General features: G+C 43.0%; 3 protein-coding genes across 4 annotated transcripts; 2 read left to right on the top strand and 1 right to left on the bottom strand.

Moving 5' to 3' along the window:
* Positions 1-30513: 30513 nt before the first annotated feature.
* Positions 30514-44036, top strand: LOC311109584 (protein YIPF3-like). Its single transcript, XM_084152513.1, has 9 exons — positions 30514-31065; positions 31910-32116; positions 32669-32775; positions 32890-32935; positions 33068-33160; positions 35399-35530; positions 38255-38368; positions 40608-40731; positions 42951-44036. The coding sequence occupies exons 1-9, from the start codon at positions 31000-31002 to the stop codon at positions 43088-43090; spliced, it is 1029 nt and encodes a 342-aa protein (XP_084008639.1). The 5' UTR covers positions 30514-30999; the 3' UTR covers positions 43091-44036.
* Positions 44037-46798: 2762 nt separating this feature from the next.
* Positions 46799-62425, top strand: LOC311110001 (leucine-rich repeat-containing protein 73-like). Of its 2 annotated transcripts, none has more exons than XM_084152957.1 (5): positions 46799-47903; positions 48244-48404; positions 48885-49019; positions 54719-54819; positions 61404-62425. In XM_084152957.1, the coding sequence occupies exons 1-5, from the start codon at positions 47632-47634 to the stop codon at positions 61611-61613; spliced, it is 879 nt and encodes a 292-aa protein (XP_084009083.1). In that variant the 5' UTR covers positions 46799-47631; the 3' UTR covers positions 61614-62425. The 2 variants fall into 2 exon arrangements, with proteins under 2 accessions (XP_084009083.1, XP_084009084.1); XM_084152958.1 differs by having other exon boundaries at positions 46819-47903; positions 48897-49019.
* A 7954-nt stretch (positions 62426-70379) lies between these two features.
* Positions 70380-190965, bottom strand: LOC311109056 (tight junction-associated protein 1-like). Its single transcript, XM_084151842.1, has 10 exons — positions 190690-190965; positions 136498-136622; positions 130309-130367; positions 127626-127826; positions 122049-122077; positions 104209-104370; positions 96438-96504; positions 88152-88259; positions 87872-87955; positions 70380-74597 (listed from the first exon to the last, which is right to left on the bottom strand). Exons 4-10 carry the CDS (start codon positions 127782-127784, stop codon positions 73110-73112), a joined length of 2097 nt encoding a protein of 698 aa, XP_084007968.1. The 5' UTR covers positions 127785-127826; positions 130309-130367; positions 136498-136622; positions 190690-190965; the 3' UTR covers positions 70380-73109.
* Positions 190966-225115: the final 34150 nt, after the last annotated feature.

Genomic DNA, 225115 nt, shown 5'->3' with positions numbered 1-225115 from the left:
ATTTTCAAAATAATTCTAAAAACTGATCAGAGTTGTGGTGGTAAAAGGACTGCATCTTGCTGTAACTGTTGGTTTGAGTTAGGGCTATCATGGTGGTGTCCATTAAAACACAGATGGTGGTTTGCAGTTCAAACGGCTGTTGCCGGGTTTATTACTTTACAGTTGAATTAAAGATAATGGTGACAACAAGATTGAAGGATGGAATGATTAACTAGGAAACAAAAAAACATACATGGTAGTGATTTCATATAAACCATATGCAGATAAACAAATATACTCATGAATCTCAATAACATTAAAATAATTTTAAGGTGAAGAAACTTAGGCAATAGGTTTAAACATAAGTAAAATAAATGCATAAAGCAAACATAAACAGTAAATATTCTAAATCAAATTATAATATAAATTAAGAAATAAGAACAAACGTACTTGGTCATAAACACATTCAAAATACACAAAGGAAAGGGTTACAAGCGAAAAGGTGTCTTGTAACAAAACACTTACAAACTGAAATGGTAAGATCTGCCTCACCAATTAGTGACAGGTCTGGGTATTTAAAGGTGGTGAAGGAGCTTGAGTCCTGTCTCTGTTGGAGGGGGATTGGACTGTTGGTCAGGGTAGGGGCAATTCGACCACAATAATAAACTACCACAGTATGAGTCATAATACCCATAAAACCTAGCTGTCAAACAGGGAAATGGTTCCAATCGTTTTTCCACCATTCATTTGTCCCACGGAGGATTTTATAAACACTTAAAATAAGGGCTGTGTTTCGTGTAGGCTTAGCCTGGCGTAACATTTTGATAACCATGTAAATCTCTCTAGGACAAGGTGACTTTTATCAATATATTTGCCTGTATTTAATCCCCCAAAATGAAATGCTAATTAGCTGCTAATGTGGCTATCATAAAGAACTTACAAATGCCATGATGATCTGGACGCGACTGCCAAATCGAGGCAAAGGTAAGAATCTGGATTAACCATCTAAATGTTAACTAAATGTAGTAATGAATAAATTGGCTACATTTCTTTAAATTGACAATTTGGTGTACTGTCTTGTGCAAATTTTACATTGACAATACCGATTAGCAAAGGTGTCAGCTAGATATGACGTGCAGGAGTTTGCAGGGATTTGTAGTTTTGCATGATGTCTACTTTGATGCTAATTAGCATTTTCAAATCTGAGAGAAAATAGAGCCACATATATTGATGTCACCTTGTCCGAGAGAGATTTACATGGTTATCAAAACATTACGCCAGTCTAAGCCTACACGAAACACAGCCCTCATTTTAAGTGTTTATAAAATCCTCTGTGGGACAAATGAATGGTGGAAAAACGATTGGAACCATTTCCCTGTTTGACAGCTAGGTTTTATGGGTATTATCATGACACCTCCACTGTGGGGCTCTATAGCGCCTTTTCTTTATGCCAAAATTGAATTCTGTCATTTTCCGATTTCAAAATAAGTGTTGATTAGTCATGCCAAAATAAGTCCTGCATTTCCAATTTTTAAATAAGTCTCACGATTTGTCATGTTTTTTTAAAAATGTATATTTGATTTAATTTCAATAGTAATATAAAACCCCAGGGGGAATGTCATAAAATTGTCAAGGCACAGGTATACATTAAACACAATGTAATGCTATGAACCCACCCCTTTGTTAGTGTTATCCCAACTCATGTTAGGTTGCCTCAGACCAGTAAAGGATGCATCTACGTCTGCATCTGTCATATTGCTGACTACCTTTAAAAGTGACATTGTCTGAAATAAAGTCCAGAAAGTTAATTCCAGTCTCAGCCATTACGTCATATGATTTCCTTTTCAGTAATATTATATAGAGAGAAAACCCTGCAGAGTACATAACCTATGTGGGAACTGGCACCTACACCAAAATCAAAGAAGAAAATATATCAATACAATTGTAATGATTGTTATTTTGACCATTGCAACTGTCAACACATGAAAAAATAACACAATGTAGCACACAGACGTTTATGTAAATGATTAATGAGATACACATAATTAAACAGCATGGGAATGGCAATGTTTTTGGGGCGGTATTAGCAATGAATTCAGCAACAAGTGTTTGTGCCAGACAAGACTAACCTAGAGACAGCAGTCAGGATTTATTAAATCATATCAGGAAAGGGTAACATAAAATACTGTATGTAGTCAACATGTAATTAATCATTAGTTTATGATAAAACAGTTTCAATCAAACAATCACTTTACTCTCTGTTTTTAGTCTATCTTGTGAGGGATACGGTTCTTGTGGTTTCCTTTTGATAAACACCTGTCAAACAGACAGCCTCTTATGTAATTGTGCCATTTGAAGTATTTGGGTCAGGCAGGATCCTTCACAGCAGTGCATGTCTTTTCCTGTCAGAGTGGAGACTGTTGTAGACACAAAATGGACCATAGCTGCAGCCACCTCTTCCAGTTCAGCTTGAGTTAGTGGACATCCAGCTCACCCATGCAAAGTTATAAAAATAAGCAGCATTCGTCAACACATGTAAGACCTTCAGTGATACTGAGAGCATCAACATGTTTTGCAATATTGTCCAGACTAAACAAAAGTTGTGGGTCTACTTTAAAGTTGGTAACAGCAGTTAGACAAACGCATAATCTCTCACCCTAATATTGGAAAAAATACATGTAGAATTCAGAGTGTAACTGTCAGTAGTTTATCAGATTAAGTTTTGACATTCAACATTCATGAATTGGAGACATTCATTAGAACAAATAACACATTTAACATGGCAGGGTTAGCTAAAAGGGTTAATGTTAGTGTTAGGATTAGCTAACGTGCTAAGTAGTTGCAAAGTAGCTAAAACGTAGTAAGTAGTTGAAAAGTTGCTAATAAGCTAAACTTGTCCATGAGATTCGAACTTGCAACCTTTGCTAGACATTCGTGTTATGCGCCCACCCAACCACCCTATTGCCTTAATTAACAATCTATTTTATGTAAACATACCAAACTTAACATATCATTCTAATTTGAGTGTCCCGGATTTACATTTACTAGGCCTATGTTACGTCTAGTCTATGACACCAAGCTGAGCAAAGAGCTACATAAACAGATAACTAGGCTAGCTGAGTCTTTCTGCGGACCGCAGACTGGGGGGCGCGTTGTGTAGTGACAATCGACTACACATCGCGCCTACCAAATAGTGCACGCAAGAGTTGGGTTCAATAGGGTCTGGCTCCAGCAGATATGTGTACTAGCTAGTGTACATGTACTGACGTAATGCTAGTGGGCGCATCATGTATTGATGTACTGTAAACCACAGCCGACAACTAAATACAAAAAGCACAGCAAATCAAATCACATTTTATTTACCACATGCGCCGAATACAACAGGTGTAGACATTACAGTGAAATGCTTACTTACAAGCCCTTAACCAACAATGCAGTTTAAGAAAAAAATACAAATTGCAAATAGTTAAAGAGCAGCAGTAAAATAAAACAACAGTAGGGAGGTTATATACAGGGGGTACCGGTTTTGTCGAGGTAATACAGTGAGTGAAAAAAGTATTTGATCCCCTGCTGATTTTGTACGTTTACCCACTGACAAAGAAATGACCAGTCTATAATTTTAATGGTGGGTTTACAGAATAACAACAAAAAAATCCAGAAAAACGCATGTCAAAAATGTTATAAATTGATTTGCATTTTAATGAGGGGAATAAGTATTTGACCCCCTCTCAATCAGAAAGATTTCCGGCTCCCAGGTGTCTTTTATACAGGTAACGAGCTGAGATTAGGAGCACACTCTTAAAGGGAGTGCTCCTAATCTCAGTTTGTTACCTGTATAAAAGACACCTGTCCACAGAAGCAATCAATCAATCAGATTCCAAACTCTCCACCATGGCCAAGACCAAAGAGCTCTCCAAGGATGTCAGGGACAAGATTGTAGACCTACACAAGGCTGGAATGGGCTACAAGACCATCGCCAAGCATCTTGGTGAGAAAAGTTTGGGGTCTCTTATTGTCCTTGTTTTCGAAAGAAAAGCAATTTTTTTTGTCCATTAAAATAACATCAAATTGATCAGAAATACAGTGTAGACATTGTTAATGTTGTAAATGGCTATTGCAGCTGGAAACGGCTGATTTGTAATGGAATATTTACGTAAGCGTACAGCGGCCCATTATCAGCAACCATCAGTCCTGTGTTCCAATGGCACATTGTGTTTGCTAATCCAAGTGGTCCTCTGTAGTGGTCCTCTGTAGCTGTAGCTGTAGCTCAGCTGGTAGAGCACGGCGCTTATAACGCCAAGGTAGCGGGTTCGATCCCCGGGACCACCCATACACAAAAATGTATGCACGCATGACTGTAAGTCGCTTTGGATGAAAGCGTCTGCTAAATGGCATATTATATTATTTTAAAAGGCTAATTGATCATCAGAAAACGCTTTTGCAATTATGTTAGCACAGCTGAAAACTGTTGTGCTGATTAAAGAAGCAATAAAAGTGGCCTTCTTGAGACTAGTTGAATATCTGGAGCATCAGCAATTGTGGGTTCGATTACAGGCTCAAAATAGCCAGAAACAAATAACTTTCTTCTGAAACAGTTTATTATTGTTCTGAGAAATGAAGGCTATTCCATGCGAGAAATTGCCAAGAAACTGAAGATCTCGTACAACGCTGTGTACTACTCCCTTCACAGAACAGCGCAAACTGGCTCTAACCAGAATAGAAAGAGGAGTGGGAGGCCCCGGTGCACAACTGAGCAAGAGGACAAATACATTAGAGTGTCTAGTTTGAGAAACAGACGCCTCACAGGTCCTGAACTGGCAGCTTCATTAAATAGTACCCGCAAAACACCAGTCTCAACGGGATGTTGACCTTCTAGGCAGAGTTGCAAAGAAAAAGCCATATCTCAGACTGCCCATCTTAATCTTTTATTTTTATTGGCCAGTCTGAGATATGGCTTTTTCTTTGCAACTCTGCCTAGAAGGTCAGCAACCCGGAGTCGCCTCTTCACTGTTGACGTTGAGACTGGTGTTTGGGGGTACTATTTAATGAAGCTGCCAGGGGAGAGAGAGATCTGTTAATAAGAGTCAACTTAAAAAATATTATAACTTCATATTACATTAGAATTTAAGTTATTTTAAAACCAGTTGTGAATTATGTTGAAATAGTATTGAAACCATATTCAGCATTAGAAAAAGGATGGGGGACAGAACACTGTACCTATTTTTAGTTATTAGATTAAGGAAAATGAAGAACCAGTTTCTACAGTAACTGCTCACACCAGCCATGATGTCGTCCAGCTTGTCTGTGATGGTCTGTGCTGGGAAGGCCACTATGAGTCCATCGGGGGCCTGGGTGAGAAGGCACGGTTCCAGGGGTGTCAACTGCTGCCCCAACATCTGCTGCTGGCTCACCATCAGCCTCAGCAGGTCAGGGCTGGATATGTCGTGGTAATCTACCATACTAAAGTCTGGACTGCTGGGTGGCCAATGTACGAAGCTGGTCTGCAGGGGCAAGGGCTGACCCGGGTCATCTTTCAGTCTTTTGGCCTTCATATACTCTTTGAACTGCTCCTTGAAGATCATCTTATTCTGCAACTGGGCCTTCTATATGACTGAGATCCTTTGGCCCAGCTCATTCAGCTTGCCCTCCGCCTCTTCCATGATGCGCTCCAGGGGCTGGTACAGGTGGAAGGGGGGCAGCAGGTCTGTCTGGACCATCTGCAGCGAAGGGGTTACCCTGTAGGGGGCTCAGCCTCTGCTTGGAGCTGCCGGAGACAGCCACACAGGACAATACAACCAGTTAGCTACAAGGATGTAGCATCCAATATTACAGTAATAATTATAACGCATTGATGCCTTGTGCAGTCAACTGGTGTCTAGTTGTCTTCTTGGTCAGGGAATTAACTAAGTTGGACCTATATTTACTGTTGGACTGACCTTTTTGTGATGATGGGTGGAGGTGTTGTGATGTTGGAGGGTACTCTGTCTGGCTCCACTATGGACAGGGCTTGGAATGTAACTCGTGGAGCCTGTTTGGGTTAGGTAAGATGTAAGGAGATATTACAAAAGTATATTTGGTATCAACCTAGTGTCAATACAACTCCATCCAGACAAATAAACAAATGAGTTTGTAGAAGTACAGTAGTTGTCTGTTAGTAAACCAGCAGTCCCTACCTGAGAGGTGTCATGGGAGCTGAGATACTGTAGGTTTGGTGCGGGGACCGACAGGATGTTGTTAGGGTTGTTGAGGAGGTAGGACACCATGATGGCGTGACCACCCTTAGCACCTCCTTCTCCTCTTCACTCTCCTTTCCTTCTGTGTCCTCCTTGTCGCTGCTGGACGATTCTAAGATCTCATTCATGCCCATCTTCCAACTGTCAGGGACCACCTTGATTTTTAGGAAATGCACTGCTCCGTCCAACCCTGGGAGTAGCCAGAGCAAGTCAAGAGTTACTGATAAATTTGATCTAAATTCAGTTGAATACGACATTTGATTTCTCCATATGAATGCCCATTCAGTTCCTAAACTAAGTGGAATTGTGAGTGTAGAGCTTCCTAGGTGAGCCCTCCTTAGCTTTACGCGACGAGAACTCAGGCTTAGAGATGCTGTCCATTACCTTTTCATGGATCTCCTTTCTTGCCACAGTGTGACTGAAAATAACAACACAAAAACATCTAAATGCATTCAGCAAAACATTTTACCAATTGTGAGAAGACTGTATTAGCAAAAAGACATTCATATTTACATTGCCCTTGGGTAGAACATGTATGACAAGGCAAAAATCTAACAAGACATAATATTTGTAAACTGACCAGAATTACCTTATAAGTATACAACAAAAGTAGGATGCACAATGCTTACAATTTGGAGTCTGCAAATGACCTCACTAAACATTGGTCCTTCTTGACTTTCATTAGAAGAGTTCTGTCCCCCTCTGATTCATGTTTCTGCAAGACAAACAAAGACAGGATTGAGTAAAACGGACACATGGAAACACATGAGCCTATTCAAGCAGTCATGCATTTAAACAACACCCAGGCTGAGTCCTAAATGGCACCCTATTCCTTATAAAGTGCACTACATTTGACCAGAGCCCTTTGAGCCCTGGTAAAAAGTACTAATCTATTCCCACTGTTGGCTATTGACCCCAGAAAAATGATTTCAATTTGTTTTGGAAAAGCCAGCTTGTGCCTTTTGCATCACCTCAATAAGATCATGAGCCTAAAACTGTATCTGAATATAATCATATCAGTTGATCATTTTGTTTCCAAAAGAGGGGTTTTGTCTCAAAACTGAGCTTGGACATGGTAGTTAAAATCTCAAAACAGAAGCACTGGTTTAATTCAAAACACACACACAGAGACAGACATCCATTAACCAAAAGCAGTGCCAACATCTCCTCGTGGCCCTCTCATGCAGTCTCAGAGTGGAGTGAATCCATCATCGTTAGATTTTTTTTTAAAAATAAAACAAAAGGCTTCTCAAATGTCAGATAAATTAAAATCTTCCCTGTCACTTTTCCAAACGGAAACCCAGTTCTGCCCATATGAACACATTTATTTTAGGCCATAGCAAATAGACAACATGTTGTCACTTCAAAAAATAATAATACTCAAACAGAAACAGCCAATAGACTACAGCTCGCTTCAAGGAAACTCTATGTATCTCGACGACGTTGAGTGCGCGGGGGGTCTGTTTGCAGTGTAGTACCTTCCACAAAAAGTTTTGCTCTACAAAAAGACACGTAAAACCTCGAACACAGGGATGTTTCTGCTTGTTACATGCACACTGTCTGATCACTGTTTTCTACTTCACGCTGCATGAATGGGCAGTAGAATCTTTCCCTGACTAGATGGATCACTTTGTCTGCTCCGATGTGGCCCATGTAAGTTCTTCAGTGCCAGTTTGATCCAATCATGCAGAAGTCTCCTTGTTTCTGGTCCCATGAGCTTTTCTCTTTCTTATTTAATAATAAAAAATAATAATAATATGCCATTTAGCAGACGCTTTTATCCAAAGCGACTTACAGTCATGCGTGCATACATTTTTTTTGTGTATGGGTGGTCCCGGGGATTGAACCCACTACCTTGGCGTTACAAGCGCCGTGCTCTACCAGCTGAGCTACAGAGGATTCCATCTTTTGTTTTTCAGCGAGATGACTTCTCTGATTGCAGCGTCCTCGTGCTGTGCAGCTTTGATGTTCTCTGGTGTGATGGTAGGCACACCTTCAGGTGATACACCAACGTCTGTAGAGTTGAATTGCAGCGCAGCGCAGCCACCCATGGAACATCCATGGGCCACCCTTTTCTTAAGTGCTTTGCTTCCTTGCCATACACCTCTGTTCTATTGGTGAATGTGCAATCGCTGGAGAACAAACTGGACGAGCTCTGTTCGAGACTATCCTATCAACGGGACATTAAGAACTGCAATATACTATGCTTATATGGATAATATACAGTTGGCTGGGTTGTCCATGCATCGGCATGGGGTGTGTCTCTTTGTCAACAAAGACTGGTGCACAATCTCAAATATTAAGGAAGTCTTGAGGTTCTGCTCGCCTGAGTTAGAATACCTCATGATAAGCTGTCGACCAGGGTTCCCCAACTGGCAGCCCGCAGGCCTAATTTGGCCCATGGGTGATTTTATTTGGCCCCAAAAATGTTTTGTCTTGTTGGACGTAAAAGATTGTAAAAATATCAGCAAATCAGCTCCAAGTGATTTTAATTTAGTAAATCGTATAATGTACCCCATTTTTCTCCCCAACTTCGTGATATCCAATTGCTATCCAGTCTCATCGCTGCAACTCCCCAACGGGCTCAGGAGAGGCGAAGGTCGAGTCATGCGTCCACCAAAACCTCTGCTGCAGAGTATTACCAGCCTCAGAAATTGCAGCCCAAATAAATGCTTCACAGAGTTCAAGTAACAGACACATCTCAACATCAACTGTTCAGAGGGGACTATGTGAATCAGACCTTCATGGTCGAATTGCTACAAAGAAACCACTACTAAAGGATACCAATAAGAAGAAGAAACCTGCTTGGGCCAAGAAACACGAGCAAAGGACATTAGACCGGTGGACATTTGTCCTTTGGTCTGGAGTCCAAATGTGAGATTTTGGGTTCCAACCGCCGTGTCTTTGTGAGACGCGGTGTGGGTGAACGGATGATCTCTGCATGTGAAGTTCCCACCATAAAGCATAGAGGAGGAGGTGTTATGGTGTGGGGGTGCTTTTATGGTGAGACTGTCTGTGATTTATTTAGAATTCAAGGCACACCTAACCAGCATGGCTACCACAGCATTCTGCAGCGATACACCATCCCATCTGGTTTGGGCTTAGTGGGACTATCATTTGTTTTTCAACAAGACAATGACCCAACACACCTCCAGGCTGTGTAAGGGCTATTTTACCAAGAAGGAAAGTGACGGAGTGCTGCATCAGATGACCTGGCCTCCACAATCCCCAGACCTCAATCCAATTGAGATGGTTTGGGACGAGTCAGACCGCAGAGTGAAGGAAAAGCAGCCAACAAGTGCTCAGCATATGTGGGAACTCCTTCAAGACTGTTGGAAAAGCATTCCAGGTGAAGCTGGTTGAGAGAATGCCAAGAGTGTGTAAAGCTGTCATCAAGGCAAAGGGTGGCTATTTGAAGAATCTTTGTTTAACACGTTTTTGGTTACTACATGATTCCACGTGTTATTTCATAGTTTTGATGTCTTCACTATTATTCTACAATGTAAGAAATAGTAAAAATAAAGAAAAACTCTTGAATGAGTAGGTGTGTCCAAACTTTTGACTGGTAGTGTATAAAAGAGAGATATACAGTATGCAGTGGTGGGAAAAGTACCTAATTGTCCTACTTTAGTAAAAGTAAAGATACCTTAATAGAAAATGACTCAAGTAAAAGTGAAAGTCACCCAGTAAAATCCTACTTGAGTAAAAGTCTAGAAGTATTTGGTTTTAAATATACTTAAATAGCAAAAGTATAAATCATTTCAAATTCCTTATATTAAGCAAACCAGACAGCACCATTGTTATTATTTTTTTTTTTATGGATAGCCAGGGGCACGCTCCAACACTCAGATATAATTTACAAACGAAGCATGTGTTTAGCGAGTCCGCCAGATCAGAGGCAGTAGGGATGACAAGGGATGTTCTCTTGATAAGTATGTGAATTAGACAATTTTCCTGTCCTGCTAAACATTCAAAATGTAATGAGTACTTTTGGGTGCCAGGGAAAATGTATGGAGTAAAAAGTACATCATTTTCTTTAGGAATGTAGTGAAGTAAAAGTAAAAGTAGTCAAAAATATAAATAGTAAAGTAAAGGACAGATACAGTGGGGGAAAAAAAGTATTTAGTCAGCCACCAATTGTGCAAGTTCTCCCACTTAAAAAGATGAGAGAGGCCTGTAATTTTCATCATAGGTACACGTCAACTATGACAGACAAAATGAGAAAATAAAATCCAGAAAATCACATTGTAGGATTTTTAACGAATTTATTTGCAAATTATGGTGGAAAATAAGTATTTGGTCAATAACAAAAGTTTCTCAATACTTTGTTATATACCCTTTGTTGGCAATGACACAGGTCAAACGTTTTCTGTAAGTCTTCACAAGGTTTTCACATACTGTTGCTGGTATTTTGGCCCATTCCTCCATGAAAATCTCCTCTAGAGCAGTGATGTTTTGGGGCTGTCGCTGGGCAACACAGACTTTCAACTCCCTCCAAAGATTTTCTATGGGGTTGAGATCTGGAGACTGGCTAGGCCACTCCAGGACCTTGAAATGCTTCTTACGAAGCCACTCCTTCGTTGCCCGGGCGGTGTATTTGGGATCATTGTCATGCTGAAAGACCCAGCCACGTTTCATCATCAATGCCCTTGCTGATGGAAGGAGGTTTTCACTCAAAATCTCATGATACATTGCCCCATTCATTCTTCTCCTTTACACGGATCAGTCGTCCTGGTCCCTTTGCAGAAAAACAGCCCCAAAGCATGATATTTCCACCCCCATGCTTCACAGTAGGTATGGTGTTCTTTGGATGCAACTCAGCATTCTTTGTCCTCCAAACACGACGAGTTGAGTTTTTACCAAAAAGTTCTATTTTGGTTTCATCTGACCATATGACATTCTCCCAATCCTCTTCTGGATCATCCAAATGCACTCTAGCAAACTTCAGACGGGCCTGGACATGTACTGGCTTAAGCAGGGGGACACGTCTAGCACTGCAGGATTTGAGTCCCTGGTGGCGTAGTGTGTTACTGATGGTAGGCTTTGTTACTTTGGTCCCAGCTCTCTGCAGGTCATTCACTAGGTCCCCCCGTGTGGTTCTGGGATTTTTGCTCACCGTTCTTGTGATCATTTTGACCCCACGGGGTGAGATCTTGCGTGGAGCCCCAGATCGAGGGAGATAATCAGTGGTCTTGTATGTCTTCCATTTCCTAATAATTGCTCCCACAGTTGATTTCTTCAAACCAAGCTGCTTACCTATTGCAGATTCAGTCTTCCCATTCTGGTGCAGGTCTACAATTTTGTTTCTGGTGTCCTTTGACAGCTCTTTGGTCTTGGCCATAGTGGAGTTTGGAGTGTGACTGTTTGAGGTTGTGGACAGGTGTCTTTTATACTGATAACAAGTTCAAACAGGTGCCATTAATACATGTAACGAGTGGAGGACAGAGGAGCCTCTTAAAGAAGAAGTTACAGGTCTGTGAGAGCCAGAAATCTTGCTTGTTTGTAGGTGACCAAATACTTATTTTCCACCATAATTTGCAAATAAATTCATAAAAAATCCTACAATGTGATTTTCTGGATTTTAATTTCTCAATTTGTCTGTCATAGTTGACATGTACCTATGATGAAAATTACAGGCCTCTCTCATATTTTTAAGTGGGAGAACTTGCACAATTGGTGGCTGACTAAATACTTTTTCCCCCCACTGTACCCCCAAAAACTACTTAAGTAGTACTTTAAAGTATTTTTACTTACAGTGGGGAAAAAAAGATTTGCCAGTTCTTGCTCTGAGATGTTACCCCACTCTTCCACCAAGGCACCTGCAAGTTCCCGGACATTTCTGGGGGGAATGGCCCTAGCCCTCACCCTCCAATCCAACAGGTCCCAGACGTGCTCAATGGGATTGAGATCCGGGCTCTTCGCTGGCCACGGCAGAACACTTTTTTTCCCCACTGTAAGTAAAAATACTTTAAAGTACTACTTAAGTAGTTTTTGGGGGTACAGTGGGGAAAAAAAGTATTTAGTCAGCCACCAATTGTGCAAGTTCTCCCACTTAAAAAGATGAGAGAGGCCTGTAATTTTCATCATAGGTACACGTCAACTATGACAGACAAATTGAGAAAAAAAAATCCAGAAAATCACATTGTAGGATTTTTAATGAATTTATTTGCAAATTATGGTGGAAAATAAGTATTTGGTCACCTACAAACAAGCAAGATTTCTGGCTCTCACAGACCTGTAACTTCTTCTTTAAGAGGCTCCTCTGTCCTCCACTCGTTACCTGTATTAATGGCACCTGTTTGAACTTGTTATCAGTATAAAAGACACCTGTCCACAACCTCAAACAGTCACACTCCAAACTCCACTATGGCCAAGACCAAAGAGCTGTCAAAGGACACCAGAAACAAAACTGTAGACCTGCACCAGGCTGGGAAGACTGAATCTGCAATAGGTAAGCAGCTTGGTTTGACGAAATCAACTGTGGGAGCAATTATTAGGAAATGGAAGACATACAAGACCACTGATAATCTCCCTCGATCTGGGGCTCCACACAAGAGCTCACCCCGTGGGGTCAAAATGATCAAAAGAACGGTGAGCAAAAATCCCAGAACCACACGGGGGGACCTAGTGAATGAACTGCAGAGAGCTGGGACCAAAGTAACAAAGCCTACCATCAGTAACACACTACGCCGCCAGGGACTCAAATCCTGCAGTGCCAGACGTGTCCCCCTGCTTAAGCCAGTACATGTCCAGGCCCGTCTGAAGTTTGCTAGAGTGCATTTGGATGATCCAGAAGAGGATTGGGAGAATGTCATATGGTCAGATGAAACCAAAATAGAACTTTTTGGTAAAAACTCAACTCGTCGTGTTTGGAGGACAAAGAATGCTGAGTTGCATCCAAAGAACACCATACCTACTGTGAAGCATGGGGGTGGAAACATCATGCTTTGGGGCTGTTTTTCTGCAAAGGGACCAGGACGACTGATCCGTGTAAAGGAAAGAATGAATGGGGCCATGTATCGTGAGATTTTGAGTGAAAACCTCCTTCCATCAGCAAGGGCATTGAAGATGAAACGTGGCTGGGTCTTTCAGCATGACAATGATCCCAAACACACCGCCCGGGCAACGAAGGAGTGGCTTCGTAAGAAGCATTTCAAGGTCCTGGAGTGGCCTAGCCAGTCTCCAGATCTCAACCCCATAGAAAATATTTGGAGGGAGTTGAAAGTCTGTGTTGCCCAGCGACAGCCCCAAAACATCACTGCTCTAGAGGAGATCTGCATGGAGGAATGGGCCAAAATACCAGCAACAGTGTGTGAAAACCTTGTGAAGACTTACAGAAAACGTTTGACCTGTGTCATTGCCAACAAAGGGTATATAACAAAGTATTAAGAAACTTTTGTTATTGACCAAATACTTATTTTCCACCATAATTTGCAAATAAATTCATTAAAAACCCTACAATGTGATTTTCTGGATATTTTTTTCTCATTTTGTCTGTCATAGTTGACATGTACCTGTGATTAAAATTACAGGCCTCTCTCATCTTTTTAAGTGGGAGAACATGCACAATTGGTGGCTGACTAAATACTTTTTTCCCCCACTGTAAGTACTTTACACCTCTGACAGTATGTGATCATATACAAATGTAAACAAGGTTTGAAATTATTCTGTTATAGTTCAATATTATATCCGTTTGGGCTTCTTGCGGACAAGTTGCAGTTTACAAATTATTTGTAATTATGTTCTGGCCCCCTGACCATCCGCTCAAGAAAAAAAATTCAGCCAGCAGCTGAATCTAGCTGATGATCCCTTCTGTAGAACATACTATTTACGAAGGGAGTTTTCATCTATGTTTTTCGTAGCCGTCTATTTAACACCACAAACCGATGCTGGCACTAAGACCGCACTTATCGAGCTGTATAGGGCAATAAGCAAACAACAAAATGCTCATCCAGAGGCGGCGCTCCTAGTGGCCGGTTATTTTAATGCAGGAAAACTGAAATCCGTTTTACCTCATTTTTACCAGCATGTCACCTGTGCAACTAGAGGGAGAGGGGGAGGGGGGGGGGGGGGGACTCTAGACCACCTTTACTCCACACACAGAGATGCATACAAAGCTCTCCCTCGCCCTCCATTTGGAAAATCTGACCATAACTCTATCATCCTGATTCCTACTTACAAGCAAAAACTCAAAAACAGGAAGTACCAGTGACACACTCAATACAGAAGTGGTGCTAAGTTACAGGACTGTTTCGCTAGCACAGACTGGAATATGTATATAACATTCTATTGGTTGCAAGAATTTTGTATAATAATTTAAATAGAAAAACAAAGTTTTGAATCCGGCGTCGTTTTGTGTATCAGTTCTTAAACCATGTGACATGGAATCGGTCCATCGGAAAACTATTTTGCAACCAGCTGTAAAAAAAAATTAATTGGTCTTTAAATTAAACTGTTATAGTTTTTATTTATCTAAAATGTATTTTGTCAATTTTGGTCTTTAATGCTGGGCCGACAGACATTTCATTACCTTCTCCCCTTTCCTCCTCTATTTTTGCTGTAATGCTGCATTTTTGAGGTAATGTTGCAATCAGTTGGTTATAATTTTGGATACAGCAGACATTTCCATATACAGTATTTTTGTTAACTGCATGTGTGCCATAACTCCACCAGTCCTATTCATGATATCATTTATAAAGATTATACCTTTTTTTAAATCCAAAAATAAATGTTTTTTTTAATCAATTAGTATATTTGAGTTTAACCATAATATTTGTTCTAATATTTGTGTTAGAGCCATTTTGATGTAAGAAAGAAAATGTATTGAACTTATTTTGGTTGATTTATTAAAGATATATACATGTATAGAAAATGTTTATTATTGTAGAGGAATGTAAACTCAGCAAAAAAAGAAACGCCCCTTTTTCAGGACCCTGTCTTTCAAAGATCATTCGTAAAACTCCAAATAACTTCACAGATCTTCATTGTAAAGGGTTTAAACACTGTTTCCCTTGCTTGTTCAATTAACCATAAACAATTAATGAACATGCACCTGTGGAACGGTCGTTAAGACACTAACAGCTTACAGACGGTAGGCAATTAAGGTCACAGTTATCAACATTTAGGACACTAAAGACGCCTTTCTACTGACTCTGAAAAACACCAAAAGAAAGATGCCCAGGGTCCCTGCTCATCTGTGTGAATGTGCCTTAGGCATGCTGCAAGGAGCCATGAGGACTGCAGATGTGGCCAGGGCAATAAATTGCAATGTCCGTACTGTGAAACGTCTAAGACAGCCCTACAGGGAGACGGGACGGACAGGTGATCGTCCTCGCAGTGGCAGACCATGTGTAACAACACCTGCACAGGATCGGTACATCCGAACATCACACCTGCGGGACAGGTACAGGATGGCAACAACAACTGCCCGAGTTAGACCAGGAACGCACAATCCCTCCATCCGTGCTCAGACTGTCCGCAATAGGCTGAGAGAGGCTGGACTGAGGGCTTGTAGGCCTGTTGTAAGGCAGGTCCTCACCAGACATCACTGGCAACAACGTCGCCTATGGGCACAAACCCACCGTTGCTGGACCAGACAGGACTGGCAGAAAGTGCTCTTCACTGACGAGTCGCGGTTTTGTCTCACCAGGGGTGATGGTCGGATTCGCGTTTATTGTCGAAGGAATGAGCGTTTCACCGAGGCCTGTACTCTGGAGCGGGATCGATTTGGAGGTGGAGGGTCCGTCATGGTCTGGGGCGGTGTGTCACAGCATCATCGGACTGAGCTTGTTGTCATAGCAGGCAATCTCAACGCTGTGCGTTACAGGGAAGACATCCTCCTAGTCCCCTGTAGCTCAGTTGGTAGAACATGGCGCTCGCAACGCCAGGGTTGTGGGTTCGTTTCTCACGGGGGGGCAGGATGAAAATGTATGCACTCACTAACTGTAAGTCGCTCTGGATAAGAGCGTCTGCTAAATGACTAAAATGACAATGTCATACTGCTCGTTCTGTGCGTGATTTCCTGCAAGACAGGAATGTCAGTGTTCTGCCGTGGCCAGCGAAGAGCCCGGATCTCAATCCCATTGAGCACGTCTGGGACCTGTTGGATTGGAGGGTGAGGGCTAGTGCCATTCCCCCCAGAAATGTCCGGGAACTTGCAGGTGCCTTGGTGGAAGAGTGGGGTAACATCTCACAGCAAGAACTGGCTAATCTAGTACAGTCCATGAGGAGGAGATGCACTGCAGTACTTCATGCAGCTGGTGGCCACACCAGATACTGACTGTTACTTTTGATTTTGACTCCCCCCTTTGTTCAGGGACACATTATTCAATTTATGTTAGTCACATGTCTGTGGAACGTGTTCAGTTTATGTGTCAGTTGTTGAATCTTGTTATGTTCCTACAAATATTTACACATGTTAAGTTTTCTGAAAATAAACGCAGTTGACAGGTGAGAGGACGTTTCTTTTTTTGCTGAGTTTAATAAAACTGGTCTATATGTTAAATATGTATGTTAGAAGCCTTTTATGGATGCTATTGTGACACCTGGTGGACACCTATGGTTTACCTGTAAAATAGACAATGAAAGGTTATGGGTAAAGATGGTGTCAGTAACTCATTAGGACAGGTGTTTGCACCTGATGGAAGATGCCTAGTAGAGCTACAGTTTGCTACCATTTCTTTTTAATTTAATTTGGCTGTTGCTGCCATTTCTTTTTAATATATATGGCGGCTGGAAACTAACTTTAAGGTGCATTACCACCACCAACTGGACTGGAGTGTGGACCTCCGTTCATCTTTCGAACACTAACATAGTAGTCCCCTGTAGCTCAGTTGGTAGAGCATGGCGCTTGCAACGCCAGGGTTGTGGGTTCGTTTCCCACGGGGGGGCAGTATGAAAATGTATACTCTCACTAACTGTAAATCGCTCTGGATAAGAGCTTCTACTAAAATGTAAATGTATATGCTCCTAAAAACCGATGGGAGAGGCGGGACTTGCAGCGTGTCCAGCGTCACAAATAGAACCAAGTTCTATTTTAGCGCCTGGCTACACAGATGCTCGTTGACGTGCGCGAGCAGTGTGGGTGCAATGATTGAATAACATGTATGTGTACATTTATTTTGCAACGCTCGCGTACGCAATGCGGGCGGTCAGGTCAGCATGTTAGCGTTCTGGACCCATACCCTGACACGTAGTTTCCCGTTTTGATGTTGGTAAAGCACAGCCTGAAAAAGAGCGCCATCAAATCAAATCACAATTTATTGGTCACATACACGTGTTTAGCAGATGTTATTGCGGGTGTAGCAAAATGCTTGTGTTTCTAGCTCCGACAGTGCAGTAATATCTAACAATTTCACAACATATACCCAATACACACAAATCTAAGTAAAGATATGGAATTAAGAATATATCAATAAATATATGGACGAGCAATGTCAGAGTGGCATAGACTAAGATACAGTAGAATAGTATTGAATACAGTATATACATATGAGATGAGTAATGCAAGATATGTAAACATTATTAAAGTGAGTAGTGTTCCATTTATTAAAGTAGCCAGTGATTTCTAATCTATGTATATGGGCAGCAGACTCTAATGTGCTAGTGAAGGCTATTTAACAGTCTGATGGCCTTGAGATAGAAGCTGTTTTTCAGTCTCTCTGTCCCAGCTTTGGTGCACCTGTACTGACCTCACCTTCTGGATGATAGCGGGGTGAACAGGCAGTGTTTCGGGTGGTTGTTATCTTTTTGGCCTTCCTGTGACATCGGGTGCTGTAGGTGTCCTGGATGGCTGGTAGTTTGCCCCTGGTGATGCGTTGGGCAGACCGCACCACCCTCTGGAGAGCCCTGCGGTTGCGGGCGGTGCAGTTGCCGTACCAGGCGGTGATACAGCCCGACAGGATGCTCTCAATTGTACATCTGTAAAAGTTTGTGAGGGTTTTAGGGGCCAAGCTGAATTTCTTCAGCCTCCTGAGGTTGAAGAGGCACTGTTGCACCTTCTTCACCACACTGTCTGTGTGGGTGGACCATTTCAGATTGTCAGTGATGTGTACACCGAGGAACTTGAAGCTTTCCACCTTCTCCACTGCGGTCCCATAGATGTGGATATGGGGGTGTTCCCTCTACTGTTTCCAGAAGTCTGCGATCATCTCCTTTGTTTTGTTGACGTTAAGTGAGAGGTTATTTACCTGGCACCACACTACCAGAGCCCTCACCTCCTCCATGTTGGTTGTCTCGTCATTGTTGGTAATCAAGCCTACTACTGCTGTGTCGTCTGCAAACTTGATGATTGAGTTGAAGGCGTGCTTGGCCACACAGTCATGGGAGTACAGGAGGGGGCTAAGTACGCACCCTTGTGGGGCCCCAGTGTTGAGGATCAGCGAAGTGGAGGTGTTGTTTCCTACCTTCACCACCTGGGGGTGGCCCGTCAGGAAGTCCAGGACCCAGTTGCATAGGGCGGGGTTCAGACCCAGAAATAGAGTGCATGTATTACACAGTGTCCAGTCAGTTATGGCTCTGCAATAACGGTAGCACTAGAATGAATAATAACTGTATAGTAAATAGTATTGTGATATGGCATAAATAGCTGCAAATGTAAATAGGAAATAGCAGGAAATGGCACATAGGCTACACATTGGTAGCTAATAGCAGTAGGCTAACACAACACATGATAGAACCGTATATATACACAGTATGGTCAGGGCCCACTATAAGACTATAGTATACAGTATAGTATAAGCAATAGCTGTAATAGCTAGGACTAGTGGGCTAACATGCTACATAGCAGTAATGGTAGCATATTACTCAAGAGGGCTAGCATAGCCTACAATAGACCAGTATATACAATAGCAGCTAGCAGTATTGTGCTAAGCTACTGTTGCTAGGCTAGCATGTAAAAAATAATATGGCCATGAGGGCTGCCATCTTGGATGGGGCTACGACCATAACAGGAAGTGACCAGGCTTGATGACGTCACCGGTAGGCCATCTTGGATTGTGTAACAACAACCAATGACAAATGAAATATGCAAAACTGAACCCTAACCAGCTACAAGTCCACTTACGTTGTCAGGTATGCACTAACACACAGTTAGGAAGTCCAGGCTTGATGATTGTCCATGTGGGTGGTCCATCAACAAGTTGCGGTGGTGCAGAGTTCTTCTGACCTGTTGTCTCTCTGCAACCCTAAATTCAACGAAACAAACAGGCAGGAATGGGGTCTGTTACCCCACCAGATAGGGCCTGTGATCAGCTGACTTGATCAGCAGATTTGCCCAAAGCAATGGAATGTTCCAGGCAGGGGAGAACGACTGCCCCCTCTCAAATCTGACCATAATTATATCCTCCTAATCCCTGCTTACAAGCAAAAACTAAAGCAGGAAGCACCAGTGACTCGGTCAATAAAAAAGTGGTCAGATGAAGCAGATGCTAAGCTACAGGACGGTTTTGCTAGCACAGACTGGAATATGTTCCGGGATTCTTCCGATGGCATTGAGGAGTACACCACGTCAGTCACTGGCTTCATCAATAAGTGCATTTATGACGTCGTCCCCACAGTGACTGTACGTACATACCCCAACCAGAAGCCATGGATTACAGGCAACATCCACACTGAGCTAAAGGGTAGAGCTGCCAATCTCAAGGAGCTGGACTCTAACTCGGTAGCTTATAAGAAATCCCGCTCTGCCCTCCGACGAACCATCAAACAGGCAAAGCATCAATCGTACTACACCGGCTCCGATGCTCGTCGGATGTGGCAGGGCTTGTAAACGATTACAGACCACAAAGGGAAGCACAGCCGCGAGCTGCCCAGTGACACAAGCCTACCAGACGAGCTAAATCACTTCTATGCTCGCTTCGAGGCAAATAACACTGAAACATGCATGAGAGCATCAGCTGTTCCAGACGACTGTGTGATCATGCTCTCCGTAGCCGATGTGAGTAAGACCTTTAAAAAGGTCAACATTCACAAGGCTGCAGGGTCAGACAGATTATCAGGACGTGTACTCCGAGCATGCGCTGACCAACTGGAAAGTGTCTTCATGACATTTTCAAGCTCTCCCTGTCTGAGTCTGTAATACCAACATGTTTCAAGCAGACCACCATAGTCCCTGTGCCCAAGAACACTAAGGTAACCTGCCTAAATGACTACCGACCCGTAGCACTCACGTCTGTAGCCATGAAGTGCTTTGAAAGGCTGGTCATGGCTCACATCAACACCGTTATCCCAGAAACCCTAGACCCACTCCAATTTGCATACCGCCCCAACAGATCCACAAATGATGGAATCTTTATTGCGCTCCACACTGCCCTTTCACACCTGGACAAGGTGAGAATGCTATTCATTGACTACAGCTCAGCGTTCAACACCATAGTGCCCTCAAAGCTCATCACTAAGCTAAGGACCCTGGGACTAAACACCTCCCTCTGCAACTGGATCCTGGACTTCCTGACGGGCCGCCTCCAGGTGGTAAGGGTAGGTAACAACAAATCCGCCACGCTGATCCTCAACACGGGGGCCCCTCAGGGGTGTGTGCTCAGTCCCCTCCTATACTCCCTGTTCGCTCATGACTGCATGGCCAGGCACTACTTCCAACACCATCGTTAAGTTTGCCAATGACACAACAGTGGTAGGCCTGATCACCGACAACGACAAGACAGCCTATAGGGAGGAGGTCAGAGACCTGGCCGTGTGGTGCCAGGACAACAACCTCTCCCTCAAAGTGATCAAGACAAAGGAGATGATTGTGGACTACAGGAAAAAGAAGAGGACTGAGCACGCCCCCATTCTCATCGACGGGGCTGTAGTGGAGCAGGTTGAGAGCTTCAAGTTCCTTGGTGTCCACATCACCAACAAACTAACAAGGTCCAAGCACACCAAGACAGTCGTGAAGAAGGCACGACAAAACCTATTCCTATTTGGCATGGGTCCTCAGATCCTCCAATGGTTCTACAGCTGCATCCTGACTGGTTGCTTCACTGCCTGGTATGGCAACTGCTCAGCCATCCTAGTCATAGACTGTTCTCTGTTTCCGCATGGCAATCGGTAGCGGAGCGGCAAGTCTAGGTCCAAGAGGCTTCTCAAGTGCAACGCTGGTTCAGGTTTATTATTTATCTGTAAAAAAATATTTGGGGGGGAGGGGGGGTCGAGGTGAGGAGGATTATTTAAGAAACTGTTTGAAGAGTTAGGGTTTCAGATTTTTTCGGGAAGATGGGCAGGGACTCTACTATCCTAGCTTCAGGGGGAAGCTGGTTCCACCATTGGGGTGCCAGGACAGAGAATTGAGGAATGGGAGAAGGTCTCCAGAGATGTTCTGGAGAAGGGAGGAGGGGATGGGGTCGAGCGGGCAGGTTGTCGGGTGGCCAGACCTCACTAGTCGCAGGATTTCATCTTGAGAGAGAGGGGAGAAAGAGGTCAAGGCGTAGGGTACAGTGAGGAAGACATGATCAGTCTGTAATTTTAATGGTAGGTGTATTTGAACAGTAAGAGACAGAATAACAACAAAATAATCAGGAAAAACGCATGTCAAAAATGTTATAAATTGATTTGCATTTTAATGAGGGAAATAAGTATTTGACCCCTCTGCAAAACATGACTTAGTACTTGGTGGCAAAACCCTTGTTGGCAATCACAGAGGTCAGACGTTTCTTGTAGTTGGCCACCAGGTTTGCACACATCTCAGGAGGGATTTTGTCCCACTCCTCTTTGCAGATCTTCTCCAAGTCATTAAGGTTTAGAGCCTGACGTTTGGCAACTCGAACCTTCAGCTCCCTCCACAGATTTTCTATGGGATTAAGGTCTGGAGACTGGCTAGGCCACTCCAGGACCTTAATGTGCTTCTTCTTGAGCCACTCCTTTGTTGCCTTGGCCGTGTGTTTTGGGTCATTGTCATGCAGGAATACCCATCCACGACCCATTTTCAATGCCCTGGCTGAGGGAAGGAGGTTCTTACCCAAGATTTGATGGTACATGGCGCCATCCATCGTCCCTTTGATGCGGTGAAGTTGTCCTGTCCCCTGAGCAGAAAAACACCCCCAAAGCATAATGTTTCCACCTCCATGTTTGACGGTGGGGATGGTGTTCTTGGGGTCATAGGCAGCATTCCTCCTCCTCCAAACACGGCGAGTTGAGTTGATGCCAAAGAGCTCGATTTTGGTCTCATCTGACCACAACACTTTCACCCAGTTCTCCTCTGAATCATTCAGATGTTCATTGGCAAACTTCAGACGGGCCTGTATATGTGCTTTCTTGAGCAGGGGGACCTTGCGGGTGCAGCAGGATTTCAGTCCTTCACGGCGTAGTGTGTTACCAATTGTTTTCTTGGTGACTATGGACCCAGCTGCCTTGAGATCATTGACAAGATCCTCCCGTGTAGTTCTGGGCTGATTCCTCACCGTTCTCATGATCATTGTAACTCCACGAGGTGAGACCTTGCATGGAGCCCCAGGCCGAGGGAGATTGACAGTTCTTTTGTGTTTCTTCCATTTGCGAATAATCACACCAACTGTTGTCACCTTCTCACCAAGCTGCTTGGCGATGATCTTGTAGCCCATTCCAGCCTTGTGTAGGTCTACAATCTTGTCCCTGACATCCCTGGAGAGCTCTTTGGTCTTGGCCATGGTGGAGAGTTTGGAATCTGATTGATTGATTGCTCCTGTGGACAGGTGTCTTTTATACAGGTAACAAACTGAGATTAGGAGCACTCCCTTTAAGAGTGTGCTCCTAATCTCAGGTTGTTACCTGTATAAAAGACACCTGGGAGCCAGAAATCTTTCTGATTGAGAGGGGATCAAATACTTATTTCCCTCATTAAAATGCAAATCAATTTATAACATTTTTGACATGCGTTTTTCTGGATTTTTATGTTGTTATTCTGTCTCTCACTGTTCAAATAAACCTTCCATTAAAATTATAGACTGATCATTTCTTTGTCAGTGGGCAAACGTACAAAATCAGCAGGGGATCAAATACTTTTTTCCCTCACTGTAGTTCTGTGAGTGAGACCAGTGGACTCAATAGGCTGAGTCAATGAGGTTGTCAACCTTCTTTTCAAAGTGGTTGACAAAGTCGTCCGCAGAGAGGGAGGAGGGAGGGGGTGGAGGAATAAGGAGGGATTAGAAGGTGGAAGAGAGTTTCCTAGGGTTAGAGGCAGAAGCTTGACATTTAGAGTTGTAGCTTTAGCAGCAGACACAGAGGAAGAGAAGGTAGAGAGGAGGGAATGAAAGGATGATAGGTCCTCCGGAAGTTTAGTTTTCCTCCATTTTTGCTCAGCTGCCAGCAGCCCTGTTCTGAGTCACTCAGCCACGGAGCAGGATGCGAGAGCCGGCCGGGAGGCCTGCAACGTGAGTTACTCATTAATCAATGAGAGAGGGCAGCACTGAGCTAGCCTGCAACATCACTTCCTGAAGTAGCTCAAACTGTGCATGTTATGTCTCCATGAGACTGCATCTTAAACGACTTAATTGAGTCTTCACATAAGAATGAATCATGTAACGTGATCGATGGCTTTGTCCATTCATATATATACGGTCATTGGTTCCAGGAGCAAAGGTGTGAAAGTTGGGGGTTCAGAGCTCTGTAAACAATGGAAAGTCCATCCCCCCAGTACCTCTGCTTGTGTAAAGTCTCTCAGAGCTTGTGTCTTTGAATGGAGGCTAAGAGAGGGGATTTTCTACCAAGCTGCCCCAAAATGTATGAAGTACATTTTTAAATGTTAAGAAAATCCTTGTGCGGCGCAGCCTTGTGTCCTCTTCGCGGCCCCGTGATGTCTGGTGGTTGTAAGTCCCACCACCCCATGTCTCCACCCTTTCAGTGGCATGGATGGAGCAGGCAGTGAGGGACGACCTGCTCACAGCATCTGTCAGGCAAGTCTGTCCAGCAGGAGTCAGGGCAGTCCATGCCCGTGCTGCTGGGGGTGTCCAGGCTGGTGGAGGAGGCCATCCCACAGAGTTGGGCCAGGCATCCTTGGCTGGAACAGAGTGAAAACGCTGATTTGGTGGAGGCTCTCCTATTGAGACTGGATGGACATCCAGGTCCAAAACCGGAAGGCAGGCCCAGATCTGGTCCAGGCGGATCCAGGGCTAGCGCTGGATCTTGCAGTGTCCCGAGAACAGGGTTGAGCGTCTCACCCAGTGCTGATTGTGGGTCTGGCTGTGCTGTGTCCTCAGGGGCCGGTGAAGGCGATGGACCCCCGACTGGTGCTGGGTCAGCTGATGGGCCTTCGGACACGGCCAGACATCGGACCCAGGGTTGGTGCTGGGTCGGTTGATGGGCCCAGGACTGGTCCTCGATGATGGTAGTGGACATCGGGACCAGAAACGTGGTCTGGTCTGCTGCTGGCAGGTTGAGGAAAGACTCTGAAGGCTCAGGTGCTCAATTGAGACACTGGCTAGCGAGTCGGCTTGGGCATCAGGTCCAAGCCAAGCACGTCTGCAAGGGCAGAAGGTAGTCTAGGGACCAGTACCAGAGTTAAATCCAGTGATGGCTGGTCTAGAAGAGACACTAGCTGCAGTGTTGGTTGGGGTGCTGGCTCGAGCACTGGTGGCTGCAGGTCTGGCTGGCAGACTGCAGGCGGAGGTGAAGCATGCTGCAGCTCTGGCGATGGCTCGGCTTGCAGGAGCTCTGTTGGTCACAGGGCAGGCTGCAGCACAGGCAACGGCTCAACTGGCTCAGGTGCTGCTCGTGGTGGCACCAACTAGGGTGCGGAGTGGAGCTCAGCCGGCTGCTGGAACGACTTGGGCTCGGTAGCCGTCTAGGGGCAGGCTCGGGCACTCGTAGTCGCTGGTCTGGCTGCACCTCTGTCATCGGGTTGGCTGACTGGAGCTCGTTGGACGGGACTGGCGACTGTTCGGCTGGCTCGTGGACTGACGGTGGGAGCTGTGGAGGCTGGGTTGGTTCCGGCGCCGGCCTGGGCATGTGAAGGGATGCCCGTCTTGGCATCAATCTGGGTGGCAGGCCTGGCTCCAACTCTGGCAGCTGCTGGGCGGACTGGCTCGCTCTGCATTTGAGGCTACTAAGCACATGAAACTGGTCACGCAAGATTCTTGATATGTTTAGCAAGCTCAGACTATGTCATCAGATAAGACCTTGTGCCTCTACTACTCTATCATAGCCTCTCTTTCGCACAGGTACGTTTGCTTTCTTTTTTGGCAATGTACCGCTTCAGTGTCATTCAGTCAATATTATAATACCTTGCTGCTGCTCAAATTGTATTCTTTCCTTCTCTCACTTGAGTTCATATGCATGACACATTACAAAAACACTGCATACTGTATAGTATATGCATAGAACTGACAAAATGTAATAATTTGTATGGGGTATGGTGGCCATTGGCTCAACTTACCCCGAGGCAAACATTTTGACTATATTAGCCCACACAGCTACAAGGATGAACTTTCATGCTAGGTTTAGGACTTCATATTGTAACTTAGAGACCCCAACTGATGTACAAAACAATCTTAAAACAATCTAATTTGGTTTAGATGAAGAATCATGAAACCTATCATGGGTCGCGTAAATCTGCGTTACACCATTTCACCTGCGTTTTAATTTGAATGTCCGTTTTTTTTTGCTTCAATAGAGCAATCAGGGGCGTGAAACTTTAGTCTTCCTTTACAGAAAATCCAATAGTGCAACACATTCGGCAGAAAATGACTTTATTTTCATCAGATGACAACAGAAGTGCAATGCTATTTGGCTAGCAACCACACAAGTAAATGAGCTTAATGATGCATGGCCATCATATTTCTAATGTTTATCATAGAAAGAATGCAACAAGCTACATTTACTAATGTTTTGCTCTAAGTTAATCTTGCATTTTACCAGAGAAAGGCACCGGAGAAATGTAGCTACACAGTCAGAGCACTGTCTGCTGATATAATGCAGTTCGGGTGTGCAACTGAGGCACAAAATTAGTCTGATGCCAAGCAGAAATTACAATAAGAAGCATTTTAGATCTGCGTAAACAAAGCGCAGCAAGATACACTATATATACACAAAAGTATGTGGACACCCCTTCAAATTAGTGGATTCGGCTATTTCAGCCACACCCGTTGCTGATAGGTGTATATAATCGAGCACACAGCCTTGCAATCTTCATAGACAAACATTGGCAGTAGAATGGCCTTACTGTAGAGCTCAGTGACTTTCAACGTGGCACCGTCATAAAAAAAAAACCACCATTATTTTACCTTTATTTAACTAGGCAAGTCAGTTAAGAACAAATTCTTATTTCCAATGATGGCCTAAACTGGCCAAACCCGGACGATGCTGGGCCAGTTGTGCGCCGCCCTATGGGACTCCCAATCACAGCGGGTTGTGAGCAACAATGGCTCAGCCGCGAAATGGTAGGCCACACAAGCTCACAGAACGGGATTGCCTAGTGCTGAAGCGCGTACCGCGTAGAAATCGTCTGTCCTCGGTTGCAACACTAACTAATGAGTTCAAAACTGCCTCTGGAGCAACATCAGCACATTAACTGTTCGTCGGGAACTTCATGAAATGGGTTTCCATGGCCGAGCAGCCGCACACAAGCCTAAGATCACCATGCACAATGCCAAGCGTCGGCTGGAGTGATGTAAAGCTCGCCATCATTGGATTCTGGAGCAGTGGAAACGCATTCTCTGGAGTGATGAATCACGCTTCACCATCTGGCAGTCCGATGGATGAATCTGGGTTTGGCAGATGCCAGGAGAACACTACTACACATACTAATGCTCATGATTTTGGAATGAGATGTTCGAAGAGCAGGTGACCTACATACTTTTGATCATATTTACACTACCGTTCAAAAGTTTGGGGTCACTTAGAACTGTCCTTGTTTTCGAAAGAAAAGCAAATTTTTTGTCCATTAAAATAACATCAAATTGAACAGAAATATAGCGTAGACATTGTTAATGTTGTAAATGGCTATTGCAGCTGGAAACGGCTGATTTTTAATGGAATATCTACATAGGCGTACAGAGGCCCATTATCAGCAACCATCAGTCCTGTGTTCCAATGACACGTTGTGTTTGCTAATCCAAGTTTATCATTTTAAAAGGATAATTGATCATTAGAAAACCCTTTTGCAATTATGTTAGCACAGCTGAAAACTGTTGTGCTGATTAAAGAAGCAATAAAACTGGCCTTCTTGAGACTAGTTGAGTATCTGGAGCATCAGCAATTGTGGGTTCGATTACAGGCTCAAAATGGCCATAAACAAAGAACTTTCTTCTGAAACTCGTCAGTCTATTCTTGTTCTGAGAAATGAAAGCTATTCCATGCAAGAAATTACCAAGAAACTGAAGATCTCGTACAACGCTGTGTACTACTCCCTTCACAGAACAGCGCAAACTGGCTCTAACCAGAATAGAAAGAGGAGTGGGAGGCCCCGGTGCACAACTGAGCAAGAGGACAAATACAAAGGACATTTCTAAGTGACCCCAAGCTTTTGAACGGTAGTGTGTGTGTATATATATATATATATATATATATATATATATATATATATATATATATATATATATATATATATATATATATGTGGCTACTTTGAAGAATCTCAAATATAAAATATATTTTGATTTGTTTAACACTTTTTTTGTTACTACATGATTCCATATGTGTTATTTCATAGTTTAGATGTCTTCACTATTATTCTACAATGTAGAAAATAGTCAAATTAAAGAAAAACCCTTGAAAGAGTAGGTTTGTCCAAACTTTTGACTGGTAGTGTGTGTAATATATATATATATATATATATATATATATATATATATATATACAGTGGGGAGAACAAGTATTTGATACACTGCCGATTTTGCAGGTTTTCCTACTTACAAAGCATGTAGAGGTCTGTAATTTTTATCATAGGTACACTTCAACTGTGAGAGACGGAATCTGAAACAAAAATCCAGAAAATCACGTTGTATGATTTTTAAGTAATTAATTTGCATTTTATTGCATGACATAAGTATTTGATACATCAGAAAAGCAGAACTTAATATTTGGTACAGAAACCTTTGTTTGCAATTACAGAGATCATACGTTTCCTGTAGGTCTTGACCAGGTTTGCACACAATGCAGCAGGGATTTTGGCCCACTCCTCCATACAGACCTTCTCCAGATCCTTCAGGTTTCGGGACTGTCGCTGGGCAATACAGACTTTCAGCTCCCTCCAAAGATTTTCTATTGGGTTCAGGTCTGAAGACTGGCTAGGCCACTCCAGGACCTTGAGATGCTTCTTACGGAGTCACTCCTTAGTTGCCCTGGCTGTGTGTTTCGGGTCGTTGTCATGCTGGAAGACCCAGCCACGACCCATTTTCAATGCTCTTACTGAGGGAAGGAGGTTGTTGGCCAAGATCTCGTGATACATGGCCCCATCCATCCTCCCCTCAATACGGTGCAGTCGTCCTGTCCCCTTTGCAGAAAATCATCCCCAAAGAATGATGTTTCCACCTCCATGCTTCACGGTTGGGATGGTGTTCTTGGGGTTGTACTCATCCTTCTTCTTCCTCCAAACACGGCGAGTGGAGTTTAGACCAAAAAGCTATATTTTTGTCTCATCAGACCACATGATCTTCTCCCATTCCTCATCTGGATCATCCAGATGGTCATTGGCAAACTTCAGACGGGCCTGGACATGCGCTGGCTGAGCAGGGGGACCTTGCGTGCGCTGCAGGATTTTAATCCATGACGGCGTAGTGTGTTACTAATGGTTTTCTTTGAGACTGTGGTCCCAGCTCTCTTCAGGTCATTGACCAGGTCCTGCCGTGTAGTTCTGGGCTGATCCCTCACCTTCCTCATGATCATTGATGCCCCACGAGGTGAGATCTTGCATGGAGCCCCAGACCGAGGGTGATTGACCGTCATCTTGACAACTTCTTCCATTTTCGAATAATTGCGCCAACAGTTGTCGCCTTCTCACCAAGCTGCTTGCCTATTGTCCTGTAGCCCATCCCAGCCTTGTGCAGGTCTACAGTTTTATCCCTGATGTCCTTACACAGCTCTCTGGTCTTGGCCATTGTGGAGAGGTTGGAGTCTGTTTGATTGAGTGTGTGGACAGGTGTCTTTTATACAGGTAACGAGTTCAAACAGGTGCAGTTAATACAGGTAATGAGTGGAGAACAGGAGGGCTTCTTAAAGAAAAACCGGCAGTGTATCAAATACTTGTTCTCCCCACTGTATATACACACACACTGAACAAAAATATTAACGCAACATGTAAAGTCTAATGAATTTATTTCAATTGACTGATGATTTCCTTATATGAACTGTAACTCAGTAAGATCTTTGAAATTATTGCGTTTATATTTTTGTTCAGTATATATATGTTTTTTCCCCCATTCTTCCCTTCTCCTTATTATTTTGCGTTAAAGTTGATCCGTTTTCACCCCATCCAGTAGGTGGAGGCATGCACCTCTAACACTGTTTGCGGACCGCCATAATACCATAGAAGAAGAAGTGTCCACAATCATGGGTGGGTCTGAGGATGGGAAGAGAAGACTGGAGGAAGTGCGATTGAAATGAAGGCGTTACAATGGCGTTAAGTTTAAACCAACGTCCCCGGAATACAAGCCAACTGGAATCACTTAAATCTACTTTATCGCTTGAGAATCTTGAGATGGAGGTGGATAGTGGGAGTTCAGAGATCGAATCCCACGAAAGTGAAAAGGAACAGCCTCCTTTGACAGGTGTGGGGAAGGCTTCAGAGCCTCAACCTAATGAGCAGGGAAATGCTCGAGATGAATCTGACCCAGTGGGAGTGCGTTTCGTGGAGAAAGTGGAGCCATGTTTTCTGGCCGACCCATTTGTGGTATCTGGTTGGGTGGAGAAGAAGGTGGGTGTTAACTCTGTCTAAGTATCCAGAAGTGGACTTATTTCGATTTTCTGTGCGTCTTCCACCCAGAAGTGGGCGCTCTGCCTCACTCGCCACAGGACAAGAGCTGTGTCTTGCTTTTCTCTCAGGGGCAGAGCACCACTGAAAGGAGGGATTTCGGGGGTGGCTTTGAGTGTGAAGATGGATCAACTGAAGTTGAGGAGCCCTGGTCTCTGTGATACACGCCATTTGGTGAGACACAGACCTGGTGGCGAGCACGAGACTGAGGAGACCCTGTCTATCCTAGTTTTGATATTGAGTGTTTGTGTGATAAAGTAATGCAAGGATATGAGTAATCCTGTGAAAGCGTTTGTTTCGAATCCGTTTTGATGTTTCAGGTGCCAAGGTTATGGTCATGTAGCAGCAGGTTGGTTTCTTGGTGTTCATTGTTATGGTAATTAACTGTACAGCACAGATGGAAAGGAAGTCACAGAAGCCAAAAGTAGTAGTAGCAGCAGCAGAAAAGTTATTGGGAGTGAAATATGTTGTGGCAGAAGAGTTACAGGAGGTGTTCAAAGACTGAGTCACATTATCACAGGCCAGGAGTAGGAACGGTTAGGGCAAAGTAGTGGAATAAGGGGCGTGTTTTGGTTTTATAGTTATGGGTGGTGCAATTTAAAATTTTCCCGTTCCCTTTATTTTTTGTTTTGTCACGATGTGGAGTGCACACTTCGGGCTGAGAAAGGCAGCAATACGCCAAAAAGCATCTAGTTTGCCGGAAATTCACACGAAGAAGAAGTGTTCACGTAGTACGCACGACGTGTTGTTGTGCGTGGAATCTGACCAGGCAGCTTAACGCATTTGGGAACAAATGTTTATCTTTAAAGCACATCTGATGCTATAATTAACAATTCGTTGGTTGTATGGGAGATTGAAAGTGCAGTTTTATTTTTTACAAGGGATCAAGAACACGTCCACTTGCTCTAAAATATGGCTTCGTCTGATGGGAACAAAAACACGGAACCATGGGGCGGTTTTGATGACAACATTATCCAGGTACTGTATTGATAGCTAGCCAAGAAAATGCTTAATATGTATCGACTATTTTATTATATCACTGTACATCGTCTTTAGTGTTGCCGAACTATATTTTACTCTGTAATACATGTCATCATCCTACTGAAAATTGACAAACCTTGGCCCACAATGTTGTGGTAGGTAGTTAGCTAGCCCAATAATAGACTAGCTAAATTAACCTAACGTTACTCCTAAATCAAAGGACCTTACATGTTCTGTTTAAGGCGAATTGGCTAATCTAAAAGTGAATCATTCTTAATTGTGGTACGGTTCTAGAAACACTTACAAATCCCTCTTTAAAATCACATCAAAATAATTTCACAAATGAAAAACACCGTTTTAACACAATTGCAGCCGACAGTATTTTGGCATCGGTCTTCCATTTACGCAGATAGCTAATTAGCACATGTAGTCCACTGTATTCCGTCTGTTTTCGTAAACAAGCGCTGTAACATGGATATGGCCGTGTGGGAACGCTAACCTTATAAACGTATGTAGTAATTTAACCTTTTAAAAAATATATGTTTTAAAGATTTCTTGCTGATATGTTTCCAAAACCGTACCACAAGCGATGCGTGTTAATGTTTAGCTCAAGCGTTGGGGTTCTTAACAAACCTCCTCTGGTCAGAAGATACTGCAGTTAGCGTCTATGAATGGGGTAGCTAGTTAGCTAACCATAAACTAGAAATATCCTTATTTGTGTTTCTTCCTTATTCGTTTCACGTGGTGACTGTGTAAAAGGAAACATTGACAATTTGCTTGTGAAACATCATTTCACCTAGATGGATATACAGTAGTTATATCTAATAAACTATCTTACCAGGGCACTGGTTCAGCAGTGATTGACATGGAGAACATGGATGACACATCAGGCTCCAGCTTTGAGGACATGGGGGAGATGCACCAGCGCATGAAGGAGGAGGAGGTGGCAGAGGAGGCAGAAGCAACTGAAGAGGAGACTGGGGAGGATGGCGAGTTTCTGGGCATGAAGGGTATCAATGGCCAGCTGGGGAGACAGGTGGCAGATGAGGTGAGCTGAGAATGCTTTGTGATGCTGATGATGGGCAACAACCTGTCACACACAACAGTACCTTTGTTATGAAATGGCCTTTGCCATAACCCAATATTATAAGTTACATCTCAATAGTCTTGTCTGGTTAATGTTGCAGTCTTAACTTTGACTTTCATCACACCTTTGTCATCTGATGAACCGAGTGGCGCAGTGGTCTAAGGCACTGCGGCGCAGTGGTCTAAGGCACTGCATCGCAGTGCTAGCTGTGCCACTAGAGATCCTGGTTCGAATCCAGGCTCTGTCGTAGCCGGCCCCGACCGGGAGACCCATGGGGCGGCGTGCAATTGGCCCAGCGTCGTCCAGGGTAGGGGAGGGAATGGCCGGCAGGGATGTAGCTCAGTTGATAGAGCATGGCGTTTGCAACACCAGGGTTGTGGGTTTGATTCCCACAGGGGGTATGAAAAATAATATAATGTATGCACTAACTGTAAGTCGCTCTGGATAAGAGCGTCTGTTAAATGACTAAAATGTAAAATGTAAATGTAAATGAACTTTCCCTCATCCTCTTAGGTGTGGCAAGCAGGAAAGCGTCAGGCTTCCAAAGCTTTCAACCTATATGCCAACATAGATATTCTCCGGCCGTACTTTGATGTAGAGCCTATGCAAGTTAGAAACAGGTGAGAGTCGGTCACGAATGTGTTTGTAATCACAATGTTTAACTTGTAAAATAGTCTCGCGGAGTCACATTTTATTTAAAAATGTCGGACATTTACGCCTCTTTTCTACTCTAGGTTGATTGAATCAATGATACCCATCCGCATGATACATTTTCCACAGGTGAGTGGAATTTTCTTTTCCCATACTATTTTCACAGGCCGGGGGGAGATTTAAATCTAGAGGCTTTCAGCGCTTACCTGGCCAATTAAAGGAAACATTAATGTATTCACTGCTCCTATTTTCCAACTATAGAAGATTGCTGGGGAGCTGTATGGGCCCATGATGCTGGTGTTCACGCTGGTGGCCATCCTCCTGCATGGAATGAAGACATCAGGAACAGTTATTGTAAGAGAGCTCAACTTATACTGGCTTCGTAAATGCATGTTAATATACAGTATGTATAGATTAACATGTATTATGAAGCTCAGGGATACTGATGGTAGATTAATTAAAACTGTAGATGGGGGTAGCCATCAACTCAAAACCCTTTTGACATTATGAAACCAAAAGCCATCTATCTGTTCAGCTTTTGCAGCTCAAAAATATAAATTACTGCTCATGTAACACTCATGTGGTTTGTTCATCCTGCATTCTTAAGATATATTGCCTTAAGAAAGTATTCATACCCCTTGACTTATTCCACATTTTGTTGTTACAGCCTGAATTCAAAATTGATAAAAAAGAAAAAAATAATCTCACCCATCGACACACAATGCCCCATAATGACAAAGTGAAAACATATTTAGAATTTTTTGCTAAATTATATGCTATGACACTCCAAATTGAGCTCAGGTGTATCCAATTTCCTTTGATCATCATTGAGACATCGATACAACTTGATTGGCGTCCACATGTGGCCAATTCAATTGTTTGGACATGATTTAGAAAGAAACACACCTGTCTATATAAGGTCCCACAGTTGCATGTCAGAGCAGAAACTAAGTCCAAGGAACTGTCCGTAGATCTCCATAAAATTGTGATAAGTTCCTTCAGAAAGTATTCACACCCCTTCACTTAATCGACATTTTGTTGTGTTACAGCCTGAATTTAAAATGGATTCAATTGAGATTTTGTGTCACTTGCCTACACATAATACCCCATGTCATAAAAATGGAATTATGTTTTTAGAATAAAATAAAAAAAGTTATTACAAATGAAAAGCTGAAATGTCTTGAGTCAATAAGTATTCAACCCCTTTGTTATGGCAAGCCTAAATAATTTAAGGAGTAAAAATGTGCTTAACAAGTCACATAAGTTGCATGGACTCACAATGTGCAATACAATTATTTTTGAATGACTACCTCATCTCTGTACCCTACACATACAATTATCTGTATGTTCCCTCAGTCGAGCAGTGAATTTCAAACACAGATTCAAGCACAAAGACCAGGGAGGTTTTCCATGCCTTTCAAAGAAGGGCACCTATTGGTAGATGGGTAAAATTATAAAAGCAGACATTGAATATCCATTTGAGCATGGTGAAATTATGAATTACACTTTGTATGGTGTAGCAATACACCCAGTCACTACAAAGATACAGGCGTCCTTCCTAACTCAGTTGCCGGAGAGGAAGGAAACCGCTCAGGGATTTCACAATGAGGCCAATGGTGACTTTAAAACAGAGTTTAATCACTGATAAGAGAACTGTGGATGGATCAACAACATTGTAGTTACTCCACAATACTAACCTAATTGACAGAGTGAAAAGAAGGAAGCCTGTAAAGATTACAAATAATTCGAAACATACATCCTGTTTGCAACAAGGCACTAAAGTAATACTGCCAAAAAAGTGGCAAAGCAATTCACTTTTTGTCCTTAACACAAAGTGTTATGTTTGGGGCAAATCCAATACAACACATTACTGAGTACCACTCTCCATATTTTCAAGCATAGTGGTGGCTGCATCATGTTATGGTTATGCTTGTAATTGTTAAGGACTGAGTAGTTTTTCAGGATAAAAAAGAAACGGAATGGAGCTAAGCACAGGCAAAATCCTAGAGGGAAACCTGGTTCAGTCTGCTTTCCACCAGACACTGGGAGATGAATTCACCTTTCAGCAGGACAATAACCTAAAACACAAGGCCAAATATACACTGGAGTTGCTTATGAAGATGACATTGAATGTGCCTGAGTGGCCTAGTTACAGTTTTGACTTAAATCGGCTTGAAAAAAAGAAACCGGCTGTCTAGCAATGATCAACAACCAGCTTGACAGAGCTTGAAGAATTAAAAAAGAATGTGCAAATATTGTACAATCCAGGTGTGCCAAGCTCTTAGAGATTACCCAGAAAGACTCACAGCTATAATTGCTGCCAAAGGTGCTTCTATAAAGTATTGACTCAGGGGTGTGAATACTTATGTAATAAAGTTGCACAAATTTCAAAAAACGTATTTTCACTTGGTAATTATGGGGTATTATGTGTAGATGGGTGAGAAAAAAAACATATTTAATCAATTTTAAATTCAGGCTGTAACACAACAAAATGTGGAATAAGTCAAAGGGTATGAATACTTTCTGAAGGCACTATATGTTGTCTATCTGACCTTGATTAGGCCTAATACATTGTTCTTCATCCCTGGACAGAGAGAGGGTACTCTGATGGGCACAGCCATAGGGACATGCTTTGGTTACTGGCTGGGAGTTTCCTCCTTCATATACTTCCTGGCATATCTGTGCAACGCCCAGATCACAATGCTCCAGATGCTGTCTCTGCTGGTGAGTCAACAATGACCATCACTGTCTGAAATGTCTGCTCTACCCAAAATTACAACCAAATAATTGCAGCCTTACCGCAAAAGTGGAAGAGGAAAGTGGAAGGGGGAGAAAGTAAGGAACTTGTCTGTCGGCCTTGCATTAAAGAACATAATTGGTTAAGGAAAACTGTGATAAATAAAAAAGTATATCAGTTTCACTTAAGGACCAAAGGATTGACAGCCGTCCCATAAAGATTGCAAAATAGTTGGGAAGAGATCTTTGACGTACCGATCCCATGGCATAGTGTTTATGAACTGACACGCAAAACGACACCAGATTCAAAAATTAGAATCTTTCAATTTAAATTATTATATAAAATTCTTGCTACCAATAGAATGTTATTTATATGGGGGATACAATCTTCCCAGCTCTGCAGATTTTGCTGTGAAGAGACAGAATCATTAGATCATTTGTTTTGGTTCTGTCCATTTGTAGCTTGTTTTTGGACACAGGTCCAGGAATGGCTAAAGGATTGCAATATTTACCTGGAACTAACCTTGCAGATAGCATTACTGGGTGATCTGAAAAGTCATAGTCAATCAATAATATAATAATACTTTTAGCAAAAATGTTTATTTTTATTTCACAATCTGTAGAAGCAATGAGAATAGAAAGGTTCAGAACTTTTGTAAAACATCACAGTACAGTTGAAATATATATGGCAAATAGAAATCCTATATGGATGGTGTTAAGAGATAGATGGGAGGTATTGAATAGAGTTGAAGGATGGGACTAATAACAAATAACAACAAATAATAACAAAGATAGCTAATAATGTAAGCATACTGTGTCCATAATAAGTATATAGGTTGTATGTTGGGAGCTTTTGGGAAAGAGCACAGTTAGAAAGATATGGCATATAAAAGCAAACCGGATGGACATCATGAAAATGATCGGAGAGGTTGAGAGTAGAAGAAGTTCAGGAGCAATAAAAAAAAAAATATATATATATATATACAGTGGGGAGAACAAGTATTTGATACACTGCCGATTTTGCAGGTTTTCCTACTTACAAAGCATGTAGAGGTCTGTAATTTTTATCATAGGTACACTTAAACTGTGAGAGACGGAATCTAAAACAAAAATCCAGAAAATCACATTGTATGATTTTTAAGTAATTCATTTGCATTGTATTGCATGACATAAGTATTTGATACATCAGAAAAGCAGAACTTAATATTTGGTACAGAAACCTTTGTTTGCAATTACAGAGATCATACGTTTCCTGTAGGTCTTGACCAGGTTTGCACACACTGCAGCAGGGATTTTGGCCCACTCCTCCTTACAGACCTTCTCCAGATCCTTCAGGTTTTGGGGCTGTTGCTGGACAATACGGACTTTCAGCTCCCTCCAAAGATTTTCTATTGGGTTCAGGTCTGGAGACTGGCTAGGCCAATCCAGGACCTTGAGATGCTTCTTACGGAGCCACTCCTTAGTTGCCCTGGCTGTGTGTTTCGGGTCGTTGTCATGCTGGAAGACCCAGCCACAACCCATCTTCAATGCTCTTACTGAGGGAAGGAGGTTGTTGGCCAAGATCTCGCGATACATGGCCCCATCCATCCTCCCCTCAATACGGTGCAGTCGTCCTGTCCCCTTTGCAGAAAAGCATCCCCAAAGAATGATGTTTCCACCTCCATGCTTCACGGTTGGGATGGTGTTCTTGGGGTTGTACTCATCCTTCTTCTTCCTCCAAACACGGCGAGTGGAGTTTAGACCAAAAAGCTATATTTTTGTCTCATCAGACCACATGACCTTCTCCCATTCCTTCTCTGGATCATCCAGATGGTCATTGGCAAACTTCAGACGGGCCTGGACATGCGCTGGCTAGAGCAGGGGGACCTTGCGTGCGCTGCAGGATTTTAATCCATGACGGCGTAGTGTGTTACTAATGGTTTTCTTTGAGACTGTGGTCCCAGCTCTCTTCAGGTCATTGACCAGGTCCTGCCGTGTAGTTCTTGGCTGATCCCTCACCTTCCTCATGATCACTGATGCCCCACGAGGTGAGATCTTGCATGGAGCCCCAGACTGAGGGTGATTGACCGTCATCTTGAACTTCTTCCATTTTCTAATAATTGCGCCAACAGTTGTTGCCTTCTCACCAAGCTGCAATAAAATGCAAATTAATTACTTAAAAATCATACAATGTGATTTTCTGGATTTTTGAAGTGTACCTATGAAAAAAATTACAGACCTCTACATGCTTTGTAAGTAGGAAAACCTGCAAAATCGGCAGTGTATCAAATACTTGTTCTCCCCACTGTATAATAGAATTATTGTAAAATTAACTCTGTCCATAAGGTGTAGATAGTAAGTATAGTCCGGAAGTAGAGGCCTGGGCATTGTTGTTCACTAATTTACTCCAAGTAGGGAAAGGATGGTGGGGTTGAAAAGTAATAAAGGGGAGTATATATATAAAAAACAAAAAACAAAAAAAATAAACATGGGGGATTGGTAGTGATGCAGACAATTACATTGATAGAAGATACAATCTATCTGCAATATTAAGCTGATCCATTCCCCCCCAGATAAAAAAATAAATAAAAAATTATAAAAAATATTAAAAAGTAAAAAAATACAAAAAATAAAACCATGACCATAACTCCACTCACAGCATCCCTGTGTAATCAGTCTGTTATAAATGCAGTGTGAAATCTCACTGTCTGTTCTACTATGTGCCCCCAACAGGGTTATGGTCTTTTCGGGCACTGCGTGGTTCTCTTCGTCACCTACAACGTCCACTTCCACTCCTTGTTCTACATCCTGTGGCTGGTCGTAGGAGGGCTCTCCACACTGCGGATGGTAAATAAGCAGATCAATTACTACAAGTCCCAAGAGCCCCTTGACACTTAGACACTCGCTGACGTTCACACTGGGCACGTTTTAGTGCTAAGTCGGGGGAGGTGCAACCGCGACAGCCAGGCTCAGATCAACATGCCATTGTTTAGTTTTTCTTTATAATGTTGAAATAAACATGTCTCCAACCCCCATATCACACACTCACAAACTGAAATCATGTGTGTACATTATACAATCAATTAGTGAGAGAGAGCCTCAAATATCACATTCATTTTGTATACAGTGCCTTCAAAGTATTCATACCCCTTGACTTATTCCAAATGTTGTTGTTACAGCCTGAATTGAAAATGGATTAAATATATTTTTCTCACCCATCTACACACAATACCCCATAAAGAAAAAGTGAAAACATGTTTTTAGATTTTGTTTAACATTTATTGAAAATGAAATACAGAAATATCTCATTTACATAAGTATTCACACCCATGAGTCAATACCTTGTAGAAGCACCTTTGGCAGCGATTACAGCTGTGAGTCTTTCAGGGTAAGTCTCTAAGAGCTTTCCAAACCTGGATTGTGCAACATTTGCCCATTTATTATTTTCCCAATTATTCAAGCTCTGTCAAATTGGTTGTTGATCATTGCTAGACAACCATTTTCAGGTCTTGCCATAGATTGTCAAGTAGATTTAAGTCAAAACTGTAACTCGGCCACTCAGGAACATTCACTGTCTTCTTGGTAAGCAACTCCAGTGTAGATTTGGCCTTGTGTTTTAGGCTATTATCCTGCTGAAAGGTGAATTCATCTCCCAGTGTCTGGTGGAAATCAGACTGAACCAGGCTTTCCTCTGGGATTTTGCCTGTGCTTAGCTCCATTCCATTAATGTTTTATCCTGAAAACTCCCCAGTCCTTAACAATTACAATCATACCCATAACATGATGCAGCCACCACTATGCTTGAAAATATGGAGAGTGGTACTCTGTGTTGTATTGGATTTGCCCCAAACATAACACTTTGTATTAAGGACAACAAGTGAATTGCTTTGCCACATTCTTTGCAGTATTACTTTAGTGCCTTGTTGCAAACAGGATGCATGTTTTGGAATATTTTGATTCTGTACAGGTTTCCTTCTTTTCACTCTGTTAATTAGGTTAGTATTGTGGCGTACCTACAATGTTTTTGATTCATCCTCAGTTTTCTCCCATCACAGTCATTAAACTCTGTAACAGTTTTAAAGTCATCATTGGTCTCATGGTGAAATCCTTGAGTGGTTTCCTTCCTCTCCGGCAACTGAGTTAGGAAGGACGTCTTTATTTTTGTAGTTACTGGGTGTATTGATACACCATCCAAAGTGTAATTAATAACTTAACCATGCTCAAAGCGATATTCAATGTCTGCTTTTTAAAATGTTTACATATCTACCAATAGGTGCCCTTCTTTGCGTGGCATTGGAAAACCTCCTTGGTCTTTGTGGTTGAATCTGTGTTTGAAATTCACTGCTCGACTGAGGGACCTTACAGATAATTGTATGTGTGTGGTACAGAGCTGAGGTAGTCATTCAAAAATCATGTTAAACACTATTGCACAGAGTGAGTCCATGCAATTTATTATGTGACTTGTTAAGCACATTTTTACTCCTGAACTTAACTGAGCTTGCCATAATGAAAGGGTTGAATACTTATTGACTCAAGACGTTTCAGCTTTTCATTTTTTATTGATTTGAAAACATTTTGAAAAAGATAATTCCACGTTGACATTATGGGGTATTGTTTGGAGGCCAGTGACAAATCTCAATTTAATCCATTTTATATTCAGGCTGTAACACAACAAAATGTGGAAAAAGTCAAAGGGTGTGAATACTTTCTGAAACCACTCTATATCCACTGTATAGGCCTACATGAATCGTGGAAAAGTTGGTTCCTGTTTTAGTCATGTCTTTGGTCAAGTTTGCATGGGTCAAACAAAAACACCCTAATGATTGGTTGACAATAGAGCCTCCCACAATGCAGGCGATGGCTGCAGGATGAAGTTGGTGAAGAGCACCTGCAGAAACTTACAGTAGACTGCAGTCTACTTCATGACCTTTGATCACGTGATTTTTGTAAATTTCATGCAGTTGAACAAATTTTATCCCCATAATGCAACATTTGCTAAATTATCCGCTTGAACGCACCCATTATTTCAGTGATAGTCAGTCTGTCCCGCTTGCTCACATTATCCCTCGCTCTCGTTCTCTCTCAGGTGGCTGCTCTCATCTCTCGGACCGTGGGCCAGACACCACGCCTCATCCTCTGTGGAACACTGGGTGCTCTGCATATGCTCTTTCTATTCTACCTGCACTTCGCTTATCACAAGATTGTTGAAGGTAAGATTCCTCGGAAAGAAAACCAGAGCCCGTATTTACAAAGCGTCTCAGAGTAGGGGTGCAGATCTAAGATCATTTTAAACTTTTAAATCATGATGAATAAAGGGTGGACCTGATCCTAGATCAGCACTCCTACTTTATGACGCTTAATGAATACAGGCGTAGAGGTACAGTGCCTTCAGAAGGTATTCATACCCCTTGACTTTTTCCACATTTTGTTGTGTTACAGCCTGAATTAAAAATGGATTAAATTGAGATTTTGTGTCACTTGCCTATACACTATACCCCATAATGACAAAGTGAAATGATGTTTTTTTGTGTGTTCTTTAACAAATTCATTAAAAATGAAAAGCTGAAACGTTTTGAGTCAATACGTTTTCAACCCCTTTGTTATGGGAAGCCTAAATGAGTTCAGGAGTAAAAATATGCTTAACAAGTCACATAAGTTGCATGGACTCACAATGTGCAATACAATGATTGCAATAATAGTGTTTAAGATGATTTATGACTACCTCATCTCTGTATCCCACACATACAATTATCTGTATGTTCCCTCAGTCGAGCAGTGAATTTCAAACACAGAATCAACCACAAAGACCAGGGAGGTTTTCCAATACCTTGCAAAGAAGGGCACCTATTGGTAGATGGGTAAAAAAAATAAAAAAGCAGACAATGAGAATCTTTGAGCATGGTGAAGTTAATAATTACACTTTGGATGGTGACTTAAAACATAAGAGAACTGAGGATGGATCAACAATATTGTAGTTTCTCCACAATACTAACCTAATTGACAGAGTGAAAAGAAGGAAGCCTGTACAGAATACAAATATTCCAAAACATGAATCCTGTTTGCAACAAGGCACTAAAGTAATACTGCAAAAAATGTGGCAAAGAAATTAACTTTTTGTCCTGAATATAAAGGGTTATGTTTGGGGAAATCCAATACATGCATTACTGAGTACCACTCTCCATATTTTCAAGCATAGTGGTGGCTGCATCATGTTATGGGTATGCTTGTAATCGTTAAGGACTGGGGAGTATTTCAGAAATGAATGGAGCTAAGCACAGGCAAAATCCTAGAGGAAAACCTGGTTCAGTCTGCTTTCCACCAGACACTGGGAGATGAATTCACCTTTCAGCAGGACAATAACCTAAAACACAAGACCAAATCTACACTGGAGTTGCTTACCAAGAAGACAGTGAATGTTCCTGAGTGGCCGAGTTACAGTTTTGACTTAAATCTATTGAAAATCTATGGCGAGACCTGGCAAGAGCTTAAATAATTTTGAAAATAATAATGGGCAAATGTTGCACAATCCAGGTGTGGAAAGCTCTTAGAGACTTACCCAGAAAGACTCACAGCTGTATTCGCTGCCAAAGATGCTTCTGCAAAGTATTGACTCAGGGGTCTGAATGCTTATGGAAATGAGAGATTTCTGTATTTCATTTTTCATAAACATTTTCACTTTGTCATTATGTAGATGAGGATATGTTTTTTTTTTTTTTTATTCGAGCCGTAACACAACATTTTGAGTATGTGAAGGGATGTGAATACTTTTTGAAGGCACTGTACTACCCAAAGTGTGTGCAATTAGGACACTATTTTTGTTGTTTTGTCAAAACATCGGTCCTACATTTTTGACTATTGTATGTGACCCAGGATCGATCTATCTCGCTCTCTCTCTCTCTCTCTCTCTATATATATATATATACCGTACCAGTCAAAAGTGGGCAAAGCTGTCATCAAGACAAAGGGTGTCTACTTTGAAGAATCTCAAATATAAAATATATTTAGATTTGTTTAACACTTTTTTGGTTACTACATGATTCCATATGTGTTATTTCATAGTTTTGATGTCTTCACTATTATTCTACCATATAAAGAAAAACCCTGGAATGAGTAGGTGTGTCCAGACTTTTGACTGGTACTGTGTGTGTGTGTGTGTGTGTGTGTGTGTGTGTGTGTGTACAATCTCCAAGAAAATGAGGTCATCCACAAAAGTATTTCATTGCAGTGTACATGCGTCTTTCAGAGTAATGAAGGCCAATAATGTGAACTCAGGAAATTGAGTTGACTCCCCTAGTCCAATTTTAAACACATTTTAATTGCTTCTATTCAAAGACCCTCCAAGGTATATTCTTAAACTGGGTCTTGAATTTGATGCTGTATGATTAAAGAAATAAGAATTTGACATTTGTTTAAACATTTTTGTCTCAAGGTATCCTGGACACATTGGAAGGACCCAACATGCCCCCCATCCAGAGAGTGGCCAGAGATTTGCCTGTGGTGGCCACCTCTGCTATGAATGCTGTGAATACCACAGTGAAGATCTTTGGTGTTATTCTGCAGTCACAGTGATGGTGTGTCCAACGTCAAAGATGATACCACAGGCTCATGAGCTTGAATTCCATAGTGGTGGTGTGGTGTAGATAATACAGACTGAAGTGAAGGTCAAAGACCATGTTGGTGACTGGTTATAGTTGACATTTGACCTTCATCATTAAACATGAACATTGTCTCAGTAAACACAACACCATCAGTTCACAATAACTCTTACAACTTTAATTCTCCATGGGAAATGACATGCTTACCCTGGTTGTTTATATTGTACCTAATCAAAAAACGACATGATGGAGTGAGATGTCATGTTGGTGCTGTAACTCTTTTCAAATAGAAAATTGCCTCCCTTTTCATAGGGGTCTTGTATTTGTTAAAGCAGCATGAGTGCACTAAGATTCCCAGCTGTTTGCATTTGTACTCATGTTAAGACTAATTAATCTCCAACTCGACACTTTCTCACCTCTTGTAGGCTTTGTTACACGGGTTATGGTGTTAACATCAATTGATGTTTTAAAATTCTAGACATTCAATGGGAGGAAGGTTCTAAAGCTGTGTGTGGTGCCTTCTATTGTTTTTCGAAGGAATTATGATTATCATGTATGCTATGGGGTAAATTAGAGTTTAATCTCTTGTTTTACACAATGCACATCCATTGTCTGTAATTTTAATAACCTAACCAGAAAATAACCAGGTATGCAGTTGATATGTCATATGAGATATGTAATAGTGCATTAACTTATGAATATTGTTTATCCTAATCAGCTTTTGTTTCATCCAGTCATTTGTTTTGTGCATTATTTGTACTTCCTAACAACATTGTTTTTGGGTGGGATGCAAGGTGACCTCTTTTATTTTTATTTTACATGTGAAAATGTATTTATACGGTTATTGTACAGAAAGATACAATGGAAATAAACTTTGACCTAAGACAACATGTCTTTTAACACTGACCCTGAAAAAAACAGCCAGGTCACCCATGATGCAAGTCAGTATTTGATGTCCAGCCATGTCTGAGGATGTCGAGAGATGATGTGAAAACCGGCCACTAGGGGCAACAGTGAGCGTTGTTAGTTTCAAGTAGGTTTCGGTTTTGCTATGGTGTTGGGGCTGGAAGATGGGCGTAAGCAGCTGCCTCTGATTCCAAAGGTTGCAAGTTCAAATCCAGCTATAGAAAGTTATTTTTGTTTTAAGCCTATCCCAAACCTTAACCCTTACCTTAACCATTTGGAGTTAATACCTATCCTTAAGATTTAGAAGTTAATGCCTAAACTTAACCTTAAACACTTCGGAATCTGACATTTGGAACAACTTCGAAATTTGATGTTTGAGAAACATGGATGAACGTCTAATTCTGACGTGAGACAGAGCTAGTTGGAAAAAACTGATCAAGACAAAATCAAGAAGTCCTGCAATAACTCGCTTTATAACAATTGTTTTCAGAGGATGGATAGTTTCAAGTTTTAATAGTATAGTGGTTACTGTAGAGTAGACCATATGTCTCTACTGGGAGAGCCTCTTAGATAGTGGCTGATCAGCTGTGGAGAATTTTGTATGAAGAACTGATTTCTTGGAGAGATTGTTACCTGTATAGACAAGCAAAGGTCAAATGTCAGGGTCACCATGGAGACGAGTAAAAGAAGAATGCACCAGAGTGCAATCTGCAGTGGCTACCAAACACCAATGTGGACTGGCCAGTATTTGTTCCAGTCAGTAGAGAAATGGCCTCCTTCAAGAAGATTACAGTTCAGCCTGAGATCCAACCCTCTCCATCATCCAGCTGACCCTTAAGGAGTTCTTCAGGGACACGTGGTGTCTTTCAGTCATGAAGTACTCACTCACAGCTCTACATGAGAGCATGGTAGAGCGCAAAATTGTGGCCTTCATGAAGAATGATTTAGATGCATATCAGAAGAGCAGGCATCTAAACATTTGGCCAACAAGGAGCGCTGGCACAGTGCCTGGAGCAAGGAGGAGAGCAGAAGTGTGAGTGTTGGGACAAGGTCCTGCCAAAGCACTCCGAGCCCAATGTTCAGATTGACCCCCTGTGACCAATAGCTAGTTAATGGCTGAGACAACACCATTAGGCTTACCTTTCTCATTTGAATAAATCAAATCAAATAAAACGTTATTGGTCACATACACATATTTAGCAGATGTTATTGCGGGTGTAGCGAAATGCTTGTGTTCCTAGCTCCAACAGTGCAGTAGTATCTAACAATTCACAACAATACACACAAATCTAAAAGTAAAATAATGGAATTAAGAAATATATAAATATTAGGCAATGTCGGAGTGGCATTGACTAAAATAGAGTAAAATACAGTATGTAAACATTATTAAAGTGACTAGTGTTCAATTATTAAAGTGACCAGTGATGCTGCATGTCTATGTACATAGGCAGCAGCCTCTAAGGTGCAGGGTTGAGTAATCAGGTGGTAGCTGGCTAGTGATGGCTATTTAACAGTCTGATGGCCTTGAGATAGAAGCTGTTTTTCAGTCTCTCGGTCCCAGCTTTGATGCACCTGTACTGACCTCACCTTCTGGATGATAGCAGGGTGAACAGGCAGTGGCTCGGGTGGTTGATGTCCTTGATTATCTTTTTGGCCTTCCTGTGACATCGGGTGCTGTAGGTGTCCTGGAGGGCAGGCAGTGTGCCCCTGGTGATGTGTTGGGCAGACCGCACCACCCTCTGGAGAGCCCTGTGGTTGCGGGCTGTGCAGTTGCCGTACCAGGCGATGATACAGCCCGACAGGATGCTCTCAATTGTGCATCTGTAAAAGTTTGTGAGGGTCTTAGGGGCCAAGCTGAATTTCTTCAGCCTCCAGAGGTTGAAGAGGTGCTGTTGCGCCTTCTTTACAATACTGTCTGTGTGGGTGAACCATTTCAGATTGTCAGTGATGTGTACGCAGAGGAACTTGAAGCTTTCACCTTCTCCACTGCGGTGCCGTCGATGTGAATAGGGGCGTGCTCCCTCTGCTGTCTCCTGAAGTCTACAATCAGCTCCTTTGTTTTGTTGACGTTGAGGGAGAGGTTATTTTCCTGGCACCACTCCGCCAGGTCCCTCACCTCCTCCCTGTAGACTGTCTCATCATTGTTGGTAATCAGGCCTACTCCTGTTGTGTCGTCTGCAAACTTGATGAAATGACTTTATGAAAAAATAAACACTGCCCCCTCCATGTGTTTTACAGTACTTTGTCAGTGGAGAAATTACATTCTGTGTTTGACTGTAGAATGTATAACTAAATGGGTTATGGCAAGGTGAAGCATTTACAACATTGAACAATGGAGACTTTGATGCAGCATACCATGCCCTCCATTAGTTCTCTGCTTTCTCTCTCCGCTCACTAGGGGAGCTATGGGATGTGGCTCTGCAAGGAGACATGAGATAGGCACAGTGGGAGGATACTCAGCTTCCACACCCTCAACCTGGGTGACTATCAATGAGGTGGAGGAGGCTTTGCTTATTCAGTAATCCATTGAATATATATTATTTAAGGGGCCATTGTGTGTTTGACCCAGATAACAGTGCAATGGGAAGATACTTTTACTGCTAAAGTAAAATCACAATTTAGTGTAATAATTCTGGTAATATTTCAAAACGTTTTAATTGGGAAAAGTTTTATAACATGCCTATCTATTTGGGAATCATGTTACAGTATGCACTAATTTGAGAAAACCCAAGGCCCGGGGCTAAGGATGTGGTATAGACAGGTGATGTATTTGGGCAGGGCAGACCAGCACTGCACGTGATCAATAGCAATAGCCATACTGTCCTGAGACCACGGCCATCTTCGCCCTCGACTAGCATTTTTCCTTATGGAGAAACATTTGCTCAGCCCTGCAATATTTCCCGAGGTCACTCTGCAGCCACACAGACTCTTCCGGGAGGAGGGTGCGCACACGCGCCCTGAATGAGGAAGACTGCATTAGTATAGTAAGCTAATTGAGAGCAACATGTGACAGTCAGAAAAGGACTTATTGCAGTGCCGTTTCTGGTGACATCGAGAAGTGTGTCTATAACCGATACCTGCAACCGTGGCAAACAAACGATCGCCTTCGTTTCAGTGCTATAAACCGAAGCTCAAAACATGACAGGAATGCAAACCGTTTGTTATGTATGAGGACCTGGAAAACTGCACGACATTCGATTCTATTTTAACGTAGCTAACATGTATCGACGAATGTATTAATTCATTGCCTGCATATTGCAGAAGAAGAATCGCTAAGGATTTAGCCACATTGGAGCAGTAGGTTATGATGTCAGGGCTTGAAACAGCGAATGGGGTTTATGATCGATTTAACTTCAGAAAACCTACCTCGCGTGCTTTTTCCCTATCCATAACCTAATAAGAAATGCTCAATTAAACCAGCTACAATACTGAGAGCCTTGCAGATTGGGGTAAATATCGGATATCCTAAACAATAGCATATTGACTTTGAGATGTCATTTAACAGTCTACCGACGTTGGATAGTTGTAGGCCTATGCCTAAAATGCATGTCTTTCTTAGCTGGGCACAGACCTTGAATGTAATGTAGCCTAATATACACATGTACCAAAATGCTACCAGGATCTATTCAAATAACTGGAGAGACACTGTCGGGAGCTGAGATCAAGGATATTTGTGACAGCCTGAAAGAGAACAGTGTGAGGCTTCTGTCTATCAGGGGATGTCAGCTTTCGGACCGAGACTTTGGACGGGTGTGTCGTGGTGTGGCGGAGTCCCACTCACTGGCGCAACTCAATATGAACCTCGGTGTGGTCTCCACCATCAACCGAACCAAGCATCTCGCAGATGCACTCAAGACAAACAGATCGATCCAGACCCTTTTGTAAGTAGCCTAGTAGATCACAATGAATAAGGTGTGTCGGTCTGATTGATTCATTGATTGGTTGATATTAGTGGTTGATATGGCTACTGTAGTCTATTAACTGATTGTAATCAGTATGGGTCCCTCAATTTGTGATCCAGTAAAAGCTCTCCATGGCATTACATGGGGAACCTGACCCTAATTACCATGATTATGCACATGAGCATGAACTCAAGTTGATGTCAATTTGAGGATGCTTTATCTAGCTTGAAAGGTGAATTAATTGGATGATCATCACTGGAACTTTTGTATTGAATGATATTCCGCATTTCTCTCTCCTCCCATCTCTCATATGCCACAGTCTCCATGGAAGCCCCCTCCTAGATGCAGGATTGGTCACACTCAACACTGCATTGTCCACTCACCCTTCACTGGTGTCTCTGGACCTGGGGGACTGTATGCTGGGAGATGAGGCACTGCGGCTTATCTGTGGCATGCTGCCTCCGGACGGGGCCAAATCAGGTACAGCCACTCAACACTGCTCTCACTGTTACTGGGCTGTCTGACTCTGAACCTGGCCTGCTAGGGGACAGTGGTTGGAAACAATAGGCTAGTGTGGAAGTCCTCTCTTGTTAGTGTGTGGGGAAACACATTTTTGATTACAGAAAATACAGTCCAGACAAATTACAACTTATAAAGGGTTTATAGAACATTCATAAAGTTGTTATTGAACACTACATAGATCTGTCACAATGATCTTTTGCAATCCTTTATGTAGCATGAAATTTGCTTATGAGTGATTTCTGAAGCATCTATGTAGGCCTTATAAAGGATTTTATGAAGGCATTATGTGTTAAACATTGTAGTGTTAACAATTAGACTCAAGTTACACGATAATGGAGTATAATACACACTACATACACTATAGTCAGAACCTTTAATATATGGTTATAAATGGCTCTGCCTATACTAAGTTGATCGTCATTTGATGGTGATGGACAGCCTGTCCCACAGGGCTTAGGGAGCTGACTCTGAGTGCGAACCCCTGCATCACAACCAAGGGCTGGGCCCGCCTGGCCATTGCTGTGGCCCACAGCTCCCAGCTCCGAGTCCTCAACCTGGACTACAACCCCCTGGGTAAGAACCAATCACCAGGACACAAAACCAATTACTGTACTTTATATCAGTGAGTTTCTTAATATGGAATCAGCTTATATGGAATCAGATTCTTATTTAAACAATTTAAGGAATATTACACTCAACCACAAGTGTTGCCATAAAAATATTTGCATCTCAGTTAACTTTGGATAATCAATATTAACTTTTGTGAACTTCAAGTATTGGAACAACATTAGCTTTTGTGTCATTATGTGTAATGGGACCTTTTCAGAGGTGAAACACTCCTGAGATACCAATGACTTCCATTTTATGGGCCAGTTGCTTCCTGCATTACCAAATAAGGTTTTTTATTCAGGCATGTCTCCATGACAACCCCCTGGCTGCTTGCACTACAGAGAAATAGGAAAGGAGGTCATTTTAGGAACATAGGCTGTGTTTACACAGGCAGCCCAATTCTGTTTTTTTTTCTCACTAATTGGTCTTTTGACCAATAATATCAGCTCTGAAAAAGATCTGGTGTGAAAAGGTCTGATTTGATTGGTCAAAAGACCAATTAGTGGAAAAAAATATCAGAATTGGGCTGCCTGTGTGAACACAGTCATGTTGTCCCCAGTTAAATTAAGATATAATTTTAGAGGGCACACTTGATACACAATTATATGTCTATGGTCATTTTGGGGCAAGTATACAGGGTAAAACATTCTGATTCCATTTCATCCACCTGAAATATGGGGTGTCAATGACATTCTTAATGACTGGGGGGTAGCCCCAACCAGGACTCGAACCCGAGTTCAGCTACTGTCAACCCAACACCTTAGCTGTTAAGCCAAGAGATCCGAATCCCTCTACGATGTCGCTAGGTGTTGGGTTAAGGTGGTTACACTACCCCCTTTCTTCGGGAGAGCGTGTCCCCACTATTCTCTATACCAAGTCCCTCCCGTGAACCGCCTCTCGAATGGCCTCACTGGCACCATTTTGAAGAATCTCAAATATAAAATATATTTAGATTTGTTTAACACATTTTTGGTTACTACATGATTCCATATGTGTTATTTCATAGTTTTGATATCTTTCTTCACTATTATTCTACAAAGTAGAAAATAGTAAAAATAACCCTTGAATGAGTAAGTGTTCTAAAACTTTTGACCGGTAATGTATATGTATAATTTATATGATTTGTGATGTGCATATGCCCGATGAAGGTGAAAGCCGAAACATAGTGTACTTTATCAGCTTTTGGAATAAATTAACTGATTATGCAATTACTAATCTGCGTGCGGTCTAAATCTGTCGTTCAGGGTCAATGACACCCAACACATCAATCAGCTTTCTGTAATGCTCAAATTAGACTTTCCACCAGTCTAATGTCCATTGCTCGTGTTTCTTGGCCCAAGCAAGTCTCTTCTTCTTATTGGTGTCCTTTAGTAGTGGTTTCTTTGCAGCAATTCAACCATGAAGGCCTGATTCATACAGTCTCCTCTGAACAGTTGATGTTGAGATGTGTCGGTTACTTGAACTCTGTGAAGCATTTATTTGGGCTGCAATTTCTGAGGCTGGTAACTATAATGAACTTATCTTCTGCAGCGGAGGTAACTCTGGGTTTTTCTTCATTTTTACTATTTCCTACATTGTAGAATAATAGTGAAGACATCAAAACTATGAAAAACACATATGGAATCATGTAGTATCCAAAAAAGTGTTAAACAAATCAAAATATGTTTTATATTTGGATTCTTCAAATAGCCACCCTTTGCCTTGATGACAGCTTTGCACACTCTTGGCATTCTCTCAACCAGCTTCACCTGGAATGCTTTTCCAACAGTCTTGAAGGAGTTCCCACATATGCTGAGCACTTATTGGCTGCTTTTCCTTCACTCTGCCATCTGACTCATCCCAAACCATCTCTATTTGGTTGAGGTCGGGGGATTGTGGAGGCCAGGTCATCTGATGCAGCACTCCATCAATCTCCTTCTTTGTAAAATAGCCCTTACACAGCCTGGAGGTGTGTTGGGTCATTGTCCTGTTGAAAAACAAATTATATTCACACTAAGCCCAAACCAGATGGGATGGTGTATCACCGCAGAATGCTGTGGTAGCCATGCTGGTTAAGTGTGTCTTGAATTATAAATAAATCACAGACAGTGTCACCAGCAAAGCACCCACACACCATAACACCTCCTCCTCCATGCTTTATGGTGGGAACTACACATGCGGAGATCATCTGTTCACCCACACCGCGTCTCACAAAGACACGGCGGTTGGAACCAAAGAGCTCCAATTTGTACTCCAGACCAAAGGACATATTTCCACCGGTCTAATGTCTATTGCTCATTTTTCTTGGCCCAAGCAGGTCTCTTCTTCTTATTGGTGTCTTTTAGTAGTGGTTTCTTTGCATCAATTCGACCATGAAGGCCTGATTCACACAGTCTCCTCTGAACAGTTGATTTTGAAATGTATCTGTTACTGGAACTTTGTGAAGAATTTATTTGGGCTGCAATTTCTGAGGCTGGTAACTCTAATTAACTTATCCTCTGCAGCAGAGGTAACTCTGGGTCTTCCATTCCTGTGGCGGTCCTCATGAGAGCCAGTTTCATCATAGCGCTTGATGGTTTTTGGGACTGCACTTGAAGAAACTTTAAAAGTTCTTGAAATTTTCCGTATTGACTGACCTTCATGTCTTAAAGTAATGATGGACTGTCATTTCTCTTTGCTTATTTGAGCTGTTCTTGGTCTTTTACCAAAAAGGGCTATATTCTGTATACCCTCCCTACCTTGTCACAACACAACTGATTGGCTCAAACGCATTAAGAAGGAAAGAAATTCCACAAATTAACTTTTAAGAAGGCACACCTGTTAATTGAAATGCATTCCAGGTGACTACCTCATGAAGCTGGTTGAGAGAATGCCAAGAGTGTGCAAAGCTGTCATCAAGGCAAAGGTTGGCTACTTTGAAGAATCTCAAATATAAAATATATTTTGATTTGTTTAACACATTTTTGGTTACTACATGATTCCATATGTGTTATTTCATAGATTTGATATCTTTCTTCACTATTATTCTACAAAGTAGAAAATAGTAAAAATAACCATTGAATGAGTAAGTGTTCTAAAACTTTTGACCGGTAATGTATATGTATAATTTATATGATTTGTGATGTGCATATGCCCGATGAAGGTGAAAGCCGAAACATAGTGTACTTTATCAGCTTTTGGAATAAATTAACTGATTATGCAATTACTAATCTGCGTGCGGTCTAAATCTGTCGTTCAGGGTCAATGACACCCAACACATCAATCAGCTTTCTGTAATGCTCAAATTAGACTTTCCACCAGTCTAATGTCCATTGCTCGTGTTTCTTGGCCCAAGCAAGTCTCTTCTTCTTATTGGTGTCCTTTAGTAGTGGTTTCTTTGCAGCAATTCAACCATGAAGGCCTGATTCATACAGTCTCCTCTGAACAGTTGATGTTGAGATGTGTTGGTTACTTGAACTCTGTGAAGCATTTATTTGGGCTGCAATTTCTGAGGCTGGTAACTATAATGAACTTATCTTCTGCAGCGGAGGTAACTCTGGGTTTTTCTTCATTTTTACTATTTCCTACATTGTAGAATAATAGTGAAGACATCAAAACTATGAAAAACACATATGGAATCATGTAGTATCCAAAAAAGTGTTAAACAAATCAAAATATGTTTTATATTTGGATTCTTCAAATAGCCACCCTTTGCCTTGATGACAGCTTTGCACACTCTTGGCATTCTCTCAACCAGCTTCACCTGGAATGCTTTTCCAACAGTCTTGAAGGAGTTCCCACATATGCTGAGCACTTATTGGCTGCTTTTCCTTCACTCTGCCATCTGACTCATCCCAAACCATCTCTATTTGGTTGAGGTCGGGGGATTGTGGAGGCCAGGTCATCTGATGCAGCACTCCATCAATCTCCTTCTTTGTAAAATAGCCCTTACACAGCCTGGAGGTGTGTTGGGTCATTGTCCTGTTGAAAAACAAATTATATTCACACTAAGCCCAAACCAGATGGGATGGTGTATCACCGCAGAATGCTGTGGTAGCCATGCTGGTTAAGTGTGTCTTGAATTATAAATAAATCACAGACAGTGTCACCAGCAAAGCACCCACACACCATAACACCTCCTCCTCCATGCTTTATGGTGGGAACTACACATGCGGAGATCATCTGTTCACCCACACCGCGTCTCACAAAGACACGGCGGTTGGAACCAAAGAGCTCCAATTTGTACTCCAGACCAAAGGACATATTTCCACCGGTCTAATGTCTATTGCTCATTTTTCTTGGCCCAAGCAGGTCTCTTCTTCTTATTGGTGTCTTTTAGTAGTGGTTTCTTTGCATCAATTCGACCATGAAGGCCTGATTCACACAGTCTCCTCTGAACAGTTGATTTTGAAATGTATCTGTTACTGGAACTTTGTGAAGAATTTATTTGGGCTGCAATTTCTGAGGCTGGTAACTCTAATTAACTTATCCTCTGCAGCAGAGGTAACTCTGGGTCTTCCATTCCTGTGGCGGTCCTCATGAGAGCCAGTTTCATCATAGCGCTTGATGGTTTTTGGGACTGCACTTGAAGAAACTTTAAAAGTTCTTGAAATTTTCCGTATTGACTGACCTTCATGTCTTAAAGTAATGATGGACTGTCATTTCTCTTTGCTTATTTGAGCTGTTCTTGGTCTTTTACCAAAAAGGGCTATATTCTGTATACCCTCCCTACCTTGTCACAACACAACTGATTGGCTCAAACGCATTAAGAAGGAAAGAAATTCCACAAATTAACTTTTAAGAAGGCACACCTGTTAATTGAAATGCATTCCAGGTGACTACCTCATGAAGCTGGTTGAGAGAATGCCAAGAGTGTGCAAAGCTGTCATCAAGGCAAAGGTTGGCTACTTTGAAGAATCTCAAATATAAAATATATTTTGATTTGTTTTACACTTTTTTGGTTACTACATGATTCCATATGTGTTATTTCATAGTTTTTATATCTTTCTTCACTATCTTTCTTCACTATTAAAATAAAGAAAAACCCTTGAATGAGTAAGTGTTCTAAAACTTTTGACCGGTAATGTATATATATAATTTATATGATTTGTGTGTAAATAGTATTTTAGTTGTTTCTTGGTGTCTTTTCTATACATAACTATTTTTTAAAATTTATTTTGAATTTAATGTTGAATCTTATGTTGTTCTTGTCTATTACTGTGCTGTATTTTGTCATGTATTTTTATGTTTTATGTGGAGCCCAGGAAGAGTAGCTGCTGCATGTGCAGTAGCTAATGGGGATCCTAATAAACTAATCGAAACCATCCCACTTCTGACACCAGTGTACAGAATACGGGACTCGAACACGGCTCCAGCAACTGTCAACCCGACACCTTAGCCATTACGCCAAGATATCCAAACCCCTTGATGAGGTCGCTAGGTGTTGGGTTATGGTTGCTACAATACATATCATGTTGAAATGATGTGCATACGCCCGATGAAGGTGAAAGCCGAAACATAGTGTACTTTATCAGCTTTATGCTTTTGGAATAAATTAACTGATTATGCAATTACTAATCTGCGTGTGGTCTAAATCTGTCGTTCAGGGTCAATGACACCAAACACATCAATCAGCTTTCTTTAATGCTCAAATGACAGACTCACCTCCTGAACTTACTCATGTTTTGGTTGTGTTGGGGTTCCAGGGGACCAGATTGCAGGTATGCTAGCAGTTGCTGTGGCGTCCAGCAGAACTCTGGAGGTGTTGGATCTGGAGGGAACAGGACTCACAAATCAGTCAGCACAGGTCTGTAACATCAACATCACCACCACCAGAGCAAAGTCATCAGCACCACTGAGTGTGTGGAAAAACATTACAAAGACAGTGAGAAGAAATCTGATGTAGTTTCATTATGACTTAAAACTCATTCTGTTGGGGGAGTTCTACTCTCTTATCCCCTATAAATTATCTGGTTTACTTTCCTCACTACCTAATTAATGTTCAATGACCCTTCTCAAATGTGGTGCCAATTACCAGCAATACTCATGCCAATCATCAGTTAAAAGATAATACCGTTTTTAATTTATTTTAATTTATTTTCAGAAATGTTATGCAGTTAGCTTTTTACTTACCCTCTTGTGATCCCTTTAAAGATTTTCCCCATGTCTCCCTCTCACACTCTCACTGTTATTGACCCGTAACCCTGAATCTCGTATGCAGGGAAGATGTGCTTACCTAGCTGTGAGAAGATACTCTTCTCTCACAAAGCACTTTGCTAGCTGTGGCCTGTTCACTGGCTATTGAAAAGTACTCAAGGTTAGTGCTATCTGGAATCTTTGAGACGTCCCTACCCTAACCTTAACCATTTTACATTTCAACTTCAGTGGTGTAGGGACATCCCAAGGATCTCAGATAGCATGGACCCTTACGGACAACTTATCCATTTCAACACTTTTAATTCATTTTCTAGCTAGTCCCTCTCCAGTCTAAAGCTAGCTGATTTATAAAGAGACTGGCCTTGACATGTACTTCACACTAAGGAGAAAAAAATATGTACACAGCTTTTTAGACAGAGAGTATAAATCTGAGTAAATCTATATATCCGAGCAAATAAATACATATCGGTTTTTACATTGAATCAGTGACGTGCAGTCAGGGTAGGCAGTGGTAATATAATACAACAAGCTGTTATGAAAAGCCAAATGAAAAATACAATTATATTAAAATATAGTCATTATGTTTCGCTATCTAATGATTTTCTCAATGATTCTGGTGGTTTTTATGCTCAAAATCTCAGGAAAGGCGCCATGCCTTCCTTAACAGCCACTCAAATCGTTGATGCCACAGCCATTCCTGACTCGAGTCACTGTTAATTGATAGGGTCAGCATACTGCTTTGCCTAGCTTGAAGTAGCTTAATTCGTTGCATTGAGCCAATTTCATATTTTGCGCATGCGTATTGCCTAAACATGTTGTGTGGGTATTGCCTTGGTATGCTGTGCACATTTGGGCGTGTCTACATATGAACTGAACCAAGCTAGCTAGCTAGCAAAAACAACCTGAACGCGCCATTTGGAGGGTTCGAAGAGTGGAACGTCAACTATAATGAAAGTTAAGACCAGACAGAGGCAGCATACAGGAGCTCTAGCTACAAGACATGACATGACAGGCAACCACCATCTCCCTCACTGCTAGCTGTCGGGTAGGCGAACAGTGAGTACTGGACTGTCCACTTATCTGAAATGTCATTACCAATTAATACTTTTTACCCTGACTTTTACACATCTGGGACATTTACTTTTGCTTTGTGGATAATGGGAATGGGAATTACTTTTTGTGTCAGTGTGAAAATGGAATGGGGATGCGTCTGCTGTGTGCATGCAGAATAAAATAATGAACATGGGATTCTGCTGTGACTTTTACAACGCTGTCACTGAGAGGTTCACCAGACTAATGGACATAATTTACAAGTAAAGGTAGGCCTACATGCATTTTCCTTTACAATTTGCGGGTTAGGTTACTGTTGAATCATGAGAATAGACAACATCCCTTTGCGGCATGTAGCCTAGTGGTTAAGAGCGTTGGGCCAGTAACCGAATGGTTGCTGGTTAGTATCCCCGAGCCGACTAGGTGAAAAATCAGCCAATGTCCCCTTGAGCAAGGTACTTAACCCTAATTGCTCCTCCTATAAGTCGCTCTAGATAAGAGCTTCTGCTAAATGACAAAAAAGTTACAAAATGTACAATGCATTTGATTTATCAAGCTAGAATTGTTTTGATGAGACACTTTTTTGATGTTTTGAACTGCATTTTTCAGCCATTTCGATTGTTGATAAGAACATTTAGTAAGAACCTTATTATGTATGTGTGTGTAATAATATTTCACATAATAATATTATGTTTGTGTGTGTGTGTGTTTGCACATTACGCACATTACGCACATTGAAATAATTGTAAATCCACTGTGAAACTCTATGGAGTTTGCATTGCACATTTTTCAGATGAAATATGTCCATACAAAATGTGTCTTTTAGTGCCACATACAGTGGCGATTTTAGCATGTAGATCTTGGTGGGGCAAACTCACCGATTATTTTTTAGATGCATGCCAGCAAAGCCACAACACAACACTAAACAATACATTAATTGCTCTATAACGGTGACAAACGGTGCCCACAAACTGTTAGAGCCTACATAAAGCTGTCCCAACAGCAGAGCTTTCTTTTCAGCACCATGGAGTGAATCCTTACCACTGCGACACCTGGCTATCAGCGGAGCCTTGTCTGGCAGCAAAACAGTTCATTCAGCCTCATTTACTGCCTTATAAAAAAACATAGCTGATATGGCTGACTTGCTTAAACAAATGTGGTTTCTACTGACAATTGAGATGTACAAACTATGGCATAAGGGGACGACGAGCGGATAAGAGGCAATCTGTAATTTTTGATTAAGACAATGAGCGAGCTAGGACGGACGTAGTCAATATAACTATTTGTTCAGCACTTTTGAAATGTACAGAGACAGAATTCAGAATATGGGCCGTTCTTACAGTATTCTCCCTGTACACCAAGTCAGATCTGTAGGATAAATAAAGGGGGCATATAAGCAGACAATGAAAGCTCTTACAATATTCGATGATGACATTTCTCTAAAACAGGCTGTAGGCTACATGTGCACCACCAAGTCAGAACAGTAGGCTAAATTAGGAGGGGGAAAGGGACCGAATTATTAGGGTGAGGCACATGGGCTACTAACAGCTTACTACACAACATACACTTTGTATTATTTTCTTAGCTACAGTATACATATCTCCCTGGCATATTACATAATTTATGCAGCAGCATCCAATACATTTTTGGACTCACCTTGTTGTGCTGTGCTCACTTGAACAGGAAGGTGGCGCAGCGGTCCTTCGTGGGCAAATTTTGTCACCAAACTTTGTCATCGAAGTCTGGCATTCTCTGGATTTATGGTGCTTTCAAGACAACTGGGAACTCTGAAAAAAAATTAAGGTTGAATCATGATGTCCGTGATGATCTTCAGGTCGGAGCTCTAGAAAGAGGCCCGAGTTCCCGACTTGGAATTCCAAGTTGGATGACCGTTCAAAATGTATTTTCCCAGGCGGAGCTCGTTTTTTTCAGAGTTCCCAGTTGTCTTGAACTCACTGAAGTCTGAGATTTCCCAGTTTCCAGTTTCCAGTTGTTTTGAACACGGCAGAAGTCATGCTGGATTGACAGCATGGCCAATGTATTCCACCTTTTCTGGCCCATGGTGTTGAATGTTTATCCTTTTCAGCTTGGAAAAGAGACCCTTAAACCCAGACTTGGACCACACACCCACTCCACTGAATAGCAGGCTAGCGATTGCTTTGCAACGCTTGCAGTTAGCCACTGATTCCTTCCAAACCACTCATTGTTGAATTTGCGATTTCCAACTGGTTGTGTAATGTTTACAGTGGGGAAAAAAAGTATTTAGTCAGCCACCAATTGTGCAAGTTCTCCCACTTAAAAAGATGAGAGAGGCCTGTAATTTTCATCATAGGTAGACGTCAACTATGACAGACAAAATGAAAAAAAAAAATCCAGAAAATCACATTGTAGGATTTTTAATGAATTTATTTGCAATTTATGGTGGAAAATAAGTATTTGGTCAATAACAAAAGTTTCTCAATACTTTGTTATATACCCTTTGTTGGCAATGACACAGGTCAAACGTTTCCTGTAAGTCTTCACAAGGTTTTCACACACTGTTGCTGGTATTTTGGCCCATTCCTCCATGCAGATCTCCTCTAGAGCAGTGATGTTTTGGGGCTGTCGCTGGGCAACACAGACTTTCAACTCCCTCCAAAGATTTTCTATGGGGTTGAGATCTGGAGACTGGCTAGGCCACTCCAGGACCTTGAAATGCTTCTTACGAAGCCACTCCTTCGTTGCCCGGGCGGTGTGTTTGGGATCATTGTCATGCTGAAAGACCCAGCCACATTTCATCTTCAATGCCCTTGCTGATGGAAGGAGGTTTTCACTCAAAATCTCACGATACATGGCCCCATTCATTCTTTCCTTTACACGGATCAGTCGTCCTGGTCCCTTTGCAGAAAAACAGCCCCAAAGCATGTTGTTTCCACCCCCATGCTTCACAGTAGGTATGGTGTTCTTTGGATGCAACTCAGCATTCTTTGTCCTCCAATCACGACGAGTTGAGTTTTTACCAAAAAGTTCTATTTTGGTTTCATCTGACCATATGACATTCTCCCAATCCTCTTCTGGATCATCCAAATGCACTCTAGTAAACTTCGGACATGTACTGCCTTAAGCAGGGGGACACGTCTGGCACTGCAGGATTTGAGTCCCTGGCGGCGTAGTGTGTTACTGATGGTAGGCTTTGTTACTTTGGTCCCAGCTCTCTGCAGGTCATTCACTAGGTCCCCCCGTGTGGTTCTGGGATTTTTGCTCACCGTTCTTGTGATCATTTTGACCCCACGGGGTGAGATCTTGCGTGGAGCCCCAGATCGAGGGAGATTATCAGTGGTCTTGTATGTCTTCCATTTCCTAATAATTGCTCCCACAGTTGATTTCTTCAAACCAAGCTGCTTACCTATTGCAGATTCAGTCTTCCCAGCCTGGTGCAGGTCTACAATTTTGTTTCTGGTGTCCTTTGACAGCTCTTTGGTCTTGGCCATAGTGGAGTTTGGAGTGTGACTGTTTGAGGTTGTGGACAGGTGTCTTTTATACTGATAACAAGTTCAAACAGGTGCCATTAATACAGGTAACGAGTGGAGGACAGAGGAGCCTCTTAAAGAAGAAGTTACAGGTCTGTGAAGGCCAGAAATCTTGCTTGTTTGTAGGTGACCAAATACTTATTTTCCACCATAATTTGAAAATAAATTCATTAAAAATCCTACAATGTGATTTTCAGGATTTTTTTTTCTCAATTTGTCTGTCATAGTTGACGTGTACCTATGATGAAAGTTACAGGCCTCTCTCATCTTTTTAAGTGGGAGAACTTGCACAATTGGTGGCTGACTAAATACTTTTTTTCCCCACTGTATGTCCAATGGCCGATGAGCACCGATACGTTTTATCTATAATTTCTCTTAATAATTTATCTTCATATGACAAGGATTGAAAAGGATTTGCCAGTAGATTGTCGACTTGATTCATGATGATGACTGCTAGCTTTCTAGCTAAGATTTTGAAAGTATGATGTTGACATGATCAGTCCAATCAAAGCTATGGTAGATATAATGTGATTTGATGTTATTTTATCTGTGGCCAATGACCTTGAGCCTTCTTGGATGGGCACTTCTAATGTGACTCTATGGTAGCACCCAAGGGGCTTGAATCTTTTTGCTCTACCCGTAGATTGAACACTGACAGAACACTGAGCCAATCACAGCACAACTAGAGAACATTACCAACCCCTACGCTCCGTATTTTCCGCTGACTGGCCCACCACCACAGAAAGCACTGAGCTAGGCTGAAACACTTGCATTTTGGAGCTGCCTTACTCAAGAAAGCAAAAAAGAGACCATGTTTGTATGCGGCTTTATTAACTCAATTATGTGACATGTACATATTACCTCAATTACCTCGACTAACCTGTGCCCCTGGACATTGACTCTGTACCGGTACCCCCTGTATATAGCCTCGCTACTGTTATTCTACTGCTGCTCTTTAATTATTTGTTATTTTTCTTCTTCTTTTTTTATTTATCTATTTTTTACTTAACACTTATTTTTCTTAAAACTGCATTGTTGGTTAAGGGTTTGTAAGTAAGCATTTCACTGTAAGGTCTGTTGTATTCGGCGCATGTGACAAATACAATTTGATTTGATTTGATGAATGCCAAAATAACATGCACCTGCCCTGCCCTGAATGACGGGTCGCCACTGGCCACCTATCAGTTGTAACTGTGGATGCTACATCAATGTATGGCTGAGCTGAGTTGAGCAGTGTGTCATTTTGTCGGATGATATGCAATATGCCGCCATCTGAGGCTATCGCTTGTTTATATTGGCTACATTGGTATTTACATTTGGTGAAAATTGTTTGTCAATTTTGGTTAATAGCCTATGCCACTCTGGTTGTTGGAGGTCCGTTGTATGATGAACATGAACTTCATCAAGGTTTATTTGTGAGTAAATCTGGCTTTGATATTAGCCAGTGCTTACCCATCCACCAAACCACCGCACGTCACTGCATTGAAGTGACTTGTTACATGCTGTAGTAATTCAAGAAAAACAAACCACTTAAATGTTAGTTCATAACCTGGAATAACAATCCCCACTGGCAAGCAGAACTACCTACACCTACAAACCCATCGAGTTCTCTTATCAACCCCTACTGTAGCCTAAATGTGCTTCATGACAGAGTCTCCCTCCCCTGTACCTTCAGGTCTTCCTCGAAATGGTGGAGAACTACCCCACCTGTCTGCGCGTGCTGGTCCTGGCTGAGAACGCCATCAGCCCCGAGCTGCAGCAGCAGATCTCAGACCTGCTCTCCGAGGGAGAGGAGGAGGACGACAAGGAGGGCGAGGCACGAGGCAGCGCTGCCATCCCCACTAGGGAGAAAACGGCCTGGATCCCCCACAGCAGTAAAGGCTGACCTGACCAACTAAAATGGTCTCCTTCCCTGTCCTTTCTTAGTTATAGTCTAGATAGGACAGTTTTTCAGATTCTAAATAAATCATTTTGTATAATAAGCGTCTATAAACCTGAAACATCGGTATAGGTGATGACCTCAAAAAATGATGACTGATTTTCAATCAATCTCTAGTATTGGGGGGAAACAAACTAACCCATTTGCTTAAGAATGAGGCCTGCTAGCTCTGTTTGAGCTTTGGCCAACTCTGTTTGTGCTTTGGCCAACTCGCTCGTTGTCATCCCTTACAAGTTCAAAGGAGTTGGCTAGAGCACTAACAGAGCTAGCAACCAGGCTAGTTGTAGAGTTGTAGAAGTCTTAAACTCGTTTCCGTTGTCTCTGCCCATTGCAGACTCCCACCCCCAAATGGTCCTGCTGACGTCAGGTCTAGGTGAGAGCCTACTGGCTGAGATTGAGATGTGATTCCACAGCCTTCCTACATTTTTGTTTTTTACCTCCTTTCTTTATGCTAATCTGCACATAATAGAGTTGCAATATCACCTGGTAGCGTGCAATCAATCACACTTTTTGCATGACCTGTAGCACTTGTACATAACAGAATATGTTTTGGAGCAGGCACAAAATTCTTAACACACACACCAAGTGACTTATAGGCAATAGGGAATTTATTTATTTTAAACATGTAAAGTCTATTTATAGTTCCTATTTAAAGGTTTATGTAACCAATTAAAGTCTGTTTGCTTTGATAGATCGACTACATAGGATTGTTGTGATGGTCTGATGTGATGTCAGAATAAATCTGTTTACATCTTCTTAAAGACGTTTGGATTCTTATGTTATTTCCTGATTGGAATAGCCTACTTATTAATGCAATTAACAAATTGGCATGCCAATTCCTGTATAGCACTGTACAGTAGCTAACTGAAAACTGTTTTCCTTTGACCTAAATGTCCTTTTCTCTCCACTGAATGCTATACTAATGCCTCATATGAACATTATTTGAAATTGAATAGCCACAGGATGTTTCTGGGATCAGCACTTAAATGTCACATACAAAACATCTGAATTGAATGTACAGTGGCTTGCGAAAGTATTCACCCCCCTTGGCATTTTTCCTATTTTGTTGCCTTACAACCTGGAATTAAAATTGATTTGTTTGGGGTTTGTATCATTTGATTTACACAACATGCCTACCACTTTGAAGATGCAAAATATTTATTCTTGTGAAACAAACAAGAAATAAGACAAAAAAACTGAAAACTTGAGCGTGTGTAACTATTCACCCCCCAAAGTCAATACTTTGTAGAGCCACCTTTTGCAGCAATTACAGCTGCAAGTCTCTTGGGGTATGTCTCTATAAGCTTGGCACATCTAGCCACTGGGATTTTTGCCCATTCTTCAAGGCAAAACTGCTCCAGCTCCTTCAAGTTGGATGGGTTCCGCTGGTGTACAGCAATCTTTAAGTCATACCACAGATTCTCAATTAGATTGAGGTCTGGGCTTTGACTAGGCCATTCCAAGACATTTAAATGTTTCCCCTTAAACCACTCAAGTGTTGCTTTAGCAGTATGCTTAGGGTCATTGTCCTGCTGGAAGGTGAACCTCCGTCCCAGTCTCAAATCTCTGGAAGACTGAAACAGGTTTCCCTCAAGAATCTCCCTGGATTTAGCGCCATCCATCATTCCTTCAATTCTGACCAGTTTCCCAGTCCCTGCCGATGAAAAACGTCCCCACAGAATGATGCTGCCACCACCATGCTTCACTGTGGGGATGCTGTTCTCGGGGTGAACAGAGGTGTTGGATTTGCGCCAGACATAGCGTTTTCCTTGATGGCCAAAAAGCTCAATTTGAGTCTCATCTGACCAGAGTACCTTCTTCCATATGTTTGGGTAGTCTCCCACATGGCTTTTGGCGAACACCAAACGTGTTTGCTTATTTTTTTCTTTAAGCAATGGCTTTTTTCTGGCCACTCTTCCGTAGCTCTGTGGAGTGTACGGCTTAAAGTGGTCCTATGGACAGATACTCCAATCTCCGCTGTGGAGCTTTACAGCTCCTTCAGGGTTATCTTTGGTCTCTTTGTTACCTCTCTGATTAATGCCCTCCTTGCCTGGTTCGTGAGTTTTGGTGGGCGGCCCGCTCTTGGTAGGTTTGTTGTGGTGCCATATTCTTTCCATTTTTTAAATAATGGATTTAATGGTGCTCCGTGGGATGTTCAAAGATTCTGATATTTTTTTATAACCCAACCCTGATCTGTACTTCTCCACAACTTTGTCCCTGACCTGTTTGGAGAGCTCCTTGGTCTTCATGGTGCTGCTTGCTTGGTGGTGCCCCTTGCTTAGTGGTGTTGCAGACTCTGGGGCCTTTCAGAACAGGTGTATACAGTGGGGAGAACAAGTATTTGATACACTGCCGATTTTGCAGGTTTTCCTACTTACAAAGCATGTAGAGGTCTGTAATTTTAATCATAGGCACACTTCAACTGTGAGAGACGGAATCTAAAACAAAAATCCAGAAAATCACATTGTATGATTTTTAGGTAATTCATATGCATTTTATTGCATGACATAAGTATTTGATACATCAGAAAAGCAGAACTTAATATTTGGTACAGAAACCTTTGTTTGCATTTACAGAGATCATACATTTCCTGTAGGTCTTGACCAGGTTTGCACACACTGCAGCAGGGATTTTGGCCCACTCCTCCATACAGACCTTATCCAGATCCTTCAGGTTTCGGGGCTGTCGCTGGGCAATACAGACTTTCAGATCCCTCCAAAGATTTTCTATTGGGTTCAGGTCTGGAGACTGGCTAGGCCACTCCAGGACCTTGAGATGCTTCTTACGGAGCCACTCCTTAGTTGCCCTGGCTGTGTGTTTTGGGTCGTTGTCATGCTGGAAGACCCAGCCACGACCCATCTTCAATGCTCTTACTGAGGGAAGGAGGTTGTTGGCCAAGATCTCGCGATACATGGCGCCATCCATCCTCCCCTCAATACGGTGCAGTCGTCCTGTCCCCTTTACAGAAAAGCATCCCCAAAGAATGATGTTTCCACCTCCATGCTTCAAGGTTGGGATGGTGTTCTTGGGGTTGTACTCATCCTTCTTCTTCCTCCAAACACGGCGAGTGGAGTTTAGACCAAAAAGCTCAATTTTGTCTCATCAGACCACATGACCTTCTCCCATTCCTCCTCTGGATCATCCAGATGGTCATTGGCAAACTTCAGACGGGCCTGGACATGCGCTGGCTTAAGCAGGGGGACCTTGCCTGCGCTGCAGGAATTTAATCCATGACGGCGTAGTGTGTTACTAATGGTTTTCTTTGAGACTGTGGTCCCAGCTCTCTTCAGGTCATTGACCAGGTCCTGCTGTGTAGTTCTGGGCTGATCCCTCACCTTCCTCATGATCATTAATGCCCCACGAGGTGAGATCTTGCATGGAGCCCCAGACCAAGGGTGATTGACCGTCATCTTGAACTTCTTCTATTTTCTAATAATTGCGCCAACAGTTGTTGCCTTCTCACCAAGCTGCTTGCCTATTGTCCTGTAGCCCATCCCAGCCTTGTGCAGGTCTACAATTTTATCCCTGATGTCCTTACACAGCTCTCTGGTCTTGGCCATTGTGGAGAGGTTGGAGTCTGTTTGATTGAGTGTGTGGACAGGTGTCTTTTATACAGGTAACGAGTTCAAACAGGTGCTGTTAATACAGGTAATGAGTGGAGAACAGGAGGGCTTCTTAAAGAAAAACGAACAGATCTGTGAGAGCCGGAATTCTTACTGGTTGGTAGGTGATCAAATACTTATGTCATGCAATAAAATGCTAATTAATTACTTAAAAATCATACAATGTGATTTTCTGGATTTTTGTTTTACATTCCGTCTCTCACAGTTGAAGTGTACCTATGATAAAAATGACAGACCTCTACATGCTTTGTAAGTAGGAAAACCTGCAAATACTTGTTCTCCCCATTGTATATACTGAGATCATGTGACACTTAGATTGCACAAAGGTGGACTTTATTTAACTAATTATGTGACTTCTGAAGGTAATTGCACCAGATCTTATTTAGGGGCTTCATAACAAAGGGGGTGAATACAAATGCATGCACCACTTTTCCGTTATTTATTTTTTAGAATTTTTTGAAACAAGTTATGTTTTTCATTTCACTTCACCAATTTGAACTATTTTGTGTATGTCCATTACATGAAATCCAAACAAAAATCCATTTAAATTACAGGTTGTAATGCAACAAAATAGGGGGATGAATACTTTTGCAAGGCACTGTAACGGAGCATGAGAGCATATGGTAAATCAGCACCATCACACCATGACAATGCAGCAGTGTTATCATTCATCACCCTATATAATACATTGACCCCACCCTCATCATCCCCACAGCCCTCAGTCAAAGCTGATTAAGTGGTGTTTACTAGGACAGCCATTATCCCCATCAAATCCCCTTGCTTGAGCCCCTTGTGCCTACATGCATTTCTAACCTGGCCCATGTTAGTTATGAAATTCTATTGAGGTTTCTTGCAAAACTTGACATCAATACATCTTAATGTCTCTCTCCAGTGTGTTTAGTGATGTTATGGACATAGCACTAACCTTAACATTAACTACATTATTATGACATTCTATAGAATATGTAAGTCGCTCTGGATAAGAGCGTCTGCTAAATGACTAAAATGTAAATGTAATATTATTTGTTATCTTTGATGTCTTAACACATCTGTTTCTTTGTGATGTTGTGGACTGAGGGTACAACACGTCGAGATTGAGGCATGAATCTCTGCATGAAAGAGAAATAGAGAGCAGGAATTAGAGGCCATTCATTTCGATGCACATTCCAGAACAGCACATTCTCATGTAAGCATAAACCAATCACTCTCTACAATTCACATTCAGTTTGGTTGGTAATCAGTTCCCAAGGACACTAATGTTATCTTAACTATCACTGATCTACTGAGTAATACAGTGAGGCAGGTTTCTGATGTTGGGTAGCATAAATGAAAAGTGCTCCATTTCCGTAGGAGAGCAGCCAGGACAGCGAAATAATATGAGTGGAAACAGATATCCATAATTAATGGACATCTCGGATCAATTTTCCAAGTTGGTAAGTGACCGTGACAAACAGAAGCCTGTTTTCCAGTGTATCATCGTATCACTATATGCAACCCCTCGCAGGACATGTGCTCCAAGGGTCCCTACATCTGGTGGCATGATAAAATTGTCATCAAGGGCACAGCCATTAGTTTCAATGTTGATTATCATGTCAATGTGACGGACTGACAGCAACTGTAAGTAGGCTACTTACAAACGTATTGTTCATAAGCAGATTGCTGACCCTGTTGCAGTCAACTTCATTGGATGCCATACAAAGAGATTCCTATAAAGAGGACAGAATGCCCACAGGGAGGCAGGCTGGTTCACTGCTGCACCATACCAAACATGAAAGCTGCAATACTGGCAAAGATAAGATTGTCTGCTATGCAATCAGATGCCTCTGTGACGTGAAGAATCTCCTCTCTAATACAGGCATTTAATTCAATTAGGGTTCCTTTTTAATCGCGGTCCTCTTTCTCAGACAATGAAGGCATTGTTTGAGCCATGGAAATCTAATTTGAGCTGAAACCAGATCTTATTCTTTTGATGGAGCTCTAATCACCTAGGTTTTACCATTCTGTGAGAACCTTTGAGCGTTTACCAAATGACACGTCTAAATCATTCACACATATCACAGGAGGGTAAAGTCTTTAGGTTTTTATGTTTGTATTCATATCAGTTAATCATTGGGGGGAAAACTCAACCTCCAACCGGACTAACAATTTGAAAGTGTTCCTCAATTGCAAGTCCAGGATGACAGTTATTATCAGTAGGGGGCACTCTTGGGTAAGAGTTCTAATCTTACAAGGGAAGGGAAAAGTGGCACATCATATCGTTTAAAGTAAAAATGTTGACATAACATTGCTTAAATTAACATAACCAGACCACAAAAGTAAAGTTTAAAATATTTTATTTGTTTTAAAATATACATCAGTTTACAAATTCAGAAAATAAAATTAGTACAGGTTTAACAGTCTTTTTTGTATAATTTTGTCTTTGAAGTAATTTTTTAACAGGGAGAACATTTTTAAAAGCTTACATACAAAACAAATGAAATCTACAAAGCCATGAAATAATCGGGAGTGTGATGAATATGCAACCAAAGAAAACAAACATAACGGAGCCCACTTTTCTCAGTATGCGAGAATAGTCAGATTGCCACTCTTAACTCAGTAGTCTGGACTTGGGACCCTACAACAGTCTCCTCGTAATGGCATACATCAGGTACCCTAGAATAAAAAAGTTATAGGTATACCAGTATTTATCCCCATTAAGCACAATCACACAAACACTGGATACATAATTTCATATACTTAAAAATTCACCTGCAGCCAAATAAAATAAAGTGCTTTATTAGGCATGTGTTTCTGAGAGCATATAAGAAGCATTTCATTCATGTCAATGGGAGAATTCAACGACTGAACACCATAAATGTAGACATGAATAAGATAAGATATAAATAATAAACAACAATGGAGGCATATATTGATGTGAGAAGACAGTGACAGCATCTTTATTAGTATTCCTGAACCATCTCATTGCAATGACACCGCCCTTGGGCAGGGACTGGCTTTGTCATCAAGCTCAGATTGTATGATTACTCTGCCTGTGTGGGATATTACACTGTAAACCCTGCCTCTGTATTCATATGTAGAGCCAGGGTTTTCTAATTGCATAATGTAATACTTTACACTCCAGTTAGTCAAATATTCTTGCAGATGATCAATATTTTGAATAAACTCCTGGCGCTATGTCAATATTGTCACAATGGAGACAAGGCTCCTATGAACAACTGGCTGGCTGTTTAAATCATGCTCAGACTAAAACCTACACAGTAAAAATAACTGAGCTAGCTACCTGTTAAAGGTCACCGTCACAGAGGGATTATCGTCATGACCAGTATGTTTATTCCACCACATCAGATAAAATTAGTGATGAAGCTGACATTTTTCAACATTTCTCAGACTAAATTTGAAAAGCTCCACTTGAGTGGAGCATCTTGGGAAGGTGACCTTGGATCAAAGAAGTGACGCATCGTCAGATGTGTTCAATTATATTCCTGAAAGAGGAGTCATTAAAGTTGCAGGAGACCAGATATAAATGCCTATTTATACTGCTGAGTACATTAGAGCCTGCACATTTTATCCTCTTTTTTTATTTCCGTTTTGTATTTGCACAAAACCTTGTCCACAGCACATCTGAGGAGCCCATGAAATATTAAAAACGTACATTTCCATGTTCAAGACCATGACAGACTACCCTTCCTCCTTTTGAAGTATTAGAGACCTATTTCTGAGGGTAATAAAACATGAATAATTTAGCCAAGGTTTGTTACAACTCTATTAATTATGGGTTATTAACAGTTTATTTATACATAATGAAAAATACCAATAAGCAGACCGTAAGCAAAAGAAAAGAGAAGAGGTTTTAAAAAAAGTGTAGGGTGGAGTGACGTGAACCGTGTGGATTTGGGAGCCCTCAGTCCTAGGTCCCGGTCCGTTACGTTACACTGAAGAAAATGGCGTTGAATTATTCAGGGACCAGGGGTGCAGCAGAAAGCCTCCAGCGTGTTGGATATAGTATGTGGAGAGCCTTTTATACTGGGATCTGGTGACTCATCTCGCTCTGGAGGGAACACAGTTACCTCATAAGACCTCAGTAACTGGCGGCGGTACAGTACTTTACAGAACAATGTTACCAGTTCCTTGATATGTGGCTTTTACTTGTTGGTCTAAGAGTAGAGGTTTTAACAGGGGGGACTAAGATCCACATCTATACATATATAGTGAGAGGGCGGGCTCAAGAGACATCAAGGAGGAATATTTCTAGGTGGTGTCTGTGTTCCAGATCAGAATTAGGTGGGAGGGAGGGCATTTTGGGCATTTCTATAATGTGGTATGGACAGAGTTTACTTGGCAAAAGCCCTCAGTCGTAATCATGAAGTGCTGTTGCATTTATAATCTTTGATCATTTAATTTGTGCACCTTCAAAATGTAAGTACAGTGCATACGGAAGGTATTCAGACCCCTTAACTTTTTTCACATTTTGTTATGTTACAGCCTTATTCTAAAATGGATTAATCTACACACAATACCCCATAATGACAAAGCGAAAACAGGTTTTTAGAAATTGTTGCAAATGTATAAAAAATATATATATAAAAAATCTTATTTACATAAGTATGCAGACCCCACTCTGTGAGCTCAGGTGCATCCTGTTTCCATTGATCCTCCTTGAGATGTTTCTACAACTTGATTGGAGTCCAACTGTGGTAAATTCAATTGATTAGACATCAATTTTCATTTTTTTTTTACTCTTAATGATCGGCTATGAAAAGCCAACTGAGATTTATTCCTGATTATTATTTGACCATGCTTGTCACTTATGAACATTTTTGAACATCTTGGCATGGTTCTGTTATAATCTCCACCCGGCACAGCCAGAAGAGGACTGGCCACCCCTCATAGCCTGGTTCCTCTCTAGGTTTCTTCCTAGGTTTTGCCTTTCTAGGGAGTTTTTCCTAGCCACCGTGCTTCTACACCTGCATTACTAGCTGTTTGGGGTTTTAGGCTGGGTTTCTGTACAGCACTTCGAGATATTAGCTGATGTAAGAAGGGCTATATAAAATAAAAATTGATTGATTGAAAATAGCTGGGCAACGACGCTACCCATCCAACCTGGCAGAGCTTGAGAGGAATGGGAGAAACTCCCCAAATACAGGTGTGCCAAGCTTGTAGCGTCATACCCAAGAAGACTCAAGGCTGTAATCGCTGCCAAAGGTGCTTCAACAAAGTACTGAGTAAAGGGTCTGACTACTTATGTAAATGTGATACGTTTTTTTATTTTTAATACATTTGCAAACACTTCTAAAAACCTGTTTTTGTTTTGTCATTATGGGGTATTGTGTGTAGATTGATGAGGGGGAAAAAAACTATTCAATCCATTTTTGAATAAGGCTGTAATGTAACAGAATTTGGAAAAAAGTGAAGGGGTCTGAATACTTTCCGAATGCAGTGGATATGATATTACACTGTCATCAGCCCATAGAGGGTGGCATGAACAAAACAACCAGATGGCTTAGAGTCTGATTTGGAGGGTTAAGAACACTGCATGAGGCGTGTGACTTCATACTGGATTACTGCCTTATACTGAAGGCCGCTGCAGAGCTTTCACTGTGAGCTGTCAATCTGGGATCAATAAAACAGCAGGACTGTATCAGACTTCATAACCAAACAATCAAGAAGCCATTAGAAAGGCCAACAATGACATAAATGAAAATGCAGACTTTTGCCTCAGTCAATCATCCTGTACTAAAGCTACATAGAGAATGTCTGATGCGGAACACATTTTATGGATTACAATTAAGACATAAAATCAACATCGCTGAATACAGAACGATAAGTCAATTGAATATACTGGACCAAATGAAAGTCAAAAACATGCACACAATCAAAAATCAATCCATAAAATCACAAAAATTATAATCTCTTGAATGAATCAATATCCCCTATCCATACAAAAGCATGTAGATGAAAATGGACCTATAGCGAATATAAACGCTACATACTGTAAAGCCATGATTACATTCCAGATTAGGTATTGTATTTAGAAAGGGCCAATTGATCTGAACTCTCTAGACCAGAATATCTAGGAGTGGGGACATCTGATAAGCAAACTGATGAAATACATAAAAGGTTGGCTGAACAGAGGAAAACATATCAAAATAATTTTCCTCTTCACAGTTTACTAGTTACCGGTATGACATCCTCTGTGAACCACCACAACGGAGACTGAGTAATACACCAATAAAAATACTTTCCTGTTCAGGAAAGTGTCAACGGTAAAGAAATACCAAAAATCTCATCAACCAGCCCAGTCATACCATGAAGATCTTTTGCCTTCGATTATTCCTTGTCACTTAGATGTTCTAGACACATACTGTTGTTGTTACTGAATACATTGCTAACAGAAGTGGCACACAATGAGAATTGAAGGCATCTTCAAGGATAATTCTTCTCCCCCCAGAACCCAGTGAATACTTCCAAAACACGTCCACAAAAATGCCTTGAAAAGGATGTCTTGGTTCTTCTGAAAAGTACTGACACCATGTTTCATGGCATTTGGGTCTTCCTTTGCAATACCCCATGTAAAGTACTAGAGTTAACAATAGAACTATCGGCCTGTTTGTTTCTTGAAATGAAAATACATTGATGACAAAATCCAATGACAGATCAATAACAGAACAAAAGTGAAAGAATATAAATACTTTGACTGTTCTCGATCATCAACATCATAATATCTCCAGACCTCAGCCATAAAATAGTTGCATAAAAATCTAAATGTCAAAATCTACATTATTTGAATGAAGAAGCGATTGAAGAAATAAAATGTTAACACTTACAATTATAGAAAGACAATATAAAATAAAATCAAACAATTAAAAATCAATGAAAATTGTATTTTTGTTATCGAGAAAATAAACTTTGGAGTGAGACCAACAATTTCCGGAATTCATCGAGGGTGCCCTTCCTAGTTCTTGTGTAGTTGACCAATTACAGAGAAGAGAGCCCTTAAGAGTGGGTGCTTCAGAGGGGCATCAGAACCAATATTTTCTGGGATTTGGGGGGGTTAGAAACCCCCTCAGACAAAGAGGGATAGGCACTGAGAGTCTGTGTGGGGGTCAGGTCCACCATCCACTCACACCAGACAACAGCATGTGCTTGCAAGTGCTCGCACTCTCCACCATTCGTCCATTCAAAGATGGAGGGAAAGTTCTGATGTTATCAGATGCCTGCATGACATATCATTTCTCTAGGGGGGGGGGGGGAATCCAGGGCAAAAGAGAACAAACAAGGGAGAAGGCAACAACTCCATCCATCCTGCATATCGCCGATCATCTCAAGTGATGAGATGAAACGTTGCTCCATCTGGGCTGTTCCATGAGAACACACACTGGCTGGATGTTTACACACAGGAAATGACCGTGTATGGCTATATCCTGTAGTCGCCATTCTCCTCTCTGCAACAGTTTTGGAGTGTTTGAGAGACAGAAAACTAACCTCATTCAGAAACCCCTGAAGGACACTTTGTTCTGCTACTGGAGGATATTGCAGCTCACAGTTCACAGTGGCAAACAAAGGAAAGAACGCTGCAAACTTTACAGTTCAACTGGAAGCCAGGCATTGCACATATCTCTAAAGAATAGTCAGCTCTTGAATGTGGTTAGTAGAGAATGTGTGTATTTCCTGACTAAACTCATGAGAGACAGCAGCACGGACAAAGAAAGGACCAACACGAATCATCTCTCTCTTTGCTGGTAAGATAAAGAGTCCACAGAGCAGAGAAGAGTTAGTCTGTCAGACGACAGATGAAGTGAGAGGAGAAAGTCCCCTAGTCTCAGTCCAGCAGGTTACCATGCTCCTGTGCCCGGGTCAGGCTGTCTTTGCGGTGCAGGTGGTGGACTCCCATCCTCTTTGGACTCTTCAGGGGTCGGCCGGGGGTGGAAGTGGAGGAGTTAGCGGGAAGGGGAGGGGTGTTCTCTGTGTAGTCCTCTAGCCCTGCCAGGACCCGGGGGACTATGACGGGGAAATCCTGGGGCAGGATGTCTCTCTCCTCTGCAGAGCTGCCTACAGACCCAGTCTCCTCCACAAAATCATTCCTCTTGGCCTCCGCCGGGCTGGTCTCTATGGTGATGGCCGTTGACACGGTGTCGCCACTGGCGTCGTCTTGGTCGTTGTCCAGTGAGTCCAGGGCCATTAGCAGCTGCTCGCTCTCCTCGGTGGAGAAGTCTGCTCCGTAATGTCCCCTCCTGGTGCGGAGGTCAGCCATGCTGCTGGTGTCAGTGTCCAGGCTGGACTCTCGGCTTGCTGTCCAGCTGTGGGTGGAGGACCCCTCCTCCCCGTCCGAGTAGGCCCCCCTGTCGGACCCCCCGCCCACTGGCTTGCCGGTCCGGGTCCTCTCCAGGTCCGTGACCGTCTCGCTGCTGAAGGAGGTGCGGTTAACCAGGGTGCCCTCAGAGGATGGGGCCATCTTCTCCACAAACATGCGCTGCCAATTGGCCAGCAGGTCCTCCTCGGAGCTACCTGAGCTGGCAAAGGCGCTGGGGGGCTGAGGGGGGCTGCTGAAGGGGCTGGACTGGCTGGAGAGGGGTTCTGCTGTGTCCAGCTGAGTAGGGGTGCGGCAGGGGTCACGCTGCCCGCATCCCCCTGAGGAGGAGGAAGCCCCAGATCCCCAGCCCCCGTCCGACACGGCGGGGCTGTTGGGCACGGTGCGCTGGCGCTCGTTCTCCTCGTCGTTCTGCACCAGGCTGAGGGAGATGGCCTGGCGTGTTGCGTAGGTGCAGTTGGGCAGGGGACTGTTCTTGGGGATCTTCACCTTGTCGTCCGAGGAGAACTCTATCACCTTGCGGCCGGGATATAGGGGGTGGGGCGGAGGGGGGGCTGGGTAGGGGTTGAGCTTCTCGAAGGCCCCAACCTCTCTACCCTCCTCTCCTGATTGGCCGTCTGCTGACAGGCTGCTCTGGCTCCGACACATGCCGTTCTGCTGGAGGAGCTCCTGGGCCTGGCTGCTCTGGGCTGGGGCCCTCCTGCTGTGACCGGGACCCCCGTTCTCTCTACCCCCTTCTCCTGCCTGGGGCCCCGTCATGTCCACATGCACAAACACGTCCTCTGCCTGGGGCCGGCCTGAGCTACTGCTGGACTGGGCAGAGTTGAGCACCAGAGGCTCAGGCTTCTCCAGGACGCGGGCAATGACGGAGGTGGGCACCACGTCGGCGGGCGTCAGGCTCATGGTGTCAGAGTCCTGGCCCTGGGCTCCCTGGGAACTCTTATCCGGCAGACTGGCCTTCATGTGCTTGTTCACCATGTCCTGCAGCTCATAGGGCAGCTGGAAGACAAGAGAGGAGACACAAACACAAAACGTGACAGATTTCACAGACAGGCAAAGAGATCATGTCAAAATCAAAAGTCACAGGCTTGTCAAACTCTGATGACTTTCTGAACTTTAAGGCTACTTTAAAACTAGAGTCCTGTGGTACACTAAAGTACTTAATATTAGACGTAACTTGTATAGAAAACACGTTACTTAATAATGAGAACAACTCCCCCACCTGCAGTATCTCCCAATTCCCTCCATTAACTTGAACAACTTTAAAGGTCCAATGCAGCTGTTTTTATCTCAATATCAAATAATTTCTGGGTAACAACTAAGTACCGTACTGTGATTGTTTTCAATTAAAATGGTCAAAAAGAAAACAAAAATAGCTTCTTTGCAAAGAGCAATTTCTCAAGCAAGAATTTTGCTAGGACTGTCGAAGTGGTCTAAGTGGGGAGGGGAAAACTGAAAACTAGCTGTTATTGGCAGAGCGTTTTGGAACTCTTTCTTATTGGTCTATTAACTAATTTACCGCCTGGTGATGTCATCAGGCAGGCCAAAATTCCATCCCACCAAAACAGGCAGAAACGTTTGACGGTCTTTTACAGCTCTTACACTAAAAAGGGCATTATCATAATTTTCACAATTTCACAGTATTATTCCAACCTCATAGCCTGGAAATATATATAAAACACAGGAAAATCACATTTTGACTGCACTGGGCCTTTAAAAACCTGCATCTCACAAGGGCTGACAAATCTTTCCGACTTGCGGCGCTTTTAAACAGCATGTGATGCCACTTTAAGAGCTATTTAGATCCTCATGTCAAATGCATTAAGCTTTCATTTTCCCTAATAACCGAATGGCAAAGACTTAGCACTCATATCTCTCCCATGCAAGGACTTTGTGCTCCCATCCAAATTAGAAAGCGGCACATCTCAGTGGGATACGAGTAGTCACGATTGTCAATTACAGTTCCAGATTATTTCTAAAAGACCTGCTGTGATCCTGTAGTGGATCAGTCTCCCTGTGTAAGAGCAGTGAGTGACACTAACACATGGCTGCTAAATCAGACATCACTGGGCTGTCTGATGCTAGATATGTGAATGGAAGAGAACAGAGGGATCTACAGTGAGGGAAAAAAGTATTTGATCCCCTGCTGATATTGTACATTTGCCCACTGACAAAGAAATGATCAGTCTATAATTTTAATGGTAGGTTTATTTGAACAGTGAGAGACAGAATAACAACAACAAAATCCAGAAAAACACATGTCAAAAATGTTATAAATTGATTTGCATTTTAATGAGGGAACTAAGTATTTGACCCCCTCTCAATCAGAAAGATTTCTGTCTCCCAGGTGTCTTTTATACAGGTAACGAGCTGAGATTAGGAGCACACTCTTAAAGGGAGTGCTCCTAATCTCAGCTTGTTACCTGTATAAAAGACACCTGTCTACAGAAGCAATCAATCAATCAATCAGATTCCAAACTCTCCACCATGGCCAAGACCAAAGAGCTTTCCAAGGATGTCAGGGACAAGATTGTAGACCTACACAAGGCTGGAATGGGCTACAAGACCATCGCCAAGCAGCTTGGTGAGAAGGTGACAACAGTTGGTGCGATTATTCACAAATGGAAGAAACACAAAATAACTGTCAATCTCCCTCGGCCTGGGGCTCCATGCAAGATCTCACCTCGTGGAGTTGCAATGATCATGAGAACAGTGAGGAATCAGCCCAGAACTACACGGGAGGATCTTGTCAATGATCTCAAGGCAGCTGGGACCATAGTCACCAAGAAAACAATTGGTAACACACTACGCCGTGAAGGACTGAAATCCTGCAGCGCCCGCAAGGTCCCCCTGCTCAAGAAAGCACATATACAGGCCCATCTGAAGTTTGCCAATGAACATCTGAATGATTCAGAGGAGAACTGGGTGAAAGTGTTGTGGTCAGATGAGACCAAAATCGATCTCTTTGGCATCAACCCAACTCGCCGTGTTTGGAGGAGGAGGAATGCTGCCTATGACCCCAAGAACACCATCAAACATGGAGGTGGAAACATTCTGCTTTGGGGGTGTTTTTCTGCTAAGGGGACAGGACAACTTCACCGCATCAAAGAGACGATGGACGGCGCCATGTACCTTCAAATCTTGGGTGAGAACCTCCTTCCCTCAGCCAGGGTATTGAACATGGGTATTCCAGCATGACAATGACCCAAAACACACGGCCAAGGCAACAAAGGAGTGGCTCAAGAAGAAGCACATTAAGGTCCTGGAGTGGCCTAGCCAGTCTCCAGACCTTAATCCCATATAAAATCTGTGGAGGGAGCTGAAGGTTTGAGTTGCCAAATGTCAGGCTCGAAACCTTAATGACTTGGAGAAGATCTGCAAAGAGGAGTGGGACAAAATCCCTCCTGAGATGTGTGCAAACCTGGTGGCCAACTACAAGAAACGTCTGACCTCTGATTGCCAACAAGGGTTTTGCCACCAAGTACTAAGTCATGTTTTGCAGAGGGGTCAAATTCTTATTTCCCTCATTAAAATGCAAATCAATTTATAACATTTTCTACATGCGTTTTTCTGGATGTTTTTGTTGTTATTCTGTCTCTCACTGTTCAAATAAACCTACCATTAAAATTATAGACTGATCTTTGTCAGTGGGAAAACGTACAAAATCAGCAGGGGATCAAATACTTTTTTCCCTCACTGTATCTGAACTTCAGTCAGCGCTGTAAAAAAAAAAACGAACCTCCAATGAGATAACTGAAGGGTGGCGAGAAAGAAAGAGAATGTGAGTAGAGGCAGTAAAGAAAAAAAGGCCGGCATCTAGGGACCTTCTATCACGGTTTTACTGGGTGTGACGAGCCATGGCTGAGATATTGATTTGTGGAAAATGGGCAGAGAGAATAAGCGATTCCACAGTCCCCGCTCGCTGATGCCCTAACGATCCTGGTGAACAACGATCGGCACGCCCGCCTCCCCTTCACTTCCTCTGGTCAGCAGGGTGGGCCAGGCAGGATCAATACAACAGTAAAGGGCTGCCAGGTGACTCCTACTCTACTAGTCAGAATTTGACATGACATACCCCTGACCTCTGCCCAATTACATATAGAGATCTAACAAGCTGCCAAGAGTCATGGGTCATGACTCTAGCAAGAAGTGTTTCATTCTTCAGTGAGTGAGATACCTTTTTTAGCACCATTCTTTCCTGTAGAACACTGGCTGTATTATTATAAGCACTGCAGACAATCATTGTGATGTAAATCTGCATGGGTCCATTGATGGCCACAGTCATGGTCATTTTACATGCTATTGTACTAACCGCCTACTCACGGCAAATTCTATCAATACGCATAAACTCAACAACAGAGGAACAGTTTGAGGCAAAGTGGGTATCATATATATGGCATAATGCCTAGGGAGACAAAAGCTTAGCTTTCTCAGAACAATCACATGTGCAGCAGTGTGAATTGGTGCTTGCAGACAGCCAATCCACTCTAGTGATAAGCTTCAGGACTGGGCTGCTGGGCAACTCCTGCCATGCTGTATAATTGACTTGTGTTTCCTTAGCCAATCTTCAGAATCCATCAAATCTCCCACAGATGGCTGCTGCCCGCATGATAAGATGATTTGTATACACGGCTGAGGGAGATGGCCTCCCCTCCCAGGGAGCAGCTCACCTGGACAGGATGACTCAATGCTGTCTGTCTGACAGCCTGTCTGCTTGCCTCTCTGCCTCTCCATGTCCATACTGCCAGATCTTTTCCCAGGAGGACTCTATAACCATGGTTATCCATGTTTCCCTTTGGTGTACTTTTATGATGCTTCTGTCTTACTTATTCTCTCCTAATGGATAAGGACTGTCAAGGGGATATTGCCTTATGGCCAATGCTTTGATAAAAAAAAAATATGTCATCATCTTCAAGGCACTTCACTTGTTTTGTATTGCGAAAATAGCTCACTGCAGCAATTGGATCTCAATCTGAAGACCCATTACAAGAACTACCACTTTCTGGGACTATGTTCTCATCTATGTCCTGAGTGGCTTAGTTGGTTCAAGGTTGGCGCTGGCAATGTTAAGATGTTTGAAATGCCAAGATGCTACAAATGTATGCACTCATTGTACCAAACCCCCTACAGTTGATGTCCACGCCCCCACATAAATCAAATTAGCATAATAAAAACATCCCCATACAAATCTGCCTGTTTAAAGCATGTCGGCCTTCAGCATCTGCGGTGAAAGGCGGCAGAGCTACAGCAGTGTTTTTCAGACCATGAGACATCACGAAAATTGGTCACGAAAACATATGTAGCGTCCGAACGGTTGTTTTGCTCTAGGATGCCCACAAGCCTCACAAGACTCGTCTGAAGGTAGCCCGGTACCAGTTTGAAAAATGAATGGAAGCATGGAAGTAGTTTAGTGCCTAAAAAAAGGGGTTAAATATGTGTAAAACATTTTTTAAAGTAGTTTCATGATCTTTCTTATATCTCTCATAGGATAGAGACTTGAAAACAAATGTTCTTTAGATTTCTTTTTTTACTATCTGTTTTCCCATGTATGAATCTGTTATTCAATGCGTTTCTATGGGCTAATAGCGGTAAAGCCAAATTCAATGTTCCATCAAATAATGTTTTTATATATATATACTAAACGGTCAAAAATTTTAGAACACCTACTCATGATGAGGATTTTTCATTTAGATAAACAAAGTTAATCACAACATGACGAACACAGAGCCAGGGTTAAACATGGGTAGATCGCTGTTGCTAGGCAAGAACTTAATTAATTCCTCTCACTGGGTTTGTGTGTGAAATGGGGATCTGACCTCGGGTCGAATTCCTCGCTCTTACCTAATCCACGGCTGTCCTACCTTATCAGAGACTGAAACCAGACTGTTGCCTTTTGCCTCTCTCCTCAGACAAAGTCCTGAAAACGGAGCCAGAGTTGAACAGAGTTCAGACTAAACATGAGTAATTACAGCATGATGGGAGGGGAGAGAGGGGTTGGGTTTGGGTATGTTTGAGATATTGAGTGTGGACCTGCCATGTCCAACAATCAATCTCCAGGTCAAGCCAGGGTGAGCCTGGGTTGAACAGAGTTCAAACTGAACATGATTATTTTTGCATGACAAGGGCTTGATTGATTGTACCATCATTGTTTCCAAACTGAATAGAAGTCAGATTTCGCCACTATCATAGACTAAGGAAGTGGGCGGAGCGGTCAAGAGGGGGAAACTGAAGACAGTGGTGGGGGAACCCAAGAGGGAGGGGTTTTAAGCTAAAATGTATGTAAATATGACTATATAAACGGAGAGCTGAGTGGTAGAAGAAAGATGCTTTGCAAACCACTATTGCGTATGTAATAAAGTCTATCTTAATTCTACAAAAACTCTGAAATACTTTTGTTCTTTGATTAGTATAAGGACGAATTTGCTACATTACTCATTCAAGAGTTTTCTTTATTTTTACTAATAGTGAAGACATCAAAACTATGAAATAACACATATGGAATCATGTAGTAACCAAAAAAAGTGTTAAACAAATCAAAATATATTTTATATTTGAGATTCTTGGCATTCTCTCAACCAGCTTCATAAGGTAGTCACCTGGGATGCATTTCAATTAATAGGCGTGCCTTCTTAAAAGTTAATTTGTGGAATTTCTTTCCTTCTTAATCTATTTCAGCCAATCAGTTGTGTTGTAACAAGGGGGGGGGGGGGGGGGGTATACAGAAGATAGCCCTATTTGGTAAAAAAAAAGTCAATATTATGGCAAGAACAGCTCAAATAAGCAAAGAGAAACGACAGTCCATCATTACTTTAAGACATGAAGGTCAGTCAATACGGAACATTTCAAGAACTTTGAAAGTAGCAAAAACCATCAAGTGCTATGATGAAACTGGCTCTCATGAGGACCGCCACAGGAATGGAAGACCCAGAGTTCCCTCTGCTGCAGAGGATAAGTTCATTAGAGTTACCAGCCTCAGAAATTGCAGCCGTAATGAATGCTTCACAGAGTTCAAGTAATAGACACATCTTAACATCAACTGTTCAGAGGAGACTGTATGAATCAGGCCTTCATGGTCGAATTGCTACAAAGAAACCACTACTAAAGGACACCAATAATAATAATAATAATAATATGCCATTTAGCAGACGCTTTTATCCAAAGCGACTTACAGTCATGCGTGCATAAATTTTTTGTGTATGGGTGGTCCCGGGGATCGAACCCACTACCTTGGCGTTACAAGCGCAGTGCTCTACCAGCTGAGCTACAGAAACCACTACTAAAAGACACCAATAAGAAGAAGAGACTTGCTTGGGCCAATAAACACGAGCAATGGACATTAGGCCGATGGAAATTTGTCCTTTGGTCTGGAGTCCAAATTTGAGATTTTTGGTTCCAACCGCCGTGTCTTTGTGAGACGCGGTGTGGGTGAACAGATGATCTCCGCATGTGTATTTCCCACCGTAAAGCATGGAGGAGGAGGTGTTATGTTGTGGGGGTGCTTTGCTGGTGACACTGTGATTTATTTAGAATTCAAGGCACACTTAACCAGCATGGCTACCACAGCATTCTGCAGCGATACGCCATCCCATCTGGTTTGGGCTTAGTGGGACTATCATTTGTTTTTCAAAAGGACAATGACCCAACACACCTCCAGGCTGTGTAAGGGCTATTTTACCAAGAAGGAGAGTGATGGAGTACTGCATCAGATGACCTGGCCTCCACAATCCCCAACCTCAACCAAATTGAGATGGTTTAGGATGAGTCGGACCGCAGAGTGAAGGAAAAGCAGCCAACAAGTTCTCAGCGTATGTGCGAAAAGTATTCCAGGTGAAGCTGGTTGAGAGAATGCCAAGAGTGTGCAAAGCTGTCATCAAGGCAAAGGGTGGCTATTTGAAGAATCTCAAATATAAAATATATTTGGATTTGTTTAACACTTTTTTTGGTTACTACATGATTCCATATGTGTTATTTCATAGTTTTGATGTCTTCACTATTATTCTACAATGTATCAGCTGATCATAAAACAAGGGAATAAAATGAGGTGTGTGAACAGATCTGCAGCTTGTGGCAGATTGTTGGGTTTCCCAGCAGTAATCAATTATGGCAGGACTGGGAGATCTTTCTGCTTAGATTAATTATACTTGCCTGGCTACCAAAACTCCTTGCTCTGGCCAAACGCTACGCCCACGGACGTTAGTTTCTTCTCCGCAATGAGTCGATCTGAGTACCTCCCAGGAACCAATGGGTTGGGCCAGAGCCAGAACACACGTGGGTAAAGAGGCATTTTGAAAATGTGTCTTTGGCTTTGATACTCTGATTGGTTAAAGAGAGTACTTTGTTTAGTACAACACCCCTCATTTTGACGTCACCACAAACAACTTCAACGATGACAGTCTCAGACTGAAGTATGTAGCCAACAGAGCCGTGTACGAATTCAGGCAAGAATGATACATCCCCTAAAAATAGTCCTGGCTGGCAGTCACGGCCCTGCAGCGACAACATGGTTGTCACATCGGCAGTAATAGTCCTCTAGAGACCAGAGCATCAGGCGTTAAGACAGCACCGTCGATTCATATACTAACTAACTGAAGGTGTTAGAGCAGCAGGTAGCCCTGTGGATCAATGGACTAGGAAAAATACCTTAAATCCCTAAGCCGCACCTTCAAACACTGTCTCTCATTTACTATGGGGGATTGGATTGTTAAGAGCACAGGTAGCGGAGACCATGACGTAACTAAAATTCACTGAAAAGGGTCGGACTTTGGCACTAAAATTAGGCATCTACCAGTTTATTTATAATTTAGTTGAACAAAAAGTAGAATATCTATAAACTGCTACTTTTGAAATGTAATTCAAATCGTAACTGCAAATCAAGTGTATCCAGACATAAGCACTAGTTGTTCATTTCTTACAACCAACATGACAGTATTGACTGTTCAGTGTTTAACATGTGATGCCCAACTTCCATCAACAAGTCTCCTTCGCACCTATGGTGATTAAGTCCTAGACCACTGTTATTCTACCCACAAGCAAGCATACAAGGCCCTCCCTCGTCAGTCATTCGGCAAATCAGATCATGACTCTGTACTGTGCTCAAACAGGAAGCACCAGTGACTCGCTCAGTTGAAAAATGGTCACCAGAATCAGAGGTTATGCTACAGAACTGCTTTGCTAGCGCTGATTGGAATATGTTTTGAGACTCTGCCGATAACATTGACGAGCTAACCACCAGTCACCGGCTTGATTAGGAAATGCATTGGCGGCGTTGTCCCCAAAGTGAAGGTTCGCTACTTCCCCATTCAAAAGCCCTGGATTAACATGGAGGTTAGAGCTAAACTAAAGGAGAGGGCTACCGCACACAGGGCTATTGCTGACAACCTTGAGGCTACAGCTGAGGACAGGAACAAGAAGTCCCTCTATGACCTCCGCAGAGTCATCAAATAAACAAAAGGACAATATAGGAATAAGGTGGAATCATATTGCACAGGCTCCAATGCCTAGGAAGGAAATGCAAAGGAAGACCAAGCTGTGATCTGCACAACGATGCCCCTCTACCAGACGAACGCTTCGACAACCACAACATTGTGCTGTGTGTTGGGGCCACCCCACTGACCCAGAGGACTAGGTGGTCTCGCTCTCCAAGCCCGACGTGAGTAAGGTCTTTAATCAGGTCAAAACCTGCAAGGCCGTGGCGCCCGACGGTATTCCAGGGCACATTCTCAGAGCATGCACAGAACAGCTGGCAGGAATATTCACGGTCATTTTCAACCTCTCCTTGCGCCAGTCTGTAATCCAGACATGTTTTAAGACGACCACCATCATTCCTGTTCCCAAAAACTCTAAGGCTTCATGCCACAATGACTATCGCCCTGTAGCACTCACAACTGTAATCATTAAGTGCTTTGAGAGGCTGGTTATGGCACACATTAACTCCACCATCCCAGACACCCTAGACCAACTCCAATTTGGCTGATTATGGACTACAGGAACACTAATAATTTGCTCACACACACATTATGCACATACATTTATACTGACTCTACACACACACAATCATTATATACGCTGCTGCTACTCTTATCATATATCCTGATGCCTAGTCACCTTACCTATACATACAGTGGGGAGAACAAGTATTTGATACACTGCCGATTTTGCAGGTTTTCCTACTTACAAAGCATGTAGAGGTCTGTAATTTTTATCATAGGTACACTTCAACTGTGAGAGACGGAATCTAAAACAAAAATCCAGAAAATCACATTGTATGATTTTTAAGTAATTCATTTGCATTTTATTGCATGACATAAGTATTTGATCACCTACCAACCAGTAAGAATTCCGGCTCTCACAGACCTGTTAGTTTTTCTTTAAGAAGCCCTCCTATTCTCCACTCGTTACCTGTATTAACTGCACCTGTTTGAACTCGTTACCTGTATAAAAGACACCTGTCCACACACTCAATCAAACAGACTCCAACCTCTCCACAATGGCCAAGACCAGAGAGCTGTGTAAGGACATCAGGGATAAAATTGTAGACCTGCACAAGGCTGGAATGGGCTACAGGACATTAGGCAAGCAGCTTGGTGAGAAGGCAACAACTGTTGGCGCAATTATTAGAAAATGGAAGAAGTTCAAGATGACGGTCAATCACCCTCGGCCTGGGGCTCCATGCAAGATCTCACCTCATGGGGCATCAATGATCATGAGGAAGGTGAGGGATCAGCCCAGAACTACACGGCAGGACCTGGTCAATGACCTGAAGAGAGCTGGGACCACAGTCTTAAAGAAAACCATTAGTAAGACACTACGCCGTCATGGATTAAAATCCTGCAGCACACGCAAGGTCCCCCTGCTCAAGCCAGCGCACGTCCAGGCCCGTCTGAAGTTTGCCAATGACCATCTGGATGATCCAGAGGAGGAATGGGAGAAGGTAATGTGGTCTGATGAGACAAAAATAGAGCTTTTTGGTCTAAACTCCACTCGCCGTGTTTGGAGGAAGAAGAAAGATGAGTACAACCCCAAGAACGTCATCCCAACCGTGAAGCATGGAGGTGGAAACATCATTCTTTGGGGATGCTTTTCTGCAAAGGGGACAGGACGACTGCACCATATTGAGGGGAGGATGGATGGGGCCATGTATCGCGAGATCTTGGCCAACAACCTCCTTCCCTCAGTAAGAGCATTGAAGATGGGTCGTGGCTGGGTCTTCCAGCATGACAACGACCCGAAACACACAGCACGAAGGAGTGGCTCCGTAAGAAGCATCTCAAGGTCCTGGAGTGGCCTAGCCAGTCTCCAGACCTGAACCCAATAGAAAATCTTTGGAGGGAGCTGAAAGTCCGTATTGCCCAGCGACAGCCCCGAAACCTGAAGGATCTGGAGAAGGTCTGTATGGAGGAGTGGGCCAAAATCCCTGCTGCCGTGTGTGCAAACCTGGTCAAGACCTACAGGAAACGTATGATCTCTGTAATTGCAAACAAAGGTTTCTGTACCAAATATTAAGTTCTGCTTTTCTGATGTATCAAATACTTATGTCATGCAATAAAATGCAAATTAATTACTTAAAAATCATACAATGTGATTTTCTGGATTTTTGTTTTACAGTTGAAGTGTACCTATGATAACAATTACAGACCTCTACATGCTTTGTAAGTAGGAAAACCTGCAAAATCGGCAGTGTATCAAATACTTGTTCTCCCCACTGTACGTTTCAGTTGTTCCGAACTCACTAAACTCGCACTAAAGAGGGAGGCTCGCTGGGCTGGTGCTAGCACATGTGCAGATCAAATACACAGCTGGAACGCTGACTAAGGTGTTTACATCTCCTAATAATTCGAAAGATTGCTGAGAAAACCAGGTGTGTTAATCAGCGTACGCTTACTTCGATTTTGACCTTACGTCGATTTAGATAAGCAGAGTAAGGTGTTTACATGATTATTGCATAATCTGCCTACTGCCATAATCCATTTAATATCTAATTATTAGTGTGTATGTAAACGTACTCAGTAAAACATTTGCTGGTTATGGAAGTGATGACCAGAGGAGCCTCCTCCTTCATAATGGCATTGTTCAAAACAATTGGGACGTAGCTAAACATGTTCTTTAATCGAGTTTTAGGGAGTGAAATTAGGGGAGAAATATGAATCGAATGGATTTTACACTTCAGAAAAACATTTAATCGAAGAGACGGATTCATAGCACAACACTTTGGTTTCGATGGATTTGTTTAATTATACTGACTTCAAGTCCTTTGTTGGCTGTTGTATTGATTATCCAGCAGGCTCTGATGAAGTCAGTGTTGAACTCAGTGGCTCACCCAGAGGTGAGAACAGAGACAGGGGTGCTTGGAGTTTTCTGACATCATTGCTGTCAATAGCAGTTGCAGACTAAGAAAGTATTACAGTGCATTCAGAAATTATTCAGACTCCTTCCCTTTTTCCACATTTTCTTACATTACAGGCTTATTCTAAAATTGATTTTTTTTTCTTCAATATACACACAATACCACATAATGACAAAGCGAAAACAGGTTTTTAGAAATGTTTGCAAATTTATAAAAATAAAAAACCAGAAAAACCTTATTTACATAAGTATTCAGACCCTTTGCTATGAGACTCGAAATTGAGCTCAGGTGCATCTTGTTTCCATTGATCATCCTTGAGATGTTTCTACAACTTGATTGGAAAGGCACACACCTGTCTATATAAGGCCCCACAGTTGACCATGCATGTCAGAGCAAAAACCAAGCCATGAGGTTGAAGACATTGTCCGTAGAGCTCCGAGACAGGATTGTGTCGAGGTACAGATCTAGGGAAGGGTACCAAAACATTTCTACAGCATTGAAGGTCCCGAAGAACACAGTGGCCTCCAACATTCTTAAATGGAAGAAGTTTGGAACCACCAAGACTCTTCCTAGAGCTGGCCGCCCGGCCAAACTGAGCAATCGGGGGAGAAGGGCCTTGGTCAGGGAGGTGACCAAGAACCCGATGGTCACTCTGATAGAGCTCCAGAGTTCGTCTGTGGAGATGGGAGAACCTTCCAGAAGGACAACCATCTCTGCAGCACTCCACCAATCAAGCCTTTATGGTAGATTGGCCAGACGGCAGCCACTCCTCAGTAAAAGGCACATGACAGCCCGTTTGGAGTTTGCCAAAAGGCACCTTAAGGACTCTCAAACCAGGAGAAACAAGATTCTCTGGTCTGATGAAACCTAGGTTGAAATCTTTGGCCTGAATGCCAAGCGTCACGTCTGGAGGAAACCTGGCACCATCCTTATGTTGAAGCATGGTGTTGGCAGAATCATGCTGTGGGGATGTTTTTCAGTGGCAGGGACTGGGAGACTAATCAGGATCGAGGGATAGATGAACAGAGCAAAGTACAGAGAGATCCTTGATGAAAACCTGCTCTAGAGCGCTCAGGACCTCAGACTGGGGAGAAGGTTCACCTTCCAACAGGACAACGACCCTAAGCACACAGCCAAGACAACGCAGGAGTGGCTCTGAATGTCCTTGAGTGGCCCAGCCAGAGCCCGGACTTGAACCCGATCGAACATCTCTGGAGAGACCTGAAAATAGCTGTGCAGCGACGCTCCCCATTCAACCTGAACGAGCTTAAAAGGATCTGCAGAGAAGAATGGGAGAAACTCCCCAAATACAGGTGTGCCAAGCTTGTAGCGCCCTACCCAAGATAACTTGAGGCTGTAATCGCTGCCAAAGGTGCTTCAACAACGTAGTGAGTAAAGGGTCTGAATACTTATGTAAATTTAATATTTAAGGTTTAATTTTTTATACATTTGCAATAATTGATAAAAACCTGTTGTTGCTTTGTCATTATAGGTATTGTGAATAAGGCTGTAATGTAACAAAATGTGGAAAAAGTCAAGGGGTCTGAATACTTTCCGAATGCACTGTATCGTACACACATGTACCTCATAGCGTTGAATGCCCAACACTCACACACACACATGCTGTGATTAAGCGGCCAGGCAAATCTCAGCTTTTTTATCCTCTCCCTCTTTCGATTCTTTTTGTTTCTCTCTTTGCCTAGTCCTCTCTGACGCCAGGGTCAGACAAAACAAGTGAAGAGCTCCGCAGACTTTTTAAAAACCACCCAGGCGAAAGCTCTCCCCCTCTTTCTCTCTCTCTCCCACATCCAAGAGTGTCACTACGGAGTGCAAAACACATTCAAGCTCCAACAATGCCAATGTGACAAGTGGAAGGCGTTTTATAGACGAGCCTCAATCATTTCCATTATACGATCAGAGCTATACTTACATCTGCAAACTTGTGGTTTCTGAAATGGGACTTATTGCACTTCAACAGCTGCACGGCCAAATTGCAATCTTGCCGATAGCGCTCCTGTCAGGGAGAAGAATCAACAAGATCAACAACAAGGCCATTTCTCATACAGCACTCAGACTCACTTTATTCTCAGAACAGTGTGGTTGATCAGTTCAATGTTTTAATCTTACCACACACTGTGGTTCTATATTATACACATAACTTAATATCTGGTATGTGATAACTCAAAGAGGGACAGTGAGATAACACCCACGTTCAACTCCTCCAGCTTGTCAATGGTGTTCTTGGCATCCAGGAGTTTGTTGGTGAGCTCCACTATCTCCAGGTCCATGGTCTTCTTGTCCCTCTCCACTTTACGGAGCTGTAGAAAGAGAATGGTGGTGGGAGGCATAATGTTAGAGAGCAGCTTCACGCATCATTCACATTGGGATAACCATAGCCAGTGTAGTGGTGCACTAGCTGCTGGACTCAAACAGACCAAACATATGGAAACTACATGTTTGACTCAGTTCTATTTATTCCATTCCAGCCATTACAATGAGCCTGTTCTTCTATGGCTCATCCCACCAGCCTCCTCTGAAGTACACATAGGGAGTGATTTCCTCATTGATTACAGTTAAAGCATGTCTCCTCCTTCATCCTCTCCGCTAGCTGACACAGCAGCACAGAGACTGAGGCTGCTGCTTTTGCTATCCACTCAGCTCAGCAGTGTGGTTAGAGAGAAACAAAAACCGTACCGGCACAGGATATGTCCTACATAAACAGATCGATAGCACATTATGAAGTAACACAGTGTGAACTCAAAGTACTCTGGGTCTGAGTCTGTGCCGAGTCCCCATAATATGTAGTTACTCCCTCTCCTACTCACCCATGCAATTAATTAGGGGAAAAAACGACCTATAACTTTAGGAAAACAGCTGGGCAGGTGACATGCTATTGTATTTTTTGAGGGCCAGTGAATCGCTTCAGTTATCATACAGTTATGTGATATGACAGGTAAAGGGCCATGACAGGCAACAGTTGATAAAATACTCTGTAGCTTCAGCACTAACATTTTCTGATTATCCTGATATTATTATATCAGGATTTAAGGGATTCTCTAATATAAAAAGATGTCTCTGATTTCAGATGTACCACAGGAATAGCCTGTGGTCGTCAGTGGCTGTGGTGACTATGCTTTTAAGTAAGATTTAGCCTACAAATTGTGCTTGGTACAGTAGGGACCTCACACTATACGTGCAATACCTGTCAAGTTGAGTTTTAACAACAGAAGAGTTCCCTATTTAAAATTGGAAAAACAAACGCCGGTTTTCTCTGGGCTTCTGAACATTCTCTCGCAGCAAATAATCCCCAAACCCCTGAGCTGGAGAACTTCCAAACCAATTAAGAGTGCGGATCCAGATTCTGTGACTCCTGTGTGTGTGTAGTGTGTTTGTGTTAGTAAGTGAGCGCAGGTCCAGATTGTACATTAATATGAATACATCAATATTGTGCATTAATATTCACCACAGGTTCATTAGAGCCTCCAGTGAGCCCACTGTGAGTGGCTTGGACCTGCACTGACACCTTGTAAGCCCACCAGCCGAGCGCCACCCTGATCAGGCTTGCTATTCTGTTCGGGGGGCCCTACCTGCAGCTTATATCTGACATATTGTCAATTTACTGGATGTTAACTGAAGCCGGCACGGCAGTGAGCACTTAGGAGCTCTGTCCGGTTGTTTCAGATCCAATCCTCACCAAGGGATAAGGTATAGTCACTACCATTAAATCACACCTGCTTGAAGAGAGGATAGAGAATCAGTGAGAAGGGGAGTTACTGAGAGACATATACACAGAATGAGACCCAGACTGTAGCTCCTGCTCCATTGCTTGCCATGTCAAAAATGAACCAATTATCTGTACAGTATATTCTCAACTGAAGAGGCTGAAAGAAAAAAAGCCAGTCAGCCCCTCATTGTGATGCAGAGACGCAAGCTCAACTGGGCAAAGACACGGCCATAAAACACCTAAGTGATCTCTACTACAGCACTTGTGCTGCAGCGCATAACAAGCCTACGGTAACTCAAAAGGGGATATATAGAGAGGTGGGGGACTTGAGACTAGAAAACTAAAGTTTGAATCACTAGGCACACCTAGAGAAACACATTATTTCCCCCCAACACCTCATGCCCAACCCAACCCCAACCCCCATGCAAAGGGCCATAGCAGAGCTACATAGACAGGATGATCTACTGCGGGACATCTAGAGCAGTTTTCCAGGACAAGACAGGAGGATGGGGAGACGTCCTAATTCAGAGACAACAAGCAGAGCATTAATGAAAACGACAACAGTAATAAATGATAAGCGTGGGGAGGAGGAGGGTGATGGGGGGAGGTAGACGGGAGAGATAAATAATGATAACGCAACTGCGTAGACCCAGGTTTGACTGATAGCAGCCTGATGAGACAGCCCGTCACGAAGCAGCAGCATGAGGAGAGAGGAAGAGAATGAGAGAAAGAAAAGAAAGAAGAAATAAGACAGACGGATGGTGAGAACAAAGACGACAAGACAGAACATTTTGGTCTCTTCTTTTACACACTTAGCAAGATCTCCAGTGCTTCATCGGTTAATAAGGTTTCTGATCGCGAACTCCTCTAACGCAACACGTCAGAATATGTTGAAACAGGCATGCAATTTAAGCCACAACTGTTCGACAGTGGTCCATAGGCTTATTCCCAACTTACACTATCAATAAACTCATAATAGAACTCTAAAGAGAACTGGGAAATATCACACATTTAGGCTTAACACAAAAATAATGGAATCCCCAAGGATGAGGAAGGAGGATTTGAGAGATGTGTACTAGCGGTGGCCGCGAGTACTCGATTCAAGGTTTGTAATTTGTTTACTTATAATTGAATACTCAATTTACAAATGCAACAATTTTGCTAGTTAAATTTATAAGCACTGACAAAATGTCTAACTAAGTTGTGTTTATTGTCTGGAGTATGTCAAATGCTTTGAAAATATGTTATGTTTTGTTTTCAGTTGTGTATCAGAACAACCAGTAATTGGAACAATTACTGCCAACTTTTTCCCTTCAGCCCCGTTTCACGCTAAGATGCGAGTACTCAAAATTATTTTAATGAAAGTACTCAAAACACAGACATTCTTTTAAATGCCCATCCCTACTGTGTATGGCTAAAGGCCGCCTCTGACTAGGTGAGTGTGAGGACAGAGCATGTTTTGGGCAGAGTAATCCTCTGGCCAGTGAAAAGAGATTACCAGCCCATCCATCCTCTCATCTATTTTGCTAAAGCTACCTCCTCTACACTGACAACAGGGCTGGACTAAAATCAGACAGTAGAATGTTTGTAGATAATTCGACAGTAAATAGGCCTATGTGCTGTGAATCCAGTCTGGGAGGGCTAGCCTGTAGGTAACGGGCAGTCAAGGGAGACTGCTTGTAGTTGTGTTCAGATCACTTGCCATGCAGAGTTGGCAGTTACACAGCAACATAGTTTCTGTCTTTCCCTAGTAACACAGTGCAGCTTGACTTTGATTGTCACACAGCTATCAGAGGGGACAGGGGACTGTACTACAGCCACCAGCAAAGGATCACAACTATATTCACTCAGTTGCCAGTTTATTAGGTACACCCATCTTGTACCGGGCCAAACCCTCCTTTGCCTCCAGAACAGCCTGACATGGAAACGTTGCACAATTGGTATCAAGTGACCTAATGTGCGCCAGGAAAACATTCCCCACACCATTACACCACTGCCACCAGCCTGTACGGTTGACACCAAGCAGGACGGAGCCATGGACTCATGCTGATAAGAGTGGAACCTTGTGTGGTCGTCTGCTGGAATAGCCCATCTGTGACAAGGACCGACGATTTGTGTGCACACCTAGATTGTACAGCATTTGCACATTATTCTTTTTTAAATTCTTCAAGCTCTGTGAAGTTGTTGGTCATTGCTAGACAGCCATTTTCAAGTCATGGCATAGATTTTCAAGTCGATTTAAGTCAAAAGTGTAACTAGGCCACTCAGGAACATTCAATGTCGTCTTGGTAAGATACTCCAGTGCATTCGGAAAGTATTCAGACCCCTTGTCTTTTTCCACATTTTGTTACGTTACAGCCTTATTCTAAAATTGATTTAATTGTTTTTGTTCCTCATCAGTCTACACACCTTACCCCATAATGACGAAGCAAAAACTGGTTTTTAGATTTTTTTGCAAAACTTTAATATCACATTTATATAAGTATTCAGACCCTTTACTCAGTACTTTGTTGAAACACCTTTGGCAACGATTACAGCCTCAAGTCTTCTTGGGTATGACGCTACAAGCTTGGCACACCTGTATTTGGGGAGTTTCTCCCATTCTTCTCTGCAGATCCTTTCAAGCTCTGTCAGGTTGGATGGGGAGCGTCGCTACACAGCTATTTTCAGGTCTCTCCAGAGATGTTTCGTCAGGTTCAAGTCCGGGCTCTGGCTGGGCCACTCAAGGACATTCAGAGACTTAGGGTCGTTGTCCTGTTGGAAGGTGAACCTTCGCCCCAGTCTGAGGTCCTGAGCGCTCTGGAACAGGTTTTCATCAAGGATCTCCGTTCATCTTTCCCTCGATCCTGACTAGTCTCCCAGTCCCTGCCGCTGAAAAACATCCCCACAGCATGATGCTGCCACCACCATGCTTCACCGTATGGATGATGCCAGGTTTCCTCCAGACGTGACGCTTGGCATTCTGGCCAAAGAGTTCAACCTTGGTTTCATCAGACCACAGAATGTTGTTTCTCATGGTCTGAGAGTCCTTTAGCGGGCTGTCATGTGCCTTTTACTGAGGAGTGGCTTCCGTCTGGCCACCATAAAGGCCTGATTGGTGGAGTGCTGCAGTGATGGTTGTCCTTCTGGAAGGTTCTCCCATCTCCACAGAGGAACTCTGGAGCTCTGTCAGAGTGACCATCGGGTTCTTGATCACCTCCCTGACCAAGGCCCTTCTCCCCCAATTGCTCAGGCTGGCCATGCAGCTAGCTCTAGGAAGAGTCTTGGTGGTTCCAAACTTCTTCCATTTAAGAATGATGTAGGCCACTGTGTTCTTGGGGACCTTCAATGCTGCAGAAATGTGTTGGTACCTTTCCCCAGATCTGTGCCTCGACACAATCCTGTCTACGTACATAATTTTTTTGTTTGTTGCTCTGACATGCACTGTCAACAGTGGGACCTTATATAGACAGGTGTGTGCCTTTCCAAATCATGTCCAATCAATTGAATTTACCACAGGTGGACTCCAGTCAAGTTGTAGAAACATCTCAAGGATGATCAATGGAAACAGGATGCACCTGAGCTCAATTTCGAGTCTCATAGCAAAGGGTCTGAATACCTATGTAAATAAGGTATCGGTTTTTTATTTTTAATACATTTGCAGAAATTTCTAAAAACCTGTTTTCACTTTGCCATTATGGGGTATTGTGTGTAGATTGATGAGGATTTGTATTTATTTAATCCATTTTAGAATAAGGTTGTAACATAACAAAATGTGGAAAAAGTAAAGGGGTCTGAATACCTCCCGAATGTAATGATCTAATGTTGATTCGATCACAGAAAAAAAGTTGATCTCTATAGTGCAAATTAATGGGGCGAACTCAGTGAAGTTCAATCTCTTGCGTCTCTGCGCGGCATTGGCATTTCTTCTGAGCGAAAGTCCTGGAGGAAGCGCGCGGCACGCACGCACAAAGCTTAGAGGGAACAACATTTAGGCTTGCCATAACAAAGGGGTTGAATACTTATTGACTCAAAACATTTCAGCTCTTCATTTTGTATTAATTAGAACATTTAGTATTCTAAAAACATAATTCAATTATTTGACATTGTGGGGTATTATTGTGTGTAGGCCAGTGACAAAAAATCTAAATGTAATCCATTTTAAATTCAGGCTGCAACACAACAAAATGTTGAACAAGTCAAGTGGTGCGAATACTTTCTGAAGGCACTGTAAATATAACTATTCTGACAGACCATTTACATTTGATGGGAACTCAATATTGGGCCAGGGGGCACGTTTCCTTTGACAATGTGATTGGAAAGAATGTACATAAAGTATGCACACACATACACATACCACCGACATATACACACAGAGAGTACACCCCCCCCCCCATTTAACATTGTTACTATTATTCTGTTGATTTCCATAACCTGTTTATTGTAACATTGTGCTTTGGCAATATGTATCAATATGTCATCGCAATAAAGCACATTTACATTTAATTGAGAGGCTAATCAAACAACCATCAGACATGTGGGGACTGCAGCGCACATATAGAGCACATCTAACATCGATGCATACTTTATGTCCTGATATTTAATACATGATTGATGTTAGTGGAGAAACAATGATGATGTGAATTCACGGTTGTTATGTATGGTTGGCGAGTCATATTGTGATCTTCCGATAAACCTATATCAAGCATCATACATAGTTAGCCATGTTTTAAAAGGGACAGTCTGGGATTTGCCATTGTGGGAATATGTACAACTGTCCCTCTTTTTGCACATAAATTCCATAGTTGTCACTTGTGGTGGGTTTGGAGCGTGCGCACACACGCACACACACAGGTTTTCCTGGCGTGCTGCCACAGGGAATAGCAGCGTTGTGGACCTTCCCATCTCCCAGGGGGCTTAGCAGAGACATGGGTGATAGAATGATTTGGCCTTTCTATTTAGTCAATTCCCTAGCTGCACTCTGTACCACAGAACCTCCCCCCCCCCCAAAAAAAATGGCTGACAGGTGTGGGATAATGAGAGTGCACTTTAGAAAATACACACACACAGCTGTATGGGAGAGACTCTACCCCAATACAGAATAGATCCACTGACCTGGTATACTGGGAAACTCAGTGACATAGAAACCTGCAATTGGAAGTTGTAGTGTTTGCAAATCTATAATACGTTTGACCAGGGAAAGGTCAAAAGGAAAAGTAATATTTTGAAAATTGGAGTGAAGGTTAATTTGAGATTAAATAATTAAAGGGTCAAACAGCAGTTTAAACAATTACAAAGCCATTTCCCCGCCCCTGTTCGGTAAAAAGCTGAGGGATGGGGCTGGAGCAATGTAACCACTCAAATTCATAGACAGAGCTATGGATGCAAGGACTGACCATCCATGATATCAAAAATGTAGTTTAACCTCTACGGGACCGGTGTCCCGTATACAGGACAGTTGAGCTAACGTGCGCTAATGTGATTAGCATGACTGTTGTAAGTAACAGGGAACTTTCCAGGACATAGACATGTCTTATATGGGCAGAAAACTTAATTAACTTAATTATTGTTAATCTAACTGCACTGTCCAATTTACAGTAGCTATTACAGTGTAAAATACCATGCTATTGTTTGAGGAGAGTGCACAACAACAAAAAACTTATCACAGCAACTGGTTTGATACATTCACCTCTGAAGGTAAATAATGTACTTACATCCAGTAATCTTGCTCTGATTTGTCATCCTAAGGGTCCCAGAGATAAAATGTAGCATAGTTTTGTTTGATCAAATCCATTTTTATATTCAAATGTCGGAACTGGGTTCTAAAGTTTGAACCCCTGCTGTCTCTGGCTCCACACCCACCCCGCCGGCCATCTAGATGTGTGAAAGTTAGTGTATAAGCTAATGATCCATCATGTATGACATTCCTGGGAATGTGTAAACTTACATTTTGTATTACCATATCATTTTTGTATGTTCTCTATATTTATGTACTTGAAAATGTATAAATTGACCAATTCGGCACATTTGGGCAGACTTCATACAAAATAGTCCAGTTTTGCAATGCTTCACTGGATCAAACTGAAACTTTGCACACACACTGCTGCCATTCTAGTGGCCAAAATCTAAATTGCGCCTAAACTGCAATAATATATTGTGGCCTTTTTCTTGCATTTCAAAGATGATGGAACAAAAAAATAAATAGAAAACACATGGTTTTTTGTTTGTATTATCTTATACCAGATCTAATGTGTTATATTCTCTTACATTAATTTCAAATTTCCACAAACTTCAAAGTGTTTCCTTTCAAATGGTATCAAGAATATGCATATCCTTGCTACAGGCAGTTAGATTTGGGTATGTCATTTTAGGCGAAAATTGAAAAAAAGGGTCCTGATCTTTAAGAGGTTAACGATGTTTTGAGGCTATACTGTTTGTTTACATTTACTTTGTTTACAAACATTGGAGTAATGCAAACATATATTTTGGGTTCTGATGGGGTATGACAGTTGAACTAAGCTAATGAGGCATTTATAAGTTATATTCTTAAAGAATCAATGGGTACATATAATTAATTCATAAGACCAAAAATGTATGTAGCAACTACATCTATATTAATTCAAAAGTCCAAAAATGTATGTAGCAACTGCAGATTGCCCCTTTAACTTTATGGTACAAGTTGTGCGTAAAGGTTTCCTTTCAAAAGTAGTCACTAGAAGTACATGAAATGTGTGTTGTCCAATGAACACCTATAGATAAGCTCTGAGGGCAGTTGAAAGAGTTGAAACGTTACCAGGGCATGAAGCTTCTCCTCCAGGTCCTGGTTGGCCCGCTGGGAGGCAGTGTAGCTGTTCTGCAGTCTGTGGAGCAGAGAGCAGAAAACAGAATGTGTCTCAGTTAATAGTGCAGTGCCTACAGAGCTGAGCCCATCCAGATAGAAAGGTTATTGGAAATCCACAGATGCTATGCTGCAGACTGAGATGAGGCCACTGGTACAGAACGTAACACTGCATTAAGAACAACTCAACCACTTCAGCTTTATTTTTATTTTTATGCAATTACCTCCTATCATAGTTCAGATGATGCAGTTGTCTTCTCATGTGCGTCGTCTCAGACTGGTTGTCAAATAAATGTAAAATACTGGCCGTATAGACCAGAGTTATTGCCGCAATAAGGCACCAGAAAATGGGCACGTCCTGAAGTAAAAGTATGCATACTGTTCTTTTAGCAGTCACATCCGTACATTTAGTTCAGTTTATTTCCATTTGTATTCAACAGCAGAGTGGTATGAATCTTCTCAGAGCACTTAATGAAGCCATCAGAGTTTTGCTCGTGACGTTTTTCAACAGGTTAGACATTCGGCACAAATTACAAGAGATGGGAGGAAAGGGGAGAGAGGAGTCTGAACTAAACCCATTTCAATAGGGCCAATAGCAATTACTTTCCCACTGTATTCACTGCCTCCTAAATTGGCTAGATAAATTCCACTCTGAAATGAGAGGTTGTGGATTTTATGTAAATGCATTATGATGCAGAGGAAATTCAAAGCGCTAAAATGGCAACATACCAATTTTACACATAGCTTTGCTTTTAAATGTATGAGATGGGCCCTGCAGTCATGTACTGTACAGGTATTGATGTTCCTGTTCTATACAAATAGCTTACAGCCCCTGATTGTGCACCACCATTATCATAATCATCATCAATGTGTAATGGTGAGCAACAGTAATGAGGTGTGGGAATCAGAAAGTTCTGGGCACCAAAGCACACCGCACTGTAAGCTTTCAGTGAAATATTTTCAGTGAGTGTGACATGAGAAACTACGTGCAAGTCAACTCCCTGTGAAACTTTTTGAACAAAGAAACTCAAAGAAAAATGTTAGAAAATCAGTATTTGAAAGGTGTAATGAATCTTCCGCAGGTTGACGTTTATCGTCATGAATCTTGCCCTGTAAGTAGAACTGAGCGGTTTCCGCTAGATGGGCCAGCTGCAAAGTCAAAATTGGCTAAGGGTTAGGCATTACGGTTAGCAGTGTTGTTAAGGTTAGGTTTCAAATCAGATATTATGACTTTGTGGCTGTGCCAGCTAGTGACCACACTGCAGAGCTGCCTCCAGGGCAAGATTCAAGACAATAAATACCAACCTGCAAATTTTTCAGTACCGGTAATTTCTAATCACGTCTCTATGTCCATTGATATATTAGTCATTTTGCCTTTGTTCACCTTTGTATGGTTCAAACCCCATCTCACAGAACCCCCAGAGCATATGATGCAGAACTATGACTGAAAAACCAACATCTGAAATCCAATAGAAGTGTCAAAAAAAGCACACCAATGATCACCCTTTCCATTGAGAGCGGATTACAAGGCCACAGTCTAGCAGCTTGTGATCCTTTCCCCGGTAGTATGGTCTGCACAGTGCACCATGGCCTCTAGCCTGTTAGTCTCATCTCCTCTCTCTGCCCTGTGTGCTCATTTTGCCATGCAGATGTGGACATGTTACAACAACTGCCTCTCCCGGGCCAGGCCAACTGGCCAAGTGATTGATTCATCAATCTAACAATATTGCATAAGGACACACACACTGGTGTAACCTTGCCCTGATTACAACCCTAATGCAATGACACTAAAGTTATTGCAGTGTCCAGTGTGTTTCAGCGCTACCATTGCGTATCAATTGGATTCATACTACAAAACACCTGGCTTTGACCAACATATTTCCCTCCCAGTAACACCAGCATTTCTTATTACCCTCTGGCACATCCTTCTCATTCCTCACTAATCAAAAAGTGTTCACTGCAAATCACCACCGATGATTTTCGGTCTCTTTGTCCCAATCAAAAATTCATAAACACATTTGAGCAAAGCTCACTGATTCCCACAGAGACCACAGTGGTAAACTCCCGCTGCATTTCAGTGTTCAGAGGATAGTGATTAATTTGATTTAGAGCTGATGGAATTCAAAAAATAGGCAGAACAATTAGAGTCACTTTATGGCTCCACCAAGAAGTCGGATTGAATAGTCTGGCTGCCGTAAACAAATTAAATCAAGTCCTCAGAGAGTAAGTCACATGTGAAGGCTGCTCCTGGGTTGGGTAAACTAAATAAATAGATAAATACAAAATTATAGTCGTAATTACAACAATTGGCTCTTCATTCCCAGAGCATTTTCGCCATGCAGAGTGATCTCCTCTTTGGGGGGGGGGGGCAATGCAAATAGTCTGGGTAGCCATGATTAGCAGAGAGAACAGTCTATGACTAGGGTGGCTGGAGTCTTTGACCATTTTTAGGGCCTTCCTCTGACACCACCTGGTATAGAGGTTCTGGATGGCAAGAAGCTTGGCCCCAGTGATGTACTGGGCTGTACGCACTACCCTCTGTAGTGCATTGCGATCGTAGGCCGAGCAGTTGCCATACCAGGCAGTGATGCAACCAGTCAGGATGCTCTCGATGGTGCAGCTATATAACTTTTTGAGGATCTGAGGACCCATGCCAAATCTATTCAGTCTCCTGAGGGGGAATAGGCTTTGACGTGCCCTCTTCACGACTGTCTTGGTGTGTTTGGACCATGATAGTTTGTTGATGATGTGGACACCAAGGAACTTGAAGCTCTCAACCTGTTCCACTACAGCCCCGTTGATGAGAATGGGGGCGTGCTCAGTCCTCTTTTTTTCCCCTGTAGTCCACAATCATCTCCTTTGTCTTGATCACGTTGAGGGAGAGGTTGTTATCCTGGCACCACACGGCCAGGTCTCTGACCTCCTCCCTATAGGCTGTCTCATCGTTGTCGGTGATCAGGCCTACCACTGTTGTGTCGTCGGCAAACTTAATGATGGCGTTGGAGTCGTGCCTGGCCATGCAATCATGGGTGAACAGGGAGTACAGGAGGGGACTGAGCACGCACCCCTGAGGGGCCCCCGTGTTGAGGATCAGCGTGGCAGATGTGTTGTTACCTACCATTACCACCTGGGGGCGGCCCGTCAGGAAGTCCAGGATCCAGTTGCAGAGGGAGGTGTTTAGTCCCAGGGTCCTTAGCTTAGTGATGAGCTTTGAGGGCACTATGGTGTTGAACACTGAGCTGTAGTCAATGAATAGCATTCTCACGTAGGTGATCCTCTTGTCCAGGTGGGAAAGGGCAGTGTGGCGTGCAATAGAGATTGCATCATCTGTGGATCTGTTGGGGTGGTATGCAAATTGGAGTGGGTCTAGGGTTTCTGGGATGATGGTGTTGCCTTTCAAAGCACTTTATGGCTACAGACCAGGTAGTCATTTAGGAAGGTTATCTTAGTGTTCTTGGGCACAGGGACTATGGTGGTCTGCTTGAAACATGTTGATATTACAGACTCAGCCAGGGACATGTTGAAAATGTCAGTGAAGACACTTGCCAGTTGGTCAGCGCATGCTCCGAGTACACGTCATGGTAATCCGTCTGGCCCTGCGGCCTTGTGAATGTTGACCTGCTTAAAAGTCTTACTCACATCGGCTACGGAGAGCGTGATCACATAGTCATCCGGAACAGCTGATGCTCTCATGCATGCTTCAGTGTTGCTTGCCTTGAAGCAAGCATATAATTTATTTAACTCGTCCGGTAGGCTTGTGTCACTGGGCAGCTCGTGGCTGTGCTTCCCTTTGTAGTCTGTAATAGTTTTCAAGCCCTGTCACATCCGACAAGCGTCAGAGCTGGTGTAGTACGATTCAATCTTAGTCCTGTATTGACTCTTTGCCGGTTTGATGGTTCATCGGAGGGCATAGCGGGATTTCTTATAAGCGTCTGGGTTAGAGTCCCGCTCCTTGAAAGCGGAAGCTCTACCCTTTAGCTCAGTGAGGATGTTGCCTCTAATCCATGGCTTCTGGCTGGGGTATGTACGTACGGTCACTGTGGGGACGACGTCATCGATGCACTTATTGATAAAGCCAGTGACTGATGTGGTGTACTCCTCAATGCTATCGGAAGAATCCTGGAACATAATCAGATAGGACATAGGAGTGGAGCACTCACATTAAACAACGGTAATCCAATTTAACCATTATCTTTGCTGAGGCTGCATTGATATGTGTGATCATCTAGTAGGGACACGCAGATGGACCAGCGTATCCCGCATAGGCATGTAGCCTCATGCTCCGATTTATGATGGAAACACTGCAGGGATAATTGAAAGTGACTGGCTGCTCGGACCGAAAAACAGGAAGAGATGCCTCTTGATTGGAGATAAACTGGGATGATTGCTTTTGAATCCCCCCCCCCCCCCACACACACACACACACACAGGGGATTTGAAATAAGCAGCCATGTGTTTTTTTAACATTACTTAACCCCAGAGCAAAACCATTTCTATATGCATATGAACAGTAAATGACAAAGCTGTTTTTCCATATACATATTGTCCGCAAGATAAAAATGAAATGGTACATTTACATATAAAGAAAGATATGGGACATTTATTGGAAAATAATTCAAATGGAGGCAACATATTTCACGATTTAATAGACATCTTGTGCTTAAGAAACAAAATGGCAAACATTATCACCCGACACCAGATCGGGAAATGTGTGCCGCAAAGTTATGTTTACCCGCAAAAATTAAAGATTCTAGCTTTATTACCTCAACTATTTTTCATTGTGCTCCTACATTTCATTGTGTGCACCTACATTTTTCAATTTAGGCTGTGGTGGAGAAATCAGAATTAGCTAAGTAACATAGATAATTAAGATGTCTTATCTGCAGAATATGCTTATATGATTGAACTGTTGAACTCTTGTTATTAGAATGTCTCCTTTCGGACTCTGGTGTGGGCAGCTGCACTTCCTCCCTCATTTAGGCCTCAGTCACCTGGGGAGAAGTCAGGCTTGTCTATCACATGTCCTTGTTGCTACGCAGAATATCAGAAAGAGAATAGGGCAAAGGAGGTCAGAAGGAAACATTGTTTCCATATGTGAATATGTGTCTTTACCTATTGCAAACCATGTGAAGGGATGGCGTGAGTAATGGGAACCAATCACTTGTCTCCACAATGTTTGTATGCCAGTCACCCCCTCCTTGGGCCTTGGGGAAGATTGTTCTCTCCCCTGGTTCACTTTTTAGCAAGGTGGAGACTAAGTAACAATAAATGTCCTTTTAAAGTTCTTAGTACTGAACAAAACAACACGTTCTTTGTATTTGGGGCCAAGGTCTGGCACAGGATGTGTGGGATTAGAGTTTGGAACCATTGTACGTAATCTCTGATGTTGCACCTATTCTGAGACAGTATATAACCCTGAGGCTCACTCCACTCAGTGGGCTCTCACTCTACTCACTTTGGTGTGGATATTGTGACCAGCTCCCTTATCGATACGTCTTTAATAAAGTTAATATTCTGATTGGTGATTGACCTTGTCTCTCCTCATTATTGATTAAAGTATCCACCACAAGGCGCACACCTGCTCCTTGTTAAAAAGGTCAGCCTTGAACCCTTCTAAGTGTGGTGGTGGGAACCTCATTGAACATTACCATGTCCCTTCATAATGACATTAGCTTTACAATCTCATTAAAGCGAGACAGTTTCTTGTCTCATTAAAAGATGGATTAGGCATACCCCCCACCAGTACACGCACGTCATTTTGTAGCCTTTTTTTTATTAACCTGCCATTAACACTAGAATCGTTGGGCCTCGAGGTACCCCCCTTCGACCTAATGAGCAGTCATTCTGACTGCAAAATTCTAACAGTGTTATTAATACATTTAATATATGCTATAGCAAAAATAATCATTTGGTTGTGCTTATGAATGTCTTCGGTAACAGAATACGAAAAAAATAAATCATTTTTGTTACTGTAGACTATGTAAAAAAAAAAAAAAAAAAATGGTGTGTTGAATGCACTTTATTAGTGGAGTGCCTTTGTTACAACTATGAAACAGAAGAAATGTGTTGGAACAAGGTAACAGCTTATTTCTTATACAAAAAAAGGAAAATAATACCCCAACCACCAACACGCACGGTCAGCAAGATGCGCGGCCAAACGATGAAAACATCAGTAGCTTTAAACAACATAAATGCCAAGTGTGCTTGATAAAAGTGAAAATCAGTACAAAAGCACTAATGGCATTATTATGAATAATAATAGTCAATTATTGTCAGCTCATGTCACATAAACAACGAAAGCTGCTGAGTGCATTGCTGATGTTATTTGCTTGAGATGTAGGGCCTGCTCTTTCAGTGATGACATTTTGTGCTGATAATCGGCCCGTGGCATTGTCACTGGCTTGTTCTATCCAACGGTGCAGTCTCTTCCTCTTTCCTCTCACCGTTTCATTTGGTGGTGGCACTGGCACGCTCTCAGAATCAGAAGAATCAGAAGAATAATCGTCAGAGATGTCATGATTCATTTCTTCCCCACCATCAGTAGTTTTCAGTCAGATTTTGTAGCAACGCTAATGCAGCATGTGCATCCGTTCGTCTTGGTCTTCTTGTCATTGTAAATTACGTAATCCAAGTAGGCCAGAGTAGACTGATAAAACTGCTTGGATTCGATGGACTGATATAGGGATACAAATTAGAATAGATCAATATAGAATGGCCCAACCTGTTCTTCATTCACAATTGGTGATTACATAATTATGCATCGTTCGCTTCCCCTCGCTCATCATACTTTACTTCATTTATTTCATCTGTTGTTATATGTGTTACAAGCTACAAGTTGTACACAGATGGGACTTGGCTTGCCTTTTACTTCAGAATTAACTTGATTGACAAGCAGATGTGTAAAGATTGATTTCTTAATCAAGAGCTGGGAGGTGGGTTGCAGGTGTACTGCCAGGGAAAGCAAACACAGCAAACAAGAATAATAATCTGCAGGAGAAACATTTGCTTTTAATCAGGTTCTGAAAGACTGGTGGCCATGTATTGTCAAGGAAGGCCTGATGTTATCACCAACTAGGGCTGACAGAGAAAGTGTGGTGGGGCACAGAAGAGCCCTGGGGCAACATCCTCTGATTGAACAACAACGTTATGAAATATAGATTATACACTGAGTATACAAAACATTAAGAACTCTTTCCATGACATAGACTGACCAGGTGAATCCAAGTGAAATCTATGATCCCTTATTGATGTCACTTGTTAAATCCACTTCAATCAGTGTAGATGAAGAGGAGGAGACAGGTTAAATGATTTTTAAGCCTTGAGACAATTGAGACATGGATTGTGTATGTGTGCCATTCAGAGGGTGAATGGGCAAGACAAAATATTTCAGTTCCTTTGAACGGGGTATGGTAGTAGGTGCCAGACACACCGGTTTGTGTCAAGAACTGCAACACTGCTGGGTTTTTCAAGCTCAACAGTTTCCCGTGTGTATCAAGAATGGGCCACCACCCAAAGAACATCCAGCCAACTTAGGGGGGGGGGGGGTGTTCCTAATGTTTGGTATAATCATGTTCCATGTGGCAGAAACTTAACAAAACAAAAGGAAGTGAGTGAGCACAGTGTGCGGTGTAAGGGAAGGGAATATTATCTGTGTTACGAGATAGTGAGAGTGCTTCACATAACATTGACAATTGGCTCAGGAAATGAGGGAGGTTGAACTCGTCACCTGCGGAACTTGTCTCTCATCTTTTCCAGGTCGTCGCGCGTGCGACCCATCTCCTCCTGCATGTAGTGGCGGCTGGTCTCAAACTCAGTCTCGATGGCCTCCATCTTGTGGGTGGTGTGGGAGAGCCGCCGGCGCAGGTCTTCATTCTGCTGCTGCAGGATCCTGGAGGGGAGGGACGGGTGGAGAAGGAGGTAGGGGGAGAACAGTCAGCCCAGGTGCAGTGGAATGATTCACAGACAGTATTGTTTTTTCAAATATTGACTAGACTAACAAGATAAACAGAGAGCCATGAGAACTTGCTTCAGCCACATAATTCAGGGAGACACAGTTAACTGACAGTAGATACTGAATTTGAGTGAACAACAAAATGGGGAATAGAGAAAATCATAATTAACAACTATGAAAACTGGCATATGAGAAAGAAAGAAAGAGACATTAGTTTTGCAGGTGCATGCATATGAGTGGGTGCATATTTATGACATATTTTTTTCTGTGTGCTTAAGAGAGAGAGAGAGAACACATGATTGTCCGCAGCCCTCTGTGTGTGTCTGCAGCGGGCAGGCGAGTGGCCTGTGTCACGGGTGATTGATTCCCTGACTGTGCCTAGGTCCCTTTGCCCTAGTGTGTCTGTGGATTTCATGGGAGAAGCTGTCAGGATGCTGGGGGGACAGAGCAGCTGACATGGGACAGGACACATCTGCTATCTGCCACAACCCACTGTCCCCAATTCTCTTACCACATCACACCATGCAGCATCCAGCCACCCACTCACTGCACACTTCTATTAAAACCACAGTTTTCTCGGAGTCTGTCCAATCAGATGGACTCCTACACCTAGGGGATCATGCTGCTGCATGACAGCGGTTAAAACGAGACCACAAGGTTTTTCAACACGTCACTGACACATCCAACCAGCAACAACAGATAGCTCAAGAAAAAGCACAAAGAAAGCAGGGAGAATGGAGGAGGAGAGAGAGAGAACAGGGTATGCAGAGACAGGTAGCTAGTTGGCAGCAGAAAGCTCCTAACTACCGTCCACTGACGTACGTTTAGGCTGTGACTTCCAGTAGGCTCAGATTAGGTTGGGAGAATCAGGCAATTGATTGTGCAGACATGGGACCACATCAGGAACATCCAGGTGCGTTACCCTGTGACAGGGTGTGATTGGGTGTGACAATGTGGAATCAAATTAGCCCTCGCACCACTGTCTGTTCCCCCGCGCTGCGTCTGCAAAGATCAATGGAACTTTTTCCCCACCAAACAGCTTGTAGACACTAAATCTTTAAATCGACGCGAGCTCCCATCCTGACACTTCCAGTCTACTGCTTCACAGAGGGGAAGGAAGGAATAGACACACGTTTAGCGACACACCTGCCAACCAGAACAGCTCAAGAAGAGAGAACATCAATGATTCATGGTATGGTTCTGGTTGGTGGGGGGGCGGCCAATGTTTTACTCTATAAATACACACAGGATTTCACGCTTTCTTCTGGGCTCCTTCAGGGCACAGGTTTGAGTAACAGGCAGAAAATTGGTCTTTGGCACAGTCTGTGGGTACTACACAGTACTTTCATTCCTTTTGTAAATAACCCATCAGTTAGTACATTTTGCAGACTGGTAGGAAGTGTCATTGACATCCAACTAAAGAAACAAAGTGAAAGTCCACATTTACAACGTAAACAAAACCTTTCCAGGAGTTTTAAGAAAATGCTCGATGACTTAACGAATGACAACTCAATTAATATACAGATATCAGATAAGGGAGGTGGGATTGTGATTTCTAATACCAACATGCAAATTGAAAAAATAATAGTATGTTGCATGATAAATGTTACAAGAAGATTTCAATCCTACCAACTATAAAATAAAGTCCTCGATAAAGGACTACAAAATAAATGGTAGACAGAACAGGAATTTAAATATCTTTCTGTCCCAAAACCTACAGTTTCGACCCTTTATGGTCTGTTTGAGGTTCACAAATCAACCACAGACCCTCCATTAAGACCCATCGTTTCAGAAACAGAAAAAGTGTCTGGTTATGTGGACTTCACATTTATCCATTAGTCAAACAGTTGCCATCTTATTTAAAAGACACCACTGATTTTCTAATGAAACTAAAAAGTATATCAGTTATTAGTGAAGGAAATTGGCTAGTCACTCTTAATGTCTCATAGCTATATACTGTGGCAGCCCAGGGGAGTCAGAGGTGAAACTCAAAATAAAATAACACAGCGGGAGACCGTTTTGTGGTGCTCAAACAAAAGTTGTTCTTTAATAAAGGTTGGGGGAACGGGGAGGGGAGAAATCCAACTAAAGGCCTCTCAGGTCACTGTGTCCTCCTTGGCGGCTCCTCGGACCGCCTGTGGCATGCTGCCCGGGAATGGGTCCTCTTCCTTTGAGGGCAAAGAAAAGGAATAGAGAGAGAGACAGGTGAGTCAAACATTGCCTAGTATCTTCTTTGTCGTCTGATCGAGGTGCTCATCATTCTCACTCCGGTTCTTCTGAGGTCTAGGCATACCCTCTGCCTGTCTGCCCAAGCGTCCGAGTGACTGCACCTCTACTTATACCCATTTGGGGTAATGAGGGACAGGTGGGACCAATTCCAGGTGCTAATTGGTTGCAGCACCTGGACTTGGTAGTATTGGTGTTGAATCGCAGCCCCAGTTGGTGCCTGTAGAACTGTCCATGGTGCTGACTCACCTTGGCCTCTCTAGCCCTCTGGAGCTGACCAAGGTCCTGCTCCTTCCTTTGTAGCTCCCTGCTGGCCCCCGGGTTGCCACATACCACCCCCCTCAAGCTCATAGCCGGCTGACAGGCTGTCGATCAACCAGCATGCATCCCTCCTGGACAGGGCATCGACATTCCAATGGGATTTCCCGGACCTGTGCCCCACGATAAAGTTAAAGGCTTGCAACTCCAAAAACCATCTAGGTTCCCATTCCCTCCTCCACAAAGGGAATCTCTGAAAACATTTAGCCAGGGGAGTTCTCCTCCCCGGGGTGCTCTTCATCTCGGTCGGTGCCGGGGGGACCCAAGGTGGGATTGGCTGGGGCCTCCGCAGAGTCTGAGGAGGTGGGCGGGGAAGCGGCGGCACAGGCTGGTATGACGCTTCTACTTCGGGGAACCGTTCTCCTTTACCCCAAAGCTGTTCTCCTAGGGGCTGTGGCCCCTCTGTGAAAATTTGGGCAGTCCCGGCCCACTAGGACATCTACTGGAAATGTCTACTACCCCGGCTACAATCACAAAGCTACCTTGAGGGGTTTGCACTTCCACATGGCAGGTGGGGTAACTTTTCGTATCCCCATGTATACAAGCCACTGTTATGGGCGGCCCTAAGGGGTCGGCAGCAAACTGAGGCTTGATGAGAGTGACCATACTACTTGTGTCCAACAAGGTGGCCGCGTCCTGCCTGTCTATTTTGACGGGGATCTGGGGGGCTGCAGTTGCTTCGTGTGCCCAGCAGGTTGTGAGGTAGTCGCACCGTCTGGTGGTCTTCTCTGCGGGACTGGCCGTCAGCATGGACTCGTCGTTTCCCAGGCAGCTTCAGGCCAGATGTCCCTCCTGGCCACAGGTTTAACACCTTCTCTGGTCCCCGCTAACTAGTGGCCGCCGCCTCGGGGGTGGTCTGGGTTCAGTAATAGGAGGCCGTCATGAAGTGGGGTTCAAATATGCGTCTCCCTTTCTACCACGCGTTGGTTTGGCCTCGCCTTCAGGCCTACTGGGCTCTGGCCTACTGCTTCACAACATCTCTACAGTAACCTGGTGATTTTCTAATAAAAGCAACCAGGGCGTCAACTGACGGGGGGTTGCTCTGGGCAGCATGGCACTTTGCGTCGGTGGGGAGGCCCCGGATACATTTGTCTATTACCGGTCGATCTATTGCTGATGGCCCATCCCCCGTGGTAAGCCAACTTCGAGTTAATCTAACCAGCTTGGCTATTTGAGGTCTTACCGCAGCGTGGCCATCATGGGCCCAGGAGTGGAACCGTTGGGCCCGGGTTTGTAGGTTGTGCCCATAATGGGCCAAGATAGCAGTTTTCAGAGCAGCATAGTTGTCGACATCCGCCAATGCCAAGTCCCTACAGGCCTTCTGTGCTTCTCCAATCAAAAAGGGGGCCACTTTGCCAGCCCAGTCCTCCTTGGGCCATCGATCTCTCTCTGTAGTGCACTCAAATACCTCTAGATAAGCTTCAATGTGATCTTCAGCAGTTAGCTTGGTGAGGACCTTGGCTTGTTCCGTCATTTGGTCCGGCCGGACCATGGCTTGGCTAAGCTGTGTGACGGCCTCCTGAAGGGCAAGGAGGCTTTGGGCTTCCACCAGCTTCATATTTTATTGTGGTTCAGAGCATGGGAGGGTTGTGCCCGCATTCTCCACCAACTGCGGTAGCCCAGGGGAGTCAGAGGTGAAACTCACAAAATAACACAGCGGGAGACCGTTTTGTGGTGCTCAAACGAAAGTTGTTCTTTAATAAAGGTTGGGGGAACGGGGAGGGGAGAAATCCAACTGAAAGGCCTCTCAGGTAACGGGTGGGTCACTGTGTCAGCCGTGGCGGCTTCTCGGACCGCCTGTGTTAATGAGCAAAAAAAAGGGAGAGAGAAAGCGATGAGTCCGGGGTTTCAATACTTGCTCTCAACTTGTGCTGGGTGGCATGCTGCCCTGGAATGGGTCCTCTTCTTTTGGGGGACAAAGAAAAGGAAGAGAGCGAGACAGGTGAGTCAAACATTGCCTAGTATCTTCTTTGGCGTCTGATTGGTTCTTCTGCGGTCTAGGCATACCCTCTGCCTGTCTGCCCAAGCGTCCGAGTGATTGCACCTCTACTTATACCCATTTGGGGTAACGAGGGACAGGTGGGACCAATTCCAGGTGCCAATTGGTTGCAGCACCTGGACTGGGTAGTATTGGTGTTGAATCACCAGCCCCAGTTGGTGCCTGTAGAGCTGTCCATGGTGCTGACTCACCTTGGCCTCTCTAGCCCTCTGGAGCTGACCAAGGTCCTGCTACTTCCTTTGTATCGCCCTGCTTGCCCCCAGGTTGCCACAAGACCAATATTCTGAATGATGGATGTATGGAGGCCCTCAAATTCTTCCTCTCCAACCGCTTAAGCAATGTGCCTACAAATTATATCATTGAGCTTGCACAACTAGTGCTTACTAAAAACGATTTTCTATTTGATAAATATCACTACCTATAGTCTTTTGGAACAGCAATGGGAACTCCATTAGCTCCCAACTATGCAAATCTATTAAATGGGGAAATTCAAATTTGATTTAATTTATGAAAATAATCCTTACAAAGATCATGTTAAATATTGGACCCGCTATATAGAAGATTGCTTTATGATCTTGACAGGTTCCGAATTAAATGAATTTCTTAACTACATGAACTCTGAAGTACAATCAATTTCCTTCACAATGGAAAATAACATTAACTCTATAGACTTCTTAGATGTACATGTTACAAAGGGACAACCTCTAAGTACTACAGTTCACAGAAAACCTTCTGATAGTTATCGCCCTCTCCTTGAGCGTTTTCGCTTGAGAGGATACCCTGCTACCTGGCTTGATAAAGCTCAAACACAAGTTAAAAGCTTGAACAGAAACCAGCTACTTAATAAATCCCAACAAAAACAGAATAGAGTTTTCTGTAAACTATATACTTACTTTCAATGATAGCCGTAATGGCATCAAGTCTATTGTCAATAAACATTTGCACATATTATCAGACTCCTATTTAAATTCAGCCTTCCAGAATCCACCTTTATTCACCTATAAACAATCAAGAAATCAAACATGTGGTCAGAGAGAAAAGAGGCATTCATAAAAGGATGCTTCCCCTGTAGATCTTGTACCTCTTGCAGCACGATAAGGAAATGTTCTAACTTTGTATGCCCTCAAACTTCTAGGACCTATGATATAAAGTAATGTATAATGTGCACTACTAAAGGAGTTCTTTATATGTTACAGTGTTCTTGTAATAAGATTTATATTGGAAAAACATCCCGCGCCTTGAAAGTACGCCTTGGAGAACATAACATATCACCTCGCCAGTTGCGAGACACTTTATAGAACAAAATCATTCTATTAATCAATTGCGTTGCGTCGGGATCTAAAAAGTTCATCCACCACGTAGAGGTGACTATGACAACAAATTACTCCAAAGAGAAGCCATGTGGATATATAAATTAAATTCTGTATCTCCACACGGTTTAAACGAATAATTCGATTTCACTTCCTTCCTATAAGCCACATTTAGACTGTTATACAAGAACACTGTCCATATCAGATTTTGCATATCATTTATGAGTTGGCCCCACATATTTATGAATGGCTGTGCCCGATGTACTTTGTGGTGGGCTATCTCATTAATTGATATGATGTATTTAGGTGAGCGGACACCTGGGGCGGTTGATTTGTGAGTTGCCCTTCGTGCCCGCTCCCGTACCCTATAACTCAGCATTTCTTTGTGACTAATTTGTATACAGGTAGACCAGAAAAGCCACATCCCTGATTGGCAGATGAGTGGCAAGCCTGATTAGAAGCACCTGCTGCTCATCTGTTGTTCTTTACAAATGCTGTTTTAAATGAAAAGAAAATTGTACCTACACACTGAAGGCTGTAAAGCCGGAACGTCTGTGTACGTTATCCCTGATGCAGTGAAATGAATTACACATTAACAACGCAAATAGTCTGGGTAGCCAATATTAACTATTCAGGAGTCTTATGGCTTGGGGGTAGAAGCTGTTAAGAAGCCTTTTGGACCTACACTTCGCGCTCTGGTACCGCTTGCCGTGCGGTAGCAGAGAGAACAGTCTATGACTAGGGTGGCTGGAGTCTTTGACAATTTTTAGGGCCTTTCTCTGACACTGCCTGGTATAGAGGTCCTGGATGGCAGGAAGCTTGACCCTAGTGATGTAATGGGCCGTACGCACTACCCTCTGTAGTGCCTTGCGGTCGGAGTCCGAGCAGTTGCCATACCAGGCGGTGATGCAACCAGTAAGGATGCTCTCGAAGGTGCACTGTAGAACTTTTTGAGGATCTGAGGACCCATGCCAAATCTATTCAGTCTCCTGAGGGGAAATAGGCTTTGTCGTGCCCTCTTCACGACTGTCTTGGTGTGTTTGGCCCATGATAGTTTGTTGGTGATGTGGACACCAAGGAACTTGAAGCTCTCAACCTGTTCCACTACAGCCCCGTCGATGAGAAGGGGGCATGCTCAGTCTTCTTTTTTTTCCCTGTAGTCCACAATCATCTCCTTTGTCTTGATCACACTGAGGGAGAGGTTGTTATCCTGGCACCACACGGCCAGGTCTCTGACCTCCTCCCTATAGGCTGTCTCATCGTTGTCGGTGATCAGGCCTACCACTGTTGTGTTGTCGGCGAACTTAATGATGGTGTTGGAGTCGTGCCTGGCCATGCAGTCATGGGGGAACAGGGAGTACAGGAGGGGACTGAGCACGCACCCCTGAGGGGCCCCCGTGTTGAGGATCAGCGTGGCAGATGTGTTGTTACTTACCCTTACCACCTGGGGGCGGCCCGTCAGGAAGTCCAGGATCCAGTTGCAGAGGGAGGTGTTTAGTCCCACGGTCCTTAGCTTAGTGATGAGCTTTGAGGGCACTATGGTGTTGAACGCTGAGCTATAGTCAATGAATAGCATTCTCACGTAGGTATTCCTCTTGTCCAGGTGGGAAAGGGTAGTGTGGCGTGCAATAGAGATTGCATCATATGTGGATCTGTTGGGGCGGTATGCAAATTGGAGTGGGTCTAGGGTTTCTGGGATAATGGTGTTGATGTGAGCCATGACCAGCCTTTCAAAGCACTTCATGGCTACAGACGTGAGTGCTACGGGTCGGTAGTCATTTAGGCAGATTATTTTAGTGTTCTTGGGAACAGGGACTATGGTGGTCTGCTTGAAACATGTTGGTATTACAGACTCAGTCAGGGACATGTTGAAAATGTCAGTGAAGACACTTTCCAGTTGGTCAGCGCATGCTCGGAGTACACATCCTGGTAATCTGTCTGGCCCTGCGGCCTTGTGAATGTTGACCTGCTTAAAAGTCTTACTCACATCGGCTACGGAGAGCGTGATCACAGTCATCCGGAACAGCCGATGCTCTCATGCATGCTTCAGTGTTGCCTGCCTCGAAGCGAGCATAGAAGTGATTTAGCTCCTTGAAAGCGGCAGCTCTACCCTTTAGCTCAGAGCGGATGTTCCCTCTATTCCATGGCTTCTGGTTGGGGTGTGTACGTACGGTCACTGTGGGAACAACGTCATTGACACACTTATTGATGAAGCCAGTGACTGTTGTGGTGTACTCCTCAATGCCATCGGAAGAATCCCGGAACATATTCCAGTCTGTGCTAGCAAAACAGTCCTGTAGCTTAGCATCTGCGTCATCTGACCACTTCCTTATTAACCGAGTCACTGGTGCTTCCTGCTTTAGTTTTTGCGTATACGCAGGAATCAGGAGGATAGAATTATGGTCAGATTTGCCAAATGGAGGGCGAGGGAGAGCTTTGTACGCGTCTCTGTGTGTGGAGTAAAGGTGGTCTAGAGTATTTTTTCCTCTGGTTGCACATTTAACATGCTGGTAGAAATTAGGCAGAACGGATTTAAGTTTCCCTGCATTAAAGTTCCCGACCACTAGGAGCGCTGCCTCTGGATGAGCGTTTTCCTGTTTACTTATGGCCTTATACAGCTCATTGAGTGCAATCTTAGTGCCAGCATCGGTTTGTGGTGGTAAATAGACAGCTACGAAAAATTTTGAGGAAAACTCTCTTCGTAAATAATGTGGTCTACAGCTTATCATGATCCTCTTCCTCAGGCGAGCAAAACCTCAAGACTTCCTTAGTATTAGATTTCGTGCACCAGCTTTTGTTTACAAATACACACAGACCGCCACCCCTTGTCTTACCGGAGTCAGACGTTCTATTCTGCTGATGTAGTGTATATCCCTGCCAGATGTATGTTATCCATGTCGTCGTTCAGCCACGACTCGGTGAAACATAAGATAATACAGTTTTTAATGTCCCGTTGGTAGGATATCCTTGATCTTAGGTCGTCCATTTTGTTTTATCCAATGATTGTACCTTGGCTAAAAGGACTGATGGAAGAGGCAGATTACTTGCTCGCCGTCAGATCCTTACAAGGCACCCCAACCTACGTCCACGATATCTCCGTCTCTTTCTCATGCGAATGACAGGGATTTGGGCCTTGTCGAATATCCTTCGCGTCCGACTCATTGACGAAAACATCTTTGTCCAATACGAGGTGAGTAATCGCTGTCCTGATATCCAGAAGCTATTTTTGGTCATAAGAGATGGTGACAGAAACATTATGTACAGAATAAATTACAAATAACGCGAAAAAACACACATAATAGCACAATTGGTTAGGGGGCCGTAAAACAGCAGCCATCTCCTCCGGCGCCAGCTTCTATATCTTTGTCTGAATTTGTGGGTTTTACGCACCAGCCAAGCTTCTGGGAGAGCGCGATGGTTCTCTTTTGATTAGTACCCTGTAACCCTGTACAAGTTTACTTGAGGTAAGTATGCATGCATACAACAAATACAGTGCATTCGCAAAGTATTCAGACTCCTTCCCTTCTTCCACATTTTGTTACGTTACAGCCTTATTCTAAAATGGATTTCCTAATTTTTTTCCCTCATCAATCTACCCACAATACCCCATAATGACAAAGTGAAAACAGGTTTATAGATTTTTTTTGCAAATAAAAAAAATAAAAAACAGAAATACCTAATTTACATAAGTATTCAGACCCTTTGCTATTAGACTCGAAATTGAGCTCAGGTGCATCCTGTTTCCATTGATCATCCTTGAGATGTTTCTACAACTTGATTGGAGACCACCTGTGGTAAATTCAATTGATTGGACATGATTTGGAAAGGCACACACGTGTCTATATAATGTCCCACAGTTGACAGTGCATGTCAGAGCAAAAACCAAGCCATGAGGTCAAAGGAATTGTCCATCGAGCTCAGAGACAGGACTGTGTCGAGGCACAGATCTGGGGAAGGGTATCAAAAAATATCTGCAGCATTGAAGGTTCCCAAGAACACAGTGGCCTCCATCATTCTTAAATGTAAGAAGTTTGGAACCACCAAGACTCTTCCTAGAGCTGGCCGCCCGGCCAAACTGAGCAATCGGGGGAGAAGGCCCTTGATCAGGGAGGTGACCAAGAACCCAATGGTCACTCTGACAGAGCTCCAGAGTTCGTCTGTGGAGATGGGAGAACCGCCCGCTTGGAGTTTGCCAAAAGGCACCAAAAGGACTCTCAGACCATGAGAATCAAGATTCTCTGGTCTGATGAAACCAAGATTGAACTCTTTGGCCTGAATGCCAAGTGGTAAGAGCGCTAGGCCAGTAACCGAAAGGTTGCTAGTTCAAATCCCAGAGTCAACTAGGTGAAAAATCTGTTGATCTGCCCTTGAGCAAGGCACTTAACCCTAATTGCTCCAGAGTCGGCGTCAATGATGGCAACATTTTTATTGCACACCACACACTTGTACAGGTTACAAACTTGTAACAGGATAAATATAAGCACCTCCTATTTGACCTTTGACCTTTATAAGAAGCAGAGCTTATGCCTTGGGTAAAGAATAGCAAAGGGAACGTAATCCACTCTACTCAGCTGTAAATGGAAGCAGTGAGGAAAAATGTAGATTAACTATATGGTACAACACAAGGCTTGCACAGAACACAATTCCTGCTAACCAATGCACAGTGTGTATATAAAAGCAAGGATCTAAATTGGATGATTTAGCATTACGGTACAACAGCAAAGCAAAATGAGCATGTCACAGCATAAAAGGGTCTTGCAATTACAGACTACCGAGCACCTGAGTCCACAGTGGTTGGGCTACTTTTTAAGCGGTGTTACAAACAGCTCTAAAAGCCTTGCACATTGAGATGCTCCACAGGAGCCAACGAAGAGGTGGAGGAGAGTGGCAAAGGCACATTGGGGAAATAACTGCGATAAGAGAAAATAGTGATTCCCAAACTTTCAGAAAGTAATTTGAAAGACTGGGACAGTAAGACATTCAGGGTCAGGGGTTTTACATGCATTAGACTTTGTCCTTGTGATCTTAGAGAGGTAGGTGTGTGCATCATAGTGAGCTGAAGAAAAGTGAAATGCTATCAAAAATTGAACAAAAAATAACTCATTTTGCAACAGTGAAACACCCAACAGCAATGCTTAGGATGTCCAACAGAATGACAGCCCTCCCTAGGCCTCTGATGTCTAGTTCCCTGACTGCTTCATGGCAACAGCATGGTCAGTCATCTCATCACTGTCACTACTTATCCGTCTTTCATAGGGGCCATCCCATGGTAGTCACAACATGACACTGTGAGTGACAGTATACAACAGGTACACGTCTCGAGATAAAGGCTGGAAGGATGCATTTGTGTGTTATGTCTAGTCAACCGTACAGAAAGTCAGACACGGCATATAGGAAAAGAGGTAAACAAAAAGCCTCTAATTAAAATAACCATGGTTGAGCATGGTTGGTTCAGAGGGCAGAGGCCGTTTAAAACTCAGTGAGGCACAGCAAGGTTTCAGTGGAGAATGGGAAACAATTTCTGGCCGAGTTAGACTTTTATGACCTTTTCCCATCCGGAGGGGTATGGTGGAAAGAGGGAGAGAGAGGAGGAAGATCTGTCTGTCAATCGACGTATTGGTAATCCCATTTATCTGAGAAACACATGTTGGGAGATTTGCATATGCAGTAGACAAACAGCCAAGATTCTATAGAACAGCATGACAAAACTGCTCTACTACTGGGGAGACGGACCAAGCTCTGGCCTCTGTGGAGGCTTGGTGCCTTGAGGAATTCCAGGGCAAGAGTGGGCAACTGGGCGGTAGGCATTAACAGCGGCACTCAGCTCAGGTCCGGTTGTATTCAGTCAGTCAGACACAGGTCATCTCCCACAGAATTATTCAACATCCCACACGAGCACAGGGGCATCTAGGCCAATCAATTACATCGCCTGTGTGCCACAAAGCAGCTTACCAGCATTTACCACCACAGGGAAGAGAGGGGGGGACAGCCGCTACATCAGCGGAAATTCATTAAGCATTACGGCCTGATGCCCATATGTGTGGATAGTGGCCTGACAACATTTACCCTTTTGAGCGTCACAGCTTGTTCACTGACACCAAAGGGTACTTCACTGTAGCATTCCATAGAGACAGCGCTAGACTTCACTGCGAGAGGATCAGATTAAACTTCAAAACACAGGCCCTGTCACACACACACACTTGATAGATTTAGTAGTAATTAGCTGAGTATAGGGATTCCTGTGGGAGAGGAAGTGGAGCGGAGGAGGACAGGAGGACTGATGGAGAACTAGTGGTCTGTCTCTGCTTTGACTCATCATTGGCTGTGGCAGCAGCAGGTGTGTACTTTTCACAGCCTGGACTGCCGAGGCTCTCGGGGAGGTCCGGCAGGGAAATGGCACTGATCACACAGATTCACTCTGAGCCCAGTCTGGGGTGGGAGGAGGAGAGGGAGGAGGGCTGGGAGGGAGGTGTGGGTGACGGATGTTGGTGCTAACAGCAACCTGCTCCTCTTCCACTCTCGCTCACCCACCTGTGCAGCGCCCATCCGACCACACCGCAGGGCCTAGTCATCATTGCACCAGATGGGATCACCCATATCTCTATGAACCCTCCCTCCCCTCTGTCTCAGTGCTACTGATGCAGTGGCTGGGTGTCTGAGAGTGCTTTCAGACTTGGTCACTTTCAGCCAATTTTTGTGAACTCAGTGTGGTTCGCTTATTTTTTTGTGCAGTGTGAACACACCAAAGGAACTCAGACCCCTCAAACGAGCCCATCTCGAGAGGTGGTCTGAGTTCAGGTCCGGTTCCCTTTTTTTAGGGCAATGTGAACACAAAGCTCCCCAGGTTCACTTGTCATTATTCCCGCATACACACTAGATTACTGCAACACCATTTCCCCTGCCATAACCCCTCATATTGGTGCCACAAAAGCGAGAAGATGATATGCAGGGGCGTATTCATTACGCAAATTCTGTTGCGAAACGTTTCTTAAACGGAAGCAGATGGAACGAAACGGGGAGGAACCTACCTGAATTTGTCCAATAGAAACTCTAGAAACTCTTGTTTTAATTGACTGTATGTCTAATGATTACACCCCAGGTAGGCAGAAAAAAACGTGTGCCGTTTTTGGACATTGATTAGCGAGTTTTTAGTTGAGATTATTTGTTTGCAATATGTGATCTATAGGCTAAGAGAGCTTCATAAGCTGTTTATTCGATTGTGGGGTTTGAATAGTGTGAGAAGACAACAGCATATTTGGTGAGAATCACAACATAGGGCAGTGGTTCCCAACCTCGGGGGCGCAAGAGTTCACAGGGGGGGCGCGTGATCTCATTTGCTTTGAGGTCAAACATGCATAAAATGTTCCACTATAATTTAATTGTAAAATGAATACATTATAAAATGTTATTAAAAATCATATGCTTGCAATGCCAAGGCCAATCTAAAAAATAATAATAATGACAGAGAAACGTAAAAGCGGTAATTCCCCGGAAAAAATATGTGCACGTCAATGACCCGCGCTCAATCAGTTTCAGCTAGCTGCTCGTTTTTCCTTCAGTCTGAGCATCACTATTTTATGAATAAAACAACATGTCTAAGAAATGTAAAAGTGCTGATGACTCATCATCAGAAAAGAAAGTAAGGCTATATCTCGAGAGTTATCTTAACTTCGGTTTTTTGAAAGACAGGACAGGACTCGGCCAGAATGTGTCCTTTGTGGCGAGAAGCTAGCTAATGACATCATGAAGCCAAGCAAAATGCAACGACACCAGGAAGCCAAACACCAGGAGACTATTGGTGAAGGTCAGGATTATTTTTAGAGGAAGAAGCAGTTGGCACTATCAAAAAGATCCACAGACATCAGAAAAGCATTTGAAAGAGTAGGCAGTGATTTACACAGAGCCACGGAGGCGTCATTTGAGTGTTCGCTATTAATTGCCAAGGCTAAAAAGCCGCACAATATTGGAGAGCAGCTAATCAAACCCGCCTGCCTGAAAATTGTAGAGGCGCTGTGTTGCCCACAGGTGGTGGATAAAGTGAGAACCGTCCTACTCTGACAACACTGTCAGCGACAGAATTGATAAAATGGCTGGAGATTGTCAAAACCAGCTGCACGAGAAGCTTAGGAATGTTCCCTTTGCCATTCAGTTGGATGAAACAACAACAGTGTCAGACGAATCCGTGCTCATTGGTTATGCGCAATATATTGACGGTGATGACTTGAAACAAGACATTGTAATGTCTACCAATCTAGCCACAACAACAACAGGCCAAGATATTTTTATAGCTATGGACTCATATCTCTGGTCCAACAATCTGCCCTACGAAAATGTTGTTGCATGCTGCACTGATGGCGCTGCAGCGTTGTTGGGCAAAAACAAGGGATTTAACAGCCGATTGAAGGAAAAAGCCCCGGGGTGCGCAATTTTCCACTGCATGCTACATCGCCAAGCATTGGCCAGTAAAAAACTTTCGGAAGACCTTAGTAACACCCTGGCAACTGTTGTTAAAGTTGTAAACTTCATTAAGGCTCGCCCTACTAACAAGAGACTGTTTGCCCAGCTGTGTGAGGATGAACTGCATTAAACACTGCTGTTACACACAGAGGTACACAAGTGCTTGTGCGTTTTATGGAACTGCAGGAAAGAATAAAGGAATTCTTGCAAGATCACAATCAACCACTGTGCGAACAGCTGACTGATGCGTTTTGGATCAAAACGGCATACCTAGCGGATACATTCACTCTCTACAATGAGATAAACAAGCGGATGCAGGGTGCTGAATCAAACGTCATGCAGTGCAAAGACGCTCTCAACGCTATTGTGCGGAAACTGGAGTACAGAGTCGGAAAAATGTCAAAAGGGGAGCTAAAACAATTTCCACTGCTGATGAAACAGTCTGGTGGTACTGTACCTGCGTCTTTACGCACTGAGTTCACCCGGCACATGAACATGCTTCGGGTGGAAATTAAATCCCGTTTTGCCGATGTTGACGAATACTTATCAAAGGAATAGTGGGTGATGGACCCTTACATTTGCAGTCTCGAGGACGGGGAATACCTCGGCTGTGAAGATGAGCTTGCTGAGCTTCAAGCTGATTCTGTGTCAAATAAAGGATAGAAAATAATTTCTAGCTCTTAAAGCGGCCTACAATGCGTATACAATTTTCAATTACAGCATCATTTAAATCGGCGGTTATGCTTTTTCCACATTTTGTTACGTTACAGCCTTATTCTAAAATTGATAAAATAATTTTTTCCCTCATCAATCTACACACAATGCAAAAACAGGTTTTTAGATTTCTTTGCAAAAAATAAAACAATCTGAAATATTACATTTACATAAGTATTCAGACCCTTTACTCAGTACTTTGTTGAAGCACCTTTGGCAGCGATTACAGCCTTGAGTCTTCTTGGGTATGACGCTACAAGCTTGGCACACCTGTATTTAGGGAGTTTCTCCCATTCTTCTCTGTAGATCCTCTCAAGCTCTGTCAGGTCGGATGGGGAGCGTAGCTGCACAGCTATTTTCAGGTCTCTCCAGAGATGTTCCTGTTGGAAGGTGAACCTTCGCTCCAGTCTGAGGTCCTGAGCGCTCTGGAGCAGGTTTTCATTAAGGATCTCTCTGTACTTTGCTCTGTTCATATTTACCTCGATCCTGACTAGTCTCCCAGTCCTTGCCGCTGAAAAACATCCCCACAGCATGATGCTGCCACCACCATGCTTCACCGTAGGGATGGTGCCAGGTTTCCTCCAGACGTGACGCTTGGCATTCAGGCCAAAGAGCTCAATCTTGGTTTCATCAGACCAGAGAATCTTGTTTCTCATGGTCTGAGAGCCCTTTACGTGCCTTTTGGCAAACTCCAAGAGGGCTTTCATATACCTTTTACTGAGGAGTGGCTTCCGTCTGGCCACTCTACCATAAAGGCCTGATTGGTGGAGTGCTGCAGAGATGGTTGTACTTCTGGAAGGTTCTCCCATCTCCACAGACGAACTCTGGAGCTCTGTCAGAGTGACCATTGGGTTCTTGGTCACCTCCCTGACCAAGGCCCTTCTCCCCCGATTGCTCAGTTTGGCCGGGCGGCCAGCTCTAGGAAGAGTCTTGGTGGTTCTAGACTTCTTCCATTTAAGAATGATGGAGGCCACTGTGTTCTTCGGGACCTTCAATGCTGCAGACATTTTTTGGTACCCTTCCCAGATCTGTGCCTTGACACAATCCTGTCTCTAAGTTCTACGGACAATTCTTTCAACCTCATGAATTGGTTTTTGCTCTGACATGCACTGTCAACTGCGGGAGCTTATATAGATAGGTGTGTGCCTTTCCAAATCATGTCCAATCAATTGAATTTACCACAGGTGGTAAACCAAGTTGTAGAAACATCTCAAGGATGATCAATGGAAACAGAATGCACCTGAGCTCAATTTCGAGTCTCATAGCAAAGGGTCTGAATACTTATGTAAATACATTTTTTTACGTATTACGCAAACATTTCAAAAAACCTGTTTTCGCTTTGTCATTATGGGGTATTGTGTGCAGATTGATGAAGAAAAAAAGTAATTCAATCAATTTTATAATAAGGCTGTAATGTAACAAAAAGTCAGGGGGTCTGAATACTTTCCGAATGCATTGTAAGTAGGTATATTTAGCTGTCCGATAACACACTGATGGAATGGCTTGTCCTGCACTTTGTAAAAACCCAGAGTGCATTGAGTGAATGTTGGAAAAAGATCTTGGTTGCTCTCTAAACATAGCAATGTGAATGCAAAGAGGACTCGGACCACAAAATAGGTGAAGTGAACTGGCAAAAGGCAAGGGTGGTGTGAAAACAAAGGGAACTGAGTTATTTTGCTTCTTTTTTACCCCCTGTATTTTAGCCCCCTTTTTCTCCCCAATTTCGATCTTGTCTCATCGCTGCAACTCCCCAACGGGCTCGGGGGAGGCGAAGGGGGAGTCACGTGTCCTCCGAAACATGACCCGCCTAACCGCGCTCCTTAACAACCACCAGCTTAACCCGGAAGCCAGCCGCACCAATGTGTCTGAGGAAACACTGTTCAACTGGCGACTGGGGTCAGCCTGCAGGCACCCGGCCCGCCACAAGGAGTCACTAGGGCGTGATGAGCCAAGTAAAGCACCCCCGGCCAAACCCTCCCCTAACCCGGACGACCCTGGGCCAATTGTGTGCCGTCTTATGGGACTCCCGGCCACGGCGGTTGTGGCACAGCCCGGGAATGAAACCGGGTCTGTAGTAACGCCTCTAGGCACTGCGATGCAGTGCCTTAGACCGCTGCGCCACTCGGGAGGCCCAACCCAGAGTTCACTTTAAAGAGGACTGGGATCGGTTCTTTTAAAGAGGACCACATGTAAAAACACCCCGAGTGTGGCCTGCCCGGCTCCCTCTCCCCAGGAAGCGTCTAGACAGGAGCAGCTGGGGGGCTCCAGGGCAAGGCTGGCTGTGGCCATGGCTCGGTGCCAACCTGGCTGTCTACTATAAGCAGCCTATCTACCCACTGCCAATCAGGTCATGCCACCGGGGGCTACAGCTTCCCACAAAGTAAAGACTGAGCTATACAGTACACTGAAGAGGTGTCAACACTGGGCTCAAAGTGAGGCAGGCAAATAGACACAGAAACCCATACCAAGACATGCTGAGGTTCACATTTTGGTATTTTCAATCCTGTGGCTGAAGCATCTCACATCTCACAGAAAATACAACATATATTTGTCAAGATAAGCATAAGGAGATTATATTAAGAACCACTTACTTGATCCTGTCTGCATCTGATAAGGAGTCCTGCAACAACAGAAACATTCGATTAGTTTGGCCATTGTGGATATGTTTGCAACAAAACAGACATTTTGCTGGACTGGCAATCATTACTGGCTGTCATTTCCTGAGAATAAAGCATTGTCAAGAAAAAAACATGGGTATAAAATCTCAGATGCCCTGGCATACTCTGCCATATGGGGGGAAAATGAGTAATTGCTTTTAAAAAGGCTATCTACAACCTTGAGGTATTGAGCGAGACGGGCAGTGCGCAGACCTTGGAAACAGCTGAGATGCAGTCTGTGACAACAACCCACATAATTTCAAACACTCACTGGCTTTCAAGGTAGAACTTGAAGCAGAAATTGTACACAGGTTCTACGTTTATAATAACCAATTTTGCACTGCACAGAATTCAGATTCCTTGGTAGTTTTCAGTGTTGGCCATATTTCTGTTGAAGCCAAAGTTATAGAGATGAGCAGCCAGGGCAGAATTTAAAATGATGTCTCTCTTAGCTGCACAGGTCAATACGTACACGCCTCATGGAGCTATGAAATGACAGCCCCTGTCATTCTGCCAACTAAAAAAGCCATCATTTTACACAGAGGGTCCGTCTGCACATCTACAGCACTTAAGAGGCTAGTTATCAGCACTAGATGTAATAATACGGTAGTCTCATCTCTGTAGGATAATTGCACTTTAATAATCAAGAATAATCGTTACAGGCATAATGGCCATTCTCAACAATGGCGATACAGTGGGGAAAAAAAGTATTTAGTCAGCCACCAATTGTGCATGTTCTCCCACTTAAAAAGATGAGAGAGGCCTGTAATTTTCATCATAGGTGCACGTCAACTATGACAGACAAAATGAGGAGAAGAAAATCCAGAAAATCACATTGTAGGATTTTTTATTACATTTATTTGCAAATTATGGTGGAAAATAAGTATTTGGTCACCTACAAACGAGCAAGATTTCTGGCTCTCACAGACCTGTAACTTCTTCTTTAAGAGGCTCCTCTGTCCTCCACTCGTTACCTGTATTAATGGCACCTGTTTGAACTTGTTATCAGTATAAAAGACACCTGTCCACAACCTCAAACAGTCACACTCCAAACTCCACTATGGCCAAGACCAAAGAGCTGTCAAAGGACACCAGAAACAAAATTGTAGACCTGCACCAGGCTGGGAAGACTGAATCTGCAATAGGTAAGCAGCTTGGTTTGAAGAAATCAACTGTGGGAGCAATTATTAGGAAATGGAAGACATACAAGACCACTGATAATCTCCCTCGATCTGGGGCTTCACGCAAGATCTCACCCCGTGGAGTCAAAATGATCACAAGAACGGTGAGCAAAAATCCCAGAACAACACGGGGGGGCCTAGTGAATGACCTGCAGAGAGCTGGGACCAAAGTAACAAAGCCTACCATCAGTAACACACTATGCCGCCAGGGACTCAAATCCTGCAGTGCGAGACGTGTCCCCCTGCTTAAGCCAGTACATGTCCAGGCCCGTCTGAAGTTTGCTAGAGTGCATTTGGATGATCCAGAAGAGGATTGGGAGAATGTCATATGGTCAGATGAAACCAAAATAGAACTTTTTGGTAAAAACTCAACTCGTCGTGTTTGGAGGACAAAGAATGCTGAGTTGCATCCAAAGAACACCATACCTACTGTGAAGCATGGGGGTGGAAACATCATGCTTTGGGGCTGTTTTTCTGCAAAGGGACCAGGACGACTGATCCGTGTAAAGGAAAGAATGAATGGGGCCATGTATCGTGAGATTTTGAGTGAAAACCTCCTTCCATCAGCAAGGGCATTGAAGATGAAACGTGGCTGGGTTTTTCAGCATGACAATGATCCCAAACACACCGCCCGGGCAACGAAGGAGTGGCTTCGTAAGAAGCATTTCAAGGTCCTGGAGTGGCCTAGCCAGTCTCCAGATCTCAACCCCATAGAAAATCTTTGGAGGGAGTTGAAAGTCCGTGTTGCCCAGCGACAGCCCCAAAACATCACTGCTCTAGAGGATATCTGCATGGAGGAATGGGCCAAAATACCAGCAACAGTGTGTGAAAACCTTGTGAAGACTTACAGAAAACGTTTGACCTGTGTCATTGCCAACAAAGGGTATATAACAAAGTATTGAGAAACTTTTGTTATTGACCAAATACTTATTTTCCACCATAATTTGCAAATAAATTCATTAAAAATTTTCTGGGAAAAAAATCTCATTTTGTCTGTCATAGTTGACGTGTACCTATGATGAAAATTACAGGCCTCTCTCATCTTTTTAAGTGGGAGAACTTGCACAATTGGTGGCTGACTAAATACTTTTTTTCCCCACAGTTGCGGCCAAATATATTGGCACCCTTGCACTTTTCTTAAATAATTCCCTTTTTCTTCTAAAATCGGTTCAAAAAACATTTGGTCCCCACACCTTGTTATCTGATTTTCAACATTGCAGAACCAATAATATTTTTGTAAACTTAAGTTTACAATTTTAATTTAGAAAATAAAGACAAAAAGGCATGGACAAAATTATTGGCACCCCGGAGATAGTACTTGGTTGCACAGCCTTTGGCCAAGATAACTGCAGACAAACTCTTATTTTAGCCATCTTTGAGCTTGCTGCACCTTTCTACTGGCAATTCTGCCCATTTTCAGCAGCAAATATCAGAGAATACTTCAATGTTTGAGGGGGTACCCTCCACCAACTGCTGTTTTCAGCTCTTGCCATAGGTTATGAATGTGATTCAGATCTGGACTCTTTGCTGGCCACTCCAAAACAGTCCAGCATCTCTTTTTGAACCATTCCTGGGTGCTTTTTGATGCGTGTTTGGGGTCGTTGGCTTGATGCAAGACCCACAACCTTCAATGGAGACCCAGTTTATGGACACTGGGTTGAACACAGGACCCCAAAACACATGATAATCGGCTGATTTCATGATGTCTTGCACACGTTAAAGGCACCCAGTACCAGAGGCAGCAAAGCAATGCCACAGCATTATCGAACCTCCCCCATGTTTGATTGTAGGGAGGGTGTTTTTCTGAATTGAAGGCTTAATTTAGTCGTCAGTAAACACAGCGCTGATCTCCATTGCCATAGAGCTCTAATTTAGTTTAATTGGTCCACAGAACATTTCCCCCAGGATTTAGGATTGTTTAGGTGGGTTTCAGGCAACAATCAGGCTTTCTTGTGTCTCCTTCAGCAGTGGGGTCTTCCTATATTTACCAACAACCAAATGAAGCATTCAAAGAAATTAACACCCTCCCTACAATCAAACATGGGTGAGGTTCAATAATGCTGTGGGGTTGCTTTTGCTGCCTCTGGTACTGGGGGCCTTGAATGTGTGCAAGACATCATGAAATCAGCGATTATCAAGGTTTTTGGAGTGTAATGTTCAACCCATTGTCCAAAAACTGTATCTGTTGAAGGTTGTGGGTCTTCCAGCAGGACAACTCCAAACAAACATAAAAAATACACTGGAATAGTTCAAGAAGAAACACTGGACTGTTCTGGAGTGGACAGAGAATAGTCCATATCCTATGGCGAGAGATGAAAACAGCAGTTTGTGGAGGGTACCCCTCAAACATTAAAGTATTAGAGCAGCTTGCTGCTAGTGGCTCCAAGAAGCATTTGTTGGCAGTTCTTGGCCAAAGGCTGTGCAACCAAGTACTAGCTCCGGGGTGCCAATAATTTGTCTATGCCATTTGTCTTAAGTTTACAATTTTAATTTGGAACAAAGTTTACAAAAATAAAATTGGTTCTGCAATGTTGACAATCCAATAACAAGATGAGAACAAACTTATTTTTCAATTTGAAGTGCAAGGGTGCCAATATATGTGGCTGCAACTGTAGCTACAGCAGAATACAGTGCATTAAAATAAAGATATCTAAAAGTAAAAGGATAGACTCACATGACACAGCTGCACAACACTGAACTTTTCAGTTGGATTGAACTAGAACGATGGCTAGTGAATGCCACTTGATTGATTGTACGTTCCTGCTCATTCAAGCCATCTAGGGAGATTACTTACCTTCAGTTAATGGCGAATGTCATTTCTATTCATAATATAACGAGAGTTGCAGCTAAGCAACTCGCAGGTTGAATCAGCTCTCGACACCAATACACAAAGATTTGTTGAGAAGGCTTCCAATAATTTTTCTGGAAGGCGTACAACAATGGAGGGGGGAAAGAAGGAGAACTTCTCCTCACATACCTTGATCTGTGATAAAATAGAAAAAGAGCTGTGTTGTGATACTGTTGTCACTTGTTCCCTCTCAGAGTGAGGAGGCTGGGGCACGTATTTAGCTGTGGGTCTATCCATAGTGCCCTTGTGCTGTGTCCTGGTGTCCAGCTGAGAAGGCTGGTGCTGTTGTTGCTGGTGATGGTCCCCTTGCCAACTCTTGTCCTCCCAATCAGTCTCACTGCTGCGTCGGGAGCTGGAGTCCCCTCCACCCCCCACATGACTGTAGATTGGCCCCTCCAATTTGGGCCTTGCTCCCTCTCGATGGGGGTTTGCCCTGAGGGGGTCTGCCCTACGCTTCTCTGCATCCTGGTCCGGGCTGTCCTTCCTCAGGGGGATGCGCCAGGTCTTGGGCCGGCCCTCTTTGTCCTTCCTGGAAGGCCTGTCCCTGTTCAGCGCCGAGGACCACTCGTCCCACGGCCGGCTCTTCTCAGACTTCCTCTCGGCTCCTCGCTTCTTCGCTTCAGGAGTCTGGGGGGCATTCTGTGCTTGGTGCTGGTTTCCCTTAGCTGGTCTTGGGGCCTCTTGCTTTTTTCCACCCAGCATCTGCATTCTGGCAGGGCAGATGACCCTGGTGGTGACATCATCCAGGAAGTTGGAGAACTTCAGCTTATTTTCCAGAAACTGGATCTTTGTCTCGGAGGGCGCTGAGCTGGGTGAGGTGGAAGATGGGGAAACCTGTCTGGTTGAGGAGGTCTTGCCCAGATCCTTCCTCTCAGTCTCCCTGTCCAGAGACTTGCTCTGGGGTTTCCGGCCACGGCCACGGCTCTGGCCCAGCATCTCAACAGACTTGGACTTCCTGAGGTCTGAGAAGTGGACGCCCAGCTGGTTGGGCTGCTTTAGGATCCCCTTAGGAGGGAGGGCCGGTCTCTGGAAGGATGTCTGCTGGCGGTGTTGACCTTCTCTGGGCACCAGGATCTCTGCCTTGTCCTTGAAGACCAGCGAGCGCTCTATGCTACGACTGGACTGGGCTGTGGAGGCGGAGTGGCCACATCGCTGGGAGTCCGCTGAGCTGAGGTCCTCGTCTCCAGAGAGGGCGAGCAGGCCCTCACTGCGGCTCAAGAAGCGGCTCATCCCCTGTACGTCCCTGGCTGCCTGGTTGGCCGTGACGCCCACGGTGATGCCTCCATGGCTGAAGATGCGGGGTGGTGGCAGGACGGTAAGCTCCAGGCTGGACAGGCTTGAGACGTCCAGCTCGCTGTCCGAGAGCAGAGACCAGGAGGGGGAGAATATATTGCGGCCCTCAGGACTAACTGGGCATTTCGGGTAGGGGTCTGTGAACCTTGATAGCTGAAAACCTGGGGTAAGGTTTGGAATGCGAATTACCTGGCAGGGGTCGGGCGGGTTGGGGCCCGTGGTGTGGGCAGGCGCAGGCGGTGTGCTCCCACTAAGGTCCTCTCGAAACAAGGCCAGGCTGTTGCGTGTCTCGCGGTGCTGAGGCGGAGCCTTGCGGTACGGCTTCCTGGCCGGGACAGCGCTCGTCATCCTTGGCGCTCAGCGTCCGTCTGTCTGTCCGTTCTGTTATTCCTGCCAGGAGACAAGCATTAGATGCGGTGGAAGTAGCACCAGCCCTGAGTCCTGCTCTGTGCAAAAAGCCAGCTGTAAAGGTCTATGTGCAGTTCCCCAGTCTCTCTCCCTCCCTCACACAAGCATTCGCTCTCTTCCTGGCTCTCTACTCTCCCTCTCTCGCTCTCTCCTAAAGTGGCTGCAACGAAAAAGTGGTTTGAATCAATAGGGCTTTGAGAGCAGCAGCATTGGACAGTAAAAAAAAGTGGCTGCCTGGTGCAGACTGTCAGTGGTGGAGAGTGGAGGGAGGGGTTTGGGATGCCACTTCAAATGAACATCATACACATGTCAATTTATGTGTTGTGATGTGGAGAGCTTCTAAAATATCTGCTCTCAGAATTCTGCCTGCAGAGTATGTGTGTGCATGTGTGTATGTGCAATAGAATGAGAGAGAGGAAAATCTGAGCATGCCCTCAAGCCTACGATTGATTACAAGCAGAAGTGTGTTTCCAATAGAGGAACTCTTAAACTCCAGTCCACTGGCTGGCAGCATTGATTTTAGAATGTAAAAACAAGCCACATTTGTTAGGAAACGAAGCCACACCCCCTACACACTGATGTACCGGAAGGCACTTTTAGGAACACAGGCACACCGACACTAGTGGTCATAAATGACTAAAAAGCTTAAGCTGAACAGGAGAAGGACCCGTCACTATATCCATTCTGATTGATGACTTGGCTTCCGCTGAGTCACTCTGTAGCCCTGTGGATCCAATTGCCACAGTCAGTGGAGAAACACCATAGAGCTTAGACCATAGACCTATCCTTCCTGCCAGCACAGACTAGGATACTGTAGTCCTCTCTATATCCATTATACATGTTGCTTATGCCAGTCTGATGCACTCATTGCACTGTAAGCCATAGAAATCCTCTTTTAAGAGGTTCAGATAGAAAAGGGTAGATTGAAGGTCAGCATTTGTATCCCTGATGAGAGCATTCTGAGATCAATTTTAATGATTAGGAAAACGTTATTGTGGAATATATTAAGGTCTCAATGCCCTCCTCAGTATAACAGTGTGTTTTTACCAGACACGGCGTCAGCAAGAGAAGTGCTGCCCCCATTAATTTTCACGAGGGCACGCAGAGAAATGTGCGGGGGATTGTGGGAGGTGAGCGGCGAGAACCTTGTTAGCAGAGCGGTAGAAAAAGTTGAGCTCTACTTTATGCAAATTTCACACAACCACCATTGCCAGGTGAGGAGCAGATGTTTCCTTGATTATCTTCCATTCATGAAACATAGTTCCGCCTGTCATTTTTTCCAGGCAATCAAAACCCCAAAAGATGGAGGAAAGCTAATCATCACTGTGTCTTGTTTTCCAATTCTATATAAATGTCGCTTTGCTAGAATACAGAGACAAAATCAGAAGGTCTACGGCATGGAGGAAGATTGCAGAGAGATTAAACATTATAGAGTCTTAAAGGAGGCCTGGGTAAGGCCAAAATGTCATATGCCAACTTTGATAAATTATTTCTCAATTATGCTTTTAGATACAAAATGTAAAATGTCAACAATCCTTCCTCCAAATGACCAAGCATAAGCATTGCACCTGTACTACCATTACTGTACCTCAATTCAACCTCGCAAAGTTTGCATTTCCTCATTTAACTTCTCAAAGAATTGCCATACAGGACTTCACTGCTGTCGCTTGCCTTTCTCTACCATTTTTCCAACTGTTAACAACAATGACGTAGTGGTGGAGAGTCGACTCCAAAATAATTTACTCCAACTTCTTGCACGTCGACTCCCATTTCTGAGTGTCAAGATTCTGTGTCAAGACTCCTAAGATTTAGTATTTTTGGAACAGAGGAGACTGATTAGTTGCCGTACTTCAGAGAACACTCGCATCTTTAATAGCAAGCTAGCTAGGGACGGAGAGAGAGGGGAGGGGCAGAGTATAGGCAGGTCGGCCACCAGACGGACAGCGTCAGAACCATGTACTAGGCCTATCTACCGGCAATAAAACGCTGTATCTCACAGTTTCTTGGCTTCAGTAAAGCAGGGCCTATCATCAATGAATAGGCTAGGATATTCTACACGCACAGAATGAAGACTGAACACACACTCATCATTAGGGAAGAGAAAGAGCAGGCGAGCTATCGCAAGGGAGAGAGAGGAGGGGGCAGGCAGAAAGAACCGTGCGCATATGTCTTTGTTATCTGTATCTCGCAATGTCTTGACTTTCATTCCTCGCAAATTTGCTAAAGTAACCTAAAGTTTGCCTCTTACTCTCCGATTTTATTTAAATTACACAACTTTCCCTAGGCCTTTATAGCCTATCATCTAGTTAGGCTATAACAGGTACATAATATGGTTGTGATAACTGTACTGTGATTTTTATTTTGTTAAACCCACACACCTAAATATAGCCATATACTGTACTGAAATAACCCTAGATATAATTATTAAAAATATTAGCTATTTCTATGAAATTAAGCACCATACCCAAATTCTGAGGTATTCCAGCGATGTCCTCATTCACAGGTTCTTAAATCACAGGCATTCTGAAACACACAGAGGAGCAGGCTGAATTTAGATCACAGGCATTCTGAAACACACAGAGGAGCAGGCTGAATTTAGATCAAAGGGTTCCAGTAAAGTAGTTAATAGCTAGTGACTTCATTTCACACGCGATAGAAAGGATTCAGTGCATGTGCTGCTATGCTGGGTTCCCTACTCCAGAATCACCTGAGACAACCCTACAAACATTCTGTGTGTGTGTCTGTCTGATTAGCTACTGCTTTATCACACCTAATGATGTTCACTGGGATTTGAGTGACATGGCTCACAATGCTAACAGGTTTCAAAAATGGGTCATTGAAAATCCAGGAACGTTTCACACACTCAAAACTGTTCTGAGGCCCTCTAACTAAAATGTTAAACCAAATATTGAGGAGTGTGACACATATGAGTGGAAATTCACACAAAGGTTGATAGCACAGTAAGGACACTTCCTACAACATTCAGTGCTCCACTTTTCTGATCTTCAATTATCGTTGATTTGGTGGCAATTATATAATGAACATTCAACAATTTCAATGATTTTACTGAGTTACAGTTCATATAAGGAACTCAGTCAATTGAAATGAATACATCAGGCCCTAATCTATGGATTTCATATGACTGGGCAGGGGCGCAGTCATGGGTGGGCCTGGGAGGGCATAGGCCCACCCACTGGGGAGCCAGGCCCAGCCAATCAGAATGAGTTTTTCCCCAACAAAGGGGCTTAATTATAGACAGAAATACTCCTCAGTTTCATCAGCTGTCTGGGTGGCTGGTCTCAGACGATCCCGCAGGTGAAGAAGCCGGATGTGGAGGTCCTGGGATGGCGTGGTTACACGTGGTCTGCGGTTGTGACTGCCAAATTCTCTAAAATGACGTTGGAGGCAGTTTATGGTAGAGCAATGAACATTCAATTCTCTGGCAACAGCTCTGGTGGACATTCCTGCAGTCAGCATGCCAATTGCACGCTCCCTTAAAACTTGAGACATCTGTGGCATTGTGTTGTGTGACAAAACTGCACATTTTAGAGTGGCCTTTTATTGTCCCCAGCACAAGGTGCACCTGTGTAATGATCATGCTGTTTAATCAGCTTCTTGATATGCCACACCTGTCAGGTGGATGGATTATCTTAGCAAAGGAGAAATACTCACTAACAGGGATGTAACCACATTTCTGCACAAAATTTGAGAGAAATAAGCTTTTTGTGCATATGGAAAAGGTATTGGATCTTTTATTTCAGCTCATGAAACATGGGACAAACACTTTACATGTTGCATTTATATTTTTGTTCAGTATAAATAAGGCTACTATAAAGGTTATCAGTAGTAGAAAAAAAGCTGGGTAGGCTTGTGTTTAAATAGAGTAGAATACTCTAGTTTAACACAGCGAGTGTTTGATATTACTGTAAGATCTCTTGAAGGATATGTATATTTTCTAAATAAATCAAGTTTAAAACAAATTTTAAATGGTTTACTGGCAACTACAGCATTCCAGTAAAATGTTTTCCACTACCTCCTCTGTTCTCTCAGAGTCTGTATCTGCCTTGAGCTGATCCAATACAATATTTATTCAGTGTAAAAGTGCTCTTTCTTTTGTGTCGTTCAGGGCCTTCTGCTGTGGATAAGCAAGCCTTGCAGGGGGATGTGGCAGAGAATAACACATGTGAAGGCCTGTGCTATGGCCGCCAGCCATGCGTGACAATCAGCTGGTGGTGCTGTGGAATTCAGCCTCACACATGCATTCAGACACACACACACACACACACACACGTCTGCAAAGTGCAAACATGTACGTGGACACACACACACACTTCAGTTCAAACAGTCTCACACTCTCCAATGGCACTACCTCACACCATCATCCGTATCTACCCCACAGGCTAGGAGACACAGCAAGGCCATCACTCATCATAAAGTATTCCATGTTTTAATGCATCTTCACAGTGCCATGGCTAATTGACAGGGGTTAATATTTATCTGAGGACCAGAGACAGTAAATAGGGCTGCTTCTAAAAAGGCGCTCACAGCTGTGTGTGATATTTTACCTAATTGAAAATCATGTCGATTACAGACTAGGAGAAAATAATGATGGAACATAGGCTGCTTTTATACAAGCAGCCCAATTCTGATCTTTTTTTCAATAATTGGTCTTTTGACCAATCAGATCAGCTCTGAAAAAGATCTCATGTGAATAGATCTGATGCGATTGGTCAAAAGACCAATTAGTGAAAAAAATATCAGAATTGTGCTGCCTGTCTAAACAAAGCCATAGTGTCTTCCTCTCCAAGGTCACCCACAGTGTTTTAGATAGGAGGACACTCCTTAAGGTCTCTATGGAACAAGCCAGTCAACATTAGGGAATCAGATTACATTTTTAAGTCTAAATTAGGCTTACATCCTAAGGGCACAGCTATGGGAAGAGCACTACCATAGAGCTTTATGATGTTATTAGCCATATAAATATAATTACTATTTTAAGAGCCATCCTACGGCCACCCCTGAACAGTGGGTTGGTTTAGGAGCACCCTAATGGTGATGTATTTCTTATGACTCTGCCCTGGCAGCACTCTGTTTATAACTGTTGGGATGTTGCTCCTCCTTATCTGTGCTCCCCCTGCTGTCATTCTGTGCTAATGTGGCTCTTTAGATGCCTCTTAACTCCATGTCCAGCATCCAGTTACCAGTGGTCACCCTGCTTTGTCCTACATCCTTCTATTTTCAGCCTTCTATTGACTGCTTTTAAGAGGACAATTGGCTGACCTTAACTGACATTACCTGAACAGCTGACTAGAGGAAGATGGATTCTCCCCTATATCTGGTTCCTTGACAGGTTTCTTCCTTTCTTCTGGGAAAGGCTGGCTCTTGGAGGTTTAGTCCTTGGCTTTGTTGAACTTTCTGTAACAAATGACTGTGAAAAGTGTGCTTGACTAACAAAGTTTGATTAATTGATTGTTCCGCCATTTTGCCACATCAACCCAATATAGACCAATTAGAGCAGCTGTTGGTGCCAAGGCTTTAATTGGGTGGTTTTAGGGGCGAGATGAAAGCACACAGCTTTTGTACACAGTAGTGCTGAGCGATTAACCAACATTTCGTTAATCTTTCGGTTTTTAAACAACTAATTGACCGATATTGGTTCAATTATTTGAATTCCATTTCGTTCTGTTTTTTCTGTCAGCTCAATGCACAGTTTCTCTAAAGATTAATTGGATCAAGCGCGAACAGTGAGATGTAGTAGGGATTAAGTGATTGATAGTTGGTATTCAGCAGTCATAAAAGTATGCCTTATTTACTTTGAAGAACTACTAAAATAGTGATTTTGTCAGACAGCATAGGCAGTAGCTCTATAGAGATTAGATGACTTGGAATGAAACAAACGTAATATACACAACAACTGAAATATTTTATTAAAGTAATGTGAATAAATGATGGTTAAGTGATAAGCAGTAATGGGCAGTCAACTACCATCATGGGACTTGTATTGTGTCATTCTGTGTTGTTACAGCATTCAACCCACATAATGCATTTAATGTAAAAAAATAAAAAATTCAAAACCAAAAACCATGATTATTTATTTATAATCGAACAGACCTCAAAAAGCACTAATCGCTCAGCACTAGTACTCAGGTAAAGTCACCTGAATTGGTCCAATGAAAAAGCAGCTACATATAAAGCAAGCCTAGTGAGGGTTGTTTGCAAAAAAACGAATGTTTCCACTGAGGTGAGGGAAGGGTAGTGCTCTATTATTAACAAGCACCTGGACTGGGAGATGGTGTGCTCTACAGTGAGGGAAAAAAGTATTTGATCCCCTGCTGATTTTGTACATTTGCCCACTGACGAAGAAATTATCAGTCTATAATTTTAATGGCAGGTTTATTTGAACAGTGAGAGACAGAATAACAAAAAAAATATCCAGAAAAACACATGTCAAAAATATTATAAATTGATTTGCATTTTAATGAGGGAAATAAGTATTTGACCCCCTCTCAATCAGAAAGATTTCTGGCTCCCAGGTGTCTTTCATACAGGTAACGAGCTGAGATTAGGAGCACACTCTTAAAGGGAGTGCTCCTAATCTCAGCTTGTTACCTGTATAAAAGACACCTGTCCACAGAAGAAATCAATCAATCAGATTCCAAACTCTCCACCATGGCCAAGACCAAAGAGCTCTCCAAGGATGTCAGGGACAAGATTGTAGACCTACACAAGGCTGGAATGGGCTACAAGACCATCGCCAAGCAGCTTGGTGAGAAGGTGACAACAGTTGGTGCGATTATTCGCAAATAGAAGAAACACAACATAACTGTCAATCTCCCTCGGCCTGGGGCTCCATGCAAGATCTCACCTCGTGGAGTTGCAATGATCATGAGAACGGTGAGGAATCAGCCCAGAAATATACGGGAGGATCTTGTCAATGATCTCAAGGCAGATGGGACCATAGTCACCAAGAAAACAATTGGTAACACACATTGCCGTGAAGGACTGAAATCCTGCAGCGCCCGCAAGGTCCCCCTGCTCAAGAAAGCACATATACAGGCCCGTCTGAAGTTTGCCAATGAACATCTGAATGATTCAGAGGAGAACTGGGTGAAAGTGTTGTGGTCAGATGAGACCAAAATCGAGCTCTTTGGCATCAACTCAACTCACCGTGTTTGGAGGAGGAAGAATGCTGCCTATGACCCCAAGAACACCATCCCCACCGTCAAACATGGAGGTGGAAACATTATGCTTTGGGGGTGTTTTTCTGTTAAGGGGACAGGACAACTTCACCGCATCAAAGGGACGATGGACGGGGCCATGTACCGTCAAATCTTGGGTGAGAACCTCCTTCCCTCAGTCAGGGCATTGAAAATGGGTCGTGGATGGGTTTTCCAGCATGACAATGACCCAAAACACACAGCCAAGGCAACAAAGGAGTGGCTCAAGAAGAAGCACATTAAGGTCCTGGAGTGGCCTAGCCAGTCTCCAGACCTTAATCCCATATAAAATCTGTGGAGGGAGCTGAAGGTTCGAGTTGCCAAACGTCAGCCTCGAAACCTTAATGACTTGGAGAAGATCTGCAAAGAGGAGTGGGACAAAATCCCTCCTGAGATGTGTGCAAACCTGGTGGCCAACTACAAGAAACGTCTGACCTCTGTGATTGCCAACAAGGATTTTGCCACCAAGTACTAAGTCATGTTTTGCAGAGGGGTCAAATACTTATTTCCCTCATTAAAATGCAAATCAATTTATAACATTTTTGACATGCATTTTTCTGGATGTTTTTGTTGTTATTCTGTCTCTCACTGTTCATATAAACCTACCATTAAAATTATAGACTGATCATGTCTTTGCCAGTGGGCAAACGTACAAAATCAGCAGGGGATCAAATACTTTTTCCCCCTCACTGTAGCTTGAATAATTTACCGGAGGAAGAGATGCCTACGGTTCATATAACCAAGCACATGGAAAAAAAGTCATTCTTTTCCAGCGACATCGCGTATGGGAGAGAGAATAACAACCCAAGTCATTACGTTCCACTCAGGGCTCTTGACTTGTTGGAACCTGGGTGGCTTTCTTTCTCCACCATTATAGAGGCATAATGAGGCTGGAGCTACTGTACTGACGCAACAACGAAAGACCAAACATTTACAAAAGAAAAGTGCCTCTTCTGTCTCATTTACATTAAGTAAACAGAAAACCATTACATTACATGACATAATCCTCTTGTATGAATAAATAAATAAACCTATTTAAACAGGCTCTATTTCAAGCCTACGAGTGAAAAGCATTCTTCCCCGAGGAAACCATAGCAGAATATCCAAACAGCAGGAGGTTCACAGTGTGCCACGCTAAACTTCACTTAAAAGCGATTCACAAAACAATAACACCACAATGTGCAGAAGGGAAATGAATGTGTATAATAGGAGTGATTTTGTGCACCTTCCATACACAAGAGAGAGAAACCAAGGACAGAGAGTAATGGATGGAAAGCATACTTTGTGTGTGTGTGGTGTGTCTGTGAGGGGGTAGAGAGAGAAAGCAAGGAGGGGGTGGGGGGTGGGGGGGGGTGAGAGAGAGAGAGAGAGGGAAAGAGAGAGCAAAAGCAGTAAAGCAGGATTATAGGGAGAATTGCGTATGAATAGCCCCTCACCTTTAAGAGCGTATGCTGCCTGCTCCAGACTCAAATTGCCCTGAGTGCGTCCCCTCTGGTCCTCCTACTCGTCCTCCTCTTCGTCCTCTCTCTCTTGGCATGTGAACCCCTGGCCTACTGATATCCTGAAACAAAAGTAGGTGATGGAAAAACACAGCCGTGTTAGTACCTCTGGGCTATCACTCTTCGGATACGGTAACAAGCCAGACAGAGCTGGGGATCAGGGGACAGTGTGTGTCGAGTGCAAGCCTCATAAGGAGTAGGTTTCATTCTCTGTCCTTTCCATTCACTCCTACACAGTCTGACTGACTGACTGCTGCCACACACTAGCTAGCTCCCTCTTCTACTCTAGAATGAGCGTGGGGATGCTACTGAGAAAAATATATTTTAGACAGCCACTGTGCCTTCTCAAAGTGACTCACTATGCTCTATTTGTCAGAATCCGACTCGAAAAGAGAAGGCCTTGATAATACATTTCTGCTTGGATTGAACTCTGTCTGGAAGACAGACCGCATTACTTTTCAAACACAGATCCAGTGTTTCCGATGTGAGCATGATTCAAGGAAAACTCCACCTAAAAACTATCTTTTGGTATTTGTTTCATTAGTCCATTGTTGAAATAGTCCCAAAATGTTTTGCTTGTCAGCAATCAAGATTTCAAGAGATTTCAAAATACAGGAATTATCCCAGTATGATGCATTTTGCATCACATTCGGGTTACTTAATTGTTCCCTTGGATGAGCCCTGCAGTTGTGAGTGCATAAACTCATTTGTTCAAAGTAAGGTCACAGGAGCCAAACCGCCCTGTCAAGAGCGTGACTAATACCCTGGGCCGAGCTCAATTGCTACAGTAGACCCAACTAAATTTCTCACCTCCAATTTAATTAAGGCTTACCTAGGATATAATGGGATTTTTAATCCTCCATTTGCATAACATTTATGAAATAGAGTAGCCAATGACCCCTGATAAATGTTTTCCTGGAGACAATAGCCAGTCAGTTTACATAGGTGCACTGGCAAATCAGGGCTAACTTACTGAACTGTCTGCCAATCACAGAGAGTCAATGAGCTGTAAAGACAAAGCTATGAAAAAAAGGCTTTCCAGGGTTAAAATGTGTGCTAATGCGGGTTGGAGAAGGTTCACAGTACACCTTGGTTGCAGCGGAGATTAAAATCCATACTGGAGTCCACATGTAACCGAAAAATGTCAGATTGAAGTCTTAGTAAATCCATTTTTCGGCACTGCAGTGCACTGGGATATAATAGGCTACAGCATGTTTTTCATTGGGATTAATGGGCAGGTTTGGGCAAGCTCTATCTTTCAGAATACTTTAAATGGTTCAGAGAGACAATACAAAACACCATTCATCAGGTAGTCCTAAAGCATACTGAAACATCCAAAGCTGGGATATAAATAACATACAAAAGGTGAGCGGGGTGTGAATCAATCGTACTGTGTTATGCATGTGGGGGTGTGACAAGGACATCTGCAAATCCCTTTAAGTATCAACAATTACAGTCATATTGGATGTAATTACTGAGCAGGTGTAGAGTTCTCATGCTCAGCCCGAACCCAACGGGCCCGACAGTCTTATACCAGGCTGGGCCTCAAATTCTGAGAATTGATTCGGGCCGGGCGGGTTTCGGACTTGCTGCGCGGTGTAAATTTTTTTAAAAAAGACTGCGTGTCTGCACACCTTTTACCACTGCTTTCTCTTGTTTAATTATTCAAGACTCCCTTTGTTAGCCTATTTCACTTTCAAAATAAAATGTTTGATTGTATTTAAAGGCATGAATGACTAGTATGCTGTGTAATGACATGAAATAATGAATAAGTTACGTTAAAGAGATGTTCCGGAACTTTGGCGACTACATAAGTATTTTTTAAACCTCTTGCTTTGGGATGGATGTGTCAATGTGTAGTTCATACATGCATAATCTATGAGCAGAATTACTATTTTACCTCAATTAGCCATGAAATCCTTAGTTTGAAAGCAACTGTTGTCTGGAAGCTGTGTGGCACCATTTTGAGTACTGCAAGCTTGGCCCACATGGGCTAGCCCCTTAGCCAATGAGCTTCAGCCCCTCGTCATTTCAGTGACAGCTAGTAAGATGCACATTAACACGTTGCACAGTGAAAGAAGGCTGGCCCAGGCCTGCCCAGCGTTATCCAATGAGGTTGCAGGGCAGGCCCAACGGCTCAGTGACACAGCAGAGAGAGCGCAATGACGTACTGCCCATATCTGCAAATACTGTATTTTTGCACATATTTTACTTCCTGCATTGCTCCCATGGGTACCCTCGCAAAGGCCACAAGTCCACCCATTATGCGTTAATTGACTTGAATAGGGATGCCCTTTCTATTAATTATAGAATAGGGATGCCCTTTCTCCTCCCCTCCCCTCCTCCCTCTCTGTGGATGACTTCGTCAACCATTTTGAAAAGAAGGTTGACGACATCCGATCCTCGTTTGTTAAGTCAAATGACACTGCTGGTCCTGCTCACACTGCCCTACCCTATGCTTTGACTTCTTTCTCCCCTCTCTCTCCAGATAAAATCTTGCGACTTGTGATGGCCGGCCGCCCAACAACCTGCCCGCTTGACCCTATCCCCTCCTCTCTTCTCCAGACCATCTCCGGTGACCTTCTCCCTTACTTCACCTCGCTGATCAACTCATCCTTGACCGCTGGCTATGTCCCTTCCATCTTCAAGAGAGCGAGAGTTGCACCCCTTCTCAAAAAACCAACACTCGATCCCTCTGATGTCAACAACTACAGACCAGTATCCCTTCTTTCTTTTCTCTCCAAAACTCTTGAGCGTGCCGTCTTTAGCCAACTCTCTTGCTATCTCTCTCAGAATTACCTTCTTGATCCAAACCAGTCAGGTTTCAAGACTGGTCATTCAACTGAGACTGCTCTTCTGTGTCACGGAGGCTCTCCGCACTGCTAAAGCTAACTCTCTCTCCTCTGCTCTTGTCCTTCTAGACCTGTCTGCTGCCTTTGATACTGTGAACCATCAGATCCTCCTCTCCTCCCTCTCCGAGCTGGGCATCTCCGGCGCGGCTCACTCTTGGATTGTGTCCTACCTGACCGGTCGCTCCTACCAAGTGGCGTGGCGAGAAGCTGTCTCCGCACCACGTGCTCTCACCACTGGTGTCCCCCAGGGCTCAGTTCTAGGCCCTCTCCTATTCTCGCTATACACCAAGTCACTTGGCTCTGTCATATCCTCACATGGCCTCTCCTATCATTGCTACGCAGACGACACACAACTAATCTTCTCGTTTCCCCCTTCTGATAACCAGGTGGCGAATCGCATCTCTGCATGTCTGGCAGACATATCAGTGTGGATGACGGATCACCACCTCAAGCTGAACCTTGGCAAGACGGAGCTGCTCTTCCTCCCGGGGAAGGACTGCCCGTTCCATGATCTCGCCATCACGGTTGACAACTCCGTTGTGTCCTCCTCCCAGAGTGCGAAGAGCCTTGGCGTGACCCTGGACAACACCCTGTCGTTCTCCGCTAACATCAAGGCGGTGACCCGATCCTGTAGGTTCATGCTCTACAACATTCGGAGAGTACGACCCTGCCTTACACAGGAAGCGGCACAGGTCCTAATCCAGGCACTTGTCATCTCCCGTCTGGATTACTGCAACTCGCTGTTGGCTGGGCTCCCTGCCTGTGCCATTAAACCCCTACAACTCATCCAGAATGCCGCAGCCCGTCTGGTGTTCAACCTTCCCAAGTTCTCTCACTTCACCCCGCTCCTCCGCACACTCCACTGGCTTCCAGTTGAAGCTCGCATCTGCTACAAGACCATGGTGCTTGCCTACGGAGCTGTGAGGGGAACGGCACCTCCGTACCTTCAGGCTCTGATCAGTCCCTACACCCAAACGAGGGCATTGCGTTCATCCACCTCTGGCCTGCTGGCTCCCCTACCTCTGCGGAAGCACAGTTCCCGCTCAGCCCAGTCAAAACTGTTCGCTGCTCTGGCACACCAATGGTGGAACAAGCTCCCTCACGATGCCAGGACAGCGGAGTCACTCACCACCTTCCGGAGACATTTGAAACCCCACCTCTTTAAGGAATACCTGGGATAGGATAAAGTAATCCTTCTACCCCCCCTTACCCCCCCTCCCACTGGCTATAAGGTGAATGCACCAATTTGTAAGTCGCTCTGGATAAGAGCGTCTGCTAAATGACGTAAATGTAAATGTAAAATTATATTTCAATTCCAGCACATGCAGTCAGGAGTGGAGGAAAGGAGAAAATGTGTATTCAAAAACAAAGTATTGTTTTTGCTATTCAAATGTTTATTTTCGGAGACTGACGTCATTTGGCTGGCCAATTACAATCATCCAAAATTCCATGACCGTCATAGCCCTAGCGGCAGCAGCACAGGGACCCGTTTTGTCTGGAGCGATACTTTCAGAACTATAAAGTATGCAAATATTACGTAAATACAGAAAACAGGACGGACTCTCACAGCTTGATGGTGGATAGATTATATAAGGTTACTTACTATAGCCTATAGGTCTACGCGAGTCAAGAGCAAAATAATACACTTGATTTAGGCTACATTATTGCATGCTAAACAAATAAATTAGCTACCACCTCCACTTATTTGCCCAGCCAGAGATCAATTATCCAAATATACCGACAGAGATTCAGTGAAACAAAATCACATTGATTGATTAATCAGACAAGTCACAGACTGTTAGTGGGGAGTAGGACAGGCTACTACGCGAGTGAAGAGCAAAATCTACTAGTTAAGCTACATAACATGCTAGCAAAATGTTCTGATCAGTGCTTATATGAGCAAACTAGAATAAAGATGATCATGAGCATGTTTCCCCTATATTCATTTAGCAGAAGCGGGCCGCCGCTGCTAAATCGTTGCCGCCACTTATTTATAAAGAAAATGTAATATATAAATTCCTGCCGAGACATGCATTTAAAGGGATTATTTATGATTAGTCACTTTAACTCTACCCACATGTACATATTACCTCAATTACGTAGACTAGCCGGTGCCCTCGCACATTGACTCTGCACCGGTACCCCCCTGTATATAGCCTCTCTACTGTTATTTTATTTTACTGCTGCTCTTTAGTTGTTTGCTTTTATTTTTTATTTAAAAAAAATAAAAATAAATTAATAAGTAAGCATTTCACTGTAATGTCTACACCTGTTGTATTCGGCGCATGTGGCAAATAAAATTTGATATGTGAGATATTGGCAATTAAGCCTTTTTCTACTTCCCAGAGTAAGTTAATAACTTCCTTCAAACTGCATGCAGAGACATAAAAATAGTATCCATGAGTTCATCAGACTCTGAGTAAGTAGAGGAAAAGCTTAAAAAGATGCACAACAAATTAGTATCATATTGCACTAATTGTATTAGTAACATATCACACAAATTGCTAAAATCGTATATATCATACAAATAGCAACACTTGTAACATATCACACAAAATGGATAACGTAGTACACAAAAAACAGGACCCGTTTTGGCTCGTGAGCATCACTTTCAAAACTAGTGGCTGAAATTATACAAAAGTTTGAGTGTATTTAAGATCAGAGTGACAAGTTAAAAACGTATATTTGTAGCAAACAGAGCGAGCAGTGGCACGAAGGAGAGCCACAAGTGCACAGCCACCGCTTGCTCCTAATCATCTCCCTACAGTGCTGGGGCACGCATCAGTTATATTTCAGATGGTGTCAACATAATTACATTTTTATCCATTTTGGAGTAGAATGTATTTTTTTTTAGTCACAAGAAGTGACCTTCTCAGTCGTTCTACAAAATGGACCCCGGCAGCAAAGTGGATCTAGTTAATCCATGTTGCTTTATTGGAGACATGGAGGGGAATTGTAAATATCATATGTGATGGATCAATCTGCTTCGAAATGGATCAATCTGCATCAAAAAACAGTTTTGTAATGAAACATTTCTTTCTAACTGCTCTTTGGAAGACTGCAGAGAGAAGACAGCAGACACTTAAATGGGCCTATCAGTGAGAGCTGCCATGGACTCTTCTTCCTGAATGCACCATATTGTCTCACCTGACTCTGGCCCTATGACACATCCCTTCCCACAATCCCACTCTGTCTATGCTAAACCGTGTGCCGTGTAATCCCATCATCTCTCTAATTCTGCGCTTCGTTGAACATCAGACTCCGAGATGGACAGACAGGCCTGGACAGAGACAGTTGACACACCTCTGAGAGGTGACTGTGACATTCTTCCAAGGGAGAACAACTATCCCCTCTCATTGAAGCCGGCCTTCAACTGGAGTTACTCAATGAGAGAGGGCAGCACTGAGCTAGCTAGCCTGCAACGTCACTTCCTGGAGTAGCTCAAACTGCTCCATGAGATGCCATCTTAAATGACTTAATTTGGCTTCAATGCGCTATTGAGTCTTCACATAGGAACAAATGGTGTCTCGTGATTGATGGCATATGCAGTCCTGTGTAGCTCAGTTGGTAGAGCATGGTGCTTGCAACGCCAGGGTTGTGGGTTTGATTCCCACGGGGGACCAGTATGAAAATGTATGCACTCACTAACTGTAAGTCGCTCTGGATAAGAGCGTCTGCTAACTGATTAAAATGTAATTGTAGTCTTCCATACTATAGTGACATTAGTTCCTCGGCCAGGGCCCAGGACATGTTTGAGTCATGGGGGCCTGAGGGCTGTGGTGCAGAGGGAGCGTCCGGCCGGGTCTGGGAGCTGTCAGCTCGATGTGTGGTAGCCTCCTCACTCTCAGGCCATGGCTTCCTGTCTCCCCGCGGAGCATATGGCACCAGGAACCACACAGTGGCAGAGAACTGAGTCACTGGTTGACTGACAATACATTTCTACACAGCATCATCCTTAGTACATAGGTAGTTATTCATCTAGTATCTTGGCCATATGCTAGATTAATTTTCTTTAAATTGTATTTTACATTTTCTGTTAACAACCACCATGCAATCAACCTTGTGCGCATAAAAATTGGATTTTCAACATCTATAATTATAATTTGTGCCATTTGGAGGAAATTGAAAATGGCATACTAAAACACAAACAGAACAATGAATCAAACACGGTTTCCCAGGGAAACTATTACCAAGAGGCTGACGGGTGTGTTTAATTACTGCCGTATTGAGGCTGGTTGGAGAAAACTTTAATACAGTTTGAAGCTTTGAATTACTCCCATAAAGGGGTTATACGATCTACACTATGGTAATTATTTTCCTTGAAGCTCAACTTTCTCACGATAACATTTTAGTCATTTAGCAGACGCTCTTATCCAGAGCGACTTACATGAGCAATTAGGGTTAAGTGCCTTGCTTAAGGGCACATCGACAGATTTTTCACCTAGTCGGCTCGGGGATTAGAACCAGCGACCTTTCAGTTACTGGCACAACGCTCTTACCCACTAAGATACCTACCAAGCTATAAGACTTGACTAAAAATGCCCAAGGGCTAAGCAAACTGTTAGCTAAACCAAAAGACAAAATATGCAATTCTGAAACATTCTTTGTCATACCCATACTTGCATTCTAAATAGTAGCTATTTTGGGTATGCGAAAATGGAGCATGCTTTAAATGACAGGATGTCATCCTTATATCGGTTATTCATCTAGTAGAATTCTCTGCACACTACTGAGGAAGAGAATCGTCTTTTCAGACCCAAGTGTGTTTGACAACAGCTGATAATCAAATAAGGGGACAGGCTGTAGCAAAATGAACATTTACATTTTAGTCATTTAGCAGACGCTCTTATCCAGAGCGACATACAGTTAGTGAGTGCATAAATTTTTTCATACTGAATGACAAATGAACGAATGGTGGAAAACAACGCAATTGTGCATACGATGACATTCTCAGTATGGGGGAGCCTAGTATGTTTTTTAAAATTGCTGCATATATTTTTACTAAACAGTACGTTCCAAACAGTATGTAGGATGATACAGTTGAAGTCGGAAGTTTACATACACTTAGGTTGGAGTCATTAAAACTCGTTTTTCAACCACAAATTTCTTGTTAACAAACTATAGTTTTGGCAAGTCGGTTAGGACATCTACTTTGTGCATACACAATGGAACGAATTGCAAAAATCTCTGAAGCTGGAGACTCTTATCTCCCTCACTAACTTTAAGCATCAGTTGTCAGAGCACCTTACCGATCACTGCACCTGTACACAGCCCATCTGAAATTAGCCCACCCAACTACCTCATCCCCATATCGTTATTTATTTTGCTCATTTGCACCCCAGTATCTCTATTTGCACATCATCTATCATTCCAGTGTTAATACTAATTGTAATTATTTTGCACTATAGCCTATTTATTGCCTTACCTCCATAACTTGCTACATTTGCACACACTGTATATATATTTTCTGTTTTTGACTTTATGTTTTGTTTTACCCCATATGTAACTCTGTGTTGTTGTTTTTAATCGCACTGCTTTGCTTTATCTTGGCCAGGTCGCAGTTGTAAATGAGAACTTGTTCTCAGCTGGCATACCTGGTTAAATAAAGGTGAAATAAAATAAAAGTGCATGACAAAAGTCATTTTTCCAACAATAGTTTACAGACAGATTATTTAACTTATAATTCACTGTATCACAATTCCAGTGGGTCAGAAGTTTACATACACTAAGTTGACCGTGCCTTTAAATAGCTTGGAAAATTCCAGAAAATGATGTCATGGCTTTAGAGGCTTCTGATAGGCTAATTGACATCATTTGAGTCAATTGGAGGTGTACCTGTGGATGTATTTCAAGGCCTACCTTCAAACTCAGTGCCTCTTTGCTTGACATCATGGGAAAATCTAAAGAAATCAGCCAAGACCTCAGAAAAAAAATTGTCTGGGAACAATTTCCAAACGCCTGAAGGTACCACGTTCATCTGTACAAACAATAGTATGCAAGTATAAACACCATGGGACCACGCAGCCGTCATACAGCTCAGGAAGGAGACGCGTTATGTCTCCTAGAGATGAACGTACTTTTGTGCGAAAAGTGCAAATCAATCCCAGAACAACAGCAAAGGACCTTGTGAAGATGCTGGAGGAAACAGGTACAAAAGTATCTATATCCACAGTAAAACGTGTCCTATATCGACATAACCTGAAAGGCCGCTCAGCAAGGAAGAAACCACTGCTCCAAAACCGCCATAAAAAAGCCAGACTATGGTTTGCAACTGCACATGGGGATAAAGATCGTACTTTTTGGAGAAATGTCCTCTGGTCTGATGAAACAAAAAATATAACTGTTTGGCCATAATGACCATCGTTATGTTTGGAGGAAAAAGGGGGCGACTTGCAAGCAGAAGAACACCATCCCAACCGTGAAGCACGGGGGTGGCACCATCATGCTGTGGGGGTGTTTTGCTGTAGGAGGGACTGGTGCACATCACAAAATAGATGGCATCATGAGGAAGGAAAATTATGTGGATATATCTCAAGACATCAGTCAGGAAGTTAAAGCTTGGTCGCAAATGGGTCTTCCAAATGGACAATGACCCCAAGCATACTTCCAAAGTTGTGCCAAAATGGCTTAAGGACAACAAAGTCAAGGTATTGGAGTGGCCATGACAAAGCCCTGACCTCAATCCTATAGAACATTTGTGGGCAGAACTGAAAAAGCGTGTGCGAGCAAGGAGGCCTACAAACCTGACTCAGTTACACCAGCTCTGTCAGAAGGAATGGGCCAAAATTTACCCAACTTATTGTGGGAAGCTTGTGGAAGGCTACCCAAAACATTTGACCCAAGTTAAACAATTTAAAGGCAATGCTACCAAATACTAATTGAGTGTATGTAAACTTCTGACCCACTGGGAATGTGATAAAATAAATAAAAGCTGAAATAAATCATTATCTCTACTATTATTCTGACATTTCACATTCTTAAAATAAAGTGGTGATCCTAACTGACCTAAGACAGGGAATTTTTACTAGGATTAAATGTCAGGAATTGTGAAAAACTGAGTTTAAATGTATTTGGCTAAGGTGTATGTAAACTTCCGACTTCAACTGTAAGTACACCGTATGCAGTTTTAGTAAGTAGTAGGCAAGTCAAATTTCGGACACGGACAGGGCTCTAAACTAAAACATTTAAACTTTGATATAGACTATATGAATTCTAGTTACTTCTGAAGCACCTTGTGCCCTAAAAATGAATATGTACTGCAAATAAATTGATTTAATATAAAAAGCTAAAATATTTATACAAATACCTGTCATTGAAATGAAAAAGTAATTTGTGGAATATTAAGGGTCCAATGTAGACATTTTTATTTCAATATCAAATCATTTCTGAGTAACAATTAAGTGCCTTAGTGTAATAGATTTCCATGAAAATTGGCAAAAATAGCTTTTTAGCTAGGGCTGAATTTTGCTAGGACTGTCTGGGAGTGGGCAGGGGACAACTGAAAACGAGCTGTTATTGGCAGAGAGGTTTGGAACTCTTTATTGGTCTATTAACCAATTTACCGCATGGTGAGGTCACCATGGAAAGCAGAAATTCCCGCCCATGCAAACTTGCTGATTAGAAGGTCCTGTATAGATTGTATTTTCAACCAGCAACTACCAGGAAATAACAATGATCAAATATGTTCACACTTTTACAGTGTTCGTTTCATCAGCTGTTGTACATTATGATATAAAACACAGGGAAAACATAATTGACTGACTGGGCCTTTAAGTCTCTACATTATGTAAAATCACTATTTCCCTATTGAGATGCATCACATTGAAAATTGTACACTGCCTCCTTTATTGTCAAGTTTGTGATGAAAACATGCAAGACATCGGTCATTCATTTATTGATCTCCTGAAGAAGATATCCCTTTTCCTTTCTGTTCCCCCAAATGTTTGGATACACTGGTATAGTTACCAGGTTGTTAGCTAGCTAATAAGGTAACAAACATGACTGAACAAGGTGTAAAACAAAATGTGGCCTGCGAGTAGTTTTAGAACGGCTTGCGACATGGTTTCTGAATATAAAAGCCCCCCCCCAAAATCAGTGACAGGAAGAAGAAAAAAAACATTGTGCCAGTAATATGGTGAGATATTTTGAACTGTTTGGGTTAGAAACAAGCAGTTTTCCCTCTATTAAATTGTGCAAGCATGTAGTGTTGTCACGATACCAGAATTTTGACTTCAATACCGATATAAATTACACAATCGTACATTCAATTTGACTTTGTTTATACCAATCTAACTACATAACTGTAATAATGTATTTGAATGGTAAATCTCTATTGATAAACTGGGTAAATCAAGATGTACCCTAGGCCTATTCACAATACAGGTGAATGCATATTCAATAGGAGTGTGTGCATGCATTGAGTTATTGAGCTTGATTTGGATGATGGTGTTACAGTTGACAAACAATCTATTCCCCTTCCATGTGGCACTTATTTTAATTGTACTGATCAACAACATTTGCTTAGAAATAGCTTATTTTATCAATGCGTGCTCTCTCTTTAACCAGTAATGATGTCATTTACGAGCCAAGAGGGGAGTAGCCTGTCGGAGCCCTCAGTTCACTGAGGCAATACATCTTTGGCTGAGGGAGAGACGTGAGGGTGGCCAATTAAGTGAATGAATAAAGTTTTTGATGGCAATCAGCTTTGTAAGCTAGCAAGGAAAGTTGGCCTACAAAGCTGGAAGCTACCGGTATCTTCTTGCATTGTAGTTATTCTAGCCTGTATGGACATTGTTTTGCGAACAGTAATTAACAGTTTCAACATTTCTACATGCAGTGTCGCATTATTCAAGTGTGTTAACTTCTGTGCAGCCTGTGTGTGGAGCTAAACATGATGCAGCCCAGACTCCCAGTGCAGGCTAGCAATGAGTATGTGGAGCAGGCACAGAACATTGGCTGCGCCGATACAGACTTGATCCGTGAGACTTTTGACAGAAGTACCGAAAGTAACAACAATTCTAGTACCAAACCATTTTTCATGCTCTAGTATCGAAAAAGTACAGTGCAACACTACAAGCATGATGCTAACGAATCTGTAGTCGGGAAACAACGGTACAGCCTTATTACAACAATATATATATATTTTGTAAATATATTTTTTATTTTTTTGGGTCGCACTGCTGCTACCATTTAAAACTCCTGGTTGCACAGCAAAATATTTAGGCGCATATGCGACACTTTAGAGCCCTGGACACGGACAATAATTTACCAAAATGAAGTGTCAAATTCATCGAGATGGGTATGAGGCTCTAGGTCTACGTTCACTGTGCTGCCTTATTATGTGACAAAGCAGAAACAAATCTGCACGTCTACATCCAACACAGTCGTGAAGAAGGCACGACAATGCCTCCTCCCCATCAGGAGGCTGAAGATTCGGCATGGGCTCTAAGATACTGAAAAAGTTATACAGCTGCACCATTGAGAGCATCTTGACTGGCTGCATCACCGCTTGGTATGGCAGCTGCTTGGCAACCGACCGCAAGGCGCTACAGAGGGTAGTGCGTACGGCCCAGTACATCACTGGGGACGAGTTCCCTGCCATCCAGGGCCTCTATACCAGGTGGTGTCAGAGGAAGGCCCTACAAATTGTCAAAGACTCAAGCCACCCGTCATAGACTGTTCCCTCAGCTACCGCACGGCAAGTGGTACCGATGCACCAAGTCTGGAACCAACAGGACCCTGAACAGCTTCTACCCCCAAGCCATAAGACTGCTAAAGAGTTAGTTAAATATACTGTGGAAAAAAAGTTAACTCAACATGCAACAATTTTAAAGATTTTACTGAGTTACAGTTAATATTAGGAAGTCAGTCAATTGAAATAAATTCATTAGGCCCTAATCTATGGATTTCACATGACTAGGAATATAGATATGAATTTATGTAGCTCAGTTGGTAGAGCATGGCGTTCGCAACGCCAGGGTTGTGGGTTCGATTCCCTCGGGGGGACAGTATGAAAAAAATAAAAATTATATATGCAGCACTCACTAACTGTAAGTCGCTCTGGATAAGAGCGTCTGCTAAATGACTAAAATGTAAATATGAATCTGTTGGTAGGGACGTGGATCAGAAAACCAGTCAGTATCTGGTGTGACCACCATTTGCCTCATGCAGCACAACACATCTCCTTCGCATAAAGTTGATCAGGCTGTTGATTGTGGCCTGTGGAATGTTGTCCCACTCCTCTTCAATGGCTGTGCGACATTGCTGGATATTGGCAGGAACTGGAAGAGGCTGTCATACACGTCGATCCAGAGCATCCCAAACATGCTCAATGGGTGACATGTCTGTTGAGTATGCAGGCCAACTGGGACATTTTCAGCTTCCAGGAATTGTGTACAGATCCTTGTGACATGGGGCCGTGCATTATCATGCTGAAACATGAGGTGATGGCGGGGGATAAATGGCACGACAGTGGGCCTCAGGATCTTGTCACGGTATCTCTGTGCATTCAAATTGCCATAGATAAAATGCAATTGTGTTCGTTGTCCGTAGCTTATGCCTGCCTATACCATAACCCCACCACCACCATGGGGCACTCTGTTCACAACGTTGACATCAGCAAACCGCTCGCCCACACAACGCCATACACGTGGTCTGCGGTTGTGAGGCCGGTTGGACGTACTGCCAAATTCTCTAAAAACATTGTTGGAGGCAGCTTATGGTAAAGAAATGAACATTCAATTCTCTGGTAACAGCTCTGGTAGACATTCCTGCAGTCAGCATGCCAATTGTGCTCTCCCTCAAAACTTGAGACATCTGTAGCATTGTGTTTGTGTGACAAAACTGCACATTTCAGAGTGGTCTTTTATTGTCCCCAACACAAGGTGCACCTGTGTGAAGATCATGCTGTTTAATCAGCTTCTTGATATGCCACACCTGTCAGGTGGATGGATTATCTTGGCAAAGGAAAATATATATACAGTCTGTGCAAATGTAGCAAGTTATGGAGGAAAGGCAATAAATAGGCTATAGTGCAAAATAATTACAATTAGTATTAACACTGGAATGATAGATGTGCAAGAGATGATGTGCAAATAGAGATACTGGGGTGCAAATGAGCAAAATAAATAACAATATGTGGATGAGGTAGTTGGGTGGGCTAATTTCAGGTGGGCTGTGTACAGGTGCAGTGATCGGTAAGGTGCTCTGACAACTGATGCTTAAAGTTAGTGAGGGAGATAAGAGTCTCCAGCTTCAGAGATTTTTGCAATTCGTTCCAGTCATTGGCAGCAGAGAACTGGAAGGAATGGCGGCCAAAGGAGGTGTTGGCTTTGGGGATGACCAGTGAGATATACCTGCTGGAGCGCATACTACGGGTGGGTGTTGCTATGGTGACCAATGAGCTAAGATAAGGCGGGGATTTGCCTAGCAGTGATTTATAGATGGCCTGGAGCCAGTGGGTTTGGCGACGAATATGTAGTGAGGACCAGCCAACAAGAGCGTACAGGTCAAAGTGGTGGGTAGTATATGGGGCTTTGGTGACAGAACGGATGACACTGTGATAGACTACATCCAATTTGCTGAGTAGAGTGTTGGAGGCTATTTTGTAAATGACATCGCCGAAGTCAAGGATCGGTAGGATAGTCCGTTTTACGAGGGCATGTTTGGCAGCATGAGTGAAGGAGGCTTTGTTGCGAAATAGGAAGCCGATTCTAGATTTAACTTTGGATTGGAGATTCTTAATGTGAGTCTGGAAGGAGAGTTTACAGTCTAACCAGACACCTAGGTATTTGTAGTTGTCCACATACTCTAGGTCAGACCCGTCGAGAGTAGTGATTCTAGTCGGGTGGGCGGGAGCGTTCGATTGAAGAGCATGCATTTAGTTTTACTAGTGTTTAAGAGCAGTTGGAGGCTACTGAAGGAGTGTTGTATGGCATTGAAGCTCGTTTGGAGGTTTGTTAACACAGTGTCCAATGAAGGGCCAGATGTATACAAAATGGTGTCGTCTGCGTAGAGGTGGATCTGAGAGTCACCAGCAGCAAGAGCGACATCATTGATATACACGGAGAAAAGAGTCGGCCCAAGAATTTAACCCTGTGGCACCCCCATAGAGACTGCCATAGGTCCAGACAACAGGCCCTCCGATTTGACACATTTAACTCTATTTGAGAAGTAGTTGGTGAACCAGGCGAGGCAGTCATTTGAGAAACCAAGGTTATTTAGTCTGCCAATAAGAATGTGTTGGTTGACAGAGTCGAAAGCCTTGGCCAGGTCGATGAAGACGGCTGCACAGTACTGTCTATTATCGATCGCGGTTATAATATCGTTTAGGACCTTGAGCGTGGCTGAGGTGCACCTATGACCAGCTCGGAAACCGGATTGCATAGCGGAGAAGGTACAGTGGGATTCAAAATGGTCAGTGATCTGTTTGTTAACTTGGCTTTCAAAAACTTTCGAAAGGCAGGGCAGGATGGATATAGGTCTGTAACAGTTTGAATCTAGAGAGTGTCACCCCCTTTGAAGAGGGGGATGACCGCGGCAGCTTTCCAATCTCTGGGGATCTCAGACGTTACGAAAGACTGTAAGTCGCTCTGGATAAGAGCGTCTGCTAAATGACTCAAATGTAAATGTAAAGAGAGGTTGAACAGGCTAGTAATAGGGGTTGCGACAATTTCAATTACCTCGTACCCAATGCACATTGACTCCGTACTCGTTACTCATTTTGTATTTTTCTATTATTTATTTTCTCTCTGCATTGTTGGGAAGGGCCCGTAAGTAAGCATTTCACTGTTAGCCTACACCTGTTGTTTACGAAGCATGTGACAAATAACTTTTGATTTGACCAACTGAACAGACAAACCACTGCGCAAATTATTTCATGGTAAAATCTTAAATAATCATTCCTCCTCAAAAATTCAACACTAATACAGGAAGAGTGTACAAAGAAAACATGTCTTATACAGCAGAACATATGTCAATGTACAGTTTATTTTAGGCTAGATGGAAATTAGGCAATGATAAAAAATTAGAGCTTTTGCTCACAGCCCACAGATCCAGTCGTCTGATCATAATTAGTGAGAAGGTTAGCATTTCTACTCCATTGCTTTTAACGGCCAGCAGAATCTTAAAAGCTACCACTCCAAATGGACAGTTTAACAAGTCTATCAACTCAAAGCTGCATCTGTGAAGGGCAACAGACGCTGGCTCTTTCATCCAGTGAAAGTACCATCCTTTAATCATGATTAGAAGCTGGTCCATTTAAAAACTTAATACAAAGTTAAACACTCCCTAATTGCTGTAGCCACAGCAATTGTACCATTCCACAGATTCCTGCGGGGGTTCAAGGTCTGGTTAGGTGACTGGCTCTATGCGGTTTGGCCAGAAAGGCCAGGTGATTTATCCCCTCCTGGATAACCTGATGCTCAGGCCCGATACGCCTCATTCTTTCTCAAAGATTGAATTTCAGACATATTTTCTAAATGACCGATTTTCAATCTCTACAAAACTATCATGATCTGAAGGAATACCGCTGTTTAAGCATAAATCCAGCATTTGGCTCAGGTCTGGCTGCCTCTGAATCCTGAAGATCCCTCTGCTTTGGTCTGCTGCTGCTTCCATTCCTCATTATTTTTAATAAGAATGTGGAATTCCTCTCACCTGAGCCCAGGAAGCTCTCTCACAAATTATGAGCAGCACTTGACTTTGGGATGAACATTTATCACATATATAACTTCTGAATCAGACAGCTAAATTATTCACAATTCTTATATTAAAAGGTCAATGAGGGTCTTAGTTGGAACCCGAGGAAAAGTGGACGTCACTACTGATTAAATTTACTTTTTATCTCTTCCCCTTGAACTAGAGCCAGGATTTGCAAGAGTGCCATTTCCAGTGTAGCGCTCCATCTCCAATTCTCCACAACTCAAAAAGCCCAAATGGACAGACTAAAATGGTCTAGAAAGGCACAGCTTCGATGACAGCAGACGAGTACTGAACTGCATGGGAGAAGAAACAGAAATAAGCCCCCCCCACCCCCCCAAACTGACCATTAGAGTTTGGGTTTAGTTCACAAAGGCAGGGACAGTAGTCACAGGGAGGCCGATTAGCCTACACAGCAGCCTCACAAACAAGTGGCACGGCGTCGCACAGTGCAACTTTCAAAAGCAGCGCTGAAGTGATGTTCATGCATGGTAATTCAGCTCTCAAGTTGACAGCTAATAAAAGAGAGCAGTCCTAATTAAATCAGTAACACCCTCTGCTCATCCCTCCTCTGCTCCCGTCTCCTCTGGGCAAAGACAGAACATTCTAACAGAGCCCTCGTCTCTAGGGACAGCCACTACAGGCATAGTTTTTTTTACTCCCTTTTTCAATCTTGTATCATCACTGCAACTCCCTAATGGGCCAATTGTGAGCCGCCCTATGGGACTCCCGACACGGCCGGTTGTGATACCGCCCGGGATCGAACCCGGGTCTGTAGTGACGCCTCTAGCACTGCGATGCAGTGCCTTAGACCGCTGCGCCACTCGGGAGGCCCCATGGGCATCGTTTTAAAACACATGACAGACGCCAAGGGAATACGACACTGAAAGACACACACTAATAAATAACTGCGAACAGGCGGCCAAGACCTTGTGCACACATGGAGAGCACTTCTCTTAGGTTTGCCTACAGTACTTACAAGTGACATCTAGTCATTTTTCACAATCACGCACACAAAGCAGACCCCTCCAGTCTGCAGAACTATACCAGGGTGGGAGAGTAGCCTATAGCAAGAGGCAGTGGGACTGAAGAGTACACAAAGTTACATCTATCAGGTTAGGTTTATAGGCAAGCAACACTGAAGCACGCATGAGAGCATCAGCTGTTCCGGACGACTGTGTGATCACGCTCTCCGTAGCCGATGTGAGTAAGATCTTTAAACAGGTCAACATTCACAATGCCGCAGGGCCAGACGGATTACCACGACGTGTACTCGGAGCATGCGCTGACCAACTGGCAAGTGTCTTCAATTACATTTTCAACATGTCCCTGACTGAGTCTGTAATACCAACATGTTTCAAGGAGACCACCATAGTCCCTGTGCCCAAGAACACTAAGGTAACCTGCCTAAATGACTACAGACATTGACTACATACGTCTGTAGCCATGAAGTGCTTTGAAAGGGGCTTTAGTGGAGCAGGTTGAGAGCTTCAAGTTCCTTGGTGTCCACATCACCAACAAACTATCAAGGTCCAAACACACCAAGACAGCTGTGAAGAGGGCACGACAAAGCCTATTCCCCCTCAGGAGACTGAAAAGATTTGGCATGGGGGTCCTCAGATCCTCAAAGAGTTCTACAGCTGCACCATTGAGAGCATCCTGACTGGTTGCATCACTGCTCGGCCTCCGACCCCAAGGCACTACAGAGGGTAGTGCGTACGGCCCAGTACGTCACTGGGGCCAAGCTTCCTGCCATCCAGGACCTCTATACCAGGCGGTGTCAGAGGAAGGCCCTAAAAATTGTCAAAGACTCCAGCTACCCTAGTCAGACTGTTCTCTCTGCTACCGCACAGGTCTACACCTGTTGATTTGATTTGATTTAATACTTAATTCTGATTCAGACCTATAATATTGGGCTCTGGAGAAGTCAGGGATTACAGTGAGCAGAAAATAAAAGGCTAACAGGCATAAGAGATGGCCCTAGCCTGGGATTAGTGAGTATTCCCATTCTCATTTCAGTGCGCTCTATACTGCGGCTCAGCTCTGTGCCTTCTCTTTACCTGCACGTACCAAAGCAGAGCCTTAAAAGAAAGTGAGTGCAGAGCTATACAGGCTCAAACACTGGAAGGAAAGGGAAAAACGCATGCTTCTCACACAACCACTGTGAAATGGACTAAATCAATTTCTGCAGCAGTGAGCAGCGAGCTGAAACTGGCTCACTTCAGTCCTCCAACTTAAAAGGGGATTTTTCTTCCACGATGAGTCTTCAAAATCGGAGGCTTGTGCCGTTTGTGTCGAGACTTGGCATCTAGAGGGCACTTGACTCAAAGTGGTCATGGGCAGCACAGACAAGCAGACAAAGCAGTTAAACACACACACACACACACACACACACACACACAAATACTGTCTACTGTTACTGTTTACTGTCTGTTATTCTGATGTAGTTAAGGTTTCCTCCAGTATTGTCATCCAAAGGGGGTTATTCTCCATCACGACCTTTGAATTAAATTATTTTAGACTGGCAACCTTACAGTTAACCATGTCCTGTGTCAGTAAACTGCTAACCAAATAACATAAGCTAGTGGTCTTGCATAGGCTGAGAAAGGAAAAGACTGCAGGAAGGAAAAAAATAAATGTCAGAGACACCAGCGGCAGCCTGGTGTGCAATCCATCACCAGCCCGAAGTGCCCTGCCATTACGATGGAAATAATATGAAGTACATAAATGTCAAAGTAAAAGGTTTCTATAATGAATAAAAACCTCCCTCCTTGTCATTGCATGTAATGACCAACAGTGAGCATTATATAAAAGGATGTAGAAAAAAATAAAATAATAATAAACGTTATAAATGTGCATTTGAGTGTAGCCTAATACCATGGCTGTCACTCAATTTCATTCGCTCAACACAGTCTTAACATTACCACTCTATCCAGATGTTAAACATACTATACAAAGAGTAGTATCCTATGATTTGGAAATAAACACAAACAATAAACAAAGGTTGTCAGAGCCTGGTGAACGTGCTAGTCTGTAAAAAGCTCATTATAGCATGGAAGAGGAACCCTGCTGCTGGAATGCAGTGGGGGAGAAAAGGAGGAGAAGACGCGGCTGTATCACTTTTCAGAAAGGCAGTAGAGGGAAGCTGATCTACCTGAGCAATGTTATCCAAAGCCTGAGGACAGATAGTGACTCCCATCCATGCGTGAACTCATGTTTCTCTTTCATTACCCGACACTGAATGAGCAAATAACAAACACGCATGCACATGAACACTGCCCACCTGCACTGGCTCAGGCTGTTTTTCAGCATGAGCCAGTATAACTACACACCACACACACATACCCATACACCTGCCTTAAGCCCAATTAGGCTTACAGTATGTTGAGTTCTGTCTACTTCTCTCCCACTCTTTTCCTCTCCCACCGTCTTGTCCTTTCTGGTGCCTCTCCTTAAATCTTTAGTGGGAACAGGAGGAACAGGTGGTCCTCTGTAGCTCAGCTGGTAGAGCACGGCGCTTGTAACGCCAAGGTAGTGGGTTCGATCCCCGGGACCACCCATACACAAAAATGTATGCACGCACGACTGTAAGTCGCTTTGGATAAAAGCGTCTGCTAAATGGCATATTATTATTATTATTATTATAACTTCACAGTGACTACTCTGAGTAAGGATCAAGACATTCAACAGATGTTACAACAGCTTGTGATGTCAGTCTAAAAGAGACGCTCATATTTTTGAAATTATACATTTAGATTAAGAGGGAAAGTGGGCAAAAAAAAGAAATTGAGAGAACAAAGTAGTAGAATGAGAGAAAGACACAGGAGAAGAGAAGCAGAAGAAGTGAAAGACTGAATTTTTTTAAAGTGTAGAATCAAAGGAGGAGAAACATTAGGCAGTCTAGCCTATAGGCTTTGGCTCAGTGCTTGAAGAGCGAGCCAGATGAAACACCTCATTATTTCATAAAAAAATATATACAGTGAGAACAACAAGTATTTGATACACTGCCGATTTTGCAGGTTTTCCTACTTACAAAGCATGTAGAGGTCTGTAATTTTTCATCATAGGTACACTTCAACTGTGAGAGACGGAATCTAAAACAAAAATCCAGAAAATCACATTGTATGATTTTTAAGTAATTAATTTGCATTTTATTGCATGACATAAGTATTTGATCACCTACCAACCAGTAACAATTCCGGCTCTCACAAAACTGTTAGTTTTTCTTTAAGAAGCCCTCCTGTTCTCCACTCATTACCTGTATTAACTGCACCTGTTTGAACTCGTTACCTGTATAAAAGACACCTGTCCACACACTCAATCAAACAGACTCCAACCTCTCCACAATGGCCAAGACCAGAGAGCTGTGTAAGGACATCAGGGATAAAATTGTAGACCTGCACAAGGCTGGGATGGGCTACAGGACAATAGGCAAGCAGCTTGGTGAGAAGGCAACAACTGTTGGCGCAATTATTAGAAAATGGAAGAAGTTCAAGATGACGGTCAATCACCCTCGGTCTGGGGCTCCATGCAAGATCTCACCTCGTGGGGCATCAATGATCATGAGGAAGGTGAGGGATCAGCCCAGAACTACACGGCAGGACCTGGTCAATGACCTGAAGAGAGCTGGGACCACAGTCTCAAAGACAACCATTAGTAACACACTACGCCGTCATGGATTAAAATCCTGCAGCACACGCAAGGTCCCCCTGCTCAAGCCAGCGCATGTCCAGGCCCGTCTGAAGTTTGCCAATGACCATCTGGATGATCCAGAGGAGGAATGGGAGAAGGTCATGTGGTCTGATGAGACAAAAATTGAGCTTTTTGTCTAAACTCCACTCGCCGTGTTTGGAGGAAGAAGAAGGATGAGTACAACCCCAAGAACACCATCTCAACCGTGAAGCATGGAGGTGAAAACATCATTCTTTGGGGATGCTTTTCTGCAAAGGGGACAGGACGACTGCACCGCATTGAGGGGAGGATGGATGGGGCCATGTATCGCGAGATCTTGGCCAACAACCTCCTTCCCTCAGTAAGAGAATTGGAGATGGGTCGTGGCTGGGCCTTCCAGCATGACAACGACCCGAAACACACAGCCAGGGCAACTAAGGAGTGGCTCCCTAAGAAGCATCTCAAGGTTCTGGAGTGGCCTAGCCAGTCTCCAGACCTGAACCCAATAGAACATCTTTGGAGGGAGCTGAAAGTCCGTATTGCCCAGCGACAGCCCCGAAACCTGAAGGATCTGGAGAAGGTCTGTATGGAGGAGTGGGCCAAAATCCCTGCTGCAGTGTGTGCAAACCTGGTCAAGACCTACAGGAAACGTATGATCTCTGTAATTGCAAACAAAGGTTTCTGTACCAAATATTAAGTTCTGCTTTTCTGATGTATCAAATACTTATGTCATGCAATAAAATGCAAATTAATTACTTAAAAATCATACAATGTGATTTTCTGGATTCCGTCTCTCACAGTTGAAGTGTACCTATGATAACAATTACAGACCTCTACATGCTTTGTAAGTAGGAAAACCTGCTAAATCGGCAGTGTATCAAATACTTGTTCTCCCCACTGTATATAATAATAATAAATAAAACAAATCAGCAGCAGACCACACCTCTGCCATTTTCAAATAGACCTACTAACCAGAGGCAACAGAAAAGGTCTCCATACTTATGGAACAAGTGAGAACATACTGTATAATGGGGAATGTGGGAATTCTCGGACGAAATGATTAGGCCTAGACTGCATTTAGGGCATGCGGAAAAAAGGAATAGAATAAATTGATGGAGAAAGAATGTAGGGCTGGGCGATATGGCCAAAATATCATATCACAATATTTCTGGCTGTATGACAGTATTTAATGTTTTTCAATAATAATAAACAAATACATTCTAAGTGGTTTTAAAAATGGGGCTTTCTGTTGGTTTTATACTGTTCAATCAAACTTCAACAAGGGTTGGGCGGCAGGTAGCCTCGTGGGCAAGAGCGTTGGGCCAGTAATGGTCACTGGTTCAAATCTCTGAGCCAACTAGGTGAAAAATCTGTTGATTTTTCAAGGCACTTAACCGTAGTCGCTCTGGATAAGAGCCACTGCTAAATGACTAAAATGTTTAAAAAAATGAAAAGCTTCATTTCTTAAAAACGTTTTATATCTTGTTTTTTCTCTCCAAATAAGCTTTGTTGTACAATGCATTTCAAACATTCAGCAATAATCGAATGAATTCAGGGCTTGTGAAATTATACTATAAACCTTCCCCAACCATAAGACCCACTAATAATTAAAATAGTTTATTAAAATAGTTTAACCTACCTTTTTGCAGTAATCACTGACCTGGCTTTCAAACTGCTTCTCTACTAGAAATCCTCGATCACACCTGAAGACGATGTCATGGCGACATCGGCTAGCTAAGCTCATGCGTAGAAACATGTCATCGGGTCTAATGGTTGTCTCGCGCCGAACTGCGCATCTGCAGGCCGTCAATTCAAAGGCACTCCTTCGATATAAAGTAGTTTGACGAAAAAGAAAGCGTGTCAGTTTGTCACTTTCACAAGGTTGGAGTAATAACATGTTCAACTACTCGCAATGTTGCGTCTCTCGGTTTAGAAACTCTGACTAGACTAAAAAGAAAAAATTAAAACAAGCGGTTCATGGAACAAATCAAAACAAATGTTATTTGTCACATGCGCTGAATACAACAGGTGTAGACCTTACCATGAAATTCTTACTTATGAGCCCTTAACCAACAATGCAGAGTTTTAAAATATAAACATTTACTAAATAAACTAAAGGAAAAATAGTAACACAATAAAGTTACAATAACGAGGCTATATACAAGGGGTACCGGTACCGAGTCAATGTGCAGGGGTAGGGGTTAGTCGAGGTAATTTAGGTAATATGTACATATAGGTAGGGATAAAGTGACTATGCATAGATAATAAAGAGAGTAACAGCAGCGTATGTGAAGAGTGTGAAGAAATGTGTGTCCCTGTGTGTGTTGGAGTGTCAGTGTAGTATGTGTGAGTCTGTGGTTAGAGCCCAGTGAGTGTACATCGAGCCTTTGCAAGAGAGTCAGTGCAAAAAATAATAATAAAATAAGGGGTTCAATGCAAATAGTCCAGGTAGCCATTTGATTAACAGCAGTCTTATGGCTTGGGGGTGGAAGCTGTTAAGGAGCCTTTTGGTCCCAGACTTGGCACTCCGGTACCGCTTGCCGTGTGGTAGCAGAGAGAACAGTCTATGACGGGTGGCTGAAGTCTTACAATTTTAGGGATTCTTCTGACACCGCTTGCTATAGAGTATAGAGATCCTGGATGGCAGGAAGCTCAGCCCCAGTGATGTACTGGGCCGTGCGCACTACCCTCTGTAGCGCCTTGCGGTCGGATGCAGAGCAGTTGCCAAACAAAGCGGTGACGCAACCAGTCAGGATGTTCTCGATGGTGCATGTGTAGAACTTTGAGGCTATGAGGTCCCATGCCAAATCTTTCCAGACTCCTGAGGGAGAATAGGCGTTGTTGTGCCCACTTCGACTGTTTTGGTGTGTTTGAACCATGATAGATCCTTAGTGATGTGGACACCAAGGAACTTGAAGCTCTCGACCCGCTCCACTACAGCCCCGTTGATGTGAAGGGGGGGCGTGCTCAGCCCTCCTTTTACTGTAGTCCACAATCAGCTCCTTTGTCTTGCTCACGTTGATGGAGAGGTTGTTGTCCTGGCACCACACTGTCAGGTCTCTGACCTCCTGCCTATAGGCTGTCTCATCGTCATCGGTAATCAGGCCTACCACCGTCGTGTCGTGTGCAAACTTAATGATGGTGTTGGAGTCGTGCATGGCCACGCAGTCGTTGGTGAACAGGGAGTACAGGAGGGGACTAAGCACACATCCCTAAGTAGCCGTGTTGAGGATCAGCGTGGCGGGTGTGTTGTTGCCTACCCTCACCACCTGGGGGCAGCCCGTCAGGATGTCCAGGATCCAGTTGCAGAGGGAGGTGTTCAGTTCCAGGGTCCTTAGCTTAGTAATGAGCTTGGAGGGCACCATGGTGTTGAACGCTGAGCTGTAGTCAATGAACATAATTATTTTGTCCAGGTGGGAAAAGGCAGTGTGGAGTGCAATAGAGATTGCATCATCTGTGGATCTGTCTGTCTGTGTCTCAAAGCTCAAGTCAGCCATTCTCAGCTGTTAGAGGTCTCTTACTGGCGGTAAAAACAGACGATTGCCATAATTTTTCGAGTTTCATTTCTCAGTTATTACATTTAACAAACCAAACATTGAAATACCATTATAGGAGGTAAAGTAAACATCCAAACCGGTCTGTGCTTCAATACCGGTATATAGTAAAATACATTTTACCACCCAGCCCTAGAAGATTGTAGGGGCTTACTACTGGGGGTGGAGACCACATAGTAGGCAAAATACAAACTAAAATACAACATTGTCAGACAGCTTGCTGTGCCTGCCAAACCTCTGCTGGTACACAACATGTTTGTTTGGTTATTTAGGTATGTATGTAGGCCTATAAACAGCGCTTTCAAATGAGGTTAATCGTATTATTATCAGGGAAGGGAATGTGCATGCACATGTGTTTCTGCTTTCATTGTTTTCATCCACCTCAGATTCAAGGAAGTTAGGTGATGGACTCAAACGACATGAAGCCTCTGCTCTTCCAAATAAACACTTGACAGAATTCCACAAACCGAAAGAAGCTTAAATCCTCCATCCAGGACTCACAGGGGGTAAAGATTTGTGCAAGAGCAGACAAAGACAGCTACAGGCTCTCCCTCTCTGACTCTCTCCCTCTCTAGCTGAAACTCTCCCACGGTGCCATCGGAATGGGGCTCTGTTGAGGCATGCCAGTCCACACTCCCGATACAAAGCTGCCTGTGCAGTACAAGATTGAGCTCCTTTCATCAGTAGTCTAATATCACAGGCAAACCGCCAGGAGGCATCAAGTCTTTACTGCCACTTCATATAGAAACTAGGGGTCTTAAAAGCCCTTGGAGGCCGCCAAGAATATTGGACATGGACACTTCTAATCCAGAGCAGAGTGCTAAGGAAGTTTATTTTATTGCTTTGCAGTTGATTTCCTTTTATTTTTCTACCCTGGAGTCAGACCTAGGGTTGTGACAATCATGGAATTTTGGATGACGGTTAAAAACATTCCATTGCAAGAGCCACAGTTAACATTTAAATGAAAATTTTACATTACCATGAAACTTATTGCATCACAATACCAGGCAGCCATAGCGAGCAGTGTACCCATGAGTGCCAGGGTTACAGGTTCCAAGCCCGTTCTATTAATTATATTTCTATGCATGCTGCTGCAGGAAGGGGGTGTTGCCTAGGCAACCGAAGACTCGTTTGCTACAAGACCTTGCTTGTTTCAGAAAGGAGCAGCAAATCTTCATAACGTTGTTAAGTCCATGTTACCACAGAAACGGACTGAGCCGCAAAAATGCCCAGCTGTCCCATCTTCAGTCAGCTGTTCGCTCCACACACAATTTATTGATATTTTTTTACGGTTATGACGGTCTTCATCCATAACCGACGGTTGCACGGAAATTGTGCCAGCCCTAGTCAGACCCACTGCTCTGCCCATCACAAGGCACTGACAAAACAAGTCTCACACACACGTTACTGAGCGATGCGAGTAAAGTGGAGGCTACAGTGCCTGGCAGGACACAGGACTGTAGTAGAGGAAGAGATGGACTGAAGAAAAGACTGCACTGTCTCGAGAGAGTGCCTGTAAATTATTTTCATTTCTCTTTGTAAGGCCAACAACTGCTGCAGGCATTGCAACTGCTCCAGAGTCTACACATTGTGGGTGATGCAATACAACGAAATTATCTCACTGGCTTTTTCTCTGGAGAGCTCTCATTGGCTATTGCTGATCACCGTTCTCAAAAGTTGTCGTTGCACATCTCCCACTACAAGAGCATTGCAGATCGTGTGCCAGGCTGGGAAGACTGAATCTGCAATAGGTAAGCAGCTTGGTTTGAAGAAATCAACTGTGGGAGCAATTATTAGGAAATGGAAAACATACAAGACAACTGATAATCTCCCTCGATCTGGGGCTCCACGCAAGATCTCACCCCGTGGGGTCAAAATGTTCACAAGAACGGTGAGCAAAAATCCCAGAACCACACAGGGGGACCTAGTGAATGACCTGCAGAGAGCTGGGACAAAAGTAACAAAGCCTACCATCAGTAACACACTACGCCGCCAGGGACTCAAATCCTGCAGTGCCAGACGTGTCCCCCTGCTTAAGCCAGTACATGTCCAGGCCCGTCTGAAGTTTGCTAGAGTGCATTTGGATAATCCAGAAGAGGATTGGGAGAATGTAATATGGTCAGATGAAACCAAAATATAACTTTTTGGTAAAAACTCAACTCGTTGTGTTTGGAGGACAAAGAATGCTGAGTTGCATCCAAAGAACACCATACCTACTGTGAAGCATGGGGGTGGAAACATCATACTTTGGGGCTGTTTTACTGCAAAGGGACCAGGACGACTGATCCGTGTAAAGGAAAGAATGAATGGGGCCATGTATCGTGAGATTTTCAGTGAAAACCTCCTTCCATCAGCAAGGGCATTGAAGATTAAACGTGGCTGGGTCTTTCAGCATGACAATGATCCCAAACACACCGCCCGGGCAACGAAGGAGTGGCTTCATAAGAAGCATTTCAAGGTCCTGGAGTGGCCTAGCCAGCCTCCAGATCTCAACCCCATAGAAAATCTTTGGAGGGAGTTGAAAGTCCGTGTTGCCCAGCGACAGCCCCAAAACATCACTGCTCTAGAGGATATCTGCATGGAGGAATGGGCCAAAATACCAGCAACAGTGTGTGAAAACCTTGTGAAGACTTACAGAAAATGTTTGACCTGTGTCATTGCCAACAAAGGGTATATAACAAAGTATTGAGAAACTTTTGTTATTGACCAAATACTTATTTTCCACCATAATTTGCAAATAAATTCATAAAAAATCCTACAATGTGATTTTCTGGATTTTTTTTCCTCATTTTGTCTGTCATAGTTGACATGTACCTATGATGAAAATTACAGGCCTCTCTCATCTTTTTAAGTGGGAGAACTTGCACAATTGGTGGCTGACTAAATACTTTTTTTTCCCCACTGTAAATCCACAAGTGTTCTATAGATTACACTATTAGGTTGTGTTTCTTACATCTGTTGAAGTTGAACAGTATAAAACAATAAATGGAGAAAGAACCATTGAAATGCACTACTCATAAAGCAAATGTAGAACTTTTATTATTGAAAACATAAAATACCGTAAATAAAAATTACAATAGCGTAATATACACTGCTCAAAAAAATAAAGGGAACACTTAAACAACACAATGTAACTCCAAGTCAATCACACTTCTGTGAATTCAAACTGTCCACTTAGGAAGCAACACTGATTGACAATACATTTCACATGCTGTTGTGCAAATGGAATAGACAACAGGTGGAAACTATAGGCAATTAGCAAGACACCCCCAATAAAGGACTGGTTTTGCAGGTGGTGACCACAGACCACTTCTCAGTTCCTATGCTTCCTGGCTGATGTTTTGGTCACTTTTGAATGCTGGCGGTTCTTTCACTCTAGTGGTAGCATGAGACGGAGTCTACAACCCACACAAGTGGCTCAGGTAGTGCAGCTCATCCAGGATGGCACATCAATACGAGCTGTGGCAAGAAGGTTTGCTGTGTCTGTCAGCGTAGTGTCCAGAGCATGAAGGCGCTACCAGGAGACAGGCCAGTACATCAGGAGACGTGGAGGAGGCCGTAGGAGGGCAACAACCCAGCAGCAGGACTGCTACCTCCGCCTTTGTGCAAGGAGGAGCAGGAGGAGCACTGCCAGAGCCCTGCAAAATGACCTCCAGCAGGCCACAAATGTGCATGTGTCTGCTCAAACGGTCAGAAACAGACTCCATGAGGGTGGTATGAGGGCCCGACGTCCACAGGTGGGGGTTGTGCTTACAGCCCAACACCGTGCAGGACGTTTGGCATTTGCCAGAGAACACCAAGATTGGCAAATGCACCACTGGCGCCCTGTGCTCTTCACAGATGAAAGCAGGTTCACACTGAACACGTGACAGACGTGACAGAGTCTGGAGACGCCGTGGAGAACGTTCTGCTGCCTGCAACATCCTCCAGCATGACCGGTTTGGCGGTGGGTCAGTCATGGTGTGGGGTGGCATTTCTTTGGGGGGCCGCACAGCCCTCCATGTGCTTGCCAGAGGTAGCCTGACTGCCATTAGCTACCGAGATGAGATCCTCAGACCCCTTGTGAGACCATATGCTGGTGCGGTTGGCCCTGGGTTCCTCCTAATGCAAGACAATGCTAGACCTCATGTGGCTGGAGTGTGTCAGCAGTTCCTGCAAGAGGAAGGCATTGATGGTATGGACTGGCCCGCCCGTTCCCCAGACCTGAATCCAATTGAGCACATCTGGGACATCATGTCTCGCTCCATCCACCAACGCCACGTTGCACCACAGACTGTCCAGGAGTTGGCGGATGCTTTAGTCCAGGTCTGGGAGGAGATCCCTCAGGAGACCATCTGCCACCTCATCAGGAGCATGCCCAGGCATTGTAGGGAGGTCATACAGGCACGTGGAGGCCACACACACTACTGAGCCTCATTTTGACTTGTTTTAAGGACATTACATCAAAGTTGGATCAGCCTGTAGTGTGGTTTTCCACTTTAATTTTGAGGGTGACTCCAAATCCAGACCTCCATGGGTTGATACATTTGATTTCCATTGATCATTTTTGTCTGATTTTGTTGTCAGCACATTCAACTACGTAAAGAAAAAAGTATTTAATAAGATTATTTCATTCATTCAGATCTAGGATGTGTTATTTTAGTGTTTCCTTAATTTTTTTGAGCAGTGTATTTTGGCCATATTGCCCAGCCCTAGACGGGATCGGTAGCGCTCAGATTGCATCTCTGACCCGCTCACATTCAACGAGCATCGGTGACAGCCGGGCGCCCCGAGTAGGCAACAATATGGGGATTTTGTCGCCAATCTCAAAAACATGTCTGGGAATCAGGGCCAAAATCGTGTAGTATACGCCCGGCTTAAGCAACACCTGGTGGGAAAACTCAACCAAAATATATTTCTAATTAACCCAAGAGTTCATCTGCGCCATTTACAGTGGGAGCAAATGAAGCATAGTGGGCAGAATGAGCAAGGAGGTGGGCAGAGACAAGCAAGAGCTAGCGAGCTCCTATTGGCACATTGTAGCATGTTTCTGTTAGAGAACGCCTCTTCTGTGAAGTGTGTGTGCACAAACTCAATCCGACCTTGCGTTCCTAAACATAATTTTTTTGAAACATTGGCAAAGCGTACATCCTCTCCCACTACACGCGACTGGACTTCCTCTCACTACCATATTTGGTGGTGAGAAAACAATCTTAACGGATGCTTCAGCTTTATAGAAAGTGCTTAAAGTTTTTGCATACCCCACCCTATCATGAGACACCCATGTTTTCATCACTGATGACCCCCTTTGTCTAACATGAGATGACACCCCTAACAGGGATTTGTCAGCCTGTGTGTGGGGGTCTGAAGGAGGATATTTTTGTAGTGCTGTTGCACTGTGCGCATGAGCCACATTTGAAATTCCCATTTGGAATGGGTGCCAAGAGTGTCTGAGTGGATAGGTCAAATCTCACAAATCTCATTAAAATGTCGCTAATATTGTGGCCACGCTACCAGTGGGGTCTACAATCATTCCAAGAAGAGACATCAATTACCTGGCTAATTATCAGTGATATTAGGCTATATTTAGAGTTAACAATCTAGCTGACCACTTCCTCAGGTGGTGAATTATCCACAAATGAATTAGTCTGTGATATTAGTGCCCAAAGACATGTAGGAAAATAAATATATATACAAATAAATAAATTAAGAACATTCTGGAACCCTATTTTGATAGTAAAATAATAGCAACAATTGCCTAAGTGTCAAACCTGAAATTCACTGGTTTAGATTGCACATAAAAATATCTGGAATCATGCATTAGTGCTTGGACATGTTAGAATAAACAATTTATTGAATCATACCATTTTAGTAGACTAGTCTAGTACACTTTGAATTACTTTTAATGCGTGACCCCGCAGCGTTTGTGATGTGACTGAATCATGGGCGGGTGCCACCAACTGAAAATACACTAACGTTACTGCATGATTGTTGCGGGTTTACTAACACGTTAGGTCTATTAGCTATACTGACTATGACATTACTTTAGCTAAGATGGTGACAATGACGTAGGCTGTGTGTGTAGCGGTTTGGCTTGGAAAGGTTTTTTCACCTGGTCACATACAGCTGATGTGTTGTGCATTGAAGTCCACAAGTGAAGGGAAGAGGTGAGAGGAGGAGAGCGCATAGATGCGAGAAGGAATACAACGAGGCTGTGTGTTTACGCGTGATCAGAGGTGTATTCATTCCACCGATTCTGTTGAAAAAAACGTTTCGGAAATGGAACAAAATGGGAATAAACATACCTGAATTTGTCCAATAGAAACTCTTGTTTGCAACTGTTGGACTAATGATTACATCCTAGATCAGCTAGATGCAGGCAAGAGTGTGCAAGGCGGTTTTGAATGTCACTGTCTGTCACTGTCTGTCACCTCAAATTTGTCTCTCGACCTGTGTGCGGCACTGACCACCACTGATTTTCACACTATGTTGAGGTAAAAATCTGAGTATAATGCTTGTATGGATGTCAACCCCAACACGTTCATGTCATTGTTACCAATCAACTGCATTACAGTTCAAAACGACTGACTAACCTCAACGATTTACGTATGCTAGCTATGCTAACCAGCTTATACGAACAAGAGTTAGCATTTAGCAGTCACTTATTCTAAACCTGATATATTTGGCGAACAGCCAAATACATCAAAATCGGACTTAAGTAAACACGTTACAATACATGACGGATCTGACGAATATCCATATATTTGTTGAATGCGAGCCAATCTGGTCAATGGAACGTCTGTTGCGAGTGTACACGAGTTTACCAGTCAAATTGCCAGGGTTAGAGGTTCCAAGCCCGTTCTATTCATTACATTTCTAAGTGTGCTGCTGCTGCATTGTGGGGGTGTTGCCTAGACAACCGAGGACTCGTTTGCTTGTTTCAGCAAGGAGCAAAACCATTTTAATCACGTTAAGAGTCCATGTTACGGCCTTAGGGACTCAACCGCATGAATACCCGGCAGTCCAGTCTTCAGTCAGCTGTTCGTTCCACACACAAATATATTCACACACACACACACACACACACACACATAAAAATTATAACGGTTAGTCGGTTATCATGACGGTCTTCATCCATAACCATCGTTACACAGTAATTGTGCCAGTCCTAGCTGCCACTGCTGCAGTTGCAGCCTGCCCACAAAGGCAGTCATGCAAGGACGATCTCAGGATGCAGAGACTTAAGCCCCAGCCGGCAGCTGGTAGCAGTGGCAGGCAAAGAGAGGTAGCCTGTTTAAGCCTAGCTAGCTAAGGCCTGCTGAGGATTAAGGCTTCCCAGCCTCTGACTGACTGAGACACCGCCAGCCAGGACTAACACAAGGGAAGGTAAGTGGCAGGAATAAGAGAGGGAAGGCTTGATGGAGGGAGAGGTGGGGCACTTTGAATGGCTGTGGTTGTAGGTCATTGTACAAATACTGCAGCAGGCTGTCACGGGCGACAATTCATTTTAAATACTCACAATTCAGTTTGAAATACTGGATTTACCAGGTAATCAACAGATTAAGAGAGACAAAGTCTGCGTTTGCTTTATTCTGTTTACTTTTTTCCCAAATTACGTTTAGTTTTTCCAGGTTTACACTTTTTTTAAATAGAAAAACAACAACAAAATTTGATGTTCTAAGTCCACAACCATGCATTAACCACATCAGGAGACCACTTTAGGTCTGGGAAGACATTTTACATTTTGGGTGTAGTTACCCTTTAATTCAACTGCACACCAGCTAGAGACCTTTGTTTGGTTAGCAGTGTATCTGTAGCGCTCATGTGATTGTAAAGTTTGCAAAACAAATGGCAACTGGACTGATGCAAATAATTATAATTATATTCTGCCAGGTAGGCATAGGCTACTTTCTAGTTAACATTTAATTGAGAAGGTTTTTTGGAAATACTTTTCATCATCTACCAACAGACGGTTATCCTTAGCATCATCACTAATGGCTACACAAAGTGCAGGCACCCCACACAACACAAACAGACAGGGGCATCCCTGTGCCGTTTCCAAAAGTTGCAGGAAAATACGAATCACTGATGCATTTTGTTCATGTCAGGGTTATAATTTCAAGCACAGATTCAACCACAGGGAGGTTTTCCAATTCCTCACAAAGGGCACCCATTGGTGGATTGGTAAAGAAAAAGAAAAGCTGACACTGAATAACACTGAGCTTTGGTGAAGTTATTAATATTGCCTTGGATGGTGTATCAATACACCCAGTCACTACAAAGTCCTCCCTAACTCAGTTGCCAGAGAGAGAGGAAACCGCTCAGAGATTTCACCATGAGGCCAATAATGATTTTAAAACAGTTACAGAGTTTAATGGCTGTGATAGGAGAAAACTGAGGATGGATCAACAACATTGTACTTACTCAACAATACTAACATAAATTACAGTGAAATAAAGGAAGCCTGTACAGAATTGGAAAAAAAACACATTCCAAAACATGCATCCTGTACTAAGGCACTAAAGTAAAACTGCAGAAAATGTGGCAAAGAAATTAACTTTGTGTCCTGAATAGAACCAGATATGTACCACTCTTCATATTTAAAGCATGGTGGTGGCTGCATCATGTTATGGATATGATCGTCATCAACAGAGTTTATTTGGGACAAAAATAAACAATAGAGCTAAGCACAGGCAAAATCTTAGAGGAAAACCTGGTTCAGTTTGCTTTCAAACAGATACTGGGAGACAAATCCACCTTTCAGCAGGACAATAACCTAAAACACATAATAAATAAATAGCCAAATACAGTTCAGAAAGTATTCAGACCCCTTCCCTTACAGCCTTATTCTAAAAATGATTAAATAAACATTTTCCGCAATCTAAACACAATACCCCATAATGACAAAGCGAAAACAGGTTTAGAATTTTTTACAAACGTATTTCAAATAAAGAACTGAAATGTTTCCATTGATCATCCTTGAGATGTTTCTACAACTTGATTGTAGTCCACCTGTGGTAAATTCAATTGATTGGACATGATTTGGAAAGGCACACACCTGTCTATATAAGGTCCCACAGTTGACAGAGCATGTCAGAGCAAAAACCAAGCCATGAGGTCGAAGGAATTGTCCGTAGAGCTCCGAGACAGGATTGTGTCAAGGCACAGATCTGGGGAAGGGTACCAAAAAATGTATGCATCATTGAAGGTCCCCAAGAACACAGTGGCCTCCATCTTTCTTAAATGGAAGAAGTTTGGAACCACCAAGACTCTTCCTAGAGCTGGCCGCCCAGCCAAACTGAGCAATCGGGGGAGAAAGGCCTTGGTCAGGGAGGTGACCAAGAACCCAATGGACACTCTGACAGAGCTCCAAAGTTCCTCTGTGGAGATGGGAGAACCTTCCAGAAGGACAACCATCTCTGCAGCACTCCACCAATCAGGCCTTTATGGTAGAGTGGCCTGACGGAAGCAACTCTACCAGGAAAAGGCACATGACAGCCCGCTTGGAGTTTGCCAAAAGCCTCACGTCTAGAGGAAACCTGGCACCATCCCTACGGTAAAGCTTGGTGGTGGCAGCATCATGCTGTGGGGATGCTTTTGAGTGGCAGGGACTGGGAGACTAGTCAGGATCGAGGGAAAGATGAACGTAGCAAAGTACAGAGAGATCCTTGATGAAAACCTGCTCCAGAGCACTCAGGACCTCAGACTAGGGTGAAGGTTCACCTTCCAACAGGATATCGACCCTAAGCACACAGCCAATACAACGCAGGAGTGGCTTCGGGATAAGTCTCTGAATGTCCTTGAGTGGCCCAGCCAGAGCCCGGACTTGAACCCGATCGAACATCTCTGGAGAGACCTGAAAATAGCTGTGCAGCGACGCTCCCCATCCAACCTGACAGAGCTTGAGAGGATCTGCAGAGAAGAATGGGAGAAACTCCCCAAATACAGGTGTGCCAAGCATGTAGAGTCATACCCAAGAAGACTCGAGGCTGTAATCGCTGCAGAAGGTGCTTCAACAAAGTACTGAGTAAAGGGTCTGAATACTTATGGAAATGTAATATTTCCGTTTTAAATTGTATATACATTTGCAAAAATTTCTAAAAAACATTTTTTGCTTTGTCATTATGGGGTATTGTCTGTAGATTGATGAGGGGGGAAAAATACTTAATCAATTTTAGAATAAGGCTGTAACGTAACAAAATGTGGAAAAAGTCAAGGGGTCTGAATACTTTCCGAATGCACTGTATACACTGGAGTTGCTTACCAAAACTACATTAAAATGTTCCTGAGTGGCAGTTACAGTTTTGACTTAAATCGCCTTGAAACTCTATGGCAAGACTTGAACATGGCTGTCTAGCATGATCAACAACCAACTTGACAGAGTTTGAAGAGTTTAAAAAAAGAGTTATGGGCAAATATGGTCCAATCCAGGTGTGCAACGCTCTTAGAGACTCAGAGTTGTAATCGCTGCCAAAGGTGATTCTAACATGTATTGACTAAGTAGGTTGACTACTTATCTAATCAATATACTTTAAATACATTTAAATCCCAATTTGTAACATCAAAATGTGGAAAAGGCCTTTGCTTATTGAAAGCCCAGTGGTATCTTATGTTCAACTGAATTTGGCTATTGTTTGGTGTGACCTACCAAGTATGCACCTGACATGTCATGATGATTGGTTTCAATAACACCTCAAATGTATCACTGATATGTCACTCAGTCATTCCTCCCCCTTTCAAAACATTTAATAAATGCACTCTGAATGTACTTGTGTTGAATTATACCAATTAGGTTAGGCTAGATTCCTTTTAAGAGAGCTCGAGCGTGCACTTCCCACCACCTCTCCTCTGAAGTGATGACCATACACTCAGACATTTCAACAGGTTATAATAGGGAACAAGTAACTTCATTAACTTTTAATAATGCCTGAGAAGCATTTAAGATGTGAATGAGGGAGGGAGAGGTGCTGACAGAGCAATAATGAGCACGGAGAAAACAAATCACTGGATAGTAAGAGATGGACAAAGATCTAGCCCAGAGGCTTCTAAAAGCAGTTGCTGATACTTTTCAGGCATATTAAATAAGCTTTGGTGAAGTTAAGTTCCAGATTCAATCATTTAGAGAGCTGATTGGTCTTGAACTGCCCGCAAACACTATAGTGCAGGTTGTTTATATCCACGTCTGTCAGACCAACCGGAAAGTATGTGGCAGGTCACAGATAATTGGATTGAGGCAACAAATAAACAGAATGAGAGTCTTGACAGGCTGAGAATGGGAGCATGTGGCTGAAGAGTCAATTTGCACAATAAATCGCCTGGTGCTGCTTTCTGAAGTGCATTCTACCAAAATGGGGGCACTTAGGGGCAACTCGCTCCACACGGCTACGAGTTTCCCAGAGAGTAGCCTCCCTTTCACCAGCCCCCTGGCTCTTCCCCCTCCACACACATAACAGATCAACAATCGTCTGCCGAGCTATCTGGTAAATGGTAGGGACTGTCCAGTGTCCACGTCACCTCCATGCGCTTGCAGCAGCTTTTTGAATGCCCAGCGGCAAGGATAATGAACCGTCGTGCAGTAGTCGGGTGGCTCCAATTCAGCTGAAATCCACTGCCTCAGACATTCCAGTTCCACTGTCTCCAGAGAATGATTAATATCTCAGCTATAAAATCAGTCTCAAATTCTATTACCAGGTCCAACCAACGACTTCACCTTTGAATGTCTGGTTTATGACAAAGCCTGCCCTCACAGACCTTTGTTTTTCTCCAACAAATATTATTAAATTAAACATGAGAGGTGGCATGGTGAAGAGCACAGGCTCCCGACACAGCTCTCCTCTTTAACACACAAGTGCAACAGATTTAATTTCCACGGAGTGTTGAACCATTTTATTTTACAAGCTTCAATTAAGTCTTTGAATAAAAAATAATGAGAGAAGGTGGGAGGCGAGCTTGAGTGTGGCGTCGTCAGCGATTAGCTGCCAGGTGTAGGCTATACTCTTCATTTGAAGAATCGCTCAGGTCTAACAATGAACAGGCAGAACATGCATGGTATTAGGCTATAAAATACAATGATCCAGTACATAACAATTCCGTGTTCGGCTAGGCCTATAGGCCAACATGTCTTTTCACTCTCACATGCATTCTTACTCTCTTAGCTCCATCAGCAGCCAATACTTTACAGTGTAATCTTGCCACAAATCCCAACGCATCTCTTCTCTTTCATAATTGACAAAACCCAAACAGAGCTCTACATTACCATACCACACTCATCCTGATACAAAACCTCTCTGCTTTCTCTCGAAGCTGGATTTATCACTCTCTGAACTACCAAGCTCATCCTTCCACCACAACACCCACAAACCTCATGAGTGTGTGCTTGCCACGTGGGCCCCAGAGTGAGGAGTACTTATCCCGGCTGCAGCTCTCTGGGACTGGTGGCAGAGGCTCCCTCTCCGGGGAGAGAGAGATCAGGAGAGACACCGAGCGGTGCTGACAGCTCTTTAGCCCCGTCTCCTCTCTTCTCTTCCCTGGAGCAGACACATAGGATAACAGAAGTGCTGCCCACTTTGCGTTCACACTAGCGTCAGTTAGGCCATACAAATCTACCAAGAGGCAATAATCTCGATTATGTCGCAAGGTGTTGAACTAAGTTCGCTATAGTATTTTAACAAGGTCCACTTTTTAAAAAATTGTATCCGTTAAACATTTAACAAAATGTTTATAGCCTAGTTAGCCAGCCAGAACCACACTCTCTCAGATACATCCTTCAGCACACCACATGAAGTGTGCATCAGATCCATGTTATAGGGCTGACCCCATTTATTCGACTGGTCGATTGTTTGGTTGATAGGCTGTTGGTCGACCGAGATTTTTTGTCGAGCATTAGCCATTTTTTGGGGGGGTTTTCATGGTGCACAAGATACCTGTCTGATTCGCGCCTGTCTCAGTGCACTAATCCATTGCGAGGCCATGGGGATGGTTATATTACAGTCATGGCCAAAATTGTTGGCACCCCTGAAATTTTTCCAGAAAATGAAGTATTTCTCACAGAAAAGTATTGAAATTACACATGTTTTGCTATGCACATGTTTATTTCCTTTGTGTGTATTGGAATAACACAAAAAAAACAGGAAAAAAGCAAATTTGACATAATTTCACACAAAACTCAAAAAATGGGCCGGACAAAATGATTGGCACCCTTAACTTAATATTTAGTTGCACACCCTTTGGAAAAAATAACTGAAATCAGTCGCTTCCTATAACCATCAATAAGCTTCTTACACCTCTCACCCGGAATTTTGGACCACTCTTCTTTTGCAAACTGCTCCAGGTCTCTCATATTGGATGGGTGCCTTTTCCCAACAGCAATTTTAAGATCTCTCCACAGGTGTTCAATGGGATTAAGATCTGGACTCATTGCTGGCCACTTCAGAACTCTCCAGCGCTTTGTTGCCATCCATTTCTGGGTGCTTTTTGAAGTATGTTTGGGGTCATTGTCCTGCTGGAAGACCCATGATCTCGGACGCAAACCCAGCTTTCTGACACTGGGCCCTACATTGCGACCCAAAATCCTTTGGTAATCCTCAGATTTCATGATGCCTTGCACACAGTCAAGGCACCCAGTGCCAGAGGCAGCAAAACAACCCCAAAACATCTTTGAACCTCCACCATATTTGACTGTAGGTACTGTGTTCTTTTCTTTGAAGGCTTCATTACATTTTCGGTAAACAGTAGAACGATGTGCTTTACCAAAAAGCTCTATCTTGGTCTCATCTGTCCATAAGACGTTCTCCCAGAAGGAATTTGGCTTACTCATGTACATTTTGGCAAACTGTAGTCTTGCTTTTTTATGTCTCTGTGTCAGCAGTGGGGTCCTCCTGGGTCTCCTGCCATAGCGTTTCATTTCATTCAAATTTCGACGTATAGTTCGCGCTGACACTGATGCACCCTGAGCCTGCAGGACAGCTTGAATTTCTTTGGAACTTGTTTGGGGCTGCTTATCCACCATCCGGACTATCCTGCGTTGCAACCTTTCATCAATTTTTCTCTTCCGTCCACGTCCAGGGAGATTAGCTACAGTGCCATGGGTTGCAAACTTCTTGATCATGTTGCGCACTGTGGACAAAGGAACATCTAGATCTCTGGAGATGGACTTGTAACCTTGAGATTGTTGATATTTTTCCACAATTTTGGTTCTCAAGTCCTCAGACAGTTCTCTTTTCCTCTTTCTGTTCTCCATGCTTAGTGTGGCACACACAGAAACACAATGCAAAGACTGAGTCAACTTCTCTCCTTTTTATCTGCTTTCAGGTGTGATTTTTAGATTGCCCACACCTGTTACTTGCCCCAGGTGAGTTTAAAGGAGCATCACATGCTTGGAACAAACTTATTTATCCACAATTTTGAAAGGGTGCCAATAACTTTGTCCGGCCCATTTTTTTAGTTTTGTGTGAAATTATGTCAAATTTGCTTTTTTCCTGTTTTTTTTTGTGTTATTCCAATACACACAAAGGAAATAAACATGTGCATAGCAAAACATGTGTAATTTCAATACTTTTCTGTGAGAAATACTTCATTTTCTGGAAAAATTTCAGGGGTGCCAACAATTTTGGCCATGACTGTATGTACAAATAATGGTGCACCACTAATAAATCGAAAATTATTTTGTAACAAATGCGCATTCTCCCGCGATGGATATGGTCGCTGTCCGCAGTTCTGAAACAATCTTCAGCGCGCTTTAGAATTGGCGCCTTTCCTTATGTTGCTATGTGCATAATCACTAAATTAACCAGCATATTGGAATTGATGACAATAAAGCAGAGGCAGCAGCAGAGATGAGGAAACAGCCCTGGCCTTAAACCCTATTCGGACGGGATTAGTTTTACTGGGGGTGGTCGGGTAATGTAATTATTTGCACAAGCACAAAACACCACATCTGTAATATTAGTCCCATCCAAATCTGACATGTCAGTAATTTGTACATGGCAGGAGAGTAACAAATCCTGCCAGAATAACCTACTGTTTTTTTTACAAACTCCAAGGTCCTCTGATAATACTAGTCCCGTGTGAATCGACATCCATGTGTTTTGAGAGAAATATGTCTGAGTTTGACTGGTGTTGCTCGCGGTTTGAGCAAGAAAACAATAACTGATTTGATAAATTGAATGAAGTGCTGCGCATAGCCTATATATGAAGGGCCTACATGTATCAACTTTCACAGTGAATGCTTTTGTTCATATGTTTTGTGCGTATGAAAGTAATATTTAATGTAACCCTTGCTGTTAATAGATCGCAAAGCAGCATACAACTGACCTAAACGTTTGGAAATAAGTTCACCTTCGCATCCATAGCCTTAAAACGCATCTCAAGTGTAAGTGCACTGTTTAGCTAACATCTGAAGGCTGGGGTGCATTTAGGACGTCTACTGTGGATCGCTAAAATATCCTAATGATTATGATCACACCTACTCAATTCAAATACTAAAGCGACACTATACCAAAGATGGTTTGGTATGGTTTACAAACTTGGGAACCCAGCTCGAGTTATCACTGTAGCCCCGTTAACGCCAATACTTGTTTAACTATATTTACGCCTAGAAAAAAAACTCCAGGCTTCCGTCATAACTGTCAATTTATTGGGAAAAAATACAGAATTACAGGGGGCAGTTTGGAAAAAAACTAATCCCATCCGAATCGTCCTCTGGAATAACGGACATTCTGGGGTAATAATTACATCACCAACGTTCTCTAGTAATACTAGGCCTGTGCGAATAGGGCTTAGCCTAATTGTCTAAAGCCCTATTCGGAAGGGATTAGTTTTACTGGGGGAGCGCAGGTAATGTAATTATGTGCACGAGCACAAATCACTACATCCGTAATTTTAGTCCCGTCCGAATCTGCCATGTCAGTCATTTTTACTTGGCAGAAAGGTTATCATCCCAGCCCTAAAAACCTACTGTTTTTCTGCAAACTCCCAGGTCCTCCGATAATACTTATCCCGTGTGAATCGTCATCCCTTTGTTTTGAGGGATATTACAGAGTTTAACAGGTGCTGCACCCAGTTTGGGTAAGAACATGGGAAGAAATGTATGCTTAAAACAAAGTGCTATGATCGTAGCCTACAGATGATTTAACCGTTTTGTCACACATCAACATTCCTATTGACATATTCATCTTTTAAAAGATGAAGTGGATGATATTGTGCCAATGAATTGATAAATTGCCGAATACGTCAGGTAATTAAATGTCTGCATAGGTTTCAGTTCATGGTTCTTATTGATAAGCATTATTATTTTGACTTTCTCCGAACTGAAGGCCATTAGGCTATCCCGATACATTTTAAATATCTTCACGCCGAGAAGAGCCTCCAGGCCTCCGTCATAACGGTCAATTTTGAAAGAGGATTCTTTTTATTTACAGGAGCAGTTTGGTAAAACTAATCCCCTCCAAAGCGTCCACTGGAAAAACGGACATGGTGGGGTAATAATTACATTTACATTGACATTTTAGTAATTTAGCAGATGCTCTTATCCAGAGCGACTTACAGGAGCAATTAGGGTTAAGTGCCTTGCTCAAGGGCACATCGACAGATTTTTCACCAAGTCGGCTCGGGGATTAGAACCAGCGACCTTTCGGTTACTGGCACAACGCTCTTAGAACCGACGTTTTATAGTAATACTAGTCCCATGCGAATAGGGCTTAAGAAAATTGAAGAGAGAAAACCAACTTAATTAGGTCTATAACCAAAAGCCTAACTGTTAAATGTGCCTGGCTTTATAAATCACCCATATCTATCTATAGTTGAAGTCGGAAGTTTACATACACTTAGGTTGGAGTCATTAAAACTCGTTTTTCAACCACTCCACACATTTCTTGTTAACAAACTATAGTTTTGGCAATTCGGTTAGGACATCTACTTTGTGCATGACACAAGTAATTTTTCCAACAATTGTTTACAGACAGATTATTTAACTTATAGTTCACTGTATCACAATTCCAATGGGTCAGAAGTTACACTAAGTTGACTGTGCATTTAAACAGCTTGGAAAATTCTAGAAAATGATGTCATGGCTTTAGAAGTTTCTGATAGGCTAATTGACATCATTTGAGTCAATTGGAAGTGTACCTGTGAATGTATTTCAAGGCCTACCTTCAAACTCAGTGCCTCTTTGCTTGACATCATGGGAAAATCAAAAGAAATCAGCCAAGACCTCAGAAAAAGAACTGTAGACCTCCACAACTCTGGTTCATCCTTGGGAGCAATTTCCAAACGCCTGAAGGTACCACATTCATCTGTACAAACAATAGTATGCAAGTATAAACACCATGGGACCACGCAGCCGTCATACCGCTCAGGAAGGAGACGCGTTCTGTCTCGTAGAGATGAACGTACTTTGGTGCGAAAAGTGCAAATCAATCCCAGAACAACAGCAAAGGACCTTGTGAAGATACTGGAGGAAACCGGTACAAAAGTATCTATATCCACAGTAAAACGAGTCCTATATTGACATAACCTGGAAGGTCACTCAGCAAGGAAGAAGCCACTGCTCCAAAACCACCATAAAAAAGCCAGACTACGGTTTGCAACTGCACATGGGGACAAAGATCGTACTTTTTGGAGAAACGTCCTCTGGTCTGATGAAACAAAAATAGAACTGTTTGGCCATAATGACCATTGTTATGTTTGGAGGAAAAAGGGGGTCCTTGCAAGCCGAAGAACACCATCCCAACCGTGAAGCACAGGGGTGGCAGCATCATGCTGTGGGGGTGCTTTGCTGCAGGAGGAACTGGTGCTCTTCACAAAATAGATGGCATCATGAGGAAGGAAAATTATGCGGATATATTGAAGCAACATCTCAAGACATCAGTCAGGTAGTTAAAGCTTGGTCGCAAATGGGTCTTCCAAATGGACAAATACTTCCAGTTGTGGGAAAATGGCTTAAGGACAACAAAGTCAAGGTATTGGAGTTGCCATCACAAAGCCCTGACCTCAATCCTATAGAAAATGTGTGGGCAGAACTGAAAAAGTGTGTGCGAGCAAGGAGGCCTACAAACCTGACTCAGTTACACCAGCTCTGTCAGGAGGAATGGGCCAAAATTCACCCAACTTATTGTGGGAAGCTTGTGGAAGGCTACCCGAAACGTTTGACCCAAGTTAAACAATTTAAAGGCAATGCTACCAAATACTAATTGAGTGTATCTAAACTTCTGACCTACAGGGAATGTGATGAAATAAATAAAAGCTGAAATAAATAATTCTCTAATATTATTCTGACATTTCACATTCTTAAAATAAAGTGGTGATCCTAACTGACCTAAAACAGGACATTTTTACTAGGATTAAATGTCAAGAATTGTGAAAAACTGAGTTTAAATGTATTTGGCTAAGGTGTATGTAAACTTCAACTTCAACTATATATACACACACACACACACTACCAGTCAAAAGTGTGGACACACCTACTCATTGAAGGGTTTTTCTTTATTTTAAAAATGTTTTACATTGTAGAATAATAGTGAAGACATTAAAACTATGAAATAACATATGAAATCATGTAGTAACCAAAATAGTGTTAGACAAATCTAAATATATTTTATATTTGAGATTCTTCAAATAGCCACCCTTTGCCTTGATGACAGCTTTTCACACTCTTGGCATTCTCTCAACCAGCTTCATGAGGTAGTCACCTGGAATGCATTTCAATTAACAAGTGTGCCTTCTTAAAAGTTAATTTGTGGATTTTCTTTCCTTCTTAATGCATTCGAGCCAATCCGTTGTGTTGTGACAAGGTAGTGGGGTATCCAGAAGATAGCCCTATTTGGTAAAAGACCAAGTCCATATTTTGGCAAGAACAGCTCAAATTAGCAAATAGAAACAACAGTGCATCATTACTTTAAGACATGAAGTCAGTCAATAAGGAACATTTTAAGAACTTTGAACGTTTCTTCAAGTGCAGTCGCAAAAACCATCAAGCGCTATGATGAAACTGGCTCTCATGAGGACCGCCACAGGAATGGAAGACCCTGAGTTACTTCTGATGCAGAGGATAAGTTCATTAGAGTTACCAGCCTCAGAAATTGCAGCCCAAATAAATGCTTCACAGAGTTTAAGTAACAGACACATCAACATCAACTGTTCAGAGGGGACTGTGTGAATCAGGCCTTCATGGTCGAATTGCTGAAAAGAAACCACTACTAAAGGACACCAATAAGAAGAAGAGACCTGCTTGTGCCAAAGAACAAGAGCAATGGACATTAGACCAGTGGAAATGTGTCCTTTGGTCTGGAGTCCAAATTTGAGATTTTTAGTTCCAGCCGCCGTGTCTTTGTGAGACGCGGTGTGGGTGAACGGATGATCTCCGCATGTGTAGTTCCCACCGTAAAGCATGGAGGAGGTGTTATGGTGTGGGGGTGCTTTGCTGTTGACACTGTCTGTGATTTATTTAGAATTCAAGGCACACTAAACCAGCATGGCTACCACAGCATTCTTCAGTGATACGCCATCCCATCTGGTTTTGGCTTAGTGGGACTATCATTTGTTTTTCAACAGGACACCCCCAGTCTGTGTAAGGGCTATTTTACCAAGAAGGAGAGTAATGGAGTGCTGCATCAGATGGCCTGGCCTCCACAATCCTCCGACCTCAACCCAATTGAGATGGTTTGGGATGAGTTGGAAGAGTGAAGGAAAAGCAGCCAACAAGTTCTCAGCATATGTGGGAACTCCTTCAAGACTGCTGGAAAAGCATTCCGGGTGAAGCTGGTAGAGAGAATGCCAAGAGTGTGCAAAGCTGTCATCAAGGCAAAGGGTGGCTATTTGAAGAATCTCAAATATAAAATATATTTTGATTTGTTTAACACCTTTTTGGTTACTCCATATGTGTTATTTCATAGTTTTGATGTCTTCATTATTATTCTACAATGTAGAAAATAGTAAAAATAAAGAAAACCCTTGAATGAGTAGGTGTGTCCATACTTTTGACTGGTACTGTGTGTGTGTGTGTGTGTGTGTGTGTGTGTGTGTGTGTGTGTGTGTGTGTGTGTGTGTGTGTGTGTGTGTGTGTGTGTGTGTGTGTGTGTGTGTGTGTGTGTGTGTGTGTGTGTGTGTGTGTGTGTGTATATATATATATATATATATATATATATATATATATATATATATATATATATACACATATATATATATACACACACACACACAGAAATAAGACAGATCTTGTGTTTGTTTAATAGCCTACTGATTCCGTGTGCACCAAGCCTCATGCAACGGCAAAATGTTAGATAAAGCAATTTCACAGATTTGGCTGTTTTTTTTAAAATCTTTGCTATGCTGTAATAACGGCGTTACAATTGTTTTTTCGTTAGAACAGACAGGTATTACTTATAATTCACTGTTCCAAACAGGCATAAAAATAATATTGTAATCTAACAGCACCTGTTTGTCACACATAATATGCACGCAGCTCTCGCTCCTATACCCTCCTTTTTCTTGATCTCCTTATTGTTATTATTACAATTATGATCATAATTATAATAAGTAATGTCGTTATCATTAGTAGGCTTTGTATAGTAGCCTTGTATAACCACCATCGCGCTGTAGGCCTAAGAGCGCGTCCTGTTTAGTCTTATTACCGTACCTTATTAAGGCCTATATTTCAATATATCGGCTACTGTATCAATCAATCATTCACCCGTTCGTGCCATCACACAGCATACGAGACATTCATGAATTTTAGTTTTAAAAATAAATAACAAAGGGCGCTTTGAATAATTAGCCTCAACAATAAATAAACCACAATTCATGAATGCATGCAACTGTTTTTAGTCTGCTGTAATAAAGGCTTTTATATATATATATATATATATTAATTTTTCAGTTAGAACAAAATCTCTGGTACACTTATTTATTTAGTGTTGTTTACACTGCTCCAAATGGTCAGACAAAATAATATTGTAGTAATCTAACAGCAACTGTTTGGCACACATAATACTCACGCAACGCTTGCTCCTATATCCACCATTTTCTTGATCTCCAGTAGTTTCCACAACTAAGTAAAATGTCTTCCACAGATCTGACTTCCCCTTTCCCTCCTGAGCAACCAGTAAACATTAGCCCGTTTTGAGCTTCTTTTTCACGTCCTCCGCATCCATTTTGCTGTCGACATTACTGTGTTCAGAGTTTGTTATAACCAATTTATTGATGTGATTATGATAGGCTATAGGTCAGGCCCTATTGATCACATGAATGTGATGCTTACATGTTTCACATAAAGAGAGCAAGGGTTGAGGGAATAGAGAATGTTTTTCATAAACAAAATTAAGGATTTCGGTAACAGACCTTTTCAGTAAGAAACAAGTAAGAAACTAAATGGATGAAATTATGTTGCAGCTTTAGCACGGACAGCGCAATAAACACTTGCTGTGCTGTGGTGCCTTTTCGCTGCAGTGGGAAGGAGAGCAAGACAATGTGCGCCAGTCACACAGGCACCCGCTATATATTTTTTTAACACAGTGTGACCATCGGGCTCTTTGAGTCATTTGTGTGTCTTAATTATTTAATCAAATGGTGTGCTTAAAGCATCAGACAAGCTCCATGCATATGTAGTTGGTTTTATTCAAACACATACATAGCACTTTTTCTTATTTTTATTTTTATGTATTTACTGTAGTTACATAGAAAGAATAAAGTAATTTGATATACATTACATCTAGATAGATAGTTATACATTATAAATCGTGTTTTCAGTCATAACTATTATAGAACATGAGCTTTTTTAAACCCACCCGAGAAGTTTATGGCATTATGATTGTTAGATATACTGCACTGTTGGAGCTAGAAACACAAGCATTTTCATACAACCGCAATAATATCTACTAAACATAAATAAATAAATACAATTTGATTAGACCACAACTCAAGTAACGTTCTCTGCAAAAGCCACATCTGTACCACAAGCCAAGAAACACAAGGAGGACAAGGAGAGAGTGTGAGATACCACAAACCAGGAGGGAACAGATTTGACTGCCAAGACTATATTTCTTGTCCCAGGCAAAATCCGTAGTATAATGTGGAATGTCACAAATATTCTCAGTTGGTTATGCTACTTCAAGCTAAAATACGCTATGTGATGAACGATTGGCCAACAGATACATTGACCACTAGTAGGCTTTTCCAAGACTTCTGCTAGAGCTAGACTACTGCTCTCTACAGAGACATGCATGATTGAATAAATGTACCACCTAAATATTTCATGAAAAATACAAAGCACTTAAAATAGTTCGTTTCCTCCAGCATGTTGACATAAGAACACATCAGGGAAAGTGATGTGGGCAACAGTGTAGGGCTGTCTCTGACAAAAAATAAAATCGTAGTTGACCGAAAGTCGTCTATTCTTTCAACATTTTTATATGTGTATTTTTCCAACTATATGCATTGAGCTTGTCTGATGCTTTAAGCTTACTGTTTGATGAAATAAGACAAATGACTCAAGAGGGAGCCAGATATCTAGATAACCAGAAAAAGAAAAAGAAATAACCTGACCCAACCATTCTCATCCCTCTCCTGCTGGCTTTCTCGCAGATTCTGCCATTACACTCTCCTGAAGTTGCCGGTAATAGGCTACACGAGGAGTCGGCAACCTTTCTCATGTGGAATGCCAATTTATCTTACCATTTCTGCTGATCTGTGTGCCAGTTATGGTTTTCATATGCACATTTTCATTTCATTTATAATAAAAGTCTTCATATCCTAAAATCATTGTCATGTGGTTAATCAAAATTCTACCCAAATCTAAATGAAAATTATACAAACCTAAAAAGTAACTTCTATTGCCAACTATGTAAAAACAGCTGACATAAAGCCAACAAATAAAAATATTGCAGCCTTCACCCCAGTCTGAGGTCCTGAGCGCTCTGGAGCAGATTTTCATCAAGGATCCCTCTGTACTTTGCTCTGTTAATCTTTCCCTCGATCTTGACTAGTTTCCCAGTCCCTGCCGCTGAAAAACATCCCCACAGCATGATGATGCCACCACCATGCTTCACCGTAGGGATGGTGCCAGGTTTCCTCCAGATGTGATGCTTGGCATTCAGGCCAAAGAGCTCAACCTTGGTTTCATCAGACCAGAGAATCTTGTTCCTCATGGTCAGAGTCCTTTAGGTGCCTTTTGGCAAACTCCAAGCGGGCTGTCATGTGCCTTTTCCTGAGGAGTGGCTTTCGTCTGGCCACTCTACCATAAAGGCCTGATTGGTGGAGTTCTGCAGAGATGGTTGTCCTTCTGAAAGGTTCTCCCATCTCCACAGAGGAACTCTGGAGCTCTGTCAGAGTGACCATCGGGTTCTTGGTCACCTCCCTGACCAAGGCCCTTCTTCCCCGATTGCTGAGTTTGGCCAGGCAGCCAGCTCTAGGAAGAGTCTTGGTGGTTCCAAACTTCTTCCATTTAAGAATGATGGAGGCCACTGTGCTCTTCGGGACCTTCAATGCTGCAGTCATTTTTTGGTACCCTTTCCCCAGATCTGTGCCTCGACACAATCCTGTCTCTGAGCTCTACGGACAATTCCTTCGACCTCATGGCTTTTGCTCTGACATGTACTGTCAACTGTGGGACCTTATATAGACATGTGTGTGCCTTTCCAAATCATGTCCAATCAATTTAAATTTACCACAGGTGGACTCCAATCAAGTTGTAAAAACATCTCAAGGATGATCAATGGAAACATGATGCACCTGAGCTCAATTTCGAGTCTCATAGCAAAGGGTCTGAATACTTAAGTAAATAAGGTATCCATTTTTTTTTTTTTATAAATGTGAAAAATTCCAAAAACCTGTTTTGGCTTTGTCATTATGGGGTATTGTGTGTAGATTGAAGAGGATTTCTTATTTATTTAATCCATTTTAGAATAAGGCTGTAACGTAACAAAATGTGGAAAGAGTCTATGGGTCTGAATACTTGAATTGAACCAGTAATTACAAAGAACTGTTTCTCGCCTGCGCAGAACAATAGGGTTGTTAATCGTATTTGCATACTTAGTATGCTCATTAAATGCAGGGAGGGCTGGGTGGAAAATGGGACTGTGTCTGTAAGATTTGCCCAAGACTCAACAACACCCTATGTGGTCCTCTGTAGCTCAATTGGTAGAGCATGGCGCTTGTAACGCCAGGGTAGTGGGTTCGATCCCCGGGACCACCCACACGTAAAAATGTATGCACACGTGACTGTAAGTCGCTTTGGATAAAAGCGTCTGCTAAATGGCATATTATATTATTATTATTATACTTTCTGAATGCACTGTATATTATTTAGTTTATGTAAAGACAAGATTAAATCAAGAATAGTCTGATGGGTTAAAATATTAGCCTATCACTTGTGAATTATATATTATCACCTGGGAACGATGCCCAGCGTAAGGCAAGAAACAATGCCATTTTGTTGCAACTTTTTCTAATCATAGTCGCACACCTCATGTAGCCTAGCCCATTGGCCTATATGTATTGATAAGGTTTGAATCACAACTTAAAATTAAGCACATTAATCCGCTTTACAAGGGGTGTACAGCCTAACTGGCATACATAAGCAGCACGTGAGTTTCAAGTTTGGGGAAGATCATTTTCACCATAACAATGCACCTTTATAATAAAAGCATGACATGCATAATCGCATTTGCAGTCACTTTTGCTAATGGTGTTTTCCCGCTAATGGAACATTCGCGCTTATAGCCTACTGCCATGTGCGCATTGCTGCGCTTATAATGTGAAGAAATAGCCTATTAGTTTATCACATTTTAAGCTAAACGTTCTGATCTGCCTCATTGCGTAAAACTCATTGCGTAAAAAGTTTTTTTGATGCTAGTGGTTGTATTAATTTGGGATCTATCGCATCCCATAGTAGATTGACATAGGCTAGTGCTTCTGCTGTTCGTTAGGCCTACTCATCTTGTTGGTTGACGAAAAGTAAATGTGGACAGTTCTTCCAATATCTTCAATATGCACCTCGGAATTGGAAAAGGACGTGCGCAGTTGCGTCCCCAAAGTGTCTGTCTTCACTTGTAGCCTGTGAGAAAGACCTGATCACGTGCGTGAGAGCCATGTGAGTGAGAGGTGCTTCGGAGCACGCAGCACTCAGGGAGAAGGGCACAACGGCCACTGGCCGCAAAAGGCATGGATTTTTATAGGGGGCATTACGGCCACACAAAGGGGATGCCAACGGGAAAGTCAAGGCATTATCAAGTGCTTGTCAAATTGTGAATGACAGACTGATGGTGTATACAGCCGGCGCAAAAACTAAGCAGAGCTCATGCCTTTCAACCAACTTTTTTCAAATCATCATTAGAGAGTTGTATCATGCAGCCTTACAATGTATTAAAAATCAAAACATATAGCCCAATGTTTGTAGAATGACTAAAGTTACATTAATAACTCTAAATTAAGCATATAGGAGTACCTATTTTTTTGTTAACTGCTCAACACAGAATAGCCACATGTGCGCACTCCCTCAAATCATTGAGAAAATATCCTTTCTATTTTATTCAATTGTATTCTTCATACTATAAAACAATATAAACCAATGCCACGGAATTCTAACCAAATCTTGTCTGCTAAATGAACTAGTGTAGCCCACAGCCATATGGCATAGCCAGATCAGGACCTAACATAAGGACAACTCAGAGTATGCTATTCTTCTGAAATAGACTACATTTTCTTCATTTCATGTTTCTTTAGACCTGTCTAAAATAAATAATGGATGTATTGTGAAGGTGTAGGCTATATTACATGAATTTATTAGACTTTTTTAAATGGAGATGTTCCAAAGGTCTGCATCAGTGGCTTGTAGGCTATGTGTGGAAGCCAGGAGATGCTAAATGTGTTTATGTTAATTAACAGTCAATTACTGTGCGACCGACAGTTATTTGCTTGACAATCATCGGCTGACAAAATGTAATGTCCGCCACAGCCCTAGCCATGGTTGGTAGCAAAATAGGTACATATGAGGACAATGAATGCCAGCAATTTCTAGTTCCATGGTGTCTCTGTCACTAGAAACTGCCTGAGGGGATGCCTGATGGTGAAGTGAGCCGATCAAGGACAGTTTTGGGAGATTCAAGGTGGCATTGACATTGGAGAGATGCAATTCCTATGCCATGTAAGGCCCAATAAGTTGATGGCATTTATTGTCAGTTGTCAATGAGTGTCAGGTTGTGTTAGTTCATTGTAGTGAACACCTGCCTTATGTGCTTGTCATGTGTGGTTGCATCCTCCCCATACACCATAATGTCACCAAGTCAATATATACAGCAACTCCAGGGTAGACAGCCAGGATGGTGGACATGATTGTCTGGAAGAAGGAATGTGCCAGCTCAACCCAAACAGGATAATGTGCACCGGAACATCCCAATGTACACTGAACAAAAATATAAATGTAACATGTAAAGTGTTGGTCCCATGTTTCATGAGCAGAAATAAAAGATCCCAGTAATTTTCCATATGCACAAAAGGCTTTTCTATCAAATTCTGTGCACAAATTTGTTTACATCCTTGTTAGTGAGCATTTCTCCTTTGCCAAGATAATCCATCCACCTGACAGGTGTGGCATATCAAGAAGCTGATTAAACAGCATGATCATTACACAGGTGCACCTTGTGTTGGGGACAATAAAAGGCCACTCTAAAATGTGCAGTTGTGTCACACAACACAATGCTACAGATGTCTCAAGTTGAGGGAGCGTGCAATTGGCATGCTGACTGCAGGAATGTCCACCAGAGCTGTTGCCAGATAATTGAATGTTAATTTCTTTACCATAAGCCACCTCAAACATCGTTTTAGATAACTTGGCAGTACGTCCAACCGGACTCACAACCGCAGACCACGTGTATGGCGTCGTGTGGGCGAGCTGTTTGCTGATGTCAACATTGTGAACAGAGTGCCCCAAGGTGGCGGTGGGGTTATGGTATGGGCAGGCTTAAGCTACAGACAACGAACACAATTGCCTTTTAATCGATGGCAATTTGAATGCACAGAGATACCATGACGAGATCCTGAGGCCCATTGTCATCCGCCACCATCACCTCATGTTTCAGCAGGATAATGCACAGCCCCATGTCGCAAGGATCTGTACACAATTCCTGGAAGCTGAAAATGTCCCATTCCTTCCATGGCCTGCATACTCAGACATGTCACCCATTGGGCATGTTTGGGATCCTCTGGATCGACGTGTACGACAGCCTGATCAACTCTACGCGAAGAAGATGTGTCGCGCTGCATGAGGCAAATGGTGGTCACATTAGATACTGACTGGTTTTCTGATTCACGCCCCTACCTTTTTTTAAGGTATCTGTGACAAACAGATGCATGTCTGTATTCCCAGATGTGAAATCCATAGATTAGGGCCTAATTAATATATTTCAATTGACTGATTTCCTTATATGAACTGTAACTCAGTAAAATCTTTGACATTTTTGCATGTTGCGTTTATATTTTTGTTCAGTATACATCATACATTTAGTGAGCCAGCAGGTCATGTTGGATTCAACAGACATATTGGACTAGCAATGAATCAAAGCTCACTTCTAAATGATAAGGAGGTGACTTAAGAGCCCAATCCTGGAGGGGCAAGTTATACCACAGTGGGGGCAAGTTGTAGAGCTAGGGAGAGGGTGTCAGAGTCCAGGGTTGGATTCTCTTGCCTTTGGTTGGAGCCTCTCAGTTGCCTCATTGATCCTCAAAGAGGCTTGTGACTTGGAATACTTGGTGTTGCCATGCCAAGCAGTCTGCTACCTTTTTATACATATATCCAGACAAAGGTGTGAGTGTATATAGTGGGCATATTGGATTCCTAACATAGTTCTCATACACAAAAATAGTATTGAGTACAGGTCATAAGTACACTACACAAATCTGAAAAATGTCTCATCTACAACGTGTACATATACAGGTGATTAAACCACCATTTAATGGTAATGTGGCAGCCATATTGGATTTTGGACACAATATTGGATTTGGATTCAAATCTAAAGGGACCCCCTAACGTAATTGCAAATAAGGGCTAAACATTAAATATGCTAAAAATTAGTTTTCAGTGTGAGCCCACTTGCCATAGAGGTGATTACAATAGCCACAACATCAACAAAACATGTGTAACTATGCATTACTGTCAGGCAGGACCATACAGCCCTGAATGAGAGCATATTTGACTTGGAAAGTTGTCTATTGAACTGCTACCAAAAAGTGAAGTTTACATTCATCATAAATATTCATAGTTGATATTTCAGACTATTGTATCTATCTGTGTGTTTACAGGTCTATATTTCCAAGAAGCTTTAAGATATCCCAATGTTGTTTGTTTGTGTATGTAGGGCAGAAAATGTACTTGTATTACACATTTTAGAAATATAAGAGCTTGCGATTCTCGTTTACATGAGCTTAGGTGGCCCACCCCCCTCTAGCCAGGCATTCTCCTTCACAGTTTGAGTTAAGGGGTTGTGTCACAATATCTATCAATTTAACCACTTTTGCAGTAAAATATTTGTATGCAACCATCCATTTCATTTATGGGAGACCTTATATGGAAAAACATGGTTGTGCTTTGTTATACCTCGGGTAGGAGTATCTAAAAACTAAAGCCCTTTGAGGATTGTCCATGAGCCTATATCCCGAAGCTAACAGCTTGATATTTTGTAGGCAACATTATTACAAATGCGCCTCAATTGCTTCTTTTGAATAATATATATACTTTTTTTTTTTTTTTAAACATGCGTTCATGAATATTAAAGTTCTGATTTCAACATTTAACGACCGAATTGTCTCCAGACCTCGCATTTAATGAGGTTTTCTTCAAAGTGAAAAAATGACAGGTGCTTAGATCAAACGATATGGCCGAATCAGAGCAAGCAAATCTGTGGCCATATTACTTTACCAAATGAGATAGCGATGCATTGACAGCATACTGGCATGACACCTTGCTCAGGGTCATCAATATAATTAAACGGTGCATTTATCGGTCAGGTCAAATCATAGAGTAGGCTATATAGGTATGCAAACTGGCACCTCTGTCGATACTGGTCTGGGTTACACACGACATAACCTGCGGCAATGTCCGATTCAATGATTTACAGCTGCTGCAAATGATTTATCCAGTTAAATCAAATGCCAAATATATTCTCTGATATCCTTGTTAACAAATTAGCTAGCTAAGAAATAAATACTATCGTCGATTTGTTGTTATTTATTGACGGTCAGGCGATAGCGAATGTCAATAACGTTAACGTTACCCATTGTCGAGTTCGGTTCTGTGTGGCCCACTTCAAAGGTTGTATCGAATTCTGATCACAAATTATATCTACAAAACGTTAGCTTGTTAGAAATAGACAGTTAAACTTCAATCTTACCTGTTTAGCTAGTGTCCGACTGTTACACCAAATAATCTCAGAAATCAGTGTCAACAGAGGGTTGAGTCAGATCCGTAATAAACTTTATCCGCTCTTCTCAGGACGGACTCTGCAGTTCGGTCGCAAGGAAGGAAGCTCGTGCACTGGCACAACTCGATTATTCGATCACGTTGCGTAGTCTAGACTCACGAATGACAGTGGCTAGCCATTAAGCAACAACACAATCGATAACTAACGGTTTATTATCTCTCAACCCGAAATTCAGCTATGGTTGTTCCCGGATAAAGTTGATATCCTACCCTCCTCTATCGCCATCTTTACCCGCGGGGTACACTGGGTAATCCTTAGGAATCCCCACGCACTGAGCGTCCTGACGTTCAATATAGGTTATTAGGGAAAGGAGCTGGCAGGTGGTTTCTTCCAATTTAATTGCACTAGCTGCAGCACTGTATAGCCTTGTGCAGGGGTTCCCAACCTAGGGGGCGCCAACGTTTCGTGGGGGGGCGCGTGACCTTCCTTGAAAAAAAAAAAATATATATATATACAGTACCAGTCAAAGGTTTGAACACACCTACTCATTCAAGGGTTTTTCTTTATTTTTTACTATTTTCTACATTGTAGAGTAATAGTGAAGACATCAAAACTATGAAATAACACATATGGAATCATGTAGTAACCAAATAAATGTTAAACAAATCAAAATTTATTTTATATTTGAGATTCTTCAAATAGCCACCCTTTGCCTTAATGACAGCTTTGCACACTCTTGGCATTCTCTCAACCAGCTTCACTTGGAATGCTTTTCCAACAGTCTTGAAGGAGTTCCCACATATGCTGAGCTCTTGTTGGCTGCTTTTCCTTCACTCTGCAGTCCGACTCATCCCAAACCATCCCAATTGGGTTGAGGTCGGGGGACTGTGGAGGCCAGGTCATCTGATGCAGCACTCCATCACTCTCCTTCTTGGTAAAATAGCCCTTACACAGCCTGGAGATGGGTTGGGTCATTGTCCTGTTGAAAAACAAATGATAATCCCACAAAGCCCAAACCAGATGGGATGGCGTATCGCTGCAGAATGCTGTGGTAGCCATGCTGGTTAAGTGTGCCTTGAATTCTAAACAAATCACAGAGAGTGTCACCAGCAAAGCACTCCCACACAGGGGCGGCCTGTTCAATAGGGCGATATGGGCGACGCACTGCCAAACGGGAAAAGGAAGGGATTTTTTTTCTAATCAATTATATCACGGCAACAGTAGTTATCAGTGTTGTAATCTATACGTCTGATCTGCCACAGTGCCACACTGCCACTAAATGTCGAATCAGGCTAAAGTCGTGCTTCAAATGGCTCCCCCCCCTTTTGGGGCGATTTCAGTCAGGTTGAAAATCGCCCAGAAGTCTGTCATAGACTCCCATGTAAAATCTATTTTTTTCAAATTTCAGAGCCTTTAATACAATCTCAATGGGTGTCTGTGGGCTTGCACTTACGCGCTTTCGTCATACGTTACGTAACCATGAACGTAACTGAGAAAAGAGTGGATTGTTTGAAAGAAGTTCCTTTTTGTCGGCGAACAAATGAAGATAAATTGGCAACGAAACAATTAGGACCTCCCAGACCAAATTTAATAATTCAACAGGTTTCTACTAAAGGCGGAAAGTCCTACACCCGAGGATTTTCCAAAAATTGGTACGAACGAAAAAAGACATTGCCACTCACTCAACTGGATGACGAGGGATACAGGCTAGCTGTCCGCCGCCACAACGATGAGGTTAGTGTTGATAATCACAAGTTTACTGGAGAACCAACTGAGACCAAGTAGAGACTTTGGACAGGGTGGATATGGTGTAATAAAGGCAGTTTATTCAGAGGTAAATATATCTGGAATCGCGTTCACGGACCCGTTCGTCAAACTCTTAGGGAGCTATAAATTAAGCCCCATTACTTACCATATCAGATAAGAGAAATTGCTGCAGCTACATATATTTTACATCCTGGCCCTACATAGTTCACTATTTGCATCACTTACCAAAATATTACATGTGGTCATATATGCTTGGAAAGTGGAGATGCCATAGAACGTCAAAAAAGTAAACATTGCTGGAGACACATTGCCGTTTTGGAGAAGACATCGCGTTTGCTAGCGAAGAGATTTGTTGTGGCAAATGAACTTGGGCTGGGAATTGCCAGGAACCTCACGATAAGATATATGCATCAGCATTGCGAGTCTCATGATTCTATACGTATTGCGATTCGATACTGTGATTTTATTGCGCACCATATGTCTGTTGCAGAGGGATCAGAAAGCCATGAGAACGAGTTTTGATCAGTCATGGAAATAAAAGTGCTGAAAACAAATTGGCTCCCAATGTGAAAAGATTGAGAACAAGCTATGAAGGAACAATAATGGTGTTTTGGTGCAGGTACAGCCAACTAGCGCTAAAATATTGCGATATTGTCAATACAGTATATCGTAAAGTATCACTATGTAACTCGATTTCTTTCACCCCAATCCCTCAAATTAACGGTAAATAACTGAATTGTTTGCCCCACATTTAGCTAAGATGATTAGCTAGCCAGCTAAAATGTTTTATTTAGTTAGCAGTCGCATCTACAATAGTTTACTGTCAATAACATGTCTCCAAAAATGACGTGGTGTCTCCAATTGTGTTGACATTTTACAATTGCAATGCGCATCCATGAGTATCCACTTTCTGTAGCTCAGCTGGTAGAGCATGGTGCTTGTAACGCCAAGGTAGTGGGTTCGATCCCCGGGACCACCCATACACAAAAATGTATGCACGCATGACTGTAAGTCGCTTTGGATAAAAGCGTCTGCTAAATGGCATATTATTATTATTATTATTATTATTATCTGAAGAGAGCCCCGAAACATTGTGTGCAGACATTTTATGCAATAAATGAAGTAGGTTCAATCTAGTAGTTCTGATCTTCTGATTGGTCCTGATGAGTTGGGCGAGGTCACCTCCAGGCTACTGTCACTGTTGCATTGGCTCTGAGTCGGGTTCTCTGTCTTCAAATGTTCAGCCTAAGAGAGGGGATTTTTGTGTGTGTGTGTTTAACAGTGATGATGTGTGTGTGTGTGTGTGTTTAACAGTGATGATGTGTGTGTGTGTGTGTTTGTGTGTGTGTGTGTCCTCAGAGCAAGAACTCGTGAGTTGGAAGAACTGAGAGGCCTATGGCGTGGGTGTTGTCCTTGGCCACCTGCTGACAAGGCTGACAAGATAGGACCCTTTTGTCCATTGTTATTGGATAGGAACAGAACTTATAACCAGCTCCTGACCTAAATAGATCTTAGCACAACATTTTACTCAACATATCATATTCCATATTCACTATAACAAATATATTTACTACGACATTAGCAAGAACCGCCACATCCTCAGCCGGCTAATCCAGTGTGTGAAGTTTTGCGGAGTGTTTGAGTTAGCTTTGCGAGGCAAAGATGAAACTGAGGGCTCCACCAACCCTGGTAAGCCAACACTTTTGAGATCAGTCAATAAATGCTTCTGGTATTGATTTATATGCTGCCCCTGTCTTCATGTTGTTGCTGGACATATCTTTTTTTAAATGTGTGTTGGTCACCTAAATCATCAGAAAAATTGCCCCTCCTGAGAATTTTTTCAGGAGCCGCCACTGCTCCCACACCATAACACAGTTCACCCACACCACGTCTCACAAAGACACAGCGGTTGGAACCAAAAATCTCCAATTTGGACTCCAGACGAAAGGACACATTTCCACCGGTCTAATGTCCATTGCTTGTGTATCTTGGCCCAAGCAGGTCTCTTCTTATTGGTGTCCATTAGTAGTGGTTTCTTTGCAGCAATTCGACCATGAAGGCCTGATTCACATAGTCCCCTCTGAACAGTTGATGTTGAGATGTGTCTGTGATTTAAACTTTGTGAAGCATTTATTTGGGCTGCAATTTCTGAGGCTGGTAACTCTAATGAACTTATCCTCTGCAGCAGAGGTAACTCTGAGTCTTCCATTCCTGTGGCAGACCTCATGAGAGCCAGTTTCATCATAGCGCTTGATGGTTTTTGTGACTGCACTTGAAGAAACGTTCAAAGTTCTTGAAATGTTCCATATTGACTGACCTTCAAGTCTTAAAGTAATGATGCACTGTCATTTCTCTTTGCTTATTTGGGCTGTTCTTGCCATAATATGGACTTGGTCTTTTACCAAATAGGGCTATCTTCTGGATACCCCCCTACCTTGTCACAACACAACGGATTGGCTCAAATGCATTAAGAAGGAAAGAAATTCCACAAATTAACTTTTAAGAAGGCACACCTGTTAATTGAAATGCATTCCAGGTGACTACCTCATGAAGCTGGTTGAGAGAATGCCAAGAGTGTGCAAAGCTGTCATCAAGGCAAAGGGTGGCTATTTGAAGAATCTCCAATATAAAATATATATGGATTTGTTTAACACTTTTTTGGTTACTACATGATTCCATATGTGTTATTTCATAGTTTTGATGTCTTCAGTATTATTCTACAATGTAAAAAATTGTAAAAATAAAGACAAACCCTTGAATGAGTAGGTGTGTCCAAACTTTTGACTAGTAGTGCATATACATATATATATATATATATATATATATATATATATATATATATATATATATATATATATATACATATATATACAGTGAGGGAAACAAGTATTTGATCCCCTGATGATTTTGTACGTTTGCCCACTGACAAAGAACTGATCAGTCTATAATTTTAATGGTAGGTTTATTTGAACAGTGAGAGACAGAATTGTTACCTGTATAAAAGACACCTGTCCACAGAAGCAATCAATCAATCAGATTCCAAACTCTCCACCATGGCCAAGACCAAAGAGCTCTCCAAGGATGTCAGGGACAAGATTGTAGACCTACACAAGGCTGGAATGGGCTACAAGACCATCGCCAAGCAGCTTGGTGAGAAGGTGGCAACAGTTGGTGCGATTATTCGCAAATGGAAGAAACACAAAATAAATGTCAATCTCCCTCGGCCTGGGGCTCCATGCAAGATCTCACCTAGTGGAGTTGCAATGATCATGAGAACGGTGAGGATCAGCCCAGCAGGAAGCACCAGTGACTCGGTTAATAAAAAAGTGGTCAGATGACGCAGGACTGTTTTGCTAGCACAGACTGGAACATGTTCAGGATTCTTCAGACAGCATTGAGGAGTACACCACATCAGTCACTGGCTTCATCAATAAGTGCATCGATTATGTCGTCCCCACAGTGACCGTACGTACATACCCCAACCAGAAGCCATGGATTACAGGAAACATCCGCACTGAGCTAAAGGGTAGAGCTGCCGCTTTCAAGGAACGGGACTCTAACCCGGACGCTTATAAGAAATCCCGCTATGCCCTCCGACGAACCATCAAACAGGCAAAGAGTCAATACAGGGCTAAGATTGAATCGTACTACACTGGCTCTGACGCTCGTCGGATGTGGCAGGGCTTGAAAACTATTACAGACTTCAAAGGGAAGCACAGCCGCGAGCTGCCCAGTGACACAAGCCTACCAGACGAGCTAAACCACTTCTATGCTCGCTTCGAGGCAAGCAACACTGAAGCATGCATGAGAGCACCAGCTGTTCCGGATGACTATGTGATCACGCTCTCCGTAGCCGATGTGAGTAAGACTTTTAAGCAGGTCAACATTCACAAGGCCGCAGGGCCAGACGGATTACCAGGACGTGTACTCCGAGCATGTGCTGACCAACTGGCAAGTGTCTTCACTGACATTTTCAACATGTCCCTGACTGAGTCTGTAATACCAACATGTTTCAAGCAGACCACCATAGTCCCCGTGCCCAAGGACTCTAAGATAACCTGCCTAAATGACTACCGACCCGTAGCACTGACGTCTGTAGCCATGAAGTGCTTTGAAAGGCTGGTCATGGCTCACATCAACAGCATTATCCCAGAAACCCTAGACCCACTCCAATTTGCATACCGCCCCAACAGATCCACAGATGATGCAATCTCTATTGCACTCCACACTGCCCTTTCCCACCTGGACAAGAGGAACACCTACGTGAGAATGCTATTCATTGACTACAGCTCAGCATTCAACACCATAGTGCCCTCTAAGCTCATCACTAAGCTAAGGATCCTGGGACTAAACACCTCCCTCTGCAACTGGATCCTGGACTTCCTGACGGGCCGCCCCCAGGTGGTAAGGGTAGGTAACAACACATCTGCCACACTGATCCTCAACACGGGGGCCCCTCAGGGGTGCGTGCTCAGTCCCCTCCTGTACTCTCTGTTCACCCATGACTGCATGGCCAGGCACGACTCCAACACCATCATTAAGTTTGCCGACGACACAACAGTGGTAGGCCTGATCACCGACAACGATGAGACAGCCTATAGGGAGGAGGTCAGAGACCTGGCCGTGTGGTGCCAGGACAACAACCTCTCCCTCAACGTGACCAAGACAAAGGAGATGATTGTGCACTACAGGAAAAAAAAGAGGACTGAGCACGCCCCCATTCTCATCGACGGGGCTGTAGTGGAACAGGTTGAGAGCTTCAAGTTCCTTGGTGTCCACATCACCAACGAACTATCATGGTCCAAACACACCAAGACAGTCGTGAAGAGGGCACGACAAAGCCTATTCCCCCTCAGGAGACTGAAAAGATTTGGCATGGGTCCTCAGATCCTCAAAAAATTCTACAGCTGCACCATCGAGAGCATCCTGACTGGTTGCATCACCGCCTGGTATGGCAACTGCTTGGCCTCCGACCGCAAGGCACTACAGAGGGTAGTGCGTACGGCCCAGTACATCACTGGGGCCAAGCTTCCTGCCATCCAGGACCTCTATACCAGGCGGTGTCAGAGGAAGGCCCTCAAAATTGTCAAAGACTCCAGCCACCATAGTCATAGACTGTTCTCCCTGCTACCGCACGGCAAGCGGTACCGGAGTGCCAAGTCTGGGTCCAAAAGACTTCTCAACAGCTTCTACCCCCAAGCCATAAGACTCCTGAACAGCTAATCATGGCTACCCGGACTATTTGCACTGCCCCCCCACCCCATCCTTTTTACGCTGCTGCTACTCTGTTAATTATTTATGCATAGTCACTTTAACTCTACCCACATGTACATATTACTTCAACTATCTCAACTAGCCGGTGCCCCCGCACATTGACTCTGCACCGGTACCCCCCTGTATATATAGCCTCCCTACTGTTATTTTATTTTACTTCTGCTCTTTTTTTCTCAACACTTTTTTTGTTGTTGTTTCATTTTTACTTTTTTTGTTAAAAATAAATGCACTGTTGGTTAAGGGCTGTAAGTAAGCATTTCACTGTAATGTCTGCACCTGTTGTATTCGGCACATGTGACCAATAACATTTGATTTGATTTGATTTGATTTGATTTGAACTACATGGGAGGATCTTGTCAATGATCTCAAGGCAGCTGGGACCATAGTCACCAAGAAAACAATTGGTAACACACTACGCCGTGAAAGACTGAAATCCTGCAGCGCCCGCAAGGTCCCCCTGCTCAAGAAAGCACATATACAGGCCCGTCTGAAGTTTGCCAATGAACATCTGAATGATTCAGAGGAGAACTGGGTGAAAGTGTTGTGGTCAGATGAGACCAAAATCGAGCTCTTTGGCATCAACTCAACTCGCCGTGTTTGGAGGAGGAATGCTGCCTATGACCCCAAGACCACCATCCCCACCGTCAAACATGGAGGTGGAAACATTATGCTTTGGGGGTGTCTTTCTGCTAAGGGGACAGGACAACTTCACCGCATCAAAGGGACGATGGACGGGGCCATGTACCGTCAAATCTTGGGTGAGAACCTCCTTCCCTCAGCCAGGGCATTGAAAATGGGTCGTGTATGGGTATTCCAGCATGACAATGACCCAAAACACACGGCCAAGGCAACAAAGGAGTGGCTCAAGAAGAAGCACATTAAGGTCCTGGAGTGGCCTAGCCAGTCTCCAGACCTTAATCCCATACAAAAATCTGTGGAGGGAGCTGAAGGTTCGAGTTGCCAAACGTCCGCCTCGAAACCTTAATGACTTGGAGAAGATCTGCAAAGAGGAGTGGAACGAAATCCCTCCTGAGATGTGTGTAAACCTGGTGGCCAACTACAAGAAACGTCTGACCTCTGTGATTGCCAACAAGGGTTTTGCCACCAAGTACTAAGTCATGTTTTGCAGAGGGGTCAAATACTTATTTCCCTCATTAAAATGCAAATCAATTTATAACATTTTTGACATGCGTTTTTCTGGATTTTTTGTGGTTTGTTATTCTGTCTCTCACTGTTCAAATAAACCTACCATTAAAATTATAGACTGATCATGTCTTTGTCAGTGGGCAAACTTACAAAATCAGCAGGGGATCAAATACTTTTTCCCTCACTGTATATATATATATATATATATATATATATATATAGTTGAAGTCGGAAGTTTACATACACTTAGGTTGGAATCATTAAAACTTGTTTTTCAACCACTCCACGAATTTCTTTTTAATAAACTATAGTTTTGGCAAGTCGGTTAGGACATCTACTTTGTGCACGACACAAGTAATTTTTCCAACAATTGTTTACAGACAGATTATTTCACTTATAATTCACTGTATCACAATTCCAGTGGGTCAGAAGTTTACATACACTAAGTTGACTGTGCCTTTAAACAGCTTGGAAAATTCCAGAAAATGATGTCATGGCTTTAGAAGCTTCTGATAGGCTAATTGACATAATTTGAGTCAATTGGAGGTGTACCTGTGGATGTATTTCAAGGCCTACCTTCAAACTCAGTGCCTCTTTGCTTGACATCATGGGAAAATCAAAAGAAATCAGCCAAGACCTCAGAAAAAAAATGGTAGACTTCCACAAGTCTGGTTCATCCTTGGGAGCAATTTCCAAACACCTGAAGGTACCACGTTCATCTGCACAAACAATAGTACACAAGTATAAACACCATGGGACTGTGCAGCCATCATACCGCTCAGGAAGGAGACGCATTCTGTCTCCTAGAGATGAACGTACTTTGGTGCAAATCAATACCAGAACAACAGCAAAGGACCTTGTGAAGATGCTGGAGGAAACAGGTACAAAAGTATTTATATCCACAGTAAAACGAGTCCTATATTGACATAACCTGAAAGGCCGCTCAGCAAAGAAGAAGCCACTGCTCCAAAACCACCATAAAAAAGCCAGACTACGGTTTGCAACTGCACATGGGGACAAAGATCATACTTTTTGGAGAAATGTCCTCTGGTCTGATGAAACAAAAATAGAACTGTTTGGCCAAAATGACCATCGTTATGTTTGGAGGAAAAAGGGGGTCGCTTGCAAGCCGAAGAACACCATCCCAACCGTGAAGCACGGGGGTGGCAGTATCATGCTGTGGGGGTGCTTTGCTGCAGGAGGGATTGGTGCACTTCACAAAATAGATGGCATCATGAGGAAGGAAAATTATGTGGATATATTGAAGCAACATCTCAAGACAACAGTCAGGTAGTTAAAGCTTGGTCGCAAATGGGTCTTCCAAATGGACAATGACCCCAAGCATACTTCCAAAGTTGTGGCAAAATGGCTTAAGGACAACAAAGTGTCAAGGTATTGAAGTGGCCATCACAAAGCCCTGACCTCAATCCTATAGAACATTTGTGGGCAGAACTGAAAAAGCGTGTTCGAGCAAGGAGGCCTATAAACCTGACTCAGTTACACCAGCTCTGTCAGGAGGAATGGGTCAAAATTCATCCAACTTATTGTGAGAAGCTTGTGGAAGGCTACCTGAAACGTTTGACCCAAGTTAAACAATTTAAAGGCAATGCTACCAAATACTAATTGAGTGTATGTGAACTTCTGACCCACTGGGAATGTGATGAAAGAAATAAAAGCTGAAATAAATCATTCTCTCTACTATTATTCTGACATTTCACATTCTTAAAATAAAGTGGTGATCCTAACTGACCTAAGATAGGGCATTTTTACTAGGATTAAATGTCAGGAATTGTGAAAAACTGAGTTTAAATGTATTTGGCTAAGCTGTATGTAAACTTCCGACTTCAACTGAATATATATATTTTACAGCTCTAAAAGGACGCATTCATCCACGATGCTTTAGATTAGTAACAGTAAAAGCCAGAGGAAGAAGCGACTCTGATGCTCATGGGGATATATTTGATATATATGACATTCAAAAGCTGTGCTACAACCTTCTAAAGTCAAGGAGTCAAAGAAATTGATCTACTCCCTTTTTGTAAAAGAGAATATGTATAATTAAATTGAGAGTTCATATAAATTATTATAATAAAACATGTTTGGTTGCGGAATAACATTTGGGGAAATCAGATCAAGAATGTATTTTCCTTATCGATTATGATTATTATTAAATAGCCTACCTAAAATATGTCAAGAGTCTTGTTAAACTACGTAGAATTGCAGGAGATTATCTTAAAAACAAATAAAAACATCCTAGGTCCCTCAAATGAAACAAAATCAAGCTGGTGGTGCATTTAATATAGGCTACTTCAATAAACAATAAGAAGAAGAAGAAGAAGAAAATAAGAAAAGGGGGGAGGGGGGATTGTTCAAATGTGAAAAGGGGGGCCCTGGGGAAAACTCCTGGCGTGATGTCATGGTACTACACACAATATTAGTAAAGGTGCTATCTTTGATATCAATTGAGGTGCATTCATTTAATAGTAGGCCAAATGGTGAAATGTTGAAATGTTAAATGTTTACAGCAAAGTGCCCAATAGTCTACTTCATGATGTCAAATAAATTAGGCCTGCCCAACATTTGCCAGAAGATACTGACCCTACCGTTATGCTTGTTTACACTGAGCTGCACTGGGGTCGGAATGCAATCATGGTTACATTAAGACACTGTGGAGCCGGCGCCAGAAATGGGTCGGAAAACGTACAGGATAACAAACCTGTACCCCAAATTTTACCTTTATCCACACACTGATACATGTATCGAGAAGATTGAAATACTGCAAGTTTTCCAGGAAAAATTCCCTTTTCGTCCTCATGCTAGCTAGCAGTAGCCACCACAGCCATTTTGTAATGGCAGTGTCAGCCAATTAGCTCCTTTGTTGTTCAACGCGATGTGCCATTCCATAATGGCTGCTGTGGCTACTGCTAGCTAGCTTGAGGACAGAAAGGGCAGTTTTCCAGAGAAACGTGCAGTATTTCAATCTTCTCGATGGAGCAGTGTGGATAAAGGTACAATTTGGAGTACAGTGGCATATCCCTGCATTGAGGTACATTTTATGACCCATATCTCGCGCCGGCGCCACAGTGTCTTAATGTAACCATGATTGCATTCCGACCCCAGTGTAGCTCAGTATAAACAAGCATAACGGTAGGGTCGGTATCTTCTGGCAAGCCCAACATAGGCTATTTATGCTATAGGGATGCTCAATCAATGAAAACAAACCTGTTCAGATGTCAATCTACTAGTGTTCATTCGTCCAAAACAATTGATCCAGAGTGGAAGACAAAACAATAATTCATCCTTTCATTCAAAAGAGCAATTCCCAAATAATGACATCTTCGTTTTTTGGACAAAGTCAGCCAGAGAGCCAGAACAAAGCGTTGGGAGAAAAGAGTGCATCAGGATCCTCTGGGCTCCTGATGTGTTACAGAGAGAGGCTGAGCAGCAGGTGGCAGTCTTAGATCCTAGTTGACACATCTGTGGTTCCATGAGCAAAACCGGGCACTCCTCAGCAAAAAAACAGTTCAGTTAACTTCATCAGTGATTGCTCACTCCAGGCGGCCCACCTTTTTACACTGACTCAATTGTTACACAGGGATTGGCAATGGCATAGGCTATATTTGGACAAATACAAATAGTTTTAGAATTATGAATCACATTAGGATTATATAGGATTAAAATAGGTAAATTATATAGGGCCCCCCACTTATGCTTTTTCTCAGAAGTAATTGTTGAGAATTGTTTCAAACAATGTTGTCAATCACACCTTGCCATACCCTCCAGTAAGAAAATTAATTAATCTGCATTCATCTCTCAACAGAACAAAACAATGCTCCTGCAGTTACATATCTCTCTATATTCTAATGCGCTAGCTGTGGTTGAAGTTGTTCACCAGCAGGAGGTTGCATACTAATGCTCTACCTGCCTGTCAGAAGAGCAGACAGCTGACCCTGGAACAGAAGGTAGAGAACACGTGTCATGCCAGAGGGGTCAGAGTCCACTGGCCCAGCACTCCAGCAAGCTTCACATCATGACGGGGAGCTGGCTGGGAAAAGAGTTATTTGCATTTTAGGTGGAGGAGCTACAAAAAATAAAATGAATTAAAAGCACAGAGTCAGCATGAATAATTTCCCCCCAGCACATGCGAAAACCAGCACACCAGAGCATTGTAGCCAGTGCATCTCCTCGTCAAACTTAATCCTCTCAAATCTGCACGGGTGGGGGAGGGGTGACATATCTATCCTAGGCCTGAGCAGCAGAGAGAAGCGGATTAGACATTTCTATTGTTTATGTAGGAATATTTCAAAGAGTTGCATGAAAAGTTCAATCCTTTCTCAAAATACAATATGCAATTTGATGGTAGAACATGCCCAAAAGCCTTTAACAAAGCTCTGTAAAAGTATTACTGAAAACAAAACTCTGCACACATTTAGCACACTGCAGCCTGTAATTAACTTCAGTTTGGTCATTCAATCTCTTGAGTTACAAACATCCGAGGAAACCATTGTGTTGGTATCATGCAACCATCATCCAGGCTTTATGTTTTTACTCCAACAACCTTTTGGATACATTGATGGTGAAAGCATATTGTGTGTTAATCCACTAAACCAGGGTTTCCCAAACTCAGTCCTGCCCCCCCCCCCCCGGGTGCACATTTTGGTTTTTGCCCTAGCACTACACAGCTGATTAAAATTATGATTTGAATCAGCTGTGTAGTGCTAGGGCAAAAACGTGCCCAGGGCCACAGGACCGAGTTTGGGAAACCCTGCACTAAGCTGCTAAAATGGTGGTTTAGTTTTTACATCCACTTTAAATATATAAATCTTTATGTTTAGAAGAGAATACAAATTATAATCAAACTTATAATAACCTAACTTAAACTAGGAGCCATTCCGCAATAGGCAATGATGGTTATTTGTGTTAACTGGATAGGAAGGGTTCTATTAGTGTGCCTTTTTCATTCCAATATTCTCATGATGAAAAATGTACAATGTTTTTTTGAAGAGGCAACTTGAATTACCATTTCCCCTGTTCACACCAGCAGGTTCAGCCCCAGGCTATGTTTGTTTTCCTTGCTTGGAGAGCGTTCTGGGCTGCTGGAAAACCCATTCGTGCCACAGCGGGAAAATCTGCTCCTCTTCCGCTGGGGCGTAGTGTAGCGTGGCAGAGCTTCATGTCACTAATGTGGGCAGAGTGATAGGGCCTGCCAGATCTTCTCCCCCGTTGGCTTCTGATGGAGCGTCATATTGCTCACAAAACCAACATACCTGTTTCGCTTAAGTGGTGGCAAGGCCACTAAACAACTATTTACAATCCTCACCAATGTAAACTAAGAGGGTTTGTTGAATGGCGGTTTCAGAGCTCTCAGACATTACATTTCACTGAAGAGTGATTGAAAGTTGTCCCGAGTATCTCAGTTGGTAGAGCATGGCGCTTGCAACGCCAGGGTAATGGGTTTGATTCCCACGGGGGACAAGTATGAAAATGTATGTAAGTCGCTCTGGATAAGAGCGTCTGCTAAATGACTAAAATATAAATGAAAGTAACTCCTGGACATCTCTAATAGGATTAAATGAGACAACAGTTGTGTGCAGCCTTCAAATAAATTAGAGGAAAGTCACTGTCTTGTCTTTATATCTAGCATTACCAGACAGAACCACAAGGGGAGGATAGGTAACAGAGATTCATCTCCTAAAGATCTATCGGCTCATTTAAATATGCTCATCTCACACACCAATCTAGGCAGTCTACTGATTGAGGCAGTATTTATGATAATGTACACATTGGATGGATGGCAGACATTTAGTGGGAATAGTTTGGTTAAACTAAAGATGATACCAATTTAAAAATCTACAGTATCTAGGACATTTTTATTGGAGAAATCTGTATTTGGATCTAGTGACATTTAAATACTCAGTGGTGTAAAGTACTTAAGTAATAATACTTTAAAGTACTACCTAAATCGTTTTTGGTGGTATCTGTACTTTACAACTTTTACTTTAACTCCACTACATTCCTAAAGAAAATGATGCAGTTTTTACTCCATACATTTTCCCTGACACCCAAAAGTACTCATTACATTCCGAATGATTAGCAGGACAGGAAAATGGTCCAATTCACACATTTATCAAGAGAACATCCCTGGTCATCCCTGATCTGGCTCACTAAACACAAATGCTTTGTTTGTAAATTATGTCTGAGTGTTGGAGTGTGCCCCTGGCTATCTGTACATTTAAAAATGAAAATAGTGCTTTTTGGTTTGCTTAATATAAGGAATGTGAAATAATTTCTACTTTTACTTTTGACACTTAAGTATATTATAGCAATTACATTTACTTTTGATACTTAAGTATATTTAAAACCAAATACTTTTAGACTTTTACTGAAGTAGTATTTTACTGGGTGACATTCACTTTTACTTGAGTCATTTTCTATTAAGGTATCTTCACTTTTACTCAGGTATGACAATTGGATACTTTTTCCACTACTGTAAATACTGAGATTAATATGAAAACAACAGCTGTCTTTTAGCATTATGGAGACATGGAAGTGTTTCATGTTGCACTTCAGATGTGAACGGTTAATGGAAACGCAGTAAGAGGAAATGTTTAATTGACGAGACCTGTCTCATTATGTTCCTTCATGCCTCTCTGTCAAGTCAGGGTTTCTGTCAGACACAACCACTAATTAGAAGTTATCAGCAGAACTCCTCAATAACACTTCTCTGCTTTAATTGTTCTGCCATTTGAAAATAACAAGCATAGACATGCAGACATACAGACATGCCACTGGCCCCTCTGATTTAAAGGATTTTTAAAAGACTGGCTTTCCACCTTAGCTCTGGACACAGGGAATGTCAGATAAAAAAAAGAAAGTCAAATTATTTTAATGTTTTATGGGATAGTATATTAGACAACTTGTGTTTTGTACACTGATAAGCTATTGGATTCTGTACCAGTCCCGAATACACCATTGGAGGCCATTTAAAAGAGAGCATGACTTGGCATTGTATTTAAAAAATGTAGACCTTAGTCATTGTGGCCAGAACTGTTATGTAAAGTAGAGCTGGGCGATATGGACAAAAATACATATCACGATAAATTGTCTGAATTGATGCGATAACGATAAATAGAAAGACGCGTTTCTAACATTAATGTGCACCACAGTTTAAAAAAAGTATCCTTTAAACTACTACTACTAGTTTGATGGTTGTAGCCATCAATTGTCCCATTAATAATCACCCATATTAGCAAACGTATTTCCTTTCAAACTTCACATTTCTCTAGTATAGGCTACTTATCGTAATGAACGATATCAGCAAAATGCTTGCAATAAGTGATCGGTATCACTAATTTTCAGTTTATCGTCCCAGCTCTAATGTGAAGCCTACACTAGGCCCTATTCCCACTACGAGATATGACAGAGTCTTAGGCGCGGCGAAAGAGAGTTCTACTTTTTCATTCACATTAAATCCTTGCCTTACCTTTGACTCTTGAATAATGCAACATTTCACAAGCATGTGCAGATAATTAAAGGGTTTATTTTCTCATCTATAGGCTGCACTCATTACATTTTAGCTTCAAGACAAAAGCACAGTTGCTAAAAGCATGTCTTCATCAAGTAACGTTATCCTATAAAACATTTACGATTAACCCTCTCATACGAATATAAAAGTACAATAGGCCTACCTTACGACAAACCAGGCTACATTTGTATCAATATCATGCCAATCATTACATGTGGTAAAAGCAAATTGTGACAGAACCAGCTGTTTTATATGGAAGCTCATACCCGCCACCCAAAAATGTAAATAAAATGCAGTGGCAATGGAATATGAACGACAGTCATCCAACACGCTGTAATAGAAATAAGGCCATGCTCATGAAAAAAAAAACACATCCTCCCTCATCATAAACGGCACTGACCGCCACTGCCCTACGCTCCATATTTTCCACTGCCTGCCCCACCACCACAGAAAGCACTGAGCTAGGCTGAAACATCTGCATTTTGGAACTGCCTTTTCTCAAGAAAGCAAAAAAGGGACCATGTTTGTATGGAGGCTTTATTAACTCAATGATTGTTTTTATATTTTTATATTGTTTGCGAACTGATATTGGACACGTATTAATGCCTAAATAACATGCAAAACAGGCAAAAAAAAGTATATATATATATATACAGTTGAAGTCGGAAGTTTACATACACCTTAGCCAAATACATTTAAACTCAGTTTTTCACAATTCCTGACATTTAATCCTAGTAAAAATGCCGTGTCTTAGGTCAGTTAGGATCACCACTTTATTTTAAGAATGTGAAATGTCAGAATAATAGTAGAGAGAATGATTTATTTCAGCTTTTATTTCTTTCATCACATTCCCAGTGGGTCAGAAGTTTACATACACTCAATTAGTATTTGGTAGCATTGCCTTTAAATTGTTTAACTTGGGTCAAACATTTAGGGTAGCCTTCCACAAGCTTCCCTCAATAAGTTGGGTGAATTTTGGACGAATCCTCCTGACAGAGCTGGTGTAACTGAATCAGGTTTGTAGGCCTCCTTCCTCGCACACGCTTTTTCAGTTCTGCCCACAAATGTTCTATAGGATTGAGGTCAGGGCTTTGTGATGGCCACTCCAATACCTTTACTTTGTTATCCTTAAGCCATTTTGCCACAACTTTGGAAGTATGCTTGGGGTCATTGTCCATTTGTGTCATGCGTCAGTGTGTAGCGGTAAGACGGAGTCAGGCGCAGGACACAGAACTTAGTAAACAACGTACTTTACTTAACAAAAGTAACAGAGCATATCCTCCACGCAGGGAAGAAAAATACCAGCTCACAAGAAAGACAGCAAAACAACGAACAATCACGCACAACACCATGAGGAAACCAGAGAGTAAAATAGGGAAACAAATTAACGTGATGGGAATCAGGTGTGTGCAACCAAGACAAAACAAGTGGAACACAGAAACATAGATCGGTGGCAGCTAGTACTCCGGTGACGACAAACGCCGAAGCCTGCCCGAGCAAGGGCAGCCTCGGCTGAATTCGTGACAGTACCCCCCCCCCCCTTGACGCGCGGCTCCAGCCGTGGGCCGACACCGGCCTCGGGGACGCGGAGCAGGGCGAGTCGGATGACGACGGTGGATATCCCTCAACAGGGAGGGATCGAGGATGTCCCTCCTAGGAACCCAGCACCGTTCCTCTGGACCGTACCCCTCCCACTCCACAAGATACTGCAGGCCCCCCACCCGACGCCTCAAATCCAGGATGGCCCGGACCGAGTACGCCGGTGCCCCCTCGATGTCCAGTTGGGGGGCGGAGGAACCTCCAGCACCTCAGACTCCTGGAGCGGACCAGCTACCACCGGCCTAAGGAGAGACACATGGAACGAGGGGTTGATACGGTAATCAGGAGGGAGCTGACATACCTCGTTCAATCTCCTCAGGACTTTAAATGGCCCACAAACCGCCGACTCAGCTTCCGGCAGGGCAGGCAAAGGGGCAGGTTTCGGGTCGAGAGCCAGACCCGGTCCCCCGGTGCATACACCAGGCCCTCACTGCGGTGGCGGTCGGCGTTCGCCTTCTGTCACCTGATAGCCCGTTGCATGCGTACATGGGCAGCGTTCCAGGCCTCCTCCGAGCGCCGAAACCATTCATCCACCGCAGGTGCCTCGATCTGGCTCTGATGCCATGGTGCCAGGACCGGCTGATAACCTAGTACACACTGAAATGGAGACAGGTCAGTAGAGGAGTGGCGGAGGGAGTTTTGGGCCATCTCTGCCCAGGGGATGTACACCGACCAATCCCCCGGCCGGTCCTGGCAATATGACCTCAGAAACCTACCCACATCCTGGTTTACTCTCTCCACCTGCCCATTACTCTCGGGGTGAAACCCTGAGGTCAGGCTGATCGAGACCCCCAGATGGTAGTCTGTAGTACCGTAGGGAGACCGGGCAAGGGAATGAGACAGCAGGACTTAGAAAACCGATCCACAGCGACTAAGATCGTGGTATTCCCCTGTGACGGGGGGAGGTCCATAACAAAATCCACCGATAGGTATGACCACGGCCGTTGTGGAACGGGTAGAGGTTGTAATGTCTTGAGATGTTGCTTCAATATATCCACATAATTTTCCTTCCTCATGATGCCATCTATTTTGTGAAGTGCACCAGTCCCTCCTGCAGCAAAGCAGCCCCACAGCATGATGCTGCCACCCCCGTGCTTCACGGTTGGGATGGTGTTCTTCGGCTTGCAAGCAACCCCCTTTTTCCTCCAAACATAATGATGGTCATTATGGCCAAACAGTTCTATTTTTGTTTCATCAGACCAGAGGACATTTCTCCAAAAAGTAAGATCTTTGTCCCCATGTGCAGTTGCAAACCGTAGACTGGCTTTTTTATGGCGGTTTTGGAACAGTGGCCTCTTCCTTGCTGAGCGGCCTTTCAGGTTATGTCGATATAGGACTCGTTTTACTGTGGATATAGATACTTTTGTACCTGTTTCCTCCAGCATCTTCACAAGGTCCTTTGCTGTTGTTCTGGGATTGATTTGCACTTTTCGCACCAAAGTACGTTCATCTCAAGGAGACAGAACGCGTCTCCTTCATGAGTGGTATGACGGCTGCGTGGTCCCATGTTGTTTATACTTGCATACTATTGTTTGTACAGATGAACGTGGTACCTTCAGGCATTTGGAAATTGCTCCCAAGGATGAACCAGACTTATGGAGGACTACAATTTTCTTTCTGAGGTCTTGGCTGATTTCTTTTGAAATACATCCACAGGTACACCTCCAATTGACTCAAATGATGTAAGTTAGCCTATCAGAAGCTTCTAAAGCCATGACATCATTTTCTGGAATTTTCCAAGCTGTTTAAAGGCACAGTCAATTTAGTGTTTAACTTCTGACCCACTGGAATTGTGATACAGTGAATTATAAGTGAAATAATCTGTCTGTAAACAATTGTTGGAAAAATGACTTGTGTCATGCACAAAGTAGACGTCCTAACTGACTTGCCAAAACTATAGTTTGTTAACAAGAAATTTGTGGAGTGGTTGAAAAACAAGTTTTAATGACTCCAACCTAAGTGTATGTAAACTTCTGACTTCAACTGTATATATATTTTTGGCTAAACAGGTGGGGCTCAAGACAGTTAGGGCTCTGCCCCACCTGCCCTGAATGACGGGTCGCCACTGTGTAGGAGTGTTGGCTCAACAAGACAATTCCGTTTACACTGCCCTGCTTCAAGGGTGGCAACTGTCAGGCAAGTGTTGTGCGCTACCTCCATAGGTAGTGGTCGAGATGTAGCATGTACGCAAGTTTACATTTGAGTAATATGTGTAGCCGATGGTTTTTTACGAAAAGTATAGTAAGTGTGAAGAGGCTATAAGAAAAAAAGAGGCTATCTAGAACCTAAAACAGTTCTTCAGATGTCCCCATAGGAGAACCCTTTGAATAACCATTTTCTGTTCCAGGGAGCACCCTTTTGGGTTCCTGCAGAACCCTTTCCACAGAGGGTTCTACATGGAACCCAAAAGGTTTCTACCTGGAACCAAAAAGGGTTCTACCTGGAACCAATAAGGGTTCTCCTATGGGGACAGCTAAATAACAATTTTTTCTAAGAGTGTATGCGAGCCTAGGATGACTAAGTAAATCAAGGAAAGTTCAATTAAATCTGGAACAACTGACTAGTAACAAGGATCCCTTACCCAGTTCTTCTTCTTCTCTATCCAGGTTAATAGACTGTCTAATCTTACTCTTACCCACTAAAGTTTAATACTCTAACTTGTTACTCTGATCAGGGCCTCGGTCTTGACCTTGATAATACCTTGAACCGTGGAAGAACCTCAACTCAATACCCATGCCTCCAGCCTGGAATTCACACCTATTGGGCTGGGCAGCTCTGGCATGAAGGGAAAATATATCCCTCAGTTCTCTGAGAAACTATTCACATTTGGGTGGGGGTGCATATGTCCACCATTGACAAATCACAAAGTCACTTTGATACCATTTGTTGATGACCATCATTAGATTTGCATGAAGTTTCTGTTTAGTGATCTTGAGGCTTCTTCATCTTAACACCATTCTCTTGAGTGTGCCAAAGTGCCATACCCTCAGAGCACCAACCTAAACCATAAAAAGCCAAAAAGAGGTCACCCATATACGTCTTTGATTGCCCTGAGGACACAATCCCCCTTAATAGCACATTATCCTTGCCTCAATTACCCACACTGCAATGGTGGGGGGGAGTAATTAGTAATCATTACACAACTGTTTGCCTGTTATCAGAACCCACTGGTAATCAGCAATCTGCTCCTAATTTACCCTTTATTGTCCTGTCTGATTAAGGTTCTGCAGCTGTGAGCTGGTTTGTGAGGACCCCTGGATTGGGTGTGATGCTCTATTTTTATAAATGACGATGACAAGGACCTTCCAGTCCCCTACCACCACACCCCTGACCTGGTGGGCTGTAGATTATGTCCGCTATCCTGGTGTGGGAAGAAAGACAATGCCCAGCCCCAGCGTCACCCCAGCTGCTTTAGAAACAATGCCGAAGCCCAGCTCCACTCTCTGGAGCAATGGGAGCTATGGCAAGTATGTGCATTAGTTTAGCAGTCTCTTGACTTTAGCAGCTGCTCTTGTCATTATGGTTTCTACAACATTGTTATTTTAGATTGTCTGCAGTGCAGTTTTCTGTCTAATGCTCATGTTCATGATGGAATAGAACACTAGGGAGTTAGCCTAAACGGAGTATTGGTGTAGTGCAGGCCAGGGTGCTGCATGTGTTAGAGCGTGTGTAGTGGTGGAAGATGACAGCGTGGGGAGAAGTGTAATCTCAGGGAAGTTCAGACTTCAAAGGCAGTGTCCCACGTCTGACTTGAAATAGAGACACATTTCATCACCTCCTGCTACCACTGACTGAGCTGGTGCCTCCCCTGCTGCAGAGTGCAGCCGACCCATGAGACAGCGTCAGGGGCAAGAGCCAGAGAACTTTATGCCCGGAAAACACAACTCAAGTCCCACATCTAAGCGACAGATATAGAGATCTCCAAAATGTGGATGCAATAGCTGTTTTATGATTGAATCACATTTTTATTTTAGAGAATATAATTCTATACACACCCCATTATCCAGTTTCATGTTTTTCTTTACCTCATGCCTTCCGAGATATTTGGTGGTACATGTATACTTTGGGGTTGTGTTGTTTTTCACACATCAGGTGTTTATAGGAGTGGAAACGGAAACCGGTTTTCTCACTAGAGGATGAAGTGACAATTAATGCTAAGTGTGTGATGAACACTGACTGAGTCGCACCTGCTTCATCGTTTATTGGAGGCAACAATAGACCCTATCATCTAAACTATGATATCATCAGATCAATCAAGAACTGCCTTTGTTTTGGACTGGGTTATGTTAAAAGGGATATTTTGAATTTGTGCGGTTAAGCAGCTATGAGGAATAGCTTGGCTGAATTTATTTATTAGGATTCAATAGCATCAATTCATAGTATTATCTGTGTGAGAGATTATCTACTGTCTACTGTATATGGTTTTGAGGGACCTGGAGAGTTGATGTTCTGTGTATCAACAATGTCATCTTCAGTCATCCCAATCCCCTCTTTTCAGCCCCCTGCCCTTGTTCCAAACTTTTACCATCTGCATGACTGATACCCAGTCTTACAAGCTATCTTTTCCCCTTCCTTCAGAAGTCGTGTATCAGGTGTCCAGTTATTAAAGGAACTCATCGTCTGATGGTGACGCAGGCTTCTTGCTGTGGTGTCAATGGGGAGAAAACACACATGAGAAGCACAGCAGCACCTCTCACCACCCTGTCCACCTTGAAATCTGGCACCTCTTTTAAATAGCTGGAAGAGTATTTATAAAGAGAAACATCAGAGGTCTGACATGTGAACTGGCTGACAAGTGCATCTCTGTGAAAAATGGCCTTGGTTTAATGTCTGAGTTAATGGTGGCTGGGCAGGGGGGTGATAGTGGCTCATCCTATACTGTACATGGCTGAAGGAAGGTAAAATAATCAAGCAATACTGTATGTCACTTTAAACACACTCTGTTGTTGCTATGCGAAATCAATACCTCAATAACTACAATACCGTAGACCATCAATTCGTAAGCTGATCGTAAATTAATATTAGGCTGATGCTATCTGTTCCAGGCCAGGGACCATATGAAAGTTACCCCCATGTCTAAGAGGTGAGTTACAGTACACATGTTATATAGAACAACACACTACGACCCTTACTAAAATGGCCTTTGGTATGGTTTTAGAAGGTACATGCCTTGTACTATCATGTCATACTATGGTGTACATGTCACACACTCTCTTTCACAGACAGTACCTGGATCCTCTTCCCAGTCACATTTAAAGCCCTCAGCTCTCTCTTGTTTGAAGTGACCATCACTCGGCAGTGTATGAAACCAGACACTTGATGTACATCCTGTCGCTCTCCTGCTCCTATATGAGGCCTAACACATTCTCCAGTCCAATCAGTTTAGTAGGCTATTGTTCCCTGCTATAATGGGAACAGTGGGTTAAGGACAGGGATAGGGGTAACTTTCTCCTCCTCGTCTAACTATTGTCATGTCCCAGTCATGGGATTGTACTGTATATTAGATTATTGACCACCTGTTGTCACAACCTTCCCCTCATAACGTTCCTAACCTAACCGACACAGTGCTAATCTCTGCTCTACGCTATCAATTAATACGATTTGGAGGGCAAAGGCTGAGTAGTGAAGGATCAGTCATTAGGCCTCAGGAGAACCTGTTTTTACTTCTAAGCAGAGGCAGTGCATTGAATATGTTTATGGAAAGCTGTCAATAAGCAACACTTCAGAACTGGTTTTCAGCTCTCTATACAGTCTCTCATGTAACATTGATGTGCAATAACTCAAATGATATATAATGAAGACCTCCCATATGTACAATTGCACGACTGAAAGTGAATGCTGTTTTGAGATCTTTATTTCATGGACACTGCGGTTTCACTCCATCTTCTTATTCTCTGCACAGTTGTCTCCTTCTCTGTTAATAAAAAGCATGAGATGGAGACCCATGAGGCGGCGCACAATTGGCCCAGCGTCGTCTGGGTTAGGGGAGGGTTTGGCCGGCCGGGATTTCCTTGTCCCATCGCGCTCTAACGACTCCTGGCGGGCCGGGAGCCTACAAGCTGACTCGGTCACCAGTTGGACGGTGTTTCCTCCGACACATTGGTGCGGCTGGCTTCCGGGTTAAGCGAGCAGTGTGTCAAGAAGCAGTGTGGCTTGGCAGGGTCGTGTTTCGGAGGACGCATGGCTCTTGGCCTTCGCCTCTCCCGAGTCCGCAGGGAGTTGCAGCGATGGGACAAAACTGTAACTACCAATTGGATATCATGAAATTGGGGAGAAAAGGGGGTAAAAAAGTACAAAAATAGAAACAGTATATATAAAATATATTATTTGTTTTAAACGTGAGCTGGCGCACACTCAGAAAAACATATTTTGTGTAGAGGTGCTGACTAATGGCGAATACACTGTAAGCTATAGAAAATAAATAAAGAGAGTCTCCTTCTCTGTTAATAACAGTGATTAAATAATTACATGTACATATAGCAAGTCTATAGAGAAGGAAACTGCTGATTTAATTAACAGCAAGTAAAGTAACTCTAATATCACCTCCTAACAAATTCAAGCAGGGTCCATAATTCTTTATCCAAACCACAGGCTCCAGCTAAGAGTAAGGCAGCGCTGCAAAATGTCCCTCAGAGAATTAATAAAAGAGAGTAGACGGATTAGGAGATTATTAAAGAGAGAAAGGGTCTACCATCAAACATAGAGATTAGACTTCTCACTTTATTGATATCGAGCTACTAACTGAAATTCCCATGGCAGATAGTGCTCTGTATTGTGAGGTAAAATGGGACGTTTTCCTTCCAGATGGAATGAACATAAGGAGGGGATAACCCTTTGATGACAAGAAATGTAGAGTAACTTGCATAACCCTTGGTCTATGATAATATGAGTGAAATGTCTCACAATGGGATTCGCTCAGCGGATCACTGACGGCTTGAAGAAGCAATCACACAACGTCTGTTGGAGACAGACAGGTCGAGTTGCGAATGAGGTGAGCCCTTCTCCTTATAAGGCGCCACTTGCCTACCCACTGGTCCTTCTCAAGCATGCCTCTCTTCCTTGCGCATTAGCAAGCAGGGAAACACAGTGAGACATCTCACTCATATTATCATAGAACCGGGGTTACGCAAGTAACCCTAAGTCCTATTTCAAATACTTGTTTCGATGTCTCACGATGGAATATGGCCAACTCCCATATCGCAGACATGCTTTCCGAAGTCAGGGTAGTCCTAACAGCATCACCCCTCAGAGGCCCTGACATTGAGGACAGTATGTGCCAACGAAGGTGCAGTGACATCCAGTCGGTAAAACCAGATATTATTGTATGAGGGGTGGCCCAACATGCCGCCTTGAAAATCTCTTAGCCATATCGCTCATATCCTTCAGGCCCACCAGGGTCTGTAAACCCTTGCTATTATAAGCCAATATACACTGAACAAAAATATAAACGCAACATGCAACAATTTCAAAGATTTTACTGAGTTACAGTTCATATAAGGAAATCAGTCAATTGAAATAAATAAATTCGGCCCTAATCTATGGATTTCACATGACTGGGAATACAGATATGAATCTGTTGGTCAAAGATACCTTAAGAAAAAAGGTAGGGGCGTGGATCAGAAAGCCAGTCAGTATCGGGTGTGACCATAATTTGCCTCATGCAGCGCGACACATCTCCTTCACATAGAGTTGATCAGGCTGTTGATTGTGGCTTGTGGAATGTTGTCCCAATCCTCTTCAATGGCTGTGCGAAGTTGCTGGATATTGGCTGGAAATGGAACATGCTGTCGTACGCGTCGATCCAGAGCATCCCAAACATGCTCAATGGGTGACATGTCTGGTGAGTATGCAGGCCATGGAAGAACAGGGACATTTTCAGCTTCCAGGAATTGTGTACAGATCCTTGCGACATGGGGCTGTGCATTATCATGCTGAAACATGAGGTGATGGCGGCGGATGAATGGCACGCCAATGGGCCTCAGGAACTCGTCACGGTATCTCTGTACATTCAAATTGCCATTGATAAAATGCAATTGTGTTCGTTGTCCGTAGCGTATGCCTGCCCATTCCATAACCCCAGCACCACCATGGGGCACTCTGTTCACAACGTTGACATCAGCAAACTGCTCGCCCACGCGAAGCCATATACATGGTCTGCGGTTGTGAGGCCGGTTGGACGTACTGCCAAATTCTCTAAAACGACATTGGAGGCAGCTTATGGTAGAGAAATAAACATTACATTCTCTGGCAACAGCGAGCTACCAACGGAGACTGAGGAGTAGAAAATAAATTTGACTCAAAGCAAAACTTTCGTTTTGGTCAGTACTCAACACTATCGAGCTGAGGTCCTATGTTCTGCAGCGTTAACCTCACGGTTCACCTGAGAACAGTTCAGTAGGAAGAAAGGGATCAAGTCGTGCTGAGGAGAGCTTCAGTGAGCTTTATCTCTTCGACAAGGAAAAGAGGCGAGAATGACCAGTGGGCGGGCGAGTGGCGCCTTAAAGACGAAAGGGGCTCACCTCATTCGCCACTCAACCTGTATGTCTTCAACAGACGTTGTGTGATTGGTTCTTTGAGCAGTCAGTAATCCCCTGAGCGAATCCCACTGAGAGACATTGAAGACAGTATTTGAAAAAGAACCAAACTGTACAGTGCCTTCCAAAAGTATTCATCCCCCTTGGCGTTTTTCCTATTTTGTTGCATTACAACCTGTAATTTAAATTGATTTTTATTTGGATTTCATGTAATGGACATACACAAAATAGTCCAAATTGTTGAAGTGAAATGATAATTCAAATAATTCTACAAAATAAATACAGGAAAAGTGGTGTGCGCATTTTGCTACGAAGCCCCTAAATAAGATCTAGTGCAACCAATTACCTTCAGAAGTCACATAATTAGTTAAATAAAGTCCACCTGTGTGCAATCTAAGTGTCACATGATCTGTCACATGATCTCAGTATATATACACATGTTCTGAAAGGCCCCAGAGTCTGCAACACCACTAAGCAAGGGGCACCACCAAGCAAGCGGCACCATGAAGACCAAGGAGCTCTCCAAACAGGTCAGGGACAAAGTTGTGGAGAAGTACAGATCAGAGTTGGGTTATAAAAAAACATCCCACGGAGCACCATTAAATCCATTATTAAAAAATGGAAAGAATATGGCACCACAACAAACCTGCCTAGAGCGGGCCGCCCACCAAAACTCACGGACCAGGCAAGGAGGGCATTAATCAGAGAGGCAACAAAGAGTCCAAAGATAACCCTGAAGGAGCTGCAAAGCTCCACAGCGGAGATTGGAGTATCTGTCCATTGGACCACTTTAAGCCGTACACTCCACAGAGCTGGGCTTTACGGAAGAGTGGCCAGAAAAAAGCCATTGCTTAAAGAAAAAAATAAGCAAACACGTTTGGTGTTCGCCAAAAGCCATGTGGGAGACTCAACAAACATATGGAAGAAGGTACTCTGGTCAGATGAGACTAAAATTGAGCTTTTTGGCCATCAAGAAAAATGCTATGTCTGGCGCAAACCCAACACCTCTCATCACCCCGAGAACACCATCCCCACAGTGAAGCATGGTGGTGGCAGCATCATGCTGTGGGGATGTTTTTCATTGGCAGGGACTGGGAAACTGGTCAGAATTGAAGGAATGATGGATGGCACTAAATACAGGGAAATTCTTGAGGGAAACCTGTTTCAGTCTTTCAGAGATTTGAGACTGGGACGGAGGTTCACCTTCCAGCAGGATAATGACCCTAAGCATACTGCTAAATCAACACTTGAGTGGTTTAAGGGGAAACATTTAAATGTCTTGGAATGGCCTAGTCAAAGCCCAGACGTCAATCCAATTGAGAATCTGTGGTATGACTTAAAGATTGCTGTACACCAGCGGAACCCATCCAACTTGAAGGAGCTGGAGCAGTTTTGCCTTGAAGAATGGGCAAAAATCCCAGTGGCTAGATGTGCCAAGCTTATAGAGACATACCCCAAGAGACTTGCAGCTGTAATTGCTGCAAAAGGTGGCTCTACAAAGTATTGACTTTGGGGGGGGGGTGAATAGTTACGCACGCTCAAGTTATTTTGTCTTATTTCTTGTTTGATTAACAATAAAAAATATTTTGCATCTTCAAAGTGGTAGGCATGTTGTGTAAATCAAATGATACAAACCCCCAAAAAATCCATTTTAATTCCAGGTTGTAAGGCAACAAAATAGGAAAAATGCCAAGGGGGGTGAATACTTTCGAAAGCCACTGTATGTTCTGCATTTGTAATATCTAATGTGGACTTTGATCGCCAAGCCAGGATATTTGCTTAGACCAGCAAACAGATTAGGATAATGGCTGCATTTCCAAGAAGCTCAATAATGCACTCACAGCATCATGCTCAAGGCCAGTCTATTATCAATTAATTCTCCTTCTTTTCCTTCCTAGAAACAATTAGCCTCTCTGTAAGGAGGACTATTAATGAATGGAAATGGGTCCCTAACCTGTAGTGTTCTCTCTTAGCCTCTCAGGTCTCTGTGATGCCTGAATGGTCTGGAAAGAGCTGTGTGCATCTTCGGTGAAACAATTCTCAGTAATTGCACACCATTGCAATTATGTTAATAATCGCTGGAGCTCACAGAGCACAGTTGAAAAAACTGTTGCCCTGCATGAATGATCAGCCTGGTGGCAGCATCACAGACATTTCACCCCTAATAAGCAAGTTAGAGAAATGGTCTGAAATGCATGTTCTGTGTATCCTTTAATAATAATATAATAATAATATGCCATTTAGCAGACGCTTTTATCCAAAGCGACTTACAGTCATGCGAGCATAATTTTTTTTTTGTGTATGGGTGGTCCCGGGGATCGAACCCACTACCCTGGCGTTACAAGCGCCATGCTCTACCAGCTGAGCTACAGAGGACCACAATGCCTTAATATTCATAATAATAGCTAAGATCATTTTAAAATGTATCCAAGAAATGTAGGCCTATATACAACTTTGGACTCACATTAATGTTATGGACGCAAAATAATGTTAACCCTCTGCTCAATTTGCAAACCAGTATATATAATCTCCATTTAAATACAGTTGATATTGGCATAATAGAATCCTGTCACTGTTGTCTCAGCACCCATATCACTTCATTTGAATTATGGGTAATAGCGGACTGAGACACACATTGCATGTTGAAAGACCTCTGACCCGCTGGGGTCCCCCTGCTCCTCCTGTTTGCACCAGCAGTAACACAGCATGGCATTTTATAATCCAGATAAAAGGCAGAGTTCCCTCCCACACAGCCTCAGGGCAGATGAAAACAGGGCGCCTAATTGGAGCTCTCAGCACCGTACAACCGGCTTATTGGTTTTATTCCATGAAGAACTTTTCTTATCACCTCTCGGCAGTTATTAATAATGCAGCTTGGATTGTGCTCATTGTGGCATTGGGGGTGGATCAGGTGTCGACTCGAGACCCCTATAGTAGCGGCCAACAGGGTGCAGGCTGTTCCTCTGTGTGTGTATACATTACTCCCGCTGTGCACTGCCTAGTGTCTATCTGTCCAAAATACAAAAGTGAACTATATTTGATCATGGCTGAAGACTGCATTGAAAGCTGATGTTATTCACTCTTTAGTCGTTATACAGCCCTAGGGGAGACACAGCAGATATCAAAGAACAATGAAAGTGAAGCGTTTTCCAACGAAAGGCTGGCAGTCTGTGTTTTACATACAGTAGTTTATTGTGGTTTGAGGTACTTGTGAAACAGTTCTTAGCCAAGTGTGCATAATACTGTTTATGACATGTAAAGAACATTGAAAGTCAAAGAGGGGAGAAGCCAAGAAGCGATCGAACATTATGATTTCAAACACAGCATCAGAATGAGTGGTTCTTGAATGACAAGACTAGTTTGTTCCAATGATTCAGTTTCATTAATTGGACATACTGCTGTTCAGTCTTGTTGTCTCAAGGGAGGGTTTGTGGGCTCAACTGTTACGGTCTTAAGAGGCCATCATGCAAGGCACTGTTTGTCCTGGGAGTGGAATGGCGCATGTCGAGGTGAGGAGGTCAAACACACGATGATCAGAACGTTTGTCTCCTTGTTTTGGGAGCGGTGTCTCCAGTTACCACGCCGACTGCTCTCTGGCCCCGTCACTCAGGGCCCCAAATTGTCCTTCTTCATTTTCACACACATACTGTTTACACGTATGCATGTCCGTACACACACACTGAACAGAAGCAAACCTTAACCCTCATCTTCGATTCCAGGATTTATCAACAGCATAGCAACATGACTGTGTTTACCTCAGACAGTTCCTTAGAATACCATCCAAATAGCTTCCATATATTTTTGCACACATACAGCCTATTGTTCAAATGGCATTCCCACGGCCTCGGACCTCATAACACAACCTTGCCCTTAAAGGGATAGTTTGGGATGTTGGCAATGAAGCCGTTTGTCTACTTCCCCAGAGTCAGATGAACTCGTTGATACCAAACTATCCCTTTAACCCCCACATACTACACAGAGAGGCATGCACGCAAGCATCCTGACACCCAGACACCCAGACAAAGACACACATGCTTTTCAAAACCCCTCCAACTGGTAATGGTGAAAACTGTAAAGACATAACGCATGAGGCACTTGGGACAAGCTTAAGAGGACTTAAGTGCTTATTGGATCTCTGAGTTGAATCCATACAGTCAAGAGATTCTGGGTTTCTATAGCCATTGCACGTAACATGCCGTGGGGAAAAAAAGTCTGAATGTATGTCGGCCATCCGGAGACCGAGGGCGGTTAGATGCCTACTGGCCCTGCAATCTTCTTCACAACCCTCAGCTGCTCCCAGGTCAAGGCTGCTGCTGGTGTGGAATGTTTGTTGTTTGCTCCTCCCACCATTCAGCCCCATTCTCATCCCAAGATAAACAGACAAGCGGTTTCGGGCCAGGTGGCTTTGGGGGTGGGGGGCATATCCGTCCCCTCATATTCGAGAGTCATTCAATACCTCCGCTATCAAGGTCTCTCCATGCTGACAGACAGCCCCTCGCGCCCTGCATTGTGTGCAGATTACTAGCAGTTAAGGGAGAAAGCATCTCACAGCTGCACCGTCTGGTTCAATGTGTTACCTCTCAACCACCCTTAACGGGCGGCTATTTCAAAGTCCCCACTGGGCATGATCAAATTTAGCGCTCCTCAGCCAAAGTAACAATGAGCCCTGGGATTAGGTTACAACAAACAGGCCATGTACCCCTGGGACACCATCCCGCCTCTGCCTCGGGCAGGGGACAGGCAACACATTTGCCAGAGTGCAGCAGGGGGACACTGGCACGTCCGGCCCACCTCAAAGTGACAGGAGCGGAGCATCCCAGCAATGGAACGTTAATTCACGCTCCCTGCTTGTAGCACACAGGGGGACGGAGGGTGTTAATGACTAGAGTGATATCTCCTTTCAAAACAAATATCTGGAAAGAGCAAAGAAGACAGAAAACTGGCCGCTCGGACTTGTTGCATCGAAGTTGTTGGCCACTGTGTCTCAGTGTCTTTCAGACGGTCAGGTGACTACTTCAGGCTGTGCGTCTCTCTGAAGAGGACCTTACCTGAGCTCTGTGGGGCAACTGAATGTGAGTTCAGCTGCTCTCTCTCTGTCTATTCAGTTTCAGCTAACAGAGTGGTGTGGTTGCACCTATCCAGGAGGGCTTACAGAGGGATCGGGACGAAGCGGGTAGTCAGATGTCCGGCAGATTAAGAGGGCTTCGAGACCTTGGCATTTTTTTTGTTGAGTGACCCATGTAATAAAAATGGATTCCTGACATCAAGGCCAGTAAGACAAGCTTGAGCCTCTTCTGTTGAGGTGATACTGAGCACCTTTTTCCTTTCCTTCTCTGTAGTTTGACGCTGACAGAAAAACACTTGCCGAGTGTTGATTTATAGACAATAAAATATCCACACAACAAGCTTAGCTATCTGATATTCCATACAGCCGTCAGAGCAGTCTGACACAGAATCAATCAGAGAACACGTGGATGGCAAGAGTTTGAGGACTCTGTGCACTGGAAAGGAAGAGTGAGTGAGTGAGTGAGCTACAGGGGTGTGAATAGTGGAGTCAGTGAGTGAGCACTCATCGTCCATCCTCGGGGACAGAAACTTTCCACCAGCGCAATCCAACAACTTCTGTTCAAAGACCCCGAGAGCTGGTGGCTGCTGTCTGTTTTCTCTCTCTCCTTCTCAATTTCTTCCACTACACTTGGCGGGGCAATAAATAGCCACAGGTGTGTGGAGCTGCTATCTAATCAGAACTTAATTTAACACTGCCGCAAACTAAATATCCGACAAAGGCGTTCGAAAATAACCTGCGACCCTCCCTCACTCTCTCTCTCTCAGCTCAATGAGGAAGTGAAAAGAGTGTGTGGCCTGGAAAGTTAGGTCTGCACCCAGAGGAGAGGGTTAGGCGTGGAGCAGCCAGAGAGGGTGTGAAGTGGGGTGGACACGTGTATCCTTGTCGTCCAGCTAGAGGGGGAGCAGTGGCTTCTCCAGCCTGTCTGCAGCTCACCACACATTAAAATAACCCAACACCCACCAGAGGGAGGCTGCTGCCCAGCGGGTGTGAGGACTGGACACACTTCAAGAGAGGAGCCCACCGCCAGACTGATAGATTGGAGTGTAAGAGCACACTACGGGAGAGCTTTTCTCTACTTTTACAGAGTGAAGGACTGAGAGGAGTTTATTTGCCAAACAAGGTAAGAACTGAAATCATTTCACATAGAATACATGGACACATTTAATGTAGATCATTATGTTTGTTTTCTTGCAAAAGTGTTTGTGGGCAAAAGATTAAGGGCAACCTACTAAGTATATTAAAGGGAGAGTTCACCCAAATTACAAAATGACATTGGTTTTCTTACCCTGTATGCAGTCTATGGACAAGGGAAGACAGCAATCCATGTTTTGTTTACCTGGTTTACATGCTAACCTTTTAGCATTTGTGACAAAAAGCCAATGCAAGTCAATGGTACCTATATTAGCATGTTTGGCTTCATGTCCAAATCATCCTAAAGTATCTAGAAATTGATTGTGTAACTCAATGAAGTTACTTTAAGATTATTTGGACATGATGCACGAAAATGCTAATATTTCAGGTATTTTACCCTGTTGAGACATGCTTTTGGTTCCTGGGGTAGAGTTGTATTTTAAGCTCACTGACTTGCTCTGCTCACTTGGGATTCATTGTCCAGATCGAAAGCCACAGGCAAACAAATGTGGTGTCCATAACAAGGGGACCTCAGTGGCCAGTAAATCAGTTAATAAATACTTCCTAATAAAAAGGCAACGAGTCTATAATCTGCTTTCACTGGCCCTCACAAGGCATTCTCTGGAACCAGACTAGGAGGCGGGGCGACGCGGCTTAGTGTAGACAGGTGTGTGTGTGTGTGTAGTCTACACAGGCATGTGTCTGTTTGGGTGTTTGTAAATTGCGCTGGTGAGAGAAAGAGTTTGTATTTATGAGAAAGTACTTTATAGTTGTCTGCAGCAGCGGTTCCCAACCTTTTCTGTTCCAGGGACAACCAAATCACCGTCAAAAGCTCTTTCGAGGACCACCATTCACGGAGTCTCAGATTTCTTTTAACATAAAATACTGTATCTTGGTGATCAAATTTAGTACATTTTTGCAGTGAATGTAACAAATGAAAGGCATATTATTATTATTATAAACAATTTGTATTGTGAAAAGTATGTAAAACTGCTTATAATACCTACTACTAACTGTTATTATATTTGGACGATTTTTGTTTTTTGTTTTATCAACAAAAAACATGCAGACCACCTGCAGAACCCCACAGGTTGGTAACCACTGGTCTACAGCATATGTGAGGTAATGACAATTCCTGTTCTTACAGATCTTGATTTAACGTCCTTTAATTAACAGCAACGTAGACATGCTGGGCACATTAACAGAAATCATTTATCAGGGACACTCATTTGCCAAGGCTTTATCATGTTATTTTCTGGCTGAAACAGTACAGGGCTGGAGATCCTCTGTCCTCCTTCACCGTCACACAATCACAGTTGTCTCTCTGCCTTCTATCCTCTACAGATGCTTCCTAGTGATTTGTAGGAGCTGACAGAACCCAAGGCAGGGAGTATGTAACACACTTAGGGGTTGTTATTGGCAATATCAGGCCCAAAGGATTCTCAGGCTCTGTCATTGACTATCTGCAAGTCAGACTCCAAGTCTGTAGGACATTACTATTACAGCTTTATGAAAATGAAGCATGTGAAAGCGAAATGACTCATCATGCACCACATGCCCTGCGATGAGGCAGTATGCTAAAGACCCTTGTGGAGATTCGCCAGAAAGGCCAATCTCTTTCGCACTGCCTCCCAAATGTTAGCAGCATCGGTCCTCTGTTGCCATAGCAGCCATTGACCCCTGTGAAGATCAACCAGTGTTCTGGTGGGGTTCCTAGTAACTGGATTATTCGCTTCCAGGGCTCGTAGCATGTGAGAGGCCTTTCAAGGTACTCCCGTTCTGGTAAAAGGAAGATGAGCCACACTGCCCAAACATTAAAGACAGATATTCAGTTTACGCAAGAAGCCTTTTCCTCCCTCAGACGCTGTATTCTCCCTCCAAATCCAAAATAAAGAAAAAAACTGTGGTAGTGCAGTGACTCATACTATAAAGCTGGGTAGAGTTACCTTTCACAACAGACCCCTGCGTAACAGGGCAGGTCTATGCAGTTAGAAATGACAAAGGAGAGGCAAACTCTTCATGTTCTGCCTTGGAGAGGAAATTGGCACTTGGGCCAATGGTAGTGCTGCAAGAGCAAGTCACAAAGTATGTAACTCCATAAACATTGATTTGTATTTAGTATTTATTTTACGTTACTGTTGCTTTTGTAATGCCTAGAGGATTTAGAGGCCTGACAAATTTATTTCAATTTTCCTAAGCTTGACACCATGTGTTACTAGAGCACTCCTTGAGTGGAATAGCTCTATTCAGATAGTAAAACTTTAAAAGCCAGAGGAAACCAGAAATATCATTAATCATGTATTAAGAACATGTGGGAAAATATATTCAATAAAGTCAAGTATTGTGGTGAAG

Source organism: Coregonus lavaretus (assembly GCF_964263955.1).
Source record: "Coregonus lavaretus genome assembly, chromosome: 1".
NCBI classification, from domain to species: Eukaryota; Metazoa; Chordata; class Actinopteri; order Salmoniformes; family Salmonidae; genus Coregonus; species Coregonus lavaretus.
Note: the sequence above shows the minus strand (reverse complement) of the source record. Positions and strands in the feature narration are given on the sequence as shown.

Coding starts and splice junctions, on each gene's coding strand:
- LOC311109584 (XM_084152513.1), top strand. CDS start 31,000: ATGGCTTCGTCTGATGGGAACAAAAACACGGAACCATGGGGCGGTTTT. Junction 31,066..31,909: donor TTGATGACAACATTATCCAG/GTACTGTATTGA, acceptor CTATCTTACCAG/GGCACTGGTTCAGCAGTGAT. Junction 33,161..35,398: donor AGACATCAGGAACAGTTATT/GTAAGAGAGCTC, acceptor ATCCCTGGACAG/AGAGAGGGTACTCTGATGGG.
- LOC311110001 (XM_084152957.1), top strand. CDS start 47,632: ATGCTACCAGGATCTATTCAAATAACTGGAGAGACACTGTCGGGAGCT. Junction 49,020..54,718: donor CCTGGACTACAACCCCCTGG/GTAAGAACCAAT, acceptor TTGGGGTTCCAG/GGGACCAGATTGCAGGTATG. Junction 54,820..61,403: donor TCACAAATCAGTCAGCACAG/GTCTGTAACATC, acceptor CTGTACCTTCAG/GTCTTCCTCGAAATGGTGGA.
- LOC311109056 (XM_084151842.1), bottom strand. CDS start 127,784: ATGACGAGCGCTGTCCCGGCCAGGAAGCCGTACCGCAAGGCTCCGCCT. Junction 88,260..96,437: donor AGGAGAAGCTTCATGCCCTG/GTAACGTTTCAA, acceptor CTCTTTCTACAG/CTCCGTAAAGTGGAGAGGGA. Junction 74,598..87,871: donor GAAACCACAAGTTTGCAGAT/GTAAGTATAGCT, acceptor CTTGTCTTCCAG/CTGCCCTATGAGCTGCAGGA.